The sequence below is a fragment of the Lissotriton vulgaris genome, chromosome 4_1, assembly GCF_964263255.1.
Source record: "Lissotriton vulgaris chromosome 4_1, aLisVul1.2, whole genome shotgun sequence".
Lineage (NCBI taxonomy): Eukaryota > Metazoa > Chordata > Amphibia > Caudata > Salamandridae > Lissotriton > Lissotriton vulgaris.
In genome coordinates, this window is record NC_141691.1 from 312,274,020 (window position 1) to 312,562,377 (window position 288,358).

At 45.4% G+C, this 288,358-nt stretch overlaps 1 protein-coding gene across 1 annotated transcript; it reads left to right on the plus strand.

Moving 5' to 3' along the window:
- Positions 1-64,993: 64,993 nt before the first annotated feature.
- On the plus strand, positions 64,994-231,494 carry CD40LG (CD40 ligand). The gene is made up of 5 exons (XM_086918636.1): positions 64,994-65,290; positions 67,028-67,162; positions 141,817-141,865; positions 153,490-153,552; positions 227,277-231,494. Exons 1-5 carry the CDS (start codon positions 65,144-65,146, stop codon positions 227,648-227,650), a joined length of 768 nt encoding a protein of 255 aa, XP_086774762.1. The 5' UTR covers positions 64,994-65,143; the 3' UTR covers positions 227,651-231,494.
- Positions 231,495-288,358: the final 56,864 nt, after the last annotated feature.

Genomic DNA, 288,358 nt, shown 5'->3' on the forward strand with positions numbered 1-288,358 from the left:
GAGTGGGAAAGTTGTGGCATCACTGGGCTGACTCAACTTTCTTACCACCTGGCGTACCCCCAGGTGTCCCATTAGAAATGGTGCCTCATTTGTTTGGGAGGCCCAAGTGCCCGCGCCAGGCGGATCCATGCAGAGTCCAGAACTTTACACCACAGAAATGCGAGGAAAATTTGTTTTTTTTGACAATTTTGTAGGTTTGCAAGGGATTCTGGGTAACAGAACCTGGTGAGACCAGTCAAGTCACACCCCATCCTGGATTTCCCTGGGTGTCTAGTTTTCAAAAATGTATAGGTTTGCTAGGTTTCCCTAGGTGCAGGCAGAGTTAAGGTTAAAAAACTACAGCTAGGAACTCTGCAAAAAAAGGGCAATTTTTCACTTTGAAAATGTGGTGTGTCCACCATGCGTTTTGGTCCATTTCCTGTCACTATCACTATACCTAACCACACAAGGGAGGTACCATTTTTCTTGGAAGACTTTGGGGAACGTGGGGTGGGTAACATTTTGTGCATCCACACAGATTCCAGAACCTTCCACCACAGAAATGTGAGGAAAATGTGTTTTTTTGACACTTTTTTGGTTTGCAAAGGATTCTGGGTAACCGAATCCTTGATTTCCCTTAGTGTCTAGTTTTTAAAAATGTATAGGTTTGCTAGGTTTCCCTAGGTGCCGGAAGAGTTAGGGTTAAAAAACTACAGCTAGGCACTTTGCAAAAAAAGGGTAATTTTTCACTGTGAAAATGTGGTGGTCCACCTTGCGTTTTTGGACGTTTCCTGTCACTGGCACTAAGCCTGCCCACACAAGTAAGGTACCATTTTTCTAGGAAGACTTTGGGGACGCGGGGTGGGTTGAATTTTGTGGGTCCATGCAGATTCCAGAACTTTCCACCACAGAAATGCGGGTAAAATTAGTTTATTTTGACAATTTTGTAGGTGATCCAGCGCGGCTCCAAACAAAACCCGCAAACCATCACTATACTTCCTAGGAGCTATTTACACATTACTCGTCAGTGGGGCCCACCGCGAGTCATTTACAAACACATTCACCCTGCTCCCAGGATTAGTGACACAGAACTGTGCATAGAGACCTGGAACCTCAGTGAATTAGGATGACCCAAAACTCACCTCAGTACCCAAAATCCCCTTACCGAGCTAGCTACAGTGTCTCATTGGTCATAACAAACTCCCAAAGCTTAGACAGACCAGAACATGAACTTAGATTACCTCAGGTATCGTGGAACACATGAACACTCTTTCGTTATATAATCATTGCAAACCAGAACATGGAGTAAATGAGGACACGTGCATGTTTGAAATATTTATTTACTAATGCATGGTTCTCAAATGCAGTATCTTGTACAATACTAGCAAACATATTATAAGCAACAAAGTATTCAGCATAGTTATTAGTCCATAAAAGCGAATGGTGACAGCATACTAAGATGCTGAAATGAATAGGAATTAACAACACCTAATTCACACCCTCCCTATTTAGCATAGTATTTTATATCTATGAAGGTCTCATTTGGGTTTTAGCAGGGCTGGCCCATACCTCAAAATCTCAGTGGCAGAGGATCACATCATCTTCCACCAGCTCTCTGCATGCGAAGCACCATCAAGTGTGTTACATGTGTGTTCAGCACAACAATATAAAACCCGCCTAACGCCAGATTTTGGCAGCAGCATGTGTGTTATGTCTATGGAAGTGCGAAGATCAGACCTCACAACAACATCGTGTCGAGTTATCCTTGCAGCCTTCAGCACTCACTGTGCAGACAGTGTACCAAGCAAAACTGATATCAGAGCAATAACATATTATTTCTCAAGTAAATCACGAAGCTCTTCTGGGTTGAAAGCTAAAACAACAATTATGTGTTGTGTGCAAAATGAGGCAGAAAGGTAAAATGGCGTTTAAACATTTAATAAGCTCATGCTAACTTAACACAGTATATAGAAAAGAATTAGCTATATGACCCCCCCCAATGATCCGAGCACAGACAAAATCAAGGCAAGGTAAGACCAGAACAGGGGCATAACATGAAAGCAAAGTTCAATAATAATGAGCTAAGCTAATTTGAAAAGACATACATGACGGCCTATAGTGGCCAAAATAAATGGTCCAAACTCTTCAACACAAGGCCCCTAAAGCTAACGTCAATAGGCCTGGGGCGTATAAAAAGAATTGATTGTAAGAAAAAGGCACCCTCAAAAAATACAAAGGGTACGTGCCTAAATAATAAAAAGTCTCCGAGGCATGTCAGGGTAGGACTGTATACGCAAAATATGCATCAACAGCCTCCAACATGAAATCCCTGTCATCATCCGAAAACAGTTCAGCCATCCAATTAAGCAGCGGAAAAGAACATACGTGCTCCTCCAGCACTGGATCCTCTAGCATCATCAGAGGACAACTCGGTGGATTTTCAAGAACGCTCTGTGCCAAGAACTCATGCGCCGCTGCGACTAGGTCCCAATGACCCATTAGTCCATGCATCACTGCCAAGGCCATAATCCTTTTGCCAGAACAAACCAACTCGTGAGCAACTACGGGGCTCATCAGATGATTAAAATCGACGTCAGTAGACACCGTCAAGCAGAGACACAAATCAAGGGCCCATTCGAAATCGCAGCTCAGGCAATGAAACACAGGCTGGACACATGTGAAATAGGAAAATCGAAACGATAATCCAAATGCCGTGCTTAAAGTCGCAAGCGGCAGGGTGCCATAATAATCAAGCATCCGGTTGCGAAACAGCAGTAGGAGGGGCTCTGCGGCTCCTAACGCAGGACTGGCATCCATGTTTAATAAAACAAAATATCAGCAAAGCGCCTGCAGCTAATGCCAGCAAAACCGGGAAGCCACCAAACAGACTTGAAAATATAGAATGGAAAAAGCTAGGGATGACTCCAAATATCTTCTCGAATGAAGTCACGAGACCACTGCTAACTAATTTAAAAAAGTGAGCCAGGCCAGAAGTGGAGGAGGCATTAAAGGTTTGATGAACCAGCTCGTTGAAATGTAACGGTAAATCAGTATTCAAAAGGGCCTGCACCTCCGTGCGCGTGTTAGCTATGTGAAGGACAAATGTTTCTTGGGCCGAACTTAGGGCCACTTCTTTTTGAGACAAAAGGGCTCTTATTCTACTCATACCATTGAACTCTGCTTTCAAGGTTGGGATGCGCGGCCAGATGGATACAGCTGAATTCCCATGCGTAGGGGGATACAGAACGTTTTTGCAACAGACGACACGTTCTGATACAGTTACCACATAAACAACACCTTAATTAAACCACAACACTCTTCATTATTCAACAGCAAATAACTCCCATTCGCCAGTAATGTGAATGTGGGAACAATTGCGGGAACCGGAGTTCCTTTTAAAAAACAGACCAAATTAGGGCGGTCCTGATTACAGGAATCATGTAACTGGATGTGCCTGCATATCAATGAATGGTCAGGGGACTCTGTGCATTCTTCCCCATTAAGATACACTTCTTTCTCGTCTTACAGGCATCTATAAGTGAACGGAAGAGACCATGCCTCGTGGAGGAATGAGCTCCCTAATGGTTCATATCTCCCTATCGCTATGTAACGCATACAATTAGTAAACTTGTACAAGGCAAATGGTAATGGGATTAATCCGTGGATAAGCCAAGTTGCAGCAGTGGCCTCAGCTACAGAGAACGGTAAAGATTCCAACCTCTCAATATGTAACATGGAAAATGATGCATCACGCATTGAAAGCATGCGTTGTTTCTCAGTTAAATTAAAAGGGGCAACAAGAGAGGAAACGTTCATGTAACTCCAAGGCACTCTACCACCCTTAAGCATCTGCAGGGGCCATGCAAGTTGCATAATAGAACGCAATTGATTTTGACCATGGTATAAAACAGACACTTCATCATGTACAATGTCAACAACAGAAGATACAATATTATTCAACGTTTAAATGCGGGAAGAAGGCATGTTAATATTGTATTCGACAACTGCAAGCACCTTTTCTAAATTAGCTTGATCTATTGCCCTTAGGCGCTTAGCAGCCTCAACCTGTGAAGTTTTCCAGATTTCATTGTAAATTGCATAAATCTATCTTTTAAATCTACCATTAGCCGGGCCCTTTATGAAAGCATTTAAATCCACATCATCAGTCAGCTTGGATAGATGTAATTTAACAGCAGCTAATGTAGAATGTTGTAGCCAATTCTGACATAATTTGCCAACTGAGTAAGTGGTGACAGTATGGTCAGTATCAAAACGTGGATCAGGCCTGACTTGTGTAAAACCTTCAGTTAAACCCAAAATGCGACGTTGGCAAGAATCAGAGCTTCTGTGCCACATCAGCCAACCCTTCGGATCCAAACTGGATACATTGAAGGATGAATTGTGCTTTAACATTTGCAATTTTCGAGTGGAAAACTGTGTGAAATTATTCCACCGGAATATTCTTCTAAATCAGGAATAGAAGGGGTATTTAATTTTTTTGAAGTAGCCAATCCAAAGCATGTTGTCTGGAAAATGGTAGAATTTAAAAACAACATATGATTTGGGATGAGACATGCACGGTGCAAAGCCTCAGTGCCTTGTACCTGCCAACTTTTAGAACCCCAAACCAATTTAAGGTCAATGGTTTCCTTCCATAGCTCGTAGCCCTCTGCAGCTAATTTGTCGAGAAAGGACTTTGAATACAACAATTTAGTATCGGTAAGTCTAACTTTGGACATGGACTTTTGTGTCATCTTAAAATAAAAGGACTCAGGACTTGATTGATTAAAGTCAGTAAAATAAGTGTACTTTTTCAAAAATGTACTGGAGCTGCCTTGTAATGGTGCTGGGCAATGTTCCCACTGTGTGTAATTTACAGTACACCTTCTGGAACTCGTTTTATGCAGGAAATGGTTACCAAAATGTTGAAAGCAAAATAAATCACCATAATTAGCAGATTCTAAATATAAATCTTAAGCATCAAAGGCAGCGTAATATTTCAAATCAAAAAATAATTATTCTACGGCCTGAACATCCCAATCATCAGAACGTATGTTTTGTTTCACCACATCCCCCATGTTCACTCTGAGTACATTAGGGACATTAACCACTTCAGTAGGGCCATGGATTCGAAATGTAACTGCATCCCACACAATCCCATCAAGAACCGGCCAAGCAGTGATGTTTACACAATTCAAGTCTCTCTTCAGTCTGTGTGCAGAATGGGGCGAGGAAAGGGGGGCCAAAGTTCCATTAAGATGCTGAATGCATGTTCTCTCCTCGATATAGTATCCATTGATCAGACGGAAAAAATAAAACACAAAACCAATTGACATAAAAAGATATACTGAAAAAAGCACCAGCCAAATATACGTCCATGGAGGGATCAAAATTTTTTTTTTTTTAAATAATGTGGCATATGTTGCTAGACGTGAGGGTTTTTTCGAATTCACTGAAACAGAGTCAAATGAGAATCGGGATTCTGTGGTCAAACGTGTCTGTAAATCAGGCATCGACAAATCAGCAGGATAGGCATAGTCTAAGTCATCAATGTTATTAACGTGATAAGTATTTAATAAAGGATTGGAAATGGCAGGCATCTCGAGGGGCACTCCTGGCTCAGCATTAGAAGTAGTGGCAAACATAGAATTTCTAACAATCGAAGGACAGGAGACCGCCGGTGTCATACTATGAAGAATCGGCCACCCTGTGTATCTTGACATTGTCAATTGAGATAAACCTGTTTTCCTTACGACCTGGAAGTGGTGGTAAAATGACTGTTTTTGTGCCCTTCACTCCAAGAACAGGAACCGGTGCTCGATAGGAAGGACCAAATTCTTTCTTGTTATCGATCTTCTCTCGAACCAGTTCTCAAACTTAGGGTAGCCAGCCAACTACCGGGATCTGCAATGCATCATCCGATGTGGAGGGCAAATGTTCCTTTGCAAGACTGTCTCTGGTGTTTTGTAGATCCTGTAAAACATTGCAATGTTCATCTACGTCAAAGGCTGTGGCATGAGCCACACAGTCTAGACCGTCGAGGTCAGGGACATACATCCTGATACCAAAGAGCATTTCGTACGGGGTCCGCCCACCCAGAGACCTTCTAGGGAGATTGTTTAGAGCACGCTGCACGCCATTAAGGTGGGCCAACCAGTTTCTGCAAGTGTCTAGAACTCGAGCTGTCAAAGATTGCTTTAAGTCACGGTTCATTCGCTCCACTACACTATTACCCTCAGGTCGGTACGGAGACGAAAACTTGACTTGGACCCCCAACAAAATCATAGCATCCTTATACGCCTTAGAGGCGAAAGCCGGACCCTGATCCGAATGGAAGGTACCACAGGCAAAAATCCATACAAAGACACGCAAATCTCTTCTGACAGTCCGTGAATCAGCGCTGCGATGGGGCCATACCCACACAAAGCGTGTGCTAGAATCAACTGCTACTAAGATGTACTTATACGCAGTATCAGAAGAAAAAGGACCGCAGTGATCCAAATAAACGCAACCCAGTGGTTTATTAGATATGTACAACAGTGTCTGAGGTGGACGTGCAGCAGTCGAAGGTTTAATCTGCTGGCAAATGTCACATTGAAGGACATAATCGCGCGTCTGTTTGTACAGTCCCCGCCACCAGAACCTTTGTTGTAGCTGAGTTACAGTTGCTGAGACGCCCGCATGCGCAGAAGCCACACCTTCATGTGCCGCTGTAATCAAAGTAGCTCTGCGATCCGAGTTGGGAATCAACCGTTCCCCAACTTCAGGAATTTTCACATAAGAAACCTTATCGGGACTTAAGTCACGATAAGCCGGGAGCGCTTCTATTTTCATTTTAAAATTGTATGTTTTTAATACAGAACTTGCTCTCTGCACTTACCCTCCTTCTTCCCAGCACGTCGCTCGCCCTCACCCGTGCAGCCGATTGAACGCTGCTACGGGGATTGCCAGGGAACTTTGACGCCATCTTGTGGTTAGCCCAGAGTTAACGCACCAGTCGTTTGTGACGCCAGCAGTGGGAGGTATATAAGACGCGCTTTCCTTTCCGCGCACAATTCTACCAAGAACGCTGACAGCTCTTGAGGCGAAAAGCCGGGAGCCCTTCTATTTTCATTTTAAAACTGTATGTTTTTAATACAGAACTTGCTCTCTGCACTCACTCTCTCTCTTCCCAGCACGTCGCTCGCCCTCACCCATGCAGCCTACTGAACGCTGCTACGGGGATTGCCAGGGAACTTTGACGCCATCTTGGGGTTAGCCCAGGGTTAACGGACCAGTCTTTTGTGACGCCAGCAGCGGGAGGCATATAATGTGTGCCCCCTCCCGGCAGCGCAGAGGGCGCGCCGATGGCGCGCCTAAGGCGCACCATAGGCAAGCCCGTCTGCGCCCATCCGTGACAGGACGAGGCTAGGGGCAATACCCCCTGTCCAAGGATCAGATAGTCCACTCAGATATACGCGTAAAACGCTTTTATCTCTTCGTCGCAATACCTGTACGGCCTCTACATATTCAAACTGTGATGTTGAGCCTTTTGTCTGTCATGAGTGCAGTTTTCCCTCCGTACCATGTAAACCCACTAAGACCAGTGTAATCAAAAATAATATTAAACACTCTGTATACATATTTTTTAGCCTTAACTGTCGGTCACTTGTGAAGCACAGGAACAACATTTACGACCTATTATGAGGCTCTTCATCCGATGCCATTTTCCTCACGGAAACGTGGTTAAATGATGGCTCAGGTCCTGATATTGCCAGTGCCCTCCTACCTAACTACACTCTTTTGGGAAAAAATCGGGTGAACAAGGAGGGAGGTGGGATTGCAGTCATCTATAAGAATCAATACAAATGCAAATTGAGTAATCTGGATTACGCTGATTGTGAAGCTGGCTTTTTTAAAATATACCTTTCTCCTAATTTTACTCTTTTTGGTGTATTACTTTATCGTCCTCCAGGTCCAGCCAGTACCTGGGCTGCATCCTTTCCGGATCTTATTTCTCCACTTCTGCTTGAAGCCACTAATTTTATATTAGTGGGTGATTTGAACCTTGATTTAAACGATATGTCTCAACCAACTAATGCTAATTTTATTGCTGATTTAGCAGCACTAAATGTGATTCTTCATAACTCGGGTCCCACCCACAAGGCAGGAAACCTACTTGACCCTATTTTTTCCAATATAGACACTGTCCTGTGTAAACCAGCCATTCCGGTTCTTTGGTCCGACCATTACTTGATCGAATTTAAAATTAAACAGCAGCAGAAACGAAATATTTCCTTATCGGGGCAGGCACAAGGCAGGAATTGGAAGAATTTGGATGCAATAAAATTCAATTCTCTTCTTGAAAATACTAAACCAGTTGACTCAATTACCAACTTGAAAGAAAAAGCGATCATGCTTTCCTGGCTCAACTCCTCTATTGACCTATGTCTCCCTCTCGTTAAAAGAAAAAATAATAATCATTATACCCCTGCTCCATGGTTCTCTGAGGCCCCTAAAAATGAAAAAACAAAATGTAAAAATTTAGAGAGACAATGGCAGAAACTATATGATCCTAGAATTAAATTATAGTATAGGTCTGCTCTGAAAAACTATCATCTTCTGTGCCGAAATGCCCGGGCAGAACATGCAAATCGGACTATTCAGGAAGCTCAAAACTGTTCAAAAGTACTCTTTAAAGTAGTTAAAGAGCTCTCTGGGGCTGCATGTCAGCCTAAACCTCCATGCCTGGACACAAATAACTGTAATGATCTAGCTGATTTTTTTGTGGAAAAGATCAGTACTATCTATACTGACTTTGCAAAACAGGCACTAGCTGCCTCATCCTCCTCCAAACAACTGATCGCCAGGAACATGCCGGCCTCAAATAACAACACTGTTTTAGACTGTTGGGCTCAAATGGATAATATCTGCTTTTGTAAAATCCTGAGTAGCATAAAATCTGGCTCTCCAAATGATTTGCTTCCTCCTTCAGTGCTTCAAATCTTAAGCACACTGAACAAAAACCTAATTATGCAACTACTAAACTCCTCTATTTTAGAGGCTGAAGTACCAGCTACATGGAAGCATGCTATGGTTATGCCATTACTGAAAAAAACGAACCTGGACCCGGATATTCCATCTAACTTCCATCCGATCTCTCTTTTACCAACTTTTTCTAAAATTTTGGAGAAGCACATAAATGCTCAGCTTACCACATTTATTGAGTCACATAATCTTCTGCATAGCTCCCAGTCTGGATTCCGGGCAGGTTTCTCTACGGAGTCCACACTATTGGGAGTTACAGACAATATCCGTTGACAAGTTGACAGAGGTGAAACTGTGGCACTTATTCTTCTTGATTTAAGTGCCGCGTTTGAAACTGTTTCACACCCTATCCTCCTGAACACTCTTCAATCATGTGGTGTCACTGGCGCAGCCTTAAAATGGCTATCCAGTTTTCTGACCAATAGGACCTTCCAGGTGTTCTCTGCCTCTACTAAATCTGAGGTTCGAGGGTTTCAAGGTGGAGTGCCTCAGGGCTCAATATTAAGCCCTCTGCATTTTAATATTTATGTCAGCCCTTTAGCTGTCATTGCAGAACAAGCTGGACTCACGGTGTATTCCTACACCGATGACACCCAGCTTATCTACTCTCTCTCAACCAATCCAAATAGTAACACCTCTTCTCTGAGAGATGGGTTGTTAAACATTGCAGACTGGATGCATAATAACAAACTTAAATTAAATGGTGACAAAACCGAGCTTCTGCTCTTTGGGAAAAATAAAACCTTATGGGGTCCCCAACATTGGCCCACCCAAATGGGACCACTTCCGATTCCTGTACAATCAGCTCGGAATCTTGGCTTCATAGTTGATGATCAACTAACCGTGAGACAACAATCTGGCAAGGTAGCCTCTGTCTGCTTTGCTATACTGAAGTGGTTGAAAAAAATCCTGTGGATGCTCCCTTTGCCCACTCAAAGAACGGTAGTCCAAGCTCTCATAACATCTAGGCTTGATTACGGCAACGCTCTATATCTAGGAGTGGGAAAGGAAGTATTACACAGGTTACAGGTAATTCAGAATGCTGCCACCAGACTGCTTTGCAATCTCCCAGCCAGAACATCTGCTTCAGCTGCGCTACGTGACTTGCACTGGTTGAAGATTGATAACCGCATTAAGTTCAAAACTCTCTGCTACATGCATAGGATCAATGCAGGAGTGGCACCACACTATCTTCAAGCGCTAGTGCATCAATACCATCCATCAAGATCACTTCGTTCGGCTAATCAACATACTTATCAAACCAGAGGATTAAAAGAACAAGAATGGAAAGGGGCGACCACTCGGTCCCCCCGAACGTATGGCGGAGTGCCTCGATCCCCCCGGGAAGCCATTTTTGGGCGGGAGGCGCGTCTCGGCTGGTATGCCCGAAGCGGTGTAGCCGGGGCGCGCTTTTTCCCGCCCTAGAGTGGGCTGGCCTAGACACTGACGCAGCCAGCCACGCCCTCAGGGCAGGCAGGGGCGGGTTTTCGCCCGCCCTGAAGACGGATAAAGAGGGACGCAAGACTGGAAGACGTCCTCTTGTTCTTGTGCTCTGAAGCTGCACCTCCTCGCTACACGTGAGCTCGGGACAGAACGAAGAGCCAATTTTGAGCGTTTTGATCTTTTTTCTTTGTCTTCTAGATACTTCGTCGGAGAGATGCCCAAGAAAGGCGCAAAGAGAATGACGACTGATCAGATGGTTCGGGTCCTCTTTAAAGAGATGTCCGACATTAAGAAGCGGCTGGCGGAGCGAGACGGGGAGGAGGGATCGGGGCATCCACCGGCTGGAGGGAGACCAAAGAGGCCAAAAAGGGTTCCAGCCGGGGGGGACGTCCCGGTTCCCTCTGCCCCGCTCGAGGCGCCGACCCCGGTACCGATTGAGGGGAATCCGATCCCCGTTGTCGTCACACCGACATCCAAGGAGGACATGCCCCCCGAGCTGGCAGCACAGCTAGCAGCATGGTTGGGTGATAGTAGTGAGGGCGCCATGGCTGCCGAGGCACAGGCACTGATGAAACAGCTGCGAGAAAAAAGAGATGCAGCCAAGGTGCCCGCGCCGGCTGCGGTAATAGACAAGCCACAAGTGGCGGAAACAGCGTCCGGTTCAGGTAAGCGGCCATTGCCGATCGCAAGGGATGAGTCAGCACCCTCTCGTAGAGAGAAATTGGGGCAACATGTTCCTTTGGCAGTAAAGGAAAAGATTTGGGCGGGGGAGTATGTGAATATTTTCTCCTTGCTTGTCGATCATTATGAAGTGGAGCATGTTAAGAGTCAGAAGGACCTAATGCATCCAAGTGTTTGGCGCGCAAAAATGGCCGCCTTTAAGGTAAATGAGAATATTGGCAACTGGGGCAATGCGTGGGGTATTTTTACATCTATTTTGGGGGAACGTAGGCCCGAGTTGCTTCCTGAGTTTCCAATTTACCAGTCACGAATTATGGGTTACTCGACAGCGTATCAGGGTAACCATTGGTTCTGTTATGACAACCTTTTCAGGAAAGAAAAAGAGCATAACAAAAATTTAACTTGGGACTGTTATGATTCTTTGACATGGGATAAAATGAAAGAGTCAGGAATGTTAAAAATGCCGTTGGTGGGTAGCAATGTTGTTGAATACTCCCGCCAAAATGCGGGGACGTCCTTTCGGTCAGGTACGAGCACCGACGATTACTCGAGACCTACCGGCAATACAGGGAAAAGGGGTTTCTGCTTCAATTTCAACAAAGGTAAATGTAACAGGCCTCCGGGATCGTGTAAATTCAAACACGAATGTAGTACTTGCGGGTCATCCCATCCTGAGTCCTCGTGCAGAGCCAGAACGGGTGAGAATGGGGGTAGAGGAGGCGCCAAACAGGTCTAATATAGGCCGAGGGGCGCCTTTACCAACCCCGATTGATACCTTGGCGATGATTCCCTGGCTCAGTGAATATCCAGATCGTACTTCTGCTGGGGTGCTGCGGAACGGTTTCTCATATGGTTTCCGCATCCCGGTAGGGGACTTTCAGGGTGTCGGGACGTGCAAAAATCAACTTTCCGTCTTGCAGCATACATCTGTGGTACAAGATAAGATTCAGAAAGAGGTTAGCCGGGGGCGGGTCGCCGGCCCGTATAGTGTACCCCCGGTACCGTATTTTGTCTGTTCTCCGTTAGGGGTGGTCCCCAAGAAGGACCCAGGTGAGTTTCGATTAATTCATAATCTGTCAGCTCCGCATGGTCTTTCGGTGAACGATGCAATTGATCCAGAGGTATGTTCGGTGCGGTACGCATCATTTGATGAAGCAGTGGCCATTTTGAATCGCCTGGGGCCCGGGACGTTGATGGCGAAATCAGATATCGAGTCAGCGTTCCGGTTGCTCCCGGTACACCCAGACGACCAGCGTCTTCTGGGATTCATGTTTCAGGGATCGTATTACATGGATAGGTGTATGCCAATGGGATGCTCTATATCCTGTGCATATTTCGAGAAATTCAGTACTTTTCTGCAATGGGTATTCACGAAGAAAACGGGTTTCCGAAATGTAATGCATTACCTTGATGACTTTCTGTTCCTTGGGCCCGCCGGAAATCACGAATGCCGCCAGGCCTTGTCTGAATTTTGTATGTTAATGGGGCAATTTGGCGTGCCATTGGCACCAGGTAAAACTGTGGGTCCTACGACTTGTCTCGAGTTTCTGGGGATCGAGTTGGACTCTAGTGAGGGTTGTTTTCGTTTACCAGCTGCCAAAGTGTCGAAATTCAGGGCAGCCCTGCAAGTATGTATAAATGCATCTAAAGTTACGCTGAATCAATTGCAACAATTGGTGGGGAAGTTGAATTTTGCCCTGAGGGTGATCCCAATGGCCCGCCCCTTTTCGCGTTCAATTGCCCAAGCGATGGTTGGCCTAAAGGAGGGTCATCATCGCACGAGACTATCGGCTGAGGTCCGCCAAGACATGCGTATTTGGTTAGCATTTTTGGCGGACTTCAATGGTCGAGTCGTCTGGAACAAACCAGCCGTGTCCTCTGAAGAGCTGGGTCTATGGACAGATTCGGCAGGAAGCATGGGCTTTGGCGCCATCTTCGGCACAAAATGGTCGGCACAAAGGTGGCCCCCATGGTGGCATGAAGGGGGGCTGACGAGTAATATTGCTTTCCTTGAACTGTTTCCCATCCTGGTGGCCCTCAGAACCTGGCCCGAAGGGTTCAGAGATCATTCTGTAGTGTTTTGGTCTGACAATATGACCGTTGTAGAATGCATCAATAGTCAGGCAGCACGTTGTAAACTGATTTTAAGGCTGCTCAAAGAAATTGTCTTACTGTGTATGCAACTGAACGTAATATTCAGAGCAAAACATGTCCCAGGGGTGATGAATCAGGCGGCTGATGCACTGTCTCGTTTTCAAATGCAGGCTTTCTGGGGTTTCCTTCCCTCTGCGGACCTAGAGCCGGCACCCTTCCCCGAAGCTCTCTGGTCTCTCGGTGCCCCGAACTTCGTCACCTCGTGGGAGAGAGTCTAGCGCCAAGGACGAGGAAGGCATATGAAGGGGCGTTCCGGGCCTATTTAGCCTTTTTGGGGTTTGAGAGAGAGGGGCTTTGGGGTCAGGAGGAATGGGTAGTACATTTTCTGATGGCCTTGCGTAGGGCTGGGAAGTCGGTGGCGACGGCCCAGAGGCATCGTGCTGCCATTTCCTTCGTTGCCAGGGCCCATAATATCCAGGACCCCACAGCGTCTTTTGTGGTACAGAAGGCGCTGCGTGGGTGGCAACGCCTTGAGGGTCGCAAAGTAGATGAAAGGCGCCCGATAGGTCTGGATAGATTGTCCCAGTTGCTGGCCACACTCCCTACCACATGCTCGTCTCAGTTCGAGACGTGTTTGTTCCGAGCTGCTTTCACGCTGGCATTTCACGGGGCGATGAGGATAAGTGAGCTGGTTGCAAGGAATAAACAGGATGTGGTGGGGGGTTTGTGCCGGGAACACGTTCAGATCAGGGGTGAAGCGATGATTGTCTCCTTTGTCAGGTCCAAGACCGATCAAGATGGGATGGGAGACTGCACGATCATTCGCAGGATCCCCGGGTCCTCCATGTGTCCGGTACAATGTTTAGAAGATTACCTAGCACGAAGGGTGGCATCATGGGGGGGGACATTGTTGAGACACGCAGACGCCACCCCACTGACGAAGTTTCAGTTTCAGCGGGTGCTTGCGATGTCCATTGCCGCAGCGGGCCTGGACCCGGGCGAATTCGGGACCCATTCCTTTCGAATTGGGGCTGCCACTGAAGCTACAGCCAGGGGTCTTAATGTTGAACAAGTAAAACGAGTGGGGCGTTGGTCCTCCAATTGTTATAAGAGATATGTGCGATTGCACATGTTGTGAAGCTGTAATAATGTACTCACGCTTCTTGTCTTTTGTTTTGTTTTCAGTTGCGCAAGCCTACGAGGCAGGGCGGACTATGCAGTCGACCCAACACCAGGCCAGCGGTCAGACATCACCGGCTGTGAGAAAGGAGGTGTGGGTCGTGGGCCACTCATACGTGAGGCGTGCCGCAGACGTATTCGAAGCAGGTGACATGATTCACGTACCTGGGGAATACGGGTACAGAGTGTCCTTCTACGGAAGAGGCGGTCTCTGTATTGACCAGTTTCAAGCATTCTTTGAGGGTTTGTTAGGGCGGACGAGGTCACCGCCGTCTATAGTCATAGTACATTTAGGGGGCAATGATTTGGTCACCACCGGTCGACGACTTCTCCTAGAGGCAATGCTTTCCACTGTAAGTTGGTTAGCGAGGAAAGTTCCGGGGTGCATAATTGCGTGGTCTCATATGATCCCACGAAAAGTGTGGCGGGGGGCTATTTCGATTCCTGCTTTGAATCATTCTGTTAGAAAACTTAATAACAAAGTAAGTAGGTTGTTCCGTTCCAAGACATTGCATTCTATCTCGCATAGTTGTATTAACGATGACAGTATGTATTTGGGGGATGGTGTGCATTTGTCGCGGGTGGGGAATGAGTTACTCATAGGAGACTTCTTAGCTTGGTTAGAAAAGTTAAAACATGACCTTTAGGTAGGAGTTTTGTGGGGGGTCCGGATAGCCGGTCAACTATCCGGACCTGTGGCGGTAAGGTCATGATCGGTGAGCACTAATTAGAAGATCCCTATGAGTGGGCGTCACCCAACACGGATGGGAGCGCTCGGGTGAGGTGGCCATTGGCCCCTCAATGGGGAGGCGGTCCCTTCTAAGGATGGGTCGCCGGAAGTAAAGGAAAGGCGGTCAAGGCCCCTTCCTGTGTAGGAGGGGTTACAGCCCCCTCCTGGGGAATTTCCCGGGGCCAGTGACATCTGCGACGGCAGATGCGGTAAGTTGTGTGGGGTTGGGGGGAGGTCTACGATACCTTCTAGATACCTCACACGAGTATTCGAACGACCTTTAACTGGCGTCGAGTTCTTAAGTGCCCCCGTCAAGTCAAGGGAAATTGGTAGTAGTTGCACTTGAGGTAAGCCTCCGTGCTGTCGCCCCTCCCAAGTGGGAGGGGTAAGTCTGGTTAGGGATCTTGACACCGGTTATGACCTTGCCGTTGGCCCTTAAACGTTAGGATGTACAATTTCAATATTTCTAGAGAATGTTTTGTAGGATGCTAGTTCGGCTAGGAGAACCTCTGTATTAGAGAATATGTTAAAGTTAGCCAAACAACGCAATGTGGTAATGAAATTGTACATAACATGAAACGTTTAATGTTTTTAATTTTGTTTTAATAAATACGGCCGGGAGGGTCACTCCCTCCCACTTCCAAAAACTTCAAGAACTGTTTCCGGTTTCCCTCCTTTTGGGGATTGTGTTGAGAGGGGGTGGCGGGTATCTCAGCCATATGGAAAGGGGCGACCACTCGGTCCCCCCGAACGTATGGCGGAGTGCCTCGATCCCCCCGGGAAGCCATTTTTGGGCGGGAGGCGCGTCTCGGCTGGTATGCCCGAAGCGGTGTAGCCGGGGCGCGCTTTTTCCCGCCCTAGAGTGGGCTGGCCTAGACACTGACGCAGCCAGCCACGCCCTCAGGGCAGGCAGGGGCGGGTTTTCGCCCGCCCTGAAGACGGATAAAGAGGGACGCAAGACTGGAAGACGTCCTCTTGTTCTTGTGCTCTGAAGCTGCACCTCCTCGCTACACGTGAGCTCGGGACAGAACGAAGAGCCAATTTTGACCCACCCACCAGCCCCTGAGGACAGCCAGTTGTTTGTAATAAAGTTGATCGATAATTATGTTTCTGTTTCGTTTACAGGTTGTGATAGTATCATGTTGATGTTGGTTATAATAAAGACTGGTGTATGTTGTGTAGGTTTTACGATTAAAATGATTCGATATAGTGTGAATTTTTAAGCATGCCCTTTCGGTCGTAGCGACCAATGTTTTCGTAGGTTTTATTAGCATTGTCGTATTTATTTCTGGTAGGCGGTAAGGTCATGATCGGTGAGCACTAATTAGAAGATCCCTATGAGTGGGCGTCACCCAACACGGATGGGAGCGCTCGGGTGAGGTGGCCATTGGCCCCTCAATGGGGAGGCGGTCCCTTCTAAGGATGGGTCGCCGGAAGTAAAGGAAAGGCGGTCAAGGCCCCTTCCTGTGTAGGAGGGGTTACAGCCCCCTCCTGGGGAATTTCCCGGGGCCAGTGACATCTGCGACGGCAGATGCGGTAAGTTGTGTGGGGTTGGGGGGAGGTCTACGTTACCTTCTAGATACCTCACACGAGTATTCGAACGACCTTTAACTGGCGTCGAGTTCTTAAGTGCCCCCGTCAAGTCAAGGGAAATTGGTAGTAGTTGCACTTGAGGTAAGCCTCCGTGCTGTCGCCCCTCCCAAGTGGGAGGGGTAAGTCTGGTTAGGGATCTTGACACCGGTTATGACCTTGCCGTTGGCCCTTAAACGTTAGGATGTACAATTTCAATATTTCTAGAGAATGTTTTGTAGGATGCTAGTTCGGCTAGGAGAACCTCTGTATTAGAGAATATGTTAAAGTTAGCCAAACAACGCAATGTGGTAATGAAATTGTACATAACATGAAACGTTTAATGTTTTTAATTTTGTTTTAATAAATACGGCCGGGAGGGTCACTCCCTCCCACTTCCAAAAACTTCAAGAACTGTTTCCGGTTTCCCTCCTTTTGGGGATTGTGTTGAGAGGGGGTGGCGGGTATCTCAGCCATATGGGAGGACGTTCTTTTTCCTATTTGGCCCCAGTAATCTGGAATTCAATGCCTCTTTCATTGCGCATCGAACCCCAATACCAGAAGTTTCGTAAGGACTTAAAAACATGGCTTTTTAACCAATAGATTGTACTCCCTCCTATCTAAACCTTTTCACATCTTTAGTGTTCTTAGCGCCGGGAAACCTTCGGGTAGCTGTTGCGCTGTATAAAATTAAATTATTAATAATAATAATAATAATAAGTGGTATGTGTACTTCGAAGGGAACCCCGCAGGATATTTACCTCCCTTCTCGGTGGCAACTACAGCCGCCAAGATGTCATCATCTATTTTACTTTTAGACCGTGTAACTGCTGCAAGTAAATATTTTGATACTGCAGATTTCGCCGCTTCATCAGCAAGCGAGTTACCAACAGCGTGGACTCCTACACGCTGATGGCTGAGAGTATGAATCACAAACACAAGTGGCAACTGCTCTTTAAGCTTAGCCACTTGGACCCAGATCATTTTATGTTTTATTGTGCTACCCTTGGAATCACAAAAGTCATTCTGAATCCAAAAGAACAAGTTCTCATTGTAAGACTGGACACAGTAGTAAGAATCACTTACAATTAGAGTAGTCACACTCGGATCTGCGTACTCCAACGCAAGCATCAGAGCACGAAGCTCTGCCAATTTTGCGGTGCAGTCCCCTAGCGTCTGCGTGTGTACGACACTGGACTTGAACTCATCGTTCACCATGGCACTGACCACAATGGCGCATGCGGAAACGTAGGCATGTTTAGAGCCATGCGCAACCTGCGCTGAACCATCAGTGTAAATGATGCAATGGAAATCCTCCAGGGGTCGCATTGCTAAAGGAGGTGGATGAACGAATTCATACTGTAAGTACTCCTGCAACCGTAATGAGGCATCAAAAATAAACGTGACATCCTGAGACGTCAAGGATGCAGCCCATTGAATCCACAGAGGGTGCAAAGCTTTGGAATTCGGTACACTGGCTTTCGTAACTGCCTCCAAGGCAGGGCACGGTGTAACAACCAACATGCGTTTTCCCTGTGATTGGGCACGTTCCTTAAGAATTGCCATCTGCACAGCCGTCAAAACCTTCTCCACAGTGCAAAAGCGCGATTCAGCCGAAGTGTACAAGTGTGACTTGTAAGCAATAGGTACTGTGTCTCCTTCATTAAAAGTCAGGTACGTGAAACCCACCGTCCCAGGGATAATTCTTATCACCAGGTTGGTCTGGTTATCACGAGTCAGTAAGAATTTAGAAGCGAGCAGATCAGCTTGCAAAGACTGCAGAATAGCTGAATGCTCAGGCAGCCAGCATGATTTGGAAAAAGATGGTTGTAATCAAGCATACTGAGGCTTGATACGCAGGGCATATTCCGGTATGTATGTTCTCCCGAAATCCAAGAAGCCCAGTAAAGATTGTAATTTTTTCAGTGTTGTCAGAGCACGCAATTGTGCGCATTTCTCCAGGAAGTGAGGAATCAATCCCTTTCCCTCATTGTTGAGCTCGTAGCCCAGAAACAACACTGTGTACTCTGCAATGTGCGATTTTGCAAAGTTGAATTTGTAACCTAATTTGGCAAAGGTACAAATAATCCCGTTGACCCGACACAGATGCTCCCAAAGTTCGTCGTCTGTGAGATATATGTCATCCACATACGAACAAGCATCTGGGTCGATTCTCTCCAAAAGAGTGACTATGCGGGCAGTGAAAATCCCAGGACTATTCTTATAGCCCATAGGCAAACGCCGAAATAGTTTTTTAGATACCGCCGCAAGTAAAGGAGGTCCATTGGGAACTTAGACCATCCAATCGATGGACATAAAAACCGTTGGAAATGTCCAGCGTGGTTTTAAACCGCTTACGCACAAGACTATTCACTAGAGCAGAGCTGTGGGTATTCTGTACTGCACAGTTACGGCAATGCGAGTTTAAATGCCGGTAATCCAATACCAAATGATATGAACCGTCAGGCTTGTTTACAGTAAAAAGAGGGTTATTTATTGGTGACACACATGTTTCAATTACACCTTGATATTCTAATTGTTCAAGGATAGCAGCGACGGAAGCCTTTGCTTCACGCCGGATGGGATATTGAGGTTGAGGTTGTGGCTCAGACTGTAAAGGAATCTCGTGGCACGGGGGCAATTTATCCCAACCACATTGATTGCGGTACACAGCCGGCGCTAGAGCCAGAGCCCACTCTTCTGCAAAATGCAGCGCATCCTCTTTCGAGACTGTGTTCGCGAAACTGGGGAGGATTACCTCCTCCCATCACGGAGCTGCGAGAACAAAAGGTGGGGGCCAGTTAGCCTCCGAAAGCAAAATGTCATATGTAGACGAAAGATTTTCCCAAAATACCCCTTTTATGGTTCACTGTATGTCACCCTCGATTAACAGGACAATTTCAAAAAGTCTATCAGGGGGAGCAACTCTTGTATCAGCTGTTTCAATCACAACATAAGTATCAGTCGCTGTCACCTTCAGTAGTGGATGCAGGGCCTCTCTCACTATGGTAATCTCCGCCGCGCTGTCCAGCAATGTCAGAGCCCACGTCAGATTCTGAAGCCGCGTTCTCACTATCTGTGGCATATCGATGCGCTGTTAAGGCTGTGACTTCCTTCTTGGCAAACTGCGGTCTCTTAGGCGTAGAGCCTTCCTGTTTTCCTGCACCGTTCCTTGGGTGGGGCTGGTCAAGTCCTTGCTGGCCACCCCGCCCCCTGCCGCCCCCTCCACCACTGGTTGTTAGGGCCGATGAGTCCTGAAAGGAACAAGGAGAGTGTTGGTCAGAAGCCTGAAATCGATCAGGAGTTTCAATCGTCGCGCGATCGCGCAAGTCATAAACACGTTCCAGCTGCGCAGGCAACGGACATGCAGGACGAGAAGCCTGGGTTTGTTGTTGTTGCTGTTGCTTTCCCTGTTTCTGTTTTTTAGGCCAATTTAGTTTTTTGGACTTGGGCTGAACATCTGTCGAAGTTTGTCCCTGGGGCTGCTTTTTCTCCTTAACAGAAAAAGGCTTAAGACCCTTACTATTGCGACCCACGGTTTTATAAGCCGCCACAATAATTTTCGGTAACTGTTGGGGTTTCTCTGCATCAGGAAGCTCCACCAACGGGTTAGCAACCTGAAAGTTCACTGCATCCCCCTTGACATTAGCAAGGATTAGATCGCAAACCACATCAAAGGTGCCACACAGGCGCATGCCCAATTCTACCGCAAACTCCGGTCTGTGATCATCTTGAACACGTTTAAGGACCGTAGACAGCACGGACATAGACGGGGTGCCGTAGCACCTAGCATAGACCGCTGCAAAAGTCTTACCCCAGGTCTCACAATCAACAAGCTCAGGGGTCAAATCCTTCAGCAAACTAAGCGTAAGAATCTGGTGTTTTTCCCCAGGAGTCGTATTAGGAAATACAGCTTCATGTTGGTCAAATTTCTCAGCAAGCCAGAAAGGAAAATCATCCTTATCCTGGGGCTTCTTGCCCATTACAGCATTGACCATGACGGGACTGAGTTTCAAACCACCCTGTCCGTCCGGAAGCGCCGCATCCCCCGGGGCTCCACCCGGAAGATTACGGCCCATGTAATGCACTAATGCTCTAATCACGGCAATTGCGACTACATGTAGTCTTCGATGTTCAGCCACGTTACAATTGCCGTGCAGAGGATGAGGAGTAAATCCAGCCAAAGCAGGCCAACTAGCGCCTGGAATGGACACAGGACCTAACCTCAGAGCGTTCAAAGAATGGGGTAGGGCGCCACCAGACCAAACTCGATGCTGCCAAACGTCAATAGGAACTTCCTGTGCCCTGTACGGAGTATACTCATTAGGTACAGCCGTGGGAGTGTACGTGTGGAACACACCAGAATTCGCGTCCACCTCCGGAAATGTCACCCACTAATAAAATAGTTCGTAAGGGTAAGCAGCATCCGCACTCACCACCATTATCACAGCCAAGCCTTCCAAAGGCATATTATACATCCGCAAATGATCTCGCACCGCAATGCGACTATGCTGCGCAATGTCCACGGCAGCCATGACAGCGCAGGAAATATGAAAAACAAAGTAAACTTTGTAGCACAACTGGGTAGTAATTAAAGAAAACCTTTTTAGTACGAATCAAGCTTGAAAAGACCTATTTCAAAATAGGTAGGTTTTTCCGACACCACTGTTTTCCGGAAACGGCAGTGAAGGGGTTAAGGATTGAATGATATACTACTCGAGTGTCATGATATAAGGCCAACAATGTATGGGCGCCATGTAGCGGGAATTCCGTTCTCCTACAGAACTGTGCATAGAGACCTTGAACCTCTGTGAATTAGGATGACCCAAAACTCACCTCAGTACCCAAAATCCCCTTACCGAGCTAGCTACAGTGTCTCATTGGTCATAAGAAACTCCCAATGCTTAGACAGACCAGAACATGAACTTAGATTACCTCAGGTATCGAGGAACACATGAACACTCTTTCGTTATATAATCATTGCAAACCAGAACATGGAGTAAATGAGGACACGTGCATGTTTGAAATATTTATTTACTAATGCATGGTTCTCAAACGCAGTATCTTGTACAATACTAGCAAACATATTATAAGCAACAAAGTTATCAGCATAGTTATTAGTCCATAAAAGGTGAATGGTGAGAGCAAACTAAGATGCTGAAATGAATAGGAATTAACAACACCTAATTCACACCCTCCCTATTTAGCATTGTATTTTATATCTATGAAGGTCTCATTTGGGTTTTAGTAGGGTGGGCCCATACCTCAAAATCTGAGTGGCATCAAGTGTGTTAAGTGTGTGTTCAGCACAACAATATAAAACCCGCCTAGCGCCAGATTTTGGCAGCAGCATGTGTGTTATGTCTATGGAAGTGCGAAGATCAGACCTCACAACAACATTGTGTCGAGTTATCCTTGCAGCCTTCAGCACTCACTGTGCAGACAGTGTACCGAACAAAACTGATATCAGAGCAATAACATATTATTTCTCAAGTAAATCACAAAGCTCTTCGGGGTTGAAAGCTAAAACAACAATTATGTGTTGTGTGCAAAATGAGGCATAAAGGTAAAATGGTGTTTAAACATTTAATAAGCTCATGCTAACTTAATACAGTATATAGAAAAGAATTAGCTATATGACAAGAGGAGAGCTGCTGGATTTTAGCAGAGTGTCTTATTCATACTAAGTTTACACGCTATATACACCTGCAGTTTGTCGATATTACCATGGTTTTATTTTCAAGCAAACATTAAACACCCCACCATTTTGTCAATGGATCTGCTAGTAAAAGTTAACTAATGGACAACAAGACCAGCTTAATTCTTCATTTATCTAATTTTTATTTAGAGATTAAATCTCCTAGCATGACCTTACTTTATTCGCTCTATTATAATAATCATTTAAACATTCAATAACCTAGAGAGAAAGAGAAGTTACATTCAAACATTGATATTTATTAGCATAAAAGTTCAGGAAAATGAGTCAAAGTAATATTACCAAGATTTCAGAGCAAGGACAACATAGTTCCCAAAAAACGACCTCTCTATTCTCTCTATTCTGTCTCGATGTTCACATCCCATCCGGACTCCGCACCCATCAAAAGTTAAAGTCAAGAAAATGTCAAAGTCTTTATACTATTGAAAAGTTTGTCAGTCCGACAGCATGTTGTGGTGTGAAAATAAAATGTAAAGCAAGCCTCTCTTCTCACTTCCAAGCGTCTTCTTTTATACCCTTTAGCCTAACTTATCTATGAAAGATTTGAAACGTTTGGTGTCCTCGTTTATCATCATTGGTCGAATTAAGGGGTGGATGAGCATAACTTCATCTCCTCATTGTCCATATTTCAGCCAAGTCATCGTTATAGTAAAAATAAAATAAGGTCTTGATTGTTCTTGAACAGTTTTTTCACTTGTGTCCTTTAAATTGTTATTTCAGACTGGTTTCCCATGCTCACGATGCAGACATACACATTTTTGGCACTTGGTTGGATATTCAGGCCATGCTGACCATAACCCATGCTGTACAGGCACAAGCTGCTAGCACTTCTCTCGAGCACAGTCGCACATTCGTAGATCATCACAGCCTCGGAGTCTTGCAAACTTCCATTTTACTTTAGGCCTCATGGGCCTTTATGGGAACTATTACAGAAACAAACACAATTAAACATTAGATTTCGAAGTATAGCCCTTCTGTTTACCTCCTCCCATTCTAAGGTAACCCTGTTAGTTATTGCCTAGCATTTTTAGCTACAAATAAGCATGGTTTACTTACCATTCTCCAACATTTATTCCACAATAAGACATACAAAAAGCATATACACATATACTTTTGTTAGATTATGACATTTGCGTACCAGATTAATACAACAATTTTACTTTATTAGTAGATTAAAATTCACAACACGAGCAAATTAGTATCCCACGTGTATTTGTGTGTGTGCATTCTATTCTATGTTGGTTAACTTCAAAACCACACGATTAATACATATTACTGTTATGGGGAAGAAACTTCCCGGGGGGTATGTAACATTTTTGTTTTCACCCTCGCTCCATCATAGGTTTGCAAGGGATTCTGGGTAACAGAACCTAGAGAGAGTCAGTCAAGTCACCAAATCCTGGATTCCCCTGGGTGTCTTGTTTTCAAAAATGTATAGGTTGGCTAGGTTTCCCTAGGTGCCGGCAGAGTTAGTTAGGGTTAAAAAACGACAGATAGGAACTTTGCGAAAAAAGGGTCATTTTTCACTGTGAAAATGTGGTGTGTCCAACTTGCGTTTTGGGCCGTTTCCTGTTGTGGGCACTAGGCCTACCCACACAAGTGAGGTGCCATTTTTATGGGACGACAGAATTGTAGAGCAACTGTTATTATTTATTGACTTTCAATGCATTTTTGCCTTTCAAATGAAAGGCAATGTGTTAAAAAGAAGTCATTTTGAAAAATGAACCGTAATTCTCATGCTAGTATGGGTAATCCCAATTTCGGAAATGTGCAAATATCTACCATTTCTAAACTCTACATTTTGTTCCCATTTCAGAAATACATAGGTGTCTTTCATACTGATTTTACCATGTATACATTTTCCCAAAATAATTGCTATACACCTGGTACTTAATAAAAAACCATTGCAAGATGCTGCTCAGTGTTTGGCTCTGGGTTTGTCAGGTTCTTGGTGAACCTACATGTCCTATATATCCCCACAACCAAAAAGGTACAGCAAATATAATGGTATATTGCTTTCAAACAGCTGTCATAATTAGAAGAAGTTACAGTTAAAAACATTGACACCAATGGCTGTGTTTTTCAACTAATTTTCAATTTTTCCTACATTTAACCGTTAGTTTCTATGAAGAAACCTTGAAGGATCCACACAAATGACCCCTTCCTGGGTTCAGAATTTTGTCTACTGTTCACACATGTATAGCTTTCCAGGATCCATTATTGTGTTCACACCCATTTCTACCATTAACTGGAAGGAGGTTGAAAGCACACAAAATAGCAGAAATAGGCTATGTCCCAGAAAAATGCCAAAACTGTGTAAAAATTGTTATTTTTCTGACAAAAGTCTCCTTGTCCCTGAAATCTGGGAAGATGGTGACTGGCAGAGTGAGGGTAGGTCTTCTCACCAACCGCGTGGATTCTCAAGACACTGCACTATTAAGTGTTGAAACCTTCCGGCTACCAACGAAACTAAAATCTGACCATAATGGGGTTGATGTCCTAGATGTGCAGGTACCACTTCTTAGGGTGCTGTATGGGTGGTCACTTAATTAATTGATTAGGGACCACTACCAAAAAGTGTGGATAGATCTTGCATTGGTCCTGAAGAATTGCCTTCAAATTGAAATAATGGCAAGTAAAATGTTGACCCAGATAGCACACTTCCCTGTGACCTTATAACAGGTGTGCGCAACATTCACATTTTTAACCAGAAGAGTGGTTACAACCATTAAAAACCTCCTCCTCCCTCTAGTGTGCACTTCTCTACACACTAATTGCACATCTACCCACAGTGTTCACTAGGAACTGCATACCTTTCTGTTTTGTTAAGATGGTGATTTCAGCACCACAACCCCTTGTTTGATACCATTTGCAGGGAAAAAACCAGACACTTTCATCTGGAGCTCTTTTTTCCCATTTTACCAATAAAAAAACAAAATGTAGTTGTATTTTGGCTAATCTTGGTGTCCCCGCCAAAGGAATCCACAAACCCTTTTAAATCCCTATGATGTTGGACAAAAAAGGACGCAAATTTGGCATGGATACCTTCCGTGGTCAAAAAGCGCAAACTACCCCAAATCGCCAAAAAAAGGCTTAGCAGGGGTGAGGGGGGGGGGTGAAAGGCCGAGCAGCGAGGGGGTTAAGTGGAAGATTTTTCAATCTATACTACTTTAATAAAGGAAGAACTTTCAGCCTTTGAGGCGGGTAAACTCGGGAACCACAGCGCCAATCCACACACCCGATACACCGTTGGAATTGTCAGGGGGTGTAGATGGTTATAGGCTATATAATTTTTTTTTAAAAACGGTATTTAAAAAATTTACAGTAAAAAGAAAAGTAGTCCCTCCGAGGTAGCGCCGGCCGCGACGTGCGTGCTCACGTCAGGAGCGCGGGAGGAGCGGCGTCCAGGAGCGTGACGAGGAGCAGCGGACATGGCGTGGGGTAGGAGCGGTGATGTGAGGAGCAGCGGACAGGCCAGCGGCGGTGCGAGCAGCGGACAGGCTAGAGGAGCGGCGGCTGAGGTAAGGGAGCGGCGGACATGGCGCGGGGGAGGAGCGGTGACGTGAGGAGCAGCGGACAGGCCAGCTGCGGTGCGAGCAGCAGACAGGCGGGAGGAGCGGCGGCTGAGTTAAGGGGACCCATGTTGGGGCAAGCGGGGTCGGGGCAGGCGGGGGTCGGGGCAGGCGGGGGACGGGCCAGGCGGGGGCCCAGGATGCTGGACAATGTCGGGGCGGGCGGGGGTCAGGAAAGCCTGTTGCTCCCGGACAAGGTCGGGACGGGCTGCTAGTATTGTATACAACAAACATAGTTGCTGCTTATTTATCGTATGCAGCTAACAACCATTGACAAAAACCAACATTCCAGACTTGTAGGTATGACATTACTTATTCTATCATATATCGGGATGCAATGACAGAGACACCAAAATGCAAGTTGGGTGGCACACTACGCTCTGCACATATTTTTAGTTTATATATTTTTAAGCCGCTCCCTTAATGACATTGTCCACACCCCGTTGAGAGCCCCCCTAGTTTTTTTATACCCCTTAAAGCCCTGCTGCCCAGTGACGATCTTTCTATGCAACAAAGGCATTTCCTATTATTGGGGGCATCTGTACTGATTGATTCTCTGGTGGGACGTACAAGTTCATCAGTTGTGATCCATCTCAGAGGCCTGCCGCCTGCTCAATATCACCCAAACAAAAGAGGCAAGCCTACTGAACAGTCCATGGGACAAAAAAACTTAAATGTCTAGGCTGGCACAGATGCTCGGCCTCCCCTTAATGCTTGCACCCAGGTTGTGAGACCATGACCATGGAACGACAAGCTCTGTGCTGGACACTAACTGCTGACCCAGACAGGCTGGAGACTACCTGAGATGCGCCAGACCCCAATGTTCTTCTCCAACATTACCGGAGGTGGGGAGTCGCTCTGGCAGCAGGTATTTCATCTGAGAGGAGTGGGATGTACTCTAACTGGCCTTCAAACCCGACATTCTGTTGAATCATTCCTGTGCCAAAGACTTGCGTTCTAATGTACATGAGTTAATCCATAGTTCCCAGTTGGTGTGCTTGTCTTCAGTGACGACTTAGGCAAATCTGAGCAGTGCTATAGGCACACCGGAGCACTTTCTCGGGAGGGAGCACACTGGCTGTAGGAGATGGGTTTGCTGGACATCTGGAGCGACAAAGATCCCCAAACATGGGATTTCTTATTTTATTCATTTGAGCATTAGACTTAAACCCAGATCGATTATTTCTTGGAGACTGCCCAGATGTTAGTAGAGACATATGTGATTGAGCTAGGTCCCTGTCTAACAACATCCCTCTCCCTTATGGTGCAGCCGCCACAGAAGGTTCCCCACCAGTTTCGATTGCAAGAGAGCCTTCCACAGAGACCCGACACAGTGCAAGGCATAACGCAAGCAATCGCGGACTTCCTGACTTTTAACAACAATCCTGACACCTCCAATGCCACTCTGTGGGAGACCCTAAGGTTGCTTTTAATATTTCTGAATATCAAACCATAAAAGCAAAGTGATTAGACCACATAGTGACTTCTGGACAAATGCAGTATTATAATGTCAAATAGTTCAGCTGTGTGATTCACTAATGATTCCTATGCCATTTTTAAATTGAAACACAACTTCTGGGACCTCCATGATAACGTGATAGCCCCTTTTGCAATAAGGCAAAAAAATTCTAAGGTGGAAATGCATTTTTTTAAAGAAATTTTGCAAGTTCATCAAGCGGCCTTAAGGGTATCAGCAATAACCATGCTTAACCTTTTTTAAGCACAATTAAAACCTTACTAGAGCCCTCTTACCAACTCTGCAGCATGAAAAGCTTTGCAAAAATATAATGTGCAACTGCGTCCTAGTTTTCTCAACCACAAAGGACATGATGCTAGAGGGTGGGTGTTCTGTAGATGCTGGCGGCTTCGCTTGCAACTCTCACACCTCCTACTACAAAGTTTGTAAGGCTTTGATGATATGTTTAAAGAGTAGTCATATCCTCTTTGGCTTCTAAAAGTAGCATCTGATGAGCAATTGCTGTGTAGAAAGTTTCGAAGAGAATAGAGGGTTCAAAAAAGGTTAATGTAGTCTGATTCTCTTGGCTCTATGAGCACCCTCGCTAAATCTAATTGTGCATAAATATGTATTGGTGAGAATAACAGCTGAATCCTGATTCACAGCATCAGGGCTCCTGTCAATTTTCTCTCGTAAACGGGATTTGGCAGTGCAGAAATTTGGCTGCAAGGTTTGAATTTTTAGTGTAGATGTTGGATTGTGGATGTTCCAGGTCGGTCCTTCTTGCAAACGTACATAAACTCCCTAAAAAGGTGTATGGCTATTCACATGCCCACCCTATAAAACCTCCTAAAATACTGATGTACGGGGCAGGAGCAGGTGGAAATGAGACTGTCCTCATATTTAACATAAAGCAAGGATTCCTCCAAGGGAAACATTTCACATTCAATGTGGGAATGCTTTGCGAGTACTGGCAAACTACAGCTGTCATCCTTTTCCATAAAAGTCAGACCATTGCTCCAAACATAGGACTAATCCCAGCGGAGCAGATTTATGGCGACGTGCTAAAGACAACAACAAGAGTGCATCATTTTACTCTCAAGTCAGACTTTGCAATCCTTGACCGAGTTCTTTTCATGACTGTTGTATCTCAATTTGGGAAAACTTTAAAACATAATATTTTTGTTTTTCTACCATCAACTCCGCATCTACAGGCAAATTCAGCAAGCTAGAGCTTTCACAAAATTGTAGAGGGATGCTTGAGTGGACACATGACATATTCAAATGGCAGTGGTTACACAGTGCAGCTTATGCAGGTGTTTCGAAGCCCCTCCCCTCTAATAGCAGCATGAAGTACTGTGTTTAAAGGACTGCATGGACCTCTCAGGCTAGTTTCCTCAAAATCTTGCGGTTTCCTGTGACCTCTTTTCTAGCTACTCTTTCTATATATTGGCATTCATTTATTTTAATGCTGTTATTTTACTGAATTGGATGGTGGCCTGCTGAGTTCAGCAAACCACCATGTCCATGTGTTTAATGAAACCATCTTTTAAACAAGCATTTACAATGCACTAGGTCTCGCATTTGCAAGAGTTTGAGCTATTGGCATTGTAAACGACAATGTCTATTTTTTATGTGTTTTGAAAACCTGTAATGTGGTGTGTAAACACAAATTCTTTACAACACGCAAGGCTGGTAGTAACTGCATTTTTTTTTACCGCCAGCCTGGCTTCTGGTAAGCATAGACTACAAGTACTAAGAGGCACAGTTACTGCCAGCCTTGTGTGTCGTAAGAAACACCTATAAGAACAAAGTGCGTGTTTACACAATACTTTCAGGTTTTCAAAACACATAAATGAAAAGGCATTGCAATTTACAATGGCAAAAGCTCAAACTCGCGTAAATGTCAGACCTATTACATTGCAAATGCTTGTTACATGTTCAGTTAAAAAAAAAATACAACCTAAAAGGTTATTTTCTGGGTTTTTTTGTGTTAACAAAAAAATCAGTAAAACGTACAAATTGTGCCTCAAATATTTCATACCTGAATCGAGAACGAGTTAACCACCTCCAACAGGGAATTGTTGTCTCCTGATCCCCACCAGCCACAGGGGAGTCAAGGAAACCTTGAGAGTGTTTGCTAACCACGTTCCGTGGTCAGCAGACTGGGACAAAGGACAGGGAGGTGAAAGACAGATTTACCAAGGGTGATACTACCCAGTACTGCCCACTTGCCGCAGAATCTGCAGAGAATGCCGCTGCCCACGTCTCACGCAGGGGGACATTGGCGGAGTAGCTGCCCCTAGTGGCCATTTGTCGCAGCGCACGACTTTGCCCAGGGCGAGTAGGGGAGGCAAGAGAGCTCCTTGCTCCTCCCAGTGGTCGCATGACGCGCAGCCAGGCCAGAGAGGTTGGGCAACAGGAAGGTGGTGTTCTGGTCAGACAAGAGGCCGTGGTTCAGGCAATCAATGGGCTATCAGCCACATGCCCCCTTGTTTTGAGTCAACTCAGAGAATTAGTGAAAGCGGGATTGCAGAATAACAGAGTTTAGGGCGCAACACATTGAAGGTGTGAAGAATGTGGCAGCTGACGCTCTCTCTCACTTTCAGTGGCTCCGTTTCCGAGAGACCTGGCCGCTTGCAAGGGCGGCGATGACACCATTCCCGGCACCACTATGGCGACTCCTTCGGTGGGAGAGCGATTGAAGAGGATGGGCAAGCTTTCCCTGGCTTCTGCTACTCGTAAGAAATATGGTTCCCAGTTGGTAACTTTCAGAACAGCGATAGAGTCATTAGAAGCAGGGACATTAGGACTGGACGAACAAGTCGAGACTTTTGTGGTTTGGGCCAAAGAAACGGGCAAAACTCATTCATGGGTGTGTGGCCACCTGGCGGCCCTGAAGCATGACAACAAACTCAACGGGGGTGATGACCCTACTAGTTTATTTAGGGTGAGGGCAGCACTAAGAGGGTGGGCTCGGACGAGATAAGTCCGCCGACACCAGGTCACCAATTGATTTCCCTTCCTTACAGCGCTTGATAGATACCTTACCCCCAGTCACCAATTCCCCTTACGAGGCTAGGCTTTTCACCACCACTTTCTGTTTGGCTTTCTTTCTTGCGTTTAGGGTGAGTGAACTTGTGGCAAAAGCAAAGACAGATAGGTCAGGGGCGGCACTGGATATGCTGGATGTTTGTGCAATGGACGCCCTGGCGCTCCGCATCCGCAAATCCAAGACAGACCAGGCCGGCTGGGGCACAACTATAGTTCTGCGGGCTTTAGGGGACCCCAGATACTGCCCTGTCACCACGGTTAGGGAATATCTGAAGATCAGACCGGCTCTGTCTGGGAATTTTTTAATGCATGCAGATGGGGCGCCATTGACCAGATTCCAGTTGGAGCGCATCATGGTGGCAGCTTTGACCAAATCCGGGCTATCAGGGGAGGGGAGGAGATTTTCGAGCCACAATTGGAGCAGCCAAGGCTGCATTCAAGGCAGGAATGGGGCCTGAAGGGGTTCAGAATGTGGGACGCTGGAACTCAAACTGCTTTCAATGATACATCCGCCCCTAGAATCCCAGGCTGGGTGGTGTTATATATGTGTACCAGTACCATACTGGGTTTTACGGATTACTTCTTTTGATTATGTTTATGTATAAGCAATCCAATCACGTTTTCCAGTTACTTGTGTGCAGTGTTCAACTATTAAACCACGTGTGTTAAACAGACAGCGTCCTCCCCATTTGTTTGAATGTGATTTGTCTTCTTTCCAGCAGGCTGTTGCGTGTGGGTGATGGGACATTCTTATGTTGCCAGGTTGGAACAGTGGGCAGCTCTCAAGAATTGGACCCAGGGTTTCGCGCAGACGCAGTTCGTATGGTTGGGCGCCCTGGGCATGAAATGGAGCAACCTTAGACCCAGGCTAGAACAACGCCTCACATTAGGGGGGCCCCTACCCAACGTCTTCATTATCCACCTGGGAGGGAATGACTTGGTCACCAAAGGGAGGAGGGCTTTGATTCAGGTCATGCAGAAGGACATTGTGGCAATAAGTAACAGATTGGGATCGTGCGAATCATGGTGGTCTGAAATTGTTCCTCGCAGAGAATGGAGGGGGGCAAGATCTCCCCCAGCTGTAGAACGGTCCCGTAGGAGGGTCAACAGGTCCATGCAAAAGTTCATGGACCGGATAGGCCTTGGTTTCATTAGGCACGCATTAATACAGGAAAAAACGGAAGGCTACTATGATAGAGATGGGGTGCACTTGTCAAATTTAGGAATGGATATGTTCTTATTGGATGTGCAAGAGGCACTAGCAACAGCAGGATGTCAATAGCTAGCTAGGTTGGGGGGGCTCTGTCATCAACGGTGGCCTCCTCCAGATCTGTGGCGGAGTTACAGGGTGATCTGGAGGCAGACGGGTACAGTAAGGGTACCTCTGCGGCAGACTGGTACAGTAAGGGTACCTCTGCCTGGTACAGTAAGGGTGCCTGGGCCAAGGACCTGGAGCCGCAGGAGGTTCTGGGAAACCGCGACGGTGCCCCGTTAGTCCTTCGGGCTGTCGGGGGGCCTGAACCGACCGGGGGTGTGCCATACCGCTCCGCCCTGAAAGGGGGGGCGGGAGTATAAGATAGGATCTATAAGGTGCTGCCCCGTCCGAGCATCGACTCACTGTGCTGGCTGGCTCGTTAGGCAGGCAGGACAGCGAGGGGCTGCTTGCTTTGGATCGCCCGTAAGATGACCCACTAAACGTCATACGCTTGTTGTATGAAAATAAACCTGCAACAGTTCTTACCCATATTACGTGTCCAGTGTATTCTTGTATGGGGCAGATGTGCATGATGTTGGGTGGGAGCTAATGATGGTGTGGGCACTAAGCCGCTGCCCGCGTCTCACGCAGGGGGACATTGGCAGAGCAGCCCCCCCCCTAGTGGCCATTCGTCCTAGCACACGACTTTGCCCGGGGTGAGTAGGGGAGGCAAGAGGGCTCCTTGCTCCTGCCAGTGGACGCCATGACGCGCGGCCAGGGGAGGGTCCACTTGTAGGGGGTATGCCCTCTACTTAAGCCCAAGCTGCCCCTGGCTCGGCCTCTTTCTTCCGCTTCCCGACCGCGTGCTGCACCCACCCTATCCTCTTACCCAGCAGCTCGACAGGCGGTGCGAAGTGATGGAATGTTATAACGTTGTCTTTTGTGTTGCAGGCGGAGTTACAGGACGTTCTGGAGGCAGAAGGGTACAGTGAGGGTACCCCTGCGGCAGACTAGTACTGTAAGGGTACCTCTGCCTGGCACAGTAAGGGTGCCTGGGCCAAGGACCTGGAGCCGCAGGAGGTTCCGGGAAACCGTGATGGCGCCCCGTTCATTCTTTGGGCAGTCGGGGGGCCTGAACCGACCGGGGGTGTGCCATACCGCTCCGCCCTGAAAGGGGGGGGGGGTGGGAGTATAAGATAGGATCTACAAGGTGCTGCACCGTCCGAGCATCGACTCACTGTGCTGGCAGGCTAGTTAGGCAGGCGGGACAGCGAGGGGCTGCCTGCTTTGGATCGCCCGTAAGATGACCCACTAAACGTCATTCGCTTGTTTTATGAAAATAAACCTGCAACAGTTCTTACCCATATTACGTGTCCAGTGTATTCTTGTATGGGGCAGATGTGCATGATGTTGGGTGGGAGCTGATGACGGTGTGGGCACTAGGCCTGACAGACAGCAAGAGCATTGTAAAGGTACAGAGCGAAGTAAGGGAAAAGAGAGAAGCGTGGAAGGTAGGAGATGAGATAAACATGGAGAGGGAGGGAGAGAGAGAGAGAGAGAGAGAGAGAGAATATGATCTAAACACAAGCAGGAGTAAGACGTAACAAAACAGAAGGAAGGAAGAGAGCAGGGACGTAACGCAGGACCCTGTAGACATTGAGGTGCGGGGAGGGGGTTACTCCTTCAGGTGCTCCCAAACACTTCAGTGGGGCCACATCCTGCCCAAGCCGACTGAATGATGAGCTGGGACCCTCATAAACCCTCTTTATATTCTGCATTGGTTGGGGGCATCATTTTGCATTATGACACTGGAGTGAGATGTGTGCTGGAAGGAACATAGTAAGTTGAAAACAGAAGGGAGGGGAGCAAGGGGGCCACTTCCGTGGGAATGTCCTTGCGAGCTGCAGGGTGTGCATTTAAGATCGGAGCTGGACTGAAAGGAGAACCAGCAAAAAAAAAAACATCTGAAAAGCCTTGGCAATATTACCAAACCCCTGCGTGTCCAATAATGCTTGTAAATAAACAATTGCATAAACAATAAAAGTGAAATAATTGTCAATGGAAAACAGGGAGATTTGGGGGGAACGTGGAAAAACGCCCACAAAAACACAGAAAGGGGGTTTGGGAGTTAGTATAAGACAGAGCGGGTCAGAGAGAGAAATGGGGTCCTCACGGGAGGACCGAGAGTAGACAGCAAGAGACACGGAGGAGGGCGTGGAAAGTTAGATCAACAACATGAGGAGAAAGGGGGAGCGCCCATGGACCTCTGCCATGTAGGACTGTCGCCTCCCGGGACGTTGTAATCAACTCAAATTGAGACTCCACTGTTAAATTACTCCATACACGGGTGATTTGCTTTGTCACCAATTACCACGTTTAAAACAAAAATATATCTACCCCCACCCCCTAAATGAACTATGTTTCAGATAGTCAGAAAAAAGAGACCCTAGAAAGGGGGAAGAAGATGCATTTTGAACCTGCCCATCGGGTAAACATGGACATTTTAAAATCAACCAATTCAAAACCGAGATAAAGACTCTATATATTTACAGGTTTGTTGTGTCTGCTGCGTTTCTGCTTGCCAATAAGAAGATCCGTATCCACTCGGTTGTTGTCCGTGGATTGACTGCGCGTCAGCAGATTGTCTGTAACGGCCGTAGCTCTGCTGACCATCCTGTGGTTGGCTTGTTGCGAATACCCGGCTGGGGAGGATAAGCCCCGTAACTGAGCAGCCGCACCCCAATGGCTGCCACAAACAGCAACACAATGGACAGCGGGAGGGGGCGTATCAGTGTTGAGCAGAAGGGGGGTGAGCAGGTCAGCACATGGGGCCACCCCAAGTCCCAGATGGCGCATCACTGCAGTCTAGCACTGCGGGCCTACCTCTGCTGGTCTCGTGGCGATGATCCATTGTGGGCTGTAGTGCCTCCCCGCTAGCAGCAAGTCTCTGAAGGTGGCCCGGCACTCCCCAAACACCGCCGACGCTAAGCCTGGCCGAGGGCACACCAGGAAGCATCACTGCATGGTGGGTGACACAGCCGACAACTGGCTACAATCCCCACATCTTGCGGATGTCCGTCTGGGGTCCTCCTAGGCCTCCGCGTCGTCAGCGGGCCTAGCAGCAACCTCGCAGCTCCAGGCCGACAGCCCAAAGGCTGCCCACACCACAAAACCGGTCTGATGTACGCACCTCTCAAGCACTACCGACCAGCCATCTCGCCAGAGCCCCCACCAGCCTACAGGATTCAGGCCCGCCGAAGGCTCTGGCATTTGGCCACATGAGGACGCGGGTGGGGCGGGGCAACGGGATTTAAATGTCCGTGGCCCGGGACTGTTGCAGTAAGAATGCCAGTAGTGAAGGGGGTTATACATGTGATCAAAATATTTTTTTTAACTCTTTTTTTTATTGAACTTTGCTCATCACATGATAGTTGCACAAAACCAATTTTGTTCACCAATTACATATATTGCAAGTGTATAGCTCCACTCGTAGTATGACGAATCTGTAGTACAATAATCAAGGGTGCTTTTACGGCCCAACTCCAACATGTCTTGCAGTCTATTTACCCCTTCGCTATGGCGGCTATTCCGTCGCAGCGCTAAGGGGGAGGCGAAGACGCGTGGCAGTCCCGCGCTAGTGACGGAACCGCTCCATCACGGCCCGCGGGTGAGCTGTGCTTGTGACGGAACGGTTCCGTCACGGCCCCGCCCACTCTTCAGAACGTCAGCACAGGTGTGGAATTCACGCCGCGCAGGCGCGGCGAGTGGGCAGTGACGGAACCGTTCCGTCACCAGCACAGCCCACCCGAGGCTCGTGACAGAACGGTTCCGTCACGAGCATGGGAGGGGTTAAGTGCCCACCCACACCCCGGACACAGTCATAACATTCCCCACACACTCACCTCAACATCCCCTTTATGCTTGCCATTCCACCCAAGGGAACGGGCCACGGAGAACAGGAAAGGGGTGGGAAGATGGACAACACGGCCAACGGGAGGGGGCGGGGAAGCAAGACAACAGACAGCGGGAGTGGGGCGGGAACAAAGGGAACGGGGCCACGGAGAACAGAAAGGGGGCGGGAAGATGGACAACGCGGCCAACGGGAGAAGGCGGGGAAGCAAGACAACAGACAGCGGGAGGAGGGCGGGATTAAAGAAAATGGGGCCAAGGAGAACAGTAAAGGGGCGGGAAGATGGACAACACGGGCAACAGGAGAGGGGCAGGAACAGGAAACTAAAAAGACAACACTTCCAAACCAGGCAGCTAGTGGTGAACAGCGGTGGAAAATAAAAAAGAAAGTAGTGCCTAAATGAGTAGATAATGCTCAGCAGTGGATGGAAACTGTAGTTGGTTGGTGCTGCTTCCCCCAAAATGGAAGTAAAAGGAAAAAGACGTTTCGGACCAACAGCCAATGAATGAGCTCCATAAAAAGAGCAATGCAAGATTTAACCAATGGCAAGCTAAAAAACAAATATACACGCAATGGCTGGAGTTTCACCACTAATACTAACTACTTGATGCCTCGTATAGGCAGCGCATGCTCTGCCTATGCGAGAACTAAAAAACATGAAAATGCAGCCCATTTTCCTTAAAGAAAAACTGGATGTGTTTAAAAAGAAAACAAGCATTGGCATAGTCAATAGCTCTCGCCTTTGGGACCTTATGAGTATTTAGTTATGCAGCACAATATCCTTGGTGCAACAACACCAACTGTTGCATGGCTAAACACATAAGGACCCAAAGTCGAGACCTATTGGCTATGCCACTGCTTGTTTTATATAGTTTCAACTCCACCAGATGCTATTGGAGCACTTTACATGAGCACTAGTTACCTCACATAAGGACACATTCACTTTTGGTAGGCACAGGGTGATTTGCGCAAAATCACAGGATGTTGAGCCGACGCCAGTTCCAAAGTCCGTAGCTCTGGCTGTTATGCCACATCCTCGCCCACGCTTAAAGTTGTGAAAGTAGCTGCTTTCTGCAGTCCTCCTGGGCCTGTTTCCTCTTCCCTTCAGTCACAACGGGCACGCTGCCCCCCATTCATCCTCCCCTCCTGCGCTCCCTCTGCTCCATTAATCTGCTAACCTTTTGTTGTTTTAGTTCAATGCCAATGACCGGAATGGTAAGTTTTGGGATCAAACCCTGTCAGGTGATGTCGGCTGTGAGCGAGGCAGCCAGGAGAACGCAGCCAAAACATTGTAAAACAAGACCTTCTCTGGTATCTCGAGTTCCAATCGCCAGCTTAGCTTTACATATAGACAGCACCCTTTTTTTCATGCAAACTGTTTGATGCCAAAATTCGGCTTAAAGGCAGTGATCATTTTCCAACTGTAGAACTGTCACTATCAATGGGCCCCATTCAGCAAGAAAATGTTCCCATCACAACAAAGTGGGAGGGGCCCGTGCACTGAAGCATGAAGGGGGCATTTGCATGCCTAGAATTGCCAGCAAAGGCCCAGCCATAATAAATGTGGTGGGAGAGAGAAAGGCAGAGCACAGCTGGAAATGTTGGCACTGCACAGCAATAGGCCTAGGATCAGAAGGAGTTCTAAAACAGAGTGGCATGTCTGACTGACACATGGCACATTTGCAGGGCAGCAGTGCTTAATTTGTGGGGTTGCTTGTAGGGGATGTCACTTGAAGTCACCACTGTCTGCGCTACTTCTTTGGAGCCCTGAAAGCTTAACCTCGTTTGATAGCTCATCACAAGCAGTGCACATGCAACAAGGATGGTAGATGTTTGGGGCCATCTGGCATGCTCACCTGAGGCGGAAGCCGGGTGATAGTTTGTTTGTTGTTTTAAAAATTGCTTTCTTATCCAATTTATTTGCGCCGCATTTGAATTTTAAAACTTAATTCTTGACTCTCCCATAATCCGCAAGCCTGCACTAACCCCTCAGAGGCAATCACAGCCGATTAGGTGCTGTGGCCGGAGACGCCCGAATAGTGTTCGTGGCGGTGACAGATATTGTCGGAACTACAAGTCCCAGCGCTCCAGCGCGGCAGACGGGACTACAAAGGAAGATGGCTACCTCTCCGCGCAGCGAACGCGAGCAGCAGAGGCGCCGTTGTTGCGTCAAAGTCAAGCCAAAGTCCAGCCCGTCTGCGCCCGTCCGCGCTAAGGACGGGCAAGGGGCTGGACATATTGCTCAGTTAGAACAAATGGTAGTGAGCTAATTAATTTAAGCCAAAAGAACTAAGAAGCTAATAAGCTATAAGAAGTGACATGTACACCAAAAAACAAAAAAACAAATGATTATATTCAAAATTAGTGTGTAGTTTATTTAAATATTTTTTCTTCAATTTTTTTTATGAGAATCTTATTTATAAAAGATGCATATAAGTATTTAAAACATCACTGACATACATATTATGATTTCAAGAAATTATGGACATATATTCAAAAGCATATGAAAAAACAATAAGAATTTGAACACACAAACAAAACCAAACACAGTACAAATGACTAACATGGTAGAACGGGCTAATGGAGTAAGCAAAGCGGTGGGTGGAGACTCCACCCTGGGCTTCTTAATACAGAGATTGGACAGACCACTTCAGCAAGGAGGAGGGCTGGCTATTATCTACCGAGACACCCTTAAATGTACCAATGTGGAACTCTCAGATATAAGAGGAGCAGAATGTCTTAGGTTTAGCTTACAGGCTCCTGATTCATTTACTTTTTCTGGGGGACTGATATATCGTCCCCCAGGACAAGCGACTCAGTTTTTAGAAAGTGTGGGTGAGGTGTTGACCAATCTGACTATTAAATGTGCTAATTTCACTTTATTAGGTGATGTTAACCTCCATCTGGACAGCACTAGTGATCCCAACGTGTTATGTATGAAAGAGATCTTACACGTTTTAGGGCTGACGGTATTAACAGTGGAACCTACACACAAAGCTGGGCATATTCTAGATTGCATCAGCTCGAATTTGGATACAATGAAGGTTGAATCTCCTCTGACTCAAACTTGGTCGGACCATACATTTATTGAGTTTAGCCTAAAAATCGATGATAATAAATCGAAGAAGACGGCCATTCCAGGAAATGGTACGCCACAACCACGTTAGGGCAAAATCATAGAACACCCAGATTTTAATAGTTGGGTGATTGAGAGTAGGCCATCCTTGCATAGGAATGTTACTATCGACAACCGAAACTATGAGGAGTGGATGAGAACGATAGGGGGAAAGATAAAAACTTGGGGAACACAATCTAAACCTAGACAAGGAAAAATATCTGCTCCCTGGTTTACAAGTTTATTGAAAGATACATTAGGAGAAGTGAGACTAGCTGAGCGGAGATGGCGTCGACATTACCATTGTAATGATCAGATGGCGTACAAATTGGTTAGGAAGAAATATCATGCTCTAATTAAAAATGCTAAAGCGACTTATTATACCAACCTAATCGAAGCTACAAAAAATAAGCACAACGAAATTTTCCATATTGTTAATCCTAAAATACTTTCTCAAAAAATTCCATCATCCCAGACCCTCTGCAATGAGATAGCTACATTCTTTGAACAGAAAATAATTAATCTTACCAAGGATTTACCTCAGGTTAATCTGGAGGGGTCCAAAGTAATTTTCACTACTCAAAACAAAGAGCCCCACACAGCAGGTTGGAAAACGTTTGCCGTAATCACCCTGGAAGAGTCTGCCTAAGCCATTTCTAAAAAGTCAGGATCACCGTTTGAGCCTTGTCCTGCGGCGCTGTTAAAAGCTATAAAAGAGGAGCTTAACCCTGTGATTAACTCAATTCTTTATTCATCACCTCAAACAGGAGAGATTCCAGCATGCTGGAAAGTTGCAGCTGTTAGGCCTTTACAAAAAAAAGCTTTACGGGACCCTACGGTTCTATCCAACTTACGGACCATTTCGCTCCTTCCAGCTGTAGAGGCCTGTGTTAATAGGCAGCTTACAGCGTATTTGGAGGAGAAAAACCTTCTCCATCCTATTCAAGCTGGTTTTAGAGCCCATCACTCTACAGAATCTGCACTCCTGTTTACTACGGAGACCATACGTGCTGCATTGGATCAGGGCAAGAGGGCAGTCCTGATCCTATTAGACCTATCTGCAGTGTTTGACACGGTGTCCCAGGCTATTTTATTACATCAGATATCAAAAGGGAGGGAAGAGGATACGGAGTCCATTCGGTTCCCCTATGTAAGTAACTGATAATCAAAAGAGAATGGACACTAGTTTCTGCAAAAAACCAAATAGTTTTTTATCGAGAACCCTCATAGACTTCCTGGAATTTTATTGTAGCGGTATATCTTTTTTCCGCCCCATCAGGAGTCATGGCATAGTCATTGGGTCAACGATTAACGTGCAGGATGCCTGCCTCACCAGAGGCTACATCTGGTATTTACAGAAGTGTCCAGAAATAAAAAGTGGGTTTGAAAAAATTAAAAAATAATGACTAGGTCAAAACTATACACTTTAATATCAAACAAAAGACTAGTCACTATAGTTAAGAACCGTTGTGATATGTAGGTAGTTGAGTTATTGAACTACCATATCGTTTTCAAAAAGGTGTCGACATGTTTCAGCTCTCGGGGCCCTACAGGGTCAGGGGAGCTTTCGTCAGGACAAGAACAAGTAACAAACATACAAAAAGAGAGCACACACAATTGCTGTGTGGTTCAAAAAAATGATGAATTGGAATTTCCAAGCTGTATTCAAGAGAAAGAAACCAACAAACATTGTATAAGTTGGTTTGAATGTGAGGTATGGCATTCTAGTGCACACATTTTGTACAAAGCATAATTAACGCTAGACATGACTACCCATATTGTAGAGGTAATCTAGAAAAAGGAGAAAAAGTGGAGAAACGAAAGGTCTGAAGGGAGTGCGATACAGCCAAATGGCCGTTAAATGATCAATGTCTTATAGACGGTTGTCATGCAGAAGTCTTTATATGATGACAGAGTTGGGAACAGAACAATGGGTCGTGATCATGATAAAGTTTTTTTACACATAGTCGCTGTTCTGTAACCACATCACACATCAAGCAATCAGTAACTGTTTTTAACCTGCCAAGAAAAACGTATCCAAAGGATACCCATGCATTCATTAATGTTTTACCTTGTTAGTTGAGTTTTGTGGCGTCAACAGGGACTGGGAGTCGCTTCTGGATTATTACTGAGTGGGAGACAACGGAGCGTCTATGGTTATTAGCATAGGCGTTCTTACCTGATCACTGGAGGAAACATCAGGAAACGCCATTCTTACCCATGCGGCGCGGATTTCGTGCCTAGTGCTGACTCTGCCCCTGGTTATGGGTGGGTCTTGGCTCTCAGTGCTTTTATACTGGTCACAGACACTGAAAGAGGACTAATGTATGGGCAATCACCAGGCACCGTAAGATGGTGGACTGTCTGATGAAGTATTACGGTATCCTATGGGTTTACTGATTGAGTCCGTATGATGCTCTTTCATACGTCGGGCAGGATTAGCAGAACTGATGCCATGGAATGTGGTCGTTCATACCTACTATGTCAGTTTTCAAGCGATCGACCCATCCCTGCTCCTTGTTAAACAGGACTTGCTCAGCATTCTGGTCTTTGAAGTCTAGCATTTCCAGAACTGTCCATTTTAGTTCATCGCATGTGTGGCCAGCCTCTACAAAGTGGGCGCACAGTTTGGTTGTGTTCTTTTTTAACCTAACATTGCTCCGGTGCTCTCCTATACGGAGTTTGACTTTGCAGCAGGTCATGCCGATGTATTGTTTTTGACAGGGGCATGTGATTAAGTAAATCACATGTGTGGAATTACAATTTGTGTGACTCCTTTGGGTCCAGAGTAAGCTGTCATTCAATTGTAGGGTTTTTGTGCTGGAGGTAAATTTGCAAACCCCGCATGTACCGCAAGGGTAATGTCCAGTAACTGGCATCATATTTATATCTCTAATGTTCGACCTGGGTAGCGTTTTTTTCGGTCTGGTATGGACAAGAACGTCTTTTATGTTTTTTGTTCTTCTGTTTGCAAACCTTGGTTTTGGCCAATTTAAGGTTTCAGAGGTGAGTATTTGCCATTTTTTCTTTATAAGTTTTTGGACTTCATAGGTGGCTGGGCAGAAAGTTGTCACACAGGTCACGAGGTCTTTCACTGGTTCTTTATTAGTGCTTTGTAGGAGGCATTCTCTCGGCTGGTGTTTTGCTCGTTTCTCGCACTTCCTTATTATTGCCGGTGTGTAGTTTCTTTTCTTCAATTTTTGACTGAGTTCTTCAGCTTGTTTTTTGTAATCCGCTGTTTTGCTGCAGTTACGTTTGTGTCTGAGAAATTGGCTGTACGGCAGGTTGTCTCGTAACGGCCGGGGGTGGTAACTGTAGTATGACAGTAAGCAGTTCTTGGCCGTGGGCTTCGTATAGGTCTTAGTTTCCAGTCTTCCATTCTCAGAGAAAATGGTAAGGTCCAAGAAATCGATTGTTGTTCTGTCAGATGTGAAGGTGAATTTCAGCCAAGGGTCTCTGCCATTAAGCCAGTCTATGAAGATGGTGAGATCAGATTGTGTGTCCCATATGAGTATGACATCGTCAATATAACGTTTCCAATATTTGATGCTTGAAACGTAGGGGTTAGTGTTATTCAGGATGCATTCCTCTTCTAAACAGAAGATAAGACCAGACAATGACTATCTGAAGAATCACGTGAATAAGGCAACATATAAAACCAGAGCCAGGAACAGAATTACAACGAAAGTGTAAGAGGGGAGTTATATTCGACCATCAAAGTTGGACATTATTAAGACTCGATAATATGTGAGAGGAACTCTTTGTGATACCACGGGCAACCATCCAGTGCCGAAAAAGTGGGAGAGACTAAATTTAGAATAGTCTTGATAAAGATGGGAAACTATAATTAAAACCATCGAAACGCGTCGACGCCATAACGCACGATCAAGAGAGGCAAACATGTGTTCCATTGAACAATAATTAGATGTTGTCAGGACCAGGTGTATCTTTAGTCTCATATACGTGCAAAGCTCATTGACAAATTTTTGTGTCTTGTGTATGTCTCTCCCTTTTCTGTTTCCATCCTTTTCTTGTTCATATTCTTGAATTCTATTATTGAAAAATGGAATGTTTTTAAATGTATGCACTATAGATTGTATTTTAATTCATTGATTTGTGTATAATTTTAGGATCTAACACTCAAATGAAAAGTTTTTTAATGAATGAACTGTACATGTACTAATGTGTTTTTTATAAAAATAAAATGATGTATTACATTTCTGTTGTTATAGTGATTAGTGAGTAAATGTACACAGTGGGTCCATAGGAGGTCTGCTAATTATTTCAACTGTTTAAGTACCCCATCCCCTTGTTGCTAGAGGGGTCTCTCTCAAATCTTTTAACACAAAGACTTAATGCCCACTTGTGCCTATTGACTCCATGTTTTGTCCCCTTTAGCAGCATAAGACAACTTCAGCAAAACGAAGGGGGAAAAAGGGGTGGCATATGCCAGTCACGACCATAGCAGCTTTCTCTGTGTAATTTTTAAAAAGGAAACGAAGCATACCTTCTTGTTTGTATCTTGAGGCAGAAGCCCTTTGACACATAGCGCACAGCCGAGTTAAATGCTGTTGCGCTCACAGTTACTCTAGCGGCCGCCATCGCCGCCGAGCTCGCTGGCCACGCCCCCCGAGGCCACGCCCCGCCCTGTTTATAAGGCACTGAATACAAGCGTCCTTAGAAACCTTTGATCCCACTCCTGAGGCGGAAGCCGGGAGCTGGAGGTACGCATTGCACCTACGCTTTTAAAACTTTGAATGTCACTTTTCTCTGTGTAATTTTTAAAAAGGAAACAAAGCATACCTTCTTGTTTGTATCTTGAGGCAGAAGCCGTTTGACACATAGCGCACAGCCGAGTTGAACACTGTTGCGCTCACAGTTACTCTAGCGGCCGCCATCGCCGCCGGGCTCGCTGGCCACGCCCCCCCAAGGCCACACCCCCCCTACTACGTTAAATATGTGCTTCGGTAGGAAGCGCAGCGGGAGCGCCGTTTGCACGCCGAAGGCGCGCCTAGGGCAAGCCCGTCTGCGCCCGTCCGCGCCAAGATCGCGCCAGGCACAGGAAGCTCTGGACACGAACTCTCCATTATAAGATACCAGCCCGATTTTCTTCATAGCCTAGGCATAGAAGACAGCTGCACTTGTAAGGTAGAAATGAGCAACATCAAAGGGCCCTTTTGCTGTAAGCTCTGCAGGTGGAGCTCATCTGGGTCCCCAGCCACTACAAAGGACCCCCTAATCGACTCAATCAACGACATGCCACACTTTAAAGGAGGGCTGATCAACGCTCGCTCCATGTGCAACCACAGCCAAGATATCAAGGATCTTATCCTTGATTTAGATATTGACTGCCTCCTCATTACCGAAACCTGGGTCACTGATAACAGTAACCCAGACCTAGCCATTGCCCTCCCACAAGGCTATACCATTTTCAGGCAGGACAGGCTAAAGGGTAGAGGCGGGGGAGCTGCATTGGTGCTAAGAAACCACCTTAAATGCCATACATTCAACTTAGACCCCCTTAAAGGTACAGAAGGACTCGGCTTTTCCATCAAACTGAATGAGACCGCCTCCTTCTCAGGAGGATTAATTTACCGCCCCCCGGGCAGTCAACCAGATTCCTTGATTCTCTTAGTGACTCTCTAGGTCAGCTCCTCATTCGATACCCACACTTTACTCTCCTAGGCGATTTTAATCTGCACCTCGATTCCATAGCAGATCCTCAGGCTCTTATTTTCCATCAGACCCTAGAAATTTTTAATCTTCAACAAATGGTTACACAGCCCACTCATCAAGCGGGACATATACTAGATGGGGTATGTACGAACTTTCCCCTCCTAGAAATCAAATCTCCTGTCCCTCTTATCTGGACCGACCATAGTTTGATCCCGTTTTGCATCAAAGCCCCACGCACCCAGATCTCAATCAAACCAAATCTACCTTCTGACAACTACGTTAACTGGAAAAAGGTAGAGGAAAATTTCAAGCTGAAACCTATCATCCAGACTCAGACCCCCAGTCTGACGGGTAACGTAGAACACGACTCAGATCTCTTCCAAAGCTGGATACAACAAGAGATTAAAGTACGTGCACCTCCCAATCGTCCCCGAAGAAGGGAGGAAAGATGCAAGACAAATGCCCCTTGGTTCACCCTAGACTTAGCTAAAACCCATCTATTATGCAAAAAAGGCGAACGCAACTGGCGCAAAACTTACAACACGGCAGACAGAAACTCCTACATCCAGCTGAGGAAGACTTATCATACCAACATAAAAACTGCCAAGAAAGATTTCTATAACAATGCCATCATAGAATCTAAACGAAAACAAAAAACCTTGTTTTCAATAGTTAAGTCTTTTACACATCCTAGAGCGTTACAGCCCGAAATACCTCCATCCCAAGATTTCTGCAATCAAATAGCGGACTTCTTTGAGGAGAAAATTGACTCCATACAGAAAATTTTTCCCATACAACAAGTCTCTCATGCTGCTACCCTCTCCAATCAGGGAGAAATTACCATTGGAAGTCTGAAAACCTTCACTCCGGTCAGTCTACCCCTAACTCGGGAAGTAATCCTAGCCTGTAAGTCAGGAGCCCCCTCAGACCCCTGCCCCCCTAGAATCTTACATCAGTTAATTGATGTGGTGAATCCAATTATAAATGAGATCGTTAACTCCTCCCTCAATACAGGCATTGTTCCACGAGAATGGAAACAAGGAATTGTTAAACCTCTGATGAAAAACATAATAAATCACCTTCAGACCTCTCCAATTTACGCCCAATATCTCTTCTCCCAGTTTTTGGGAAAAATCACGGAACAACTGGTCTACAGAGAACTAAAAAGCCACATAGAAACATACAACGTCCTCCACCCCCAACAATCAGGATTTCGCCCTCACCATTCCACTGAAACAGCACTAATTGAACTGACAGACTCCATAAAGCTGCTTCAGGATCAAAGAAAGAACACCGTGCTGATTCTACTGGACCTCACAGCGGCGTTCGATACCATCTCCCACTCTATACTGCTGGGCAGACTAAAAGACATTGGTATTTCAGACACGGCTCTCGCGTGGATAACATCCTTCCTAACAGACAGATCCCAAACCATTGCCTTGGGCCCTTTCCTTTCCAAAGAGAAGAAAGTTCGCTCTGGAGTCCCTCAGGGATACATCCTGAGTCCTCTACTTTTTAACGTCTATCTAATCCCACTCATCTCTCTGATTGAATCATTCGGCATACTCGTAACTTCGTAAGCCGATGACACTCAACTCATCGTGCCACTAGAGGAAAACTCTACTAATGCCAAACTCAATCTTAAAAACTGTCTAACGGAAGTTTTCCACTTGATGGAAGTAAATCACCTTAAATTTAACGCCAGCAAGACTGAAATCCTCCCAATGGGAAAAAATGTCAATTTCTGTCCCAGCCTATGGTGGCCAGAGGGCTCCACCGCTCCTCCCCAGACCGTAGTGACAGCAAGGAATCTCTGAGTCCTGTTCGACACCGAGCTATCCTTTGACCAACACGCCAGGAAAGTAGCTGGATGCTGCTTTGGCATCATTAAATCTTTAATACATTTTTTCGACTTCCTGCCCACTGACTCAAGAAAGACGGTAGCAGTGGCTCTTATCCTCGCCCGCCTAGACTACTGCAATAGTCTAATGGCAGGAGTTAAAAAATCTACACTAAAAAAACTGCAAAGTGTACAATACTCAGCAGCCAGCCTAGTTCTAAAATTGCCCAGAAAATCCTCAGCATCTGCTGCCTTAAAAAATCTTCATTGGCTGCCTCTGCATAAAAGAATACTTTTTAAAATTCTAATCACTGCATTTCGGGCATTCCACTGCACAGGCCCTAAATATCTCACCAGGCGCTACCCCCACAACAACCCTCCCAGGACTCTACGATCCTCTGACGACAATCAAATAAAGATAGCTAGGTTTAACCTCAAAACCAAAGGGGGAAAACCTTGACTTATCTGTCCTCCAGAGCCTGGAACTCAATGCCTAAAAACCTCAGGTCCCTAACTCTAGAATCCCAGTTCAGGAAGCAACTGAAAACCTGGATTTTCAATCTTCCTGATGACTATGTCATGGCCTCCATCTAACTCGGCTCACGTAACTGACTGCATACCTCCAGACCAGCGCCAGGATGCTCCTTCCGGAGCGACCGTTGCGCTCTACAAATACAATTACAAATTACAAATATACCAGGATGAGAAGGTCCCCAACTTTCCCCCAGAGGCAACCCCTCAAGTTGGATCCTAAAGCTGTCTACAGCTCCTATGATCGTGTCTTTGCTCTCACAAGACTGCAGGCCTCACCCATCCTCTTTCAGAGTGTGACAGTTCACATCCAGCACGCCTCTACACAGAACATGGCATTCGTGGGCTTTGTGGGCCACAAGCTGGTGATGTATAGAATCCATTTCAGGGTATGGTCATAGATCCAGCTCTGCCCAGCTTTCTTTTAACTCAGGCATGATGTGGTATGCTGTCTTTTGGCTGCAAACGTCTGCCTATTGAAACTACACTAATGCATCTTGTAATGATTACATAGGGAGTATAACCTACTGCTAGGCATTACCAGCTGTTTTATACCCAGGAGAAGTCAGACATGCCCTTCACCCCTTCGATGCCTGCATTGGGAATAATCTCAACCCATGTCTGTGAAGAACTAACACCCACCAATGAGATAATATGTTAATTTAATGGACATTTATATAGAGCACTGTCACTTGAGTGAGGCTTTCTGATACTGAGAGGAGACAGTCTAAATATAAATTGACTGGGTAGACTTTTAGATTTTTGTAATAACTGCACGCATTCACAAAACTCCTATCATACATCCAGAATATCCTAAATATGCCATCAGGAGGCTAGCACAGCACCCAACAGCACTTGCTACTTCCAACTGCTTTATACACATATACTTCTGGTAACACTATAGACAAGCCTACTAGCCTAGAGGCATACAAGTGATTCTTTACAGCTCTCTGGTCTCACTAATCAATCACCAAAGCTATTTACTCAAGGTGTGTTTGCATATTCATCTTACATAAGAACACACCCAATGACAGTACTGACAGAACATATTCATAATTCGATCTTAATATAATGAATGCAATGAAAACCTTCGAACCACGTGGAAGGTTAACCCTGGACTACCAAAAATACTGTAATGCCATACCAGTTGCATATCATGTAAAATACAAATGAAAATAAAATTACATAACATGCTAGAGCCAGTCATATACTTAAGTGCCCGATAACCCACTGCACACAGTCTTTGCACATCTGGAAAGGAGAACTGGGCTAGCTCCACTACAACCTTCATACAGTCCTCATGCTGAAATAAAGTACTGCCAGTTTTTTGATAATGTGAAATGGCCACTGACTGCAGGGAGCAACCTTTGGTAGACCCCGAGTCCCAATTCTAGTGCTCCTAAACCTAATGTGCATGGTCTTTTGTTATGCTCAACATCAACTGGGTACCAGCTGTAATGTTGGACCCACTGCTTGTGTAGGCGCCAATAGATTATAAGTGGGCCTAGAAACGATAAGGACTCCACAAAGTGGGTTTAGGTCTCACGGTATTGTATGTGACTGCCGGGCAGCCCCACCTCTGGTTTATATATCGGAGTCCCTACCTCACTCTGGACATGTCTATAGCCCACATGTACGCTATTGTATTCACTTTAACCACACAGCCAAATTGGTGAGGCGGTACATTACATTCCTCTCCATCGTTAACAGCATTTACAACAAATTGATCTTACAATAGAGCACAAATGAATACAATACAAAAGCTACCCAGCCGCCGGCTTCGGCACACGGGCAGCGTACAGTTCAAACCAGGAAGTCAGCCAGGCGAAATAATGGCACAGTGTAATCTCTCAGGTGTAACTTGGAGTAGTCAGTGAGGCTGGAAATTATTGAGGAGAGGAGTTCCTCTTCTATGCTCATGGGTAGGCACTGCTGGGTTGGTCTAGATGTCACCCGCATCTAATCACTGTGTTGAAAGCAGTCCAGTGAGACATCTTGTCAAGGTGATGAGACAATAATAATGCCATCATCACTCACTTATGGTTAAAAAAGTGTTCACTGGACCATCTGTCCTCATTCTGAACTTTCTTTAAGAATTAAACATTTACCATGACCTCTTCATCCCCTTGACGGGTGGCTACCATTGAGCCCTTGCCGTGGACAACTACCTAACCCGTGAGGTTGTCCTGCCCCGAGGACGGTTCAGGCTTATCGGCCCCTTTGGGCCCAGTGCTGGCAGTTTTTCCATCAATTTCCGCCCCTGCTTCCTTGGCACTTATGGGCAATCTTAAATCTGGGTCACCTCTTGACCCCTGCCCTGCCAAATTTCTGGCAAAAATGGCGGGAGTCATAAACCCGCTGTTGAATCCCCTCCTGAATCTCTCCTTGAGCCAGGGAGTGGTTCCGCAGGCCTTGAAGCAGGCTATGGTCATCCCTCTGCTGAAGAAGCCTGGTCTCGATCCGGAGGTTCTGGCCAATTATAGGTCTATCTCTCTCCTTCCTGCTTTTACGAAAATCTCGGAGAAGCATGTACACACGGTGCTCTCTAATTTCCTGGAAACTCATGAGATTCTGCATGCCACGCAATCCGGCTTCCGCCCCAATCTAAGCACGGAGACGGCGCTTCTGGAGGTGTCAGAAGCCATTAAAGAGGTACTGGACTCCGGGGGCAAAGCCATGCTGGTCATGTTAGATCTGTCGGCGGCCTTCGACACCGTCCCCCAAGAGGGCCTTCTCGCTAGACTCTATGAGGTCGGCCTACGGGGGACGGTGCTTAGCTGGTTTACATCTTTCTTAGCTGGCCGCGGACAAACGGTCTGGGCCTCCCCGGACTCTGCCGTGATGCCGCCTTTGGAAGTCGGGGTTCCGCAGGGCTCTGTGTTGAGCCCGACTCTTTTCAACATCTTTATGACCCCTCTGGCGGCGTTGGCGGGGTCTTTCAGGGCCCAGATCGTATCTTATGCCGACGACACCCAGCTCCTCTTTTCATGTAAGAAGGGAGGAGACTTTGATGGAGAGAGTATCCGGGATTGCCTTGGGGCTGTTTTTAAATGGTTCCAGCTGAACAGCCTCAAGTGCAACTCAGATAAGTCTGAGGTACTCTTCTTCGGGTGCTCATCGGATCCGGACTGGCAGGCTTGGTGGCCTATTAACATGTTCCCCCCGTCCTGCCCGTCCCAACTAGTTAAGAACTTGGGGGTCAAGATGGACAAGGGACTAACGCTGAGGTCCCAGATCCTTGGTGTGACGGGTACATGTTTCGGCCTCCTCAAGATGCTCCGGAAGTTTCTGCCTCTTCTTTTAGAGGAACACAGGAAGCTGACTGTGCAGGCTCTGATTGGCTCAAGGTTGGATTATTCCAATGTCCTCTACTTGGGCCTGCCAGAGTATCTACTGCAGCGGCTTCAAGTTGTGCACAATGCGGCCGCGAGGGCCATTTATGGCCTAAACAGGCGAGCCAGCGCTGCTGGCCTATTGCAGTCCCTCCATTGGCTGCCTATCCGAAAACGGATTGCCTTCAATGCTTTAACTTTGGCCTACAAAGCCCTTCATGCTGTGGGAGCTAAGTATCTCCAAAGGAGACTTGCCTTCTACCACCCGGCTCGATCTCTTAGATCAGAATCTCTGTTCCTGGCGGTGGTGCCGCGAGTAAAAAGAGCCCGCATTGGAGGCCGCTCCTTTGGATTGCTGGCGCCACAGTTGTGGAACTCTCTGCTGCTGACACTGCGCGGAGCTACTAATTTACTTGCTTTCAGGAAGGGCCTTAAAACCTGGCTGTTTGCCCCTTAAGCCTTTATTTCTCTGTTCTGTCTTCTATTCGGTTGTTTTATTACTGTGTTGTGTTATTCTGATATAGGTCTCATTACAAAGAAGCGCCGGGACACTCTTTTTGAGTAGCCGTGCTCTATATAAGAATAAATATAACATAACATAACATAACATATAGATGTTGTTCAAAGGTAACTGGAACTTGCTACCAGGGTAGCGGTACTTCAGGTATACAGAGCCACCTTGCTGAATGTCCAAAGAATGGACACTCCATTGTGCACTGATGCTCTCATTGGTGGCTGTTCTCTTGTTGAAAACTTTGACATACTTTATGGGGCCGGATCCCATGTGGGGTGATGTAAAATGGTATCCGCAACTACCTGCCCCATGCAGGCATATCCAGGAGCTTGACCTGTTGTCACTTGGGGAGTCTGTACTCATGCACAAACCCATAAATGGCTCTTGATTGGTGGTCAGTGTGGGCTATGCAGACTATCTTGTTGAGGGTCCACATGAACCTCTCCACTTCTCTGTTAGCCTGGGGCCATCTCAGTGTCACTTTGTAGTGGGGGATGACCTACGAATTCAGGTAATCCACAAACTCATGACCATGGAACGAAGGACCATTATCTGTCATCACAACCTTCATTATTCCATGAGTGGCAATGACTTTCTCCACTTTTGTGATAACTTCCAGAGCGGTCTGAGTTCCTACTATCTCCACTTACGGGTACTTGGTATTATCATCTATGATGACCAAGGCATGCTGCTCGTCAACTAGATGGCCAAAGTTTAGACTTGGATGTTCCCATGGGATTTCAGGTCCTTTTCTATTGATTAGAGGAGGGGGTTGTTCTACAGCGCCCGCTACTTGATAAAAATGGCACAACCTGACAGCACTCTCCAACCATTTCGTACATTCCCAGGAACCAGACTTTTCACTTGCACTGCTTTTTTAGTCGCCACTTATACTTAAAATACCATCCATAAGATCTAGTACTGAAATTACATCACGTCAAAGGTTTTTCGAGCAGCCCTAGTAACATCAACAGGCTGTTTTTCTTTGTCTCATGGGCAAGGAGAACCCAAATGAAATCAATAAGGGCGGTACAGAGCGGCTACTGATGGGAAAATTCACCCATGCCGTCGAGCTTTAGCTCACATATTCTTGTCACATGTGGGTGCATACTTGGGTCTCCACCTTAGCTAACATACTTATTGTTTTTCCATGTTGGGGTTTTGTTTTTCACAGTGAGTTTCTTTCTCCTTGACCCCTAGATATAATTGTTGATATGACATATACGTGGAGACAGAAATATTTTAACCAAGTCTGTCTTTGGCGCCCGTGATTTCATGGGCTATTAATTTTGCATAGTTGTTTGCTTATCAAAAAACAATTTTAATTTTTTTTTTTAATGTACTTTTAAATTCAGCGTTTACTGTTATATAATAATAATAAAGGGGGTTTGTAAAGCGCATGGTGACGCCATCCCGGCGTGTCCAGAACAATAGATTTCCTTGGCCGTTGTGAGCCATGCGAGATAGGTTATGAGGCGGTTTAGCACTCTAGTCTTTGTTCACGATAGAGTGCTTGACACACAAGTGTTTGAATCTTCCGCGCATGTGCGGTTGTGTATAAATACATAGCAAAACTACATGGCATCCTCTTCGAACGAACGAGATATATGGCCCATGCGGCTGCCTGTTTATTAAGGATGTTTAAGGTATGTGAGGCTAGTATATCGCGGAGTAGTGGTAATGAAACATAGTTCTATGTCCGAATAGTTAGACTGACCCGCTGATTTATTCATTTTAGTAACGAACGTGCTAGGAAGTTAAAGGCATTGGCAGGTTGCAGTATACTCACCGGATCATTTTGTCGGCTTTTGCGGCTTGATATCCCCAAAAGAATACGTGATATCGACAAAGTAAGTTTATAAAACTTTTTCCGCTACTAATGTCATCCTGGGATACCCCTGACTCCCGGTGGACTAATATGATATATTTTTGTATGCTTAGGGGTCCGGGTACAGCGTATTCCATCTTCACGCGGATATTGTACCGCAGCATCGGGAGACATGTTTCCCGTATCTTCATGCAGGATTTCTAACGATGGAACGCGAGTGAATTATTTTTAAAAGGTGCGTTCACTCATGATGTTTCCGATATGGGCCATGCACCATTGAAAACACCGTGGTGGCTTACTTAGGCTTGACATGATGAGCCCTTTACCTAAGATAAGTGTTATCTTGTGTTGCAGGCAAAGATTATATTCAGACAAATAACGTATGAGTGGAACATCGCTAGATTGATTCTTGTTCCGGCCTTATTGAATGTCTTAGACCAATATACAGACAAGTAGGTTTGATCTATAAAGTTATATCAGTTCTTTGAACTTATAGATTTAGAGATAGAGTCATTGAAGGGGGCTCTATTACTAGCAAATTCTCAACTTGTCTCTTTAGAATTACGCTGTTGCACGTAGACATGGTTATGTCCCTGATTTGTCTTGAAGAAATGAAAATAAGAAAGTGCTGAGGCACCAACCTGTAAACGTGTGAATCTTAACACAATACCTCATTTAAGGTACGCTTTTTGCGCCTAGCAAATTATGATTCTGATAAGAAAAGCTTTGGGTACTTACTAGTGGCCTCCTTCAGTGCAAACCACATGGTATCCAATCAATGGTTGTACGTGTTTATTATTGGGGCCACCAGTTTTTCTGTGTCTAGATGCTTGTCAATGTTTTTTATTTAAACAACTCCCATTCCAATATACATGACATTGGGCTATTTCTTGGGTTATAGGAAAGCTTATTTATCTGGAGGAAGGACATGTTGTATGGACACCAATTGTGATGATGAAATCGCGCATATTACATTTATGTATATTAATGCCTGTTAAATTGTCTTTATGTGTTTTGAGATCTAATATGTGACCTGTGTTTGCATAACAGGGTGTAACAATCAAGAGGCTCAATGTGTGTAATATATGTGTGGTATAGGGATATGTAATAATATTGAGGCTTTGTTGCAAGTGAATATAAGATGCATTAGTTATGTTGAGTAGATCATGAAAAACATTATGTTTTTTTAATATTACAGATTTTAAGGGATGGTAATACATTTTCCTGAAGGTGACGATATCTGTGTGGTTCACCGAAACGCGTCGATGCTTAAGGAGAAACACATTATAATTTGAGAGAAAACAGTTCTGACGCAAAGCTTAATTGTGCTCATCATCTTCTAGTGTCTCTTTTTTTTACGAATAGGAATAACATTTTTCCTTATATTTCTGTCCCGTTACAATGTACTATATATGATTTTTTAACTATATGCAATTTTAATGTATTATGACATGTTTTTTGATATGGACCATATTGGTCTTTTTGAATGTTTGCTGTATCTAATACATTTGTGATATGTATTCAGTATATTTAGGATTGTTGCATTGCCTTCTTTGATTACTACATATATACCTAGCATACTGTGACTTGTAATTTGATGTGAGTAGTTTTACTCAAATTTATGTACCCAAGGGGACCTCTACTTTTTGACATTTTTCATTTTCACCATGCCTTTATGACCATGGTGTGCCAGTTGCACTACTTGAGAAGTGAGGCTCGATGATACGACCAGCCGTGGTCCCCGGAGCAGAGAACCACTTTCATCAGTCGACAGTTCTTGATGGACGTGGAGTAATGAGTCGAGTACCTTTCTTGTTTCTGCAGTTCTACAAGATAAGTGCTTCTTGAGGCTATTCCAGTCATTGGTGTGAATGGGTGCAATCTCTACCTGTAGCCACTCATCTTCTCGGGTGACTTGTATTATGGTGTCAAACGCCAGTGGGAGTGGTCGAGATCGTTCTGTAATATACCTCACATATTCTTCAGTCACATCAGCTTCATCCACTTCCTCCAAGGTGGCAGGATGGGGATGGCGGGAAAGATAGTCTGCGGGATTTGAAGAAACTGGCCAGAATTCAACTTGACAATCCTATTCCTGTAGTTGTAGCAACCATTTCTCTATATGGGGTGGCGCTTTATATGTTGACCCATGGAACAGAGGTCTGTGGTCCGTGGAAAGAACAAAGAGGCGGCCATACACATATGTATGGAAGGGCAGATGAGCCCAGTGTATTTCTATGGCCTCATGCTCAAATTGTGAGTATTGTTGCTCAGTCTCTATGAGGGATGACAGGCACAGGATCCTGGGGTCCAGCTTTCATCCTGTTGTTGTTGCATCAGCTATGCTCCCAGACCATGAAGACTTGCGTCTATTGCTACATTTGTGGCTTTCTTGGAATCGAAGTAGGACAGAGTGGTGTCCGCCAAACCAAGTGCTTCCTTGGTTTGTTGGAAGGCCATCTCTTGTTCTGGACCTCATTGCTAGGGCGTAATTGTCTTGGTAAGCTGTCTGAGAGCTCAAGTGAGGCCTGTGAGGTCTGGGATGAACCTCCTGCAGAAGTTCACTATGCCAAGAAAACACCTCACTTCTGAGATGTTGCAGGGATCTGGGGTCTCTTGCATATCACACACTTTCTCTGGATCTTGGGTGACTCCTCTTTCTGAGAAAGTGTACCCAAAGAAGCTGATTTTCTTCTTCAGAAACTCACACTTTTCTTGATGTAAGTTTTAGTTCTGCATCTGTTATTCTCTGCAATACCCCTTGGAGATGGCCATGGTGTTCTTTCAATGATTTGGTATAGACAAGGATATCATCACTCACGTTGATGATGCCGGATAGGCTAGCCAGCAGCTCCCTTATGGTGTTTTGAAAGACTTGGATATTCCGAGTTTGAGGTAGAGATACCTGCGTAAACCTACTTGTGTTGAAATCGTAGTAATATATGTGGATTCTGGGTTGAGCGGCAGTTGATGGTATCCAGACTGGAGATCAACCTTTAAGAACCATTTGGCACCACTCAGTCCACCCAGTATGTCATTTACAGTGGGGGTTAGATGTCGCTCCTGTTTGATATCGATGTTGGGGAGTCTTATATCCATGCATATGCTGACCTGCATAGGTTGCTTTAGTTTCTTGGCCACAACGAACGAGGATACCCAGAGAGTAGGTTCGGTGACCCGCTCAATGATGCCGGCTTGTTCAAGCTTCTCCAGCTCTTCTTACACCTTCGGTCTCAGGTGGAAAGCTATGTGGCAATGTAGGGCCACTGGTTGGAATGTGGGGGCTTTATGGAGCTTGACCTCCTTCTTATTTAGGCAGCCAATTCCGCTAAAGACTGGGTGGAACTCTTCTAGACTAGTCAATAGGTCTTATTCCTGATCTTCCAAAGTGAAGGAGAGCAGCCCTAGTGCCTCTTTTCTGTCACTCCACTGACAAGCATACCGTGTCTTTATTCTGCTACATACATCGTCATGTTTGCACTGTTTACATAATGGGACACTGTACATTTGAAACAGCCCCTGGGTGGGATTGGTGATTTCTGTCCATACGCAAAGACTTTGACTCTTGCTTTTTCTAGTGGGGGCTTTGGTCCATTGTCCTGTATGTGGTCACTGACAAGAGTTCAATAGACATCCCGATGTCTTTAGTGGTGGTGATCCTTTGATAATCTATCTCAATTTGATATTGTGGGAGGTGATGACGGGTGGAGGGCGGTGTTTCCATGGCGAAGACGTGGTGGACCGAGTATTCTTCTGCATTATCATCCATGTCTTCTTTGCTGTCAGGCTCTCATGATACCACTTGCGCTGCTTCCTTTGGTGCTTTAGATGATCTACAAACTTTCACAAAGTGGTTCTACTTCCCATAAGCAGAGCATCTTTTGCCTTTGGCTGGACAATCACTCATCCTGTGCGGGGACCCTCCACAACATACGCATTCCTTTTTCTTCTCCTGGAAGTGCTTTGGAGGTGCCGGTGCTGGGCTACTCTTAGTCACATTGACTTGCTCTGTTTTGATGGGTCGATAATGGGCTACTTTCAGAAATTGTAGTGCACCCTGTGGGACCGGACGAACTCCCCATGACTGTTCTCAAGCAGGAGCCTTTACTTTGGAGTAAAATTCTCTACCCTCTATTCAAATCCTGTTTTGAGACAAAAAGGGTTCCAGCATCTTGGAGGGGTAGTATTCTGATACCCATCTTCAAGAAGGGTGCAAGGGAAGTCCCCAGTAACTACCGCCTGATTGCGCTCCTCGACTCAGTCGGCAAGATTTTTGCAAAATGTCTCTTAAGGCTACTTTCCGACTGGGTCGACGAGAACAATATCTTACCACGCGAACAAACGGGATTCCGTAAGGAACATGGCACGTTAGATAATTTAACCGCCCTGCACGTAATAGCTGACAAGTATACGAAAGTAAGACGGGGATTTGTTTATGCAGCCTTCATTGATTTCTCCACAGCGTTCGACAGAGTAGATCGTGGAACGCTGTGGAGAAAATTATCTTTTCTTGGAGTACCCCCGTACTTGCTGGAGCTTGTCCGCTCATTACATACGGAAACATGGTGTAGGGTGCTGCAGGGGGGGGAAAGAGGTCTTTCGGATCGTATCTCTTCCCTTAATGGTCTAAAGCAAGGCTGTCTTCTAGCGCCCCTTTTGTTCTCCCTATACACGCAGGATTTGCCTACCGTGGTGGCGGCCTGTGAGGGCATTGCTCCAGTGATAGGGGGGGCTTCTGTTTCTTGCTTGATGTACGCTGATGACATCCTCCTCCTTGATTTGACACCGAAAGGTTTGGCAAATAGGTTGCAAGCCCTTAATGCTTTTGCAGTCTCCCACTCTATGAAAATTAACATCACCAAAAGCAAAATTATGTGTATAGGGGGGAGAAGGAAGTCCCGCTCGGAAAACTTCGGCTGGCACATCGGTGGTCAAAAATTGGAAGTCGTTAAAACTTACACCTTTTTGGGGAAAATCATCGCGGCTAACATGAGCGAGAGGCCTCACATCGAATACTGTGCACGAAAGGCTATAGCACATGGCAATGGCCTTAAAACACTCTACTCAGCAACTGGCAAAAGACACTTTGCCTCTCTGCTTGAAGTATATAAGGCTAAGATTCCCGCTACCCTCATTTACGGCATTGAACTCATAGATATAAAACTATGGGATTTCTGCAATAAAATCGAAGGGAAACTTCTGAGATCCCTCGCATCCCTAAATACTAACTGCTCTTTAGCAGCATGCAGACTTGAGTTTGGGCTAAGGGGTAGCTGGGTACAGGGGCTCTGTGCCCTGGTACGATGGGTGGCCTCTCTAGTCAGAGCGGAACCGGGGACAATGAGGGCTCTGCTGAAGAGTGAATTATTAGGCAACTTTAAAGAGTTTTCATTACTTGTAAAGAACTTCAGAAAAGCGGTGACTATTCTGAGGTTGGAGGAAGGTACTTTGTTCCAGTACTCTCTAGTACAACTAAAAATCCTGCTAAAACAGGCATCATGGGAACTATGCTTTCTAACCGATAAAAACATATTACAAGGAAAAGGGGGTTGTGATCTTCTCCTTAACTCATATGTTGCCAAAAAAGCAGTAAATTATGTTTTATGGAACTTACCCCATGGCATCAGAAGATTCTGGTTCCTTCTTCGGTACGATCTATTGCCATTAAATGTACTTCTCTCTAAATGGCACGGTTCATCCAATATGTGCAATTTTTGTAATACTGGTATACAGGACCGTATGCACGTTCTGTTGATCTGCCCAGCACTTCGTACTTTGCGCCTTAAATGGCTAAAACCTATCTGTCTCCGCTTAGGTATATCTACTCTAAATATTTTTATGCAATCTTTATATTGCCCTCCAAATGAAGTGTTCTGCTTCTTCATTTTTAAATTTTTCAAAAGTTTTTTAGATATTTATTAATGTTATTTATTTATTGTGCCAGCTCCTCTTTGTGCTTACTTTAATGAATGATTTTTTCTTTGGACTTGATCGACATATGTACTAGAAATATTGTATATAGATGAAATATAGTGTTTGATGTATTATTACTTGTATTGGTGGTATGTCTTTTATGTGGCCCTCAATGAGAGCCAAAACATAATAATAAAAACTTGAAACTAGTGCACCCTGTATATACTCTGTCCTGATGAAGACCCCGATGTAAGGCAACAAACATACCTACAACTGTAGCGTGGGGTTGAAACGTCGACGGCTACCTTTTTTTCGTTTTTCAGTTGACACCGCCCGCAGTAATTTGGATTCTCCTGTGTCAATATAGACTTTTCTGAGTACAATGGGATATGTGATGATCCCCTATTCTGGCTCAGTGTTTTGAAGCCTCTAAAATATCCACTGTATTTCGAATGAAATTTGATATTTAATCAATGTCACAAATTCTACCCTTCACTTTCCTTTCTCTTCACAGCATCACGCTACCTCACCTCCTTCCTTTGGGGGCACTGTTATTTACCAAGTATATTGTCTAACCCATTGTGATTAATTTACAGTGTGTGGTTGTTTTTTACATTCTCTTTAAATAAAAACAAACGATGATATAGTGTTTCACAGGGACCCTTCTTTATACACCAGTTAGCACCCAGGTCCCATGTGGATTTCATTGGGTAAAACCCCCCTTTTTGATACCAACTTTCATACATGAAGCACAAGCTTTCGCTAATTTGTTGGAACACCTTAGGGTCAAAATGTCCTGCATAGATTTCCCAGACTCTTAAAGAATTTTTTCTCATAGCTTCGCGGAATAGCACCCCTGTATGATTTGGGCATAATTCTCTTCTAGCTTATCCTGGAGCCCACACATGCTTGCGAGTGCTTTTAATTGGCAATGGAAGGTGTTGAGAAATTCCTCGAATTCCTGATGAGCTTGCTGGACTACGAAACGTTTGTAAACTCTATTTGCCATTGGCTCAAAGTGAGCATTGAGGGCATTCAGAAGTGAGGCATATGTTTTCCGTGTTGCTTCTCCCAGCCTTTTATATATTCTGTGAATGTCCTTCCCTCCTAAATGCATCAGTAAGGCTCTCCTCTCGCGAGCTATGCCAGCCCTCTCAAAGTAGAACTGTAGGCATTCCGTCCAGTCTTTCCACTTAGGCTTCAAAGCCAATAACGTACCATCAACCACAAGAGTCTCAATTGCTGGGATCGATGACATGGTGGATGAGAAATGAGGTTTCACCCTCTCTGGGCACTTCAGGGCACGAGCACTGTCACCCTACTGAAGTAGTAGGGACAGGTGCCAGTCCGAGGAAACAGGTATGTGTTGTGGCTATTACCTCCCTTGTAGAAAGATGAAAGGCAAAAACTACTTAGGTGGGAACTGTGGAGCCAGCTCATGGTAGCGGCAAAACTAGGCCTCTGCAGCTTGAGGCTGTGTGACTGGTATACTTACCGGGCAACACAAAGTCAGTGGTGAGGCCTGATAAGAGTTATGGGTTCCCTTATAGCTCATAGGAAAACCTCTTGTCTGCTCACTGGTACTTCCAAAATGTGGGCCAGGAACTCTCTGTGCTTGGTGATGGCAGCGGAAGCTGGAAGGTCCGGAGGAGGCCCCGCGATAAGCACAGCAAGGTGCAATTCAGCCTAAATGGAGAAAATGGCCTCCCTATGAGCACCTGGCTGGGCGGCATCCCCACCAATTTGCTTAGGGGAGGGAAGGTAGGCTTCTTGATCCTGCCGGAAGTAGGAGAGGAGAGCAGGATCGAGGGCTGGAGCTGGAGCCGGAGCTGGAGCAGTAGCTGTAGCTGTAAAAATGCGGGACCATGCTGGTGACAGGTAAGTGTTTTCTTTTTGTGAGTTATTAAATATAACCCCCATCCCACTCCCCACCCACCCACGATTAATGCCGGCCACAACTGGTATCCTATGTGACTACGGGGCAGCTCCAGCCCCCGGTTTATTTATCAGAGCCCCTAAGTCACTCAGGTCCTGTCCATAGCCCACACGTATGCGGTGTATTCACTTTAGCCACCAACTTGGTGAAGCAGTGCATTACACTGGCCATGCCCTGCACAACGCTTTTGTTCCTGACCCTAATTCTCATGCTCCATAGCTATAAACTGCAATTCCTGCTTCAAGTTTAGGCCTTTGCAGAAACACTTTGCACACTTTTCTTTGGCCTCATGCCCCACTCTATTTACAAGAACTCTGGTGGTGCCCATCAGGTATGGGATGCATGAAGTGGCCTTTGGCTAAACCCTGCACCCAGTTCTCATGCTAAAATAAACCACTAGTACTGTTTTCCCAGTACATTGAACATGTAATGCGCTCAGTACTTGAGCCCATACCTAATGCATATGCCTTCAGTCCTTGTGATAAATCAAACCATTCTGTACACCATTTAGGTGTGCACAGCAGCCACTGGATGAAGATTGTGGCATTATGCCATGACCATTGATGGCCTGTTGGTGGCGGTACTACCAATGTCATAATCAGGCCCATAGTGGTATGTCTTCTTGGGATGTCCTGTTTATGTAGGCTTTTTGTCTATGGGTGAAACGGCCATGGGGAATCCATGAACTCTCCTTGCTGGCCACTGTGGGTGAGACGGCCATGGGGAATCCATGAACTCTCTTTGCTGGCCACTGTGGGTGAGACGGCCATGGGGAATCCATGAACTCTCTTTGCTGGCCACTGTGGGTGAGACGGCCATGGGGAATACATAAACTCTCCTTGCTGGCCACTGTGGGTGAGACGGCCATGGGGAATCCATAAACGCTCCTTGCTGGCCACTGTGGGTGAGACGGCCATGGGGAATCCATAAACTCTCCTTGCTGGCCACTGTGGGTGAGACGGCCATGGGGAATCCATAAACTCTCCTTGCTGGCCACTGTGGGTGAGACGGCCATGGGGAATCCATGAACTCTCTTTGCTGGCCACTGTGGGTGAGACGGCCATGGGGAATACATAAACTCTCCTTGCTGGCCACTGTGGGTGAGACGGCCATGGGGAATCCATAAACTCTCCTTGCTGGCCACTGTGGGTGAGACGGCCATGGGGAATCCATAAACTCTCCTTGCTGGGCCCTGGGAAAGGCCAGGAAGGTTTCAGAAACTTTGGTTAAAGTAGGTTGTAGTTATCATTGTATTCCTTCCCAGGCCGAAGGACATCACCATCCCATCCCTTGGGCAACGCTGGGACAGTGTACCTTTCCTGTAGAGGCAGCAGCACTACTCAATATTGTATCACAGGAATTAGATTTTTAACACCACTCCAATTTAAGTTAGCCAGTGGGCCATGGTGAAACCTACTGTTTGCACAAAATATTTCATTGACCAACATGAGAGACTAGGGAAACAAAGAGCAAAAGTAGATGTGTTTAAAGTATGGTACACTCTTGCATTATGCATCATCAAGCCTCCTACTGTGCTGTGTTTTAATCTACTCCAGATCTTTTCAACTATCGAGATTTTCTTTTAATTGGCGCCTCTCATCCCCCATACAAATGAACATGCACACCAGCATCACTATTTTTTAATAGTACTGTGTTTTAGGGGATAAACAACCTCATTTCCTTCCTTTGAGTTTGTGATCAGGTGCGAGGGTACAATATTGCCCCCGTCAGAACTGCTTGCAATCACATTGCTACTGATTTTCATCTAATTATTCTCTTTGCGAACATCACGGATAATTCAGCCGAACAAAAGGGTTGTGTTTCCTATTTTTTAATTTAATTCACATGCTCTCTGGGATGTTATATTTTTGAGTCTTTTACCGTAACAGCTGATGGAACATGCATGAAATCAGGAGCCAGTATCAGCAGGAAAAAGTATCACATTGAGCAAAGCACAATATGCCTTTCAAAATTAGTCCGCTATCATTCATCTGTTAGCTCATATTTTTGCAACACCTACCTTATTGTTTATGCACCACATTTGGCACAATCCAAGTCAGTGTACTGATTCTTTCTTTCAGTAAGATTGTTGCAGGTGCCAAAATAGCTCCAAAGCTGTAATTGGGATAATAAATGCCCTTCCTTTGGAAGTTACTTTGCAAGGGTGTCTGTACTGTTGGGTGATTCTTTTTGTACAAGAAGGGATACCTTCCTGCAGAAAAGCAACCATAAATGGCATCTTCCTCTTTCTATGCATGCTGAATAGTGCAGAATGCATGGAAAGAGGAAAACACAAAGAGATATAAAACTATTTCTCATGGTGGTGCCATTTCTTCGCCTCCCCGGGGAGGCATAGGATTCTGACGCATTCCCAGTTTTACAAAAAGCATCATGGATGTTGCTTCGGAACAGTCACAGCAACACCCATGAAATGCCCCTTTCACGCAGAGTAATCCGTGAAAGGGACCCATATTTACAAAGCCATGAAAAGTCATGCAGGGTGACTTCAAGTGGCCTTATTTATATGGGCAAGCCCATTGTGCCGTTGGTGCGTCAAAAAAAGTGACGCACCAACGGCACAATGGGCTTGTAAAGACCCCTTGCTCATGATTGGATGACCTTCTTATATACCACTCTTCACTGGCCCTAATTTGGCTGATTTCCTTCCTTTTCTTGACTTGGCCCACGGGTGAGTATTCCGGCCTCACAGTGTTTTCATTGGATAGTTTCCTCTAACTCTCTCGTCCTGCTGTCCTCATGTACTCTTGCACCCCCTCTCTCTCAACTCCTTTATATTTCTATATAGCCAGTGTCCACTTACTTCTGCAACCCCCTGCCAATTTTTTGCAATGCCTGCCACACTATTGGCTGTCACCCTTCTCAACATTGTTTTTAATCATATAACCACCTGCGCCAGCACATGCACGAGCAGTGGACATCATCAAGTGACATTTATCATATGATTGAAGCCATGGATGGGCACACATTTGTAGCAGCCATCTACGATAAAAAAGAACACTGGTGAACTCAATTGGTTTCCCAGTAGAGACCTTTTATTTTGACAATGGTTGTTAGTTATTGGGAAACATAAACATAATCTTTCTGGGGTGTGGACACGCCTCAGAGATTATGGACTGTTATATGGTGGATGACGCCCTAGAGTGCTTCCAGGTCATCACATGAATTAAAGCGATCCCCTTTTCAGATCAAATTATACTGAAAGCAATCCCAGTGGCCAGTGAAAATAGGGGCAATGTGTTAATTCTGAAGATGATGTAGCATAATTGCTATGGTGAATATGACTGAGTTCCTTCCAATAATGATATACTTCAGTAGCTATACATGTTCCAATTCCAGAGCATCGCTATATTGAATTGCAATGTAAAAAAAAATACATTGAAAAGGTAAACAAATAAACATCGAGCAAGCAACCTTTTAGCAACGTCTGATCCATTCTTACATTATGGAGATTGCTACAACAGAGTGCACATTTCCCGTGGCTAGGTTTTGAACTTGTAATCTGCTTTAGTGATCATCACGTATCTACTACTACCTCTGTCTACTCTACTGTATCTTCCATTTCATTTCTCAGGGGGCTAATCACGAGTGGGCCGGTCATTCCGATTTATGGAGGAAAACTGCCCTAGCAGGCAGAAGTGAAATTACAAGTGTCTGGAAATTAATCTCCACATATTCACCTGCAAAAGGTAAAGGCGATATATATGCAGAAACAGCCCGGAATTTAGGAAAATGGTATGTTAATACCCCTTTCCTTATACCATTCTACACTACAAATGTGAATAATCACTATGACCTGTTGAGGATGTGTAATACCGCCAAGTATCCGTAATGGTGGGTGTAATATTATCATATCTTTCATATACTGTGTTACCCACCTGAATTACAGAAACGTCCTGTACCAGGTTACAGAACATCACATCTTCCCCCAGCCCCCCCACCCCTCCCACCCCCTCCAAAAAAAGGTATAGGACCCTGCAGCCAGGCTAGTAAGAAAAATAAGTACTCTGGCTTCGCCGACCATAACATTTTTCCACTCACTCCATATCCGTACTCGGGTGACCTTCAAAACTTCTTTCTGCCTCATTGTCATCCGTTGAAAAGGGTCTAGCATATCAGCAAATAAATAACAGGTACATACACTGAAGCCCCAGATTGGGCAATTTTAGTAGTTCCGCTATGGAATGCCTCTCCTGTGAACATCCGCAGTGAGGCTGATCCCATTTAAAAAGACACTCAACCCCTGCCCGTTACACACTCTTGGTGCCTTGAGGTCATTTAATTAGCAGAGCTGTTCTACACAGGTCAAGTGAGACTTTCATTCACATGGCACCTTTTCTCGAATAGCTCTAAGTAAAACGGAAGCAAATAGTAATAGCTTTCCATCTCCTCTCTATATATTTAAAGTTGCTGACAGACCATAAGCCCTTACCTTTCTGTGTTACCACTCATATCACAATTGTAAACTTAGTACATTTTATTCAGGCACTCGTGTTTAAACACATTTGTGCCGAGACTGCCCTTAACCTTCTTTTGTAAACCCATATACTCTCATTAGCATACACAGTTTGGCCATCTAAAAAATGACACAAAAGGAAACTAACCGTGAATCAGTGATGGAAGGTCATAGCATACAAAACCCCTGTGTGATTTTAGTGGTAAGCCATGACAGCGAGCAAATCTTCTCACTAGAGGTACATTTTCCAGGAAATGTGGGTTGCTGCACCCGTGCGCTTCTTTACTTTCCTGAATTGTGCCGTAGCCTGACAGACCAAATGGTGCTTTTACACAGCAGAACAAGAGCTCAGAAGACCTCGTCTGCAGGTTAACGAAGAATGAACGACCCTTACCAACAAACTGCACCCAAACAAATCAATACAGCAACAATGAAATCCCACATCTTCTTACTGGTCATCTTCCTCATAGCACAACTGATTGGCACCATTCTTTACGGGATCTATCTTCACATGAAGTTGGATAAGGTAAGACTATCATTTTTTGTGTTAACACGATCTGTCTTACTTACGTTTCTCTTCCGGTAAATTGGATATTACCGGCTTCAGGATACCTTAAATCTGCTCAGCCAGGTTTGAATGGGAATTTGAATGAATGTTTTTTCAATGCCAGATGCATTTTCAGCATAAAGGGGTTTCAAAACCCTAAAATGTTATTGTAAAACTGAATAATTGATGAGGTAAAATGTATACAATCATAAATGTGCAACAATGTGTAAATATATGTTTCTAAATGGTAATATAAGATAATTTCTGAAGGAGAAAGGTAACAAGTGACCACATTGCTAACAATGCACCAATACTAGACATTTATCAGAAAGAAAGAGATGTAAGAAATGGCTTTAAATTAATAAGTATAAGTCACTGAAGTCACCACTGTGTATATTATGTAATACCAGTGCTTCTTGGCAGTGAGCGTTTTTAGAAAGCAGACTTAACTAAACAAGAAAAGCAAACAGGATGTATGGGTCTTAGAGCAAAATGTAGGTAATGGCTCATTAATAATATTAAAGACCAACTTTTCTACAAATATTTAACTGGAGGAAGGCACTCTAATGTCACTAATTGAACCTGGAACAAGTGGAATTTTGACCATCACTCATACCATGCTTAGATGCCTTTTTAAAAATTATGATCTTGGTGGTCAACTGTCTTTCTCAGAATGTCATAACAAGAAGTGATTATATTTGTAAGAAGAATCCACAATATTGTTCTACTTTAAAAAATCATCCCAGGGCAATATTGGAAGAATTGTTCAGGGAGCTTAGAGAAGTGTGTACTTGGTCTTTCAACTTTTGGTGAACATCATTGTTAAGTGGTTTCAAACCAGCATCTTCATTCACATAATCCTCACATACAAATGCAAAAGGAAACATTGTTTTTTAAGAAACCATCTACACAAGCTTTGTGGTGTGTGCCACAATTGAACATCATTTTACACATAAGAACTCTTACTGACTCAAGCTCTCTAATAAAATTTTTTATGATATCTTACAAATAAATACATGTTTAGACATCTAAGGGGCAAGTATACCACATTTTCACGCAACACAGTACAGCAGCCTCAAATGCTGCGATGCACTGTGTGAAAAGGAGAGAGCAGGAGAGTGTCAAATTTACTGGAATATGGCCGTCTCCTCTACCAAGCTGCCGCACTGAAATCAGCTACCATGCATCACAGAGATCCCTTTGCACCATAGTTCAAGGGTATCTCTGTGTGTCTAGTATAGGTATTGTATTGGACGGTCACCCTATGCCTAGTGTGACTTAAATCATTTTCTCTCTTTATATATGTGCCGTACAGTGCAGCATATGTACAAAGTCAGAAAAGGATGGAGAAATTAAGGCATTTCTCCTTCCTTGCACCTACTTCAAAAGGGCACAGTTTTCTGATGCTAAACTCTGTCTACTTTATTTAATAAATTGGGTTTAGCGTAAGAAACCTAAGTTGGTTGCATGGGAACGCCCTTTTGGTGCTAAGTAATGCATAGCAGTGCTATTTACTGGAAAGTAAATCGGAAAAAAAGTTTTTGCGCTGACACAAACGTAGAATAAAATCTTAGTTTTTCTTAATTCTTGAGCGCATTTGGTGTAAGGTAGGTTGATGTACCTGAATGATATATTAGCAATACAATGTAAAAATGTATGTTAGACTTTCAAAATAAGAAGTAGGAAAATAAGAAGTATATTTTTGTCTAAAATCAGGTGGAAGAGGATATGGGTTTATATGAAGATTACGTGTTCATAAGAAGATTAAAGAAGTGCATGAAAGGGGACAACGAAGGAACCTTATTAAACTGTAAGGAGGTCGTAACACAGTTTCAGAAGCTCTTACTTGAGGTAAACTAATATTGCAACTTACTTATTGTGCAGTAATGGTTAATCTCTCTCTCAATTCCTAACTAGCTATCAGTCAACAGTGTGCAAGAGGCCCTGATTGTGAGCCTATGAGAATCATTTTTTTCATATAATTTGTGGCAAACTGGATTGTGTTCTGTGAATGTTGCCATATCATTGGAAAAGTGTTATCCATTTGCCAAATCACTGACCTATCATCTAATGTTTTTAAAAGTTCCTTATTTTAATAGATTGCAAAGCTTTTTCATTATCCTGATCTCTCTGGGAATTTTTTTATCAGTTTGCTTTGAGTGGGATGGTGGAACTTTAAGATGCGTTTGGCCTTTTTATCTTTCAGCTAGGTGATTTTACAAATAAACAGTTAGCTGAGGAGGAGTTTGCAATAGTCAAATTAAAAATAAATATGAAAAACATTACGTGATATTCCAGTGGTCGGGAAAGTCATGAAGTTTCAGAATTAGCAGTTGATGATAATTTATTTTTATTGCCTGACACCAATATTATATAATTGTGGTGCTACAAAATGTATTCTGAGATTTCAAAGATGAGCAAACTTCTTGAAAGAAACTCTGCCTAGGAAGCTGTCTGTCAAAAATATAAACCTGAGAAAGTCCTAATGTCAAAGCTTCAATTTCCAAAAGGTCAGCTTGGGATTTCATCCTTTTGCAAGAAATATCAGTTCCATAAATTAATAACTACAGCTATATGTCTAAATTGTTAGTGGATGCCACATACCTTAAACCTGATGTATGGTTATAAATGATGCAAGCCCAATTCTAATAAGTACAATGCTACATGAGTCTGTTTTGTGGATTAAATAATTGCCTTATACAAAATGTATCTAATTTACATGCAGGTTAGACCCACTGATTTCAATCTCAAAATGTATCGCTACGCGGTCACACGCCATTTTCTGAGGCAGTAATATTCACACAGCTTGTGATATCTAGAGTAAGGATTGTTATTAATGGAAATTACGGTGGAAAGAAAAAAGAATCACTTAATATTTGCAAAGAAATTAGTTTCAAATCAGTTATTAAAGAAAAACGAATCTATCAAACACACATTTTCAAATGAAGCTGCACTATAATTTACGCTTTTTGATAATCTTATAAAGTACAGTGTTTCCCTTGTGAAGCAAGACTACTAGCTATTGAATTGTTTTAGCTACAGTTCCTTCACTCTATTGTACTTCTGAATAGCCACTGGCCATGGGGACGTATCCAGATTCTGCCCTGTTTCTTGTCCACATGGTATGAAATATTTTACATTCGACTGGTTGTCTGTCACACATGTATAACACAATTTAAAACACTACTTAAAACCCCTTCCTGTCTCTAGCATTTTTTTATTTAACTATTGTTTTGTCCATGATTGTTAGGAACAATATGACATTCAGTAATGTTACTTTAGTGTATATACAGACACTTCATTGGACCATTTTGATGACTTTGTAAAGCACTATGTAAATTATATAAATGAGAGACATTGGTTGCCTGGGGTGGAATTAGGTAGTAAGGGAAACAGTGGTATATGTTGGTGAGCTACTTACCCCAAACATCCGCTTCTTTGGAAGGTAGCAACAATCTTCATTCACAGAATCATCCTGCTTCGAGAAGTTGAGTTGTACAATTGTAAGCAGTCATGTTATTAGGCGTCCGGGGTAACTCACTGAGCTGAATCCCAAAACAACAGAATTCTCTGTGTTTATTAGGTTTGTCCACTGTTCATAGTAGAGTTTTTTCTAGCTGTGCATCTGAATAATGTGAAACTGGCCATTAGTGACTAGTTGGGTTGAGATTCATGAGCAATGACCTTTTAATGGCCTCTGTAAGCTATGTAATCTTTCTACCAGTTCAAAACTATCCTCAATAATTTCATTAAATGCAGAGTTAGCATTGGAACTAACCTAGGGTTTACCAGGTGTTGCTGGTGCATAAAGATGTGCTTGCGTTGCATCTATGTAATGGAAACTTCCCTCTGATCTTCCCACTTACTATGTGCTAATCTCCATGGTTAATTACATTTAAAAAGACTAATTCTAAGGCTTCTGAACTCTTTTTCCAAATTTGTGGTACAGATATTAATCTAAGGGAGTAAGATCGGAAAGTTTGAAAACATAGGGGCCTACTCACAAACTGCATTTTGTAGAATGTTTAGTAAAAATCAAAATGGTATTAAAAAACTCTACAATGGTAAATCTCTACCTCTTCATTTCCTTTTCTAAGGGGAGATCCTCTCATGTGTAAGCTTACTACTTAGCAGTAACTCTGGGAGGCTTTTTGGTGGAGCATGCAGTCACTCACAATAGAGTAAGACCATTGCTATTCACAAACCTACAAGTGTGAATCTCCACCTTTCCATTTTTTTCTATGGGGAGATCCTTGCATGTAAACGTACTAACTACTTAGCAGTAAAGGTGGGGGGTACCGGGAGTAGCCGATAAAAGGATTATACATACTACTAAGGGGCCGCTCCGATCTGGGTCGGAAGGGCACCGAACGCGATCCGGCTGGAAAAAGATCGAGCCATACGTGTTTTTTCCGCCCGACTCGTACAGCTGTACGCGCAAGCAAGTACAATGCGAGCAATGCGAAATTCACTGACGGAGTCGTCTCCGGGTCCAAAATCCTCCGTACGACTCGTCCGTAAGCTGACCGTGCCGTGCAATGGTATCGAATTACAACCAAGCCAGTACGATGCAGGTGTCCGGCTTGCAAAATATCTGTTTCGTTGCCTTTGGGGGTCCGCGTCAGACCCCCTGGCACACGCAGCCTTACGACTCATACACAGGGGGAGACCCAAGGGCAACCCCAACACAGGCATGTACGGTGCGGATGACACTGACGTGTACCTACTGTAGGGGGCACCCTTGTGCGAGACGTACCCATTTAGTGAATGGGAGCCCATGTACGGATTATATGACCGGCTCCGATTGACTTCTATGGGAGTCTGACCGAACCGAGTCCGGCAGCCTGCAACCACATCGTACTCGCTCAGTCGGACTGCAGGACTCCAGCTCAGTCGGAAAACACTCCGGATCCGGCTTGGCCGGAGAGCTTTCCCAGATCAGAATCAGCCCCTAAATAGGAGAGTTTTGTGGAGTAGTAAGGAGGGTTAAGAGGGAGTTTAAGGATGTCTAGAGAGCCTGTTGGTGGGGGCATGCACCTATCCAGAAAAGAGTAACCCTATTGCTATTCAGAAACTGAACTTCTAATGTTATCACAGCCAAAAAGAGGCCCAAAGCATTAGTAAATCATTCCAACTCAGAATGGGAGCAGTGCCGCCGCACCACACATGGTCAACCACTCGTACTGCAAGACCCTTCTCATAGAAAATAACGGACGTAGACACTTAAAATAAAAACCCTGTAGGAAAAAAAGTTAATTAGAACATGGAATGTTGGGAGCTCAATTGAAAACAATGGAGTGCTCCGGGCTTATAATGGCTGGTATAAGCCTGGAACTCCAACATTCCAATGCTTCTTTGTTCACAGTTCTGGCAGTGAACAAAGGCTTCAGGGAGCCTGAGGGGATTCCAATCCCCTCACGCTTCCAAAAGGCTTTGTTTTTTTGTTAGAACATTCTGTCCTCTAGTGACAGAATGTTCTAATAGCCTTATAGCCCTTCGTAGATGGGCTATACCGCTATTAAAAGGCCCTCGCCTTCGGCTCGGGGCCTTTAACGCTGGAGAGGGCCTTTAATAGCCGGTATGGCCCTCTACTACGGGCTATAAGGCTATATTAAAATATAATGAAATTGGCTGTTGTTAATTCTATACATCACTTTTAATAATTATTGATACCTATTAAAATGTGTGTTTTTCATTTCATATCATTTATTTAAATTAGTTTAATATTTACATTTAATTCAAAATAAGGGTTAAGGGCCATATGTATCATCATCACCATTTGCGATTTCTAAATAGCGAATTTTAAGGAATCGCTATTTAGAAATCGTTAAATGGTATATATGTACAAAATCGCTATTTTTTAGCGATTACCAATTATTCCTTATTTGCGAATACGCAATTTGCGAATTCGCTAATAAGAAATAATTTCCCATTCATTTCTATGGGCCAGGAGGCCCATAGAAATCACTGTGAAATAATTCTCAATTTGCGAATTCGCAATTTGCTAATCGCAATTTGAGAATTATTTCAAGGGTGCAGGGGTGTCTCAAGGACACCCTGCTGCACCCCTGTAAATTACATGTGTGTGCATTTGGCACACATACATGCCCAAAGGGCATGTATGTGCGTCATATGCCACCCTCACAAATGCACAATTGTGCATATTTACAAGAAATCGCAAATTACCACCAACTCCAAGTTGGTAGTAATTTGCGATTTCTAAACCTGAATTTGCAATTCTGAATAGCTTCATGCATAGCATTTAAGGAATCGCAAAATTGCGATTCCTTAAATGCTTAAGCAAAATAAGGAATCGCAATTTTTTGCGATTCCTTATTTTGCTAATTTTTTATACATTTCAAAATCGGTTAAAAGGCAGTTTGCGATTCGCTAAGGACGAAATTCTGCAAATTTCGGCCTGAACTAATCGCAAAAGGCTTGATACATATGGCCCATAGTTCTGTATTGTTTTTGTTCTACATATAAAAAAATATATACAAATATTTTACATTAATACGTTACACAAAAATATTTTTACTGGCTTTTTTCAAGTTAAGTAACATTTTTGCTCATCCCTATTTTTTACCATATGGAGAATCCATAGTCGGGGTGGAGAGTTCACTATGGTAAAGTGTAAGTAACTTTTTAAAAGCTTATTAAACATTATAATGCTTTAGTAAAATATGTTTATATTTTTAATATTATTGTAAATTAATTTCATGTATTTATTCTAAATGTAGAGCAGAAGGAAAATGCTGCAACACTATTAACTTAATTTTAAATTGAATATTTAATTATTTTAAATACAGTAGATTACATTTATTTTTCTGAATTTTAAATTTAAAAATTAATTTCCACATAAAGTAAACAACATATTTGTTAATATGTATTACTACTTATTAACGGTGATGTATAGAATTCATTTTATTGTAATTAATAATAGAGTTACATTCATTCATAAATTCCAAGTTTGTTAAAATATTTTATAATTAAATAAATATGTTATATGTGTATATATTTGTTTAATCAAATTATACTTATTTATATTTTAATCTATGTAAATTATTGAATTTAATGTAACATTATTCCTATAGGGCTTTAATTTAAATCCCTGGCTCCATAATTTTCTATTGGACGGTTTTGCGGTATCAGTGGCTGGCCATGTGTGATGCTGGACTTACTACTGTTTCTTTTGCACAGTAGTAACTTACACTTGTGCATCTGGCCCCACCCCCTTTTCAGGAGGTGGTGATGTGCAAGTCTACACTTTTGAGTACATTTACACTCAGATTTTGGGAGCAGGCAAAGTTGTTAAGTTACTCAAAAGTGCAAGAGTAAATTACATGAGTAAATTATTCACAAGTACCTTTGTGACTAGCCCAATTGTTTCGAAAATACCTCACAAATTATAATAATGAGACAAATTCATGTTTTTGTGTCATTTACACCAACATGGTACTGGCTGAGGCATCACAACCTGTCAAGGGCTGGATGTGAAAGTCTTAATGGAAGCCTGGTGGCTACTGAGGTAAGGGCAACACCTCTCAGTAGCCATATAGATTCCACACAAAGCCAGGTGGAAGTACCAGATGTCTTTAAAAAGGACCCACAGTCAGAGTTCCTTTATGTGATCTTCACCTGTTTCTACTCCATAACAGCATAAGTGCTTCAGCCCTGTTTCCAGGTCTGCACTGCTGGTTTTCTTTAGCCTGGTTCTCCCTCAAACCAGTATCCAATATTTATCCTGTGGAGGTTTAATATGCCAAAGACCAGTGCCAGTAACTCTGCAGCCACTGCACTTTTCACGTAGTGGCCCCCTGTGGGCATGCACTCCAAGTTCCTGCACGGCATGGACTTGACAGTCCAACCCATGCAGGAACCTGCTTTGGGGTTCCGATTGCCGTGCCTTTTTGAAAGGCACCGCTGTGGGAACGCCATAGGAGCACCCGCCTGACTACGAGGAATCTCATAATCTGGCGGGTGGCCAGTGGTAAAGTTATGTGGTGCTGGCGCAGAGCAGTGGCGTGCCGTCCCGCACCACCAAACTCATAATCAGGCCCTTAATTTGGTTTAATCCTGCCGCGTAAATTCAGTGGTCGTGGATGAAGACATTTTCCTCCTGAAGAAGCATATTCTCTCTGAAGATATATGGACCCAGATTAAAGAATGGGTGTAGGGGCGTGGCCAAGATGGAGGAGTGAGCAGGCATGTTGCTCCGGAGCTCCAGCCGACTGATTCCTGCACGGTAGAGCGCCCCTGGCAGCATGGAGAGGCACTCTGAGGCAGACGCGGCTTTTAAGGGGGCGTTTTAACATCGGACCGAGAGTAGTTGGATCTTCCGTGGCCTTGGTGTGGGGGAGAGGCTGGAGACCGTGGTCGGGCAGTGAGAGGCCCGTGAGCCTGCACATAGCCCTGCTGGGACGGTGAGCCTGAGAGTTGGTGCGGGAGCTGCACATTGCGCGACAGCGGTCCAGACTGTGGCAAATTGAAGGTTCCTCCCAGAGCTGTGGAGCGGGGGAGCGGAGCAGGGGCCGCCATATTGCCACAGGCCTGGAGGCGAGCGAGTAGAGGCCCATCACGTGGCGTGTGAAGAGCGCTGCACGGAGAGCCGCAAGAGGTGACAGCGGAGTTGCCGGTCCCACGGCGGGCAGAACGGAGGTGAGCTGGTGGCCCTTTAGTGGTGGTTGGAGGTGCGCCCAGATTGTCGACTGGGAAAGACTCCCCGTGCAGAGCCTGACGTGCCCACGTGTGCGGGCTCCCCTGTGAGGCCAGCGGGGGCAAAGCCCGACAGCGCTACAGAAGCGGACAGGCCTAGAGGTCCTCGGAGGCGAGTACAGAGGCATCCTGGATCACCAGATTGCCGGCCTGCTGCCGGGTACGCTTGGAGGTGGCCGAGGCCTGAGGAGAGTCCTTTGCATATCCTGCACGTCCCTGCTATCCCTGCACCTCCCCAAAGCCCATTAATGGGCGTCGGACGCCTGGCTTGTGAGGGGGGCAGCGGCAGCTTCCGCAACCCTGGAGGAGCGTCGGAGGCTGTTGTGCCAGGCGTCTGGGATGGACAGCGGCATAGCGAAGTCGAGTTGGCGGACATTTTGTGCAGGAACCAGGGGGCTGAACTTGACCGCAGAGTGGAAAGGCCTATTCCTCAACAGTGAGCATCGGAGTGCGCAGGTTTGCATTGGAGCCCAGCCTCTAGCACAGCCCGACCTGCTGAGACTTGGCCCTTTATTGGTGGCGGGGTCCTGTGGCGGCGTTGTGGAGGGGAAGGGAGGCCGCCATCTTATGACAGACCCGCCAAACCCGGATTGCCACAGACATCAACGAGGACCCCAGTGGTACTGCCGGTGAGTGGAGGGCCCGGATCTGCAGTGCCCGTGAAGTGGAAGGGAGGCCAGTGTGATATTGACTGCCCAGTTGTAATACAGGAGTGTGGGAGGCCAGAAGCGCAGGTTTGCGGCGGGCCCACGTTTGGGTTGACTGCTTGGTTTGCTGGCTGGTGGATGGTGAGCAAAGAGTTGGATAGCTGAGAGGCGCTGGGCGGCGGCAGGGCCGGGCATGCCCCTGCTTGTTGGACCGCATCCCGCAGCCACGAGTGGACGGACTGTGCGGGACCCAATCTGTGCCAGGAGGCTGTCTGAGAGGGTGTAGTGCTGCCTCGTGGGGTGGCTTCCTGAGATTATTGCCTCTAGGGCGTACAGAGGCAGCTGACGTCAGTGGTAGCAGAGCCAGATTTGACTGTGACTGAAACACCTAGAGCCCAGGTCAGATGCAGCGCCCCTCTCATATCCTCTAGAACACCCCAGCGTACTGCCTCCTCTGTGGACCCCGGGGTAGTTACTCGATGCCAGCTGCTGAAAGGGAGCTGATAGCAGTGACGGGTGGGGCCTTCCATGACCCTCTTGAGCTTACCCGGAGAGTGCTATGTCCTCCTCCAGAAACAGGAAGGAAAAGACCATCAAACATTTGTTTGTCAAGGCGCAAACTGATCCAATTGCCTCCACCACAGCGGCTGGATCCTTGGGCCCAAGGCCAGGCAAGGAAGACGGAGTTGAACTCATTACCAAAGCGGTCCCCGAATCCATGTTTGGCGCTCTACGGGAAGACATCCACACCCTCAAGCAAGAGTTCACATCGGAGATCCGTGAGGTCAGACGGGAGATGCATGGCATTGGTGAGAGGGTCGCTGACCTGGAAGGTAAGAGCGATGGGAGGAACACGGAGATAGCAGCTCTGCAACAGGAGATACTCCGGATCCATGAGCACAAGTGGTTCTCCAAAAACACGTTGAGGACCAGGAAAACTGGTCCCGGCGTCACAATATACGCATCAGAGGGGTGAAGATGGACGACGACTCGAATGATCTATTTTCCTACTCCAGAGAACTTTTCAATCACATTTTGCCGACCGTTGGAGACAGAGCTGCAAGTGGACTGGGCGCACAGGGTGGGTCCCCCGAGGGCTCCGTCGGCCCCGCCGCCGGACATATAAGTCTGTGTCCAAGACATTCGCACCAAAGAGGCTATCCTCCAAAAAGCACGACAAATGCACCCTTTACAGTTTCAAGACCACTCCCCTGTCCTCTATCAAGACTTATCCGCTCTCACCTTACAGAAGAGGAGAACCTTCAAGCCTATTACTATGCACTTATAGCAGCACAACATCACCTACAGCTGGGGCCACCCGTTCATGCTAGTGTTTCGCATGGATGATAACCTGTACCAGCTGCAATCTTTGTCAGAGGCTAGCAGGCTGCTGGGTGTGAAACTACCGGAGTCAGAGGGTGAAGATGAGGATTTCAAAGTAGAGGTTGAGGATTCCAGGCCCGATGGCGTCAACAGGGCTGCAGGCGTCATCTCAGGAAGCCCAGTGCCGCAGAAGTCATGGAGGGCAGAAGGTCCGCTCTGGAGACAGTTTCTGCAGATCCCCCCAGCACCCAGGCTGGCTGACTTTGGACACTATATTAGGCTGATTGTTTGATTTCTTAAGGCCCAGGCCATTGGCGGGAGGAAGAGGACTTTCCTGTTGGTAGCTTACCCCGATATCCTTTCACTGATCAACCATGGCTGATGGACTATGCGTTTATGTTCTATTTTGCTTCCTTAATATGTTTTGTAGTTTGGGAATTGTTGGGGGGGGTCGAGGGGGGGGTCCAGTGCACCACGTTCGACTTTTTCCTAGTGCTAGTGTAGCTCCGCATGTCTGAGTCGCCCTTCCTTTCCTAGCGGTCCACTGCGCTGGCGATGCCACACATAGCCCTTCGAGTGTAAGCCTGACCCGGTCGGTTATTGGTAATGCCTGATACTACCCTTAGGATTTTAACCCTCAATGTGGAGGGGTCTTAATAATCCAGTGAAGTGCAGGGCGGTACTTGTCATGTTTAGAGAACACACAAGCAGATATATGCTTACTTCAGGAGACTCATTTGCTAGCGCGCGACTGTCATACTCTGAGGTCTTGTAGATTTCGCACTCAGTTCTTCTCATGTTCTACTAAGACGGCTGGGGTGGCAATTTTGGTAGCACAGCAGTTTAAAGGGGACGTACTGCATAAAGGTGCCGAGATTAGGGGGAGACTACTGACCTATCATTTCACCCTGGGCAGGCTAACATTTACCATTGGCTCCCTATATGCCCCGAAGGAAGGCCAGGAGGAGTTTCTGCATTCCGTTCTTACAGAGCCCACAGCCATGTTGGACCGTAGTATCATCTTGGGGGATGACTTAAATCTAGTGTTTAATAACCTTTTGGACAGATCCAGTCAGTACACGCATCAGTTAGGTGCAATTTCTGCAGAGGGACTTGGGTAATTGAATGACCTAGACCAGGGGTCTCCAAACCGGTCCTGAAGGGCCGGATCCATGCCAGATTTTAAAATAACTACATGTATCTCAATGGGGATATCCCAAAAATCTGGCATGGATCCGGCCCTCCAGGACCGGTTTGGAGACACCTGACCTAGGCCTACATGACCTTTGGCGCAGCTTTCATCCGCTAGATAGGGAATACTGTTATTACTCGCATGCACACAAGACCTACACAAGACCAGATCATTTGCTGGGTTCTGACCACAGTTGAGATAGGAGTGGCCTCACTTTCGGATCACGCCCTGGTACTTGCCACTCTCACCCTTCCACCTACATCGCGCCCCTCCAGGGTATGGGGCCTTAGGGACACTCTCTCACACAGTGCTGACGTCGTGAAGCATATACAAGGCGCCATCACTGACTACCTCTCCCATAATGCGAACTCGGATACCTCCTTTGCAACCCAATGGGCAGCGCTGAAGGCCGTAGTTAAGGGAAAATTTATTGCGCTTTTGACTGCTGACAATAGGGAGCGCCAGCATAAGTGCGATGAACTCACACAACAAGTCCGTGAATTGGAGCAGATGCACCAGAGGACGGAAGCCCCGAGGGTGTGGCGTCAGCTTAATACTATGCACCACCAATTAACGGCGCTTGACCAAGACAGGGCAGAGTTTGCGGCTCTAAGACTGAGGCACGCTTACTATACCGGGGGAGATAGGTGCGGGCGACTGTTAGCCAATAGGTTACGAGAGGTCCGTCAGCAACAAGGGGTCAGAGAGATTGTCAGGTCGGATGAGTCCAGTGCATCGGAAGATGCAGATATAGCGGAAACATTCCGCGACTTTTATAAATGAATGAATTGAAATGAAAAGACTATTTATATAGCACGGTAGCTACCCTCAGGTGTCCTAGCGCTCAGACGTCAGAACTTGGCTAGTAGCAATCAGAGCTAGTCAGATTTATTAAACAGCCAGGTTTTCAACAGTTTGCGAAAAACGAGCAATTTGGGGTCCGATCTGAGTTGGAGGGGCAGGGAATTCCACAGCCCGGCCGCTTAGTAAGAAAAGGAGCGACCTCCACACCTTGACCTCCTTATCCTGGGTATGCGGGCCAAAAAAGCTGTGCTTGACCTGAGCTGTCTGGTTGGGTGGTAGGTGGTTATCAGGGGTTGGTTGATGATAGCACCTGTCCCCCAAAAGGATCGGTGCGTAATACACATTGCTTTAAACTGGATCCTTTTCCTGACTGGGAGCCAGTGTAGGTCCCTGAGTCTGGCTTTGACAGAGGAGCGACGAGGGATTTGAAGGAGTGTTCTTGCAGCACAGTTTTGAATTATTTGCAGTTTGTTTAGAGTGGTCTGGGGTGCACCCAGATACAGAGCGTTTCCAAAGTCCAGGCGAGACTGGATTAGCCCTTGGACCATAGTCCGTCTTGCGTGGAAAGGTAGAAGGGGGAGGATTTTACGCAAGAGCCTTAGTAGGCCGAAGCAGGTGGCAGAAAGCTTGGCCACCTGGCAGTTGAAGTTTAACGGCTTATCACGCCATATTCCTAGGCTTTTGATTTCATCCTTCGGTACGGAGGGAGCTCCTAGACATGGAGGCCATAATGAGTCGATGGTGCTATTCGTGGGGGTACCCAGAAGAATCAGCTCTGTTTTTCCCAGTTCAGTTTAAGGCAGGAGGAGGTCATCCAACTATGGACTGCTTCCAGGCATTGCTTGAGTTGGTTATGTGTGCCTTGTGGGGGGTTAAGAGCCACCACTAGCTGAGTATCGTCTGCGTAAGTGATGATTGTTACGCCAAAAGGACGGACGATCTCAGCTAGAGGGCTCATATAAATATTAAATAGCGTAGGGCTCAGGGAAGAGCCCTGCGGTACACCACAGTCAAGGGGTTTGCTGGATGAAGTGTTGTTGCCCTCAAAAACCCGAAAGGAGAGGTTAGACAGGAAGGATTTGAGCCAGGTTAGTGCCAAGCCCGTGATTCCCCTGCTGCTCAGTCTGTGCAATAAGATGTTGTGATTCACTGTGTCGAAGGCGGCACTTAGGTCAAGGAGGATAATGGCGGCAGAGCCTCCACTATCCAAGATCTTCCTAGCTTCCTCCGTTACGGCTACCAGGGCAGTCTCGGTCCCAAGAAGGGGGCGGAGGCCGGTCTGACTGGGGTCTAAAATGTTATTAGTCTCCAAATGATTCGTTACCACAGTGTTTGTGTTTTTCCAGGATTTTGCTCATCCAAGGCAGCAAGGAAATTGGTCGATAATTGGCCGGCTTGTCTTGGTCCAGATTTGGCTTTTTTAAAAGAGCCTTTGCCATGCCTTGCTTCCATGGAGGAGGAACAATGCCCGAGACAAGGGAATTATTCAATAATTCCAGGATGGTGGGTAGAATATGGGTATCAACTGAAAGTAAGACGCGAGGGGGTGCTGGATTGTTGGGGGAGCCAGATTTCACCTGGTGCATAAAAAGCTCTAAGGTGTTTGCATCTAAAGAGGGGAAGTGGTCGAGAATGGTGTGGGGTTGGGGCTCGTATTGTGGCGGGATTTTAATATTGTTCACAGGCTGGTAAAAGGAGGTGTAGATTTTTCAAATTTTTTGATCAAAAAAGTCAGCCGGGTTGTCACAGTGGGTTTGGGCATCTGGGATGTCCTGCTGTTTTTCTGTTAAATGTAATAGCTTTTTAGCAATACGGTAGATTTATTTTGGCTTGCACGAGGCATCAGGGATTTTACCCTAAAAAAAGGATACCTGTGTGAGTTAATACTGGCTTTGTAAGCTTTAATTGCTACTCTGTATTCAGTTTTCCTGGAGGGGGAGTAGTCTTTACACTGGGGGCCTGTCCGATAGCTTCCAGGGAGTTGCCTTTCTGGACTCGGTTTCCCTGTCCTCTCTGACGGCAGCTCAGGCCGAACATCTAGATAGGAATATCCAAACGGAAGAGGTCATAGCCGCTATATCCCGCTTTAAGTTGGTGAAAACCCCAGGGCCGGATGGCTTCTCTGCTATTTCTATAAGAAGTCTTGCGCGGTGCTTGTCCCGCTTCTTACCAAGCTGTTTAACTCCTTTGCTGAACTGGGAGAGATACCGAGTGACCTCTTAGGAGTCTCAATAGCAGTGATCCCTAAACCGGGGCATATCACCCGATATCCCTCCTCAAAGTTGACCTTAAAAAGGACACAGGAATACTAGCCGCCCACCTAGCCCCTCACATGCCCGGCCTCATTGATCCAGACCGGCAGGCTTTATACCTGAACGCCAGACGTCAGATAACACCAAGTGGATTCTTCATCTTATATTGAGAGCTACTCGGTGCCCGGGGAATATATGATGTTGGCCATAGATGCCAAAAAGGAGTTTGACCGCGTTCATTGGCCCTATTTGGAGCAGGTGCTGGAGAGGGTGGACACTATATTAGGCTGATTGTTTGATTTCCTAAGTCCCAGGCCATTGTCGGGAGGGAGAGGACTTTCCTGTTAGTAGCTTACCCCGATATCCTTTCACTGATCAACCATGGCTGATGGACTATGCGTTTATGTTCTATTTTGCGTCCTTAATATGTTTTGTAGTTTGGGAATTGTTGGGGGGGGTCAAGGGGGGTGTCCAGTGCTCCACGTTTGACTTTTTCCTAGTGCTAGTGTAGCTCCGCATGTCGGAGTCGCCCTTCCTTTCCTAGCGGTCCACTGCGCTGGCGATGCTACACATAGCCCTTCGAGGGTAAGCCTGACCCTGTCGGTTATTGGTTATGCCTGATACTACCCTTAGGATTTCAACTCTCAATGTGAGGGGTCTTAATAATCCGGTGAAGCGCAGGGTGGCACTATCATGTTTAGAGAACACACAAGCAGATATATGCTTACTTCAGGAGACTCATTTGCTGGATCGCGACTGTCATACTCTGCGGTCTCGTAGATTTCCCACTCAGTTCTTCTCATGTTCTACTAAGACGGCTAGGGTGGCAATTTTTGTAGCACAGCGGTTTAAAGAGGACGTACTGCATAAAGGTGCCGAGATTAGGGGGAGACTACTGACCTACCGTTTCGCCCTGGGCGGGCTAACATTTACCATTGGCTCCCTATATGCTCCGAAGGAAGGCCAGGAGGAGTTTCTGCATTCCGCTCTTACGGAGCCCCCAGCCACGTCGGACCGTAGTATCATTTTGGGGGGTGAGTTAAATCTAGTGTTTAACAACCTTTTGGACAGATCCAGTGAGTGCACGCATCAGGTAGGTGCAATTTCTGCAGAGGGACTTGGGCAATTGAATGACCTAGGCCTACATGACCTTTGGCGCAGTTTTCATCCCCTAGATATGGAATACACTTATTATTCGCATGCACACAAGACCAACGCAAGACCAGATCATTTGCTGGGTTCTGCCTCAGTGCGCGTACTCGCGACCACAGTTGAGATAGGGGTGGCCTCACTTTCAGATCACGCCCCGGTACTTGCCACTCTCACCCTTCCACCTACAGCACGCTCCTCCAGGGTATGGCGCTTTATGGGGCCTTAGGGACACTCTCTTGCACAGGGCTGATGTCGTGAAGCACATACAAGGCGCTATCACTAACTACCTCTCCCATAATGCGAACTCAGAAACCTCCCTTGCAACCCAATGGGCAGCATAGGGAGAATTTATTGCGCTTTTGACTGCTGAAAATATGGAGCGCCAGCGTAAGCGCGATGAGCTCACACAACACGTCCGTGAATTGGAACAGATGCACCAGAGGACGGGAGCCCCGAGGGTGTGGCGTCAGCTTAAGACTATGCGCCACCAGTTAACGGTGCTTGACCAAGACAGGGCAGAGTTCGCGGTTCTAAGACTGAGGCACGCTTACTATACCGGGGGAGATAGGTGCGGGCGACTGTTGGCCAATAGGTTACGAGAGGTCCGTCAGCAACAAGGGGTCAGAGAGATTGTCAGGTCGGATGAGACCAGTGCATCAGAAGATGCAGATATAGCGGAAACATTCCGCAACTTTTATGCTACTCTCAACACTGGGGGCCTGTCCGATAGCTCCGAGGGAGTTGCTTTCTGGACTCGGTTTCCCTGTCCTCTCTGACGGCAGCTCAGGCCGAACATCTAGATAGGAATATCCAAACGGAAGAGGTCATAGCAGCTATATCCGGCCTTAAGTTGGCGAAAGCCCAAGGGCCAGGCGGCTTCTCTGCTATTTTCTATAAGAAGTTTTGCGCGGTGCTTGCCCCGCTTCTTACCCAGCTGTTTAACTCCTTTGCTGAACTGGGAGCGATACAGAGTGACCTCTTAGGAGCCTCAATAGCAGTGATCCCTAAACCGGGGCATATCACCCGATATATCTCCTCAATGTTGACCTTAAAAAGGACACAGGGATACTGGCCGCCCGCCTAGCCCCTCACATGCCCGGCCTCATTGATCCAGACCGGCAGGCTTTATACCTGAACGCCAGACGTCAGATAACACAAAGTGGATTCTTCATCTTATAGAGAAAGCTACTCGGGTGCCTGGGGAATATATGATGTTGGCCATAGACGCCAAAAAGGAGTTTGACCGCGTTCATTGGCCCTATTTGGAGCAGGTGCTGGAGAGGTTGGGGATACAGGAGAAGTTCCGTACCTTTGTTTGTAATTGCTACAGATTCTCTACATCCACGGTCAGAGTGAATGGATACACCTCTTTTAGTTTTACCACCGAGAGTGGCACGAGACAAGGGTGTCCACTATCGCCCCTTCTCTTTGCTCTGTATATGGAGCCTTTGGCTCAGAAAATTTGGCAGAACTCGGCAATTGAAGGGATCAAGTTTGGCGCCTATGTCCACAAAATTAGTTTATACGCAGACGACGTGTTGATCTCCCTTATTAATCCGAAGACAGCTCTGCCGGCGTGTCTGGCAGACTTAGACGCCTTTGCCAGGGTTGCTGGATTCAAAGTGAACGAGGACTAGTCGATGGCCTTGTACCTCTCGCTATCCCCTTCCATCTGGGAATATCTACAGAGCTTGTTTCCCATTCAGTGGGCGGTGGATACTATCCCGTATTTGGGAATCCAACTGGCCCCCTCCCTCTCTGCTGTGACTACCACCAACTATGCTATCCTTCGTGGGAAAATCCGACGCGAGGTCGGTCAGTGGAAGCACTACCCTCTTTCCTGGTTAGGAAGAATCGTGGCGGCCAAAATGACTATTTTGCCTCAGATCCTCTACCTCTTTCGAACCTTCCCTCTCCAACCGCCGGTTGGATGGATTCGACAGACGCAATCCGACTTGGCCCAGTTTATCTGGAATAGTCGGAAGCCGCAAATGCGGAGAATGGTAGTGACACTTTCCCCCGTAGATGGGAGGACTGGGAGTTCCCGATCTCCAGCTGCACTATCAGGCGGCACAATTGTGATACCTGGTCGAGTGGAGCAGATGGAAATCGGAGAAGCATTGGCTGTTCCAAGATCAGGCAGTTTTATGCTTCACACATAACGCGAGTCCCCCTCGAGGTGTGGGACGCCACCAATATCAAACACGACCTTACAACCTTCCCGTCTCCCCTCACCCCGTTGGTCGACAACCCTGATTTCACCCCAGGCGCAGTAGAGGCAGCTTTTGCACACTGGAGGCCGGCTGGTTGCCGGTTCTTGTATCACATATATGGAGCTGAGGAGGTTGTTCCATTTTCCCAGTTTAGACAAGAGTACGGTCTCCCGGAGAATGAATGACTAAGATACCTACAGGTGCGGCATTGGGCACTACAACCACAGGTCCGCAAAAGTGCGGACAGGCGCTTATACCCTTACGAAAGATCGCTCATCACCCGCATGTCCGACGCCAAGCTCATCTCCAATCTCTACAAGATGTTACAGGTCACACAGGCATACACACACAATCCCAGCAGGGAGCGATGGGAGAGAGAGCTAGGCAGGACACTCACCCACAAAGAATGGGAGGGGATATACTACAAGGCCTGACACTCTGCGTACCACGATGGACTCACAAAGACATTCATTAAAGTGGTGACATATTGGTATTATACCCCAGAGAGACTACATGAGATGGACCGCGACCGAGAAGAGACTTGCAGGAGTGGTTGTGGCCAGGTTGGCAACCTGGTGCATTTGTTGTGGGAATGCGTACCTATTCAACCCTACTGGGCTCAAGTGTTGAATGAGGTAAATAAGCACTTTAAGACAGGTGGTTCCGTCACAAGCATGCAAGGGGTTAAATGATAAAAATCATCAGAGCAGGGAACAACTTCAAAGCACTGAATAGGACAAGATTATTTCCAATTTTTTTTATCTCAGAACGGAGAAAATATATAGTATTCACATATGACAAAACCACACCTGATGTTACCTCCCATTTCCAAATGTCAAATTTAGAATAGATTGGTGATTTCGACTTAAAAAACTTTCTGTTATTGATAGTCCTGCAGGGCAAAATTATTGGAGCAAATCTCGTAGCAATTGGTATCATCCCTTCAGGATTATGTAATATTTCTAAACTCACCATCAGGCATTTCAATTATTTCTTGTTCAATTTTTTAGCTTTTCCATTTAACATAATAAAGTAGTGGCTCATCTCTGTCCTTTTGAGAAAGCATTTCCTTCCCATGAAAGTCTGCTTTTGTTACTTTGACTCATCCTTCAAAGCAAACTATATACACTCTACCAAACATACATACTAAATATAGACAGTGCTTCAGCCTGAGAAGTCTGGAAATGTGCCTGGCAAAAGCATTCTATGAAGAGGACAATATGTGGGGCATGTTTGAAGATTCACAGATACCTGTTTCATTTGTTCCTCAATAGTGGGATCAACAACATCACATTGGTAGGGGTGAGGGGGAGGACCTGGCCACGAACAGGAATGGCCACACTCTAGCAGAGCTCTGAGTCAACACTCGGTAATAGGGTGACCAACTGGCATTGGTGCAAATTCAGGACGGTGAGTGTAAAAATTCAGGACAAAGGGTCAAAATTTAGGACACAAATTGAGGACAGGAGGTCAAAATTCAGGACAAAACTTCAGGACAATAGGTACGTTTTACAGACACATCAGAGGAGGTCGCGCAATAGTATATAAGTAAGCCCAGCATATCCAAACATATTCAACCATTTGCAAACCTCTCCATAATGTATCCTTCCATCTATCATTTCACTCATCCATCCCTTCATCAATTCTTTCACTCATCCTTCCATTATCCATCCATCCACCCTTTCACCCTTTCTCCTATCCATCTGTACACTTATCCATCCACACTTCTTCCCATCCATCCATTCACTCATCCATCCAGCCATTTACCCTTTCACCCATCCAGCCATCCTTTCACTTACTCATCCTTCCACCCTTTCAGTCATCCATCCATCCTCCCTTTCTCTCTCCATCGACCCTTTCACTTAGCCATCCTTCCTTCCATCCACCCACCCATCCATCTACTCACCCACTCACAAATCCATCCATTGACCCTATCACTCATCCATCTTTTCTCTCATCCATCTTTTCTCTCATCCATCTATCCTTTCACTCCTCTATTCATCCTTTTGTCCATCTACCCTCCCTTTCACTCACTCATCCATCCTTACATCCACCCTTTCACTCATACGTCTATCCATTCATCCTTGCACTTATCAATTCATCAATCTATCCATCATTTCACTCATCCATCCACCCACTCACTCATTTTCCACCTTTTCACTCATCCATCCACCCATTTACCCATCCAGCTACCCTTCCACCCGTACATCCAGCTATTTACCTTTTCTCTCATCCATCCTTCCACTTACTCATCAATCCATCCATCCTCTCTCATTGTCCATCTATTCAATCTTTCATTCATCCATTCACCCTTTCACTAATTCATCCAGCCATCCACCCATCCCTTCACTTACTCACCCACCTTTCCATATTAATTTTGAGCTGAGCCTTTTTGAGAAGAGGCCCATCAAGAACTTCACCCTCGCTGCAGGATCCATTCAAGGACTGGGACATAAGCCACCCAGGGCGGAGACATGATCCACCACGGTTAGGGGGTGGGGGGAGAAAGGAGCAACCACAAGGGGGGACCGGAGCAATCACTGGGGGGCGGCAGTAGCCATCACAGGAGGGGAACAGGATCCACCAGTGTGTGTGGGTATGCAGTATTCTAGTATCATCTTGGTCTCTTCCAGGGTGGGGTAGGGCTCCTCACCCCCTCCTGGACAAGACAACGAGAAGACAGACTCTCTTTCAGAAATGATTAAAGTAGAGAGTAGCTGCAAGGGATTTGGTTTATCTTATGACGTATACATCAATTATAAGGTAGTTAGCAAAAATCAACCTCCAATGTATTCTTAGAATAACAATAAGGAATTTAACTTCAATGGGTATCAGTCAATGATAAATAGAAAAAAGGAGGAATGAGCACAAGGAGAAGTAGTTTAAATCTGAAACATATTGTATTGAGTCAATCAATAGGGAAAAGTGAAAAGGCGGGGATATGGTGAACAAATCAAGACAAAGAATGTTATGAATAGAAGTATATGCAAATCAACAGGTCAATTCATAACAATTCATCAGCTCCTGTAAATTATAAAGAAAAGAAACCAAGCCAAACAATGAACAATGGTTATTTCTTGGTGAAGATGGATTGGTTATGGAGATGTTAGTTTTGACACCCCCCACTGTGATGTACAGTACTTAAAGGAGATACTCCAAGAGAACTGTTTTTACTGATTGTCCTCCATACTTTGTTAATCAGTGTGGGTGCGATTGTGCCATTTATTTATTTTATTACATTATAGACTGCATGTTTGAAGAACCAAGGTTTGCTTACAATTTAGTGACCGTAAGCTCTGTGAAGAGAACCACTTGCTGCCTTGGTGAAATCAGGGCCGGTTCTAGGATGTTTGGGGCCCTGGGCAGAAAGGGAATGTGTGAAGCCCCTCTAAATTGCAGAGACATGGCGCATTCAGGGCTGTTTGCATCTGAATTGATGCCCCTGCTCCTGAAGCTGCAGCCCCTACCTCTCAGTCACCTTCAAGCACCTCTTAACAGCTCATCAAGGGCTGAAGGTGTGAGGGTTGCCATCCCGTTGTGCCTCTCCAATGCTTCTGGGTATCTGAGCTTTGATACTGCATTGTAGTCTGTTACACCCGACCTCAAAAGCATCGGAGTCAAGAAGGGAGGTGGATGGAAGCTGTGCCGGCTTTAGGGTGGTGCGACTGGTGCCCGGTTAAAAGTACGGACAAATGGCGTCCGTTAGAGAATCCTTCACGGACAACGGACAGACGGACGAAATTACGGACTGTCCGTGAAATTTACGGACAGTTGGTCACCCTACTCGGTAAACCCCAACATCCGCTTAACATCTGTTACCCCCCACTGAGCTGGAAAGTCTGAAGGAGTGAGTCGAGACCGTATTCAGAACCCCTGCATTGGAACTCAGAACGTTAATCTGCGGCAGTGAGGACCTCAACAGCCGCTATCGGAGTGATGCATTAAGAAGGACGCGTTAGGATGGAGAAGAGGCCGCCGCTGGTGATCGCGTGCCTGGCTAGAAGGGGGGTCATTGTTCCTACCCCGGAGGTGAGCTTGCTAATCCTGCTCTGAAGCCCCCTCTCTCCCCATGGGCTACCAGTGGAGGTTTGAGCTGCGGCGTTAGAGAAGATTCGGGGCCTAAGTCCCGAGGCCCGGAGTAGCGACCCAGAAATAGAAATGGCGATGGACTACTTTGGAGACTCTGAGCCCGCTCTGAGAGTGAACCGGGGGGGCGGGGGGAGGGTCAGTAGCCTGACAAAGAAGGAGCCAGCAGCGGGCACCAAATACTGAGGGGGCATTACGGAGACAGGATACAGCCCGGAACACAGGCTTGAGTAAACTAAACTGCGGTCAGGTGAGAGCAGAAGCGGGCACCGCTCCACAGGAATCGGTGGCTCCCGCACCAGTGGTGGGGGGTGCATGTAGACCGTATCCCACCCCTCACTACCTGTAAAGTAAAATCTCAATCCATAAGCGCAGGAAGGGTGCTAAATGGAGTTGTGGTGCACGGAGACATTTACAATATGGACTAGGAGCACAGCCCTTCCTGGTCAGGGGCAAGCCCTGGTACGCACCACCAGATGCACATGGGCTGAAGTGGACAAGTAGCCAGTCTGCACTCAGTGGGGGGGTGATGAAGAACATCAGCAGACCCACCAGGGAGTTGTAATCTGAGAGAAGTTAGTGGCTGAGTCATCTGAGAAGCCTATATTGGGGACAAAGGAGGGCAGACCGTGACACAGACATCACTCAGTGCGGAAGCCCTAAAGAAAGGAGTAGTGAGCGAAGGGGTATACAACTAGGCCCCCCAAAACAATTCAACTATGGTGAAACCGAAGAGCACGGGAGAACGCCAATCCAATAAGATGGATAACTATGCCATCCCTAGGCCAACTCAACAGGCAGAGGGGGATGGGGCAGGAGAACCCTCACTAAGGTCAATTAAGGTGACGAATAAAGATGTCAAAGACACTCTGGAGCATAAAACTGAAGCAGTGATGTGGGTAGTCAACCTGATCAAGGCGGACCTTCACAAGTTAAGTGATAAGGTCTCAGAAGCAGCAACGCACATAACCCAACTGCAGTCCACGACGAAGTGGTGTAGGTGAAGATAATGACACAACAGACTTCGATAATGGTGGCAAAGCTGGAGGATCAGGAAGGAAGGGCAAGAAGGAACAACATGAGGGTGGTGGGGGTCCTAGTGTGGACCTATTTGTGGAATATCACATTATGAACACACTAAAGCTCAAAAGGCTAGAAACATTTTTTTCAGTGGAAAGGACACACAGATCCCTTATACCGAGGCCTATGCAAGGGACCCCAACACGCACAACAATAGCAAGAATCTTTAACTACCAGGACCGAAACGCAGTCCTCCAAGTGGCAAGATCAAAAGGTGACATACAGTATGGGAATGCCTGGATCCATTTTTCCCCGACTTCACATTACAAGTTCAGCGTCAACGGAGGAGTTTCGAAGTATTAAAGAGAGAACTGAGAGAGAGGGAAATCAAATCTATGATGCCTTTCACAGCAAAGCTCAGAATAATCGCAGAAGTCAACACCTGGCACTTCACATCACTGGAGGAAGCCTGGGAGTGGCTGGTGGGGTGGAGTATGGTGGGCAGGAAGTGACCAAAAGGACCAAGATGAAGCAGTGAGGGCAGAGAGTAGAGATCAGAGATATTTGAATTGAAGGTGGGGCACACAACACAGGCTTATCCGTCGGACCAACTGGGGATTGGTAGGGGTGAAGAAATTTGAGACATTGGGTCACTCTTAAGGGAAGATGAAAAGACAGTGATAGTATACCAAAGGGGAGTAGTGCATTGAGTGGAGAAGATCGACCCAAACAGACAAATGGGAACTGTAAAGAAAGAGTCAAACCACCAGGTCTAGATATTACCAGCCTGGAACATTTGGACTACACACAAGGATTGTTTATTGACATGGGTTGAAAAGGGTTAAATAGTTACTGCGAGTCCTGTAGTGCCTGGCACACACCTTATTTTTGTTACTCAATGTTCTGGTATGGGCGACAGGTACCATGCGGGTTGGATAGTTGTGGAACACGCAACCAAGTTAGCACAGTAGCAGGGTGGGGGGTGGGAGTTTAGTGTTGGGGAAAGGGGAATGGTTCTATAATGTTTTTGGTGTTAAAAATCGGTGTTCGGACACATATTAGAATGAGAGGTCAGGGTAGAGTCAGTGGGGGTAGGTGGAAGGAGCAGTCTCTAGCCAACATGCAGGTAAAAGGGGGAGGTAGGTAGGTGCTACTATAGTCGACCCACAGATGCAAGGGCTGAAAGTTTGGTCTTGGAATGTTAATGGCCTCAACTGTAAAATGAAGCACTACCCGTAATGCTACTTCTACATTTAAAAGGCAACCAATGCAAAGCACTGGATAGGTTGGGACACACACTATTATCACATGCATGATACACAACAGGCTCCAGATCGGTGAGGATGTTATGCAAGAAGTCACTCCCCATTGTGCCATAGGGAACCCAGACAGATCAAAGGGGGAGATTTGTGGTGGTGGGCGGACACTGGGAGGGACAGTCAATCAACCTCTGTTCCGTTTATGTCCCACCTAAGCTGCTGGCATCAGTGCTAAAAGAACTGTTTGCTGGAACTACTGGAGGGACAATTGATAATAGGGGGAGACATGAACAGCCTGATCTCAGAGGACATGGATGCATTGGGGGGATCTTCAGGAAGCTTCAAATCCCGATGTGGCTATGGCCATTCCGCCGGATTTTGACATCTTCAGGAAGGACAGAGCAAAGGGCAGGGGTGGCGGGGTTGCATTGGTGGTAAAGAAGGGCACGCCCTGCACCATCTTGCCTACTGAGGACATCCGCGGCTCGGAATTGCTGGCTTTTTCAATCGTGCTAGCGCCGCATCAATCAGTAAAGGGACTGCTAGTCTACCGCTCCCCCGGTCCGCTTGGGACGTTTTTTGCTGACCTTGATTCGGTGCTGGTGGGTCTAGCCCTGAGAGCAGAACACTGCTTAGTGGCGGGGGACTTTAACATCCGGATGGATGATCCGTCGGACCCCGCCGCTGTTAAGCTTTTGGAGGCTATGACTCCGCTGGGTCTCACCCCGCATTTGCAGGGCCCGACCCACGACAAGGGGCATACTCTAGACCAGGTCTTTTCGACCTCTCCTTTAGTGGTGAAAGAGATTCTCCCGGTCTTGTGGTCGGATCACTGGCTTGCCAAATTTGTAATCAGCGGCATTGTCAGGGCGCCTAACCCTGTCTCACTGCAGCGGGGACGAGCCTCTAGAGCATTTAGCAGGGTGACCCCTGAGATGCTGGCTCAGGCTGCTGCGTCTCACCCTTGCCCTCTGTCTGGCGAGCTAGAGAGAGACTTGGAGTCCCTGCAAGAATGGCTGACGGAGAGGCTGACTGACCTTGCCCCAGCCCTGCCCCCCCGCCCGACATCTAAGCGGGTCTCGGCCCCTTGGTTTACCCCTGCTCTGTGGGCTACGCGGCAGCAGTGCAAGGTAGCCGAAAGGGCCTGGCGGGCTCATTATGACAGCAAGGACAGGTCTGCCTACAAGGCTGTGGTTAAAGCTTACCACCGAGACATCCGCCTCGAAAAGAAAGCCTATCTTGCGGGGAGAATTGAAGCAGCTTCGAACTCCAGTAAGGAGATCTTTACCATTGTCCGAGAATTCATCTCACCTCGGACTACCGCCTCGGAAGAGGGGCCCGTAGAATCTTGGGCGGCGGATCTTGCGTGTTTTTTTACAGGCAAGATCAAACTCATCCAGGACTCCTTTCTATCGAGTAGACCGGCTACATTGCCGATGCCCGAGGCGGGCTCGCCTCCCCCAGTTATGCAGGGCGCCATATTGGCTGAGTTTCCATCTCTGCCAGCCTCCGCTTCCCTAGCGCTTATGGGCAATTTAAAATCTGGGTCTCCGCTTGACCCCTGCCCTGCTAAGCTCCTGGGTAAATTGGCGGAGGTGGTTAATCCGCTGGCGCACCCTCTTCTCAACCTCTCGTTGAGTCTGGGAGAGGTGCCGCCAGTGTGGAAGCAGGCAATGGTCATCCCGTTGCTTAAAAAGCCGGGACTTGACCCGAAAGCCCCAGCCAACTACAGGCCAATTTCGTTGCTGCCGGCTCTTGTAAAAATTCTGGAGAAGCACGTTCAGTCGGTGCTCTCCAATTTTCTGGAGTCCCATGAGATCTTACATGACTCCCAGTCGGGCTTCCGTTCAAATCGCAGCACCGAGACCGCGCTCCTTGAGGTTTCTGAAACCATTAAAGGGGTGTTGGATTCCGGGGGCAAGGTCATGCTGGTGTTGTTGGACTTGTCGGCGGCTTTTGACACCGTCCCCCACGAGGGCCTGCTCGCAAGACTCTTTGAGATTGGTCTGCGGGGGACGGTGCTCAAATGGTTTTCTTCCTTTTTGGCCGGCCGCCGGCAAACGATCTGGACATCATCTGACACCGCTGTAATGCCGCCTTTGGGAGTCGGGGTCCCGCAGGGCTCTATATTGAGCCCAACCCTTTTTAACATCTTTATGACCCCTTTGGCGGCGGTGGCGGAGTCATTTGGTGCCCGGATCGTGTCGTATGCCGACGACACCCAGCTCCTCTTCTCTTGCGAGAGAGGGGCTGATTTTGACGGGGAGAGTATCCAGAATTGCCTTGGGGCTGTGTTCGCATGGTTCCAACTGAACAGCCTCAAGTGCAATTCCGACAAATCGGAGGTACTCTTCTTCGGGTGCGATACGGAGCCTAGCTGGCAGGCCTGGTGGCCCATCGACATGTTCCCTCCGTCCGGCTCCTCTCCCATGGCCAAAAACTTGGGGGCTAAGATGGACAAGGGGCTGACGATGAAAGCCCAGATCTTGGGGGTTACCGGCACCTGCTTCGGCCTGTTAAAAATGTTGCGGAGGTTTCTGCCTCTCTTGTCCGAGGAGCACAGGAGGCTGACGGTGCAGGCTCTGATAGGCTCCAGGTTGGATTATGCCAACATTCTCTACCTGGGCCTGCCAGAGTATCTGCTGCAAAGGCTTCAAGTTGCACAGAACGCGGCGGCCAGGGCCATCTTTGGCCTAAGTAGACGCACCAGCGCCTCTGGGCTGTTGGTGACGTTACACTGGCTACCCATCCGCAAACGGATCGCCTTTAAGGCTCTGACCTTGGCCTACAAAGCGCTCCATGCTGTGGGAGCTAAACATCTCCAAAAGAGACTGACCTTTTACCATCCGACTCGCTCGTTGAGGTCAGAATCTCTACTTTTGGCGGCTGTTCCGCGTGTGAAGAGGGCTCGTCTCGGGGGCCGCTCTTTCAGTCTGTTGGCTCCACAGATGTGGAATTCATTACCGCTCCCTTTGCGGGGGGCGTCTACTCTCCTTGATTTTAGAAGAGGTCTCAAAACCTGGCTGTTTTCCCAATAGGCCTGCCTGTAGTTCTGCTTTTTTTGGTTTATTTTTTAACCTCTTTTAGCTGTGTTGTGTTATTCTGAAATCTGTTCTCCTTACCTAAAGCGCCGGGACACTCTTTTTGAGTAACCGTTGCGCTATACAAAAGAATAGATAACATAACATAACATAACATAACATAACATAACATAACAGGACGAAGGGTGGCAGCCCTTGTGAATTTATTAGACGCTATTGGTTTGGGTGATGTATGGCACCATCACCAACTGACTCTTAAACAATATACACATATGCCGGCTGCTCACGAAGGGTTCTTCAGACTAGACTACCTGATCATGCAGTTTAGTTACCTGGGACATTTTAGGGGTGTCATGTATGGTGTTTGGGCATATCTGTTCATTCTCCAGTAGAGGCTCCGCTGATAGGTCCAGAGAGGGACCACATATTATCCCCAAGGGTAAACCCATGCTACCTAAAAGATGCACAGTTTAAGGAAAATATAAGACATAGAGAGAAACAGTCCTTCGTAGAAAACTTGGGGTCAGTAGATTCCAGGGTAACGATCTGGGAGATGTTCAAAGCCGTAATCCGAGGTGATACAGTGGCTCAAATAACAGCCCAGAAAAAGGAGCGGGCACTACAATGCCACTCCATTGAACGGACAATATGTGAACTAGAAGTCCAAGTGGGAAGAAGGAAGGGGATCTCACAGGGGTGGAGGACCCTCTAAGGCTACACCAGCGGGAATTACGGGAGCTACTTGAAAATAGAGCTAGGGCACAGGCATTGGACCGATAATCAATTTGGGGGGGGGGAGAAAGAGATTGGATCCTTTCAGTCTCCATTCAATTGTTTCTAATCAGTTTGGGGAAAGGATCACTTGTCCTGCGTAAACCAAGGTCTGCAGGTAGGTAACTGGGTGTCTCCCAATAAAATGACCCTCATACACGTGTTTTTTGAAGTTTTCGTAGCGGTATATGATGTGTCCCCGCTTCTCTTAACACGTGCGTGCGTAATCCTGGGGTCAATTCTTTTGTGTGCACCCTCCACCAGGAGGCTTCCCTTTAGTTGAGGCAGTAGTGATCGTGGAAAAGTGATCAGGTGAAAGGGAAAGTGGTGAGTTATTTAAAAATTGTCCGGACAGCCAGTAAATGAATTTTAATAAATCTGGATTCGGACTATTATAAAATTAGTAGTTCGTGCTGCTGTGGAATCGATTATGGATTCTAGGGCACTTTAGTAGTTTGATAAAAACGGTCGACATGTTTCAGCCTCAGTTGACAATTAGTCAGTAGGCTTTCTTCAGGACCAGGGGGTGAAATGGTGAACAATAGTGAAAGAATAGGTAAAATTATAACCTGATTCTTCAAGTGGAAGAGGTCACAATGTACCTGTAAAGAGAAAAAAGCACACAACAACAAGTAGGGAGAAGGGGGGGGGGGGTAAATACGATTATGTACAAATTGTACAGTCTCAAAATCATTTGATTTTGAGGAAAGAAACTAAAAAATGGCAATACTTTGCGCAGAACCACGTTCATTTCAGGTGTCAACCCAACCATTCTCATGCTGCAGCGACAAAAGGTGATTTTGCTATACTGTAGTGCAGTGCCCTTAGTTTTAAAATTAAAATCATAGTGGTCTCCACAGTACTCTTACTTGGTGAAGTGGTGACATGCGTGTTATCAGAGAAGACTGTGAAGTTGGTGTATTCAATTGTGGGGGAACACTTGGTTGAAGTGAAATAGGTGGTATTATCACATTGGTCCAGAAGGTCTGTGTCTCGTTTTTTTGGCCATAATGGTATGAGGATCAGGTGTTTTTCATAGACATATGGTGTACCGTGGTACTCTATTCGACCTATTATAAATTCCCTCCGAAATGGTGCTTAAATGGGGTAAATGTAATCCTTTCATATGTGGAGTTCGATACTCGATCACGTGATTGGTCGTGAAGTCGTGCCTACCTCTATGGTTTGAAGGTTATTGCTTCATCGGGGAAGGGGGGCGTGCAGAGGGAGGTATTGCTGTTGGGAGTAAAGCATGATAGGCGTTAGTTTCAGAGGAGTATACTTGCGATTTTGTCCTCCGGATATTCGGCGCGTCTGTTTCATACCTCCAGCCTTCGCCTCTATGCCTACAGCATGTGCTGTCTCTGCCACGATTCACCCGGAAATGGTAACGGGTGTGGAACCGGATGTATATTACTCCCGATTCATAGACATAGAAAAAATGTGTTTTGCGTAATGACTAGTATGATGATGAAATGCTTATGATAATTAGCAATGCTTATAATAATTAGCAATTTGCGGGAGTCTGTTACTAAATTTGTAGAGACCGTAGTCTCCAACAAATTAGATTCCGTGCATTTCTTATTGGGAATGTGTTGTGACGAATGCTTATTTGTAATTGTGACAAATAACGAAACCTTAAAAATAAAAGGTTCCAAATGATTTAAGAGTATCCGATGGCACCAGATATATTTTAGGGCATTAAGTTGTATTTCTGTGATTAATAATCTATAGTATTGAGAAATGGTCTGCAGTATAGGGAATTAATGTGAGATTTATTCAGGGAGCGAAGTACTTTAGGTTGCCTCAATTGATCTACCTAGATTCGATTATCTATTGAGGGATAGCCATGGAATAGAATCGTTGAGGCCGATGGTGTCTGTCTTGAGTCTATGCACCCAACGATGTTCTTTTTCAAACAGGATTTTGGCTGCATTTCTATCTATGGTATCCAAGGTCTCTAGTATGACCCAATGTAGGTTATTTGCCGTGTGGCCCAATTCTTTGTAGTGGGTGGACATCTTAGTGGTGGTTCTTTTACAGTTCACATTACTGCGATGCTCATACAGTCGTTGTTTTGTCTTTCGGCAGGTCATGCCGATATACCTCATCTGACGTGGACAGGTTATCATGTAGATAACATGGCTTGTGTTGCAGTTGGTATGTCTTTTTAATTTCCAAGTTAGATCAGGGAGTAGTTGTAACTCTTTGGTGGGTTTTGTGGTTTCACAAGCTGAGCGGGTGCCGCATGGGTAATGTCCTGTTACTGGGACAGTATTCCATATTCCTGGTTGTTCTTTTCTTTTCTTTGGTGGCGGTCTGGTGTGTACTAATAGGTCTTTTAAATTTGTGCTTCTTTTGTTAGCAAAACGGGGTTTCGGCCAGTCCAGATTGTTTGATGTGATTATTTTCCAGTTTTTGTTAATTATTTTTTTGAACTTGTTTGTGACTGAACTGTAAGTGGTGACACATGTGGTCCTTTCATCCTGTGTCTTTGGGTGTGTTTCCAAAAGTGCTTCTCTAGGTTGGTTGCGAGCACGTTTCTTGCAGGAATGGATCACTTTTTTGGGGTATTCGACTGTGAGTTTGTCGCAGAGGTCATTTGCTTGGTTCTTGTAGTCACTTATCAAGCTACAGTTTCTCCTAAGATGGAGGAACTGGCTGTAAGGGAGATTCTCCCGTAGGGGTCGGGGGTGAAAGCTTTTAAAAGACAGTAAGCTATTTTTGGCTGTGGGTTTCAAGAATGTTTTGGTTTGTAAAGAGTTATTTTTTGCCAAGATGGTTATGTCTAGAAAATCTAGTGTCTTCTTATTGTCAGTATATGTACATTTCAAACATTCATCTTGATTGTTTAGCCACTGCTGAAAGTTCTTCAGGGTCTGGCTATCTCCTTTCCAAATTAGCAAAATATCGTCTATATATCTTTTCCAAAAGATAATATGACCAAGGAAAGGGTTATTTTCATTTTGAACAAACATGTCTTCAAAGGTGCTTACGTATAGACCTGCCACGCTTGGGGCAAATGTACTGCCCATTGAAGTTCCATGGCGTTGGAGAAAAAGGGTATCTTTGTACAGGAAGGAATTTTCCATCAAGGCCAATCTGCAGCATTCTAGTATAAAATGTCTAGGGGTTTTATATGGCCAATCAATACCGAAGAGGATGGTCTCTAGAATTTCCAATGTTTTTTGTTGCGGTAGGCTCGTGTAGAGGCTCTCTACATCTAGCCCTACTAGGAACATCGTATCCTCAGAATATTCAAAGTTAGTTAGCAAGTTAAGGAGATCTCTAGTATCTTTAAGGTACGTGGGGGTTTTTTGAACCAGAGGTCTCAGGTACTGGTCTGCAAATTCTGACAGTGGTTCCAAAATGGAATTGATTCCCTATACTGCAGACCATTTCTCAATACTGTAGATTATTAATCACAGAAATACAACTTAATGCCCTAAAATATATCTGGTGCCATCGGATACTCTTAAATCATTTGGAACCTTTTATTTTTAAGGTTTCGTTATTTGTCACAATTACAAATAAGCATTCGTCACAACACATTCCCAATAAGAAATGCACGGAATCTAATTTGTTGGAGACTACGGTCTCTACAAATTTAGTAACAGACTCCCGCAAATTGCTAATTATTATAAGCATTGCTAATTATCATAAGCATTTCATCATCATACTAGTCATTACGCAAAACACATTTTTTCTATGCCTATGGATCTGGAGTAATATACATCCGGTTCAACACCTGTTACCATTTCCGGGTGAATCGTGGCAGAGACAGCACATGCTGCAGGCATAGAGGCGAAGGCTGGAGGTATGAAACGGACGCGCCGAATATCCGGAGGACAAAATCGCAAGTATACTCCTTCAAAACTAATGGCTATCATGCTTTACTCCCAACAGCAATACCTCCCTCTGCACGCCCCCCTTCACCGATGAAGCAATAACCTTCAAACCATAGAGGTAGGCACGACTTCACGACCAATCACGTGATCGAGTATCGAACTCCACATATGAAAGGATTACATTTACCCCATTTAAGCACCATTTCTGAGGGAATTTATAATAGGTCGAATAGAGTACCACGGTACACCATATGTCTATGAAAAACACCTGATCCTCATACCATTATGGCCAAAAAAACGAGACACAGACCTTCTGGACCAACGTGATAATACCACCTATTTCACTTCAACCAAGTGTTCCCCCACAATTGAATACACCAACTTCACAGTCTTCTCTGATAACAAGCATGTCACCACTACACCAAGTAAGAGTACTGTGGAGACCACTATGATTTTAATTTTAAAACTAAGGGCACTGCACTACAGTATAGCAAAATCACCTTTTGTCGCTGCAGCATGAGAATGGTTGGGTTGACGCCTGAAATGAACGTGATTCTGCGCAAAGTATTGCCATTTATTGGTTTCTTTCCTCAAAATCAAATGATTTTGAGACTGTACAATTTGTACATAATCGTGTGTCTTCCCCCCCCCCCCTTCTCCCTACTTGTTGTTGTGTGCTTTTTTCTCTTTACAGGTACATTGTGACCTCCTACCACTTGAAGAATCAGGTTATAATTTTACCTATTCTTTCACTATTGTTCACCATTTCACCCCCTGGTCCTGAAGAAAGCCTACTGACTAATTGTCAACTGAGGCTGAAACATGTCGACCGTTTTTATCAAACTACTAAAGTGCCCTAGAATTCATAATCGATTCCACAGCAGCACGAACTACTAATTTTATAATAGTCCGAATCCAGATTTATTAAAATTCATTTACTGGCTGTCCGGACTATTTTTAAATAACTCACCACTTTCCCTTTCACCTGATCACTTTTCCACGATCACTACTGACTCAACTAAAGGTAAAGCCTCCTGGTGGAGGGTGCACACAAAAGAATTGACCCGAGGATTACGCACGCACGTGTTAAGAGAAGCGGGGACACATCATATACCGCTACGAAAAAATCAAAAAACACGTGTATGAGGGTAATTTTATTAGGAGACACCCAGTTACCTACCTGCAGACCTTGGTTTACGCAGGACAAGTGATCCTTTCCCCAAACTGATTAGAAACAGGCATTGGACACCCAACACAGATTATATAAAGTGGGAGACAAAGCCAACAAATTGTTAGCGTGGTTAGATAAAAAAGTGTCAACAAATAAATGGGTCCCTGGGATAATAGACCAAGAGGGGGTGTTACTCGAAACAGGGGCACAGATAGCAGAGGCATTTGCAACATACCATGAAGCACTATACTCGGCCTCCACAGATAACTCTGAAACAGACTGTGTCAACTTCCTATAAGACATAGACTTACCGCAGCTCTCCACAGAGGTGAGAGACAGACTAGACGGCGATCTTATTGTGAAGGAGATCAGCTCAGCATCAAGGGCTCTACAGTCGGGGAAGGCATTGAGGCCAAACGGTCTGCCAGTAGAACTGTTCAACGCATGCAAGACAAAACAAAACCACACCTCCTAGACATGTTTAAAGAGGCCAAATGAGTAGGGGTGTTACCTCCAGACCAGAAAACAGCAGTGATTGTGGTGATACCAAAAGAGGGGAAGCCACCAGGGGATTATGGGTGGTATAGACCGATCTCCTGCCTCAACTATGAAGTGAAGGTGTTGGCAAAGGCTTTGTCTACATGCTTATGCACAATTATCTCCTCCCTCATTCACCCAGACCAGTCCGCTTTATGCCACACAAGGGACCAGAATGAACTCATGCAGATTATTTGGGATCCTTCATGTCACTGGGGTTGGCAACTCAGAGCCAGCGGACCTCCTATCACTGGATGCCCGGATTGCCTTTGATAACATAGAGTGGCCTTACTTATGGGCTGCTCTGAACCGCCAAGGATTTGGATTGAAATTTATTGGATGGGTAAAGCTTTTATATGAGCAGCCACTAGTGGGGGTGGGAGTAAACATGACTTTATCCCGGGTGCTTCCCTTGCAAAAAATGACAAGGCAGGGGTGCTCACTGTCCCTTTTGCTATTCGATCTGGCACGGGAGCTCCTGGTGGCGTAGGTCCGGCAAGAACATCTGATATGGGGTATCCCAGTTGGGGGTGAGTGGGACGAGAACATCTCACTGTATGTGGATGACATTTTGCTATACATAAGGAAGCTCAGGCAATCTATTGACACAATACTTCCATATTTTCAGAGAACACTACAGGGTATCGAACATATTGGGAAAAATCCCATAATATCTGCTGGTAGGCGACCCCCCCCCAAGATTAACATATAGGTGTAACGTCCCATTAGAGATGAAGAGGTTCAAATATCTGGGGGTATCAAGAAACCTACAGGAGGTTCTTGAACGGAATTTGGCGACACAACTAGAAAAATGTATAAGTGACGCCCAGTGTTGGCGGATGCTCCCACTCATCTTGATAAGCCGCGTGGCCCTGTTCAAGATGATGACACTTCCCCATATGTTAAATGTCTTGCAGAACACACCTTATCAGGTCCCATCACTTTTCTTCCAGAAATTAGAGGCCAAATTGTGAACTCTGACTTGGGGTGGAGGTGCGCTACATACTGCCCTGCATAAGTTTCAGTCAGGGGTATACGATGGGGACTGGCGATACCCGAATTCGAACTATATTGCTGGGTCTCCCATCTAGTTACTGTGACCGGGTGGGTGTTCGGAGACCGAGGGGAGCCAGCATACAGAGTTGATAGAGCCGTCATGGGAGCCAGGCACCACTTACCACTTCTATACAACTGGAAAAAGGAGAAAGGCCTTCCAATATATACAAAATCGGTGATAGGAGCAGGAAGAGTAGCCCCAAAATACCTGGGCTGGGACGATAAATTAACCGTGATTACCTCGCTGTGGGATAGTGATATACTCAACAAAGTGGGTGGGTTGCGTAGCACTAGCAAATAGAAGCTTCTTGGATTGGAGTCCCTAGGTGACATCTAGAGAGAGCAGGCATATGTCACGTTTGACACCCTACAAATGGAATACGAGATGGGGAAACGTGAGTGGCTGAGATAAATGCAGTTAGGGCATGCATTATGTAATTATTGCTGGGAGGGGGAGGAATTGGTAAAGGCGTCTCCACTGGAAGACCGGCTATTAACAGAACCCCTTGAGGAAAAGACAATATCGCAAATATATAGGAAATTAGTAAACAATGGCCCGGATCTCCTGGCTCCCCTGAGAGCAGCGTTGGAAAATGATGTAGGCCACATTGAAGATGATGAGTGGATAGATACCATGCAGGGCTCCAGAGAAGTAGCGATACGGTCCCAATCCCATCTAATTTAACTAAACATATTTCACCAAATATATTACCCCCAAATAGTATTACATCGATTAGGTCATAATAATAATATAATAATAAAAGGGGCTTGTAAAGCGCATGGTGACGCCATCCCGGCGTGTCCCCGCGCTGTGGAGAAAAGTCAGGGCCAATAGAGGGTTTTACAGGGAAAACAGATGGGTTTTTAAGTTTTTCCTGAAGGTGGTCTCTGAGTCCGCTAGTCTGATACACATAGGGAGAGAGTTCCATTCCCTGGCGGCCATTACCCGGAAGGAACGACCACCCATTCTGGCTTTCCTGATACGGGGAATTTTGAGCAATCCAGTTCCCCCAGAGCGAAGAGTTCTGTTGGGCTCATAGGGAATAGCCAGATCAGTCATGTAGGGTGGAGCTTTTTGAGAAATGATCCTATAGCACATTACAAGTGCTTTAAAGAGGACTCTTTTTTTTATAGGAAGCCAGTGAAGAGTGTCTAGAGCTGGTTTAGATGGTGCTCTCTTAGGAAGTCTGAGGACTAGGCGTGCTGCTGTATTTTGGAGTACTTGGAGTCTCCTGATGTTGTTTTGCGTTGTTCCGAGCAGAAGCACATTGCCATAATCTATCCTCGAGGTCACTAGAGCTTGGGTCATGGTGCGCCTGGCTTCAAGAGGAAGGAGGTCAAGGGTGCGGTTTAGGGTCTTCATGACCCCAAAACATTTTCCGACCACTTTGTTCACGTGGCAATCATAGGAGAGTTTGGGATCAACCCAGATCCCCAGATTCTTGGCCGCATTGCAGGGGGTGGGTAACGGCCCCAGACATGAAGGCCACCACTCCTTGGTCCAGCTCGTGTCCCTGCCTCCAATTACCAGAACCTCCGTTTTTGAGCCATTGAGCTTCAGGCAGTGCTGGGTCATCCAACCTGCCAGAGCCTGCATGCAGGATTTAAAATTATTTGCCGAAATGGAGGGGGCTTGGGATAGGGAGATGAGAAGTTGGGTATCGTCGGCATATGAAACTAATTCAATGCCGAACGATTGGACCACTTCCGCCAAGGGGGCCATGTACAGATTGAACAGGGTAGGGCTCAGGGCCGAGCCCTGAGGTACCCCCTGTTCTAAGGCAATGCTTTCAGAGAGGTATGTGCCTCTCTGAACCTGGAAGCAGCGATTGGTGAGGAAGGCTTTCAACCAGCCCAATGCTTCCTGGGTGACCCCGGCTTTGTTCAGACACTGTAGCAAGATGGAGTGTGCCACAGTGTCGAACGCAGCACTAAGGTCCAGCATAATTAGTGCCATGGTCTGTCCTTCATCTGCACCTGCCCGTAGGGTTTTGGTCGCTCTTAAAAGGGCGGTTTCGGTGGAATATCCTGACCTAAACCCTGATTGGGAGTTGTGGAAGGCATTGTTAGACTCTAGATGGGCTATGAGTTGGCTGTTAGCTATTTTCTCGGCCACCTTCGCCAGATAAGGTAGTAACGAGATGGGCCATAGGTTTTCCAGGATGTCTTGACTGATGTTAAGTTTTTTCTTTATTGGCAAAACAATGGCTTTCTTCCATTCCGTAGGGAGGGTGGGCGTGGAAAAGGAGAGTTGGAGGATGTATCTAAAGTGTCGTTCTAGGACCTTCAGGCTAGCTGCTAGTATCTTGGGAGGAGCAGGGTCCCGAGGCGAGCCAGATTTATTGTTTTTACAGATACTAGTTAAGGTCGTAGTGTGGGGGATAGAGAAGCAGACATTTCTTCTCATGAGTGAGCTCCAAATTCTCGGTGAAGTCAGAGCCCGAGGGCAACTCAGTGGAGAAATTAGCGTAGATTGTAGTGATTTTACTGGCAAAGTATTTGGCAATATTATTACACGTTTCAACAGAGTCATTTTGGGCATTGCTCTCGTTGGTTACCACCGAGATTTCTTTAAAAATTTTAAAGAGCTCCTTAGAGGAGTTCTCTGCTTCACCAATACGGGTCTTGTAATGAAGTGCTTTAGCGGAGCGGATAAGTTTGTAGTATGTCGCTTGCTCTTTCTTATAGTGGCTTTTAGCTGTGGGTCAGAAATTGGCACGCCATTCGCATTCCAATTTTTTGCATGCAGATTTGGCATCTTGCAGTTCAGATGTAAACCATGGGGAGGGTTTTCTCGGTTTTTTGTTAGCCACTGACCTACGAATGGGAGCGGTCTTGTCTAGGGCAGTTAGGACACAGTTTTTAAGGCAAGTATAGGCGGTTTCACAGTCGGAACCTCTAGGAGGACCTGCCGCTTCAAGGTTGTCGATAAAAGTGTCAATGTTAAAGTTTTTCCACTTTCGACTTTGGTAGATCTGCATGTTATCGTTCTTAGTTTCAGTCTCTGGCACCAGTATATGTATGGGAATTACATGGTGGTCAGACCAGGGAACGGGAATTGGAGGAAGCACTTCTACTCCATTCCAGTTACCAAATACGGGGTCGTGTGGGTAATGTGCTGTGTCAGCGAGGGTGCAGGCAGGAGGGAACCTATTAACACCTGTTATGGGAATACTGGCAATACAAGACTATTGGAAGGCAGTAGGGAGCATTTTGGCAGAGGTTTCAGGGGTGGAGGTCCCGATAGAGCTGAAGTGGCTCCTGCTGTTGATCACAGGAGACGAGGCCTGTCCTAAATATACAAAGCCATGGCTGACTCTGGCTGCAGTAGTGGCATAACCGAACATTGCATGTTACTGGGGGGGTCCCAACCTTGCCCAAAGTGTTAGACTGGGAAAATGATCTTGACTGGTGCAGGCAAGCAGAGTGTACAATTTCTTTGAGCAGAGGATGCCAGAAGAAACTGGAGAAGATCTGGGGGGAACTGCCAGAGGCATATAGGGCTGTGAGAGGGTGGAGCAAATCTGTTGCCTATCTATGTGGATTATTCATGCATTACCAAAACCTCTTAAATGTATATCAAAGTAAGTCAGAAGATGTGTTCACTTGTATTCTGTACTTCTGTTGTTCGAATACACTGCGATAAAGATAATTAAAAAATGTTTTTTTTTTTAAATCACTGTGATATCAATAGACTTGTAGAAGCAATCAAACTAGCTTTCAGGTGTGCATTAAATATGTGCCTTGCTACAGCAGTTTGGAAACTTGGAAAAATGTACATTACTGCAGCACTCTGGAAGTTTGCAATGTAAGTTACTGATGATTTGGAGAACCTGACCACTGATAAGCAATGAGTTTTGATCTGTGGAAAAGGGGCACGTGCATTATCATGCCACTGAGGGAACTGGGCAGGAATGTGCATTTCTGCTGTATTGAGGATACCTGGATAGTATATGGAATACTACAACATTGTGGAAACTGTGAAATATGTGAATGAATGGGGCATTCAATAAAGCGGACAAATGTGTAATCAAGAAGCATTTTAGGTTCTGAGAAAATATGTACATTTGTTTATATGGAAAAATAACAGTAATGTGATGAAATGAGACTATTATATGTTGTTATGGTAGATAGTATGTGAAATGATTTTTGACGGTTGTAGTATAAGCTCAAATTGCAAGAGGCAGGTATGTGTTGGTGAATGGACTTGTGCTGAGGTTATGGATTGTGTCCTGACATTGTGGTTATTATGTGCTTGGAAACAGTGATCAGAAGTATGGTTGTTATGTCTTGACAGAGGTCCTATGTTGTTGCTGAATTGTATTGGCTCTGTTTCGGTGGATTTGTGGTACATTAAAACCAACGTGTACCAATTGTAAAAACATCTTGATATTAAGCTAAAGCACTTAATCTTTTGGCCCAGTTGGCTTCAAAACGTTCCTATTGCTACCAATTGTCACAGGAATTTTTTTGCTTGTGTCCAATCCAACATAAGGCAAAGTAGAATACATTATGTGCAAGAATAGAGGGAATGAGGTCAAGAGATAATGGAAAAGGACTAGCATCTTAAATAGGAGATTTATAAAAAACATGAATGCATGTCTGGCTCTTTAATGCATGAAAGAAAGTCCCACAATATTTCACATCTATGTGGCCCCCTGACCCGTTTGATTTAGTTCTTTTTTGAGGGGGGCCTATGTGGGTGGTATGCAATTGATCCCCTGTCTACATAATAAATACTTCATGCTGCATTAGCGATAATTAAAAAAATTGTCTCACCGCACATACTTCCTGGATGGAAGATAATGCTCTGAAGTTAAATATGGATGAAACAGAAATTCACCTCCTGGTCAGTTCTCAGGAATTTTATCTCACAACTTGTGGCCCTCAAATTTAGATCCAGCTGCTGAGCTTGCCTGGATGGTAAAAAACAAGTATAATTCCAGACAGTTTATTGACTATTAGATCTCAAGTTAATAAGGTTACCTTGTTCTGCTTCTTTTACATACAAAAGCTCAGAAAAATCCGTCCCTTCTTGACCCTTCTTTGTCCAAAATCAACCATTTTATGGTCATATCCAGGATGGAAAACTGCAGTTCTCTTTTTTGGGCTCTCCAAAAGGTTTGTTATTTAGGGTGCAACCAATCCATAGTCTGGCAGTACTTGTGATGCTAGGGCTGCAGAGTCTTACCCATGTCCCGCCTTTCCTAGCCAAGCTAAACTGGTTGCCTTTGGGCCAAATAATTATTTTCAAAGGCCTTTCTATCTGTCATCAGGCATTTTTATCAACCTGGACCAATTTATCAGCAAGCCAAATTCCAACATTATATAACAAAGAGATCAATTTATTCTTTATCTGTTGCACAGCATTTAATTAATTGGAAAGATTAGATGAGTGTCTTTTTCCCACTTCTAGCCACGATGGCATAGGGCCTGATTCACAGAACTACCTTAAGACAAAATCCTAAACTTACTACCATTTTGGTATTCACAGAAGGCACTTACTCATTTTGGTATTCACAAAAGGCACTTACTCATATCGGTATTCACAGAAGTTAGGAGTCCTAACTTTAGGACTCCTAAAAGCCTTCTGTGAATACCTAAAGTCTCAAAATTAGGATGTTTCTCAGTTCATTAGTAGTAAAGTTAAGACTCTTAACTGTAGGACTCTTAAATGCCTTCTGTGAATACAGACAGTCTTAAAATTTGGATTTTTCTCAGTTCATTAGTAGTAAAGTTAGGTCTCCTAACTGTAGGACTCATAGATGCCTTCTGTGAATATAGAACGTCTTAAAATTAGGATTTTTCTCAGTTCAGTAGTAGTAAAGTTAGGACTCCTAACTTTAGGACTCCTAAATGACTTCTGTGAATACCGAAAGTCTTTTTTTTCAGTTTAAGAAAGTTTTATTGAGCATAAGAAAAATGGTACATCATAAGATTACAACATAAGATAATGCAAAATCCATAGGAGATAATCATAAAAGACATTTTTGAGATATAGAGAAAGATAAACGAGGAAGTAAAAGCATGTAATTGGAGAAAACCGTACAGAAAAGGAAAGAAGAAAAAGCAGGAAAGAGAAAAAGAGGGAAAGAGGAAGAAAAAGGAAGGAAGGGGGGTTAAGGGGGGAGAGAGGAGGATAAGAAGGTGGAGAAAGGTAGCCAGGTAAGATCAGACTTAATTTTTAAGGTGACAGATGAAGAAGAAGCAATAGCAATTCTATGCTCATCACACACAAAATTCCACCATGTCTGCACAGACAGTTTAGAGTTATCCTTCCAGCAAGACAGGATTACTTTGTATGCAGTTGCAATGAATAGGTCAAACAATTTTGCATTATAAGAATGTAAGTCCAAAACATCAGATATAGAACCTAGAAAAATATGCAACGATGAAAATGGTTCAGAAAAATGAAAAATACGCATACAGTATTTCCAAACCGATTTCCAAAAGGTGATAACTCGTGGGCAATCAAATAAGAGGTGTTTAAGTGTGCCTGGTGAGATGAACAGGACCAACAAAGGGGAGAGGAGGAAGGGGAGAATTTGGTAATGCTTATAGGGGTAAACAGAGCTCTGTGGTAAATGAAAAAAAGTGATTGAGTAATACGGGCCGAAACCGAAGTCTTAAACAGTTTGGACCATAATCGATCCCAAGTATCAATAGATAGTGATAAAGAGAAATCAGTTTCCCAAGCAACTTCATTAACAGTTTTAGGTCTAGGACCAACATTCTCTAATAACATTTTATAAATCAGAGCAGCTTTGGGTATTTGCTGAGTAAATAACGGGTACAGAGGGGTGGAAGGAGTAAGGGAGGGAAGGATATCAAATGTAGGGAGGGTAGATAGGTGAGACACAATGGCATTAGTAATAATATCAAATTCATTACGATGTTGTACAGATAAATCAAACTTAGTTAGCATTTCATCAAATGAGATAATGGATGAATCTGAAAAGAATTGATAGACAAACATAATATCCTTTTCTTTCCAATACTTGAAGTAGAAAGATTTACCCTTGTATTTAAGATATTTGTTGTACCAAATACTGGAGGAAAGAAAAATCTGTAAGGGCGATGAGTCTTTTGAAAAAATATTGTGTAGCAGTGTATGGGAATATTTCAACACAGGGTAATGCGTCAAAAATGAGCAGTTGGACATAAAAAGGGATTGTTGAAAAGTGAAATCCTTTAACAAAGATCTCTCAACTGCAATCCATCTGGGTAATGGGGTATCAGTAAAATCAAACGCCAATGAAAAGGCTTGTTTTAGTAAAAAGGCCGAATGGTATGATTGGAAGTCAGGGAAGCGAACCCCCCCTTCAGATTTAGGGCGTATCAGTTTTGGTAGGGAAATTCGGGGTCGCTTATTGTTCCATAGAAATTTAGAGCAGATGGAGTTTAGCCTATTAAAGTACAATTTAGGAATTTTTACAGGAAGCATGGACACAGTATATAGTATATGTGGAGAAATCATCATTTTGATGGTGTCTAAGCGACCCCACCATGAAAGGAAAAGAGGAGACCATGTCTGTAGGAGGGAGTGAAGTTTTTGAGTAAGGGAGGTAAAGGTCAGTTTGAGTGTGTCACGCAGGGTGGAGGAGAACCAAATGCCCAGATATTTGATCTTGGAGGGACACCATGCAAAATCGGTGGAATCAAACATATATTGATAACAGGATGAGTTAAGGGGTAGTACTTCTGTTTTGGAGAGATTAAGTTTATAGCCAGAGACAGATGAGTACCGAAAGTCTTAAAATTAGGATTTTTCTCAGTTTAGGAGTAGCAAAGTTAAGAGTCCTAACTTTACTACTACTAAACTGAGAAAATCCTAATGTTAAGACTTTCGGCATTCACAGAAGGCATTTAGGAGCCCTAAAGTTAGGAGTCCTAACTTCTGTGAATACCTAAATGAGTAAGTGCCTTCTGTGAATACCAAAATGGTAGTAAGTTTAGGATTTTGCCTTAAGTTAGTTCTGTGAATCGGTCCCATAGAGAGCTTCCTGTATCTCTTAGATATGAAACTAATTATTTGGCCTTCAGAAAAAAATCTTGAAATCTTTCTTGTTCTCTAAATAGTACCTGCTCCTTTTATTTTTTGATGAGTTATAATTACAGTTGGTTTACTGACTCGACACCCTCAAAATTAATAGTTGTGCTTTATATATGACATAACATAAGATAGCATGGAGTATCCTAAAATACTCATATAAGGCACCTGGACAGAATGTTGCCTTTGTAGGCAAGAGAGGAAGCATAGTTTGGCGCAAAGGTAAATAGCACAACAGGTATAAGGGGCTGCAATTTGCAAGTAGATAATGCTAAGAGCTTTGACAAGGGAGACATGGTATGAAGAAATAAAGAACTCATGATCATTGTGTTATGAGCATTGCATACTGTTTGGGAAGCTGACATCCCTCTTATGAGACTAAATACAGGACAGTTAGCTAAGTAATCAAGAGTAAATGCCTCTTTTTCTGTGGTCAGCCCCATTACATTTATTTCTGGATTTTATTGATGGTTGTTAGACTCCGCAAACTGTGGCAAAGTTGGCCAGTGCCAAGTGTATGTGCTTCGACTCCTAAAAGATGAAGAAGTTGGCTAATCCCTGATTGGTTTATTTAACTCTTCTATAAGGCCATAGTATATGGTATAGAAAATACACCTATATCATGGAAAATTAAATGTTGCATGTGTTCCTCAGCACTCTTTATTAAACTTGCAGTGCAGCCTGTAATACTAACCTTTTTTGACAGGTAAAAACCTTCCTTTCAAATATTAGTAAGTCACCTCTATAAAGCTCACAAGGTAGGGCATATTGGTATTTAAAAGTGCAACATGTAGAAAACTAATGTTAACATGTCCCTAAGGTGGCGAGGCCCTAAACGCTATTTCACTGTGACAGGCCTAGCTGTCTTATGTAGAAAATCAGAGTAAATATTGAAATGCCAATACTATATGTTGGGAACGGGACCAGCTAGAAAAATATTTAAACTACTATTTTTAATAGGTATTAAAATCCAATTCAATGCTGGAGTTGGATGTGTAATAAATATTAGGGAAAATAACCTTTGAAAAAGTTACCTTTTCCCTGTCTGATTATCCTGAACGTTTATTTTCATTACCTTCCAGCTTTTCCCAATAATTATCAGCCTGAATAAGGTGTGAGTGAGATGTGAAGTTGTTCTCATGAGCAAAACTAATGGGTCACTGTGATCGACAGGTCAGTCTGAACGGGCAGGAATGACACCTTTGTCGCTATGCACCTCCTGTTGACACCACAGTGTCAAATCCTGCATGAAAGGTCTGTCTGAGGCATATATAAAATTTCTGTGCCCTTCAAAGGGAGAAAACAGGAAGCCAGGACAATTCTTGTTCATCCTTTGTCTAGGGCTCAAGGCCCTACTTTTGTCTTACTAGACCTTTACCTCCTGGTTTGATATGGGACAGGGACTGGAGTCTGGTGATAGTTGTGGATGGACATTGGCTATTTGCATAGTCCACTAGCCTACACACTTATAGCCTTTAGAGCTTAAGTTTAGTGGGGCTAAAGACTCTGGCCATCTTGGATTTGCCCTGACATATTTAATTTTGGGTCTGTTTGAAGTAAAGCAAAGAGGAACTGCTAAAATGTAGGTAGGCCAGCACCTAGGAACCTTTCCTCTATTGGTCAGAGGGGCTATTAGAGTGGCTGAGCGGGTGCCCAATCTATAGACTGGTGTACCTACAAAGCTGGACCTTAACCAGCCTTCCACAGAACACTTTCTGGACCTGCATCAGCACCAAAGAGGACTGGTCCTGCTGTCTGTCGCTTGAGAGTTGTGAAGGATTGCTCCCCCTTATGCCCAAGACAAAGAGGTGGGCTTCATCGCAGTCTTCCACAAATCACACCTAGGATCTTATTTTCTGTGACTATTGACTACCATTAGCACTTTGAGCTTTTGGGAATGATTTTCACTTAAATCATTATCAATTCATACCTCCAGTTCCTTTTATTGGATTTTAGCTGTTTTGGTGTAATTTTGCTTCTTAAATATTTATCTATTTTTAAAAAGTGGAGTGGAATTTTTATTGTGTTGCGTTTTTTTAAACTTTTTGACTGTTTTGGTACTTCTAAATGCTTTACAAACTTTTGTTAGGTTAAGCATGTCTGCTCAGTGCCACAGCTGCCAGGTTTGAATTATTGAACCTTTGGCTGGACCTAACAAGATAGTGTCTTTATTACTTGTGGTGGGCACTAATCCACACCAGTCCATAACAGTTACTAAACCAATTTCTCACAGTAACCAAAATTAATCTTAAAGACATTCAGCTTAAACTTAATTCTACTTAAATTGATCAGTGGAATAACAGTACCTTCTCTTTGAAAGAAAGAACACAGCTGAAAATTCTTAATAAAATAATACATCTTTCCTGTGCAGAACATATTTGAAGAAATAGAGTATTCAAAGTTAAACAGTAGAGAACATGTGGGATTAGGAAGAAAGCACTGGGGTTTGTAATAGTAGAGGGAGCAAAGGTGAATAATGCTGCAACTATTGATCTACCATTATATAATGCTCTATCTGATAGAAAAAAAGGTTTGAGAGAGGATGTGGTAGTGAAAAGATAGAAGAAAGAGAAAAAGAGAAAACATTCAACACTTTTAATGCTTACCTACCCTTAATATAATAATCTTGGTAACATCAGAACTAAGGGAAGACATATAGGAAGGCAATAAAATAACTAGCATACACAGCAGAATTAGACTCTTGCAATGGTGACCCCCTCCGAAAAGTATCAAGCAAACTTCAGATGATAGAGAATCTTTTGGAACAACTATTTGGCGGTGTTAGAATGAGAGTCCATATCATTGCTCCTTGTAAGGCTTGAAACTGGCTACTGGATGAGGGTAGTTTACGTTTCAAAATATCATATTTGACACTTAAATGCTTGCATGACCTGGGGCTGCTAAATTTACTGTCAATCAGCCCCTTTTGTACCAAAGAAAGCCCTAATGTCTCGAGATCTCAGCATGATAAAACAAACAAAGTTTAAATTGGGCTTCAAAAGTATTAGAGTCTCAGCAATTAATGCTTGTAAAAACCTGGCATTAATTGCACTCTGCTTTTTTTGGTATGCCTTTCTTAACTGCTTTTTGAAAATAGCTGCATTAGGGGTCCCAAGTGCTTGGAGGCCCTCTAAAGATTTAGAAACAAGTCTATACACTCAATAAGAAGAAACATAGCATTGAAACAGGCAACTCCAGCAACCTAAGTGTACATATTTTGTTATTGTAAACTTTGGAAAAGAAACAAAGGATTGATTGCACAGGTGGAACAATTAGAAAAATGTTGTAAATGTATCAATTACCATTGAAAATATAAATGAAATGATTACTTGTGGGAAATTTTAATGAAATGAAAACAATGTAGATTTAGCATTGCTAAGATCTCAAACATTTGATTTATGGATTATATAGCAAAACCATAGAATATGTTGAAGAAAAACAGTTTTAAATAGAGTCCTTGAAGAAAAGGAAGGAGATACTGAAATGAGGTAACATATTGAGAATCTGTTAACAGAGACTTATTTATCCTCATATTGGCAAACTGGTTTGGACACAGTAATTCACCATGCACATTGAGTAGACATATGATGTTCCTTAATGTTGGACTTGGCCCTTTTGGCAGATTCTCCCCGAAACTTTTTGCGTTCTCCTAACCTTTTGCTGTAACCTGATGCTGGTGATTTTAGGTCTCTGCGCACTTTAGCACTGTGGTCCAGTGTAAAGAGCATGCTCTCTCTGTGTATGTGTGGTGAGACTGACCTGCTCTCCCATAGGAATGCATGGGGGATATGTGTGTCCATGGTAATTCCTGATATGAGAGGAGTGCAGGGGCGCATTTAGTACGTGCAAACTCGTGAGAATAAATGCTGTGCAATGGTGTGCGCAGATGTATTGTGACTAGTGCAGAAGTGGCACTTTTAGAAGTTGTCATTTCTGTGTGCAGTGTGTCTGCCTGCCTGATGTGAATTGCATGTCTGGCTTGTGATTGACAGGTGCTGGATGATGTGGGTGGCTCCAGGAGCCAGGGTGGGACTGCCCGGTGGTGAATAGGGAGACCTGCATGTAGATGGGAGGGAGGAGTTGCACCTGGGACCTGAATAGGGCTTTAACTTCCCTCCACAATGCTGGCTCCGCCCTCTTTAGTGCGTCTGAGCACCTGGCCTGTCCTGGGAAAGGGAGAGAAGAGCTGAGCAAAACAAAGTGCTCCAAATCTCCTCCAAACGAGTTGTGTCTGGTTTTTCCCCAGCCCTGTGCTGTGTCACAAAGGGAAATGTGTGCATAAAAGAAGGGGCTGTAATCCCATGTGGGTTGTTCAGTTCTTGGAGTGTGCTGATCCTGCTGTCAGGGCGTGCAGCTGAGGATCGGGGGTGGGCTGCCAAGAGGGCTTGCCTCGCTGGGCCTTGTACTGCCCCTTCATACCTGAAGGCCTCTTTGCTGGGAGCTTATTGTTCTATTTCTTTATCCCTAAGGACTTCAACAAAGACTTCCCTCTTAGCGCCTGGTGAGCGCTGCACCTCTAGCTTTACTAGTACCTAGGGATCGCTGTATATTAAATTCCCCAAGGAAGAAGGAATGCGTGGGCTTGGCAGCGCGGCGCTGCCTGACCAGGAGGGAGAATCCCCGGCGAGGGATTCCCCCGTGATGCTGCCGGGAGCCAGTGCCACCCTGCATTGTGGTGCCTGTGATGGCAGGAGCCTACCCCGCTTTGCTCCTATTTTTATGCGGAGTGGCGGGTGCCCACCCCGCTTATGCCACCTCTTAATTTTATTTAATTTGAGGGAGCCAACTCCTCATTAATGAGTAGAAGCTTCTGCCGCGGCCCGCCTTGTTGTGGGCGGGGCCTGCGGGACGGAAGCGGGAAGGAAATGCGGCCGGAAGGAGGGCTGCAGGTCTAAAGGAGGGTGGGAGCCTACCCCGCCTCCACAAGCCCTGGGCGGAAGTCCCGGCTCCAATGAGGGGACCCGGATGAAGCCGAAAGTGAGGAGGTGGTGGTACGGGACTCCCGTGATCTGATGGGAGCCACGGTGCATGAGATGATGGCTGAAGTTCGGCGGGAGTCTACCCCGCCTTTGGGTGAACTGCCGAGTGCGGCTGCGGTGTCTGGAGCCCCGGTGACATCCATCGGACGCCACCGAGCCTGTCCCCGCCTCCGTGTGCCTGCAGTTGAGGCCCAGGTCCCAGGAGAGGGACTGGTAGAAAAGCAGAGCACCCGGTAGCAGCGCGGGAGATCAGAGGAGCAGAGAAGTGCCTACAGGAGACCTGGTGAGTGGGGGCTCTTTGGGTTAGTGCCAGTGTGAGGCGCAGAGTCAGAGCAGCCCCAGATGGCAGAGGGCCGCTCCAACGAGGGGCCTTGTTATTGTTTAAGGGACCAGAGGGGCCCGTGCTTCCCCGCTGTGCAATGACTTCAGTTGCCCCGCTTGCAGCAGGCAGCTGCACCAGTGGGGTTATTTTATTGGAAAGGCCCCAGTGGGGGTCCCCAGGCAGAGTGATGTCAGTTCATTATTGGTTTATAGAGCCCTGTGTGGCTCCAACATTGGGCCTAATTGCTCTTAGAGCCAGTGTGGCTCCAACATGGGCACATTGAATCAAAGGGCACAGTGGTGCCAGGCCTCATGTTGAAAAACACATCTGTCTAGCAACTAGTGGGCAGATGCATCATTTAGGCCCTCCTGTTATGGCTCTCAGCTGCCCAGCAAGTAGTGGGCTGCTACGTTTAAGTTTGTGCAGTGGAGCACCATTGACTGTCGCTGCATTGGCAGCGCACCCTGACTTTTGGAGTTAGGGCATTTGAGCCCCTTTTTGAGATGGCCAGTTGGCCAGGGAGATAGTTAGAATTATAGGGCGCCAGGCCCAAATGTCATTTTGGTGCTAGGAAATGTAATTCATTTTATATGTTTTACGCACCCTGTTTGATATCTCTAAATGTGTTTTTATGATTAGGAGGTTGTTTTGCATATTATGGTTTATGCTAGTGAGATTATGCTTCACTCTGTGATTTATGCTCGTAATGTGAGTTTTACTTAGGAGTTTAGGGTCTAATGTGTTTAGACTTGTGACATGATTGCATATTGTGTTTATGCTGTTGAGGTTGGCGCAGAATGTAATTTGCGCCTAATGTGATACTGTGCATAATGTAGTTTATGTTACAGGCTGATGCTAAATACAGTGATTGCCAGTGTTTACTGGTTGTACGTTTATGATCTGTTTTGTGATGGTTCTGACAGTGGTCCATGTGGCCTTGTCCTGTGTATATAATCCCTTGTGAATATTGTCCATGCCAGTTTGCACAGTGTATGTTATGTGTTTACTATTCTAATGTGTTATGAGAATACAAAAGCTATTTTTTGATATAACCTTGTGTGGAGTTCCTTTTGTAGTGTGCCTGGGATGTTGTTGCTGTGTGCGTGTGCAAATGCTTTACACATGGCCTCCCGGATAAGTCTGACTGCTTGTGCCAAGCTACCAAGGGGGTGAGCAGGGGTTATCTTTGGCGTGTACCTCCCTTGCCCTGACTTGAGTGGTGGTTTCTGCCTGGCTTTGGCACAAGCCTTAGCCAACCAGTAATCACATTTCTAACACTTAATAATATGTGGCGTGGACCCACAGTCCTTCACTTAAGACCTTTCAATTAATTGTGTATCTTTGATTTCACTGAATATAATGAGCAGGTAAAAAGAGAATGGGGTTTTCTGAAGACTAGCAAGACAAAAAACTGCATTTAATATTGACATCAATATAACGAGTCCTATGCTAAACATAGCTGCAATCTCAATCAGAGCTAAACTCAGAAGTGTTGCATGGTAGGCAATGTCAGACAATGCTAACATAGTGCAACATCTACCATTTTCATTGCCTCTTGGTAAGCACCTAAACTAATAAAAGAAGGGACTTTCAGAGTGCCGGTTTCATAGTTTGTACTTCAAAAGTACCTCACTTTGGTTCTTGTTGTCTTTTTTCTCATTCCTGCAGTTATGACAGAGCTAGCTGCAGAATACTGCAGTCTGTTGTTAGGACTGGGAGAACTGTTTCCTGTGCATGTGTCAATAGTGCCAACTAAAATCCTTGTGTAGGTATCTGGAAACAATTTAGTATGGTTTTATGAACTTTGCATTGCTTAATTTGTAAAAGAATGAGTGCCGGAGACCAAAGTACTGCTCTGGCAGTTCTATTAAAAATCAGCACACCGAATACCAAGGCTGCATAGAGTTGAGTTCACCTCAGCCTCTTAAATCTACTACCTGAGTCTAGTGCGCTTTTATCTCATTTTTGCAAGTCCTTGATTTCCCACTTTGTGCCAGTTTTTTTGCCTTTCTCATCCTTTTTGTGTGTTCTTCTCTCTCTTTCTCATGGCCAATGTCTGCTGGTCCACAAAAATAAACACTGGGCCTTCGCAGATCACATCAAGGATCAGGGAGTCCTGATTCATTCTGGCAACATATCAAGGGCTATGTAAGGAAAAATGACCAAGTAAAGTATTCCTCCTTCAGTGGACAGGGCTGATTCTGGTTTCATTGAGGGATTTTCATATGTATGGGTTTCACAATCAGAATCAGAGCTAGTTCAGTTGAGGGCTTCTTTCCTCTTATGACTTTTTCCACCTAGAACCCTGAGAGTGGTGGTGCTGTCTTAATTACCTGACCCATGGTTCTACTGTACATTGTGCTACTGTACATGATGTCGATGATTTCAAAACTACAAGGCAAAAGGCAAAGTTTCTGCTAGTATAAAGTGCTGCTTTTGTTGGGACGGTCAGAGTGTCTATTAGTATGCATCATGGTTACAGCCCAATTCATGTGTTCTAGAAGTAGTCCTCCCTCCTCTGAGTCATTCCAATCTGTCTAGGAGCTAATGCCAGGTTCTCAAGTTTTTGGTATGGAGGTTCAGAGGGTAGACTTACAACAGAAGGGATTATTGAGAAATGTAAAGGAGGCAGTGCAGCAATAGCCAACGTGGCAATCATACCCCCATCATTGTGGAGTTTTAAGAAAGATTGCCAACAATTGCCACCTACCCAGACTATGATTTTCAAGCATTTAGAAAGGGCCTCACAGGGGCAAATCTTAGCTACTGTGGTACACTAGTCTGGCTGTAATCTTCTTTGGGGGTGGAGGAAATGGAAATGTTGAATCCCCAGGCGTTCCTATTGTTGGATTCTTCACTTAAGATTATATTGACCCTTTGATTTAACATAGTGGTCCTCTATAAACTACAGGAGCCTCCAACAAAGCCTTTGAAGGATATCCCAATCGATTTAGATATTGATCAAAAATGTGTTTTAGTCACGAGGACTTTCCCAAAAAAACCAATGAAATTTGGCCTCCTTCCTCAGAATTATTTTTTAGAATACTCTTACATGCTCCCCCCTTAAATACGTTCAAGCTTTCACCTGGACCAGTAGGTGTTTGTTTGGGGTATGTAGGAGAAATAAGCCCTGATTTACAAGTTTTCCATGCAGTGCAGCACCGATGACTAATTTGCTGTGCTGCATTGTGCAAGGGGAAAACACCTCACAGAGCCATATCTACTTAGTCTGGTCTGTTACTGCTGGTACTCAACCAGGCTATCTTGCGTGGCATAGACTTGCATCATGGTGCAGATGTGAATGTGCACTGTCTAGCACGCACAGGATCAATACTAAAACATAACTTTCCTGTACACATTCCTAAACCTAGACATAATCAGAAGAATCCCATGTGCTGTGCAATTCAGCAAACTAGCAGTTTGTATTTTTTTGATAAATACATTTCTGTCCCTTTGCTTACGTGCGTTTGAAGAAGGCATTCGTTTTTTTGCAAAACTAGTTTGGGTATCAGGTCTCCTTGATGCAAAGCACTAGTAACAGTGGGAACTGGACACCTCCCCAGCACAAAACACGTTTTGTGTTGGATATTAGAACATTGGAATGTTGGTCGCTCCATTGCAGACAATGGAGTGCCCCCTGCTTCTACGGGCCGGTAAAGGCCCGCAGAGCAGCATTCCAATGTTCTACAAAGGCTTCTCGAAGCTCGACGGGATTTATATCCCCTCGAGCTTCGAGAACCCTTTGTTTAATTTGTTAGAACATTCTGCCCTCTAGTGGCAGAATGTTCTAATAGCCTTAAAGCCCTTCGTAGCAGGGCTATACCGGCTATTAAAGTCCCGCTGTCTCGTTAAAGTCCCTCGCCTTCGGCTCGGGCCTTTAACGATTCAGCGGGCCTTTAATAGCCAGTATAGCCTGCTACGGCGGGCTATAAGGCTATAGTAAATATCATGCCCTGCTTTGCATCAGTCTGTGCAAGCGCAAAGCCTTAGGAAAGATGGGTCATATTGTGACTGGAGGTTTATCAGATACTACTGGTCAGCATGCAGCATAGTTCTGGGAATTTGCATCCCTGCATATACATTTTTTTCACAGTGGAAGGGTGAAAAACCTCTGATGTCTAGATTGAGGGGTTAATTGGGACTGACAATTTGTAAGGTTAAAATTGCATTGTAAGAACTTCCATCTCTCATTCAGGGACAAGGAATAGTGGCATTCTGGGCAGAAACAGTAGGAGTGCCTTGATGGATATTTACAGAGCAGCTATGCATGCATACCTTTTCGCTGATGTAAGATACTGATGTGCCTTGAGTAGGGAAGCTGGTGCTACGGTCTATTTCATGTTACACTCCTATTTTTTATTTACATATACCATAACTTATGCAGCAACCAGTCGCCAAAAAGTCCATTCAAAAAGACGAGAGCGGACCCAAGAGTTCAAAAGTGCTATGCTTTTATTGTGCTAGTCTCTGCACCTCCGCCATGACGTGTTTCGAGCCCAAATGGCCCTTGATCACATGACACGCTATGGATGGATTTCCGGCTTTTTAAAGTGACAGTGCAACCTTACTATATCAAATGTCATCATAGACATAAAAGTCATACTTCTGGTGAATTTTTGATGCAGTTTAAAACAATGTCGTTCTAAAATCCAGAGAGCCTATTTACAATGATAATATCTATTCATATGTAAACATGGTTTCTAAAAGATGCTATATAAACAATTATTAAATTCTAAAACAGACAACACTCTCCTTATTTCTAAGTCCCCCATGGGTCTGCAGAGCCTCTTAAATAGCTTTCAGGAGTTTTGTCTGTCGAGAGGCTTGGTAATAAACACAGACAAAACTAAGTTCCTGGTCATGAACCCCCCTAGGAAACTTGGCAGGCTTCCAACCTTGAACTCCGAGCCATTAGAGAGAGTTTGTGAATTTGACTATTTGGGTATCCGCCTCAACGACTCCCTTTCCTGGAATCCACACATTTACAAAATGCTACTGGGACACAAAAGGGTAGGAGGAGCACTACTTAAGAAACAACGCTCCTCATCCAGTAAACCTCTTGCCCCAGTAGTGGAAATATATAAAGCAAGAGGGGTCAGTGCCGCCCTATATGGGGCGGAGTTGTAGGGCACATGCAACCTAGACCCAATAGTCAAATCAGAGACCCAAGTTTTTGAAAGATCTGATGGCCTTGCCACGGAGTACTCCGAATGTCCCAGTATTACCGGATCTAGGTTGTAGACCCATCGGGGACCAAGCGCAGCTTCGCCCACTGCTTCTTTGGGCGAGGTTGTGGCGAGCCCCCGAATTGGTCTCCTACGCTGAAGCTCTGTCTGAGGTCATGGATATGGCAGGGTGGTCCAGGATCAAGTGGCTGAGGGATGTAAAAAGACTGTTAATGGAAATAGGGTTACCCGATGCTTGGGCTACGAAATCTGCCCCACCAAAGGCTACAGTTAAAAAGCTGTACTGGAACTGGGTCTCTGCAAAATTACATTTAGACTCACGCCATTGTAACGCAACAGTAGCTTTTGTGAGAATTAAGGATGTGGTGGCTTACGAAACCTATTTAGACATTATTTCTATCCCTTTTGACCGCACCCTGTATTTTAAGTTTCGTGTGGGAACCCTACCTGTAGGGGGGTAGTTGCGCGCTGGAAGCGCCCTCACCAACTCTCCCCTTTTTGTGCATCCTGTCCTACCCGCATAGAGTCAGTGGCCCACATCTTCTTTGAATGCCCGGACTATTGTGCCCCGCAGTCTTGTTGGCTTAAACCACTCTGTAGACTTTTGGGTATTCGTCAGTGTTGAGCGGTGATGCGTATTTTAATGACTGACACATCCTCTGTGATTGTATGCGCTGTCGCTAAATCTTTGAAATGCACTTGGTTGATTCGTAACAGAAGGCTTTCACTATCAATTTAATCCTTGTTTTACCTCTTAAATCAATTCTTGTATCCATTTTTAACAATTATGTGTAACAGAGTGTATATGATATCATTATGAATTGTGCTTTTGTATTGCTTTTATGGTACTTGTATACCGAAATAAAGCCTATCAATCAATTAATCAATCAATCAAAATAGAATTTAAAAACACAGACCTGCTCAATCAAATGATACATAATATGCTTGGCTGTTTTTGTGCGTAACTGTAAAATACATATTGATTCTGTCACCTTTAAAGTACCAGATCATTGCACAATTCATATAGTTTTCAAACTTATATCGCGAATACACTGGTAATATCAATCCTAAATGGATAGTCTTTTGATGACACTATCATTAAAGTGCCAAAATGTGCATATATTTTATAGTGCAAACCTACGTTTTGTGCAAATGTTGTGAGTAATGTGCAAATTATGCAATATAAAGTTAAAAAGAATTAACTCATATTTACATAAATAGAAATGACATACATTTAAAAACATAATTTTTTTGTGTGGTTCCTAATTTTAGATATTGAACCATTCACAGCATCAGAACTATCTAATAGATGAAACAAAGTAAAAATACCACTGGATAAATTTCATATAATAATTATACCAAATTACAGACATGTATAGAAATCCTCGCTGGCATTAAGACCTGCCGGTTGTTTACTGTCCAGGTTCAAAATATAATGTGTCTCCAGTCTACGTAGGATTCCCTCTCTATTGCCCCCCCCTCCTGAGAGGCATGACCGCATCAATTACAAAAAACTTCAAGTACTTCAAATCTCCTTTATGGCAGTCATTAAAATGTCTGGTGACTGGATATGCTTCGTCGCAATTGGTAATTGCCCTCATATGTTGGAGCACCCTTTTGTGCATGGGAAGCTTTGTGCTTCCTACATATCTCAAGGCAGAAGGGCACTCCAACACATATACGGCATACTCCGTTTTGCAGGTAATGTATTTCGAAATTGGAGTCTTGTGATCAGAAAAGGGTGTGGAGAGGTCGTGTTAACTCCATGTTTACATGCCTTACAGGAAGAGCACTTAAAGAATCCTGTGCGTGAGCTTAGCCAGTTAGTCTTAGCCAAGACTTCTGGATTACTGCTCACCAAGCTGTTTTCCATCGAGGCTGCCTTCCTGTAGGTAATAGTGGGAGATGGATTAGATCCCATTTTAAGGCTGGGATCTAATGCAAGCTGGCAAGAGTAGCCAATAGAGTTCCATCAGGATGGAGGTGATATCATCATATATCTTCAGGTCCTGAATGAGACATCCTGTGTTGTGTAGTATGCCCCTAAGGGAGGTCAGTGTGGATTTTGGAAAGCCATGGTGCAGGTGTGGGAGGCTGGCTTAATATATGGTGCACACTTATTTAAGTGACACACCTTGCACTAATCCGGACAACCATTATGCTGTTTTAGTAGTCTTAGACAACCATAGAAAGCTCTCTAAGTGGTAGCTGTAGAGAGAAACCTTCAGGCTTAGACCAGAGGGAGTGTTAAGCAGCTTGTTTTACCAGTACTAATCAGGTAGTGTAGTTTAAACAAAAAAGAACCACACATTAGTATGTCTCCTACCCGGAGATAAAAACACAATACACACAATATTTCAAAAGAAGAACAGGTAAGTAGTGCAAATACACAGTGGTCTCCAGGGAAGACCAAACAATTGTCGTGTTCTTATCTAGGACCCTAATTCGATATTCCCGATTTATGCCCTTTTGAGGTTATGATCAATAATGTCCTGACAACGGCATAAGAATCAGATTCGTATTCAGTAATAGCCCATGCAATCCAAAAAACAGCACAGCTACTCCCATAGACTCCTAGAAAGCACAACGCGTTCTTTAAACAAACCAAGCCTTCAGCAGCCCGGGAAAACCCCCCTGCTTTTGTTTTGATTTGAACAAGAACTCCTGAAGTCCTGCAAGAACTGTTAGTTCTTGGTGACGTCTTATGTCCAACCTTACGTCAAACCCGGTTGCCTTAAGCAAAGACACGGTGGTGTGGAGCAGAGCGGCCATCTACTTGCCCGAGAGTCCAGCTGATGCGAGTGCCCACGGAGGCCGCCCCTCCTGTTTGACGCACTGAGAGAGACGCTGTCTTTTTCTCCAGTCGAGAAAATCCAGCTCCGGTGTTTCCAGCCTACTCTTGCGGGTTGCTGGAATATCGAGTCCTGAGGAAAGAGATACCAGACCTCCCACATTCTATTACCAAGGTATGGAGCTGACTAAACCCTTAGGAGAATTCTTGATGCAGATTCTTGGCAAAACTATCTTAACCAACGTAACTTAAACATCGCTACTTACTTGTCCCTTCCCGAGTATTAGGCTTAGGTCAGGTACACCGGAGTAGGCTTAGTTAGAAGCCCCAGTTGAGTATTTTAATCAATGTATTTGTGTATGTATATATTTTATCCATTTTAAAGTATCATATGGCTAAGAAACCGTATCAATGCTTTTACAGTCTTATTTCATAATACTACTTTTACTGTACTAACTTTACTTTACTCTAAGTATTGCGATTATGGCAATTCACTTCTCTTGTATGAGAAAGAAGACTTCTCAATAAATAACACTTTTTTATTGAAAACGCCCGTCTCTGTATTTCTCTGCCCTCTGGTGAAACTAAGTATGCGCTGCTGACTGAGTGAAATATCTGTCTATTGTTTTCACACGACTCTAGAGATATGCTCTTATTCTGAGGGAGCAAAGTTGTCATGTTTATGCGGTTGTTGGACTCTGAATCCCTTCTTGTCTGAGCCAGGGAAGGTTATCCATTCCTCTTCATTCAAGAAAGTTTCCAGTGACCTATGAGCTAGCTGGCGCAACCCTGAATTAAGTTTAGCATAGTCAGTAGAGACCTCAGTCCTACGTCTACACTGCTGTTTATGTTATTCCAATGCGGAGAGCCTATTGGGAAAATAGGAACTACACTACACTATATACTAATAAAGTGGAATGTGACCCAGAAGACTGAGAAGAGCAGGGGGCCCAAGGAACCACCCAAGGTAAGTGCCCAGGAACCCCACGGAGGCTGTACGCAGAGTGGAAACACAGCCACATACATAATGCAAGTAAATGGGAAAGTAGTGGCTGCAGTTTTCAAGAAGAAGGATCCTTCCCAAAGGACCCCAAAGAAATCCAGTGGAAGATGGAAGGTTGGAGCGTCACCCACCCATGAATACCCCAGGAAGCAAGATACCTACACATGGGAATGTTGACGCTGGAACCGCTGTAGATCACAATGGAGGACTTCTGTGAAGATGTCACTGGCAAAGAAGGTGAAAGAGTCTGGTGGAATCCATGGGTTGGTTCTTGAAGATGTGTACCTGCAAGCAGAGATGTCAGAGTCTATGCCACTCAGGAGTGACCAGGGGGCACCGATGACCAATGAGCACTGATGACGGAAGATGCAGGAGAGTTGACGGTGACTTTGTCACTGCAGCTGTGAGGACCAGAAGCTGTTCACTAGCTGTCCCATGTCAGAAGTCAAGAACCAGGGGGTCGGTGTCTGGCGGGAGCACAGACAAGTCTTGTCAGCAGCAACAGATGTGGAAAACAGAGAAGGTGCAGTGTCAGGACCAGCAAGGTCCATGGCACTCACCAAATGTTGGAGAGTCAGAAAAGGCCAAGAGCAAGCAGGGGAGCCCACTGGAGCCAAAGAAGGCCCTCAAGAGGACCCACAGGCTAAACGCACAGGAGACGCAAGAGGACCCTGAGCAGCTAACCAAGGATGCAGGCTCAAGGTGCCGAGGATGCAGTGATGACAAAGATCTTGGTAGCAAGAGATGCTGGAGACTGGAGCTTCTTGGAGTCTGAAGATCTCTGGAGAAGAAAGTCAACAAGTCTTGGCAGTGGCAAGTCGACGCAGTGCACAGGTGTTCTGTTCCAGCAGTTCCGACGAGGTATAGAGTCCTCAAACTCAGTGAGAAGACCTCAAGGAAATTGCAGAACCACCACCTGTGTTGCTGGGCCTTTCGAAGTCCGGAGGACGGCAGGAGCAGCAGATCGGTCAGCTTAGTTGTGGTGCCTGCAGATGCAGAGAGATTCCTTTGGGTGTCTTTGATGCCCATAGGCCTGGAGAAGAACCTGGATAAAGAAGAATACTGGCAGGACGACAAGAACAGGAGACCAGGAGCAGCAGGCATCTTCCCTGATGCAGTCTCAGTTCCCAAAGCGAAGTCAACCTAAGTCCAAAGTGCCCAGACGGTAGAAGTCGAAATGGTTTTGGAATTCAATCTTGTCCCACGACTCCTGGGTTTGTATGGGGTGCCCTGCTCATGCAGGGTAAACTCACACATGACATAGCACCCTGCCTTCAGGATTAAAAGGCTTACCTTAGGGGGTGACTTATCGGTTTTAGGTGCAGTGACCTCAGATATAAGGAAACATATCTGTGGCGAGTGGTGCTAGCACCAGCTCACACAGGCCTGTAGTCACAGTTTGCATGGTATCTCATGCATGGCATAATATGTGTTGCAACCACTGGGAGACCAATGGTGTACCTATGCCCTGTGCATCTTAGTACCATATACTAGAGAATTAGAAGGGTACACTAGTAGCCAATTTGAAAGGTACCAAAGTACTTAACACAGCTCAATTTAGGGCGAGAGCAGCACGGTGACTGGGTTCCTGATTAGCAGGATCCCACTCAGACTAGCCAGAAAACAGAATGACACCAGCAAAAAGTTAGGGTAACAATAAAAGCAGATCCTACTTTCCTACATTAGGGCATTACCACCATCCAAATGTGAGAGTACAAGGGCTTGAACAGCAGTTCTAAAGTCGCTTTCTGGAAAAATGGTTTGACTTTCTTTAGAACAGAGAGCTGTTACTTGGCTGTCTTTGTTTTTGACAGTGTGTTCCTTCAGGAGGAGGTTGGTGTCCAGAGTAAAACCAAGTGATTTGGCATTTGTTGAGAGCTGGTGCTTGAAGGTGCCAAGGTTCATGTCTTTGAGCCAGGTTTGTCCTGTATCTTGTTTCTTGTTCTTGGCAAATGATAGGAATTCTTCCTTTGTTGGGTTGAGCTTCAGGTAGGCACTGGACAGTGTTGGATGCCTGAAACAGAGCAAACTGATATATTGAGAATCTTGATGCTGTCATCTGTAAGTAGAGCACACAGCTGCTCCACGTAAAGGTTAAAGATGACAGGAGACAGTATGGAACCTAGATGGACTCAACATGATATAGGCATCTTTTGTGACCTAGACGTGCCCATGTGAACAAACTGGCTTTAGTTGGAAAAGTAGGAAGATACCAGTGAAGGACATTGCCGGTGAATCTCATTCATCACTTTAGGATGTGTATGAGGGTGGGATGGCTGTCTATGTCAAAGGCAGCTGAGAGGTCCATCAATGTCAGAAGACAGTGGTCATCTTCATTTGTGGTCAAGAGGGCATTGTCTATGATATATAAGGTGATGATCTGCATGCTGCAGAACGATCTGAAAAAACAACAAGTGATGGACCGAATGTGGATCAATGTCACACATTCCCCCAGTCAAAAGATCTGGGCCCAAATCCATCGTTTTTTTGCACTCCACACAACCCTGGGTTAGACAATGGCGATATGCAAATCAGCTCTGACCCTGTTGCCCCATGGGAACAGTCCAGTCCGAACTACAAAAGCCATGTCCTTCCCAGAACGGAATCAAGCATCCGAGGACCGGACCGGTTTCGAGGTAACACCTCTCATCAGCCCGGCTAGCTTGACTCCAAGTGGTGTGGAGTGCCTGGGACCAACGTCTGGGCATCCCCAGCGCACTTAGGGTGGCAATTGCAAAAACAACAAGTGATGGACCGAATGTGGATCAATGTCACACATTCCCCCAGTCAAAAGATCTGGGCCCAAATCCATCGTTTTTTTGCACTCCACACCACCTTGGGTTAGACAATGGCGATATGCAAATCAGCTCTGACCCTGTTGCCCCATGGGAACAGTCCAGTCCGAACTACAAAAGCCATGTCCTTCCCAGAACGGAATCAAGCATCCGAGGTCCGGACCGGTTTCGAGGTAACACCTCTCATCAGCCCGGCTAGCTTGACTCCAAGTGGTGTGGAGTGCCTGGGACCCACGTCTGGGCATCCCCAGCGCACTTAGGGCGGCAATTGCAAAAACAACAAGTGATGGACCGAATGTGGATCAATGTCACACATTCCCCCAGTCAAAAGATCTGGGCCCAAATCCATCGTTTTTTTGCACTCCACACCACCCTGGGTTAGACAATGGCGATATGCAAATCAGCTCTGACCCTGTTGCCCCATGGGAACAGTCCAGTCCGAACTACAAAAGCCATGTCTTTCCCAGAACGGAATCAAGCATCCGAGGACCGGACCGGTTTCGAGGTAACACCTCTCATCAGCCCGGCTAGCTTGACTCCAAGTGGTGTGGAGTGCCTGGGACCCACGTCTGGGCATCCCCAGCGCACTTAGGGCGGCAATTGCAAAAACAACAAGTGATGGACCGAATGTGGATCAATGTCACACATACCCCCAGTCAAAAGATCTGGGCCCAAATCCATCGTTTTTTTGCACTCCACACCACCCTGGGTTAGACAATGGCGATATGCAAATCAGCTCTGACCCTGTTGCCCCATGGGAACAGTCCAGTCCGAACTACAAAAGCCATGTCCTTCCCAGAACGGAATCAAGCATCCGAGGACCGGACCGGTTTCGAGGTAACACCTCTCATCAGCCCGGCTAGCTTGACTCCAAGTGGTGTGGAGTGCCTGGGACCCACGTCTGGGCATCCCCAGCGCACTTAGGGCGGCAATTGCAAAAACAACCAGTGATGGACCGAATGTGGATCAATGTCACACATTTCCCCAGTCAAAAGATCTGGGCCCAAATCCATCGTTTTTTTGCACTCCACACCACCCTGGGTTAGACAATGGCGATATGCAAATCAGCTCTGACCCTGTTGCCCCATGGGAACAGTCCAGGCCGAACTACAAAAGCCATGTCCTTCCCAGAACGGAATCAAGCATCCGAGGACCGGACCGGTTTCGAGGTAACACCTCTCATCAGCCCGGCTAGCTTGACTCCAAGTGGTGTGGAGTGCCTGGGACCCACGTCTGGGCAACCCCAGCGCACTTAGGGCGGCAACTACAAAAACAACAAGTGATGGACCGAATGTGGATCAATGTCACACATTCCCCCAGTCAAAAGATCTGGGCCCAAATCCATCGTTTTTTTGCACTCCACACCACCCTGGGTTAGACAATGGCGATATGCAAATCAGCTCTGACCCTGTTGCCCCATGGGAACAGTCCAGTCCGAACTACAAAAGCCATGTCCTTCCCAGAACGGAATCAAGCATCCGAGGACCGGACCGGTTTCGAGGTAACACCTCATCAGCCCGGCTAGCTTGACTCCAAGTGGTGTGGAGTGCCTGGGACCCACGTCTAGGCATCCCCAGCGCACTTAGGGCGGCAATTGCAAAAACAACAAGTGATGGACCGAATGTGGATCAATGTCACACATTCCCCCAGTCAAAAGATCTGGGCCCAAATCCATCATTTTTTTGCACTCCACACCACCCTGGGTTAGACAATGGCGATATGCAAATCAGCTCTGACCCTGTTGCCCCATGGGAACAGTCCAGTCCGAACTACAAAAGCCATGTCCTTCCCAGAACGGAATCAAGCATCCGAGGACCGGACCGGTTTCGAGGTAACACCTCTCATCAGCCCGGCTAGCTTGACTCCAAGTGGTGTGGAGTGCCTGGGACCCACGTCTGGGCATCCCCAGCGCACTTAGGGCGGCAATTGCAAAAACAACAAGTGATGGACCGAATGTGGATCAATGTCACACATTCCCCCAGTCAAAAGATCTGGGCCCAAATCCATCGTTTTTTTGCACTCCACACCACCCTGGGTTAGACAATGGCGATATGCAAATCAGCTCTGACCCTGTTGCCCCTTGGGAACAGTGCAGTCCGAACTACAAAAGCCATGTCCTTCCCAGAACGGAATCAAGCATCCGAGGACCGGACCAGTTTCAAGCTAGCCGGGCTGATGAGAGGTGTTACCTCGAAACCGGTCTGGTCCTCGGCTGCTTGATTCCGTTCTGGGAAGGACATGGCTTTTGTAGTTCGGACTGGACTGTTCCCATGGGGCACAGGGTCAGAGCTGATTTGCATATCGCCATTGTCTAACCCAGGGTGGTGTGGAGTGCAAAAAAACGATGGATTTGGGCCCAGATCTTTTGACTGGGTTGAATGTGTGACATTGATCCACATTCGGTCCATCACCTGTTTTGTTTGCAATTGCCGCCATAAGTGTGCTGGGGATGCTCAGACGTGGGTCCCAGGCACTCCACACCACTGGAGTCAAGCTAGCCGGGCTGATGAGAGGTGTTACCTCGAAACCGGTCCGGTCCTCGGATGCTTGATTCCGTTCTGGGAAGGACATGGATTTTGTAGTTCGGACTGGACTGTTCCCATGGGGCACAGGGTCAGAGCTGATTTGCATATCGCCATTGTCTAACCCAGGGTGGTGTGGAGTGCAAAAAAACGATGGATTTGGGCCCAGATCTTTTGACTGGGTTGAATGTGTGACATTGATCCACATTCGGTCCATCACCTGTTTTGTTTGCAATTGCCGCCATAAGTGTGCTGGGGATGCTCAGACGTGGGTCCCAGGCACTCCACACCACTGGAGTCAAGCTAGTCGGGCTGATGAGAGGTGTTACCTCGAAACCGGTCCGGTCCTCGGATGCTTGATTCCGTTCTGGGAAGGACATGGCTTTTGTAGTTCGGACTGGACTGTTCCCATGGGGCACAGGGTCAGAGCTGATTTGCATAACGCCATTGTCTAACCCAGGGTGGTGTGGAGTGCAAAAAAACGATGGATTTGGGCCCAGATCTTTTGACTGGGTTGAATGTGTGACATTGATCCACATTCGGTCCATCACCTGTTTTGTTTGCAATTGCCGCCATAAGTGTGCTGGGGATGCTCAGACGTGGGTCCCAGGCACTCCACACCACTGGAGTCAAGCTAGCCGGGCTGATGAGAGGTGTTACCTCGAAACCGGTCCGGTCCTCGGATGCTTGATTCCGTTCTGGGAAGGACATGGCTTTTGTAGTTCGGACTGGACTGTTCCCATGGGGCACAAGGTCAGAGCTGATTTGCATATCGCCATTGTCTAACCCAGGGTGGTGTGGAGTGCAAAAAAACGATGGATTTGGGCCCAGATCTTTTGACTGGGTCGAATGTGTGACATTGATCCACATTCGGTCCATCACCTGTTTTGTTTGCAATTGCGCCATAAGTGTGCTGGGGATGCTCAGACGTGGGTCCCAGGCACTCCACACCACTGGAGTCAAGCTAGCCAGGCTGATGAGGGGTGTTACCTCGAAACCGGTCCGGTCCTCGGATGCTTGATTCCGTTCTGGGAAGGACATGGCTTTTGTAGTTCGGACTGGACTGTTCCCATGGGGCACAGGGTCAGAGCTGATTTGCATATCGCCATTGTCTAACCCAGGGTGGTGTGGAGTGCAAAAAAACGATGGATTTGGGCCCAGATCTTTTGACTGGGTTGAATGTGTGACATTGATCCACATTCGGTCCATGACCTGTTTTGTTTGCAATTGCCGCCATAAGTGTGCTGGGGATGCTCAGACGTGGGTCCCAGGCACTCCACACCACTGGAGTCAAGCTAGCCGGGCTGATGAGAGGTGTTACCTCGAAACCGGTCCGGTCCTCGGATGCTTGATTCCGTTCTGGGAAGGACATGGCTTTTGTAGTTCGGACTGGACTGTTCCCATGGGGCACAGGGTCAGAGCTGATTTGCATATCGCCATTGTCTAACCCACGGTGGTGTGGAGTGAAAAAAAACGATGGATTTGGGCCCAGATGTTTTGACTGGGTTGAATGTGTGACATTGATACACATTCGGTCCATCACCTGTTTTGTTTGCAATTGCCGCCATAAGTGTGCTGGGGATGCTCAGACGTGGGCCCCAGGCTCTCCACACCACTGGAGCCAAGCTAGCCGGGCTGATGAGAGGTGTTACCTCGAAACCGGTCCGGTCCTGGGATGCTTGATTCCGTTCTGGGAAGGACATGGCTTTTGTAGTTCGGACTGGACTGTTCCCATGGGGCACAGGGTCAGAGCTGATTTGCATATCGCCATTGTCTAACCCAGGGTGGTGTGGAGTGCAAAAAAACGATGGATTTGGGCCCAGATCTTTTGACTGGGTTGAATGTGTGACATTGATCCACATTCGGTCCATCACCTGTTTTGTTTGCAATTGCCGCCATAAGTGTGCTGGGGATGCTCAGACGTGGGTCCCAGGCACTCCACACCACTGGAGTCAAGCTAGCCGGGCTGATGAGAGGTGTTACCTCGAAACCGGTCCGGTCCTCGGATGCTTGATTCAGTTCTGGGAAGGACATGGCTTTTGTAGTTCAGACTGGACTGTTCCCATGGGGCACAGGGTCAGAGCTGATTTGCAAATCGCCATTGTCTAACCCAGGGTGGTGTGGAGTGCAAAAAAACGATGGATTTGGGCCCAGATCTTTTGACTGGGTTGAATGTGTGACATTGATCCACATTCGGTCCATCACCTGTTTTGTTTGCAATTGCCGCCATAAGTGTGCTGGGGATGCTCAGACGTGGGTCCCAGGCACTCCACACCACTGGAGTCAAGCTAGCCGGGCTGATGAGAGGTGTTACCTCGATACCGGTCCGGTCCTCGGATGCTTGATTCCGTTCTGGGAAGGACATGGCTTTTGTAGTTCGGACTGGACTGTTCCCATGGGGCACAGGGTCAGAGCTGATTTGCATATCGCCATTGTCTAACCCAGGGTGGTGTGGAGTGCAAAAAAACGATGGATTTGGGCCCAGATCTTTTGACTGGGTTGAATGTGTGACATTGATCCACATTCGGTCCATCACCTGTTTTGTTTGCAGAACGATCTGAAGCAAGACTGGTAGTCGTGCAGGAGATGGTTAGTACTGATGTCATCTAGGAGTTGAACATAGACTGCTTTTTCAATGATCCTGCCAATAAATGGTAGTTGAGTGATGGACCGATAGTTAGCAAGGTAACCACAGTCTAGTCAAGGTTTCTTTACAAGTGTGAGGATCTGGCTAATCTTGAGATCTTCTAGGAAGATGCCTTGACTAGTGAGAGATGCCTTGGAAATGGTAATTAGGGGTATGAGAGCATCCCCAAGGGAAGAACAATGGTAAGCCATCATCTTCATAAGAAATGACTTTGAGGGGTATGAGTATGTGAGTCAGATCTGGTAGAAGCAGGGCTTTGAAAGCTGACCATTGTGGGATTCTTTGGGAAGATCTGGGCGTGAGAGATGATGCACGCTTGGTATTCTCAATGGGCTGTTAGATCCGGAGTATATTTTTATTGAAGAAGAAGTTGATGGCATTGCAGTTCCCTGTGGAGTAAGGTGGATGTGACAGGGGTTGATACAGTGCTTGGTTTATCTTGAAAAGGCCCTGCTTCTGTCGGTAGCTGCAATGATGGTGATGATAAAGTACTTTCTGTTGGTTGATCTGCTGAGATGAATGCATCTTGTTTGAAGGTCCTTCAGTATCTAGAGGTCCTTAGGAGTTCCTTTTTTCTTCCATGTTCTTTCCTTTCTGAGGATGGATCCTTTATTGTCAGCATACTCTTTAGAATACCAAGGTGCTGAAGTCTTTGGCTTGCAGTTGTGTGCTGTAATTGGAGCGTGGATGTTCACATAACTTTCAAACAAATTGTTGAAATTGTTTAGAAGGTTGTTGGCATCAGACGTGCAGTTGATGGCGTGACAGATTTGGTTGTCTATGGAAAAGTGGAAAAGCCGTTCAAGGATCAGAAGGTTTGGTGGTCTCTTTTTTGTTGACCTTGGTTTGTTGGTAGTATACTGAGCAAGAAGATAGAGACAGCAAAGTGGTCAGTCCAATCCAAGGGTTTTGGTGGTTTGCCTTGGGTTACTGGTGATGATGAGAAGATGTGGTTTTTGGAGTCTATTGGTTGTGTGATATGGTGTACCATGTATCAATAAGGATGAAGAGGGTGTCTCTTGTACTTTAATTTGAGCTTGTGTTGTCTGGGAGGTTGGAGTCAGCAAAGAGGGTTGTGTGGGCTTGTTGGATGAATGATATAGTGAGGAGATCTCAGAATTCATCAATGAAGTACTTGTTCTGTCTATCTATAAATGAGATGCAAGGTGGCAGTCTGAGTTGCAGAGAGAGGGAAATGCCATGTCTCAGCTCCATGAAGTTGAGTGTTACTTGCTTGCCTAGTGTGGAAGACTAAGTGAACATATAGATGACAGCGAGGCATCCTTCCTTCTTATGTGCTACAACCACACGATGAAGGCTGTAGCCTGTGGGAAAAAGGTCATATAGGATGTGCGAAGTTGTGGGGGTGAACTGTGTTTCTGTGATGAAGAGGGTGTCAAACTTGTGATGGGTGATAAGTTATGTCATGTCTGGTGCACAGAATACCGCAGAGCGAGCATTAATGATCATGAGTTAGAATGTGTGTTCATTAGTCGAGGGTGTTTGGTAGTTAGTGGGATGTCTATGAGGTAGAATCTATGTATTTTGCGAATATTATAATAGAAAACAGATCCCTAGGCATTTATAGAATTACAGTTGTTGCAAATCTCAAATAACACACATCATATAATACATAATACTCTAATATGAACTCAGCGTAACACTCAAAACTATAAAAAGTTTTAATTTGAATTGATTAAATATTATAGTTTCGGTAAACTTGGCAATACACACAGATCTTACTCATATTACAATACCGATTTGAGTACATTACATTCACAGGTATTCAGCTTTTGACACGACGCACATACTTCACCACACAACTATCCCCCCTTCCTTTAATTTCCAATCTATATCTCCTCCATCTCCTCATCTAAGCTATCATCCTCTGCTTCTTCTAGTGGGTCACAAATGTTCCCCATGAAGGCATTCCAGGGAGCCCATATTTTATTCCATTTTCTAGGGCATTTCCTCACGGAATACACCGCTCGCTCCGTGATCATCGTCAGGTCCATGTTTTTGCACCAGGCTGATAGTGTTGGTGCTTCTGCAGCTCCCCATTTTTGAGCAATGTCTCTTTTAGCAATTAAGAGACCTAGTGTGACCCATATCAGTCCATACCTTGTGAGATCGTTGGGCTCCCATATATTTAGCAGACATCGTCTTGGTTCCGGCAGTAATGAAATTTCTGTTGTTTGCGAAATGGTGGGTAGTACCTGTCTCCAATAGTTCATTATAATTGGGCATTCCCACATGGTATGAAAAAAGGTTCCCTCCTCCCCACAGCCCCTCAGGCAGAATGGGTGTGGTGCCCTTTGTATTCTGTGTAATGTTGCCCTAGTATAATATATTCTATGTAGGATTTTAAGTTGCACCAGGAGAAGTGTGGCTCAGGGGTTAGAGGCGGCAGACCCGGAAGCTGAGATCGGCCCTGGACCAGGGTTCAATTCCCCGCCTCGGCGGGTCTTGGGCTAAAAATTCCACGGACTCTATAATTCTCGCTCCGGTGCCTTCTCGACTCATGGGTTCACACTCTGCGACTCTGGGCAATAGCTTGCTTAATCTCCACAACGGCCCTCGCGGCGGGATGCCTGGCTTTCACCTTGTGGATACCCTGCTGGGGTTATCTCACAGGGGAATACCAGGACGGGTTCCCTAAGCAAGCGCCGGGAAACCCACTGCGGGTAGCTGTGCGCTATATAAGCTCAAATACATTTACATTTACATTTACAATCGTAGCCGTGCCGAGATGCCCACCTCTCTAGGGGATGCTAGGGCCTCCCTCCATTCTGGCTCGTCTATATCAATCACCTCCGCTATCCATTTCCCTTTCAAGGTACTTGTAGGGTCTGGTAAGTTATTGAGTATCTTTCGGTACGTGAGAGAGGTGGCTTTTTGCATCATGTGATCTGTCAGGAGTCTGTCCTCCAACGGTGAGGCCTCAGGGATTCCAGTGTTTAATGAAATTGCCACCAGTAAAGCGTGTCTTATTTGTATATATCGAAATTTTTCAGTCTGGCCTAGCTCATATTGCTGTTGCAACCGTAGGATCAGGATCACCTCCCCCTTGTCCCACAGATCCCCCACCGTGGAGATGCCTTTGTTGTCCCACATTGTAAAGCCCCTACATCTCCGTAGTTTCCCTAGTGCTTTAGTATCCCAGAGCGGGGTCATTTTTGTTATCACTCCTTTCCATCCCAGTCTGGTGTGTGCTGCATACCATATCAATACTGTGTGTTTAGTAGGTCCCATCAATTTTGCCACCCTGCCTTTTTTGTAGAGCGCCGCTAGCATATTGTTAGTTCCTAATTGAGCCCTGTCTGCTCTGTATGCTGGGTCCAGTAGTATAACTGGAGGTTCGGTAGCGCTATCTCACAATCGTACCAGCTACCATATAATTTCGCATGGGCTATGCGGGCTGGGTAGTTGTCCCAAAGAAGGATTGAGATCAATGCCGCCACTAGTTTGAAATATCAGGGTGGGACTACATCAGGCGTATTTTCCAGGGCATACAAAAAACGGGGGAGTGCCTTCATTTTATACAGTAATGCCCTACCGGGAAGTGTGAGAGGCAATGACGCCCAGTGCTTCACGTCGGGCTTAAGCCTCTCCAACGGTGGGGCTAAATTTTTGGAGTAGAAATCGGCTGCTGAGTTAGTGATGTATATCCCTAGATACCTAAATGAGTCTTCTGTGATCAGCAGCGGACACTCTCCCGAGAGAGTCGGGCTCGGTCCCTTGAGAACATACATCACCGATTTGGACCAATTGATAGTATACCCTGAAAGTCTACCATGGGTGTGGCAAATAGTAAGTAGCTCCGGTATACCGCTACTAGGTTCCGATAAATACACCAGCATGTCATCAGCGTAAAGTGAGACACGGTCTTCCCAAATTTCCTTCCAGTAGATTCCCTTTAACAACGGGGTTTGCCTAATGATTGTCGCCAGTGGCTCTAGTACCAGTGCGAACAATAGCGGCGAGAGAGGGCAGCCTTGACGTGCGCCCCGCTCCAAAGTAATCTCCCCTGATATGTGACCATTGGCTGTAATTCTGGCGACCGGATTAGTGTACAGGAGCTTTATCCATGCGCAGAATTTCGGGCCAAACCCTACACGTGTCAAGACAGCAAATAAGTATTTCCATTCTACCATGTCAAACGCCATTTTTGCGTCTAATGCCAGAACAATTGCCGGATCTACCAGACTTGATGCCCTAGCCATCGCTCCTTGTAGTCTTCTAAGATTGAGGGCCGTGCTCATGTGAGGCATAAAACCAGACTGAACCGGGTGTATCAGTTTTGGCAGGTGTGCCATCAATCTAGTTGCTAAAAGTTTTGATAAAATTTTGCCCTCTGCATTCAGCAGTGAGATTGGACGGTATGATGAACTTTCAGTGGGAGGTTTGGTTGGCTTTGGGATTGCTACTATCTTCGCATTTCGTTGGTCTAATGGCAATTTCGCTACTTCTAAGCTCTCCTTAAACATGGCCAAGAGATATGGGCCCAATGCTCCTGCCATTGTTTTATACCATTCTACTGGTATTCCATTCGGGCCCAAAGCTTTCCCTGATTTTACCGACTTTATAGCGGTTTGGAGTTCTTCCACCGTCAAGTCTGCCTCTAATTCTAAAGCTACCTCCGGCGTCAAGTTGGCCATATCAATGTGTTGGAGCGAATCTCTTATGTCTGCTTCTGACAGACTTGTAGTTGGGGTGTATACTTCTCAAAAATGATCCGCCAAGATATTCACTATATCATCTGGGTGCGTTGTGAGCGTCCCTTCCTTCGATCTGAGCTGCTGAATGCCTCTTGCACCTTCTCCACTTCTATCTAGCCAGGCCAGCATTTTACCCGCTTTGGCTCCTACGTCATAAATTCTGTCTCGTGTCGCCACAATGTTTTCAACTGTCCGTGCTTGTAAGTGATCCCTGAAGTGTTGCTGGCATATATTCAGAGTGTGTGCTGTGTCTGTGTTTGGGTTAATCGCGTGTGCGGATTCTGCCTCTTGGAGCGCCCCTTCCAGCTCTGTTAGCTCTCTGTGACGCTCCAGTTTATATCCTGTGATGGACGCAATAGCCTGTCCTCTAAAGACAGTCTTATAAGCTTCCCATAAGGTAATGTGAGAGTCAACTGAGGTCGCATTTTCCTCAAAGTAGTGTTTGGTGGAATTACAAAGCGATTTATGGAGACCATTTTTAATATAAACAGTAAATAAAATATCTCTTTATACCATATTTTGTATGTCAATAACACATACATTTATCGCAATGCAAATAATCATGAACATAAAATACACAGATATAGACCGTGGCAACAAAATAAGTATATTGTGTGTAAATATTGCCCTGCCCTAGGAATTGTTATATCAATTCAACAGAGGGTCTTTCTTATTTTCACCTGTGCAAATATTATGCAAGTGTCTGAGTTGCCTACATCTAGGTTAACGATGGATAATGGGAAATTAAGTCATTTTGTTTTGTCACTCCTTTTAAAGACGTTTTTGGTGGAAAACCAGTGATGTCACTTTCTGTGCAGATAAATGATGGGAAATGAAGTCCTCTTGCTTGGCTTCTTCTTTTAAAAACGGTTTTGGCGGAAAACGATTGATGACACTTACTGTGCAGATCAGTTATGGGAAATGCAGTGATCTCAATTTCTGCGCAGATGAAGGATGGGGAAATCTTCATGTAGCTTTTTGAGGAACCTTTGTGAAAACATTTTTGTTTTAGCAGGGCAAGTGCATCAGCAACCACAGTCATGACTTTGTTGCGGAGATCAAACATCGTAATTAAGACCAACTCATGAACCACTGAGGTGTTCATAAACTTCTGCAAGGACATGTTTTCCTTGATGGTTAGATTGACGCCAATGAATTCTCAGATCCATTAGTTTGGTTTCTTTGCTTAGCCCTGTGTACGGAATGTTTTGCATAGGAGTGTAAAAGGTAACAAGATGCAGAGATACCACTCCACAGGTAGTGGGCTGTCATCCTCAATAATGTCTTTGTTGGAAATTAAAAGGTCAAAGATTGATCCCTTGATGTGTGGCAGTTGAGCAAACGTTTGTGAGGGCTATGTCTGTTTTTTCACTCCAGCGGAAACAGAAGTCCCAAGGAAGATATTGTTACTGGTGGGACTTGTTTTCTGCTACGAGTTCCATTTATTTATCAACTAATCACAGATTTCCACGTGCGGATTAGATAACATGGAACACTAGAGTACATAACAATTTTTACTTCAATGGACAAACATTAAAAGTAGGGCACTTGTTTGGTGTTCAACTATTTGGCACTGGGAAAGCCGGGCAGCTGCCTCCATCTTCCAGCTTGCAGTGGCCTTGTCGGTTGAATGTGCTGGTGCTCATTCCTAGCACATGCATTTATGGGAGCCAGTTTCTTTTTTTTTATTTCATCATCAGAAAATCACAGTATAAACAATTAATTATTTTTGACATATATTTCTATTACATCAGAAATCATTCATTTAAAGCATAGTCACTTAAAGTACCAGACGAATTGCAAAGCTTAAAATTTTTTTCTTTAAAAATTAAAAAAAAAAAGAAGAAAAGAACACATTTAAGGAAACTCTAGAGAGGGCTAAGCAATTTTTAACACTGACATCTATAATCCTATATAAGAGTAAGCGATCATGAGTCTATCCCCCATTTAAATTACCCGTCTAATTTAAGTTTCCATTTTTCTACTGGGGCCCAGATTTGTTTCCCCAATCGCTTTGCATTAACGCCTTTTTTTCATGTAAGGCTTTCTCTAGAGAATAGATAGCTAATAATTTCGAGAGCCATTGTTGAAACGAAGGAGGATTAGCGTCCTTCCATACTGTTGCAATACAAAGCCGACTCAGTGTCATTGATATAACCAAAAATTCTTGATGGGGTACATCCTGCCCCGCCTTTGCTACCCCCAGAACCATGATCTCATTAGTTAGTTTTGTAGGAATATCCAATTCCCTTTAAAAAAATTCTTCCATAGCTTGTTTGAAGGGGTCTAGTTTAGGGCAAGCTGCAAACATGTGTATTGTGTCAGCCGCCATGCTCGGACATCTTGGGCAGAGGATTCCACTCGTACCTCCCCAGCGAGCTATTCTATGTGATGTGTAATATAGTTCAAATAGAGTCTTATAATATTGTGCCTGCAGATTTGCAACCTTTAAGATAGTGTTTCCTAACTTAAGCGATTTTTCCACCTCATTCCCATCTAAGTTTAATTTAGTTTTCCATTTATCAAATACCTTTCCTCTGTCATCCTCATTATACTGGCATAATGCCCCATATAATTGAGAGATTGAGCATCCCCCCTCATCTCGAATGCATTCCATCAGGTCTACCCTAGTAAATTTACAATTACCGGCTTGTTTTCTTTGCAAGACTGACCTTATCTGTAGATATTTTAAAAAGTCTCTCCGATCCAGATTGTATAACTGTTGTGCCTTTTCAAATGTTAATAAACCTGATTGATCTATGATGTCTCCAATTATACTAACCCCAAGATTATCCCACCGTCTCATCCCTTGATCATGGAATACCTCTGGGAGAAGTTCATTCATGTATTGAGGAGTATAAAAGTTCATTCTTCCTAACTTAATTTTCTTCCGGATACTTGACCATGCTGGAATAGCCGCCCCCAACACCTTAAACTTCGTTCTTTTATAGTAATTTAGCTCTTTAAAGGTAAGAAGTCCCTTATTAGAGTCCAAGACCAGTAGTTTATATATATCCGGAATGCCAGTGTTATCTCTCCAGATGTCTTTCGTATTCCCACCGAGAAGTCCCTTACAATACTGAAGGGCTGAAGCAAAAAAATATGTCCTAAAGTCAGTTACTGCAAGGCCCCCCGTTCTTTAGATAGTGCCAGCATCTTTATCGATCTTCGGGTTTTGCCCTTGGCCCATATGAAGCGATTACAGATACCCTCTATTTCCTTAAAACATTTATTAGTAAATAATAAAGGGATAGTGCGGAACAAATATAAAATCTTGGGCAAAAACTGCATTTTTATAACATTGCAGCGGCCTATGACTGTTAGGTGCAAATTGTCCATCCTATTTAGGTGTACTTTTGCCTTTTTAATTAATGGGGTCAGATTTTCCTCCACAGTTTTAGATAGATCAGATGTTATACTAACGCCCAAATAAACCGCAGATTCTATAACTCTCCCATCCTGAATGGTAGCAAATTGGTTTACGACTATTTGCGTTTGCCCTTGCTTCAATTTATACCCTGAAAAAAGACCATATTTTTTAGCCTCCTTCTCAATTTCTCTAATTGCAATTATTGGTGTTGATGATGTAATTGCTAAATCGTCCGCGTATACTAATATTTTAGTCTCATATCCATTCAATACAATTGGGATAATATTTTCATTTGTTTCTATATATCTAATAAACGGATCAATATAACAGGCAAAAAGTAGAGGCGAGCAAGGACACCCTTGCCTAGTCCCACGTTCGATTTTTATTACCTCGCTCAATTCTCCCCCTACTCTTACTCTGATACTCGGGTTATTATAGAGGGCCTTTAATGCTTCTATACATGTTTTCCCGAAGTTGCATTTGATCATTGTTGCCCACAGAAAGCCCCACGAGACTCTATCAAAAGCCTTTTCGGCATCCAGCAATATTAAAGACATGGGGTCTCATGAGGCCGTCGTGCCATCCAGCAACGTAAACACCCTTCTAATATGATCGGTCGTAGTACTCCCCGGTATGAACCCGTGCTGCCAGGGAGAAACTATCTTCCCAATTACCAAGCTCAGCCTATTTGATAAAATTCTAGAAAAAGCTTTAGTATCGCTATTCATTAAGCTGATTGGTCTATATGACCCAGGATCCGTAGAGCTTTTGTTCTTTTTTAGAAACACCACCATTGAAGCTTCTCCCCAAGACCCCGGAGGGGCAGCACCGTTTTGTATGAGAACCATAAGTCTCTTAATGTCTGCTTCTAAGATCGGAAAGAATTTCTTATAAAACTCTAGCGGTATAAATCTGGTCCAACTGCTTTCCCAGACGGGAGATCATTAAAAGCTCTTTGTACTTCTTCTGAAGTAAAATTAATCTCCAGGGAATTATTGTCCTCCTTTGTTAGCTTATCTAGTGATGATACTCTAAATATTCCTCAATTACAGCTGTATCTGCTTCCCCGTTGTCCTGACTATATAATTTTTTATAAAAATTGTGGAAAACAGAGCAAATTTCCTTTGGTGTTTTTACTGTTACCCCTGCCTCCGTAATCATTTCTGTTATCTGCCCCTGAGTAGCAGCCTGCCGAGTTCTAATCGCTAGGATTCGTCCTATCGGTTCACTATATTCATATTGCTCTTCTCTCCTCGCTAGATATTTTCCAGCTGATTTTGAGGCATATGCCTCACCTACTGTTGCTTTGGCCATTGCTAATTTTTGTGTTACTTTTGCCACATCCTCTTTATCTCTTCTATTTCTTACCACTTCGTCTTCATGCTTTGCTACTAGACTTATCTTTTTCCCAAGGTCTTCTTTTTCCTGCTTGCTCCGTCTAAGAGAGTAGCTTAGCGTTTCCCCCCTAACACCTGCCTTCATAGCATCCCATACTATTTGGGGTGATGCTGTACCTCTATTGTTTTCCAAGAATTCTTTTAACCAGATTTCCATATGGGTAACATCATTTGTATCCCGTAACAGTTCTCTCTCAAAAGTCCAGCTAGTTGTATTTTTCTGTGAATTTGGTATAGAGATCTCCATAGAGAGTGGATTATGATCCGACATTAATCTAGGCATTCTTTTAATTTTCACCATTGGTATCAGTGAGGGAGAGATCAAAAAATAGTTTATGTAGGTATTCTGGTCCATTGCTATTGATGGCTTTGTGAATGGTACAGAGGACCTTGCACTTGATCCTATTGCCCACTAGGCACCAGTGGAGGGCCATGGGCTGGTCTGATATGGTCATGCTTCTAGAGACTTAGGTACATTCTGGCTGCATGATTGTGTAACCTTTGCAGCCTGTCAATTAGTATCTTAAAGGTGCCTGTAGTTAAGCCATACCCTGAGATCTAGTGACTTGCATCCAGTGCTCAGTTTGGTGTATAGATGGCTTACGCTTCTTACTGTTATATGTACATATAAAAAGTAAATTTTAAAAAGCTATATTGACTCTGCTCTCACTGTATTGTTGATGTTTTTTCCAGCACTACAGACCTGAAACCTTCTGAATAATACCCAGCTCCTCCTCGACTGTAAATGATTTTATGTAGTTCGAAAGGAATTTATTTTTGTCAATCGCTATTAACTTTGCAGAAAAAAGAGCTTGATTCTAAATACCATATCATCTGTCTGCACTTCTAGTCCAGTTTGTGAGAGGTGTTTTTTTTAAATGCTAATGGAAAACGTGAAACTCATTGCTATTCCACAAATCTAGCTTTGCTAGTGGAAGTACCATCAATGCGTGCAAAAGTTACAGAGGTGTGCAAACGCACGCAGAAGTTGCACAATCAGAATGACACCGCGATGCATACAGTTTGCTGTTCCATGGGGTGTGTCAAGTGGCTAGAAAAAACGCAATGAAATGGGGTAAACATTCAAACAATTGGTACTTTGTAGGTATTCACACATATTTGTAATGCATTTTGAACACATCTTTTAACTACCAAACTTCCATATGTCTGATTTAGGTTTAGTTGTACAAGAAGTGTGGAGCAGTGTGGTAACGTTATCACTTTTCGAAAAAGGTCCGGAAGAAGGTGAACTATTTCATGTTACATATATATTTGCATTAAAAGGAACAATAGAATTGAAAGATTTTTAAAGTGTCTCACACTTCCTAATACTAAGCATGCACAATTTTCTCAGTGTTGCATCTTGAACGGACGTTAGTAAACACGGGTTTATTCCAGAAATCTAGAGCAACATAATGCATTTCTTTGCACAAATTCCAGAGCACGCCAGTAAATCCTGCAGGCACCCGAGAGTTTTAAGAACGTCAGAAGCAAGTGGGAATCTCTGCGATGCTTTGGCGCATCCAGGGAGCTAGGAGTTACTTTGTAAATCAAGCGTGAAATACAGAAATTGGAAGTGTTTGATTCTTGAGTGATGTGCACAACAACAAACGAATCAACTCTTTTTCTTGTTTGTAGGTGACTGCAATAAAGACAACAGATACAGTTACACTTTCAATGTTAAAAGGTATGTTCACTTAATTTGAGAATAATACACCTTCTGATGTTATACATATGGTAGGCACAACCCTGTATGTGTTTGACGCATCTCTTATATATGTTCAGAGGTCGAAGATTCCTAACGCTAATAGCCATAATCTTTTTGAAAATCTTTTTGTTTGCTTTTGTTAACCAGTAGGTAGATTCATAGAGCCATTACCTTTTTTCTGTTATAAAATAATTAAAACAAACAGGAGTGCAAATAAATTGTCTCAAACTGCAACCCTTATTGCTTAGAACTCCCCCGTAGTGAATAGGCTCTATGTTTAGGCCAGTTAAAGCGATATATCAATGTTTCCCTTGAACCCATGATTATGCTTCAACTCTGAAGCCAATTCATCTAGTTCATTGTAAATCATCCGGGAACACAGGCCACCTCCTCCGTCCCAACCCCTCCTACAATTCGGCCTCCACCCCCAGGTTGTGCGATATATCATACGTTCTTCCTACTTTATCACAGCTGTTATTGGCTAACCAGTGTTCAAGGTGGTAGTTGATCCCACCTGGTAAATCGAATAAGGAACGCGCTCCATGTTTGCATTGCATCAGTTGTCCCTACGATTCTACCAAACCTTCTGATTGCGGCTGTATCTGTTTCAGCCCATTTTTCCATTTGTGCTGTCCAGCTCACCTCCCTTGCAGTTATATCCTATTCCCAGTATCTACATATCTGGCGTTTTGCCAGGAATAGCTACAGATCAGTAAATGTATTTTCAGTCCTAATCTGTTTGGGCCATACAAATCACCTTTGACAGTGTTGTTGTGATTGACTCCCAGTCATGCTCTAGCTTACAACATGAAGATATGAAACGGCCAATCTAGTTTTGCATTTACGCGTGACAGGCTACTTAAGGACAATGCATGTTGATGATGGAAACCAATGAAGCTAATCAAGTCCTGTTCTGACGCTGTCAAATTTTCCTAAATTCCTCACTGATTTGGCTGCCACATTGTTTACATGCTGTTGGCATGCATCTGGCGCTCTTCCGAGCACGGAAATCTAATTAAGAGTTAACCTGTAAACATTGTACATGTTTATGGTGTAATGATGTCTTGTAAAGTAATGATGTCTTGTAAAGCGCATGAATCACCCCACATGGGGTATCTCCGCGCTGTAGACTGCTGGGGAACCCGTCCTGGCTTTCCCTGTGAGATGGTCCCTACTGGGTATCTCCAAGGTGAAACCAGGTATCCCCGGCGTATGTGGGGACCCGTTGTGGAGATGAGGCAAGCTAATGCCCAGAGTTGCCGAGTGTGATCCCTGGTTAGAGTAGACACCGAAGCGAGAATTATCGAGTCCGCTGACCCTGGTCCACGACCCTGCTGCGTCAGGAATTGAACCCTTGTCCCGGGCCGTCCTCTGCTTCCGGGTCTGCCGCCTCTAACCACAGAGCCACACCACTTGATCTAGGTAGGGTAGGCTCTGCTTTTTGTGCCTAAGGTAGAAGAAAGCAGAACAGACCACAATACACACAAGTGTGTTAAACATTGAGGTATGTCTCCCAAGTAACTCCTATATGTTTTGCTGTTTTTGCAGATCTGATGGGAGGCTAATTCAGTGGGCATTTAGGTGATTGCCTACCTTTCGCCTCTTCAGATTTGAATCCCAACAGGAGAATCACTGCTTTAGCACCATTCAATTTAGGCCACTTCTGTTTATTCATGAAGCAATTTTGCCCTTAAAGAGTTTGTCCAGTTGACTCCTCGGCCCATTACATAAATTATCATTATATGAGTGAGCCTCCGGCTTTCATAACTGAAAACAAATCTTAATTAATATATTAAACAGGAACTGTGATGGTGAAGAGCCCTGTGCTACTCCATAATTACCCTTCGAATCTGATAATTGAAAGGGACCAAGTTTGACACTTTGCATCCGGTCTGACCAAAATGAGACAAACCACTTGATAGCATCTTTCCACATGTCAGCTTCTAATCTGGGTCTGCCATGCAACAATTACAGTCTACTGTGTTGAAAGCTGCTGATAGGTCCAACAAAACAAGTAGTGACAGATCAACTTCATCAGTAGTTATTAATACATCGTCAAGCAATGATAGAAGCACTATCTCAGTTCTGTAGTTAGGCTTAACCCCGATTGACAGGGATCCAACCAACAACTGATAGAGATCCATGAAACCCCACAGCTAAAATACCACTATCTTTTCCATAATTTTTAACAACCATATACATTTCTGGGTTAATAGATGCCCTTTTGGATCAATGGGGTTGGTAAATATTTCTTCAGGCTGGCCAGTACTGTGCCAGTGGATAGTGAGTAATAAACTATCTTTGTAACTCGAGAGCTGATAGTGTGGACAATGTATTGGCTTCTAGATCTGGAAAAACAGGTCAGACTGTGTGATTGAAATTATTGCCTTTGGGTATTGTTGGAAAACGAGGCAGCATCTGTGAGGTCTGCACGAATAACATGACTACATTTTTGAAACAAAACACCCAATTGTAGCGCCTGACTCTCAGAGGGTAGCGTTGCAGAGCAGTCTGAGGCTTACTCAAGGGAGATAGTGTGGGCTAGTAATCGACCTTTGCAAGTGCACAGAAATCACACTCAATAATAGATTGTCAGTCTGTACTTTGCTTTATAAAAGTAAGAGTACATTTATTAAACACACACACTACTCAATACTGTGCACCAATTTACAAATATACATAAGCTGTTGGAATTACTTTGTGACATTGCATAACATCTCCACCCTTCCCGCAAGGGGGGGTGGGGTCTAGTACCACCACTCCCATGTATGCACATCATCTCGCCCCCAATGCAGTTAGTGGATCTTAACCTGGAGCAAGGGCCCTGAGCCCTGGCACCATACCAGTGGCGACCCGCCCCAGTACTTCAACCAGCATTTAAAATAGGTAACACTGCCTTGGTGACACACAACAAGCATTTCCTACTGACCATAAGGTATGCACCTCTATATCTTAAGGGCTAACAGTCTGGGTTCTTCACCTCAGCGCAGCAGCAAGAATACATGTTTAAGCATCCCTTTAGAGTGACAGTACTCCTAACATTTGGATATCATTAGAGTGCATTGCAATTACAACCCCTAAAGGCATCACAGATATAATCACAGGTTTAAGTAACTACAGTCAGACACCCTAGCAGGAATGTCTAGCCACTTAAATCCACTTTGCTTATGACTCCACCTTCACCATGTACTTCACATTAGACACATGAACTTCAGTCCCTCTATAAAGAATAACAATAACATGAGTAAAAGCATTTGTGGTGCAAATACACCTCTTCACCTCCAGGGGATGCCTTTTTCCAGACATCCACCTCCTCAGCCCTTCACTTCATGAAGCACTTTTCAATCACCTTCAGCTGAAGAACAAAAGCTCCAGCCCAGAAGGTTTAAAATGCATGCTGAGACCTTGAGGGTTATTCTCTCAAATCCCTCAAGACACTTAGGGGGGACTTTCCTCTTCATGCAGGGGGAGACTGTGCTTCTCTAGCAGCTCCCCCCAGCACCCTTTCACCAATGAGGGTGATCCCCCTCCTCTGGGGGGGCCACCAAGCACAACAACAGCAGACTTCCAAATGCCTGGCAAGGCTTTATGGGGTGATTGTGCTCCTCTTCATGAGTAATCGATGAGCGGCTCTCCCCCTGCGCCGGGGAGAGCCGCGCTGGTGGTGCTGGCGGCTTCGCTGCATCTTCCTGCTTCGATGGGGGCCCGGTCCCACCCAGACCCCCAGGTAATGTGATGCGGCTCAGGGAGCCCACCCCCGGCCGCTCTGTGGTTGTCTGGGCCCTGGTCCCACCCGGGCCCCGTGCAGCTCCTCCTGTCAAGGTTGGGGGTCCCGGTCCCACCCGGGACCCCAGCATGCCGCCTTCGTTGGAGGGCAGCCCACCCCCGGCTGCCTCCGCCGGCTCCCCGCGCGGCCAGCACTCTTCTAAGTTGCCATGGGAGACGGCAGTCCTATTCTGGTCCGCCCACTCCAGTGGGCAGACCCGAGTCGGCTTCCCCGCTTCCGCTGGTCTTCTGGGGAGTGCGGTGGCAAACCCCCAGCCTCCTCCACACTCGGGGACCGGGGATGGGACACCTACGGGGGCGCAATGGCGCTCCCCCCATCCTGGCACCTTGGAGCCAGGGGATGGGGTCCCGGGCCCCTCCTCCTCTCGATGGGGTAGTGCGATGGTGCGCCCCATCGCCATTTTCATCGGGGTCAGGATGGGCTCCTGGCACCCCGTGGGACATTGTCAAGGGGAGCGCGACCGCGCTCCCCAGCCATCCTCCTCGCGGGGGTGTGATGGCGCTCCCCTGCCTCCATCGTCAGTGGGGGCCAGGGTGGGCTTCTGGCCCCCACGCAGTGCACCTTCACAGGGAGCACGACGGGGCTCCCCAGCTTTACTTCTCCTTGGGGGCAGCCCCCGGGACCTGACCCACCCGGAGTGATTTCTGAGACCATTGGCGGAGCCCCACACGCTTCATCGTCAGTCTTCTTAGGGGTCAAAGGTTGCCTACCTTGCAGGTGCTATATCTCAGCCCCTGGGGTTCCGCTCTGCCACATTTTCGCATCATCCTGCTTCTGGTGGCGTCCCTCAGCCACTGGGAGCACTCTCCTTTGCTCTCCAGGACTTCAAGAGGGTGCATTCTGCAGGGAGCTGTCTTCTCTGGCTCCCTGCACCAGCCTTTCGCCTGGCTCTCCTCCTGGGCCTCTCTTCTCCCTGCGCAGAGGCCACTGCTTCTGCGCACCGGTCCTGGGATCTTCTTCTGGCTCTGTTAGGGCCCTGGGAGGCAGTCAAGGGATACCTCCTTTCAACTGCCCATTGTCAGGCTCCAGCACCTTTCGCCTCCGCAGACCACACCCCAGAGAGCTTCTCTTCCTGTGCAAGTACTTTTTAAAAGTTGAGTAGGGGGCTGGCAGGAAGTCTCTGTGTGTCCTATCAAACAGCGACACATCACTTCCCTGCCCCTGGTCCCTCCTTCTTGTCTAGCCTCTGGGTTTGTTCAAACATGGAGTTGTCCAGTGTCTCTTGCCACATGGCCTCTGAAACCCAACTTCTTCCTCCCTCACTGCCTTTATCGCGGTTCCGTTTGGTGCCTGGCACCCAGCGACAGTGGTTGATGGATTGGCTTGTAGCTCCACCTATCTCCCTTCCTTGGAGGAAAGATCTTTGCTCAGGGAAGAAAGGGCATTAATCTAACCTGCCAGGGCCAGACCCAGCCAGGGACTCAGACAAATATGATATTTCTGGACAACCCAAAAGCAGTACAAATATGACTTTGGACTCTGCAGATTACTTATTTTCACCTACACTACAATGGACTTTAGTGCGCATCTGGAATGTGTAGGCCTTTTGGAAGTCATTCTAGCCATGAACCCTACATCCCCATAGGGGAATAAGGAAGTGAAAACACAGTAAAACACACTGACTTGCCCTGGCATGTTTCTTTCCACTGTATAAAGCCTATTCCATGTCACCACCCAATTCTGTATAAGTCCTGCCACACCATTCAATTTGTACCTGCTCCTAGACTGCGCACGCTAGGAATCCCCCCTGCGAGCCCCTACACGTGTGTACACACATGTAAACATGTGTCTGCATGTAACCAGCCCGGAGTCCCATACTCCAGCTGCTGCGCAGCGGCCTAGTCAAGCCAAGGGAACACCAGTAAAATATCCATGCAGTCTCCTTCATTATGAGTTTACTGTGGATGAGTCTCAGATTATGAGGCTCCCCCACAGTAAAAGCTCAACAATGATGTGCTCAAAAAGCGAACAATCCGAGCGGCCCCTAGTGTCAGAACCACCTTCTAACAGGCATGTTTTCTATGATTGCATATGTGCCTGTAGTCTACTGGAATGGGTGTGAAGGGTCCTCAGATGCTCATACAGATCTACACCAACATGTATTAGCTACATAACGTAAGTTGTGCACTCAAACAGGGAGAACATTCACCCAAGCTCCCCTATATTTCAATCAATGATTGAGCAAACAGTTTACAATTTCTGAGGCACACGCAGAAAGTAATAACAAAATAGTACAGTGATTCTAAAGACAAAAGATAAATGTGTTGAATAAAGAGCTTTTCCACATCTGATAGACACATAAGAAAAGGTGTGTTGTCACTACAATTACATCTGGCTCGCACCATCTCCCCATAGGGAATAGCTTTGATCTGATGACGAGGGTGCGCACTATTTGCATGCAGTAGTGCATTGCAAGCAGTAGATTTCCAGTACATCTTATTCTGAATCTGTCCATCCTTAATATATAGTTCCACATCCAAAAATACCACACTAGTGGTACTAAAGTGGGTGGTGAATCTAATATTCTTGATGGCTGCATCATGATTTGGACTGGCTCAGAGCAAGTATTGAATGACTTTTTTGAATATTTGAATGATAATGACATGAATATTAGATTTAACACCCACTTTAGTACCACTAGTGTGGTATTTTTGGATGTGGAACTATATGTTAAGGATGCACAGATTCAGAGTAAGATGTACCGGAAATCTACTGCTTTCAATGCACTACTGCATGCAAATAGTGCGCACCCTCGTCATCAGATCAAAGTCATTCCCTATGTAGTGACGACACACATTTTCCTATGTGTCTATCAGATATGGAAAAGCGCTTTATTCAACACATTTTACTTTTGTCTTTAGAATCACTGTACTATTTTGTTATTACTTTTTGCGTGTGCCTCAGAAATTGTAAACTATATGTGCCTGTAGTGTTGTTGATCTATACCTGCATCAAAGGTTAACCTAGAGCTGTTGTCAGATATTTCAGAGTTGATAGGCATATGGTGAGACTTGTCTATGGTCAGCAGGGAGTGAATTTGTGGTATTTATCGTTGCTGGGTGGCTGCATTGCACTGTGGTGATTAGTTGTCAGTTCCCATTTATTTGAAGTGGTTGGCCCTCGTTTTGTCTAAAAACAACCCTCCCCTGATCCTTCAAAATTGCAGTTGAATCAGTATCTCTGAAATACAGCAAACACATTCTTAAAAATTGCAAGCAAGGATTCGAAGCTTGGAGACAACCAAGATGGCTGCTCGGAGTGGGGCTCTCACCTAGCTGCTTGGAGGGCTCGCTCACACCATCATCTACCCTGCTGTCCCATGCTGCCCCCTTGCGTTGTCTGGGCGGGGTTGTAAGCTGATGTGCCCTTTGCAAGACAAGAGCCTACAACAGCCAGGTTACCTGCAGCTAGAAACCTGCCTGGGGCCTGCGGTGGGTGCTGCTATCAAATGCTCTGACTGCCCATATGAGGGCCTGTGGAGTCCATTAGGCCCAGAATGTCTCAGAGATTACCTATTTGGCGCACTCCATCCCCAGAGGGACCGTTCATGGGGTGTAACACTCCGGCAGTGCAGGCTGCAGCAGTTCAGCAGCAGCCGTGGCCCGTGCAGGTAAGAGCAGCGGGCCGGGTAGGAGGGGATTTCGACAGACAATGAGGGAAAATTAATTATTTATTTAATATTCCCTTGTCATTGTCTGTCAAAATGCCCCCAGACAGCCCCACCGCCCCCCCCCCCCCCACTCTTACCTGCATGGGCTGCAGCTTTTGGGCAGACCACTGCCTCCTCCCTCCTACTTTCTTCTGCGGCCCGCTGCCCCCGCAACAATATCTTCATGGAACCAGTGCTGAGGACCTCTTGGATGGCTTCTGTTCCCCTACCTCCACCTCAGGATGTCTACATATGTAATGGGGAGCCCAGAGGTTGCCGGAGCCATCAAATCCCGCCACTCAACATCAGACCTGCTGGGAGAGTGTAGCCTGTCATTGCCACAAGCTCTGCAAGAGCCTCCACTTCTATTGCGATGGCCACCCCTCCCCAGGTGCACTCAACTGGTTGTCCCTTGTGAACCCAACACCATGACGTCTATGCCTGTGCTCCCCCATCCCTGTGAGACCGTCCGGGGAACTGGTTGCTGTCGCCTACTGGCGGCTCTAGGCATGGGCGAGGTCATTGCCATGCAGGATTGGATGCCCTCTCTGTGTTTCTCTCTCACTTCCTGCCCACAGTGACCACTGGGCTTCCTCCTACTTCTCATTTCCTGCTTGAGCTTCTGAAGGTTTTTTGCCATCCATCGGAGTAACAACTGTACCCCTATGGATCTCGCCTGACCTGCATGTCAACCAGGAGGCGGCAAGCTTGTCAGTTCTTGTTTTCTGAGGCTGTCCATCACTCCTAGTAACCAACATATTCCCCCCCCGGACTCTCTTGGTGCCTACACGTTATGTTATGACAATTGCACTAGTAGAGCACACGGTTACCCTGGGGTGTCCTGGTGCTAAGTACTGGTTACCGGGGAAATTGAGTGTATGCTACTGAGAAAAGAGCCATGTCTTCAGGCCCTTCCGAAAGGAGAGGAGATCCGGGGCATTCCTAAGATGAAAAGGAAGCTTGTTCCAAGCTCTAGAGGCACAAAAAATGAACTCCCCAATTGACTTTTTTAAATGTGGAACTTGCACTTGTTTGGCTCAAGTAGACCATAGAATTCTATCAGGGACATACCATTGGAATTTACGCCTAAGGAACTCAGGACCAGTTCCGTTGATGGCCTTAAAAATGGTACATAATGCTTTGAAGCGAGTTCTCTGTTTTACAGGGAGCCAGTGCATTTTCTTAGGTTCTACTTTCTCAGAAACAAATTTCGGCATTCCAGACAGCAATCTGGCTGCTGCGTTTTGGACTAGTTGAAGCCTATTCGTATGTTGTATTTGGACATTAAGATATAGGCCATTGCAGTAATCCAAACGCAACATTATGAGGGCCGTCACCACTGTCTTGAGCTTGCTCTCGGTCAAAAAGATCTTAATTTTTCTTATGATTCTAGGAACCATAAAACAGGCTGAAATCACCATGCTTACTCGATCACCCATGGTAAGTTTATTGTCCGCCAACACCCCAAGGTTTTTGGCTCTCCTTGTGGGTATGGGACTAGAACTAAGGTCCTCTGGCCACCACTCCGGTTTCCACACCCGAGGATTGTTCCCAAACTTTATAATCTCGGTCTTGCTGGAGTTACGTTTTAACTAATTAGAAGACACCCAGCCCGAGATTGCACTCATACAGTCATGGAAACGTTCCCCTGTTTCCTTTTCACCTCCCTCAGTCAACGACAACACTATTTGTGTGTCGATAGCGTAGGAGGTGAGCTGGAAGCCAAAGGACCTAATAACTCCTGCCAGTGGTGCCACGTAAATATTGAAAAGGTTGGGCTGAGTGATGAGCCCTGTGGCACCCCACAAGGGAGTGAAAAAGGTTTGGACGTATTGCCATCCAAATCCACGGTTTGCGACCTATCTGATAGGAAGGATTGTAGGAGTTTCTAAGCTGGACCTTCAACACCGATCTCAGACAACCGGTCCATCAATACTTTATGATGGACCATGTCAAAGGCCACAGACTGGTCCAGTAGAATCAATATGGCATTGCCTCCCCTGTCTAGGGCCTCTCTAATCTCCTCTTTGGATTTCAATAGAGCCAGCGCAGTGCTATGGTATGCTCTGAACCCATATTGCGATGGGTCCAGAGAGTTGTTGAGATGAAGAAATGCACTGACTTGGATGTTCATTGCCTTTTCCAAACTTTTGGCAGGGAAAGGGAGACGTGAGAACGGCCTGTTGTTGATGGGATCTTTGGGGTCCAGAGTCTGCTTCTTCAACAAAAGAAGAACAGAAGCTTTCTTTCAGATTTTGGGAAATATGCCAGATGTAAAAACGGCATTCAGCAGGAGGGTCAATGCCATTCCAACCACTTATGGAAGTTGTTTAATAACTCGGACAGGGCAAGGATCATTAGGGGCTCCTGATGGGATCAAGTTTAGGACATTGATCGTCTCTGATAACTCTAGGGGTGAGAATTGATCAAATATCAAATGCTTTTCCTAATGAACTAATGAAGCCTTTACCTCATAACATTCTCTTTACCCAACACAGTACTATTCAAGTGCATATAAACAAGAAACCTACATGCATACAGTTTTAAAATTACAAACTTGTAGAAAAATACAACTTGCAAAACAATATTTAACCCCTCTCAACAGGGCCTAACAAGGATTAGCACAGTGAAACAGCCAGGCTTTGTCTTTGGTGGCTTACCTCAAAATCCTTGCATACTATGGTAATGTAAGAGATTCCATGCAACAAAATCCCTATCTGTAGGCTTTAATATAGAGTGTTAACAATACACATTTACTTGCCTATCAACTTTAACATATGCTTTTCACAATAAATATATTTGGCCTAGTTTTTTGATCATAACATTTCATAAAAAACAGATCAGGCACATAGCCATGAACATTGGCGTCCTCCCATAACCAATTTTGTCTTGCTGTATCGAGTACAAACATTGCCACAAGCCAAAAAGTGCAATACATGCAGTCCATTTGGTGGATGCACACATATTTTACCCAATTAAATCCTGTACTTAGAGGCATCAACGTGTGGTTAGAGCCTAAGATTTGCTCTCTATAATACTCTGAAAACTCATTTTTGTTGATCAGTCAAGGTTAGGCGAAATGTTGCACTGTCAAGCTAGACCTAAAATCCATGTAGGTTAATTTGTGTCCTATTCCCATCTGTGCTGCTGCCAGAGAAAAACAGCATAAATTATCTAGTTATCTAAGATAATTTAATAACATTACAGTGGCATGTGTGTTCTCTTGAACGTTCAAGCTCAGGCAGCTGGATAAATCAACAAAATGATCACAGGGGCATGGAGAGCAAGCACTGTTTCATGTAAGTATACAACTTCTGCTCAATTGAAACACACATTTCTAAATCCCAAAACGTGGAAGGAGTCACGGCCCCTCTCCCGGAGATTCTCACATAATTGTCTGGTAACAGTTGGGCCCTCAAGCCAGGCCATACAATAGGATGATATTGAGCTGAAAACAGGCAAATGAAAATTCTGAGGCATAGCTAAGGGAGGAGTTCTGTAGTGGTGAAAGCAAATGCAAATGAAGACCTGCACCCACATAGGAGCCAAAGTAGACCTAAATATTCACAAGTCAGAGGCATAAGAGTTTCGCTAATTTCTTTTTGGTTGCAGTCTTTCCACCAGGCCTAAGCCACATTTTCCACTGGCAACTGTGCGGAAACAACTGTGGGTTTCCTTTTTCTTAATTTCCCCGAATGAGGAAGGTTCCTGTATTAAAAAATGAAAGCTTCTAACTGCAACAAAAGTAATTGAAACAAAACAAATGTTAAAGGCTACTAAAGGTCATTATATTTAATGTTAAGGCTATTTGCATTTGATGTGTTTATTGAATGATTGAAAGGGTGATTATTTTGCAACACTTGCCAGTCTCTTTGAGATATTGAGAAGCAAGTTAAACAAATCAAAGAAACTTAACTATGAGTAGCTTAACTTTAGAAGTATTAATATGTTTTATTTTCAGTTCAAAAAGTAAGCACATTACATTAGTCTGATTCTTAAGGTATAGGTGTTTCAAAATGTTTTCAATCTTAATTATTTTTGATAATGAATCATTCCAGATATTAGATACTCTCTACTAAATTACTTCTTAATGATTATGTATTAGGAAATCACCCAGGTTTTAAAATAAAATACATAACATCTAGTGTAATCATCTTTGTTTTTCAGAGGATATGAAGCACCCCATTGCTGCTCACGTTTATGGACAACAATCTAATGGGCAAAAAACAGGTATCGAATTAACATAGTATTTCAGTCCACAACATTGCTTTCACATGTAATGTCATTATAAGATAATATATCTGATATGAAAACATCAAGAAGTTATTATCCTTAAAGGATTTAGGTAGGCTTTGCCCAATTCTATTCTGGCGAAGACTACGGGGTACACAGGGACTGGCGGTATATACAGAGGGCCTAAGGGATGTCATTAATTTGGATCAATTCCACAAAATTAGCTGGTTGCGAGATTTGAGAGGCATGTTTTATAAAATGGGCGTATCACACTTGTGGGATTTCCCATCTACCTTGACATTCCCTTAAAAAGATATCCTTAAGGAAACCTACTCGGAAATGGTCGCACATGAAGAATTTAGGCTCCATGAGCCTACCTCACTTACGGGGCTCTTTCTTCAATTCAAACTATGCCCGAGCCTCGAGCCAAATTGGGATATAATTAAAAAGCCTTTGGATCCAAAACTTTACTTCCAATTTAGAGCTGGATCTTTGCCCTTAAAGACTTTCTCATCCAAACGGTCTTCCCTTGGTGATAACAAATGTCATGTTTGCACTAAACAAGTAGAATATATTTGCATGCCTTTTTTGCCTGCCCTGCTAATGTGAATCTGTGGAAAGTTTGCCCCCCCCCGGCTCTGGAAGAATCTGGGCACATGATCACATAATACAGCTATGCGAATACCACGCTCCGACCCATCACCAAGGTACGCAATTTCTGTGGCTAAGATTTTGAGGTGGAAGTGGCAGATTCTCTCTATATCAACCAAGGCTAGCAACTGCCTACAATGAAAACATCTAACATGTACTCGGGGGTCTATCAGTCCAAGTGGGGCTCTCCTATGTCTAATATGGTGCATCTGACCGATTGCAATGAACATTTTTTCTAACATTGTTTTATATGTCACTCTTGGAAATGATGGCACTGTCTGCTTTTGGCACACATGTTTTAAACTTAGATTTTAACTCATCTCTTAATTCTTGTATTGTTGATTTTTTTTAACTTACACATTTTTATTTGTATGTGCTTTTATGACTTGTACAGTCAAATAAAGCTACTTTGATGATGATGATGGTTATTACAAAGGTAAATTCACAAGGACAAATTCAAACATCTAGATTTGCTCACATGTAAATGTACTCTTAAGTATACATCTACTCTTTTTGCTAGTAACCATATCCAAATGTAGAGTTACAAGTGTAGACTTGCATATCTTGACACTCTGGCTCCAGTGGGTGAAGGCATCTAAGAGTAAATATATTAGTGTACCTACGGATAAATATATATTTGCAAAGTTACTAGTTTTCACAAGTAGGTGGAGATCACCACCACTGTGGTGTACATCTCCCTATGGGGAAATATAGGGAAAATTATTAAAGGTTACTATTATTTGCTTAAAAAACAGTGTTTCATATATTTCCATATAAAATATGGGTGTAACATTTTAAAATCTTTATTAGTAGCAAAGATCTAATGTAAAGAAAATCAGACAGCACAATAACCAATCAAACTAAATTAAATTATTAATTTAAATAGTTATTACATTTAGAAATAATATTTCTTAAAGAATAACTAAAAACAATCCTACCCAGAATTACATTTTTATTTACTATGTATTATATTTTGATAAAAGTTGTGTTGAATCAAAATATTTCTAACACATGTTTACATACTTTATTTTTAATTTACATTTATTATATTTTAAAATTATATATATATCTATATATATATATATATATATATATATATATATATATATATATATATATTCACTCCACAACAACTTCAATTTACTGAAGAAAGCAGGACACCCATAAGCTGTAGTTCAAGAATTTATTCTGCAAGTAAAAAAATATCCACAACGCGTTTCGCCATTATGGCTTGGTCACGCTCATCATACAGTGTGTGCGGCTATTTTTAAATACCCACCACCCTGAATATTGTTAGTGCACGTGTGTAAACTTGGTATGGCGGCAGACATCTTGGAATGTCCATTATAACATAACACATATAGGATACGTTGTATGTTTCTTATCAAATCGTAAAAATACTGCAATAATAAATGCATCACATGTACCGTTATCTAAGGAGGCTCAATACCACCCATAATTGACTTTGTACATGATTTGACTTATATTCCCATGTAAAGGTATCACAACATGCGTAATAATTGCGGGATTAACAATAAAATATTGAATCTCATCCATTAGTTATACAGCCTGTCAGAGATAAATCAAACACTGGCAATCATTGAGTCCGTTTTTCTCATCGAGAGCCTTCTTATGGTAGGTTGATCCCGACCCGCGTTTAACAATGTAGCGCGGTATAGGTGGTGACGTATCCAGCATCAGTTGTTGCTAAGAAACCCTCATTTATTAACCCAAGGGGGCTAGGACTTTAGTGATGAAGGCCCAATAAATCTGTAAGTTATTTATATATCTATTGTCGCAGTGGACCCGCGGAGTTTGCGAGGATTGTCATCGTACCATAAGCGTACCCTTCCGATCACGCGCTGCATGCTAATTGGCTGTCAAATGGTTGTCAACATTTGAAAGCAGGAACTGTTGGAAGCCATTTTGTGCCTTAGTAGAAGCAAGGCTGAGGAAGTCAGTGGAATATGTGTGCAAAACGGAGAAAGGGGACAGGGTAGAAATGATTGTATCCCCTAGACTTGCTTAGGGGGTCCCAGAAGGACCCCCATGGCCCACAATTTTTTATTTTTTTTTAAACCCGGCAGGTGCGTGTAGGGTGTGTGGACTGTGCCGTAAAAGAAATATAATAAAACAGAGGTTTTTTTTTATAATTAGTCCCCGGGGGTTAAATACCGGGGGAAAAATTATAAAATTTTATGTGGGGCCCAGAGGGGCCCCCCAGCCTTGGTGATCGTCAGCCCTGGGGATAAAAAGAAAAAAATGGTGGGGAAAGGGGTTGAAGGTCCTCAAAGCCACGAGGACCACCTCCCCCCGGGACTTTATGTATTGTGGGAGGGGGATTGCATGAACCCCCTCCTGGAGCACTCGAGGGCCCCGTTACCGCTGGGGCTACATAAAAAACATGGTTGGGGGGCTGCAAGGTCTCCAAAGCCCCGGGGATTACTACTGCCCGGGGCTTTATGTATTGTGGGAGGGCCGGCTCCTGCAGTGTCCCGGGGTGTCCATCTCGCCCTCCCATAGCAAGGAAATGTGTTCTCTTTTTCAAAATCTAAATCAGATTGCTTTTCCACATGGGGAGCTGCATGTTAGTATACAGTCATTCTACTCACTTATGCAAACAATGGATCATTCTTATAATTACTCAGCTATATACTTATTGAAACACCACTTCATTTATTCATATAGATAGTAATTCATACTAAGTGTGTTATAAAATCATTATTACAAGTATACAGGTATCCATACAGTCACTCATGGAATCACTGAGTCTTATGTATACTGTTGGACTTTGCCCTCCTGGCAGGTTCACCCCTGAACTTTTGCCTGGTATTATTAAATAATTATAACGATTTCTGGTCTTTGCGCACTTTAGCGCTGTGGCGCACTGTAAAGTGCGTGCGCTCTCTGAGTGCGTGTGTGAGATTGGCCTGCCCTCCCATAGGAATGCATGGGGAATGTGTGTGTACCTGGTAGTTCCTGATGCGTGAAGAGTGCAGATGCGAGTTTGGTATGTGCAGATTCATGTGATTAAATGCTACGCAATGATGTGTGCGGCGTGAATGTGTCTAGTGTGGAAGTTTCACTTCTAGAAGTTGGCATGTTTGTTTAATTTGTGTCTGGCGTGTGATTGGCTGGAGCTGGCTGGTGAGCCTGGTTCCAGGAGTCAGGATGGGTCTGCCCCGGTGGTGAGTGTTGAGATTAAAATGCTGATGTGAGAGAGGGGCTGTACCTGGGACCTGAATAGGGCAGTGCTTTCCCCTCACAATGCTGGCTCCACCCCCTGTGGTGTGTCTGATGTCCCTGACCCATCCTGTGAATAGAGAGGATCTGAGCAAAAACAAAGTGCTCAGGAACCAGTTGTATCTGGTTCGCCCCTTGCCTACACCTTTAGACAAAGGAATTGTGTGTAAAAAAAAGAGGCTGTGACCTCTTGTAAAATGTTCTTGTTTTCCTGACTTGAATCTACCAGGGGTGTGCTGCTTCTGGGGCCCAGGGGAAGGCTTGCCTCCCTGGGCCCTGCCCAGCCCCTGGACTGCTGGAGGACTTCTTTTGGACCCCTCTGCCTGGCCTGAGGATGGCTGGGAGACTTTCTCCTTGCCATGGAGACCTTTTTCTGGGATCCCCTGCTTGTTACTGGGACCCCTTTGCTCTGGGAGTCCTCCCTTGGGGGCTTGAAGGTCTCTGCCCCCCACCCAGTGCCTGGGAAGCGCTTTATTTTAAATTGCCCTGTTGCTGAGGGAGCCTACCCCTTCTTGTTGCAAATTATTATTGGCAGCGCAATGCTGCCCTCTTTCCTGAGGAGATTCCCCTGGTGTGGGGATCCACCGAAATGGCTTCCCGCTTATTTTATTATTTTCCTTTACGGGTGCCACCCTGTTTATTTCATTGTTTCGTAAGGGGGCCACCCCGCTCCTGCCTTTACGTTTGTGCTAGAGGGAGCCTACCCCTCGTGTTACCCCCGAGAAAAGAAATCACCGCCGCAGCCCTGCTCCGTGAAACCGGAAGTCAGGCATCTTTGGCCGGGACGTGGGTGGGACTTGCGATCTGGCAGAAAGTTCCGCCCACCGCCGCCGTCTGGAAACAGAAACAGGCCGAGTGATGGCCGCCCGGGGCTCCCATGAATTAGGGAGAGCCCCGGGGCAGCCAGCAAAGCACAGCACCTGTGTTGCGGGGCTCCCATGTAATGAAGCGTGGTGCACCCCCCCCCCCCGCTCCGGAGAAGGAGCCGGTGAGTAGAGCTGCCTGGGAGGAGGGCGGGGGAAGAGAGAGATCCAAATTTTTTTTTGGATGGAGTCCCTGTGTTCTTAAGCAGCCCCTGCTTGACAGTGGGGCTGCTCAACGATGGGGCATTTGTTTGTTTTAGGAACCGGATGGCTCCAGAGCCCCCCCCCGTTATTTTGAGAGCCAGAGGGCTCACACATGCCGCATGTTCGTTCTGAGCCTGTGGGCTCCAACAGCGATGGCCTGTATTTGTTTAAAAGTCCCGTGATGGGGCTTGGGGGCATTTATTTCTTTAAGGAGTCCGAGGGCTCCTGGGGGCAAGACTTCATTACAGAGCCCCGTGGCTCTGAAGGCCCCAGTCATTTTTAGAGCCCTGTGTGGCTCCAATGCCCCTCAGCTGTTCCAGAGGCTAGAGGGCTCCCAATCCTGTGGTGCAGTTTTCTTTCAGAGGGCCAGTGAGGGCCCATGCCGCAAGTTTGATCCTACAGCTGCCCAGCAAGTGGTGGGCAGCTGCACCGTTTAGGTTTCTTTCTTTTAGGGACAGGTGTTCTTCTGAACTTAGGAGTGAGTCTCACTCCTTCATCCCTACCCTGGCATTCCCCAGCTGCGCAGCACTTAGTGCCAGCTGATGCGTTTAGGCCCTGTTCTGTCCCTGTCCTCAGCTGCCAAGCAAGTAGTGGGCAGCTGCTACGCTTAGGTGTTGGTGCTGTGGCGCAACCTGGACTTTGTTGTGAGTTATGTGCTTCTTAGGGTGCTAGGAAATGTACTGTGTGTTGTATGTTTTGCACACCCTGTGCTCTGGTACCTCTGAATGTGTTTTTATGCATCATGTACAAAGTTGCTTTCCTACACCGCTGAATGTGTTTTATGCATCATGTATTTTACCTACACCGCTGAATGTGTTTTATGCGTCATGTGTCTTCCTTACACCGCTGTATGTGTTTTATGCATCATGTGTTTTACCTATACTGCTGAATGTGTTTTATGCATCATGTGTTTTACCTACACCACTGAATGTGTTTTATGCATTATGTGTCTTACCTATACCCCTAAATGTATTTTTATGCTTAGGTGGGTGGGTTTCCTAGAATAGTTATGCTAGTGAGCTCATGGTTCCCTGTGTAATATTTTTCTACGGTGGTTAGGGTTACGTAGGTGGTACTTACCTTTTACTAGTGGTTACTGGTTGTGTGCTACATTTGCTATTTGGTGCTTAAAACTATCTCAAAGGGCTTGATACTGAGCTCGCCCCCTGACCAGAGTCCCAGGACCAGTGGACTCTATTGTGTCTTCTCTGACAAATTGCTGGGACTTGTCGTATCTCCTTGGGCCGCTGGGGCCTAGCCTGAAGTGTGCCTCGCTCACTCCCCTCTGCAGCTCGTGCCTGGCCGCCCTCGCCTAGAGCCGCACCGCTCCTTGTGAAGCCGTGCTGTGCTCCGCCTGGGCCGCCCGCATCCTGCACCTCGGCAGCTCGTGCCTGGGCCGCCCTCATGCCTCGAGCCGTGCCGCTCTCCTCTGAGCCGTGTCCGCTTTGCTGGGCCGCCCCCACCCTGCCCCCCTCCTCCTCTGAGCCCCGCACCTTGGTCGCCGCAGCCAAACGCTTGTAGCACGCCTGCCGCCTGCTCAGGCCTACTGAGGAGATCACTCGCATTATCCCACGCAACTAGAACGGAAGGTACGGTCCGTATCCGCCGCCAGTTATTATATGTTCTATGTTCTAAAAGTGTTACTTCTACAAAGTGCTAATTCTACCAAAAGCCAGTTCTAAAAGTGCTTATTCCTGACAGTGGTCCATGTGGCCCTTTCCCATGTATATAATCCCCTGTAAATTCTGCCCGTGCCTCTGGCACATTGTAAAGAGTGTGTTTACTATCTAATGTGTTTTGTAATACAAAGGCTATTTTTACATATACCTTGTGTGGAGTTCCTTTTGTGGGGGGCCTGGGATGTTGTTGCTGGTGGGTGCGTGCACAAATCCTTAACTTACATTGCCGCCGGGTAAGCCTTACTGCTCGTGCCACGCTACCAAGGGGGTGAGCAGGGGTTATCTTGGCGTGTAACTTCCTTGCTCTGACTAGAGTGGTGGTTTCTGCCTGACTTGGGCGCAAGCCTCAGCCAACCAGAAACCCATTTCTAACATATACTTATTTATATACAAAAAATGTCACATACACTGCCTTTTATTATTCTAGTTTGTTGGACATGTACCATTGAGAGATATATTTGCTCATCACCACATCCATATACATATTCATTCACCCAACTATTATAATATGTAGTCTTAACGTCATAAACCTACTGAATCAACTATTGACACATCTTTGGGCAGTCACACAGCCCAACCGAACCACACACACATTCACTCTCCCATACAAATAATCAGTTAACTAATCAACAACTAATATAGACTTTCACATGGCTAGTAACCAAATAGTGCAGCAGTTTACACAACAACTGAGAAAGTAATACCGATATTCACACAGTTTAGTCACTATCCAACATATTTAGTGAGACACTATAAATTAGTCAAGTACACAGTCAATCACACTGCTACTAAATCTTCCATCTAGATACTGATACATCCACTCATTCTTCAATGCAGATTGCTATATATATAATACAAATTGACATATGGAACCAAACCACATTCACTGGATGATGTCATCAGTGATGTCATCAGTTAAAGTTAGTACAACTAACTATAACGGAGGAATTTCAATGGTTTTGTATGAGTGAAATGTCCAGCTAACTATAACACTCCTAAAACCTATGTTTTTTTCAGTGAATTTCTAAGGTTTTTTTAAATGCTAATTCCTAACTATAACCTGCTTGAAACCTATGGTTTTTTCAGTGAATAAGAATGAATGGGAACCATTCATGTGATGTTAGAAAGTTTCAGTCGAAGAAGCCTATTAGAAAACTGTCTCAGAGAAATACATTTATTTGTGGATACTGAGCTAGAGGTTGTGTAAATGCTCTCAATATTAGTTTGAAATTTATTTAAGAAGTTTGGGTGTCACATGTTTGGCACTATTAAGTCACTTTTAAGCAATAAAATGTTTTTAACACTATTAGGTATTAGTTATGGGGGTTAAGGGGATACAGACATTTTTTTTAATTACTCTTTTTATCTATACTACTATTATAAAGGAAGAACTTTGAGGGTTTGAGGCGGGTAAACTCAGGAACCACAGCGCCAATCCACACACCCGATACATCTTTGTAATCCTCAGGGTGTGCAGATGGACATAGGCTATATAAATTATAAATAAATACGTAATTTAAAAAATATAAGTTAAAAAAAACTTAGCTTCAAAGTAGCGCCGGCCGCGACGTGCGTGCTGACATCAGGAGCGGCGTACACGAGCGCGAGGAGCAGCAGAGATCAGCGCGGGGAGGAGCAGTGACAGCGGACATGAGCGGGGGACAGGCGGTGAGGATCGGCGGGCAGGCAGTGAGGAGCGGCGGCAGGGAGGAGCGGTGACCGGCGCTAAAATGACAATCGTGAGAGGTGCGTTATGAAGCTAAAATGACAAACGTGAGAGGTGCATTACAAAAGTGACAATCGTCAGCCAGAGGTAGTAGACGGGGCATTACAGGAGGAAAAAGTGACGTGTGCAGGTTACAAAAGCGTACAAAGTAACTGCAATATATGGAGGAAGGCTCCGGGGACCCGCAGACAGCGTCAGGGCCGGCGGGTGCCCTGAAGCATAATTGCTCCCGGACAACGTCGGGACGGGCTGCTAGTTAACAATAAAAAAGGAAAACATAAAATAACAAGGCAATAGAAGACAATACAGCTGGATACGTGTTCGAGGGGAGGAAAGAAGCGCATTACAATTTAATACAAATCATCAGTGCAGAAAAAGAGGGGGAGCAGGGGGGGAAACAGAGGCACAGCACCTTAGGGCGAGACAACACTAGAATTGTCAGGTTAGGGGGAAGGAGTCACATCCCGAATATCAGTGAGGGGAGGTGTGCAAACATCACCCCGGTGCGAGTTCCACTGGCCCCAAATTTTACCCTACTTCCTCGGCCTGCCGCGCGCCACATACACAGTTTTCTCCTAAACATACACCAATCCATATTCTCCTTCCATGCCGAGATAGTGGGCGGTCTCTGGGACCCCCACAATTGTGCTATATCTCTCTTAGTGATCATATTCCCAGGGGTCGCCCACCGAGTCTGCGCCGCATCATAATCAGTCGGTTCCCAAACGTTCATTAAACAACGCCTGGCTTCGGGCAACAGTGGAACATCCGTAACTTCCTCCATCACTGCATCCACTCGATTCCAAAACACTACCACCTCCGGGCACTCCCAAATTATGTGGAGGAAAGTACCAGTTAAGCCGCATCCACGCTTACACAACCCATCCACAGAATAACCCATACAAATCAGGCGAGGGCCAGTCACGTAAATCTGATGCAGGATCTTAAGTTGCACAAGTCGGAGGCGGGTTGGAATCGCGACATCCTTGGGAGAGGATATCGCAGCTTGCCAGTCCTCATCATCCAGCTCTAAACCATCACTGGTCCAAACCTCTCTGAGGTGCACCAGCAGGTCTGCACGATCGTTGATCAATTTCTTATATATCAGAGAGATAGTGCTGTCTGGAACGTATCCGTCTAGCACCCGACATTCGAGTAGGGATGATTCCGGGATGGCGACACCGGCAGGAAAAACCGAACTCAATGCGTGGCCGATCTGTACATAGCGGAAGAATTTAAATTTGAATTTAAAATTATTTTTAAAGCGCACGTTCGCCAGCGGCTTCATGGCGCTACAACAAACAGAAACAGGGTGGGCAAGCCCATACATGATAAATAATTCAGATTATGGGGGGAGTAGTAGGAAGAACTCCTTGTCACTAAGTTCACATTCTACCTTCAACTCTTCAAAGGACTTTATCCTATCTTTGGTCCAGAGATCCCCAACCTTACAAATACCAATCATATCCCACTTCTCAAAGCCTTTCGTCCTCCACAAGCTACCCAGTCTTTCTGACACATAGAGCGGAGTCGGCCGGGTCAATCGGTCCGTCCACGCCATTGCTGCATTCGCACACTGCCACACTTGCACTGCTATCTTGGTGGGTCCCGAGAGTTTCCCTACAACAGATTTGGAGTAAAGCGCCCTATTATAATCTCCACCCGGCAGCTGCCACTTATCCATTTCATACGCAGGGTTTAACGCGGGCCGTACATTGCATGATTAATCGCTCCCAGCTGGGAGGCCCAGTAGTATCGCTTGATGTCCGGAAGTGCGATACCGCCATCATACCAGGGAAGTGTCAGTTTGGCAAGGGCGATACGCTGACGTCCACCCCATTTCAACCGCCATGCAGGCGCCGCAAGTTCAATGCTGTATTACGGTGTGGAATGAAACCAGATTGATCTGGATGAATCAGATCACCGATCACCTTTATGGTATGCACCTGTTACAACGCATTCGTTACTCCGCACTACCATTACAACGCGACTTTTACAACGCATACCATTACACCGCATTGCGCTGGGGGGCGCTATAGGATAGGGAATAAGTATAATTTACTATCCAACACCTTCCCTAGGGTCCACGGGGACTGGAGTTAGAATAGTAAATTATACTTACCACTATCTAGCACCCCAAAGCGCTATGCGTTGTAATGGTATGCGTTGTAATGGTCGCGTTGTAATGGTAGGTAGTTGTAACGGTATGCGTTGTAACATGGTACATCCGGATGTGCAGCGATCACGCGGTTCCCCTCCTTGTGAATCACCACAATGGTCGCAAGTCGCTGATCATGAGGAAGGGAACCGATGTCTTGCGATTCCAAAAACATATCACGAAGATACAGCGCCATTTTGTCAGGACGGAGCTTATAGAGCTCAACGGGGAGACCATTAGTGCCCATAGCTTTTCCGAGCGGACAGAACGAATAGCAATTGCCACCTCATCGTCAGAAAATGCTGCGTCCATCAGATCCCTATCTGGGTCCGATAGGCGAGGCAATGCAATGTCCCTTAACAGCAGATGTGAGTCTTCCTCTGGTCTGTCGGAGACTGGGGAATATACATTTCGAAAATGTTCAGCAAAACACTCCACAATCTCCACCGGGTCAGTCAGACGCACTCCATCAGCTCTCTCAATCACAGGAACAACACAACTCGCCCTCTCCTTTCTGTCCAACCAAGCAATCAGCTTCCCAGCCTTGTCTCCCACATCATACTGCCGTCCCTGCTGCTCTCTACTCATAGCTCTAGCAGTGTCCATTAATCAAGTTGTTTGAGACTGAGGACATGCACTTTATCATGAGTGATACCCAACTCCAAATCCCCTTCCTGCTCAGCTATTTCGGTCTCCAGGTGGATCACCCCCTCATTTTTGCTTTTCTTGGCGCCAGTAATTAACTATAGCGCCTGACCACGGATAACCATCTTGAAAGCCTCCCACAGCTAAACAGAAGAGGACACAGACCCCACATTTTCAGTAAAATAGTGATCCAAAGACTTGACCAACTCTGCCCGGGTTTTGGGGTTACGGAGATGCCAAGGATTGATCGGAGCCACTCGACCCTCAGAACCCATCTTCATGTCCATCAAAAGCCACAGTGGGGAGTGATCTGAAATACCCCTGGCCAGGTGTCTGACTTCCCTAACCGAAGAGGCCTGTGCTGCTGGCATTAGGAAATAGTCAAGCCTAAAGAGACTACCGTGAGCACCAGAGTGAAAGGTATATGGCGCTTGTCCAGGATGCAGCAGTCTCCAACATTCTACCAGTCCCAGCGTCTACAAAAAACCACTCAACCAAGACTGTGATCTTGTGAGGTCCCTGGGGGGGGGCTGCGGTCCTCCCTACCGGAAACAACAGAATTGACATCTCCACCCATCACCAGCATGCCCTCAGGGAGCCCCAACACTACTCTCCCTAAATCAGCAAAGGTAGAAGTCTGCAGATCAGGTGGAACATACACAGAAAGCAATGAGATAGTCTTCCCCTCCCACCTACCAGTGAGCGCAGCATAGCGTCCCCTATCGTCAAGAATTATGTCATCCAACTCCAAGGGGAGGGAACTCCTAACTAGGATACCCACCCCTCTAGATCCAGTAGTAAAATCCAGAGTGTGCAATTAGACGATATCCTCGCAGATTCATAGCATGGCATGTATTTTCGATCAGATGTGTCTCTTGCAATAAAACTTCGTCAGGGGACAGGCGTCTCAATAGCTGCAACACTACTCCTCGTTTTATCCTATCCCCCAACCCGTTAACATTCCAACACAATAACTTCAACCCTCCAACTCGGAAGTAAGTGCAGAATCCACCCCACAGCGAAAACAACACCCAGATCAAGATGCAAAATAATGCTTTGCCTTGAAACAAAATGAAACACACCCAACCCCCCCCTACCCCCAACAAATCCCCGGAACACACCCCTCCACGCTGCACCCCTGCGTTAGACTCGAAAGCCACCCCAACTTGCAGTGTGCCTGTTGCCCTAACATTAAACTAGTCTACAAGAAGAAACCCAAAGGAGGGAGAGTCCCACCCCCCTCGCCACCTTTGGGTATAACACCATAAGTATCGCAAATACAAAAGTCATCAAACCACAGCTGCCAGTTATGTACACTGTCCAGAAACCAGTAACCACTTCTCATTCTTGTTCCAACGGGCCACCTTCAGCACCTCCAGAATGTTCCGAGCGATCACGCTGTGTAGACAAAGTATCAAGCCAGTCACTCACTCTCTCAGGGCGGTCAAAGAAAAACGTCTGATCATTGTATTCAACACGTAGCCGAGTTGGAAAAAGCATTGCGCATTTCATACCCATGTCTCTCAGTCGCCGCTTCACCCCCTGGAACCCCATCCTTTGTTTCTGAACGAACTGGGTGAAATCAGGGTAGAAGCTCACGATTGTGTTTTCAAACTTCGTGGGGCCACCCACCCTTGATGCCTGCAGGATAGCGTCTCTATCTCTGAAATTGAAAATTCTGGCGATTATAGGCTGTGGAGGGGCACCCGGCTTCGGCTTCCCACCTGGCACTCTGTGTGCGCATTCCACCGCGAAAAGGTTGCTCAGGCCTTTGGGAGCGGGATGTTTTAAGATGAGGTCTTCCACAAGGAGATCTGCGGTTAACTCTTCTGATTTTTCAGGGACCCCAATGATACGCACGTTATTGTGTCTTGCCCGACTTTAAAAATCCTCCAGCCGGCGAGCAAAGAGATCATTGGAGGATCGTAGGTTGCGAACCTCCATCTGTAAATCGGACACATCGGTCGTAAGGCTGGAGATCTTCAAATCTAGGGACTTGACCTTTTCGTTAGTCTTTGATAAGTCTACCCTGATCAAGTTGACATCGATTGCCACAGTGTCAAGCTTTAGAGCCAGAGCCTCATATTGTTGGCCAATGGAGGTCTTCATACTAGCAATGGCGCCCATGACATCGCGCAGGGTCAAATCATCCACTGCGGCTGAGCCGTCACCCGCATCTTCCAGAGAGCTACTCGCACCACCGGGGGACCCTTTAGGTTGGGTATAGTGATCCATAATGTTCGATTGAATAGTACCCCCTCGTGAGTGGTTTTGGACTTCCGTTTATCGCTGTCGGGTTTGCCCGCCATATTAGATGTTGCGCCCCGGAGGGGCCTTTGAGACCTGGTGAAAATGACTCCTCACGATTCACCTGCAGGGATATCCAAGTGTAAGTCTCAGCAGGAGATCACACGACCAGGAACACTCGGCAGCTAGCACACGGTGAAGTTGCGGGGTCCGGCTCCCGGACTGCCAGAGTGGTGTGGAGATAGGAAGAGGCAGAAGAACCAAAAACGAAATCAAAAGGTAACTCCAAGGTCTTGAGCAGGACCCTGCAGGCCGTTGTTGTTCAACTACCACCCGGGCACCACAGTGACTCGAGCCCCGGGCAGTTCCATGGAGCAGGCCACAAAAGTTCAAAGTATCTTAGTTTCGGTTCCTGGGGTCCAAATCAATTTTTGAAAGCAGCTATTATATCAGCTGGGTTGCGTTTTCAATAACCCGTCGTCGCAGTCAGGATAAAATTCAGGATAGATGCGGGAGATGGCGAGGGTCTCGGGAACCCTGTGCTCACGCGACCATCTTGGTTGTGCGCGAAGCTCCTCCCCGGGATACACACTGCTATTGAGTTTTTCAGACAAAGAAGTAAATATTATTCAAAGTTGAAGTGTTCAGTGGTTAAAACAAGAATGTGAAAAAAAACATGAACCGTTTCGAGATAAAGATGCATGACAAGTTGGAAGGCATCGCAATACACATTGAAAGTCAATATAGAATGCACTTTAGCTAGCTGTGAACAATGAAACAATGTATTTCACAACATAGCTGTCTATGCTTGTCCACTAATGCATTTAAGCAGTCATTGGACATAGGGAATTGATTTTATCTGTATTTTACATGTATTTAAATCAAATTATTATCTTTGGAACAATAATGAACAAAAACTATCAATGAATGCCAAGTATTTTTTCTATGTCTATTTAAGCACAGTCACTTTAAAAAGAGGTGTGTCTCACAACATTGTTGTCATGTGATCAAGGCAGGGATCTGCCGAAACGCGTTGTGATGAATGGTCGCACATATGAAATAAACTAAAAAGAAGCACCAAATTGGAAGTCCGTGGTGAAGTTGTGGAGGAGGCGAGCTTTTGAAGCATATATATATATATATATATATATATATATATATATATATATATATATATATATATATAGTTATTCACACACACACCTGCATATCTATTTAACGTCAAATAAATTTGATTAATTTAACATTTACTATGGGGTGGTATTTTAGTGCCTGCATCCAATTATTTTCTTTGGTAGTGTGTAGTAAATGTAAATGTACATGCATTTATATAGCGCAAATCACCCACCGAGGTAGGTATCTAAGCGCTTGCTTAGGGAACCCGTCCTGGTATTCCCCTCTGAGATAACCCCGGCAGGGTATCCACAAGGTGAAAGCCAGGCATCCCACCGCAAGGGGCCGTAGTGGAGATTAAGCAAGCTATTGCCCAGAGTCGCAGAGTGTGAACCTGTGAGTCGAGTAGGCACCGGAGCGAGAATTATCGAGTCCGTGGAATTTTTGAGCCCAAGACCCGCCGAGGCGGGGAATTGAACCCTGGTCCAGGGCCGATCTCAGCTCCCGGGTCTGCCGCCTCTAACCCCTGAGCCACACTTCTCCACTAGTAGTACCTGTGATTGGCCAAATGTGGTTCTCGACTCACACAAAGGCTTTGCTGGAGTACCTTTACTAATATGTTTTCATCTTTGGATTGTAGAAACTTAAGATGTGTAGTTTGTGAATAGTAATCCTCTTACTATTTTGCAGGTGTGTGTTTGTAGCAACCTATCCATCCATAAAACTCTCACTGCTTTTCCCTGAACCCTTCCATTTTTGTGGATATTACTAATTTTCCCACCACTCCTTCAGGTCCGTCCTTCATGTCATAACAAATAGTAAACCTTACATGTGTGCAGGTCTCACCATAAAATGATAAGAGAGCTGGGCATGCAGATTTCCACGTGTAAGTCTATGAATTGCATTTCATAGTAAGTAGTAGTAATACTGTAGTACTACTTTACATATTACAAAGTGGAATGTATGATTGAGGCCCACGGCTTGTTATGTAAAAAGTCCTAAAGCTGTATCAGACACAGAGATTCTCACTTAGAGGACTGATTTTAAAGTGGTTTCAGTAAACCACTAAGTAGGAAGCGTTGCTCATGGAACCCACTCTTAGAGCTTTACTCCTACTGCAGCTCTTGATCTCAGTCTTTTAGAAGAATGTTCTGAACATTGCTGCTTTTCTGTATGGATATTTATTTACTAGCGCACCTTTTTCATGTATAAATGTATTTTGTCTGTGTATTATGGGAAAATATTGAAATAATATTAACATACAATGCATTCCTGCACTACACACTTTTTAAATCAATAAGTATGTACTCAAACCTGTTCCTGACTACAAAATTCTGAAGTAAAGGTTTCAGCTAAAGGGCACCACCCGCATTAACTGGTAGCCATTTCATGCTACACCTGTAGAAATAGTACACTAATGATTAGAAGCACCGCTAGTGCTCTCCTAGAACTGTAGTGTCAGACTCACCAGTATGCAGGTAGCGCAAAGGTCTTTGGTATGATACCTAAGGCCCCTTCATTTGATTTACAAGTAAGTCCATCTAATATGATTTTGAATAATGTTGCCTGAGATGTGGCTAAGCTGATGTACTTTTTTTTGTTGAAGTGAGCTCTCACCATCGTGTATGACACTTAGCCTTTCTAACAGGTAATAACATGAACTTCAGCTGAGGAAGGTGATTCCACAGTTTCAGAATTTAGGGGAATGAGTTATATCCTACTGCTTACATACCCTTATAAAGTTTTGCCAGATCTTCAGATGGAGTAGTCAACACCAGAAAGACCATCACTTCGCCTCTCGTCACCAGCTGCCTTGTCTACGGCAACGCTCTCTAACCTTGCATCTCCACCCAGCTCCTCAAAGGACTCCAGACCATATAGAACGCTGCCGACAAACTCATCCTGAACTTCCCCAAATGGACTCATATCACCCACGACATCAGAAAGCTCCACTGGCTCGCCATCCTGAAGAGATGCCAGTTTAAGATCCTTGTGCATGCCTACAAAGCTCTGCATGATTAAGGGCTAGCCTACATCAACTAATGGCTGAACTTGCACCTAACCCCAAGACACCTGCGCTCCTCCTCACTAGCCTGTGTGCACAACCCCCACCTCCATTGCAGCTGCAGTGGGGGCCTCTCCTTCTCCTATATCGCCGCCATGACCTGGAACTACCTGCTACTCCATCTTCAAACAGCATACTCCTGGCTCTTTGATAGAGAGGAGGAGCCCACAGCGCCCAAATGCTCCTAGGGCTGAGAGCGCTGCCCTATAAAAATGCTAATTGATTGACTGATATCTTTTTTACCGAAGCTGAACCAAAGCTTAGATTACTATAAAGATTGGCAGAATCAGCTTTGTCTTATCAAGCATGGCTTTTCTGCTGCCCTCTTTATCACTCAAAGTCAATCCCACAGCAATGCAGCAGTGATTTTTTTTTTTATTTTCAGTTTAAGAAAGTTTTATTGAGCATAAGAAAAAATTATACATCATATTATCACAACATAAGATAACGCAAAGTCAATAGGATATAATCATGAAAGACATTTTTGAGATATAGAGAAAGAGAAACGGTAAAGTAAAATCATGTAATGGAAGAAAACCGTATAGAGAGGAAAGAAGAAAAAAGAAGGAAAGAGAAAAAGAGGAAGAGAGAAAGAGAAAGGAAGGAAGGGGGGTTAAGGGGGGGGAGAAGAGGATAAGAAGGTGGAGAAAGGTAGCCAGGTAAGATCAGACTTAATTTTTAAGGTGACAGATGAAGAAGAAGCAATAGCAATTCTATGCTCATCACACACAAAATTCCACCATGTCTGCACAGACAGTTTAGAGTTATCCTTCCAGCAAGACAGGATTACTTTGTATGCAGCTGCAATGAATAGGTCAAACAATTTTGCATTATAAGAATGTAAGTCCAAAACATCAGATATAGAACCTAGAAAAATATGCAATGATGAAAATGGTTCAGAAAAATGAAAAATACGCATACAGTATTTCCAAACTGATTCCCAAAAGGTGATAACTGTGTTTAAGTGTGCCTGGGTGAGATGAACAGGACCAACAAAGGGGAGAGGAGGAAGGGGAGAATTTGGTAATGCTTATAGGGGTAAACAAAGCTCTATGGTAAATGAAAAAAAGTGATTGAGTAATACGGGCCGAAACCGAAGTCTTAAACAGTTTGGACCATAATCGATCCCAAGTATCAATAGATAACGATAAAGAGAAATCAGTTTCCCAAGCAACTTCCATAACAGTTTTAGGTCTAGGACCAACATTCTCTAATAACAATTTATAAATCAAAGCAGCTTTGGGTATTTGCTGAGTGAACAACGGGTATAGAGGGGTGGAAGGAGTAAGGGAGGGAAGGATGTCAAACGTAGGGAGGGTAGATAGGTGAGACACAATGGCATTAGTAATAATATCAAATTCATTACGGTGTTGTACAGATAAATCAAACTTAGTTAGCATTTCATCAAATGAAATAATGGATGAATCTGAAAAGAATTGATAGACAAACATAATATCCTTTTCTTTCCAATACTTGAAGTAGAAAGATTTACCCTTGTATTTAAGATATTTGTTGTACCAAATACTGGAGGAAAGAAAAATCTGTAAGGGCGATAAGTCTTTTGAAAAAATATTGTGTAGCAGTGTATGGGAATATTTCAGCACAGGGTAATGCGTCAAAAATAAGGAGTTGGACATAAAAAGGGATTGTTGAAAAGTGAAATCCTTTAACAAAGATCTCTCAACTGCAATCCATCTGGGTAATGGGGTATCAGTAAAATCAAACGCCAATGAAAAGGCTTGTTTTAGTAAAAAGGCCGAATGGTATGATTGGAAGTCAGGGAAGCGAACCCCCCCTTCAGATTTAGGGCGTAGAAGTTTTGGTAAGGAAATTCGGGGTCGCTTATTGTTCCATAGAAATTTAGAGCAGATGGAGTTTAGTCTATTGAAGTACAATTTAGGAATTTTTACAGGAAGCATGGAAACAGTATATAGTATGTGTGGAGAGATCATCATTTTGATGGTGTCTAAGCGACCCCACCATGAAAGGAAAAGAGGAGACCATGTCTGAAGGAGTGAGTGAAGTTTTTGAGTAAGGGAGGTAAAGGTCAGTTTGAGTGTGTCACGCAGGGTGGAGGAAAACCAGATGCCCAGATATTTGATCTTGGAGGGACACCATGCAAAATCGGTGGAATCAAACATATATTGATAACAGGATGAGTTAAGGGGAAGTACTTCCGTTTTGGAGAGATTAAGTTTATAGCCAGAGACAGATGAATAAAGGTGGACCTCTTCTAAGAATGGGGGAAGGGATGAGACAGGGTTGGCCATGTAGACCAGAACATCATCGGCATATGCCGAGATTTTTGTCTCAATCGAGGACTGTTTGAATCCCTGGATGAGGGGGTTGGAGCGGATTTTAATAAGGAAGGGCTCAAGGCAAAGAATAAAGAGTAACGGGGAGAGAGGACAGCCTTGTCTTGTCCCTCTAGATAAGGGGAAAAACTTAGAGAATTGATTATTGACAAAAACACTGGCACGGGGAGCAGAGTAAAGGAGTCTAACCAAGGAAATGAAGTGGGGGCCAAAACCAAACCATTGTAATGCCTTAAACATGAATTTCCAATTAATTCGATCAAACGCTTTCTCTGCGTCTAGTGAAAGGGCATCTAGAGGGGCCTTGAAATGGTTGCTGTGGGAAATAATATTGGTAAAAACACGGGCATTGTCTGCAGCAAGTCTTCCTTTCACGAAGCCAACTTGATCGGTCGTGATTAACAGAGGTATAAGGGATTCTAGACGGGCAGCTAAGATTTTGGCAAAAATTTTACAGTCGTAATTAATAAGGGATATGGGGCGGTAATTTTTGCAAAGGGAATGGTCCTTGTCCGGTTTGGGAATGATGATTATAAGGGCATCCAAAAATGAACCCGACGCTTTGGCATTTGCAATAAAGGAATTAAAAAGTTGTAAAAGGTGAGGAACAAAAATGGAATGCAAGTTGGCATAAAATTCGATAGGGAGACCATCTGGACCAGGGGCTTTCGCTTTCTTCAGGGAGGTAATAGCCTTGAGTATTTCCTGAGGGGTAATGTCAGCTTCCAATTGCTGAAATTCAGTAGGAAGTGATGGAGGAGGGGGAAGGCCTTCAAAGAAACGAGAGAGATCCTCATCTCCAGGCCGTGTATCATCTGTATATAAGAGTTTATAATAATTATGGAAAACCTGTGCAATATCCTCATCAGAGGAAACCTTCGTATTAGTGTCTTCATTAAGAATAGAGCCAATTGATTTGCGTTCAGATTTGATTTTAAGGTAATTTGCCAACATTTTCCCCGCTTTATTTTGACCCCCATGAAATTTGGATTTGATCTTTAAAAGGGTGTTGCAAGCTTCAACTGTGGCAATTTGATTAAGTTCAGATTTGGCTTTAATAAGGAGACGGAGAGTGTCAGGGTTCTTGGAAGAGAAGTAAGAATGTTCTAGGGTCTTAATGTTGGCGAGTTGGGCAGTGTATTTGGCCCTGTTGAGTTTCTTCTTCCTAGATACATAAGAAATTGTAAACCCTCGCAGTGCAGCTTTAAAAGCATCCCAATTGTTTGAAACTGATGTGTCTTGGGGTAAATTGAGGGAGAAGTACTCAGAAATGAAACTCTTAACTTTAGACATGAAATCCGAATCAGAGAGAAGGAAAGTGTTAAATTTCCTTTTTTTTTTGTTAAATCTTTTTATTCACAGAATTTTTTAAAATTATTTCCACCCTCTGGAGCACAGAGGGGACATGGAGCAAACAATACAGAAAAAACAATTGTATATTCATATAGGGTTTACAACATATGTTTTGACTAAGGAAAAAGAAAAAGAACAGAAGAGAAGAGATATTTTCTTAATAACAACCCTCCATATTGGGATAAGTTCCATCTAGTTATACATACACATTAACTTCAATTGCATACTATACATATTATTCGTTGTTACACCCTCCCTTTTTTAATATATACATATACATTTTCCTATACACACAAATACAGTTTATATACAAATTATATACATATACATTTCCTATACAGATCATTCTTCTTCCTTCCATTTCGTTATTATCCCCCATATTTCCAGACCTATTTTCCTCAGCCTTTTCCCTCTTCTGGAGTAGATCGCTTTTTCTAGATTGTATATACTCAACAGCCTGGCTAACCATTGTTGAAATGATGGAGCCAATTGGTCTAACCATGCAGTGGCAACACACAGTCTGTATACTGCCATAGCCACAAAGATGAGATATTCCCCTGTCTCCACACCATTATTTCCATCTACACCTAGCAAAATAATCGCAGGTGTTAGGTTAACAGGTAATTTTAATGCCCTATGTAGAAACAATTCTATATCTTTAAGTACTGTAGCTAAACTCGGACATGTTGCAAACATATGGATTGAGTCTGCGACTGCGCTTGTACATCTGGGGCAATTTATGCCAGTTGTCGCTCCCCACTGTGCCAGTTTAGCCGGGGTATAATATAGCCAATATATAGTCTTGTAGTGTTGTGCTTGTAATGACGCAGAACATAAAATATTCACCCCTAATTCTAATGATGTATTAAAGCACTCTTGTTCTACACCCAACTTCATTGACCAAATTTCCCCCCATTTAGCCAGGTCGTCTGGCCTTTTTTCGTTTAACTCAAGATAGAACCTTTTGATTGTGCAATCTACTCCAGACCCTATTATCTCTAATATGTTGTTTTTTTCGAATCCACATGCACCCCCTCTTTTACTTTGTAGACAGCTTCTTACTTGCAAATATTTGAAGAAGTGTTGTGTTGACAAATTATATTTTTTCTGTATTGTTGCAAATTGTTTCACCCCTTGTGTCCCCATTACATCCCCTAGTTTTCTTATCCCTTTCCCATACCATTCTATAAAAACTGAATCAGAAAATATATCTCCCGAAAGTAACATATTCTTGTATAACCTTGTATACCTATTAAACTTCCCTAAGCCAAACTTTTTCATAAAAGCCTTCCATATTTTATGTGCGCCCAATAAAGTCTTAAAGCGTGTTCTTTTAAAATATGCCGTGTCAAAGTTTTTCAAAAAAATATCTTTTATTTCTTCACCCATCAGTATACCATATACCGCTAATGACCCTAAATGATCTTCCCCTTCCACTTCGGCTCCGCCTATTAACCCTACCATATACTGCAGGGCAGCTGCCCAGTAATACAACTTAATGTCTGGCAACGCCCATCCTCCTCTTTCTCGCGGGAGTGCCAGAAACCTTGCTGCTCTTCTAGTTTTACCCTTGGACCATATAAATTTATTGATCAGATTTTCAATCCTTTTGAACCACATATTATCGAACCATAAGGGAATTGTTCGGAAGAGGTATAAAAACTTCGGCATAATTAACATTTTTATAATATTCACTCTTCCAACCAGGGTAAGATGGAGATTGTTCAATCTGTCTAGATCCCCCCCAACTTTCCGTACAATAGGATCGATATTTAATTCAACTAACTTGTCTAATTCTGAAGTTATGGTTATTCCCAGATAGATTCCCGTCCGTACCACCCGAGGGTCCTGGCATAGGGCTTTACTATTTTTTATAATTTGTGTTTTTCCAGTATTCAAAGAATACCCGGAGATCTTCCCAAAATGCTTTGCCTCCTGCTCCACATGTCTTATAGCCTCTGTGGGTGATGATGTTATAACCGCCACGTCATCGGCATAGGCCAATATCTTACACTCCCCTCTTAGTGTGACAATTGGGGGGATGTTCCGGTTTAACTCCAATCTTCTAATTAGAGGGTCTAGATATATTGCGAATAACAGCGGGGAGCATGGGCAGCCCTGCCTTGTGCCCCTGTTAATTTTTACTTTATTCGTTAGCCCTGCATTAATTCTAATAGCAGCCACGGGTTCTCTATACAATGTTTTTAGCGCTTTTATAAAGCCAATCCCGAATCCAAATTTTTCCAAAACTTTCCACATATATACCCACGACACCCGGTCAAAAGCTTTTTCAGCGTCTAGTAATAAAACAGCGAATGGGTCCCCATCAGCCTCTGTTTTATCCATAAGTGTAATTAGCTTCCTTACATGATGTGTTGTCCCCCGCCCCGGTATAAAACCATGCTGATTGTTACTAACTAAAGGTGTTATTACACTTGCAAATCTTGTTGACAGCGTTTTTGAATAGATCTTAGTGTCCGTATTCATAAGAGTAATCGGTCTGTATGACCCCGGGTTAGTTGGCGTTTTCCCCTTCTTAAGAATAACCACAATTTCAGCCTCAGACCAAGTACCTGGTATTGAGATTCCCTCCTGTGCCTGTTTCAGGGTGTAGAGCATATCCCCACATACCTCCTCCCAGAATAGCTTGTAAAACTCTAGCGGGATTTTATCCGGGCCAGCCGCCTTTCCTGATGGTAAACTCTTCATGGCTGCTTTTACCTCCTCTAATTCTAGCAAGTTGTCAATCCTCTTCTTTTCTACTTCCTCCAGCTGTTTCCCCTCATGATAATTCAAGTACTCTGTTATATCTTCAGGGTCTCTTAAATCACTTTCAGCATATAAAGCCGTATAAAAATTCCTGAATACTTCCCTTATTTGTTGTGCATCAGTGACAATCACCCCTGAGCTATCTTTGATTGCTTTTATCTCACCAAAAGATACCTTCTGCCTAGTTCTAGCTGCTAACATTTTGCCCACCCTTTCACTCATCTCATAACAATTCTCCCTATTCACTGTATATTGTTTGGCTGCCCTTTCTGCTATCTGTTCTTCCTCCTCCATTCGCAATTTTACAAGTGTAAGGTATGCGGAGTCCGTTGGAGCTTCAGTTTGATCTGTCCTATTATTCAATTCCTCCTCTGCCCGCATTAGTTCCCTCCTGACCCTCTCATTTCTTTCTCTCTCCTGTTTCCTTTTCCTTACCCCATAACTGATGGTCTCACCCCTCACTCCGGCTTTAAAACAATCCCACACTATTCCTGCAGGTGCTGTATGTCTATTTATATCCAAGAACTCAGTTATCCATCTCCTCATGTGTTGGATATATGCATCCTCCACTAAAAAAGCCTTTTCAAAGGACCACTCCGAAACCTTCCTTACCGCTGTCATATCTTTTAAAGTAATGATAAGAGGATTATGGTCCGATAACAACCTTGGCATTCTTTCAATATCTATCCCGTCAGTGCCTTGGTTTTTGACTAAGAAATAATCTAGTCTGACACTTATCCTATGGGGTGCTGAATAATATGTAAAACCATCTTGACCCGGATTAAGAGTATCCCAAACATCGATCAAGCCATTGTTTCTGGCTAAATTAGTGACTGCTTTGTAAACTCTTTTCTTCCTTCCCTTATAGTTAACTGGGGGCCCCAACCCCAACCCCAATCCCCCTGCTCCGTTGATATTAAAATCCCCTCCTATTACTATAAATGGAGCCCATGTCGCCAGCTCTATATCGATATCTTCAAAGATCTCAGGATCATCTCCTGTAGACCCATAAAGAGACCCAAGGGTAACCCACGTTTCTCCAATCAGGCATTCTATCAAGGCCCATCTACCCCAAACATCCTCACACTTTTTCCTGGTAATGACCCCTCTTTGTCTTGCCATAACCGCAACCCCCCTATTCCTACTTCCCTGCCTAGAGTATGCTAAAACAGTGAGACCCAACTGGTCTAGCAAACTAATTTCAGACAATTGTATATGGGTCTCTTGGAGTAATAAAAAATCTATTTTTAAACTTTTGATCAAGACAGCTGCCTTTTGCCTTTTGGTCTTGTCATTAAGGCCACACACGTTCCAAGTCATTATTCGCACACTCATCCTGGGTTTTTAACAAATACATTCGCATAATTGATCACATAGTAAAAGAAAAACAAGTTGTACACTGTAACCACAGCTTTATATAACACAACAAACATAAAGATTCCTTCTGTTTCATTATTCCCCTTATTCCATGATATTTCCTGTATTATGCATTTCCTGTATGTTTTATGCTCCGTGCCCCCCCCATGTCTCTCACCCTTTCCCCCCACCCCGACTATCCCACCCCCCCTACGGGCAAATAGGTCCATCGGACCTATATGTGACAGCTGTGTCTGTGTTGGGTCCCGCGCCTCCCCCCCCCCTGCTCTTAATACTCTTATCGTGCCACAAACTCTCTGCGTAGAAAAATGCTCACCTATTAATTTCTACACATTTATATAGCAATTCTCGTGCTTCTATACAAAATTTCAGCTGTCTTGATTTTTATTTCCGACTGCCTTTAGCTGGTAAGCCTACCACTAAGTCCTGGGATTGTGCACTGTTCTGCGAGGTCCTTTCCTTAAGCCATGTCAAAAATTCAGCTGCTCTGACCTCGGAATAAAAGATCTTAAACTGGCCATCCTTAACCACTTTCAACCTGCTAGGGAACATTAGGTATGCCTCACACCCGATTCTCTGAAATGGAGCTATTAGCTCCCTGAGCCTCCACCTACGTTCTACCGTTATGTGGCAGAAGTCAGGTCTAGCGAAGAACTCTATCTCCTGATACCTGCATTTTGCTTGGGGTCTTGCTTTGGCCATTATCTCCTCTCTTAATAAAAAATTGCCCACGTATATTAAAAATGCTCTCGGCTTTTTTAATCCGTCCCCCTTTCTCTGTATAAAAGGAAATCTATGGGCACGCTGAATCTCAGCTTCCCAGTTCCAGCCTTTTATATCTGGTAGAGCACCCTTAAGGAATTCAATTATGTAGGCTCTTGCATCCTGCCCCTCCCTCCCCTCCGGAATACCTAAGAGCCTGACATTGTTTCTCCGCTGCCTGTTCTCGAAATCTTCAAGCTTCCATAATACATCATTATTCATTTTCTCTTGATCTTGTCTGAATTCCTTCCATCCCTTCATTTCATCTTCCAGGCCCCCTGTTCTTTCTTCCACCTCTGTAACTCTCCCTGCCAGCTCTGTGCATGCTGTATTTACCTTTCGAAGAGCATTTTGTATTTTTTTACTTTCCTGTCTAGCTCTCTGACTCTCTACCCTTGCCTCCGTCTGCATTTGCTTGAGCATTGAGAACATCATTTCAAACCCCAAGGGCGATTTCTGGCGCTGAGACTGCTCCTGGTTTTGTATCTGAGACTCGGGTAGACCTTGCCTATCTCTCTCCTCATTCATCCGCAGAGATCCTAGGGAGACATCTACACTCCCAGCCCCCTCTTTATACATCTGAGATGTAGCTGCATAGTCCCAATCAAGTCTCTTTGCTACATTTATAGCTGCTGGGCTTATAGATCCTTTTGCTCTTCTCCTTTTTTTTGTCAATACCTTAGATTTATGCTTTGTAGCTGTATCCTTTTCAGAAGGTTCTTCAGAACTAGGATTGGTTGTAGATACAGTCTCTGTTACAAGCCCTGACAATGTCTGGTCACTACCCAAATCGGCTAGAGAAGAATCCTCTGACTCCCCCCCCCAACTGCCCCCACCTCTTCACCTTCCTCCTCACCCTCATTAACAGAGAAAAAACATTCATCAGAAGGGGAACCAGTAAGAGAAATCACGGCCTTAGGGTCACTGCTAATCATTTTACTCAGATGGTCTCTTCCATTACCATCACTAAGCCCTCCAACAGCTATTCCCTTCTCCGGGTGATTATTTACATTAACATCCTTACTGCACCCCTCTATAGTAGCAGAAATACTGGAGACATTAATATTGCTCTGCTCATCCCTTAATGCCTCTGTCAGTGCCTCCGTCAAATTCGTCAAATTCGTAACATTATCTGACCCTGAGTTTGAAGGTGGAATACTCTCTTCAACACGGTGTGGAAGAGTAACATCCTCTATAAAGCCGTGATAGATTGGGGCATTAGTTCCAGCATTCCCAGCATTCCCATTCCCAGTAACTACCCCCGTGTTAGGAAAGAGTTCTTCCCCTGCCCCATGTTGTTGCTTATTCTGTCCAGTAGAAATCTCTGCAGCCTCCACAACCTCCACATTTTCCTCATTCTCCTCATTCTCCTCATTCTCCTGTGCCGGAGCGTCTCGTAACAGCTCGTCTTTCCTGTGCACCCTCTTAATTAAAGCACCCAAATGATCAGGGTGTGCTAGAGAGCTGGCTGGTGGCAGATTATTGCCTACCTGCCTCGCATTGGAGCCATTATCCTGTCCATTATCCCGTCCATTATCCGGCTCTAAGGCTGCAGCTTCACCAAAATCTGTTTGGGGGGTAACTGAGCCCAATGCTGCCTGAGGATTAATTGAAGTTAGCGGAAAAAAGGCTTCTGACACCAGTGGCTGCCTCAGATTTCCCTGCTCAGTTACTTTCCCCCTATTTCCTTTTATTGCCGGTACAGCCTCCCCTATTGAGGGAGGCAAGATGGCCGCTGACAGTCTGTCGGGGTGAGGACGCGCTTCCTACCTGCTCCCTTGCTCAGGATTTCATTGAAAGGAGTAATGCCAAAAAGAAAGGAGAAGAAGGGATTGGAAAGCGATAATTGATAGCGCCTTACCGTCTTAAGGGCTCTGCTCAGCGGTTTTTCTTCATGCTACGAGGTGTTACGAGGCTGAAGAGTGAGGAGCGATTGATGTGATTGATGTGGCTTGCTGTGAAGGCATTCGCGGAGGCACTACTGCTGACTCGAGCATTGGTTACTGCTCGTCAGCTGATGGTGAAAGCGAGCGGCTGGAGAAAACAGTACCGGCAGCAGCAGCAGCTGAAGCGGTATCGGCTACAGAACACAGCGGGAGCTTCACTCACGGCTTGGCGTTCAATGGCGCCAAAGATTTCAAAAATGATGAGGGAGGAGAAAGCTGCCTGGAGCGAGTCGGACGCTCCGGCAGCTAACCTCCGCGCGAAGAAACTGACGAGGACACAGGAGAAGAACGAGGACTCTCAAGCTTCCGAACAAGTAAGGAGTTTAAAGCGGAGCAAGGAGGTCGGCAGCAGCGTGGGGGAGAGACCGAAAAAAAAAGGAAAGTGTTAAATTTCCAGCGATTAAAAGAGGTGGTAGTATGGGATAGGTCAAAAGTGGCATACACAGGTGCATGGTCCGAAAGGAAAATAGAACCAATTTCAGATTTCTGAATAGCAGGGAGAAGAGATTTACTGACCAGAATATAATCAATTCTGGACCTGGTATGGTGTACATTAGAGTAGAATGTATATTCGAGTGAATCAGGATTACATGTTTTCCACACGTCAAAAAGGGGACGGGAGGCAATTGCAGATTGGAAAGCTTTATGAGTCTTATCCGGCTGGAATTTGGATGAGGATAGTCTATCCGAGAATGGGTCCAACCATTGGTTAAGGTCACCAGCTATGACAACATTAGGGCAGTCAATAGATGAAATGAGGATTTTAATATCATTCCAGAATTTAGGGTCAGGACGGACAGGACCATAGATATTGAGTAGCACCATATTTTTGCTTTGTATAGACACTTTTGACATAACCCAACGACCCTCAGCATCCGATTGAGAGGATAAAATTTGAACATCGAGACCTTTACGGAATAAAATAGCAACACCCCCTTTCTTATCAATCGCAGGAGAAAACACCACTTGACCCACCCGAGCCCTTTTGAGTTTCAGCGATTCGACATCTGAACAATGCGTTTCTTGGAGAAAAGCAATCTGAGCATTCAATTTGGATAAATGGGACAATACCTTTTGACGCTTAACTGGGTTGCCAAGACCACGAACATTCCACGTTACGAAGTTACACATGATGGGAGGTAAGGGAGGAGGGTAACAGTTGGGTCCGGTACACTGCAGGTAAGGAACTAAAGGGAGATACAAGGAAGACAAACATGTTAGAAATAAGAATCGGGTAAATATAGGAGAACAAAATATGAAGGAACATCACACTCCATATAGTGAGGTATAAATAACCATGAGGAACACTAGAGACTACGAGATGAAAGACAAGAAGGGAAACAAAGAAGATAACTGAACATGAATGAGCAAGGAATATGCAACATTGGCCTGTGAAAAGGGAGAGAAAGAGAAAAGAGGAAAAGAGAAGGAAACAGCTAAGAAACAGATCAAGGCAAGGATGCCAGACCTGAGAAACAAGAGAAGAGCTAAGTAAAGGAAGCATGGAGACGCCAACGCGGGCGCCTAGCCAACAGAGCTAGGAAAACGCGGGAAAATAAGTAAGATATAGTCGATAAAAAGTGAAAGGTTTAGCAAGACAGGACAGGAAAGAAACCGGGACAAGGCCACAGCAGTCGTCAAGACATTAGAAAAACGATTGCAAAAAGTAGAAGAAAGTTAGTTTCAGTCATTGGTGTCCATCGTCGGTGAAGAGACGGTGAGAAGATAATCTCGAAGCTTCTGAGGATCATCAAAGGTACGGGTGCGTCCATTATGGGTTATTTTGCAGAGGCAAGGGTGAAGAATGCCATATTGGATGTTGAGCTCTCTCATGCGAGGACGTAGATTAAGGAATTCCTTACGACGTGCATTGGTAGCATTCGAGAGGTCCTGGGATATATAGATGGTGTGGCCCGACCATATGAGGCGACGTTTTGCTCTTGCAGCTTTAAGGACAGTCATTAATTCGGTGAATTCCAGAAACAACAGAATGATACCTCTGGGTTTGGCCGGGTTGGACGTTGGTCGACCCAGACGGTGTGCACGCTGAATGTTTAGTGGGATAGATTCAGGTTGAAGACCCAAAAGTTCATATAGGAGTTTGCGGACGAAGGTCACCATATCGCCCTCCCCATGGGACTCCGGTACACCATAAATTCGAAGGTTGTTTCGCCTGTTACGGTTTTCAAGGTCCTCAGTGTGAAGTTTCAGCTGCTGTATCTCCTTTTCGAGGAGAGGAATTTTTGTGGATACGTCCTGGACATCACTAATACTTTGTTCCAGTTGCAGGACTTTGTTTTCCATGACAACCCATCTGTCTTCAATCTGTTTGAGCTTCTCATTAGTTGCCGTCATGAAAGGCTGTAGGCCACGAACCTCTTCCAGAATAGAGTCCAGCACCGGGTTTTGAGAGGTGCGAATTGGGGACGGAGGGTCATTCTTGAGGCGTTTTGGTTTCGTTCCGGTGACAGACGCTCTCGCATGGCCTGCGTCCTGAGACATGTTGCCAACAGAGGGGCAAACTAGGAGGACCGCAGGAATAGAAGCCAATTCAAAAATGCAAAGTAGTAAGACCCTAACAGTAAAGAGGTAGAGAGTACTTGGTAAAGGAGGTCGTGGGCGGGGTAACAGGCAGCACTGGAGAAGCACCAATTTTAATGCATTCAACAGGTGTCAAGAGGCAGCAAAAAGCAGAAATTCACAGCCAAAAAGCCAACTAGGAATACATTGGAGAAGACAGCAGCATAGCGTCCATGAGGAATGGAAACGTGAGGGTCACTTCGTGAGCAGCGGGAGGTTAGCGGTGACAGAAACGAAGGTGCATCTGAAGTGCGCAGGTATGACCTCAAAATGGTCGCCGGGAGGCAGAGCTAATAGCAATAGAGACGCTGAGGAGAACTTTGGTGCCAAGGGTCATAAAAATGCAGAGGAGACATGATGCGCAATAGTTAGGACATACCTTGTCTGAATGCGACCTGTGGCAGCAATATATGAGCAGGGATATTGCTGGAACCGCCAGAAAAAACGGAACGCGAGTGCGACGGCACAAAATGGCGGCCGCTCGCGTCCGTGAACGGAAACCAGAAGCTGCAGCTGAAAAAGATGTCAAAACGGCATTTTCAAACGCCGCTATCGCTCGCAAAGCACGGGGACCATGTTCCGCCGTGCGTGGACAGCTTTTCCCGATTACCGTAGAAGGAATAGAAGCAGATATCCAAGAATTACTCCCGCGTTGTCACGGAGCTCAGCCGGGCAGCGCCATCACACGCCGGCGCGTAAGCCACGCCCCGTGATTTTATTTTTGACGTTTTTATATAGCGCTCACTTGACATGAAGGTATTGGAGCGCTTAACATGAGTACCAGTTACGTTACACAAGGACACATTCATGTTTTTATAGGAACGGGAAGATTAAGTAAATTGCCAAGAATCACAGGGTGTTGAACCGATGCCCAGACTCGAACTCGGTTCCCCAGTTCCAAAGTCAGAAGCTCTGGTTGTTATGGCGCATCCTCTCTAATTGACAATGTATGTTCCCACAACTTGCATTTACAACGTGAGCAAATGACCTATCTGAAAAATTGGAAGAGAGAGATAAAACTTTCAAAATCTGAACAGAGGGCATCAATTGTAAACGCTTTACACTGTGGGTATCAGAAAGCCAGTTACGGTGATCTAGAATCAAGTTTATGTAGACATGACATTCCGTTCCCCTGAAGAACAGAGCAGTGCTTGTTACAGGCACTATATCTGGACAACAGGTAATTAGGCATATCCATGTAGATTCTATTTGCATAAGTCTGACTCAGTGGATTGAAGGCAATGATCAATCATCTCGTTCAGAAAGATGAAGTAAGGTGAAGCCCATGTGTTACGTTTCAGGAAGCATAACAGTGAGGAGATACATTAAATTGAGCCACTTGATATAGCTCCCTGTCCATGATGATACCCTGCTTTGCAGAAGATGGTAAAAACCAACAAGCACTGGCACAGCCAATAGGTTTTGCCAAGGCAAGATCTATTGACGCTATCAATGTTTTTAAAAGTGTTACACAGCAGCGCAGACTGCTGTGCATTATGGCTCAAAGTAAATAAAAACAAGGAGGTATTGCCCAGGCAATGCTGGCCGTGCCATAGGGCTTTCTTTTTGTTTACTTTACTTTTGCAATGTGTGACTGTAAAAAGCTGGTGAAAAGACGAGCAGCAATATAGTTTGGAAAAGGCATATTATTATTAGATGGTTGTTAATTCTTCATAAATCTACAACTGCTCATGGTACCTGAACCTAATGTGCGGCGGCAGATGTTCTGTGTACTGTGTGTGGAATTAATTCTAATATCTTTTGTGTGTTGCGTGTGTTGGGTATGCTTGTGTATAGGCTGTGTGGATTGTGCATTTTGTGAATATATTTGTCTATGATATTTAACATTTCGACATTTCTAGTTACCTGATTGGCAATTGTGCTTCTTTCTCTTCGAGAAAAACTGGTGCGTTATAATATAAATCTCCGTCTCAGCCACTAAAAATACCTGCACACAATTCGACCTTAGGCATTGATGGTTTGGGGGGGGGGGGGGGGGGGACAGAGCCCTACCCTCCCAGAAATTTTGGGCAGGTGGTAGGGTTTAGGAGCTAAGGACTTAGCGATTGGCCAAGGGGCGATGGGCGGCGCTCAGTTAGGGTTCTTGGGCAAAGGTTATTGGGGTTTAGGTACCATTTTGTAATAGCACGTCCCGAGTTTGTTTTTTGTCCCCCCCATCCATCCCCAATTTTGGTTTGTTCTTTCTGCAGTCTTTGATGAGGTTGGTGAACGAGACTGGGAAGGTTGTTTTTTTTTGTCACTTTATAAGCAGGTGCGTGGCAAGTTTTTTTCCAGCAATTTAAAAGGTTCGAAAAAGAAAGCATGGACCCAGTCAGTTTTGGGGGGGAGGGGAGGAGGATTTGTGGAATGAGATGGCAGCAATGGTGGATTCAAAATGGATGGATGCGGGGAAGTATGGGTGTGAGTGGAGTTTGATTGGTTTGGTTTTAAAAAGGGAGTTTTGATTAGGAGAGGGGGAGTTTTTTTTTTTGGTTAATTAATGAACTGTATAGTGAGGCCAAGTCAATGAATAGTCTGTATGGCGTAGAGCAAGGTTGATGGGGTTTTACTGTAGTTTTGTGCACCTGTTTCATTAAAGCGGCCTTTTCCACACCATGACAATAGTCTGTAGTTATTTGGAGGCTCCGCCCTGCCCGATAGACCTTCTTAATGAGGAGCATTCTGCATTGTAGACGTTCTGCAAGAGTCCCTCTGCATTGAAGAGACCAGGGCAACACTCGAGACGTTAAAAGGCGGTTCTATATGTTTTCACACGCCTAACTATCGCGGTTTGGATGTGATTAAACAAAATTGTTAAAGAGGCGTCTTAGCACTGGTGATGGAATCTCACTATATTTAAGAATAGAATTGCAGGTAATCACAAATTGTTGGGAGCCTCACTTTACCAGTGTGTGGCTACATCAAACAGGTTCAGTACAGATTGGAATCATTACGTTGAATCTCGCTCAGTGGCATAACCAGGGTTGTAGCCACCATGGGTCCAGCAGCTGCAGTGGCACTGGGGCATCTTGAACCCCGACAATGCTGCAATTTACTGCTCCAACAGCGCTCAAAGTGGGCATATTCCCTGCGTGCACCAAGGCCCATGGTATCCTTGCTACGCTACAGAGTATAATGTATGCAAATTTAATACAGTTAATAAAGCATGTCTACCGTACAGTATCTTTTGCAATGCAGCACTTTGAAACCATGCTTTGAGGCTATCTACTAGCCGTGAGAAGGGGTAGATAACTTACCGGCAAAACAAACTTTTCCCTTCTCGTACTGCTAATACATTATGTCCAGCTCCTACAGAATCGGAGTAATGAAGACAAGGGAAAACCATTTCAATAATCTCTTATTGCATCCAGGTGAGAATGTGCTTTGTCCTAGGAGAATGAAGCGCTCACCTGATTTGCAGCAAAACCCAAAGGTGAGCTTTGCCTTGTTCATTCTCATTATGTTCAGCTAGTCCTTGAGCTTGGCCAACCTGTGAAGGCCTTCCATAGTGCTCTCTTGCTTGTCCTATTTCTCTAGATCTCTGAGGACGTGAGAAAAAAAGGAAAAGTCCATTTCATTGTGAAATATTCTACTCCAAGCATCTTCAAGGTCTGTCTCTTTACATTTTGTTTACCAATCTTTTGCCACTAACGCTGAACACCCATCACTCCTGCCTGACCTGTCCATTTGCCAGTCCCCGACTAGACTAAAATTGCTTTGGAGGACCAACCCGCCTACAACATCTTTGATTGGTCACCTTCATAGTGTCTTTCAGGAACTCCTCCTCTGCCACTTCAGTGTGTAAAGGTTTATGAGGATGAACTGAATCTGCCTTCACCTAAATTCCACCTTTAAAAATATGCCACTTGGACTCACCATAGATTCTCGACCTGTCTCCTGATAACACGTTTTTATATTAGATGGCTACTCACAATGTTTCATGTGGCCTGAAAGCCCAAATTAAAGAATCTAGGCCATTTGTCTCACCCTACAGTGGTGTGCCCTTAACAGATGTGTTTCCACTTGGAATAATACATCTGAGTATTGTTCATGCAAATAGTGCCATATTCTTTGTCTTTGATTGGAAGAGTTCAGGCCTCTTATTGGACAAGTGCAGGAATTCATTGATATTAATTGGGAGGGTCTTGGTGCGCTATCTGGAGTGACAATGTGTCAACCATCTTACTCACCCTACTCCTACCAGTTCCTGGCCTAGCTAAATCCATTTAATCCTCTGGAACAAAATTACCCATGGTCACCTGGGCCATTGGCACTCTCTCAGCATATTGAACACTGGGGTGTCCTCCGGGGGCCACAGATCTCCCCAGCTCCAGGCGACCTACAGAGCACTAACAATACTTGTAATACTAATGTTTCATCTTAAATATGGTTTCTCTCTATAAGCACTCCAGGAGGAATCCCTAAGTAGTTTTGCAATTCCTCCAGTAGTCTGGGCTAATGTGAGCTTGGCTTTGGCTATTTGTGGCACCCACTCCATATTTTCTGTGAGGGTGACACCCAAATAGACAAATACAGAGACACTTTCCAGCACAGTGTCACCTAAACTAGGTAAAATAGTAGTGTTGTGCATGTTTCTATGTGTGAAAAAGAGATGTGTATGAGCTACACTGATGCGTCCCTTACCAGATTTTCAACCTCATTCAGGCGTTCAGCCAATCCTTCAGGTCATCTTTTGCGAAGGGACTCTTGTTGACATGTCCTCTGGGTATGGCTATGGCGCTAGCTTCTCAGTCTTGCTGTTGCTGTTTTTCAGGAAGTGATCTATAGGTCCTATCTTGCCTACTTTGCACATTTCAGAATATACCTTGCCTTTTCACCTGCACTCTGTTCTTCCCAGTGGACCCGATCAGGTCTTCTACCTGTGCTACTCGCTCCTTTACGGCTGGATGGTTTACAACACAATTATCACCTGATGTCGGACTTTTGGGGTTGCCTAATGTTGTCGGTGGAGTAGTCCCTCTAGGGCCTCCACTCACAATGCCCCTCCTCTGGTGTTTGTGATCTTCCACCAAATCCCTTCGTATTATCTCGGGCCCATCTTTTTCTGCCTCTCAGCTCCATAGGTAACATCCCGTCGCCTGCAGGATGCAAGCTTCATCCACGGCCATCTTACTTGCCTATCTTCAATCCAAAGTGGTGACTCAGCCCGCAAAGCCTGTCCACCAATACATTACAATGCAGGCTTGCCTTGTGCCTTGACACTCTCAGACAGTGCCATATCTACTGCACATACACCACTGTGTTCCTCTGAGGTCCTGCTAGCACTATTATGGTTGCCTTCTACTGGTACTCTTTCATGTAGCTAACTCCGATGTCCAAGACTGGTAGCTATCTTGGAGGCTGATGGAGCTTAATGCCCTGTGTCTTGCTTAGTGACTCCCAACTTCGAAGATGCTCCTGACATGATTGCAGGAATCCTCTCCCACTGGCTCTTGGTTTCTCATATTGGGTGACTTTCTGCAGTGTCAGAGTCCTTGGTTGACGAGCAGAGTGCGCAGCAGTGCAGAGGAGCTCCTAGCTTACCACCATCTTGGGCGGAAGCCATTGCAGCCCTATTAGGAAATGAGACAGCACTCAATATTCTAAACTCAAGAAAACACTTGAAACGAAGCAGCAAGTGTAATGTGGTTAAGAGACTCAACTGAGAAGCTGCTCCTATGTGTTACATTTTAAGTACCTCAGCAGGGATGCCCTGGAGGTAGGTAATACACCAAGTGGCCTACTGAAATCTCTGGTGTTCAATGTAACAACAAAACTCCCACAGAAACCCAAGGGAAGGATAATTGGGTGAGAAATACTGCTAAGTGCTAACCTGGGTAGGCAGTATCGTCTTCTTCTGAGTTGCACTGTGGTATAAGTGGAGAGAAGAAGAATCCCCCTAACGGTATGAGGATATTTTAGTAAGTAATTGACAAGAGTAGTTAGACAATTTGCTATAGTCAATAACATATAACTAGTCATACTGTCACCATGACTTCAGCTAGCATTCTCTGTGTAGCTATATAGATATGTGGCTCAAATATCTGAAAACATGGCTAGCTGTAGCACTGGTGGCACAAGTGAAACCATGTTTCTGGCGCCCCCCACAACAAGACCTCCTTCTCAACAAATTCCCTCACTACAACCTTTTAACAGTGCCCCCCATCTCTCTATAGCCCCCCTTTGGCATACATTTAGTTTGATATATAGTGCTACTTATTGTTCACTCGGTTTCTGCGATCTGCATGGAACACATTCTTTGCAACAGGCACATTAACTCTCTCCTACTTTAGGATGAGTCAAAACTGCCATTAGACAAAACTCCAATCTCTCTTCAGCAGGAACATTAATCACCATAGTAATTCTGATGTTTTCATGGTTGCCGGAAAACTTCTAGACCCAAAAGGAACTTGCAGTAAGCGCTTTTCATTCAACTAATTTTTAAACACAGTGCCCCTGAGGTCAACGCCTGGTGCGGCTGCACTAGTCACACTTTCTGAAAAAATTATTTCAATCAAACATAAATATAGACAAGTTTGCATGTTAATACAGTACCTGATGCCAGTCTCAGTGTGAATGTGAAGCTGCTGATTCGTCTCAGCAACCTAGTAATACTGAAACAATGTACACTCCAGACTTCTGTAGGATATGTTACAGCAAAATCCTGTCACGTCCCTAAGTGCTTTAGGAATCAAGAGACCTATTCACAAAGGCAAACTTACACATGAGTAAATCTAGATGTGTAAGTTTACTCCTACACTTTTGAGTAAATTACTACTTTGGTCTAGTCACCATTTATGGGTGAAAAGTTACTGAAAAGTATAGACAAACATGTCTCCACCTCCTGAAACAGGGTTATATTTCTTTAGCCAAACAAGGGCAGTAATGAGTGAAGCACCACACCTGGCCAACCACTGAAACTGCAACACCTTTCCATAGAAAATAAGAGAGGTAGGGATATAAAGTAGAACCCGTAGGATATAAAGCTAAATTTAAATAATTTATCTTAACATATTAAAAAATATATGTTTTATTTAATATATTTAAATTAATGTAATAATAATTTACAAAATAAGGTAACAAAATAAGGTAACAATTTAACTTTACTACTAGTAACTTTCCAGGTGCAGGCCTCTCCCACCAGGTGAGATATCTGTGTATGCTAAAGTATAGGGAAAGTTTAAATGTTTATTTTCATTGTAGAACAATATAAAACAGATTGGTAATAATTTTATTGAAACTTACATTATTTTGAAGGAAAAATATTCTGAGGGAGCGACAGTCACTTATTTACTTACAGAGTTAGGGCTTCTGGGAAAATAAGGACATTATGGTTCAACATCCTGACCATATAAAGAAAAGAAAGCAACCATTAACTCTTCAGGATGGTCACATCTTATTTAGAAAGTCAACTGTTCCCAATGGGAAAGATCAGGCAGTACCCAGCACTGCTGTGTGCTTCCTTTTGTTTAAATTGCCTCTTTACTCCACTGGTATTTGCTTGTGTTCCTTGATAAGGTGTTGTTACTTCCCACTCTCCACACACCAAATTGGGCCCAAATGAATGTGGGTTGTTGTTTAATTGCCATGAAGCTATATGGTGACTCAGCTACCTGCTGTCATTTACTTGTTTACGGTGAGTACTCCTAATGTTTTAGATATAGGTTGTGACATTCTGACTGACTGCCTGAAGCCTCTGAGATTGCTTCTTTGCTAGAATGGCACATGGTTCCCTTGGTATTCCTCTGTGTGCATTTAGTCCTAACTGGCCATTTTGTACAGATTAACAATTAATTGTGGTTCTTGTGTAGCTTAACAGATGTTTTTGCACACTAAGCTGCCTCTTGTAAGTTGCCTTAGATGTTAAAGGAATAAGCCATTAAACACAATAAAGGTCAGGGTGTTATACTATAACCTCATATTCTACTTCATAGGGGACTAGGTGTTCAATTAAAATGTATCTCCCTCATTACTTATCAAAAGCACATATTACAAATTGAACCGGTATAAATGGGAAAAAGCAAAAGCAGTCACAAAACATGTACGCATGAGGTTGCAAAAGGGAAACTGCAGGCTAATAGATCCCTAAGAAGACCATGTTAAAATATAGCCAGCAAATTTTATATGTTTTAAACTTCTCCTTATTGATCTCTCTTCAATATCCTGAATACCTCTCCCACTTCTCTCCTTTTCTGCATACTTTTCACCCCACACGCTTACTTTTTTTTTCTCCATGTTTTTAACTTTATTAATTACGCTTTTCAGTGTATCTCCAGTATAGCAAATCCAGCAAGGTACAAAGTTACATTGTAAACACTCAAGTCATGGAAAAATCCTCATAACAAAACTAGCAATCAAGCAGTTGCCTACAGTAACGAGGGTATTGTAGTCCCCTCTTGCCCCTTGCGTAGCCATTGTGTAGTTCTATGTCGCTTAAATCATATTGAAATCTATGAAAACTCCCTCCACCCCATCCCCGTCCCCCCACCCTTCCCTCAACTCTCCCCAACTCTCCCCCCCTCCAGCCGCCGAGTCCGCAACCCCCCTCTGTGTGGTCTGTGTTTCTATCTTATGTTCGAAAGGAAAAGTAGAAACATTAACATAGGGTCTCTGCCATTTGTTCCTCATAATGGGTCACCATGCGTCGCGTCGCCTCAAGACTGCGCCTCTCCCTGTCCCAAGTCTACCAGTTCTGGAGTATTTATTGTCAGAGGGGTATCCAGTCCCACTAGCTCCTGAAACATTACCCCCCAGGCCTGTAGGATCTCAGGTAGCTTCCCATCCCTTCTTGTGCACCTTATGTGCTCTTTTTCTGCCAACGCCCATTCCCTCAGATCTGCCTTCCATTTCTGCAACGTCGGACCCTGCGGGGACAACCAGTGAATTGCAATACGGCGTCTAGCCGTAACCAGGCCTAGTATCAAAAAACGTCTGCTAACCTTCCGTTTGGGGTCCCGGGCGATTAAGCCTAGGAGGCATGGACTCGGGTCCAAATCTAATACCCATCCCGATACTCTTACCAAGACCTCCAGTATCGACGCCCAATATAGTTGGAGGACTGGGCACGTCCACACCATATGCACAACGTCCGCCTGGGGGCTAGAGCATCTGGGACATTGGGCATCCCTAGTATTATCTATGGTCTGGAGACGCTTAGGGGAGAGGTAGGTCATATGTATAAAAATATATTGGATTTGTTTGAAACGATTGCTCACTGACACCTTCCTCACACTTTCATGTAGTTTTTTCCCATTCACTGGAAATTATGTCTTGTGGACTCCCCTGCTGCCATCTACCCTCTATCGCTAAAGCCACAACTGTTTATCCTCTCTCAGGGCCCACTGTAGATGAGTCACGAACTTCCGACCCCCCGCCATTGCCAGCATTGTGACCAGAGTCTGAGTGTGCGCCAGGGCTTGTGACCAGAGTGGTAGTGTGCGCCGGGGCATCTGGGAAAGTGGGCCAAAGTTGCCGGGCAGTCGCCGCTATTTTAGCGTATTGAAGAAATTGCCCTGGACCAAGCTCAAAGGTGGTAACGGCCTCCTGATAGGAGATACATTTATTGTTTGGGTACAAATCAGCCAGCATTAGGCACCCTCCCTCTGTCCATTTGTCTATAGACATGATCCACGCAATCCGGGCAAAGGATGGCAACAGCCATAAGTCCAAATCAGGAGCAAAGGGCTTGCTATGGATAAAGCGTCGCACCACCCGGTCAAAGACCGCGGCCGCCAACCGTATCAGGGGAGGGGTGTGATCTCGTCGACTCCCTACCTGCCAAAGCAGCGCTCCCATTTTCCCGGTCCCATAAGTCCCTTCCATTAAGGACCGTTCCCACGAGGGGTCCGTATCCAGCCACGCAATAGCGTGTTGCAGTTGTGAGGTAAAATAATACATATCCAGATCGGGGACCTCTAAACCTCCCAAGCCCCACCTGCGTTTTAGGACCTCCAGACTCACCCTGCATCTCTTCCCATTCCATAATAAAAGGACTAGGAGAGAATCCAGTTCTCGAAAAACCCGGTGTGGTATCTCATAGAAGGACCCCTGCATAGTCTATAGACAGCATGGGAGGATCACCATCTTAATTATGGCAATCTTCCCGATTAGGGAAAGTTTAAGGGTGTTCCAGAAGGTGATGCTTCCCTTCAGACCCCGGATTATCCGTCCCATGTTATGTTGGAAGAAAGTGGCCGAGTTTCGACTAATCCAGATCCCCAAGAAACGAAGCGTGTCGTCCACCCATGGGAGTCCCATCTCTGGGCGTTGGACTCCCTCTCATTCTACCCGCTCTCCAATCGCATACAATTGAGATTTTGCTTTGTTTACCGCCAGGCCAGAGGCGGCTACAAACTGTGTTAGCACGGCCATCAAGGTTGGCAGTGACAGCGCCGGCTGGCTTAGATAGATCAGAGCGTCGTCCGCATACAGGGACACCACATGCTCCACCGCCCCCACTCGAATACCCCAGTCCTTAAGCACCGTACGTAGATGGCAGGCCAATGGCTCCATCGCCAGGGCAAAGAGCAGGAGGGAAAGAGGGCACCCCTGACAAGTTCCCCGCGATATAACTATCTCATCCGAGACGCACCTACCCGTGCGGACTCTGGCCACCGGTCTAGCATATCACAACCAAACCCACCATACAAACCCTTCTCCCAGTCTAAGTTTTAAAAGCACCTTCCAGAGGTAGGGCCAGCGGATCGAGTCGAACGCTTGTTCGATATCTAGAAATACCAGCGTGTTTTGCCAGGCCTGACCCTCCAAGGTTTGCATGATGTGGGCCAAGCAACGGATATTCCGCAGGGTGTTTCGGCCCGGAATAAACCCCGACTGGTCGTCATTGACCAGGCGATAAAGATAAGGGAGGAGTCTAGAGGCCAACACCTGGCTGATTATTTTCAGATCCACATTCAACATGGAAATGGGTCTATAGGATCCTGGGAGGAGGAGATCCTTCCCCGGCTTGAGGATCATGACTATTGTCGCTGCCCGCACGGAATCCAGGAGCAAGTTCAGATCGTAGGCCTCCATTGCCACTTCAAGGAGTTTCGGGACCAGAACGCCTTTGAACTCTTTATAAAGTTCGGCCGCAAGTCCGTCCATCCCCAATGACTTAGCCGTCTGCAGATGGGCTATTGTAGCGCACAATTCTTCCTCCCGAAGTGGCCCACCCAATTCTTCTTGACTCTCCTCATCGATGCTGGGCAGTTGTACCCCTTCCATGTACAATTCCATGTCCGCGGCTCCAGCTAGGGACTGCGTTTCTGAGTACGTTCTGCATAGATGGGATTGGAACACTTCGTTAATCGCCCGCTGGGTGTACACCACCTGGCCTGTTTCGTTTCGCAGCGCCAAAATCGCGTGGGGCTGGGTTTCGGCTCGGATCAAACGTGCCAGTAATCTTCCAGCCTTGTCGCCCTCTGCGTACCATCTCCTCCTACTGGCCGTCCTATTGAACTTGCCAAGGGAGGCCCAGGTGTCCCCTAGGTGTTGTCGTGTGGCCGTCCATTGCAGCCGTTGCTCTTTGTCCGTGGGGAAGTCTCTCTCCATTTCCACCAAACGGTCTTCGTGCTGCTGAAACTCTCTTCCCAGTACCCGTTTAACCCCTACTTCCGTGGACAGGCAAGTTCCCCCAACAACCACCTTCATGGCGTCCCATTCAGTCGCCCTTGTACCAGCCGACCCCCAATTCACTTCGAGATATGCCTCGAGCCCTTGCAAAACAGCCTCCTTATATGTGGGATCACCAAAAGCCTCAATATTGAGTCTCCAGAGCGGGATCTTGGGCCGAGGTCCACCCACCAAGTATGTCAGCAGGAGCGGAGAGTGCTCCGACGGGTAGCGCGCCAAATAGTGGATCTCTTCCACCCGATCGGAGACCATGCCCTGGAGGAAGAAATAATCCAATCTACTGTGAGTGTTGGCAGCAGGCGTGTAGCACGAGTATACCCGGCTAATAGGGTTATGATGCCTCCAAACATCTACCAGGTCATAGCTAAGGAGCATCTGGGTCAGCGCTTCTCTCATTTTGGGCTTCGCATCTAACTTTGGGGGACTCCTGTCTAGATCTCCGTCAAGTGCAGTTAAAATCCCCTGCTATAAGGAGCTCCATTTCAGGGTTCTATATCTAGTTGTCCTAACACTCGACCCAAGAAATCTCCATCGTCAACATTTGGGGCGTACACATTCACCAAGCAGACACTACGGCCATCCAAGGTGCCCACCACTATAACGAACCTGCCCTCTGGGTCCATCTTTGAGCTAACAGCTTTAAAAGGAACCCCTGGAGCTACCCAAATTAGGGCCCCCCTGGCAAACCCAGAGTAAGATGTGGCTAAAAACTGTCCACGCCATCTACGCTGGACATATTTAAGGCAGTCCCCCCAAAGGTGCGTTTCCTGGAGGAAAGCAAAGCTGACACCATACCGGCAGAGATTGGTGGCCACCCTGATCTGCTTGATCCTATTATTGAGCCCCTAATGTTCCATGTTATCAATTTCTACTTACATGCGTCACCTGCCATAATAGAGCTGTTTCCGACTTTGCAGCCCCCAACTGAAGGCCTTTGGACCCCCCTCCACAGTGCGACCTGACCTATCAATAGGTAATTCATTTGGACATTGCAGAGCACATGACCCCTCACAAGGTAAACAACCCAGACATTTCAAAACAAATTTATAAAAGGACCCGGCAGTACCCCCCATACAACCAAAACAGAGAACCTCAACATCACCCACCCACAGGCGGTAGCGCCGCATCCCCCAATCCGAAACCGGTCAGGAGACCTCGAACTCCGCCCCAATAGGACACCCCCCATCAGATCCCCCCCTTCAACTTGGAATCAGTGAGTTATCAAGCTAAACACAACAATAGAGTATTCAATAGTCCAGAAGAGGCCATTCCCCTCGTAGTTGGATCTTCAGCCGACTGACTGGTACCGCGCAGCCCTGCCCAGCCAAGGCCCGGACGACTATCGCAACACAGTACAACCGGCCACTTACATTGAAATTGGCACAATTGTACAGTCACTGTATTAATCAGGTTTACCGCCCCCCGTTCCCTCCATCCTGATACTCGTGTTACTCAGGAGAATAGCCCGATCTTTAAATCGACAGACTGCAGCAATCCCCCAAGCGTAAAGTAGTAGGATACTCACATTGTCCAAGACCCCCTGCGTTACATTCGGACCACCCAGTTTACCAGTCAATTGTCCAGCGCAGGATCAGCTACCGGACTGGCCGCTCCCCCTGAGTCCGACTGGGTTTCCTGCACCAAGCATAGTGGGGAAAATTAGTTTTGGGTTGGGATCCCCGCCAGTTCCGGCTGTAGGGTGCCATCCGGGCCCACTGTGATGCGTCCATTTTCCGAGACGGTGTGGTCTCCCTGGGGTCGGCTTCCCTCACCACGTCGTTAGCCCCGCCACCGTGCACTTCGTTGTCGCTGTTGTTGCCATCCTTGTGTGTGATCGTGCCCCGCCAGGCCAAGCGCGTCCATCCAGTCCTCCGCCGCTGACGGGCAATCAAAGAAGTGTATCCTTTCATCGTGTTGCACTCGTAGCCTGGCTGGGAACAGCAGACTGTACTTGATGTCGTGGGTCCGCATTCGTCGTTTGACCTGTAAAAAATCGTTCCGGAGGTCCTGCACCTTCCTAGTGTAGTCCGGGAAGATGTGTATGTCGTGATTATCAAACCTGGGTGGGCCGGTCCTGCGGATGTGCTGTAGGATCAGGTCCCGGTCTCTGAAATTGAAGAACTGGGCTATTATTACCCTAGGTGCAGAACCCGGTTTCAGAGGCGGTCCCAGGGTCCTATGGGCCCTCTCGACTGCGAATAATTTAGAAAGGGGTAGATTCGGGAAGACTATACCGATCCAATCCTCGAGAAACAGGTCCGCCGCCAGCCCTACCGCGCGCTCCGCAAAATCCAAAAAGCGGAGATTGTTTCTCCGGGACCGCCCCTCTGCGTCCTCGGCTCGCTGCTTCAGACGGGCCCTTTGATCCTGGAGGGCCGCAATCGTTTCCTTCATCTGCCAGACCTCTGTCTGTAACAGAGTCATATCCCCCTCCATGGTGGTGACCCTGTCCGCCACCTTTCTAAGGTCAAGGCGCAAGTGGTTGATGTCCATGGCCATTCCATCCATCTTATTTTCCAGCGCTACCCTGGAGTCACGAATCGCCACCAGGATATCTGCTTTATCTCGGGCCGCCGCCTCTGTATGGGCCTCCATCCTCCGATCCGTTCCAGGGTGCTCCGTTGCTGCAGGGCCTGGGACTGTATACTTTACTATCTTGTTCGCCTGAGCATCCCTCGTCGCTGGTCAGTCCTTTCTCATAATACCGCGGCCACCGAGGGCAATCCACCGGGCCCCTCCCTGGGGGGACCTACGTCCCAGATATTGATGCCCCACAAGCTGTAGTGCAGTCCCGACTGCAGCAACCCAGGGTCCGGCCCATTTAGCCGGAGGGCCCCGTAGGTCAGGCTCCAAGTCAGTCCTGCTCTCGATGGTCACCGGGCACTCTGGAACCCCCGCAGGGTCAGTTGAGCCCTCACACCGCCTAAAAACAAGGCGGGGGATCTGGCGAGGCCCCAGCGACAGTAGTCCAGCCTGCAGGCCACCACGCGCCGCCCGGCCCCAGCCGCAAACCTTCACGCCCCCCTCAGCCAAGGAAGGGGGGGCCGGCCCGCAGCGCAGGTCCACCTCAGGGCACCGCTAATCTTGCCCACAGCGGGAGCACCAGCAATCCTTGTAGACTCGAACCAGGGTGTAGGAAAGGGGAGAATAGCCCACAGGCAGCCCAGTCTCAGCAATCACTCCTCCGGCACAGCAGACTGTGCAGTGACTCACGGCCTTCCGACAGGTATGCAGGTCCCACCGCTGCAATCGCTCCCTCTCTCAGCTCCCACGCCAGGGTCCCGGTTCTCACTCCGCCATCTGCTCCTCTCCGCCTGCAGTCAATGTCACTGACCTCCGAAGGATCGCAGCACTCCACCCCGCACCTCTGCGAGGCCTCTCACCACTTCGGGCAGCCGGGGGGGCCGGAGCCCTCCCCCGATCCACTCGGCACCCGGGCGCAGCAAAGGATCCAGTCTTCTCCCCGCCAGCCGGGGGGAAAGGGAGAAACGCCGCACCCGGCCCAGCCTCCAACCTCACAGATGGCGCCCGGGGGAAAAGTACCGAGGCTGCTCCACCAGGCCTCGCGCGGGGGCCACGCTCTGGGGTCCGCAGCGGCACCTCTCGCAGCCGCTCCGCAGTGCCCCCTTACACGCTGAGCTTCTCGTCTGGGCTCACTTGTCACCGCGCCGGCCCCAGCGGGAACGCCCAACCGCTCCACAGGGGTCTCCGGGCTTCCAGCGACCTCAGGGCGAGGCGGCCGCCATATGCCGGCCGTTGGTGCAGTCAGGAATGCGACGGGCCGCCGGGTCCCCAGCCTCCACCGGTAGATATTTCTCTCCGAAATTGCAGCGGTCCAGGTCTGGGGGGGCTCCGCACCTCAGGAGCACCTTCATGAAGATTCAAATGTGCCAGGATATTGCAGGATATGCAGCGTTAGGGCAGGAGCTGGACTAAACACGTCTAGCCGGCCATTTTGTTGAGCCACACCCCCCCACACGCTTACTTATTAGAACATTTCCCTGTTCCATCCATGAACTATCATTGAGGATGAGACTATGATTCCTCCCTTTATACCATCTGCTCTTCTGAAGATGATGAAGTTACTTTGTGCTTCCTCTAAAATATTTCAATATTCTCACCCTCACACATACTCTTAATTACAATTCAACCTCTTTCACAACCATGTGTACACTATTATGTGTCTTATACTTCTGCTGTTCAGATAATGTCTCACTGTATACATGTTAACAAGATACCTGCTACTATCCTCACCTATCTGCTGAAAACTCAACTTTGTTTTTTGTGTTTCTGTCTTCATGACAATAGAAAAACCTACACACTGGTGGAGCACTCTGTGGTCTTGTGTGCTTGCAACATTTTCTCACTCAAATCCTCTTCTGGTAGCAGGTTGGCATTTGGTTATTGCAAATTGCATTGATAACTCAATTTATTTGGTCAACCAATCGATTAGCCAGTGGGCGTGTTACCATTCTCTCTTTAGTACTGATGCATCTCTACTGAGAAAAGCTGAAGTAACCTGCTGTTATGTTATGTTATGTTGTGTTATGTTACGCGTTGCTGTCCTGGCACTGAGCAGGTGTGTGTGACTAGCCTTGCCTAGGGTAGGTTGATTAATTGAAAAGCCAGGTATTCAGAAAGCCATGATGTGGTTGTGAGTATGTGTGGGATGTGTCCAAGTAGATGTCCCAAGGAGCAGTGGTGTATTGGTGGTTAGTAGAAGGAGTTACGACTTTTCAGGTAGGTGGGACCTAAGTTGTATCATGCCTTGAATGTGTTTGTGAGGAGTTTGAAATGCACACATTTGTGTATCGGGAGCCAGTGGAGCTCCCTGAGGTGTGATGTCTTGTGAGCTTTGTCTGGGAGGTAGAGGATGAATCTGACTGCAGAGTTCTGGATTGTTTGTAGTCTTCAGGCTAATTTCTTGGTGATGCCAGCATAAAAGGTGTTCTCATAGTCCATTCCTGTTGGTGACATTGAAAGATATTTCTCAACATTTTCAGAGAGTGTAATCAGGATGTAGTGACTGCATTCATTTGTGCTTTCATGTCCAGTTTTCTGTTGATGATGAGTCCGAGGTTCCTGAGGTAGGTTCTGAGTGTGTGTCTGAGTTCAGCCAGTCACCAGTTTGAGTCACATGGCGAGGCGTTCTTGACAAATATCACTACTTCTCTCTTGCCAGTGTTGTGACTTCAGTTATGCAGGCAGTGAACTTGTTTCTTGTGTTGGGGGTCTTGTGCAAGAGAGAGAGTATGAATTGTGTTGATGTCATATGTGTAGATGATTTTGGTTAGAGGGATCATGTATTTATTGAAGAGGTTGAGTCTGATCGACGAATGTTGAGGCACTCCATAGATACGTTTGCAGGTTTCCATGGAGTGAAGTGCCTGGCTTGACAGCTTGTGTTTTATCCTATAAAAAGGAGCAGATCCAGCTGCAAGTAGGTCCTTGGGTGCCAATCTTGTACAGGCACCTGATGAGGAGGGAATGTGAGACTGTGTCAAATTCTGGAGAGAGTTCCAGAAGAATGAGGGCTGCACTGTCTCATCTGTCAAGGATCATGTGTCTGGGGCAGAAATAAGTGCTGTTTCTGTACTGTGGTTGGGCCTGAATCCAGAATGCATGACATTGAGAAGCTGGTGGTTGCTGATGCAGTCTGTGAAGCTTTGGTTGATGAATTTCACTAAGACCTTGGCCAGGTATGGTAGGAGGGAGAGAGCATGGTTGGGTTAACTGATGGTTTCTTGAGAAGGAGCATGATGGTGGCACGTTTTCGGGTGGGTGTCCAGGAAATGTGACTGAGTCAATGAAGGCATTAAGGATTTGTGTTGGTGTTTTACTATTCGGTAAGTGTACTTTAGTGAAGGCATGGTGGGGCAAGGGTCTGATAGGGCTCCAAAGTGGATTGTATTCATAGTAGTAGCGGTTTTGACAATGGTGATGGCGGATCACAAGGTCACGGTTCATTCTTCAGCAGTGTTGGTAAGTTGAGCTGCGATGGTGATGGGGTTCAGTTGAGGGTCAAAGTAGCTGTATATGGAAGTGAATTTCTTACAGGAAAATTCAGAAAGCTTGTTACAAATGTCTTGTGAGGGGTTGATTTTGCTGGAGGTGGCAGAAGGTGTGGTGAAATCTTTGATGATGGGGAAGATTTCTTACTGCTGTTTGTGCCCGCACTGATGTGATCCACAAGAGCTGTGTGGTTGGTGTTCCACATCTGCTGATGGTAGCATCTTAGGACTGGACACATCGCTCTTGAACCCAGAGTGACTCCAAGGGCTCGCTGGCTTAGCTCCTGTTTCCTGAGGTCTCAGGGACACAAAAGACTTCCTGCAATCCTACTGGTGCTGCTCGACTCTGCCATCTGTGAGTCCTATAATTGCCTGAGGTGCCTCATCCATAGTCCTGGGCCTCAGAAGTGGAAAATCCAGCTGTTTTGCTACAAAACCAACACATCATCACAAAGGCCCCAGTCAGAACTGATGCATTGCCCTTGCGCGTGACATAGAGGCTGTTCAACAACAGGGGTTCCACAGTCTGCATGGCCCATGGCGACACTCTGTGCAGCTCAATGACGATGCAGCGCATTCATCTCTGCAGAGCTCGATGAAGACGCGGGTACCCGCTGCATGAATCAGAACCAAAGTATAATTTCTAGACGTTGCTGCTTTCTCCATCCAAGGTACTTTTTCAGTGGGACCGGTGTAAGTCTCATAGCTGACCTTCCCTCCATCGTGGTAGCCAAAACTTTGGATTAGTAATGGTCCCGTGTGACCTCAAGTAACCTTTTGACCGCTAGTGACTTCTAAGCACTGTTTTTGCATTTATTATTTAAGAATTCATATCTTGACTTCTACTGATTGGATTTTTGTTGTTTTGGTCTTATTTTGCTCAGATAATCTCTATTTTTCTAAACCTGTGTAGAGTCTTATTGTGGTGTTTTGATTGTGTTAGAGTGTGTGTGTGTTTTTTTTGATTGCACAAATTATTTATACATTGCCTCTTAAGGTTAGACTGGCTGCTCTGTGCCAAGTTACCAGAGGGTGAGCACAGGGTAATTTAAAGCGTGTATCTAGCTTATCCTGACTAGGATTATGATCCCTACTTGGACAGTTTGCAAACCTCTGCCAACTAGAGACCCAATTTCTAACAATGTCCATGATGGCTTTTAGCAAGTTGCTGGGGTGCTAGGGCCAGTGTGCGATGATGAGGGAAGCCCAGTCCTATTCTGTTATTCTTTTCCAGCCGGTGTGTACGTGGTGGTAGATTTGTACTGGTGCAGCATAAATATTCTGAAACTGATGAGGGCCTGGTCTGTCCAGGTCATGGTTTCTGACTTGTCGAATGTGATGTTGCTGTTTGAAGAGAAAATCAGGTCAAATAGGTGTCTGGCTGTGTGGTTGGGTTTTACTAACAGGCTGAGTGTGGCTGAAGTTTCCACCATTTTTTAGAAGGGCCATAGAGTTTGGGTTGGTCTTTTAGTTGAAAATTAAGGTCTCCGATGAGGTTGAAAGTGCTTGTGTTAATGATGAGAGGTGTGGTTACATCTGTGATGTCACTGGCGAAATTAACATGGAGTTCTGGTTTAAAGACTACTGCAGATAACCCTCTATGAATATCTTTTAACAAAATTAACCTCCCCAAATAACTAATCCTAGGCTCAAATGCAGTGATAAAACAATAAAATTAGGACAAACTGACCTCTTGTCCCCAAGATTTCCACCAGGCCCATATCATCCAGTGTGATGTTCCTTCAAGGCTTCTATATGTTCCAAAAGCCAGTAGACTGCTTTATGATCTTTATCACTTTGTTCATACAGGATACACTTTTCAGCACCAGCTTAACATCAGCATTCATCGATGTTCACAATATAATTCCTGTAGTGTTTTCTTCATGATACTATGACCTAAGAGTCTATGATGAGCTAAAGGTAATTACTTTAACTTCATTTTAGCTAGTGAAATTAATTTAACACCACTAATTAAATGGATCTTTCCCGATAGCATAATCCTTCATCTCTCTTCACTTTCAAAGCTTGACCAACCAACCATTTTCTCACATTTGCTATTTCCATAGTGTCCTTCCGCTCTCCCTCACTAAAGGGCGTTCCACCCGACTGTACCACTGCCACCCATCTTTGAGTTACCTTGCAGATGACTCAAACACCTTATCAACTCTCTAGGATCTTGCAGTTCTTTCCTGGCACATCTGTACAACAAAATAATACTCTTGCATTTAAAGAACCATCAAGCAATTCTGCATGTGGTCATTTCAGAAACCCAGGCTCTGAAATGATTAATGAACTGTGGGTTGTAGTCAGTCCTCACCTTCTATGGCACGCCCTACATTTGTGTGCAGAAATGCACTGATGCCCTGTTCATGGCCACAGCAATCCAAAAATACTTTTTCTGTGCCTTATTGAGTCCACTTGGCACAAACTATATGATAACTTTCGGTCCCATTTGAACTTTTCTCAACATTTCCCCAAAATCATGTGAATAAACTTCAATAATGTGAATTAGAGATCTCTGAATATCGAATATATATAAAATGTTACATCTATTTGATCTTCCCTGTTAATATTTTTCTTAATGTTTATGAACTTCTGAAATCCATAGTCAACTTAAATTTCTGTTCCTTTTTAGTTTCTCATCCTATTAGCAAAGTTGACCACAAATATGACGTAGCAATACACCAAACCTAGATACAAGCATAACTCAGTATTATCCTTTAGACAAATTACTATTATAATAGTGTTGACCCACCTCTCTCATAGTTGTATGCTGTCCTCATCAATGGTGCGTCCAAGGTATGTTATCCTTTTCGCCTTCAGATTAGATTTCTCCCTCTTGAAAGGGACCGTTGTTCTCCAAACTCACACATGCCTTGTGCACCCTGGCACTGTGTTCCTCAGCCTTTATTCCACAGACTAATATCAAATCTAAAATTAACAAACATTCAACATCTGTTGGAAGTGCCCATCTTTTGCGAAGGTATTACCCCAGATGTGTTGCCTTCTGTAGCTGAGTCCGTTTTGTTGTCCATAGAACTCTGCGCACATTACGTCTGCTAACCAGTTTTAAAGTGTTTCTGCTCTCCCTTTTAAACATGATGAAATCGGCATATACCTGATTTACACATTTAATTTACTTTCCTAGCATACAGCATGTACCCAGGGCCTGTAAATTAAATTTCACTAGTGGACTGCAGCATGCATTTTGCCATTCTGTAAAACATGCCTAAAAGTTCTGCCATTGTAGCCTGGGTGGGCAATATCAAACTGCAATTTTGACCTGTCAAAAGAAACCTTTTGCAAGGCCTAAACCTCACTTTTAATGCGTATAGGTCACCCTTAAGGTGGTCTCTATATGTCCATAGCGCAGGGTGCATGCTATTTAAAAAATAGGACAAGTATATTGGAAGCCTTACATGTCCTAGCAGTAGAAATCCCTCAAAACTGTTCTTCACTGTAGCAAGGCTGGCTGTTTCATTGGGAAACACTGGGTAGCATCATATTCCTTATAGTGCTTAGGGAGCAGATACAAAAATGATTCAAAGACTTAATTTAATAGTCATTTAAAATCCAACTTAATGGAAAGTAGCATTTTATATTACTATATTCAAAAAATTACACTTTAGGAAAGTTGTAATTTTCCTGTCTAAGCTTAATTTCTGTCTGTGTCCAGGTCACCCGACTAATAGTAGCTCTCATGTGGTTTTATGTGTATTGCTCCCAGACAGTAGACAAAAGGCTTGGGTGGGGAGAGGTGTTTTTATCCCTTGTGCAGGATGGCTTGGGGGATTGTGCCAGCTCTTCCTGAACTTTAAAAAGTGTCTCATCACTGGCAGATGTAGCTCACACCAAAGCCTGCCTCCTTTTTCCTTCCCATTCTCTTGGCTCCAAGCCTGGGGCGGATGTACGCGGCCCCAGAACTAGTTTAGATAGAACATAAAGAAGGGTTTGAAGAAAATGGCACTGTGTGATAGCTTACAGTAAAACACACTGGAAATGCTGCAAAGGTGGTTAGGGTCGCCCTGATAACCTTTACCCCATTGGTCAGGGAGGAACCAGGTGTTTCTTCCACCCACAGTGTGGCACTGGTCATAATTGTGGCATCCCCCAGTAACCCCCTTACTTCTTGGACCTGTGAAGATCAGAAGGAGGACTGCCCTGATGTCTCAATCTGGAAGGAAGACTGGACCTACCTGCTTTGAATGAAACCAGGACACCGGAAGTGACTCCCCGGGCCAGTCGGATGCCCTCCTGTTTGAGGTACTGGGACACAATAAGCTGGCAGAGGCATTTTCCTGCAACTGCCCAGCGGACCAGTGCCAACTGGGCCTGCCCTGGATACTGCTGCTGGACTCCACTGGAGTGATGCTCTGGAAGTGCTGTCCCCAAGGTTCTGTACACTGAGCTGGTGTCAAAGTGTACTCCTCCTAATGTTTCCTGAAACCTGGGACTTAGATACTTTTTGCCACATTTTTTTCTCTGAGAAGCAACAGGGGGCCAGGACCAACCTGCCAAGCTGATCTGACAAAGGTTCATATCCACTAGGACAAAGATTCAGGTTTCTCCTGCTATGTTCTTCTCCTTAGCAGCCAATTTAATCCAGCAGGACTTCGCGGAGAAGGTATCCAAAGTTGTGGAGCCCTCGTTTGCTACAGCCTGCAACCTTGCCACACTGGAAGAATCTGTGCTCTAAAAATTTGACCGAGCCAAAGGTAGAAATCTTCACCAGGCGAAGGCACAAAAAGTATCCAGCTGGCAAGGGACCTTCTCTGGGCACAACATTTTAATTTTTCCCACTCTTAGCTTTCCCATGAAAATGGCTTCACAGAGACATCATCCAGCAGCTATCCAAAAATCTGGAGCCCTCTTTGGCCACAGCCTGCTGGTTTGCCCCACTGAGTATTTTTTACTCCCATCCTAGAGACTTTGGGGTCGATTATAATGTTGGGCGGATCGCCACCACCTGCATGGCACTAACGATCCACCCGACATTATCCCCCGCCCGCCTCCCATTTCCTCGCGCCATACTATGATGGCGGGGGGGTACGGAGGCGGAACGGGAAGTCCGTCCACCGCTTTTCCGCCCGGTCGACGTGACGACCAGGTGGAAAAGGGTTGAATATGGTAGCAGTGTCTGCAAGACACCGCCATCCATATTACTAGGCAGGCGGGAAGCAGACTTTTCAAGCAGCAATGCATGCATGCTGTCTCTGTATGTGGGGGCCTGGTGCGGGCCCCCAGGGTAGGGGTGGTGGGGGGTGCACATGAGGGGTACCTATGGTACCCCCAGCATTTGCATGCACAACATGGCAGGCACCACACCGCATTGTGGCGGGCGGTGCTGTGTGCACTGCCCGCCACAATGTTGTGGATGGGCGATGCCACTGCCACCATGGCTGTGGCATCCAAATTGCCAGTGCGGGACCGCAACACCACTGGTGGCTGGTCCCATCACCGCTAGAGTTCGTCTGCCCGCCATCCTAGTAGGCCCATTAGTCTGAAGGTAAAACTTTCCACCGAGTCTAGCACGAAAAGATAACCACAGGAGGCAGTTTTTATGCTATATATAACCTTAAACTTAAAAAATTCATATCACCCAGTTCTACTGATTGGATTTCTGGTGTTTTGATGTTGTCTTATTTATTCAATTATCTTCTATTTTTCGAAATAGGTTTAGGATTTTACTTCCGTTGTACTTTTACTTTAGTATTGTTTGGGTGCTGCAAAAAATACTTTACACATCAGCTCAAAGTTAAGCCTGACTGCTTTGTTCCAAGCTATCAGAGGGTTTAGCAACAGTTTATTTGGTGACTTTTTTGGTTCACCCAGGCAAGGATTGTAATTAATTTTTTAAGTGGGTTCTCACCCCTTTCAACAAATAACCTAGTTTCTTACACCATTCTAAGATAGATCTCTCACCAACTGCAACACTACTGCTAGATGGAGCGACATTTCTCATCTTACCTTACCACCTACATGGACAATTGTGTTTGATAATGGCATTGATTGATCATGAGTCTACTACTAGAATAACTTTCAAATAGTCATCAACTACCTTTCTCTTGAGGCTTTTGAATTGCTTAAACCTCGTCTGATGAAATGTACAATACTTACCACACAGATTTATCTATACCTCCTTCTTCAACATAACTTACTCCGCTCCTTTGTGTGCCACCACTCTTGATGGTTGATTTGCAAGTGCAGCTGGTACAATGACAGATGATTTTGCTGCATTCCGTACAAATACCTTTGCTTGCTTGGCACTCTTTAACTTCTGTTGCATGGTTGATTGATGTGTAAGTCCATGCCTACTCCCTCTATTTTGACATTCTACGTCCATTTGTCAAACTGCCCCTCGTCTTTTAAGTGTCTCAGTCCTTAAACCATGCAGCAAAAGTTGATTTATCTCACCTAACAGAGTACCGCTCCCTGTTGATGCTAATTAGTATTCATTTTGAAGCTGACAGTTCATGAACCCCAGGAAACACAATGTTCTTCCTGATGTGGCAGAAATCACAAGGCTGTGACATCAGTGCCATGTCCAGTCTTTTCCTAAGCACTTTCTTTTTAATCTTTTACAATTTGGAGATGGTTGGGAAACTTATACTAAAGAGTTGTATTATTCAAATGTTTCAACACAACAAACTAAAATAATGAAAGTAGCTGCCACACTCAACTTCTCACAAAAACAATATGGAACAAATCTTGTATGACACACCAGCAATAGTGCAATAGATTTCTTGGCACTAAGAAGGACAAATAAAAAAGAAGTCTTTACGACCATAAAATATCCTAACCAAGAAAAGTATCAGAACGGGAGGCAGCACAATAAATCAAACAATTATTTTGTGCGTCCATCATCCTTCACATTTCTTGAACCAAAGGCACAATATCCGGTTAGTAGAAATTAGCATAAGATTTCTCCCTCTCTACTCAAAATTTCTCATCAAAACAGCACTAAACAAATGACATAAACAGAGGAATTTGCACAGGTTAGCACATTAACCCCTCCCATGCTGGTGACAGAACCGTTCCGTCACGAGCCTCGGGTGGGCTGTGCTGGTGACGGAACGGTTCTGTCACGGCCCGCTCGCCGCGCCTGGGCGGCGCGAATTCCGTGCCTGCGCTGACGTTCTAAAGAGCAGGCGGGGCCGTGACGGAACCGTTCTATCATAAGCACAGCTCACCCGCGGGCCGTGACGGAGTGGTACCGTCACGAGCACGGGAGCGCCGTGCGGCCCCGCCTCCCCCTTAGCGCTGCAGCGGAATAGCAGCCGCAGCGAAGGGGTTAATGCCAGACCTATTGGCTTTAAAAATGCTTATCGTTATTGTCCATTGCAGAATCCAGATTTATGACGACCAGAGCGCAGTGGAGGCCGAACTTTTTGGTGGACGCCACCATTCACTTTACTGATTCTAATGCCAAATAATGCAGTACTGCAGTATCTTCTTTTAACTAGGTCTAGTGTAGTTCATGCGCACCAGATGATATTAACTCCTCTATTAAAGTAATTAGGAATCACAAGTATTAAAAATGCACTATTGCTTGTATGATATCAAACAACAACAAGGTGATGGATGGAATACTTGAATTAGCCGCTTCACTGCGGCGCATATTCTGCTGCTGTGCTGGGACATTCCAATCTTGGATGTGGCTCGGATGGGCCCGGCCGTCGTGCGCACATGCCCACCGTGACTCATGATGGCTGGAAGCCGTCATGAGCACAGAAGAGGTTAATCTCGGCCATTGGCAACCATTGGGTCACATTCCCCTTCATCGTTTCTCGAGGACCCTTCTCCTCAGGGGAACAATCAGGGCTGAACTGGCGACCGGGCTTTCCTTAACCTCATCGATGCTGATGACGGCTCCCGGCTGTCATGAGTCACGGTGGGCATGTGCTGAGGTCGGCTGGGAGCCGTGATGACCACGCCAGCGATCGAAATGCTCAGCACTGCGGCGGAATTCGTGCTGCAGTGCTGAGGTTAATAAACAATGCAAAACAATTATTTTAAAAAAAAACGATTTAAAGCTATTTGTTTTGCATTGTTTATTTAGATGCGTGGGCAGCTCCCCATCATCAAAATGAGCACCTGTGCAATGAACCTTGACCCCACCCTGCCACCCCAGCAAAAAATGCCCGGTAGCCAGTCTGGCCCTGTGAACAGTCTGTCTCAAACTGCCAGGCGAGATGCCCTTGAGGGACCACAAGCAACTCCAATCCAGTTTCGTCCTATTTAGGTCTCATCAGTGAGATATAGCTTGAGTCTCATAGCACAGTGAACACAGGAACCACATGTAGGCATACCCATTGGTCTTACAGCATAAGCTGCAATAACAACAAGGTGATTGATGGAATGCTTGAATTAATCTCAGCCACTGGCAATCTCTCAGGCCACATTCTAGTCCACCATTTCTCAACCAGACCATGCCACTCTAGAAAAAACCCTGCCATATGCAATTCAGTACTGCCCTGCTCCTCATAGGAAACGTTTGTCCCGAACTGCCAGATGAGACACCGACCAGAAGGGACCACAAGCCACCCTAGACCGGTGTCGACCTACCTAGGTCTCGGAGGTGAGGTACAGCTTGAGTCCTATGACATCGTGGGAATGGAACCCACATCTGAGCACACCCAGTTGGAGCATAAACTGGAACAATATTAAGGACTGGGGTGTGGCCCTGAGTAATTACCAGTGTCTGAGAATAATTCAAGCACACATCCGTTCCTTTTTTGCATACTTCCTCAGGGAGCCCTAAGTGCAACGGGCATGCCGAGATGTAGGTCCCAGGCACACTGTGTCACTGGAACTAAGGTATACCCAAATGATGTGAGTGAAATCAGTCTTGGGTTGTTTCTGTTCAGAGAGCACTTGGCCTGACACTTAGGGGTGGACTGTACCTATTGGAGCACGGTCAAAACTGATTTGCATATGGCTGGGTCTAAACTGAGGTTGCATGGTGGGCAAAACAATAATTGGCTAGGATGTGGCTCCGCATGTTTGCCAGCGGCTGAGATTAATTCAAGCATTCCATCCATCACTTGTTGGTTTAAACTTCAGTATTGCTGGTATGAAAGACACCAAAGAGAAGCCCATTATGTCTCCAGCCAATGAACAGGCTGGTTCATCTTATTGTTCACGCTGTACGTTGGATTTTCTGTCGAGATTTGTCAATCTGACAAGAATCTCATCTGAAAGCGCATGCAACGGCTTGTGAGCAAAACCACAAGATACAGCGCCTCATCTCGGAGCGGAAAAATTCCACAAACATTTCTGGTTTCGTTATATGACTGTGATGCCTTTGCACGAATGAATCTTTTCAACTGCACGAGAACCAGTGGCCCGGTCAAGCTGCGCATGTATTTGTATAGCTGTAAAAGTTATTGGGAGTGGGAGGCGCGCTTAGCTGGCAGGTGCGCGCGCGGTGAGCGTTTGAGGCGCGGGCCTGAGCGTCCTCCGTGTTTTTTGCCGGAGGTCGGTCGGGTGAAGTGAAATGTCAGCTAAAGAAACGAGAGGAAAATATGCAGTGGAATTAGGTAAATGGAAAATGCAATCATGAAGTCACTCAAGGACAACTTGGTGGCCTTTGTGAAATGCTATTTTTATAACATAAAGGTATTTCCAAAAGAATGTTTCAGCATCTCTCTAGACGTCTAGATCATGGCCTAATCACATAGTTGAAATTATTGAGAGATATAAATGTAAATTATGCCTAGGAATTATTTGTGCATATGTGTATGAACATACACTAGATGACGATGCGCTAAACCAACAGATTTGGGAATGAAAGGGATTGACAAGAGACACAGAAACATGGCGTGTTATTAGCAGTCAAATACTCTCCTTAAAGCAACAGTATCGAGATTGTGTTTACTTACAAACCACAAAGGAAAACGAAAGCAGTGAGGCCTAAAACACTGTTTAAAATATACAGACGCAGTCTTAAAAAGCTTTAAACTGAATCCTTGCAGAAGCTGGAGGTCAGTGCAACTTCCCGACAGTGGGATAATTAAGGAAATAGGTGACTTTGAAAACTGCCTTTGCAGCTGCGTTTTGCACCATTTGCAATGTATTGACATTGTTTTGAGATGAGCCTACTAAAAAAGCATGGTCATAGTTAACGTTCGAGCCAATAATGACTGTTGCAATGGTAGACTTATTTTTCTGTGAAGGACGCATCTGGTTTCAAGCAAAACATGAGATGCTAACCGGAGTTCCTGATAACAGTTTTCACTTGACTGCCAATAGAAAGTCACTCATCAAAAAACAACCCCAGGCTTTCACTTTTCTTTTGCTATTAATCAGGCTTGATTATATTATATATATTTTTTAGGTTTACAAATTACATGAACGTCATAAAATTTGCAAAGCAAAAAAAAAAACGCGTGGAAAGCATTCCAAATCTCAACAACAAATACTTTTAGATGACAAATGTTCCCACAAAAATAGCGCATGCAGGAAAATTGTCACATAAGCAGGAAAAATCACTCACAGACGAAGTTGTGCAAAGTTCTCAAGTTTCTCAACTTGTATAAGACACTGGGAATTTTGCACAAGTTAACGGAAAGAATGTTATTTCGGTACACCCTTAAATATATCACATAGCATCATAATGTCTTTTGCACGAGCATCCTGTAAAGGAAAAGACCGTCAGTCATGTTATTGTTACAATGCCTGTTTACTGGACATTAAGAAGTTATGTCTGTGTGGGAAATTTGCCTATTTGAGACTTTTTGTAGAAATAGAAGCATTACCTCTACACACAGTAAGGAGCACATAAAACAGCATATGTTTGGGGATATTAGTCAGATGAAATCAGATTTATTTTTAAAATAGCTTAATAAAATAAGTAAATAGGCCTATATTAAATATATGCATTGCCTTAAAAAACACAATTAAATCAATGTAATGTAGACAAACGAAACAAATAAGGGCCAGCTTTACAGTCCTGAGTCAATAGTTACTCCTTCAGAACGATGCAGTCGAATACCCCATCACCCTGATGGAGTAACTGCGCTCCGAATTTAGAGATATCCCCTGTTGGACCTGGAGTTTCCAGTCCACATAGGGTAGCCTGGCACAGAGTGGAAATGACTATTCTCAAAGGCAATTGTGTTATGTTTGCGTCACACTCTTCAGAGCAACCCAGCGCCCATCCACTAAAAATGACACTACACCAGTTTAGAAAAATATGGAAGGCTTTATAAAAATCCTTTAAGTGATCTTATTCCATCAGACATGTATTGTTAAAACACATCCAGCACTTCCACATCTGATTACCGGCATCATTATGAATTCACTACAATTTAGTTCTAGAACCTTGTTCTCTATTAGAAATGGGTTCAGTAAACCCACCTATTGCTCTAAATTTCAGTCAGTACTTTTGTGGTTTTAAATACTATTTAGCAGTAGGAAAACAGTCACATCAAATCAAAGAAGCTAGGTTGCGCATTACTATACTCTGAAGAACAGTTTTCATATCCCTTATAGTAAGGTTAGATTATGCGTTAGCAGGTTTCAGGACTGTTCACCCCTGGCAAAATAAGAACAGGCATTAGATTCAACAGCCAGTCAAGCGCACACAACAATTGTAAGGTTATAGGTAATTGTGGTAGACGTTCAAGGATAAGGTCACACACAATGTTCTTTCCGTCTTTAGTTTTTAATTGGTGAAAAGTTGGGCCTCCTGTCCAGGAGGCACCAAAGAGACAAAGAAACCAGCCGACACGTGTTTCGTCAGTAAGGGCAGTTAACCCATTGACTCTTCAGGGCTGGAGATAATACAAAAGGAGGGGGTTTGGGATTGATAACAATAAGAATGCGAAAGAACACATCACTAATTGGAGATCAAAAAATGGAAAGGGGAACCTAGTGTTAGTGGAAACCTGTGGGAAAGAGTGGTGGGAAAAAACTTTGAGTGACTGTCAAGTACGTGAATATAAACACCTAAAGTGTAAGAAAACAATTATGTGCCCTCATAGTGAGTGGTGACTTGATGTGAGAATGCACGGTTTGAAACAGTGTGCCGCGCACCTAGAAACTGGAGAAAAAGAGCATGGATGGAGGGAAGAAACATAGAAAGCTAGGAAATACATAGCCATTGAGCAATCAATCTGTATGCTGTTACTGTAACGATATAACACGATATAACACAAGACAACAGAAGCAAGGCTGCGTTTACAAAGTAGTGAAGTGAAGTGAAAACCAGTGCTGGAAAACGGATTTGCCTAACTGAGTCTCATGCCATAGCCTCGAACATACAATAAAGACGTTTGTTGTATTATATCATGAAGCCAATCAACATAGCCTGCAACCTGGGAGGAAAAAACACGGGCTGAATATGCATTTCAAAAGAATGTAGTTTTGTATCTATTGTAAAAGGGTAGAAAAGGCTGCGCCAATTATGAAACATGAGAGGGACCCATCGGTAAATAAGGGCTCTATAGCATCACTTATGCGGTTATGCGGTTAGGTAAACTTACATGTAATAACAGTTGACAATGCAGTTTTAACCATGGGATTATGATTAGCACGAAAATAATCGTCATACATTAGATCATCCTTGAGTAATAGGAAAGCATGTATCAGAGAAAGGTCAAAGAAAATAAGATCAAAGGAAAAGACAGATTGATTAAAAAAATAATAAAATAGGAGAAAAGGGGTACCTGTGAAGGAGTAAAAGATCGTGGTCTCTGTGGCAAAGAAAAGAATAAAAGGGTAGAGTCAGAGCGCGAAATGCAACAAGTGCATGGTGCTCTGATCAACATTTTCAGTAACGCAGAAAAAAAGGGGGGAGAATTAACTCACCGGGGGACCGGTGATACTTCCAACCCGGTCCTGGTCGGGTTCGGTTTACAATTAGCGTGTCCGCACCAAAGTGTGATGCTAGTAAGTAAAAGCTCGTAATAAATCACGAAGGCGGGTAGTGCCTTTCGTTACGATCATGAGCGGCCCTATGAAACAAAAATACATAAGGGAGGGGTGAGGTAATGCCCATGTGAGGCTACGAGCAAAATCCGAATCGGTAAAAGAATACAGGGAGTTTGTCACGGTGTAGCCGGATACAGGAAACACCCAGATCATTGCAAGGAACCTGATTTATACTCCAGAATGCAATGCGTCTATGGTAAAAGAGCTAGACCGTCAACCCGCGGTAGTGAGCGCGAGTTCAGTCAGTGATTAGTAGAAAGACTTGGAAATGGGAGGGAGGAAGTGAAAGAGCAAAGACTAATGTTTAATCGGCAATGTGAGTTCGAAAATTCAAACCAAGAAAATCCAAACTCCCAAAATTGGAAGCTGAAAGTACTGAGTCTAAGAGGAGTAAAGGTATGAAAATTTAAAAAATAGCAGGCTGCAAGTTAGGCTGATGGAACATGGTCTTTAATGGAAAAGCGGGTAATAGATGATCCCCGAAGGAGAGAAAATGTAAGAGGAGCAGGAATAGGAAGGGATCAAGAAGGCAAGATAAAGACGATATATAAAGTAGGAAAGAGTAAGAAAGAAAGTACAGAGTGACATGGCGGAGTATTTGGAGAAAATAAGAGAAAAATGGAAAAGGCAAATTACAATCACAGGGAATATCATGAGTTAAGTAGTAAGCAGTTGTGTCATACAATCTAAATAACCAGTTTCAGAATAATGAGAACTAAACAATTCGAAATTGATCATTCATCATGGTCCTAGAAAGTAGTGTAGCTCATCATCAGTGTTTTGTCCGTACTTAACAGATTGAAGGCGCATGATCCAGGTGGCCTCCTGGCGTCTTAGTTTCAGTTCTCAATTGCCACCTCTCACGTTGGCGTCTGTGACATCAATCCCAAAAAAAGTGAAGTTTTTTGTGCCGCTTTGTGATGCACAAGAGGCCATGTGTATGGCCATAGGATAACGGGCATCTTGTTGTAGGATGGCCCATGCATGTTCTCTGATCCGTTCTTTCAGTAGTCGAATGGTGCTTCCTACATATACACTGAGGCACATGCATTGGATGATATACACCACATATCTGGAGTTACAATTTATGTTCCTGTTGATAGTGAATTCTTGGTCCAGGAACCCACTGAAGGTTTTGACGCCATGTTTAGCCCATCTGCACATACCACAGTTACCGCATTTTTAGAAGCCATTGGACTTCTCAGTTAGCCAACACGTGTTCCTAGTACCATACGGGACTGTAGGGCAGAGTCTGTTCCTTAAGTTCCTGCCGCGCCGATAGGTGATCTGTGGTTTGATTGAGATTGCATCCTTCAATGATACAGTTCTGAACACTAATAACCCCTCGCTGAACTTGTAAGGCATTAGATTCAATTAGGGTCATGCATTTAATTTGGTCACCCACAATGCTCTGGCTTCTGGTTAATCTTAGTAAAGAGCCAGCAGTAGTCTTATGTATGGCAGTTCTTTACTTCCAGGTTGTTAGTCTTGTCAGAACAGGATCCCTTGGCCTATATGTCCGCTTCCTTTAGGACTCAAGAAAACAGTTTATCCACTAAGCCATGTGGGGATCTCTCCGTTTTTATGTCTGCACCAGCCCCCAGATCCCTGCTTACTTGTTGCTGTGTCGATGTTAGTCCGAATTCAGCCGTCACGACCAGCTGGAGAGGTTACCTCGATACTGGCAGTCTCTTTCTTTAGCGTCCGCTCCCTCTTCTGCAAGGCCGACTCACACACCGGGCCAGCGCGGGAGGGGAGACACGTCCGCTCCACCGGACCTGCGTGAGGGAGGTAACACCTCAAGGCCGCTCCGCCCCTTTGGTTGCTGACACGTCCTCCACTGGGCCTGTGCGGCAGTCAGACGCCTCAGATCGACGTTGCCGCCTCTTCGCTAATCACCTCAGCGACCAACAACAGCACCGGCGGCATTTCTATTAACAGCCACCCCCTCCCTGACTCTGGAAGGGAGACGTGGCACCTGCCCGGTACCTTTTGACCTGATAATGTGGATCAGGCGACCCTCATGGTTCAGCGGTCCCCCCCCCGCAGCTCGTCCCTAGGAGGAGGGAGAGGTGGCTTCCGGGCAGCACTCCTTGGCGCAGGTGAGAGGGGACAGGCCAGGTCAGGAGTGAGATCTTGAAAGAAACAGGGGAAGGTGTCGGGTTCTCACAGTTCCTTCCTTACCCTCCCTGGGCTTTTCAGTGTCCGTGATCAGCTCTTCCTACAACAGACAAAGGGGGCAGTGCTCTCTACTGAGGCCGGGCCCCAACAGTCACTTAATATAATTCAGTGAAAGTGTCAGTTTCTCCTCCTCCTTGAAGATACCAGGGCAGGGTTCATCAAAAGAATATTTCGGCAGGGTCAGGATATTTAGGCAGGGTCAGATCTACGGCCGGGGTGGTGACTGCAGTAAGGAAGCAACCCCTAAAAGACGTCAACCCTCTGAGTATCCTATCCCTCTTACGCCACAGCCTGCACTCCAGCTAGCTATCCCTGCAACACAAAATGGCCGCCCAGGTACTGACCTTATATACCCCTAGGCCCAGGTCACTAGAATGGGCCGGAAGGTTCTAGATCCCTCCATACTAACCTATGGCTAAGAGTTCCGAGGTAAAATCTGACAGTTAACAGGCCACCATTTTGTGAGGGTGCCTGCCCTACCTCCATTTTTAAAGAGCACCTGCGCCTCTTCATTGTATAGAAATAATAAGGCACCCCAAGCCCTGAGGTCAACACCAAAAATATAGTGGACAAAAAGGGGGTTAGGAGGCAAAGAGGGGGAAAAAAAAGGAAATAAATTAGGAGGGACCACCCAAAGGGCTGACAGGTCTAACATGCGTCCCTCCCAGCTGAAAGTGGGGAGAGCTACCCAACCCCTTGGGAGTTCTCATCACTAAGGCGGAAGTATCTCGAGAGACCGTCTGCGTTGGCGTGGTCCATTCCAGGCCAATGTTCCACCCGGAAGTCCATTCCCTGTAGGGAGATGGACCATCTCAACAACTTAGTATTCTCTCCCTTCATTTGCATCAGCCAACGAAGGGGCCGGTGGTCAGTCTGCACAAGGAAGTGTGAGCCAAACAGGTATAGCCGCAGCTTCTTCAGAGTCTATACAACCGCAAAGGCTTCCCGCTCAATTGCACTCCACTTCTGTTCCCGGGGAAGCAGTCTCCTTGATAGGAAGACAACAGGTTGGTCCAGGCCCTCTTCGTTGAGTTGCGATAACACTGCCCCAATGCCATGCTCCAATGCATCCTTTTGGACAATGAACTCCTTGGAAAAAAAATCAGGCGCCTTTAAAACAGGAGCCGCACACATTGCTTGTTTCAGAGTGTCAAAGGCTTGCTGACACGCCTCAGTCCAGACTACCCGTCGAGGTTGTTTCTTAGATGTGAGCTCGGTAAGGGGTGCCACAATTGTGCCATACCCTTTAACGAAGCAACGGTAGTATCCTGTGAGGCCCAGAAAAGCTCGGACCTCCGTCTGAGTCTTGAGGGGTTCCCAGGCCATGATCGTCTCAATCCTAGCCTGGAGGGGCTGCACCTTCCTCCTGCCCACCAAATGGCCTAGGTACACCACCGACCCCTGCCCGATCTGGCATTTGCTGGCCTTGATTGTTAAGCCAGCCTGTTTCAGGGCTTGGAGAACAGCCTGTAAGGGACAGAAGTGGTCCTCCCAGCTGCTGCTGAAGACGGCAATGTCATCTAGATAAGCAGCAGAGAGGCCTCCATCCCGGAGAGGACCTGGTTCACCAGCCGCTGAAATGTGGCAGGAGCGTTCTTGAGCCCAAAGGGCATCACACAGAACTGGTAGTGGCCCTCAGGCGTGGAAAAGGCTGACTTTTCCCTTGCTCCATCTGTAAGGGAAATCTGCCAGTACGCTGATGTGAGGTCAAAGGTACTCAGATATTGGGCAGCTCCCAGCCGGTCAATGAGCTCATCCGCCCTAGGGATTGGATGAGCATCAGTTTTTGTCACTGAATTCAGCCCCTGTTAATCCACACAGAACCTGAGTTCCGGAGTGGTGCCCGGCGGGGCTGCTTTTGGTACCAGAACCACCGGACTGGACCAGGGGCTACTTGAAGGTTCAATCACTCCTAGCTCCAGCATCTTAGTGACTTCACTATGAATGCTGGCCTTCACCTTATCTGACAGCTGATAGGTCTTAGACTTCACAGGTGGGCTGTCCCCTGTGTCCACATCATGGGTACACAGGTGGGTCCTTCCCGGGATAAGGGAGAACAGCGACGAATACTGCTCCAGGACTTGACGGCAGTCCCTCCGCTGTTCAGGAGTTAGGGAGGGTGAGAGAATCACTCCCTCCACAGACCCATCCTTCTCTTGGGACGAAAATAGATCAGGGAGAGGCTCACTTTCCTCTTCCTCTGCTCCATCAGTCCCCATCATCAAGACGACCTCGGGCCTCTCATGGTGGGGTTAGAGGTGGTTGACATGGAGCACCCAATGGGGCTTCCTGGGGATCTTAAGGTCCACTAAGTAAGTGACCTTGCCCTTCTTCTCAATCACCTCAAAGGGGCCTGTCCAGCGATCCTGGAGGGCACTAAGCTCTCCAGGCTCCATCACCCACACTTTCTGACCAGGCTCCAACTCCACAGGGTGAGCATTGTGGTCATACCACTCTTTCATAACTGCCTGGCTGGCTTCCAAGCTGTCAGAACCTTGCTTCCACAACTTAGCCATTTGGCTCCGGAAGGCCAGCATGTAGCGCACCACATCCTGGGGAAGCTTCTTGGGAGTCTTTTCCCATCCGTATTTCACCAGGCTGAGAGGTCCTCTGACAGGGTGCCCATACAGAAGTTCGAAGGGGCTGAAGCCCACTCCTATCTGTGGCACTTCCCTGTATGAGAACAACAGACAGGGTAGGAGGACGTCCCATTTCCTCCGCAGGCAGACTTCTGATCATGCCTTTAAAGGTTTTATTGAACCTTTCCACCAGACCATTGGTCTGGGGGTGGTAAGGGGTGGAGAACCGATAGGTAACCCCACATAGCCCGCATATATGCTGACAGGAAGTTGGTCCCCCTATCAGACACAACTTCCTTGGGGAAACCCACTCGGGTAAAAAACCCCATCAGGGCCCGAGCCACTGCAGGTGCAGTAACGATCCTCAAAAGAATTGACTCTGGGTACCGAGTGGCGTTATCCACCAGAACCAGGATAAACCTGTGACCAGCGGAAGTGGGTGGATCCAATGGCCCCACAATGTCGATGCCCACCCTTTCAAAGGGGTGCTAACGACAGGTAGTGGTTCCAGGGGAGCTTTCAGCTTAACCCCTGTCTTCCCACTGGCTTGGCAAGACACACACGTCCTACAAAAAGGGTCGGACGCCACCCTCATTTGAGGCCAGTAGAAATGGGGAACAAGCCAGGCGAAGGTCTTGTCCTGACCCAGGTGTCCTGCCAAGGGTATTTCGTGAGCCAATTCTGAGAGAAAGGCTAGGTAACGTTGGGGTACTACCAAGGCCCGTGATGAACCGTGCACCGGTGCCTTGGGTTCACTGTAGAGAAGACCATCCTCCCAGTAAATGTGGAAGTTCCCTGCATTGTTATCTGCTGCTTGGCCTTCGGCCTGTTGCCTCAGTCCCTCAAGGGTAGGGCGCTCCTTCTGCCCCTGGCAAAACTCCTCCCTGGTAGGCCCTCCTTCCACATGCCATTCGGCAGGGATAGGTAGGTCCTCCAGGGAGACGACCTCCCCCTCCGTGGACTCCGGATCCACCACCTCAGGTGTCCCATCCATCTCACGGGGTGTGGAATCCGAGGCAAGGTTCTCCTGTCCCCAGGTCTTCCCCTTTTGGCAGCTGGCTGTGCCTTTGTTCCAGGCTCCAGCCCTTGCGAACTCCCCCTCCGGGTAGTCGTGGACCGTGTGTTTGCACAAGCCCAATCAGGTGTACCCAGCATCTCCAAATGAGTCCGGCATTCCACCTCCTTCCAAGCATTGTGCTCCATATCATTCCCCAACAGACAATCGACCGGCAGGGCTTACGGCAACTCGAAGAGGACCTACGACCCCTTCCCACTCAAAGGGGACTTCAGCCACAGGGTAGTGACCTAGTCTGCCATCAGCCATTGGGGCGGGGTAGAGTACATTTGGGATCACCTGCTCTGGGGACACCAGATGACTCCTTACCATAGTCATACTGGCACCTGTGTCCCTCAGAGCTTCCCCTCTTTGGCCATTGATGGATACCCACTGCCCATACTTGGTGATATTTAGGGGGAACCTGGATCTTGGGAACCATCTCTTTGTCTCCCAGGGACACTAAGGTTATTACCGCCCACTCCCCTCCCTTATCCAAGGGCAACTCCTCCCCGAGCACTACACTAGCCACTCCCGGGGTTTTTCCTCCAGTGGGCACTTGACATCTCCTGTATAGTGCCCAACCCCACCACATTCATAACAGCGGACAACCCTTGGCTGCTGACTATGGTCACGATGAGGGTTTTTCTGTGGGTTGGTTCTAGGTGTGAAACCTGATCCCCTTCCTTGGAAACTGTTTTGGGGGCCTTTTGAGAACTCCCTCTTCTAGTCTCCCCCCTCTTTCTTCTATGGAGCGCCCTAGCAGTCCTTTGGGAATCCTCTCCAGTCCCCTTTGAGGACACCCGGGTACTAGCCCAGATGTACTCCTCCTCTGCAAGCTTCCTAAGGCTAGTCAGCTTGCTGTCCACCAGGTGTTGACGCAGCTCTGGAAAACATTTCTCGAGTAGGTGCTCCCTCAATATCAAGTCATACAACCCCTCGTAGTCAGTTACCTCACTGCCTTGCACCCAATCCTCTAGGGCCTTCTTGGCATAGTCTCGGAAATCCACCCAATTCTGTGTAGCCAGTTTGTGGCTGTTCCTGTATTTCTCAGGGGTCAGCCCAAACTTCCTGATCAGTGCCACTTTCATGGTGGAGTAATTAGTTTGTTCCTCCTGCTCTAAGGCTAGAAGGGCGTCCCTTCCTACCCGAGGCATATATTTGTACAGGCCATCCCCCCAGTGACTCTCTGCTATCCATTGGGCCCTTAGCGAGACCTCATAGGCAGCCAACCATTTGGGAATGTCATCCCCTGCACTGTAACTGGCGACTACGTTTTTGGGCAAGTAGGGTCTGGGTTCCCTGGTGATTTCTTTAGGTACGCTGCCACCAACAGTAGTACTAGGAGTCCCTATCTGCTGGGCTTTAAGGTCTAACTCCCTTAAACTTAGTTCATGAGCTAGCCTCTTTTCCTCCCTCTCCTGTTCCAACCTAGCTAACTCCAATTTTATTTGTCTTTCCTCCCTTCGGTCAGCTAACTCGGCTTCGGTCAAGCTCCTTACAGAAACACTACTGCCCTCCCTCGAAGATGTCCTGGGACCTTGTAACAAGTTCCCCTTTCGGTTTGGTAAAGTGCGTCTACTCCAATGACAGTGTCACAATCCCCCTCTTCATTAATGTGTTCCACTTGACAGGGTTAAAAGGAACAGCACAGTGGTATGGATACCTGGGTATGACCTGACAAACAAATGAAAAGCAGGAATACCGGTGTTGTATAAAACTTTACTTTATTCTATTTATTAGTTATCACTTATTTGCAGCAGCATTAGCACATATATAATCTGGTCCTGAAGAGAGCCGCTGATACTCTTTTGTAGCTCAATAGGCTGAAACATGTTGACCATTAAGTGACAGTGGTTCTATATCCATACCACTGTGCTGTTCCTTTTAACCCTGTCAAGTGGAACACATTAATAAAGTCAAACAGTGTCTCCACTTAGATAGTTTTAATCTCACTTACCCACCCTTTCACACAGTGCTGAATACCTCATTACACCCATCTTCTCACATATGGGATTACCATCCTGTTCCTTACCTGAAAAAAACATCTCTGAGCTCCATTTTTTTTTTGAAAACCTTTATTTATCAAATGCACAGAACACAGCGTCTGCCTACAACCCAGTCGGGCCGGCCGCTATGACAATAAAGTGAATTATCAACCACATTGCGCTGCGGAAAAGGCCATAAGTCGATTCATTACGGTGTAGTGGCATAGAGCATCATATAAAGGATAACGAAGGTTCAATTTTGTAATTTTGTCGAAAGTCAAACAAACAACAGAAACACTTGCATGGTAAAACAATGTCTAGTTCGTGGGAGGGGAGGAAAAGGGGGAAATCAATATACAAGAATGAAACCAGTTCTTCAAGGGGCAGGGAAACAATGAAGGGGAATGTCAAAAAGGAATGGATGCTAATCTAAGGGAACGTCAATAACGGTACAGATGTCTCCACGGTATTCGTTCCATTGTGCCCAGATTCTACCCCATTTCTTAGGATGACCCCGAGCCTCATAAACTGTCTTTTCCCGAAACATGCACCAGTCCATGTTATCCTTCCAGGCACTTATTCCAGGTGGGCTGTGGGAGCCCCAGAGTTGCGCTATGTCCCTCTTGGCAATCATGTTGCCCAGGGTGATCCAGAAGGTCTGAGCGGCCGTACAATCCGTAGGCTCCCACACATTAAGCAGGCAGCGCCTCGCCTCAGGAAGGAGGGGGACCCCAGTGACTCGCCCCATCACATCATGCACCCTAGACCAAAAAGCGGAAATAACCGGACATTCCCACAGAATATGAAGAAAGGTGCCGTTCATACCACAGCCACGCCTACACTATCCATCAGTTGAGAGCCCCATCCATACCAGACGCATACCAGTCATGTAGACTCTGTGGAGGATCTTCAATTGCACAAAGCGAAGCCGAGCCGGAATAGCCAACTCCTTGGGGGAGGAAATCGCCATTTGCCAGTCTTTGTCATCCAATTCGAGGCCATCCGCTACCCAGGAGGCCCGAAGTTTCACCAGAAGGTCAGCCCTGGAGCTAATGATGCTAATGAGCTAAAGAAATCGTACTGTCCGGGACATGGCCGTCCAGAATACGATCTTCCAGCGGGGACGACTGGGGGATTTCCGTCCCAGGGGGAAAAGCAGAGAGCAGGGCGTGTCGCACCTGAAGGTAACAAAAATACTCCTTGTCGTCCAGCTGATACTCTACCTTCAGGGCCTCAAAGGATTTTACCGTGCCTCTGGCCCAAAGATCCTCCACCTTGCTAATACCAATCATATCCCATCTGTCAAATCCTTTCGTCCGCCACAGGCTACCCAGCCGTTCAGAATCATACACCGGGGTCATGCGCGTCAATATATCGCTCCAACCAGTAGCCACAGTCGCATCCTTCCAGGCACGCACAGCGCACTTCGTAGGTCCAGTCAGGAGCCGGAGTGGTGCCTTTGAATATAGGGCTCTATTGAAGTTGCCTCCCGGCAACAGGAGTTTATCCATAGCGAAAGCGGGAGTGGGCCCTGGAGAATACGTCACGTGGTTAATCACACTTAATTGCGAGGCCCAATAATAACATCTGATGTCAGGCAGAGCAATACCGCCATCGTACCATGGGAGCGTAAGTTTTGATAGGGAGATACGGGCACGTCCGTCCCAAATTAACTGCCTCTGAAGGCCTTCAACCTCACGGAAATACCGGGAAGGAACAGGATCGAAAAAATTCTGTAAGGCATATAGAAACCTGGGGAGGGACATCATTTTAAAAAGCGCCGCCCATCCCAGTGGAGATAAGGGCAAATCACGCCACCTTCGTACATCCTGCTTGAGGCGACGAAGAGGAGCAGAGAGATTACGGTCATAGCGCACTGAGGAGTCCTTAGAAATGAAAATTCCCAGATATTTAAAGCCATCCTCTGCCTCTTGAATCGGAAATCTACGAGGCAGCGGAGGCAGCACCCCTGCTATAACATAGACACACAATTTGGTCCAGTTAATAACAAGCCCGGAGTTCTTCCCAAAGGAGGTAAGAACGTCGAAGAGCACGTTGAGAGACTTCTGAGGTGAGGTGAAATAAAGAAGAATATCGTCAGCGTATAGCGAGACGCGATCCTCCAGATCCGGTGTCCACTGGATTCCCTTAATCGAGGGCTCCCAGCGAAGCCACGCTGCAAGGGGTTCCAATGCCAATGCAAAGAGAAGTGGAGAGAGCGGGCACCCCTGACGGGTGCCACGTCCCAATGGAAATGATTCAGAAACTCTGCCGTTTACTACAACTTGGGCTAACGGTTGTTCATATAGGAGCTGCACCCATGCAATAAAGCTAGGACCAAAGCCAAACTTGGAAAGGGCCGCCCACAAATATGGCCACTCGATGGTGTCAAAAGCCATTGTGGCGTCCAGGGAGGCCACAACTGCAGGTTCAGTGAGAGTCTCGGCTCTCGTGAGAACACTGTGGAGTCTACGAAGATTGAGAGCTGTATTTCGATGGGGAATAAAACCGGATTGATCCAGATGGATCAAGTCGCAGATCACTGACAATAGACGATTAGCCAGGACTTTCGCCAGAATCTTAGGCTCGGCGTTGAGCAAAGAAATGGGGCGATAAGAGGTGCATCGGTCACGAGGCTTGCCTTCCTTGTAAATGACCACTATGGTAACCAAACGATGTTTGGACGGAAGGAGGCCCGCCTCGAATGCATCAACAAACATAGTGCGCAAATGGGCAGCCATTTTGTCTGGTCGCAGTTTGTAGAGCTCGATAGGCAAACCGTTGGGCCCCATTGCTTTGCCTGATCGCAAGGACCTAATGGCAATGGCGATCTCGTCCACCGTGATAGGTGCCTCCAGAGCTAATCTATCCTCCTCCGACACACAAGGCAGTGCAATGTCGCGCAAAAGCAAACAGGAGTCAGCCTCTTCTCGGTCACTCACAGATATGTATACCGTTCGGAAATGGTCCACAAAGCATTCAACGATCTCCCCCGGACCAGTCACACACTCACCAGTCTTACGGGTTATTACGGGCACCACACGGTTCAGTCTCTCAGCCTTGTCCAACCACGCCAGGAGCTTACTAGCCTTATCACCCACATCGTAAAGACGGCCTAGCTGATTCATATGCATCACCTTAGCAGCGTCAGTTACCAAGGCTCTGTAATCTGCCTGTTTCAGCTCTAAGGAGTGTAAAAGTGCAGGTGTATCGTCTCCACCCAACTCACTTTCGAGCGTAGTTATTTCCGCCTCGAGAGCTGACACAGCGTTCCTCCTTGCCTTCCTATCAGTCGCAATAAGGGACAATGCGGAACCCCGTATAACGGTTTTGAAAGCCTCCCACAGAGTTGCAGGGGAAGCGACCGTCCCACATTCTCATCAAAATAACAATCGATCGCCTTAACCAAGTTCGAGCGAAGCTGAGGATTCCTAAAGTGCCAGGGATGGACAGGAGGGACCCTACTTCCAGAAAAACCTCCCACCGAAACCTCGAGTAACAGGGGGGAATGGTCAGAAATACCCCTAGGGAGATGCCAGACCCCACGCACCAAGGAGGAGTTAGCAGTTAGCATCAAAAAGTAATCAATCCTCGAGAGGCTGCCATGGGCACCAGAGTGAAAAGTGTACTGAGTTTGTGTGGGGTGCAACATCCACCAAACATCCACCAACCCAAAGGTCTCAATCAATTCAGTCAGCCACATCTGGGACAACGGCAGAACCCTAGGGGGCAGCCGGTCACACTCGCCCGATATTACCGAATTGAAGTCCCCGCCCATGATCAGGAGACCATCCGGAAGCCCTAGAAGAGTCCTACCAAGGTCAGCATAAGTGGTAGCCTGCAGTCCCGGGGGAATATAAACAGCGACAATTACAATCAGCCTCCCCTCCCATCTCCCCGAGACAGCAGCATATCGACCCCGATCGTCGAGGGTGACGTCATCTATTTCAAGGGCCAAAGAGGATTTCACCATTATACCAACCCCCCGGGAACCGGATGTAAAGCCAGCGTGAGCCACTAGTTGGTAACCTCGGCGGTCAAGAGCTTTACAAGCATTTCCTATCAAGTGGGTCTCCTGGAGTAAAACAACATCAGGGGAATGGCGTCTGATAAATTGAAGCACAATACCACGTTTAATCCTATCTCCCAGACCATTAACGTTCCAAGACAGCACTTTCATGTCACCCCCCCATTCCAGTAAAACTCCCAAACCACCCCCTCCCAGAACCTCAGAGCAAGGATGTATGCAAGCGATAAAGTACCATGTGAGAAAGAAAACATAGAACACAAAAAACAACCAAGACCCCTCCCCCCACCCCCAAACCGAGAACCTGTTACAACACCCCCCACCCTGCACCCCTGCTGACTCATAAGCCACCCCAAACTGCAGTGTGCCTGTCGCCCCTTCCGAAATCTACACAAAGAACCCCTGAGGAGGAAGGGAGAGACTACCCCAACCCGCCCCACCCCTGGGCCTAAAAGTGAAGGCATATAAAAATACTCTGCAAATATTTACGACCGAGAATCGGAACTCAGGACCCAATGTCATTCCTGTGCCGATGTCTCCCCCAGTTACTTTTCTCTTGTAGCATGATGTTTGAGAGAGACACTATCCATTTATTTACAAACATATGTCTGAGACTATAGGTGTACAATTTGGTATTGAGCTTGTATTAGGGAACGTACACCCAGTGGTCTATAAACTATCCCTTTAGACCCCCAATCCACAGTAGTTTTTTTGTATCACTGACAGCCACAACTGGTTCGATGCGAGTATTAGCTAGTGGCCATTCAGACACGAAATCCAGCCCATTGTTCAAGATTGAGCTCCCTAAGAAGCTCAGAGATAAAGAAAAATAGTTAACATTTTGAAAAAATGTCATATTTGAACTGTTATGGAAAATATCTGGTACACACCAAGAACAATTGGCATCAGGACCTTTAAGCTAGACAACCTGCTGTCATCATCTTCTCAAGAGTTTAAGGATCCTTTCCCTGATATGTACAATGGTCAGCATGACGACATGGCGTCCACATCAAGAAATACCTTTAGTTACATGGTAATGATCCTATGTAGACAAGACGGATTCCATTAGACAAAATTAGAAAGTCATCAGCATGTTGCCAGCATTTCCCAAATAGGACTTTTTAGAAATTAATTAAATTTAATTAGTAAAAGCAAGTGCTACACATTCTGGTGGTCAATAACCTTTAAAAATTGAGCCCCCTCTTCTCAGCCAGTGGCGGAAGCATGCTGCTTTAATTACTTGCATGTATATATATCTTAGTTATAGTACTTGGTTTCAATGCACATGGGGCTAATGATAACCAAAGGAATATCCCACCTGAAACCAGTGATGGATGGTGCAAACAGTGGGTAAATGAGCCGCCCCTTAATCCTCAACTCAATTCCTTGGATGTTTGGTTGTATGATGTAGTCTTTAAAATGTTTGTAATTTTGCAAGAAATTATTATTCTACTTGATTGTGGGATGATTTTGCCTGATGTTGTTGATTTGGGACTTTGGTTGCAGTAACAGTATTTGATACTGTTTATTCCTACAGTACGATGCCTCTTCTCAGTAATTACAGTTACAGAGAGCTTGTTATGATTTGTGAAACTGAATAATGCTTTTCTATTTACAGCCTTACAGTGGGCAAAGGTCGGCTATTCAACTCTGAGCCATCTGACCTATGAGAAGGATGCCCTGAAGGTGGAAAGGCCAGGGCTCTACTATGTCTACTCTCAAGTGACCTTCTGCATCAATGGAAGCAGCACATCAGCAGCCCCCTTCGTCCACTACATGTACTTGAAGCATCCACACGAAAGCGACAAGCTTTTACTGAGGGGCACGAGTGCACATAATGGACTAAGAACCTCTGACTGCACTCAGCAATCTATCTATGTAGGCGGGATATTTGATTTCCAGAAGGGTGAGGCAATATTCGTGAATGTGACAGACTCAACTCAAGTTCGTTACATGGCCGGCTACACCTACTTTGGCATGTTTATGATTTGAAGAACAGCGCATGCCAACAAGTTCTGTGACATGTGCGAGAAGCTTGTGGAGTCCAAAGGATGGAGAGCATCATCATTTCTTGCATAGAAATTTGTGTGTACCAATGTACATTTCTTTCTGTTTTATCTTTGTACATTTTATAATTTATTGATACGGAAATCCTAGTTTGACCCGGAAAATGACCTTATTGTACTGAGACATATTTTACATATTTTTGCACTTTCTTCCTTAAGCTCTGCCTCACAGCATGCTGACTAGGTGAAAGTACTTTGATTGAGACATCTATTCATATTGTGTCAATGATGTAAATGACCAGTTCTCTAAGGGGACTCTAAAATGCAATACATCCTTAATGGATAATGTTGTCAGCCTTTCTAGTCTGTGCATGTTTTCTGCAGTTCAGCAGATTAAACAAGAGATGCTATTGCTTTATGTTACAATAGGACAAATTAAAGGGCAACTTAATTTTTTAAAATTAATAGACAGCTACCTAAATACCTACCTGTCTTGTGGTGTCATCAAGGTGCACAGATTTAACAAGAATTGTCACAGTAGGCCTCGCCCCTGAAACTTACTGGCTTTCTGAGTACTATGTTTCAAGACGTCTGCTGTAGGTGTTCACACATCTTTGAATGAATTGTATAATGCTTTAAGAATATCCAATGAGAGATGACCCTCACTGATGTTAGCACATCTATGGCAGACACCTTGGAATACATTTCATCAAAGTATAGGAAAATCCCTTTAAAGATAGCTGCATACATATCCGCAGAGGTTATCTTGAAACGGGTTTTCTTAGAGAGTAAGAAGATCCGTGTCTATGGGCAGCTCTCTGAGGTTAAAAAAACGTATTTTGAGGTGATATTGGCAAAAAGGCAAATAGCGAATCATTGGGCTTCCCAAGACCCCCAGAGCTTAGTAAATGGAGAAAGGATGTCCAAGATTGTGCACTGGATGATGAATAGCAGATTAAAAAGCTCCAATAGATGAAGGTGCCAGAACATTTTGCTGAATGGTCAGAGACTAGAAGTTTTGGCCCACCCAATAACAGGCCACTTTGAGGTGGGGGGGGTGATAAAGAGGAGGAGGAAGAGTAACCGTGGTCGTTTTTATAGACATACTAGCAGCCCGCCCCGGCTTTGCCCGGGGCAGAAGGGGGCTGGGGGCAGCATTTTAAGCCTCTGTGCAATCACCCCCCCCGACATTGCCCAGACCGCATCCCTCCAGCCTCCCGCCCCGACATTGGCCATACCGCCTCCCGCCTTGAGCCTTAAGCCTTCAGCCTTGAGCCTCCCGCCCGCCACCCGCCGCCCGCCCCGACATTGGCCATACCGCCTACCACATACCGCCTCCCGCCTCGAGTCTCGCGCCTCGAGCCTTGAGCCTTGAGCCTCCCGCCCGCCTCCCGCCTCTCGCCTGCCTTTGCCTTCCCTGAGCTGCCCGCTCCGGACTTTACCGCCACTCCTCGCCGCAAGTCACCGCTCCTCCCCGCATATCGTCATTACGTTACGTGTAGGTCGCGATCAGCGCTACGTCGCGGCCGGTGCTTGTTTTAGGGGACTACTTTGTTTACAAATTGTAATTTTTTAATTTACGTTTTTTTTTTATTTAATGTCGCCTATGTCCATCTACACACCCTGACATTTTCATAGATGTATCGGGTGTGTAGATTGGCACTGTGGTTCCCGAGTTTACCTGGCCAAAAGGTGCTAGTTCTCTCTTTATAATAGTAGTAAAGATAAGAGCAGAACTGGAAAGTACGAACCCTCAAGAAGGGTGGTGGGGTTGTTGGCTCAGGGCCCAAATTGAACGCTGGCTGTAACATGGCTTGTTTGGAGGGGGGTAACTATTCATATGTTTATACTATATTGGTGTGTCACAGTTGGTTAAAACAAAAACAACCAAAAACATATTGAGATGGTGCCCACTGAAGCAGCAGCGGCTGGTGGGGTTCAGAGCACTAACAGGGAGGTGGGAAGAGTTGCCATTTTTTGGGGTGAGACAAACACAAAACTAGGGAGGAAAAGCAACGATTCAGGAGCAGAAAACTGAGATACATTCATTCATTCATAAGTGACAAATCCAAAGCCAACTCTAAGTGCATATTTTTCGCAACAGGTGTTTGATATCCACAGCTGAAGCTGTCTTTAAGCAAGACCTACAAAATATCGGCTGTCACTAAGGTTACCCCGTAGCAGATACAAGTGCTCCAGTTCTGTATTTTAGTTTTGTTTAATTCTGAGAGTTGTAGTCTTGGCTCACTAAATTTGATCCAGCTGAAATTACTTAGTTGAAAACAATGGTTTGGTGAAGAAAAGCCCACATTTGGACTATTGCATCAGAGGTAAAAATAGAGTTATCTTGTAACATTAGTTGTCACAAACTGTGTAATTAAATTAATTGTGAGAAGCTTGGCAGATCCTCGTCTCTCAAGTCGCCCAGGAACAATTAAAAAAGATTTTCATAGTAATTATCAAAATCTTCTCCCCTATCCAGTGTTTGAAGACCAGCTTTTTTGGGCTGCCAATGTACATAATTGCATTTTGTATTACCAAAATGTCTTATATAGAGTTATTAAATACAACAAATGTAAAAAATACAGTATGCAGCCTTTTATCTCATCATTTCACAAGGGAAGGTTTGTAGGCAGAGAAAGTGGGGATGCTAAAATAAGTTGCTGGAAGTTACATCATGCCCTTTCACCTTCTATGGCATCATGGGATTAACACCTTCGCCCTACTTTAGCAACCTCCAACTTGCTGCCGAAGGGCTAGGTGATTAGCAATGAGCACAATCAACAAAAGATGAACAATGCCCTAGGAGCCTTTTACACTTTATGTTGCTGCTTTCATGGTCACTGAGATTAGGCAGTGGTGGCTGCCACAAACAAAAAGTGGTGAGGTGATTGGGAGCGTGGTTGGGGAGCGTGGGGGCAGGGGTAGTTTCATAATAATTAAAAAAGAAAGACTTACTTGAAGCTGTCGGCCTCCTCTCACATCGCACCACAGTGTTCTTCTTTCTGGTCGCATCACACACTCCCGGTGCAATCCCTGTGCTGGTCTCATGCCGCAAGGGATTGGTCTGAGTGGGATGCTTCGGCGTTCCGCTCAAGACAGGGAGTCTGTGCTGTTTTTCCAACCCGGCTGTTCAATGTAGTCGGGTTGGAGAAACTTAAGCGCGCATGTGTGTTTGGCCGGCCTGAGACGGCTGGCTAAAATTACATGCGCACTTAGAAGTGCACAAACTAGTCCTCCTCACCCCTCCCATGGCCCCAGTCCCGCCCCTCCCTACGCATGCTGGCTCAGGCAGCAGGTGAAAAATAAAATTATGATAGAAAATCATTATATTTGTCACCTGCTGACTGAAGCAGTGGGACGATACTCCTCCACCATTGCAGAGGAGCTGCCTTGATTAGGAAGAGCAAAGGCGCTACCAGGGCATGTAGTGAGCAGGCCAGAGGAAGCACCAACTACCCTTACTTGAAATCTAAGTCTTCCGTTCAAAGATATCCTATTTGCAAAACGTGTCACTCTGACATAGCTGTGTAGAGAGCAGAATCAGCTTCTCAACACTGTAAATGAAAAACTGGGTCACCAGAAGCAGTGCAGGTGCCTCTGTGGGGCAAACCCGCTAATGACGGTATGAACTGACAGTTGGGTTTCTAAAAGGGAACCTATTTTTAAAATAACAGTTGTTTGTTCTCAAAAATGTCTATATTTGTAAATGCTATGACGATGTTATGCTATTGTTTGTGGTCATTGTGAATACATTATTTATGTACCATGAAACTAATAAAAGTGTATTTACAATTTTGCAGAAAGTGATAACAGTTTACATCCAAGACATACTTAATAAAAAATAAAAAATAAAAATAATGTAGTATTCTTGAAAACCATTTGTCTACATACTAAAGAAAACGTATGTTTGGAAGAAAATAGTATGGTGATGTAAGGGTGAAATATATTTACTTTTTTCTGTATTCGATGTTATAACAGAGCAACGGATGTTTTATACATTATCAGTGCAACTTTTTTCCACAAATAGGATCCTCAAGTTCACAATAATTTGTTCGACTTTATATTCTATGAGGATTCATTTATTATTTGTATAAAAAGCCCTTCCAACATTTACCAGTAGTTTCCAAGATTTCTCAATTGCGAAAATTAAGGAATCGCTATTAGGAAATCGCAAAAGGCTATGCATCAAGAAATCGCAATTTTTTTGCGATTTCTTAAAATTCCTCAATTGCGATTCACAATTTGCAAATCACAATTCAGGAATCCCTTCCCATTGATTCCTATGGGCCAAGAGGCCCATAGGAATGAATGGGAAGTCATGCTCAGTTTGCGATTAGCAATTTGCGAATCGCAAATTGAGAATGAAATATAACTTTAAGTGCATTTTTCACACACACATGCCACAAGGGCATGTGTGTGTGTAAAATGAAACTTTCAAAAATGCACTTTTGTGCATTATTGAAAGTTTTCGCAAATTACCATGAAGGTCAACTTCATGGTAATTTACCTCTCCCTATTTGCGAATTCTCAAATTTAAAATGTTCATGCATTGCATTTAAGAAATCTCAAATTGCGATTTCTTAAATACAATCGCAATTTTAGAAATCGCAACATGATTGCGATTTCTAAAATTGCGAAAAACATGATGCATCCCAATTTTGTAAAATTGCATTCGCAAACGGCTGAAAATTGCGATTCGCACCGTTTGCGAATGCAATTGACAATAATGCATGTGCCCGATAGTGATTGGTCAGGACTGTCAAATTAAAGAGAAGAATGTGTTATGAGTTAATGAAATTGAAAAATGTATTACGAAAAATGCATTAATTAAATTTCAAAACACATAGGGGCAGATCTACAAGAAATGAATGCAGCGCGGTGCCGCAAGTCATTTTGCGTTGGTTTTGAAGCACAGGCATGTGGCGGACAAACTGCTGCAATGCGCCGTCGCAGGCACCCTTGCACCATGGTGCAAGGATGCCTGTGTTGTGGGGAGATTGTTTTTGTGCAGGAAGGTGCCCCTTCCTGCACAACAACAATCAATTGAGGTGATTTCCTCTTCCAGTGTGTGCTGTAGAATGCAGCACACATTGAAAGAGGAAAGAGGAGAAATGAAAACATTTCTCCTCGTTGCACCTCGCTACGCCACCCCTAGGGTGGCGTGGCATTTGATGCATTTCCAGAATTACGATTACTCCTAAATTTGGAAAGGCATCAGTGGAACACCCTCAGCAACACCCATGTCACGCCCCAAGTGCTGCGTGAACAAGGGCGATATTTATAAGCACAGGTTAAGTCACACAGGGTGACTTAACCTGTTCTTGCAAATATCACTTAGCAGGCTGCGCCACCGGTGCTTTACGCAACGTGATGCACCAGTGGCGCAAGTGACTTGTAAATCTGCTCCAGAATTGTTTAAAATGGACGAATGCTGACAGTGTGCTGTACCCTATTTGGTGAGTGAGCACAAATATGTCCAGTGCAACCATAAGAAAATTAAGATGGCTATATCATAAAGCGTTGAGTCAAGGGATGTGTCTCTCTTGGAAATATAGTTTACAATATTCAATTCTGTGCAGGAAGTCGACGTTTTGTCAGTATATAGACATAATACACAAGGGACTCATTAGGATGGAGGGGACTGAGTCAGTCACAGCCTACAAACAAGCATTGAAAATGCAATAGGTCTCGCCCTCATTTAAGTTAAAGCAATTCTATTTGTAATTAGGTTGCTTTTTAGCTTTGCTTTTATTAGTGTTTTTCAAACTTTAATGTACATAACATGCATATGTATGCATATATGTATATGTATGCATGCATTTATATTTATTTAGATATGCAGATGTATATATGTATGTGATGACTGGGAAAACCTTTTGCTAAATAGTGATGACTGGGAAAACCTTTTGCTAAATAAACCACCACTTTGCACTGATATTTGGGTTCGAGTCCGTATTTGCAGCCTTTCTGAACTCTGCGCCGTACTGGATTATCCCTGGAATGTATATATGTATGTTCATATAAATGCATATATATGTATATATGTGCAAATGTATTGTATTGTAACTGCATTTATATTGCGCTTACTGCTCCTCACGAGGCGTCAAAGCGCTTTTTCTGCGAGTAGCACGCTACTCCGGGACCCATTGAGGATTAGTGTTGAATTAGTATAGCGAAACAAGCAAGTACATTTTAAGTGGTGGGTAGGTTAGTCAGTAATTTGGAATGATCGCAGAAGGATAGAGGAGGAAAAAAGGTTTGTATTTACATAGCGCTTGTAACCCCTGATGGGGCGTTGAAGCACGCTATTCAGGAAGCCCATAAAGGATTAGTGGTGAATTAATATGGTGAAATATGAAAGTAATTTCAGTGGTGGATATTAGTCAGTTATTTGGAGTGAGAAGGATAGCGGAGGGATAAAAGGGGAAGAAAGGTTTGCCTTCATATAGTACTTGTTACCCCTGATGGGTGTTGAAGCACTTTTCCTGGCGAGTAGCACATGTTATGTTATGTTATGTTATGGAATATTTATATAGCGCCTATCACCGCCGGTCTCTAAGCGCTTAACAGAAGAACATAACACACTGGTACCATAGAACCCTCAGCTGTTCCACCGCCTAAACTGTCATAAATGCCTTTCTGAATAGATGGGTTTTCAGTTTTTTTCTGAAGGGTAGTAGCTGTGATTCCTCCTTCAGGGTGGGCGGGAGCTCATTCCACAGTTGCGGGAGAAGCACAGACAGGGCCCTGCCTCCTCTGGTTTTTAGTTTGAACCTGGGTTGAATCAGATTGGAGGTTGTTCCTGAGCGCAAGTGTCTCCCGGGAACATACCTCTTCAAACGTTGCTTGATGTACTCTGGGGCTTTCCCAAAGAGTGCCTTATGGGCCACACAGAGACATTTAAACTGGACTCGAAATTTCACTGGAAGCCAGTGTAACTTCTGAAGCAGGGGGGTTACGTGCGAGTTTCTAGGCAGGGAGTGGATCAGCCTAGCTGCATCGTTCTGTACTGCCTGCAGCTTCCTCAACAGCTTCTGTGGCAGGCCCAGATATAAGGCGTTGCCATAGTCAAGTCTCGAGATGACTGTGGCAGATACGATCGATTGCAGGGTGGAGGCAGATAAGATGGGGACGAGCTTTCGTAGTTGCCTCAACACACCTATGCAAGATCCGACGACAGCAGAAACTTGAGGGACCATTGAGAGATCCGCATTGATCCTTAGCCCCAGGCTTTTTACCACATCACCAGGAGAAGGGGTGGTTCCCAACTCAGGGGGCCAATACAGGTCACTCCAGGGATCCTCTTTGTTGCTGATTACCAGCACCTCCGTTTTATCAGCATTCACTTTCAACAGATTGTTAGTCATCCAGTTGACCGTGAAGCTGATCAGATTCCTCACTGATTCCTGGGCCTCTTTGGTGTCATCCAGCTGGACCAATAGCTGGGTGTCATCTGCGTAATTGAAAATTTCGCAGTTCATACTCATGAGCTCCTCCACCAATGGTTGTAAATAGATATTGAAAAGCAGGGGGGATAGAGCCGACCCCTGGGGCACCCCCAAGTCACCTCACTAATCCCGGACAGTTGGTCTCCTAGCTGCACTCTCTCGGTTCGACCTGACAGGAAGGATTCTAGCCACTTTAGCACCTGGCCTGTGATCCCCAATTTCGCGATACGGTCCAGCAAGATGGTGTGGCTGACGTATCAAAAGCCGCCGATAAGTCTAGGAGAATCAGGGCGCATGGCTGTTTATTATCTGCCCTGACTCTCAGCTCATCGGCGACCGAGGCCATGACTAGTTCTGTGCTATGTTGGGGCCGGAACCCAGCCTGCCTGGCATGAAGGAGGTGGTGTTCCTCCAGATGGCCGGCTAGAGTGCTGAGGACGTGCTTTTCTAGGATCTTGCTTAGAAATGGTAACTGCGAAATAGGCCTGTAGTTTTTTAAGGCTTTCGTATCTGTTCCTGCTTTCTTTAAAAGTGGGGAGACCCTGGCTTCTTTCATCTGAGTTGGCAGATAACCTGTTTTCAGTGAGTTGTTCAGTAAACTCAGCACCTGGGGCTGGATGCCTGGCAGGGCCATTTTAAAAAATTTTTGGGGACATGGATCTATATTTGAGCCTGACTTGATCTGTCTGACAAGTTCCGCTAGGCACTTGTCGTCGATGGGGGGGAAACTGTTCAAAGTCATAGATGGCACCTGAACAATCTGACTACGCAGCATGGATGTAGCTGGGCGTGCATTGATGTCAGTGATGATATCCTGTACCTTCCGAAGAAAGAAAGTTTGGAAGGAGTCACAGTCTGGTTGATCGCACGTAGAGATTTTCCCTTCTCGTTGTGTGAGTTCCCTTAATATCGTAAAGGTCTCTCGCTGTATGTTTATCGCCTCCCTAATTCTTCCCTCATAGAAAGCAGCCTTTCTTTCCAGGATGTCTGCCTTATATTTTGAAAGCAAGGTTTTAAAAGTTTCAGCCTCTGTTTGACAGTAATGGAGTCTCCACCTTCTCTCTGCCTTACGAAGGGCTTGCTTCTTCTGTTTCAAAGAGGCGTCAAACCATGGCGCTCCCTTCCCTTTAGTTCTAGTACTCTCCATCTGCTCAGGGACAAGTTTATCCAGAGCGGCGAGCATCCAGGTCTTTAGCATCCTAGCATCATTGTCCAAATCTGTACCACTCATTTGAGAGGGGTTAGAGGAGAGCAGGGTCGCGATTAGACGGTCGGCTTCCACCTTGTTCCAAGGTCGAATTTTCCTCCGTGATTTATTTGGGGCAGCCCGCACAGGGTCACCTGGAACCCAGCACTTTATCATGAAGTGGTCCGACCAAATGCAGGGACTAACCTCCGTTATTTCTGTGTTAGGCAAGGAGGACCAAACAAGGTCCAATGTATGGCCTTTCACGTGAGTCGGGCCCACCACTAACTGTTGTAGGTTGAGCACCGAGAGATTGGCCTCGAACTCAGTCTCCGTTCACCCCGTTCACCCCGGAACCCATAAAGGAATAGTGTTGAAAATTAGTATGGTAAAATATGAAGTAAATTGAGTAGTGTAAATGTTATTTGGTTATTTGGGTAGAGAAGAGTAAGTGGCGGGATAGAAGAGGGAAAGAGGTTTGTATTTATATAGTGCTTGCTACCCCTTATTGGGTTTTGAAGCACAAGTAGTATGCTACTCTGGAACCCATAAGGATTAGTGTTGTGCGCGCATAGAGAGAGGTAGACAGATTCAGAGTGAGGGGTAGAGAGAGAGTGATGGGTAGAGAGAGTGAGGGGTAGAGAGAGAGTGAGGGGTAGAGAGAGAGAGAGTGAGGGGTAGAGAAAGTGAGAGGGAGAGTGAGTAGTAGACCTTGATTTTACTAACGTTTTGTGCGGTGGGGTGCCCTAATTAGAGCTCGTTATTCCAGATGCAAGCTACCACGTTAAAATAACTGCCTATAACAGAATGCTAATATAGATAATACACAGAGACGCCACCTTTAGGAATTCTGCCACTAAATGGGTGAAAGGCGTTTGCAGCACATTTGGCTAAGAGTTGTTTTCGGGGAGTCACAGTGGCTGGTTGCACCGCACTAGCCTCAGACGTGCGCCTGGCAGTTTCCAGGACACACTGGTTCCCATCTGAGCGGAGCGCGAGAGGCTTCGGGTTCTGGGAGTTAGTGACATAACCCTTCTCTCTGGCCTCAAGAGAAAAGATTGCCCTTTATACAGTTCGCAAAAAGTGTCCGAGAGATACCGGACATCAGAATACCGCTAGGGTTATCACATCCCATAACTCCTGGAAGACGCAAGCTAGTAAGCGCTATAAACAGTGTCTTATGACCAGATATCCGACACATCAAATATGTGCAGGTAAAGAGGTCCCGTCATATTGCACAGAGCCAGCCATGGATATGCCCGATCACTTTTTTAACCGCAGAGCTGGAGGTCAGTGGGTTAAACCACCTGCTCCATACATCTACCTATGTGAACCTTGCAGCCACAAGTAATAATCCCACCCAATATGACAGTAGCAGGGGCCTTGCCCCCGCGAGCTGAGTTTGCTGAGGCCCATCACCACAATGGGCCAGGACCATGCTCCCCGTTACTCAGAGGCGCCTCCTGTCCGAGGAAGATCCCCTACCTGCGGAGCGGCTGAGCCTGCGCTTGCCTGGGTATGCGTAGTGCTAATGGTGCTACGTGCAGAACGCCGAGGATAGCGCTTCAGCAAAGAGCATTGAAGGGACAGCTCGCCTAAACAAACGCTTTCCTAGAGGAGTGCAAGGTACAAACCACTGGGGGTAAGAGTGGCCAGGAAAAGCAAGAGAAACCGAGCCAGCAGCACAGTGCCCATGGTTGAAGACAAAATAGTGTGCCCCTCACACAAGAACACAGGAGAACAAGCGCTCGCCATGACGCTGGCTTTTCTCTCTTTCTGCCTTCCCACTTGGACGGACTGCCCTGACTTCCTGCTGGCGTAAAAGGTTTATTATCTTCTTTATGGGGCCATCTGTTTCGCCCCATAAAGATAACAAACCTTTTATGCCAGCAGTAAGTCAGGGCAGTCCATCCAAGAGGGACGGCAGAAAGAGAGAAAAGAGTACGTCACACAGAGCTCTTTCCCAATGACCGGCCAGCGTTTAGCAGAAACTGTGACGCCGGCCAATGGGAAAGAGGGCCGGGGCCTAAAGCCAGCTAGTGATTCTCCCTCAAGATCATAAGATCTCGTCAGCGTGACTGCGCATGTGCGCAGTCTTAGGCTAGGCTTTGACCAAAAAAATTTAAAACAATCAGTCCAATTTGATTATAGTTGGTAATAGGAAGGGATCGGCATAGAGATGAGGCTCAAAATGATACATATGTTCCGGGAAAAGTACAAAAACGTGCAGTGTATGAAAATAAATGACAGATGAGTAGCAAGCACGTCAAGTGAGAGAGTTCACAGAATTGAAGCCCAAGGCCAAATGTAAATGGTAATATCTTACCGAGAAAGAGTATATGGGGCTGTGTTGGGTAAAAAAAATAATGGAAGAGGAACAAAAATATTTCTGAAATCATGGCATGAAAAATATGAAAAATTAACAATAAAATACCTATTCCCATAAACAAAAGAAGTTAATTAAGGACAGATGTAGGTGCAGCAAAGAAATCTACCACATGAAAAACATGAAAACAATCCCTATAAATTCATAGAATTGCAACTATGTAACTCAAAACGTGGATTTCAAGGCAGATGACCAGAGGCCTGTGGGCAGTCAAGAGGCTGATTGCATAGTCATTGTGTTGTACAATTCAGAAATTTGATGTACTCTGATGGAGCGAGATATTGAATAAAATTTTGTTCAAACTCGCAAAGTTAAACTTCCATAATGTAACCGTATTAATAGCATGTGTTGAAATAATTAACCAACCTAGATTAAAATTGCACACATTATACACGGGATTAATGTGCTTTCATGTTGCATTTGCAAGTATGTGAAAATAATAAACTAACCTTGTCTATCGTTATTGTCAGTATTAAATGCGGCTGTTTTATTAATAGCATGTGCTATATTCGTGTGCATATGTTTTGTCGTGTCTTTTCTGTGGCAAAAGCTTGTGGAAAATCCTGTGCCCTAAAAGAAGAAGGTTTTTATATACGCTGCTTTTTGTGCTTTGGCTAGATAACATAATTAACTTGGTTAATATTTAGAAAGGGGGAGGGTAACAGAATGGGTCTCAATTCTCTAATTAATTATTGTCTTGTGTTTCTTTAAATACTTGTTTTCGAATGGGCCTAAGAAAATGGCTGACTGGCAGTGCTGGAATATATGAAACTTGACCAGAGTGAAGCCTTCACTCACATGCAGAGAAAAAAAGAGAGCTTTTTACTAAACAATGGAATAATAAGCAGTACTGTTTTCTTGGTCGAGTTGTACGTGTTCTTGGAGAAGAGCACCAAGGGCAAAAAGCCTGAATCGCCTGCCAAGATTAGGAAGTAAAAGTTTTTGTGTTCAGTGAAATGTTTTTTTTCTGAAGAAGCTAGGAGGATGGAATCTAAGAACAATAAGGGCTTATGATGTGCCCCGGACTTGGTCAGGAAAGTATGACATAAAGACGGTCTGACATCTGTCAGCCAATGGGAACTCTGAATGACAGAAAATATGAACATTTTGTAAAGATTAGCTAGTTAGAAAGGTATAAAAACTGGCCCTACAAGCAGGAGGGGGTCTTGCTTCGCGATTCCTGAATGACGTGCTGACGGACTCTTGGCGCACGTAAGGATAGCAGTGTTTATTATTTTATTCCTTTAGGGGAAGATTGTTTTAGACATGGAAATAGAATTTAGGGAATGGAAACTTTATTTTGCTTTAATTCATGCTAAATGATCTACTTTAAAATGTCAGACTAATAAGCCTTTACCTGAATGAAGCTTTCAATTTGCTAATAAAATAATGATTTCTGAATAAAGAATGCTCTTTCTTTGAATAAAATAAAGCTAATAAAATAGATTTTGAAATGACAAGCTGGTCTTGTTTATTCACGGTCTAGTTATCATTATTAGATCCATTCGCCTATGTGACTTAATTATTGTTGTTTGATTAAAAACCATGGTTAAATACATTACAGATTAGAGTGTTTTAATTAGGTCACATGATTCAGTTGCTCACAAAATTGTCTCTTTAGTTTATGGGCCTAGGTAGTGAATCATAATTAATGGGGAGTATTGTGAAGATGGGTAGTGTTTGTGAGACAGTTTTTCATTAGGAGCGCTGGATCAACTCCATCTTCAATGGTCTGTAGATACTGAATCCAGCAGTACTGTCTAATTGATAACAGCTCTATAATCTTGTTTGATGACTTCTGCTTTCAGCCGTTCCAACCTCTGTATGGTTGTGTGAGAAGAATTGCCAGACCAAAGGTACTGTGGATGTTCTGCAACAAATCCTGCTTCTGTGTTAAATTAGCCTATTTTCTACCATCTGAAATGTCTGCCCTGTGCAGGGTTTTGACAAATGGCATTTCCTAGAGGGAATAACATAAGTGTTTCAGTTTGAAAACATGGCGAGCATGTGTGAATATCCATTCCATTCAAATGTTTTGGTGCTTCTGACGTATGTGCATGCAGTGCATTCTCCACATTACAAATGACCAATGAGTGAACTTAACCCAATGGTGCAGCAATAGAGCTAGTAATCTTGGCTTCACAATAGGTGTCTGCAACATAATCCCTGACGTTTCTGCTACATCTAAAAGACAACAAAGGGTGTTCCAGTAGCAGAATACTCAAAATATGAGTTTTGGGTATCAATACTTTGGATGGAATTACTAGCTGGGGAATAGAGACAGATGTAATTAGTTAAAGTAGAAGAAATAATCTGTTTTCTTCATTATGATCAAGCCCAATCCTCTTTACCTTCCACCTGAAGCACTTGAAGAAAAAAATAGCTATTTTCGTATATGAATTATCTTTTTCTTAATAATACCTTGGTGTGAATGAACTTTGAAGCAGATTTATCTCAACCATTACTAAATTAGACTGCTAACAAACCTCTGGCAACTATAAACAATCTAATAACCATGCACAACCATTCTGTGGACATCCTGTATCGCACTAAAAGATTAAGAAAGTGCTGTGATGCTATTGTAATGATGTAAGGTGCAAAACAAATGTTGCTAAAATAACAGTAGTAGCAGAGACATTTATTCATTATATCTATATTTGGATAGTGTGGACAAACTGAACTAATGTTTTACAGATATACGAGGTAGATTTGTGCTAAACAATGCAAATTGAACAAATGGCCTATTATATTTTATGTGAGTGTATAAGAGGAGATAACAAATATACGAGAGGTTTATTATTATAGCTCGCTACCAACTGTAGCATTGGTCCGTGGCTATCTCTGTTCTGGTTGGTATTAATCTCTGTAACATTCTCTGCCTCGACCCCTCCTCCTCTTTCTGCCATGTGCTTTTTGCAGATTTGACCTTGAGGCGCAATTCTGTGGACTTTCTTCATTGAGATGCTTAGTACATATTGGTCATTTAGTGTCTCACATGGGAAATCTTTTACTTTTTCAGACAGACAGGTAACAAAGGTTCACTTCTACATTTGTCCCTTCCTTTCACCTACTACGGTTTAATTGGGCCTGTTTTTTTTTACACTTTTGTATTTCTTCACTAACTGAATCCCTTCGATATTTTGCCCAACCAGGGTGAAAACACTGACATCGAGTACTGAACTGGATATTAGAAATATTATTCCAATTGAGCAAAGAGAAATGCTATCTTTTATTAAATATACATCTGCATTTAGTCTGGTTATGTGTATGTACACTCACCAACCACCAATATTATTATTATTTTACATTTATATGGCACAGGGAATCATCCCCAGAGGAGTCTCTCGGCGCATGGCAGCACACTAGCAAGACCCTTGCCCACACCGATCCCCCCTAGAACAACCAGGTTTTTTAGACATTTCTTATAGTGTCCCAGAGAGGTACAAAAATGTATCTCTTCCGGTAGCCTATTCCAATGAAAGGGGGCATGATAGGAAAACACCCTCCCATTCTAGATTTATTGATCTTACAATAAACTAAAAGGATTTGATTGCTAGATCTCAATTGACTGCCTGGGACATAGGCCCTTACCTTCTTCCTTAGGTATACTGGCCCCAGGCCTCGCCTTGCCTTGAACACCAATGTGAGAAGTTTAAAGACTGCTCTCCTTCTGATGGGCAGCCAGTGTAAGGCCTGCAACAAGGGTCTAGACGGGGAACGTCTAGGCTTATTCAAAGCCATTCTTGCAGCAGTATTTTGCAATACCTGGAGCCTAGAGAAAGGTTCTTCCCTGGCTCCTACCAATAGTGCGTTGCCATAGTCCAGCCTGCTCCCAATAAGCACCTGAATAAGGGTCCTCTGTTCCACTTGTTTTTCACTAGTTTTTTTTGTGCCTTTCTGCCCTCTGTTCCACTCGCTTTCCCCTAGTTTTTTGTGCCTTTCTGCCCTCTGTTCCATTTGTTTTTCCCTCGTTTTTGTGCCTTTCTGCCCTCTGTTTCACTCGTTTTCCCCTCGTTTTTTTGTGCCCTTCTGCCCTCTGTTCAACTCATTTTTCCTTGTTTTTCTGCCCCTTTTGCCTACTGTTCCACTTGTTTCCCCAGCCGATGTGCCCCCTGCAGCCCCGCCCCCCTGACTGCCCATTCGCTGCCCCCGCCTCCCGCCTCTCAGCTGCTCCTCCCTCCGACCGTCCCATATAGGCCGGCGGCTGCGCGGTGACGAGAGCAACCCTTGACCCCACCTGGTAGGTCGCTCCACCTCCGCACAAAACTTCCTGTGCCTCCCTGCTCGTGCCTCATCCCTGGTGGCCAGTGGTAGGCCGTAGGTAGGTTTGTTCATCCTCCACTTTATTGCTTTTATTGTATTGCCTGTATTTTCATTGTTGTGTCTGTGATTGCTGTTGTCTGTCTTCCCCCGCTGCCTGTACATGGTCCGTGCCCCTTTTTCTTCCCTCTGTTCCCCTCGCTGTCCCTGTGCTCTCTCTGCCTGGAATTTCCTTCTGTACCCCATGCTGCCCCTGTGTCTCTGCCCGGTATTCCCTTCTGTTTCCCTCGCTGCCCCCATGCCTCTTTGCCCGTTCTGCCTACTGTTATCAGCTAGCCCTGTATTTCTGTATTCTGTATTTTGGCCTCTGTGCCATTCGTTTTTCCGGTATTTATGTGCTCTTTTTGCCTCCTGTGCCACTCGTTCTTCCCTTGTTTTTCTGCCCCTTTTGCCTTCTTTTCCACTCAGTTTTTGTGCCCTTCTGCCCTCTGTGCCACTCTTTTTCCCTCGTTTTTGTGCCCCTTTTGCCTTCCATTCCACTCGTTTTTTTGTGCCCTTCTGCCCTTTGTGCCACTTGTTTTTCTCTCGTTTCTGTGCCCTTTTTGCCTACTGTTCTACTCGTTTTTTGTGCCATTTTGCCTTCTGTGCCACTCGTTTTACCTTCGATTTTTGTGCCCCTTTTCCTTCTGTTACCTTCGTTGTCCCTCACCGCCCTTGCCGCTGCGTCCCCTGTGGCACCGTCCCCCTGACTGCCCACTGCCCATTCGCTGCCACCACCTCCCGCCTCCCAACTGCTCCTCACTCCCCCCTCCCCATATATGCCAGCTGCTGCGCGGCAGCGCCGCTGGCGTGCCTGAGGAGAGCCCGTCTGCGCCCGTCCATGCCTGGACCGCGCCCAGCACCAGAACCCGTAGCCCACGCACCTGCCATGATAATCAATGCCACTACATCACCCTGCACGCTCCCAACTCCGGACAGTGCCACACCTGGTTCAAGGCCGGCCCGAAATACACACGCCCCCTTCACCTGCCGGAACTGCAGCTACACCAGCCTCAGAGCCGACAAACCACCCGCCAAGAAAGACCCCAACCACCTCCGATGCATACTACTGAACACCCGCTCCGCACGCAAGTATGCCGTCGAGCTCTAGGACCTGCTTGACACAACATCCCTGGACGTCGCCTTCCTGACAGAGACCTGGTTTAACGACTACTGCGCACCCGACATCGCCACAGCCATCCCAGACAGCTACAAGATCATCCGCAGAGGCCGCACCAACGGAGTCCGAGGAGGAATCGCCATCGTCCACAAGAACAGCATTAGGGTCTCGACTAGCACCGACGACACGCTCAGCACCGCCGAACACATGTATTTCCAGATCCACACAGACCCTAATTCAGAGGCACCCTCGTCTACCGATCCCCCGGACCCTGCCCCAAGTTCAGCGACTCCATCGCCAGCTTGATCAGCATCCCGCCTTGACCTCCACCGACTACATCCTCCTCGGAGACCTGAACTTTCACCTTGAGAACAACAACGACAACAACTCCACAACCCTGATCGATACCTCCAAGAGAACAGAATCCTGGACCCTTCCCAGTCAGGGTTCCGCAGCAACCACAGCAACGCGACTGCCCTCATCGACGCCACTGACGACATCAGGACCGTGCTGGATAAGGCCGAGACCGCAGCACTCATCCTCCTAGACCTCTCTGCCGCCTTCGACACCGTCTGCCACCGCACACTACGCGCACGCCTCCACGCCACAGGGATCCGAGACAAGGCTCTGGATTGGACCACCTCCTTCCTCTCCGGCAGAACCCAGAGCATCCGCCACCCCCCATTCCGTTCCAAAGCCTCCGAGATCATCTGCGGCATACCCCAGGGATCCTCCCTCAGCCCGACTCGTTCAACATTACATGGCCCCGCTCGCACACATAGCCCGACAGCACGACCTCAACATAATCTCCTATGCCGACAACACTCAGCTGACCCTCTCTCACCAAGGACCCCATCACAGCCAAAGCCAACCTCCACAAAGGAATGAAGGCCGTCGCCGACTGGATGAAGACCAGCTGTCTGAAGCTGAACTCGGACAAGACGGTGATCCTCATCCTCGGCTCCAACCCTTCAGCCTGGGACGACTCCTGGTGGCCGACGGCACTGGGGGCAGCCCCGACACCCACCGACCATGCATGCAACCTGGGAATCATCTACGACTCAACGCTCTCAATGACCAAGCAAGTCAACACCGTCTCCCTCCTCCTGCTTCAACACCCTCCACATGCTCCGCAAGATCTACAGATGGATCCAGACAGATACAAGAAAGACAGTCACCCAGGCCCTCGTCAGCAGCAGACTCGACTACTGAAACGCCCTCTATGAGGAAGCCCCAACCAAGCTCATCATTCAACGACTACAACCCATCCAAAACGCCTCGGCATGACTGATCCTCGGCTTACCACACCACGGCCACATCACCCCCCACCTGAGAAACCTGCACTGGATCCCCTTCAACAAGAGGATATCCTTCAAGCTCCTCAACCACGCACACAAGGCACTCCACAAGACTGGTCCAGCCAACCTCAACAGACGGCTCTCCTTCTACATCCCCAACCGCCAGCTACGCTCCACCGACCTCTCACTCGCCACCATCCCGTGCATCCAAAGAACAACCACGGGTGAGAGATCCTTCTCCCACCTCGCCGCCAACGCATGGAACACCCTACTACTGAGCCTACGACAGACCTGCTGACCTTCAGAAGGATACTCAAGACCTGACTATTCGATCAGTAGCGCCCCCCCCCCCCACCCCACCCCTCAGCGCCTTGAGACCCTCTGGGTATGTAGTGTGCTTTACAAATGATTGATTGATTGATTGGGTCTTTCTTGCATCCAAAGGGATCCAAGGAAATACTTTCCTTAACATTCTCAATATCCCAAAACAGGTGCTTAAAAGTATCTTTACACGGTCTTCAGATGATAATTTACTATCCAACAGGACTCCCAAATTCCTAACCTGTTTTGTGGGGGGAGGAGGCTCCCGCAATTCTGAGGGACACCAATCTGTCATCCACAGTTCCTCCGCCTTCCTGAACAGGAGAATCTCTTTTTTATTGCAGTGTGCTGAACAGGAGAATCTCTGTTTTATTGCAGTGTGCTGTCAGCACTGTCTGTATTTTGAACCATGATGGATGTCTTTTTTTAATATATTAGTGCCCTCATTGAGTGAATACATTTATTTATCTATTGATTCTGCTCTTTAAAGCAATAGTCCTGACCAATCACTGCATAGGTTTATGTCTGGAGTTGGTACTGTACACAATTATTTTTGATTTTGATATGACTTCCCTGGATGCGTTCCCAGGTGCGCAATTCAAAGAGGACCAGCCCTGGTGTTTGTGCAAAAGTCCAGGATTAAAGTTGGTCAGCTGAGTGTCGTCAGCGTAGGAGATTATGTTGAGGTCGTTCTGTCGGGCTACGTGTGCAAGCGGGGCCATGATTCTTTAAAGACATGTTTTGATTAAACATACATTGTGTATTAATAATGTATTTATTTCATAGAAGTTTGTATGCGGTTGTCAACAACATTCTAAACTACACTGAAAAAATAAAAAATTAGGAAATAGTCAGTATACAAATAAACAATACAAACATTAAAAATACTCAACCAGGAGGTTTAAAGCGCACTACTCACCCGTAAGGATCTTAAGGCGTTGGGGGGTGGGGGGTATTGGGAGCAGCTCTGTAGATCATTCGAAGATCCATGTCTTGAGGTCCTTTCTAAATTGGTGCAGCGTTGGGCTTCGACTGATGCGGAGGAGGAGTTTGTTCCAGGTCTTGGTCGACAGGTAGGAGAAGGATCTGCCACCTGCTCTGGCCCTGTGGCTGCAGAGGACCATGGCTAGGTCGAGGTTGGCAGAGGGGAGGTTTCTCCTAGGGGCGTGCAAGGAGATTCATTAGTTAAGGTATCGGGGTCTGGTGTTATGGAGATCTTTGTAGGCATGTATGAGCAGTTTGAAGGTTATTCTTCTTTCGACTGGGGGCCAGTGGAGGTCGCGGAGGTGTTGGGTGATGTGGTCATGTCATGGGACGTTGAGGCTAAGTCTGGCTGCAGAGTTCTGGACGGTCTGGAGTTGGCAGAGGAGTTTCTTATGTTGATTCCGGCATAGAGGGCGTTTCCGTAGTCCAGTCGGCTGGTGATGAGTGCATGGGTGACGGTGTTCCTGGCATCGGAGGGATCCATTTGAAGCCCTTTCAAAGAATCCAGAGGGTGTTGAAGCAAGGGGAGGACACATCGTTGATCTGGGGGTTCATGGTGAGTGAACAGTCGAGTATGATATCAAGGTGGCATGCGTGGTCCATTGGGGTGGGTGGGTTTCCAAGCACGGGTGGCCACCATGGTTTGTCCCATGTGGAGGGGCAGAGCCGTGGATGAGGACTTCTAATCTCCGAGTTGAGCTTCGGGCAGCTGCTGCTCATCCGGGTTGCAGGCTTTCATCCCTTCTTGGAAGATGCACATGGTGATATATTGGGTTCCTTTGTGAGAAAGAGGATGAACTGGTTGAGGTCGGCATATAAGACTTTGTTGAGTCCATGTTTTCTGGTGATGGTTGCTCGTGGGCCATGTAGAAGTTGAAGAGCGTGGGGCTGAGGGAGTCTGGTGGCTAGTGTGCAGTGGGAGACGGTGTTGAAGGCTGCTGAAAGGTCCAAGAGGATGCTGTGTGGCCTTGGCTCATAATATATATGTCTAAAAAATGAATCAACACCTTCTATTAAGACAATCATCTGTGATTTGTTGTTCAGATCCATGGCAAAGTTACGATTCCCACTAAAGATCATGTAAGCTGTTGTATATCTTAATTCTAATTAATCCGCTTTAGGTAATTTCAACTACAATACCAGGGATTTCATTTTCCCCGTAATACAAAAGAATCCATCAATGAGATGCCCAGGAATACAATGACCTCAAACAAAAGGATGCATATCCACTGTAGTTTCTTTTCTTTATAGATGTAATGATCAGTGTGTGCTGTTGGTCAGCTGTTTTTAACCACTTGGTGATGGGGGAAGTAGAAAGTTAAGGGAAGTTGTTTAAAAAAGGCTGCTATGTTAATAAGGCAAAGAGAGAAAAGCATAATCCTCATCTTTGGGCCTGACATAGAATTGATTCAATATTTATGTACTTATAGTACACAGTAAGTGCACTAATCAATTTCACAGGAACAGCGGCGTAATGCAAAATGATGAGACTACCTGCAAAATGTTATGAGGGCCCGCCTGAGTCTCCCATAGCTCACTAATATTCATTGGCCTTGGGCTGAATGGGGCCCCTATTCAAGGGATAGTGGCCCCTGGGGAGTTGCCCCCACCATGTTGTAGGTGCTATGGGAGCCTGTGCTATCACCCTGTACATGCAGATGATACTGAAAAAGTTGGGACAGGATAAAAAAGACTTGCAAGAACCTCATGAAGTGAATAGCCATAGCACATTGCCAGAAGGCTGTATGATTCTCACTTTTATGGATAGAATATTTCCATGTAGTGTGTTGCGATATCCTTAACCACTGGCTACTGACATATCTCATTAGAACAAAAAGAACACCCCTGGCTAGCAACTGTAAGTGTTTTAGTGGTATTTATTCCCTAACACTATCTTTAAGATTTTTCCTAAATAATTATATGTAAAAGTCAAAACTAATGCAGGCCTCCTCAGGCAGCCCAATGACCTGGTTTAGGCTCATCAATTACCTCCAATAGTAATGACCTTTCCCATAGTCAGCATGTGTTCTACAAGTATGAAGGAGCTCATCCATCTTCATAGCTGTAGAATGTAAGAAGCTGAACCAACTATAGCATTTACTTGGACTCTCATTGACACAGTGTAGTCAAGGTGTATATACTTTGGGCCGGATTTAGAGTTTGGTGGACAGATTACTCTGTCATAAATGGGATGGATATCCCTTATTACAAGTACATTATGCCCTATGACACCTGTAATAAGGTGGATGTGATATCCGACACATTTGTAATGGAGTACCTCTACGTCAAACTCTAAATCAGTCCCATTGACTCTTACTTCCGGTGGCCTGCACAATTCATGCTAATACCACTGACACAATATGTAAATTACCATACTTGCATATTTTTTTAATATACATTTTTATTAGCATTTTTCATTAATTGGTACATAGTTCTGCATATTGAGACAAGAAAGAACTGTATGTTATTACGTATATCCTTATACAAATTGAGTACATCTATTTGCTCTTCAGCACATATTTCTCCCACATTTACAGTAACAATGTTATTAAAGGCGGCAAGACCAACATAACACTCCGGATTTGTATAATCAATCACTGGCATCAGACATCGACTCAACTGTAGGCGGATCACAAATATTGCCCCTAAAGGCAATGCACCTTCCCCACACCCGGGTCCATTTCCTGGGGCATCCCTTATGTCACAGCACCACTGACTGTATGTGGGAATAAGTCTTGCTCCCCAGTGTTGGGCAATGTTCCATTTTGCTACCATCATGCCCAATGTCACCCATCCTTGGGGCATTTGATTAAGTTCTGAGATATTTAGAAGACATCTCTTGGGTTCCTGTTCAATGGTAGCACCTCCCACCCACAAGATGGTGCACATGACTGTTTCCCAATACGGTTTGATCCTGGGGCAGTCCCATAGTATGTTATAGAAGGTACCTGTTATAATTATCTTAAGTTACTTTATCTCCCTTATAACATGTCACCTCATTCCTATGATCTCTACCACCTTTTCTCTTACCCCCTCCTTTTTACACCACTTGGAATGTTCCTACAGTTGAGCCAGAGGCTGCCTTAGAATGTTGACAAGACAGCCTAACTGGCAGAGTTGGAGTCGCTGAGTTTGCAATGCGATGTGTTTGAGGTTTCAGAGTGGAGGCCGTATTAAAAGAGTAACTTGAACTTCACCTACCTGTTCCAGGCGTCTTTGTAACACTGGCAACTACTGGTCTGCATAAGGGAGCAGGACGGCTCTCCTTCCCTTCTGTCTTCATCCTTTTGATTGCCATTGGGGTAGAAAAATTCAGTGCTTTTAGAAGACAACACATTCTCCTTCACAATCTGGGTACCCATGGGAGGAAAGCCTTTGATACTCTACCTGAACCGGATTTAGAAGAAGATGAAAATGTTTACGAATCATCTTTAATAAAATTGGAAATTCACTTTGGAGACAATGTCAACATTGTACTTGAATGCCACACGTTCTTCTGTAGGGTCCAAGGAAATCATGAAAGCATCTCCACCTATGTAGCGGTGCTGAGAGGCCTAAGTGAGCCATGCCAATTCAGAGATCTCAACGACTCTCCCCCCCCCAGCGCCTTGAGACCCTCTGGGTAAGTAGTGCGCTATATAAATGCAATGATTGATTGATTGATTATTAGGGATCAGATGGTGAGGTGCACCAATAACAGTAGAATCCAAGAAAAATTCCTGCAAAAACAACCTAATTTAAAAGAAGCTATTGAGTTGGCCAAATCTATTGAACATACCGCCCTCTGCATGAAAGAGATTAGACCTAATCCTGTGCTACCTGAACACTCCCATTCAGCCCAGAGCCAGGCGTCAGAAATTGTTGAATCAGAGAATGCGGACACTATCAATGAAAACAGTATTTGCAAAATTAAAAATGCTAAAACCCCCAGCTCTACTCGTGTAAACAACCCTAACAGACTTAAATGTTACTGGTGCGGTAGTAGCAACCACCTTGCCAACAATCCCAATTGCCAAGCCATATCAGCTATCTGCAAGAAAGGCAGTAAGAAAGGCAATCTAGCTAGAGTTTGTCACAGTAAACAGGCCAGCGCGGTGGTTACTCCTGAGCATAAAATTCAATAGGTGGAGAAGATTGTCTTCCAAGTACGCGACTCCAGCACCGTCAAACAAATAAACTACCCACAATGCGAAGTAGGGTTGGATGGAAAGAAAATCAACATGTTTGCGGATTCGTCATCCCCCTTCACCTTTGTGAACATTACTGACTTTAAGAATATGAACCTCTGTAAAGAAAGTGAATTAGCGAAACCTGACATTTCTCCGAGTAGCTACACCAGAGAATCTATTCCGTTGAAGGGCATGGTCAAAACCCACATTCCATTCAAAGACCGTGTCACCCTTGGAAAAGTCTACATTGTTGAGGAGGGGTCCAATCTCCTGAGTTGGCAACAGCAAAAAGAGTTAGGCATAAAACTGGACCCTAAAAACCAAGAGCAAATTCTCACCATTGATTTTTCCACCCAGGGTAAAACCTTCATTAAAGAGTTCCCTGAGGTTTTCACTTCTGAAAATTTCCAGCATAAAATAAAACGTAAACCCAATGCCAAGCCCATCGCACACAAAACAAGGCCCATACCTCACCTTATGTGGGAACCCCTTAAAACTGAACTTAAAAGACTAAAATCCCTTGGTGTCATACAACCAGTGGTCTGCACAGCATGGGTCACACCTGTGGTCATCGCCAAGAAAGCCCACAGGAATGACATTAGATTATGCACCGACCTCAGAGACCTCAATGATAACATATTCATTGAAAGACACCCTCTTCCACGTATCCACGAGATTTTAAGCACCATGGGGGAGGCCACCTGCTCTAGTGTTCTAGACCTTTCAAGCGCCTACCACCAAGTAGAATTACACCCAGACTCCAGAGAATTAACAGCTTTCACTACCCCTCTGGGGTCATGCATTTTCCTCAGAATGCCATTTGGGCTCGCTTCAGCGGCAGCGGTGTTTCCAAAAATAATGCAGCACATACTTGATGGGGTCCCCAAAACCATGTGCTTCCAAGACGATGTATTGACATACAGAGCAACTCCTGGTGAACATGGCTCCCCTCTCAGGACAGTCCTTGAAAGTTTCAGGGAGGCAGGTCTTACTCTTACAGAAGAAAAATGCAAAATCGGGGTGGGAACTGTTGAGTACCTTGGGCACACCATATCTAGAGACGGATTTAAACCTAAATTAAGCCGCCTTGATGCTGTTGAAAAAGCTAATGCACCCACCACAAAGCAAGAACTGTTATCCTTCCTGGGCCTTGCAGAATACATGGCCAAGTATGTTAAGAACTTTTCTCAAAACCCTAATGATCTTAGGGAGCTCACCCAAAACCATACTCCCTTCAAATCGCTAGAGGCTCACCAAGCAGCCTTTGACAACATTAAAAGAAGCATTTTAAATGCCCTTCACTTATGAACTTTCGACCCTTCCAGGAAAACCATTCTAACCACCGACGCCAGCAATAAAGGCCTAGGAGCAACCCTCTCTCAAGTCATCGATGGGAGAGAACGGATTGTTGCTTTCGATTCCCCTACCCTTAACAACTCCAAAAGGAACTATTCCGTCGTAGAGAGGGAAGGCCTGGCCTGCTTTTGGGCAATTAAACATTTTAAATTCTACCTGGGGGATAAAGTACATGGTTCGCACCGATCACAAGCCCCTCATTTACATGTTCAGTTCTAAAGGCTCAGCTAACAGTACATACAGAGTAGCTAGATGGGTACTAGGCCTAGAAAGCTTTGTTTTCAAACTTGAATATGTCGCGGGCGACCTCAATACTACGACTGACTTCCTTTCGAGGGCACCATTAGAAACATCTGAAAACTTTGAAACATCCGAATTTCCTATCTTACAGGTCCACTCCTCCACAATAAAGCAAGATGAATGGATTGAGAGCCTGATCCAAGATGCCACACCGTCCTATCTTAAAGAGTATACTCTTCATGGATGGCCTGCTTCACGTAAAAGTGTCAGTCAAGACCTAGACAAATACTGGGAAATAAGACATGAGATTAACTTGAACAATGATTACATATGGAGAAACAACAAGATCATCCCTCCAGAAGGTCTGAAGGACAAAATAATAGACTTGGTTTATGAAGGCCACCTAGGGAGAAGCCTTACAAAAAATAGGCTCAGAGAGCACTAGTGGTTCCCCAATATGGACTCTATGGTCGAGATCAAAGTTAAGAAGTGTACCATATGTGCCAATACCGACAAAACTAAACGTACCCAAATGGCACCTCTTTCCCCAGTTTCCATTCCGGACAAACCATGGAAGAAATTAACTCTGGACATTGTCGGCCCGATCAATAAGAGACGTGTCACTAAAAGATTTGCGTTTGTCCTGACGGATTTTCACTTGCACTGGGTAGTCATTAAAATGGTACACCAAACTACTACAGAATCCCTGATCAACTTCCTACGAGATACCTTCGTCACCGAAGGCATTCTGGCCACCCTGGTCACAGACAATGGTGTCCTATTCACCTCCTCAGCGATGTCCAACTTCCTGACCAGCTTAGCCATAACCCACCTTAAAACAGCTCTGTACTGTCCTCGAGGTAATGGCTTGGTCAAGAGAGTAAACTGGATGGTCAAAGAGAACATACAGCTAGCTTGCATCAACAAACTATCTGTCGAACGCTCTATTCAAGATATGCTGTGGGCTTATCATACCACCCCCAACATGGTCACTGGCATTTCGCCATTCTCATCACTCAGAAGAAGAAAACCCAGTACAAAGTTCTTCCCTAACTGGATCGGGGGTGGAGAAGTAACAGCACATTCTTTTGACAAAGCCAAACCCAAAACAACTTCCCATCAAGCTAACTACAAAGACCGATATGATCAAACGCATTGATCTAAGAAACGAGAATGGCCAGTATGCAATTGGGTTGCTGTGGAAAAAACCCACTCTCGCAGGGGACCATGAATCTGGATTCTATGAACCCAGAAGAATAGTGGACATCAAAAACAACACTGTAGTCCTTCAGAATGGGCAAAACTGGAGCATGAACCTGTTGGCTAAATACCCAAACTTAGAGGACACCACTCAAGGTGATATACTGTCACAGGGGGAGCCCTGGAGTTAAAGTCACGCCTCCCAGGAGCAGTACCAGAAGACCTACTGTTTCACCCAAATGGCAGAAGGACTTCATTATGCAACAACGCTATAACCTCTTTTACATTGTTGTATGGAGGGAAGATGTGTTATAATTCCCTTAAGTTACTTAAGAAGAATAATAATAATACGGAAATTTATAAAGCGCATGGTTACGCCATCTCGGCGTGTCCCTGCGCTGGGTGAGAGGACTATCGGGGGAGCAGACCACCAACAGAAGGGCTAGAGGGTGAACAAATAAGTTTTACGTAGTCTTCTAAAGTTAGCTTCCGACCGTTCTAACCTAAGAAATACTGGCAATTTGTTCCAGTTTTGTGCTGCTAGAAAGCGGAAAGAGCGACCTCCCATTCTCGCCTTCTTAATCTTAGGAAGCACCAGCTGCCCGGTCCCATAAGATCTAAGGGACCTTCCAGGTACATACCTGTTGACTAAATTCCCTAGATATGGTGGAGCCACGTTCTGGAGAATACGATGACATGTAAATAATGTCTTAAACAGCACTCTTTTTTTAACAGGGAGCCAGTGGAGGGTCTCAAGGGCTGGCTTCGACGCTGCTTTCCTAGGCAGCCACAAAACCAGCCGTGCTGTCGCATTCTGCATCACCTGTAACCGTCCCGGATTCTTTGCTGAAGTTCTCAGATATAATAGATTCCCATAATCAAGACGGGATGTGATGAGAGCATGTGTCATCGTCTGTCTGGCATCCAAAGGGAGAAGGTCTAATGTTTTACGTAAGGTTTTTAAGACAAAACATTTCCCTACTAAACGACGGATCTGGCCGTCATAAGAGAGGGAGGGGTCTATCCATATCCCTAGATTTTTGGCCTCAATACAAGGTACGGGGGTGTCACCCAGACTCGGTAGCCACCAGTCTGAGGTCCAGCTAGACCCAGCTCCACCAACCACTAGCACCTCGGTCTTGCCCCCATTCAAGTTTAGGCAGTTCTTATCCATCCAAGAGGCAAGCTCCTGCATGCATGCTCTAAAGTTGGATGCCTCAGCCGAGGGTGCCTGGGATAGGGAGATCAGCAGCTGGGTGTCGTCAGCATAGGAGACTATCTCCACCCCAAAGGTCTGCACAATCTCTGCCAGAGGAGACATGTATAAGTTAAACAGAGTGGGACTCAGGGCCGAGCCCTGAGGGACCCCCTGTTCCAGTGCAATGTCCTCGGAGTGAGATGTCCCTCATCTAACCTGGAAGCTGCGACCTACTAAGAAAGATTTTAACCAACTCAGAGCTGGACCAGAGACACCACCTCTGTTCAGACACTGCAGCAAGGTGTAGTGCGCCACAGTGTCGAACGCTGCACTGAGATCTAGCATTATCAGTGCCATGGTTGTCCCGCATCAGCTCCCTGCCTGATGGTCTCAGTGGCCCTTAGTAGAGCAGTTTCCGTAGAATAGCATGCCCGAAATCCTGACTGAGAGGGGTGAAGGAGATTTGCCACTTCTAAATGCGCCATAAGCTGTTTATTTGCCACTTTCTCTGCTACCTTAGCTAAATAAGGCAGCAGTGAGATGGGACTCAGATTTTCTAGAATATCCTGGCTGACATTCGGTTTCTTCATAATGGGCAGAACCACAGCTCTTTTCCAATTTCCTAGTAGCATATGTGAGGAGAAAGAGATGTCAAGAACATGCCTGGTGTATGGCTCAAGAATCTCCAAGCTCTCCCCCAACAACTTTGGAGGAGCAGAATCTTCTGGGGAGCCCGATTTGACACTGAGACAGATGTTGCTTAAGTTCCCAGGAGGGGGGACTGAGAAATAATTCAGTCTATGCCCCGTCTTGCTGTCTCCCAACTGTTCCTCAAAATCAGCTCCACTCACCAGACTACCAGAGAACGATGAGTACATTTTCGTCACTTTCTGGGAGAAATATTCTGCCACCCTGTTGCATTCTCCCACTGAGTCATTGCTAGATGTTGTTAAACTTGCCAAGGTGGAAATCTCCTTATACATTTTAAAGAGTTCCTTAGAGGAGTTCTTAGCTCTCCCAATTCTGAGCGGCCTTAGCCCCCCTGAGTAGGATTTGATATTTCCTCTGTCCTTCTCTATATAACAATCTGTCCTGTGCTTGAAAACCCCTTCTCCATCTCCTCTCCAATTGCTTGCAGCCTGCCTTTGCCTGCTGCAAGGTGGGGGTGAAACATGGGGCGGATTTACGCTCTCTATTCTCATTTTTGTTCAAGACCAACGGTGCCACTTTATTAAGGGCATTAAGGATACGCCTTTCAAGGTTCTCACTAGCAATCTCAATGTGGGACCCTCCTGGAGGGCCCCCTTCACTCAGCTCTTTGTTAAAGTTACCCTGAGTAAAGCTTTTCCACTTCCAACAAGGATAGCTATTAGTTACCCCCTTCTGTCTCTCCTCTATGGTCATATTTATTTATTTATTTTTTAAACTTGTAAGGCGCAACAGCTACCCAAAAAAGGTTTCCCGGCGCCAAGACACAACACTGAAGGTGGCAAGGGTTTGCAGGGTCGTACATGTTATTGCTTGAACAACCAGGTTTTGATGTTCTTTCTGAACCTAGCGTGGTTGTCCTCCTTGCGAATATAGGGAGGGAGTGCGTTCCAGAGGGTTGGTCCTAGATGAGCAAAGGATCTGCCTCCCATTCTTGCAAGTTTGAACCTAGGCACACAAAAGTTGGCTGCTGATTGCGACCGTAGATTGCGTTTGGGAGTGAAGGGATGGGCAAGTGCTAGTAGGTATTTGGGTGCAGTACCTGCTTTTATTCTGAACATATAGTTCAGGGCTTTAAATCTAATTTTGTTTTCTACCCTGAGCCATATCTATACTGAAAGGTACCAAGAAGTGGTCCGACCAGGGAACAGGTAATGGAGTACTTACCTCCACACTCTCCCAGTTAGCAAACACCGGATCTAACAAGTGTCCTTGCTGATGCGTAGGGGAACAAGATTTTAGTTCCAAATGCATTGACTGCAAGTCCTGACGTAACTCAGCAGCCTCCTTGTGCATAGGGTCCTCAAAATGAACATTAAGGTCACCCAAAACCAGAAGTTTGTAACGTCTAATCGCAAGGAAATACCTTCTTGCAAACTTGCCCTAAAATTGCCCAAGGCTCCTAGAGGTCTATATATAAGGATCTAAGCCACTGAAGACTTTGGGCCTAGTTTTAACACAAAACGGCCAGCCTCACTGTCATTCTGGGAGCTTTCATAATTACTGCAATCCCACCACCTCTGCCTACTGCTCTATCAAATCTGGCTATCGTATATCCAGGGGGGAGAGCCTCTATGATGTCTGCATCTGAATTTGCCCCCAGCCAAGTCTCCGTAAGGAACAGCACGTCGAGCGCCTCATCTACTAGAAGCTCAGAGATCTCAACGCTGTGCTTACTGAGGGACCTACAGTTCAATAATCCACCCAGGAGAACTCTCCTTCCCACCTGACTGTATACCTCCTGACTCCAACTAAAGGAGCAATGTTGGCAGCTACGTGCTTGGGTCGCCACCATATTATGTCTGCAAGCATTCATCAAAGGGGGACATAGATGCATTAAATCCACCCTACCATCTTGTATTATCCGGTACACAGTCAAAATATTGAGTTTTAAATTTCGACCTACCAAAATATCGTGTTTGAATTTTCGAAGGTGCAGAATATCGATATCAAGAATATCGTTGGACAGAATATCGACCCTAAGGTAAGTAATATCGAAATTCTTTATATCGATGTAAGTAATATCGAAGTTAGTAATATCAATAGCATATATATCGATGTAACTAATTTCGATGACACTAATATCGATATTTGTATTATTTTTTTGTTTTTTATTATGTATGTGTTATATGTTTTAGTTAAGTATTTAAAATAAATTATATTATATATGTATTAATTTTATATATTATTAAATTTATTTATACGTAAATTATATGTTTTAGTACTGGAGGGGTTGTGAGTTTATAGGGGAATAGGGTGGGAAGTAATTTAATTGTAATTAATAAAAAAAAATGTATGTATAATTTATTCGGTAATTAATTAATTGGCGAATAATTATTTTAATTGATAAATTAACTATATAATTGGTACTTAATGTTAATTTTAATTAAATGTTTTAGTACCGGAGCGGGTTGTGGGTTTATAGGGGAATAGGGTGGGAAGTAATTTAATTGTAATTAATAACATATTAATTTTTTTAGAATTTATTTTGTAATTAATTAATTAGTAATTAATTATTTTAATTGATCAATTAATTATTTAATTGGTAATTAATGTTAATTTTAATTAAATGTAATGTTTTAGTACCGGAGCGGGTTGTGGGTTTATAGGGGAATAGGGTGGGAAGTAATTTAATTGTAATTAATAAAATATTAATTTATGTATAGTTTATTTTGTAATTGATTATTAATTGGAAATTAATTATTTTAATTGATAAATTATTTATTTAATTGGTAATTAATGTTAATTTTAATTAAATGTTATGTTTTAGTACCTGAGCGTGTTGTGGGTTTATAGGGGTATTGGGTGGAAAGTAGTTTTATTGTAAATATTTAATTATTTATACATTTTTAGTTATGGATAATTAATGTATTAAATAAATATTCATTGTCAATTAATTATTTTTATAGATTTTTTTTAATTGTAAATTAATATTTGTAATTTGTAAATATTTTTTAATAACTAGAAAAATTAATTAATTAATTGTTAACCATTTAAAAAAAATTAATTAGTATAATGTATTTTAATTTTTAATATTGATTTAAATTTAAATAATATTTTATTGTTATGATAAATAATTTATTCTTTAACATTTATTATTTGGTGAGTAATATTCATTAATTATTATTTATTGGTGTGTGTTGTAATTTATTGTCAATGAATTAATCAAATGTAATTGGTTTCATTAATTATTAATTGTTTTTTATTGTTGTTGATGTATTTGAAAAATTAATTATACATTATTTCAAATATAAATATTATTTAGAAGTATGTTAAAATAAACATTTATGTTATTAAATGCTTTCCCTACTGTTGCACCCTTTGGAGTTGGAATAGTAATTGTTCCCCCTATGCTATCCAAAGCTTTCCCTACTGTTGCACCCTTTGGAGTTGGAATAGTAATTTTCCCCCTACGCTATCCAAAGCTTTCCCTACTGTTGCACTCACTGGAGTGGGAATAGTAATTTTTACCCGTACGCTATCCAACGCTTTCCCTACTGTTGAACTCACTGCAGTGGGAATAGTAATTTTTACCCACCCGCTATCCAACGCTTTCCCTACTGTTGCACTCTCTGGAGTGGGAATAGTAATTTTAACCCCTACACTATCCAACACTTTTCCTACTGTTGCACCCACAGGAGTGGGAATAGTAATTTTTACGCGTACGCTATCCAATGCTTTCCCTACTGTTGCACTCACTGGAGTGGGAATAGTAATTTTTACCTATACGCTATCCAACGCTTTCCCTACTGTTGCACTCACTGGAGTGGGAATAGTGATTTTTACCCACCCGCTATCCAATGCTTTCCCTACTGTTGCACTCTCTGGAGTGGGAATAGTAATTTTAACCCCTACAATATCCAACCCTTTTCCTACTGTTGCACCTACTGGAGTGGGAATAGTAATTTTTACCCGTACGCTATCCAACGCTTTCCCCACTGTTGCACTCACTGGAATGGGAATAGTAATTTTTACCCACCCGCTATCCAACGCTTTCCCTACTGTTGCACTCTCTGGAGTGGGAATAGTCATTTTAACCCCTACACTATCCAACACTTTTCCTACTGTTGCACCCACTGGAGTGGGAATAGTAATTTTCACCCGTACGCTATCCAACGCTTTCCCTACTGTTGCACTCACTGGAGTGGGAATAGTCATTTTTACCCACCCGCTATCCAACGCTTTCCCTACTGTTGCACTCTCTGGAGTCGGATTAGTAATTTTACCCCCTACACTATCCAACGCTTTCCCTACTGTTGCACCCTTTGGAGTTGGAATAGTAATTTTTACCCTTACGCTTTCCAACGCTTTCCCTAATGTTGCACTCATTGGAGTGGGAATAGTCATTTTTACCTACCCGCTATCCACCACTTTCCCTACTGTTGCACCCACTGGAGTGGGAATAGTTATTTTTACCTGTACGCTATCCAACGCTTTCCCTACTGTTGCACTCACTGGAGTGGGAATAGTTTTTTTTACCCACCCGCTATCCAACGCTTTCCCTACTGTTGCACTCTCTGGAGTGGGAATAGTATTTTTACCCTTACGCTATCCAACGCTTTCCCTAATGTTGCACTCATTGGAGTGGGAATAGTCATTTTTACCTATCCGCTATCCAACACTTTCCCTACTGTTGCACCCTATGGAGTTTGAATAGTAATTTTTAGCCTTACGCTATCCAATATAATTTATATTTATTTATGTATTTTATAATATTTTTATTATGTTACATAATGTTGTGTTTAATTAATTCTTTTAATATTAAAAGTATATTTCATTGATTTTATGTATTCAATATAAATATTTATTATTATTTATGTTATTATTTTATGAGTGTTGATGTATTTTATAGTATTGTATTTGTAAATATGTTTAAATTAATTAAAAAATAATAAATATTATAATTAATTAAATATATATTACATATTGTATGTTTAATTTTAATTAAATGTTTAACATTAAATATGTATTATTTATTCATTTTAAACATTCTAAAATATTTTTACATAGGTTTAAATTATATAAAAGTATTATTTACTTCATATTTCCTTTTTTAATAACAAAAAAAACAACAATATATTTAATTACGATATTTTTAACATCGATGTTTTAGTTTTGATATTTTTGTACTTACCATGTTGTAGATAGGGTGTCGATATACTTGCCTTCGATATTCCAGCGTCGATATTTTGTCTGTCGATATCCTGTATCTCGATATTCTGTCAGAGATTCGTATTATCCGCTTGATTCGTGCAGGGATTCTGTCCCTGGTCCCCGTACGGCCGAGGACGGTTGCAGACAGGCTTGCCTTGGGCGCGCCGGCCGCGGGCCTGCTGCACGTGTCCACTGCGCGGCCTTTTATCCCTACTGCCTAATGAGGGTATGGCGACTAGAGCGCTAACCACACCCCCCAGCCAGCCAGAAGTGCCTGCCTCTGACCTTCCACGCCCTCAGCGCAACGGTGCTGTTCACCGCGTCGGACCGGGGCGGGAAGGAGAAGAATTGAGAGCAGGCCCTGGTTAAGCTCAGCACACCCCCAGAACCGTGAGTAAGAGCGATATGTCCCAAAATGTTAAAACGCTATTTCCAGCTTCTGTTTAAAAACAATGATTGCACTTGCAGTAAAAACGGAAAGAAAAATGCCCTCAGGTCACAGTCTTGATATCAGCCAGATCGTAAGCAAAGTGGTTAGAGGCCCTGCCACAGCCCACTCACCACCTCCCTTAGAACATGTCACCTCATTCCTATGGTCTCTCCTGCCTTTTCTCTTACCCCCTTCCTTTTCCACCTCTTGGAATGTTCATATAGTTGAGCCAGAGGCTGCCTTAGAATGTTGACAAGGCAGCCTGACTGGCAGAGTTGGGAGTCGCTGAGCTTGCAGTGCGATGTATTTGAGGTTCCATAGTGGAGGCCGTATTAAAAGAGTAACTTGAACTTCACCTACCTGTTCCAGGCGTCTTTGTAAGTGTACCCAGCCCCCCACATTGCTGCAGACAGAGAGGTGTGTCAGCGCATCCCATGAGGTGCATAGTTGTTCGTGTGTAGTCGATTTGATGAAGAATTTTGAGTTGCACTAACTTTAATTTAGAAAGGATTGCCACCTCTCGTGGGGACACAAGTGCCTACTGCCAGTCTGTTCCGTCCAGTTACCCTATATTGGTCTGCCATCTGTACCTGAGGGTTTTTGTGGGGTCTAGTTGGTTATTTATAATTTTGCGATATGTTAGAGTAGTCGCTTTTTTGTCATGTAATCTATCAGTAATTGTCCTCTACAGGGGAGGCCTCTGGGAGCTCAGTTCCCAGTGGGATGAGTTTCGTGCATGGCTGATCTGCAGGTATCTGAAAGGGTCATTAGATGCCATCCCGTTTGTTTCCTGAAGCTGAGTAAATGAAATGATCTTTCCCTCATTCCACAAATCTCCAACCTGGGCGATACCAATTTGGTCCCATTGGCTAAATCCCTTGCTGTTTCGTAATTTACCTAAGTGTCGGGTTTCCCAAAGTGGTGGAGCTTGTGTCAATCCTCCTCCCAACCAAGTGCTGGAGTGCAGTGAACCAGACTTGTACCGTGTGTGCTACTGGTCCTATAATGTTAGGTCCCTGATGTTTATTGGCAAAGTAAACGAAAATACTGGCTTGCAAAAATAATTCATAAACTTGAAATAATGTGAACATGTACCCCGCTCAAGTGCAACCAGATGTCCCTGGTTGGCGCTTTATGCTTTTAAGCACTGTATTTCAAGATATTCTTTAAACATTCATAAGTCTGGTTCTACTTATTTAATTTTTGTTGTTTTGGTCTTGTTTTGCTCATTAAATAAATTTTGTGTGATGTTTTCACTGTTTTAATGTTTTAAGTGTTGCACAAATACTTGACACATTGTCTCTTAAGTTAAGTCTGACTACTCTGTCAGAGGGTAAGCACAGGCTAATTTAAAGTGTGTATCTGGCTTACCCTGACTAGGATTGTGGTCCCTACTTGGACAGAGTGCACACTTCTGCCAACTAGAGACCTAGTTCTAATATCACCCTTTCCTATTATTTCATTTCTGTTTCTTGCTTTGATTTCTGTACATTCCTCGTTTGGATATTCACTCACTACTGTGGCACTTTTTGCATTGTCGAACCATTACGCTACCTGAGAAGTCTAGTAGGGTCTCTCTTGGCAGAAAGTCCCTATGACTTCGCTTTTCAAGTTGTTCCCTACAGCAACATTTCAATCCTGGGATAATACCACACACATGCATCTCTGTTCCTTAATAACAATGCTCTACAAAATATATTTAATTTTTGGAGGATTTTAAGAAACAATCTTTCCCAAATCGTTGCTTTTCTTACTCTTCTAATAGGTACTCAGCATAATGAAGAACAACAAAATCAAAAAACGACTATGAATTCACATCCCACTTTAAACCCCTACTCCTCCACTCCCTCACCCAAAAGGTCAGGGAGTCTCCCCCCCATTTTTGCCTTCTATTTCTGAACCCATTTTTGTTGGCATTAGGACTCTGTGTACTTTTCCCTTCTAATCAGTGGTACATTGATTGTTATCTCTCACTGAACAGGGTGCAATTTGCATATACCACATGGGAACATTTAATTGTCCCTAGTCAATGGTACTACATTTACCCAGGGCCTGTAAAATAAACGCTACTAGTGGGTGTACAGCAGTCATTGTGCCACCCACTAAAGTGGCATTTTAATCATGTCTCAGGTCGGCCACTGCAGCCTGTAGTGCAGTTTTAAACTACCATTTGGCCAAGCAAATTGGACCTTTTGCCAGGCCTAAACCTTCCTTTTTAATACAAATAGGTCACATCTAAGGTTGTCCCCCAAAGGCTCATAGGGCAGGATGTATTGTAATTAAAATGTAGGACATGTGTAGTTTTACGTGGCCTGGCAGTGAGAAAACTCCTAAAGTAATTTTTCACTATCCCTTCCATTGATTAACACTGAGTTACTTTATCACATTTAATGAGTGAGAACTTTAGATTGGGAGCAGATGTGTGTTTACAATCAAAAGAATTGTAATTTTAAACCCTCTTTAATGGTAAAGTCAGATTTTAAGTCACAATTGTGAAAATGACACGTTTAAAAAGTTGGCATTTGTACCTTTTACCAGTTTCCTGAGGTCACATGACTGTGAATGTCTCTGCTGTTTGTGTATTCATTCCCAAGTGTAACACTAGGGGACTAGATGTGGGCAGGATTGGCTATCTAGTATGTCTGGGAGTGGAGCTGTGCCTTGCTCCACTTACACTTCAAAGGGCTTGCCTCACCACACACAAAATAACCTGACACTATTTATTTGTCACCCCAGGCTTCTTGGAACCCTGCCTATGGCAGAGAAGAACTTTCAAGAACTAGATGTGGGGTTAGTATGGAATCCTCCCATTTCAAAGGCTGGCACCTCCAGAGCCACTCATCAGTACTCTCCTGGACCTGTGGTCATTACAGAAGAAGGACTTTCTTGCCCCCCCGAGAACTGCCCTGCTGCTACCAGAGGACTGCCCTGCTGAATAAGGACTGCTGCTGGAAAAGGAAGACAGGACTTGCTTCATCCATCGCAGGCTATCATGAGTGACTCCAAGGGTCAGTTGGATAACCTATCTGCAGTGGCGTCACTAGGGTTAGTGTCACCCGGTGCGGGTAACTTATGGTCTGGGACTGCCCAATAGCGCAGAGGTTTCACGCACTTTCAGGAGAGTGCTACGGACTGCGCATGGCATGAGTCTCGGCCCGGGCACTGCCCTGCACGGAGAGCAGCGTGTCGCGGCAGTGCCCCGTAGGAATAAAAACATGTTTACGCTTGAAGCGCGGGAACTGGGGGCTGGCCAATGACAAGGGCGTCTCAGGAGGGTTCATGCACTTTCTGCAGAGTGCTCCAGGCTGCCGGGGCCCTAGTCCAGACCTGCGGCGAGGAGGACACTCTGGATAATTCCCAGTTTTCCACAAGCCATGGGGAGCATGTTAACGCTAGATGTGATGCACCTGCAGACAGTGGAGCAGATGCATGGCCCCGGCTCGGGAGAGCTGCCCAATGGCGATGGACTTTTACTACATCGTCACGCACTTGCGAAACTTGGAAACGCTTGGGGTGTGCTGTCTGAGAACTGGCCAGGGAACATGGCAGCTCATGGGGTTCGCGCACCTGCTGCATAGTACTGCAGTATGGCGGGGGTATGATGCTCAGAGAGCTGCTGAACAACACGGGGCCTTGCGAAACTTAATACTTGTGGTGAAAGCTAGGTCTAGGAGCTATCCATGGCGTTGGTAGATTAGTGGCTTAATGTACATACAGAAAATGCCTGTGAAATGCATTGATGCCTGGGGTACCGGGTCTGTATACTGGCCACTGACGAGCACAGTTCAGTTGGTTAATGCAGCTGCTGCCGAGTGCAAGTAGACTGCCGTGGTTCTGGGGACATGGAAGTTTCACACCCATGGTTATCCAATGACTAAGACATTCCAATGATGAATGATAGCTCAGGGGTTAGTGCACCTGCTGCAGAGTTCTCTAGAGATCCAGGGGCAGGAGAGGCGAGTAAACTATACTGCAGTAGGATAGTTCAGTGGGTTAAACTAAAGCACCTTTTTGAGAATGCTTCTAACAGTCTGGGTGGGAGGCTGGGCTCCCAGATGCGCCCAATGCGAGAACATTCTACCGCTGTGGTATAGCTCCGTCAGTTAAAGCACCTACTGCAAAGTGATACCTGCTAGTAAAACTCTCCCTGTGAGAGGCAACCAAGCTTCTCGGACATACCAACTCTCCTGAAATGAACAATGCTTCTTTACTCCTCATAATTAATTACATAAACTATTGGCATTCGTGATTATCGTCTATTCTTTAGTACAGACAAGACAAGCACCTTCCCAGCTACGCTCCATAACTGTGCTCCAACACTCTTCCCAGCTGTGTACCCCCCTCTTTCTCCCAGCTCTCTCCTCTAACCAAGTGCTCACTCCCCCCCAGGACACCCTGCAGACAGCTCAGGGCCAATGACAAAGGCACGCCGAGCACCAGGGCCGGTCGGAACAAAAGGTAATTTATCTGTCCATCCCGTCTGCATAACTGTGTTACACAGCTAACCAGATTGGTGACACCCCAAGTAATGGTGTCACCCGGTGCGGTCCGCACCCCCCTAGTGACGCAGCTGCCTATCTGAGCTACAAGGACACAATAAGCTCCAGAGACCTCAATGCAACTGCCACACTGACCTTCTGCAATACACCTGCCTAGACCTGCTTGCGCCCTGCTAGGCTCTGCTTTAAGTGAGGTCCTGATTCCCAAGAAGACATACATGGAAGATTCTGGCTTACTTGAGGACCATGGGGAGGAAGAGAGATCCTCCTGGACAGATCTGTGGATTGCTACATTTCTGTGAGCTGAGTGGCACATTGTAGGAAAGAGAGACAGGTCTTAAGTACACTTTAAAGGGTGCTCTCTGAGGTCTGGGATAGGGTTGCTCTCAAGAGAGCCAAGTAAAGTGTCCTTGCATGGTTTGAGAAATCACATTTTAGGGTTGTTTCGCACATGCATCACGTTATGTGGTGCAAAAGCGACGCAACTTCTTCATAAATATGGCCCACAGGACTGTCTATCAGCTGTCTTGTTGTGGTACCCACCTACTCTGCTTTTCATGAATGAACCACATGTAGTAGAAGTAGTTGATTCTTGGACGCCACAACGATATATAATCTATGGTAATTAACACACTGAGGGGCATATTCACAAGAAAATGTTGAAGCATGGGGCTGCGCCAAATTTGGCAGCGCCGAGCTCCCACATTTTCAAAATGCAAAGATGCACCATATTCACAAGAATACAGAGCACCCCTGTGTTTCCCCTAGAACTGGGGGTGTAAGCCACCTAGCGCCAGTGCTGGCACCCTGCCTGTTGCAAGGGTGCCTGCTCTGCAGGGACGATTGTTTACGTGTAGGAAGGGACACCTTCCTGCACATAAACAATCAATAATGGCGATTCGCACATTCTATGTGTGCTGCAGAATGCACAAACATGAAAAGAGCAATAAACGAGGAGGAATTAATATTTTCTCCTCGTTGCACCATTCTAATGCCTGGTATCCTAAGGCATTGCTTTTGACGCTGCTTCAGCCTTGTAAATTAGAGGTAGCGTCAAAAAGCGATGGGTGTTGTGGTGGAACACCCACAGCAACGCCCATTGCACGCCCGTCTGATGCAGAGGACTGCAGCTGAAAGGGGCATATTTACAAAATGGCGTTAAGCCGCGCAAATATGGAAAATGGTCTGTGCCACCAGAGGATCAAAAAAAGCAGTCCGGTGGCGCGGAGGGCTTGTAACTATGCCCCTCAATACCCCCAGCCTTATCCATATATACCAAAGCGCTCTGAAGTAGCCAAAAGGTGACAGGGCAAGCGCCATACACGCTTCCAAACATTAATAAGTACACGTGCAAACGTCGAAGCCAAGGAGGCACCAAACCGGAAGGTAAAATAATGTTCCGAAAAGAAACCAACCATTGCGATTTGCGAGAGACTGCAACGGGAAGGAAATGTGTGGTGAGAGAGATATGATTACATCTCTTGTTCTATGTAATTTCCAAGTATTTGTTCGCGTTGAGTAGAGCTAGTTGATGCAATGAGAAAGAAAGAAATTAACTAACATTAATGTGCCCTTGTGCAATGTAACTGGTGTTCGTGTAAGGCGCACCAACACCTTAGGGTCGAGTTTGTGCTATATAAAACTACAGCAACAAAAAATGACGAAGGGGAGAATATGTAATCTGGGCTTTTTAAATGAGTTTATTCACTTGTTCCTTTAAAGTTTTTGCTTGGTCTTTTTGAGTTGAATTTTAGGAAGCATGAATTCTCTTGGTGATAAGCTAAATAAAATAGCAATTTCATACCGAAAATATTATTAAATGTAATAATAGTATGATTGACTGCAAATATACATAAAAAAAAAGCAATAGCATAGCCAATTGGTCTCAAATTTAATATGCAGACCGTTTGCCTTTGCTAAAGCTAATTTGCTTTGTGCTGCTGTATATCAAACAATTTCCATGGCAAGGTGGCTGCCCATGCAGATCCGTGTGAGGGGAGGCACAGTTTTTTGTCATAGTACACTGCCAAAGCACAGCGCCTGTATGACATATTGACTGAGGGTCTCAGTTAAGAGGAAGTGACGCAGTGCACCACAGCAAGTTACCTTACTGCACTGTGAGACAGGGAAAGGGCAGGAATAAACTGTATTTAAGGCAATATGGTGCATTCCTGTCCTTTCCCTTGCCTTGGCACACTTTTGGCAGCCTAGAATCAACACAGGAACCCTTGCACCATGGTGCAGGGGTTCCTGTGTTGCTTGCAGGACTGTGTTTATGCAGAAAGTGGAACTTTCCTGCACAAAATCAGTCCTATGAGGCAAATTCTATGCGTGCTGCAGAATGAAGCACACCTAGAAAGAGGAGAAATTGAGATATTTCTCCTCGTTATGACTCCTTGAGGAAGGTGTACGTTTTGGACACAACCCCAGGTGTACAAGTTCTTGTAAATCTGGCGATGTGTCAAAATCCATGGGAGTTGCATGGGAATTACAACGCAACACCCAATGCAATACCCATGGAACAACAACCGAGGGCAGAGTAATGATTTGCATGGTTTCAAAAATCTGGCTTAGAGTATTGCGTCACGCATGTACCACATTGTGTGGTGCAAACGTAACGCAACCCTCTCATAAATGAGGCCCTGAGTTCTTAATATTGCATTGCTTTTTAATAATAATATAGATGCCTTTGCATTTCTAGTCTTAAATATGTAAATGTAAATGTATTGCGACTTATATAGCGCACGTATCACCCGAAAGCATCAAGGCGCTTGCCTTGGGAACCTGTCCTGGCTTTTTCCCTGTGAGATAACCCCTACTGGGCATCCCCAAGGTGAAAGCCAGGCATCCCGCGGCGGGTGGGCCGCCGTAGTGGAGATTAAGCAAGCTATTACCCAGAGTTGCAGCGTGGGACCCCATGATTAGAGTAGGCACCGAGGCGAGAATTATCGAGTCTGTGGACATTTTTGGGCTCAGGACCCTGCCGCGTTGGGAATTGAACCCTGGTCCCGGGTCTGACCTCTGCATCAGGGTCTGCCGCTCTAATCAGTGAGTCACACTCCTCCACCGAATACTGACCAACATCCTGATGTACTGTAATATGTCTGGAAAGCTGTTCTCTTCTTGCATTTCACTAAACCAATATAACGTTTTGAATAAAATAAAAGTACACTGGCCATCCTACACTGATTTTTATTATAGTGCTATGAGTTTTATCAAACTGTACCGAAAATCATTGGAAACGGGCCAGAAGTGAGTGCCCACTCATGTTTTTGTGAGCTCACACATGCTGGCCATCTTGCAAGTTTTTTAGTTATACTTTATAATTTACTGTTCCAAGATGGTTGATAGCCAACTTACAAGGTAACGGGTGGGCCAAGGGAGGCATCTGCTGAAGAGCAATGAGAGGAGTCTTCACCCTCCTCCCAGCGACCAAGGACACAACTCGCAATAAGGCAACCTGAACCCCACTGAGGGCATTTTGGAGAAGCCAGCCAGGGGCTGTAGCCACGCAACACACAATCAAAAGGACTCCCAGTTGAACCTGTGAGACGTTGGCGGCATTTTCCCCTCTGAGCCCCCACCAGTATCCACTATGGACTTATGGGAATGATATCTCTGGGACCCTAATGAAACGCTACCTCGGGACCCTATTGGACACACAGCAAACTGGACATCTGCTCAGGCCAAGCACACCAAGGGATAAGAAGGCATTAGGTCATCCAAAAGTCAGCAGAACTCATTCTGGACCAAAGGTCTGGGAGACCACCTAGAGACCACAAACGTAAGCATTCTAGAGGGGGAAACCCCACTAGAACCCCGGAAGTCCCTATAGACTTGTAGAGAAAGTGGGAGAGAGAGCACAATTCGGGCCCACATAGCAAGTTCACTTGTGGGAGGCACACTGGGTGGCCCCACTCCCAGGCTTTGCACTGCGGCTTAAGTTGCAGTGCTGCAGGTGCTCGAGTCAAGACCCAGTGGAGATGTCACAAGGAGCACTCAGTTGTGGATATGTGGTCCCACTCATCTTCCACAAAGCCCTCTATTGGCAATGAAGCGCTGAGCCTGCCAACTTTCCGAAATCTATAGGACAGGAACCCCCAACTTTGCCCACTTCCTGAAAGAGATCCGCACCAAGCCGGGGTCTATTAAATCTGACCTAAAGGCCTGAATCCACGAACTAAGGGGCAAGGTCTCTGAACTGGGGAGGAGTGGATGAGTTGAGGGAATGGAAGGGGATTGGTTCAAGAAGCAGCCCGACTCTACAGCAGAATCCAGACCCTTGAGGAAGACGAAGACCATTGAAACTGCAATAACATCAGGATACGGGGCAATGGGAGGCATAGAAGGCAGCGACATCCAGAAGTGCGTAGAGGCCTTCCTCTATGCACTTTGAAACTTGCCAGGTGCACTCCCAGTTAGGATAGATCAGACCCATTCAGTTTACCTGCAACAAGACCACAAGGAACACCCCCTCAGACTTCTTTGAAAGGCTACATTTTTTTCAAAGTAAAAGAATTAATCATGCTGTGAGTCTGAGACTACTAGAGACCATACTCATCAGTTGTACGACGCCCTTCCTGTAGTCAATCTGAGAAAACAAGAGACTTCCATCCAGGAGCGCCCTTTCTGCTTCCAGTTCAGTTGAACGGATCAGTGGAAGATATTGAAATCACTACAAGAAGCAAAAGAGCTCCTGGGCCTCCAGACTGAGATTGATGATTCAATAGAAGAGGGAAAGACGCAAAGAGGATCAACCAGCCTCCATCATGGCAGATGGTGTAGCGATAAAATGGCATGATGGACTACCCACCCGGCACCATCAATACAGAATGGGCAAAAAAAACATGGTCCATCACCTGAAAAGGATTAGAGTGGCATGAGATGAACCCACGACACGGTGTGGAGGGGAGACGTCATGATGAGTTATCTAAAGCAGCAATGGGACCTTGAGTCGGTGACAGGGATGGTCCTGCAATGGTAACAAGAGTCTGGGAGCGAGACTGGTGGGATAATAGGGTTACGCACAGTGGTACAGGAGACTGGTAGCTTTGGGACCCTTTTGAAACTAAACTTCTTGGTGCCTGGTACACCCCCCACTCGGGGACCTCTCACCACAATCTATTGCTACAGACCCTGCTGCCAACCATAAGAGAGGCCTGTGCATTTAGTATAAGGATCATTGTTGAGGAGTTGTTTGACAGTTCTGTTCTGTTATATTTTACTTAAGACGCTGAGGGAAACCTATAGATGGGCATGGGAAAGCAAAATCCTGGGTGCTTGACAGAGCAGAAGGAGGCAGTCCTAATTTTACCCCACAAAAACATTCAAGTTACTATTGCTTAATGTGAAAGGGGTAAACTCCAAGAGCAAAGTACAACAAGTGTGAAGCACAATCCTGACTCTGTGTTCCTACAGGAAACCTTTCTTATACATCACAATCTAGTCTGAGTGCAGCACAGATATTACGTCAACCAATTTTGGGCCTGTGGATCTACAAAGACAGCTGGCATGTGTATTCTCTGTAAAAGCACCATAGGAAGTGGAACACCAAAGTCAAGAGCGATCAGGTTGTGGTGTTACTTCAAGCTCCAACTCATGCTACAAAATAGACCATACACCTCTCTCGACCTCTATGCTCCCAACGCAGCGAAGGAACCATACTATCGGAAGCTTCTGCGCAAACGTCTTGGGGAAGTGGCGTACGACCTTATAACTGGCAGAGATTTCAATCTGGCCTTGGATCCCAAACTCGAAAGAGACAGAAAAGTGTACCCTGGTGAGTGAGCCATGTGAGGAAAACTGTAGAAAGTGTTAACAGACAAATGATTGGTAGATGACTGGCAATAACGTCACCCTGGAGGGAAAGACTTCTCCCATCTATACTCATTCTCACTAAATGTACTCAATCATAGATTACTTGCCGAATTTATATCACCAAATCTGCTCCTTCCTAGAGGCAACCAAGTTGGATATCTCCATTACGGTAAACATCCTTTACCGTGCAGTCATTATCATGATCCGCCCCTTACAGCGCAGTCACTACCCCAGCATTACCATGTGTCTTTACCACGCAAAGGGAATTGCTTTAGATGTCGCGTTGTTGGACTGGTGTTAGATTTTAAGTCCAACACATTCCCTACTGTTGCGTAAACTGCAGTTGGAATAGTAAGCTATACTATTCCAAAGTCCAGGGCCCCCCTAAGGCAAGTCATTTTAACGACTTGCGTGGTAAAGGAAAGAGTGGTAACGTCGCAGTCGGGGTAGAGACTGTGTTGTGAAGGCATGCATGGTAAATGTATGTGGGGTTCCATCATACATCCCTCCATTACAGATCACTCCCAATGTGGAAATATTTTGGGAAATTAGGATAGCCCACCAGGGGCCTCCACTGTTAACCCTGTTAACAAAGTTTGGTTGGCAAAGGCAATAAGCAAGAATTTTTTTACATTAGCACCACCCCAGACATAATCCTTAATACAATGAGGTGAATTTAAATCAACATTTTCATAACCATCAGCACTGGAGAGAGGCTGACCCGAGGGAAAAAAGTGGCCGAATGATCTTGTCTCTGATCAAAAGACATGACAGTTCCTAGCAATGCTCGGAGGACAGCTCAAGGCACACAGAGAAAACCGATCTGAATCTGCACTACCAAAATGGGGCAGTTTGACTCTGGTAAAGTGGAAAAAATAAGGAACTGCTGGCCATGAAGCTGTGCTTCCAAAGAGTGTAAAACGCATAGCAGACAGGATGTGGGCGACCAGGGAATGAAACAGTCTGCAGAGAATTCTTTCAAAAGTTGTACAAGAGGAGACAGGAACGCCAGAAGGATATAGAGGACGACCTACAGTCCTGGGAGTAGATGCTAGTATCAACACCAATCAGATATTCCTCTGAGAGCCTGATTGAGATCCAGGAGATCTAGGAAGCTCTCAAAGCCATTTATTCTGGAAGAACTCCATAAATAGATGACTTCCGGGTGTCGTTTTATAAAGCCTTCCTCCCCAAGCTAGGCAAACCAGGGCCCTATTTAATACCTTCATGCACACCTTGGGACTCACAGCCACTATGTGCAAAGTGGACAGAGAAAGAGCCAGGCAGTTTAGCCTTATATAGTCCTATGCAGATTTATTTACTAAGATCCTGAAAATTGACTTGAAAACCTTATGCCCCTCCTAGTAGACTCTGACCAAGTAGGCTTTATCAAACAGAGACAAGGTAGGAACAAAATCAGGAATTTAGGCCATCTCATAGAAAAGGCTGACAGAAAGAAGATCGGAGCTTTATTGCGATCCCTCAGTGCCAAAAAGTAATTTGTCGTTATTAGCTGGAGTTTCTGGTGATAACACTCTATTTCTGGCACTGCTTTCCTTTCCTTGGCCAGTGGGCCTTTGTTAGGTGCATGAGAGGTAAAAGGGAGTAACATAAGTTACAAACTCCAACAACAGTGTAACAAAGTTGTGGTCAATAAGACTAAGACTACTAAAGAAAGTTAAAGAGTTTTATTACAAACTTATAAGCAAACTAATATAACTAAGTCTCAGAAGCATATTATAGAAATATATTTTCACAAGATTGAATCCGACCCTCCTAATACAGTTTAGTCTAAACAACAAGAAACACATTAAAAACTTGGTGGTAGCAATACAAAAGATGAGGCAAAGAATCTGGAGGTTTATTTGTATAATTCCATTACTAGTATTTCTGATAAATCTAACTTATCCTACTCTATACTAACTCCAGGGAAACCCTAGCAAACTATGGGAAGCAAAGAGCAGGTGCCAGCAGGAGGGAGTCTTTCAAACTCCAAGCCTACAAAGTATAGCATGAAGCTAAACAATGAGAGGAATCACATCAGATGTCTGAACCTCATGAAATCCTAAAGGGCTCTGCTCTCTAACTAGCAATACATCTATTAACACGCAAGCATTCAAAGTAGCCAACGTCATCACTTTGCATCATCCCAGGTAAAAATTCGCAACATTCAGCTCGTTTCTCACACTCTCGATGGGGCACATTCAATTGTCGTTACACATCTTCTTCTTGCCAAGAAATTCTTCCTGTACCTTACTATCACTACAAACAAACAATGCCTTTGCCCTAACTAACAAAGCCTTGTATTTGCACCTGCAGAGGAGAGAAGATTCAAACAAAGCAACTCTCACATACATATTTAAATATTAATATTTAGAAACGTAGGGCCTTTGATAACTCTAAGTTAACACAGCAGTCAGAGTGCACTCTGACATTTCAATATATGTGCACACAATTTCAAATTAATGCATGTATGAAATATTAAGCGGAATAAATCATGGTTACATAAGTTTTGTGTTGTTTTTAAGTCATTCGTATAATTGTGAGTAAGACCTAATAAAATCTTCAACATCAATTTGCACTCATTAAATATTTCTGTTAAGGGTTTTTAAGGAGCATTACAGTAATAAATCCCCCCTAGTTTATTAAAAAGTTAGAACACACAGAATAAAAGAAGTATTAGTCTATATAAAACAACAGAAAAAAGTAACATGTAAGGGAGGATCCAAATTAGGCTGCTCCAGTGGGAAACAGTGGATGTATGATGATTCCGCGAAGGCCATTTCAACGCGGTCTGTTAGATCGCGGTTTTCACAACACAAGTCGTTACATCGACTTGCGCTGGAGGGGCGCTGGACTTAGAAATAGTGTGAATTACTATTCCAACTCCAGTCTACATACAGTAGGGAAGGTGTTGGAAACAGTAATTTACACTATTTCTTAGTCAACAGCGCCCTCCAGTGCAAGTTGGTGTAACAACTTGCGAAGTGAAAACCACGATGTAATAGTATCACGTTGAAATGGATGCGTGGTGAACGATGTCTCGCGAAACAGTTCTTAAGAAGTTGAGGTTTGGGCAGAGAATGAAACACTGGGCATTTGTGGGCGACTGGACCTTTGTGGCCTCCTTTAATGTAATCAATCAATCAATCATTGCATTTGTATCGCGCACTACTCACCCGGAGGGTCTCAAGGCGCTTCGGGATGGGGGTCCGCTACTGCTCGAACAGCCAGGTCTTGAGCTGCTTCCTGAAGGCGAGGTGGTCTTGGGTCAGGCGGAGGTGGGTCGGGAGGGAGTTCCAAGTCTTGGCGGCCAGGAGGGAGAAGGATCTTCCTCTTGTTGTGGCTCTTCGGATGCGGGGTACGGCGGCGAGTTGAGGTAGCTCGGGCCTTGGTCGTGTAGGGCTTTGTGTGCTGGGTGAGGAGACGGAAGGTGATTCTTTTGTTGATGGGGAGCCAGTGCAGGTCTCTCAGATGTCCGGAGATGTGGCTGCGTCGGGGGATGTCGAGGATGAGTCTGGCTGAGGCGTTCTGGATCCGCTGGAGTCTCTTCTGGAGTTTGGCGGTGGTTCCGGTGTAGAGGGCGTTGCCGTAGTCCAGACGGCTGGTGACGAGGGCCTGGGTGACCGTCTTCCTGGTCTCGGAGGGGATCCACCGGAAGATCTTGCGTAGCATGCGCAGGATGTTGAAACAGGACGAGGACACGGCGTTGACTTGTCCGGTCATGGAGAGGGAGAAGTCCAGGATGAAGCCCAGGTTGCATGCGTGGTCTGTCGGTTTGGGTGCGCTGCCCAGGGCGGGGGGCCACCAGGAGTCGTCCCAGGCGGAGGGTGAGGGGCCCAGGATGAGGACTTCCGTCTTCTATGAGTTCAGTTTCAGGCGGCTGGTCATCATCCATTCGGCTACGTGTTTCATCCCTTCGTGTAGGTCGGTTCTGGCGGGGTCGTTGGTCAGGGAGAGGATCAGCTGTGTGTCGTCGGCGTAGGAGATGATGTTGAGGTTGTGTTGGCGTGCGATAGCCGCCAGGGAACTCATGTAGACATTGAAGAGGGTGGGGCTGAGCGAGGAGCCCTGAGGAACGCCGCAGATGACTTCCGTGGCCTCTGATCTGAACGGTGGTAGGCAGACTCTCTGAGTCCTTCCAGCGAGGAAGGAGACGATCCACTCCAGTGCCTTCTCCTGGATTCCGGCGTTGCTAAGGCGCTGCACTAGGGTGCGGTGGCAGACGGTGTCGAATGCCGCGGAGAGGTCCAGGAGGATGAGGACCGCTGTCTCTCCGTTGTCCAGCAGGGCCCGGATGTCATCGGTGGCCACGATGAGGGCGGTCTCGGTGCTGTGGTTGGCCCTAAAGCCCGACTGTGAGGAGTCGAGGGATCCGTTCGTCTCGAGGAAGGCAGCCAGTTGCTTGTTGACGGTCTTCTCGATGACTTTGGCTGGAAACGGGAGGAGCGAGATGGGGCGGTAGTTCTTGAGTATGGTGGGGTCCGCTGTTGGTTTCTTTAGTAGAGCGCTGAGTTCGGCGTGCTTCCAGCTCTCCGGGAAGGTTGCGGTGTCGAAGGAGGCATTGATGATGTCCCGCAGGTGGGGTGCGATGACGGAGTCAGCCTTGTTGAAGACGTGGTTAGGGCAGGGGTCGGTTGGAGATCCGGAGTGGATGGAGTTCATCATGCGGATGGTGTCTTCAGTGTTGATTGGGGACCAGGCGCTGAGGGTGGTGGTGGGGGGCATTGGTGTGGTCGTGGGGAGCGTTGGTTGTGTGCTGAAGCTGTTGTGTATGTCAGCGATCTTGTTGTGGAAGTAGGAGGCAAGGGAGTTGCAGAGGTCTTGCGATGGGGTGATGTTGTTGTTTCCGGCGTTGGGGTTGGAGAGCTCTTTCACGATGTTGAAGAGTTCCTTGCTGTTGTGTGCGTTGTTGTCCAGTCGTTCCTTGAATGCTGTTTTCTTGGTGGCGTGAATCAGTTGATGGTGCTTTCGGGTGGCGAGCTTGAGGGTGGTCATGTTGTCCGGTGTTGGGTCTTTTCTCCAGACTTTCTCGAGGGCTCGGCAGTTCTTCTTGGAGCTCTTGAGTTCGTCGGTGAACCATGGGGCCTTCTTGCTGCCGGGTCTGCTGGGCGGGGTCCTCAGTGGGGCGAGGTGGTCTGCGCAGCTGTTGATCCACTTCGTGAGGTTGTCGGCGGCCTGGCTGGGGTTCGCTGAGCTGGCGGGAGGGTGCTGGCTCAGGGATGCGGCGAGTTGGTTGGCCGTGATCTTGTTCCAGTTTCTTCGTGCAACCTGTTGCTGGTGGTGGTGGATTGTGGTCCTTCTGAAGCTGAAGTGGACGCAGCTGTGGTCCGTCCAGTGGAGTCCGGTGGCGTGGCTGAAGACGGTGTCCTTGCTGGATGAGAAGACGGCGTCGAGTGTGTGTCCGGCGAGGTGGGTGGGGGTGGTCACCAGCTGCTTGAGTCCGAGGTTGGCTAGGTTGTCAAGCAGGGAGGTGGTGTTGTGGTCGTTGTTGTTCTCCAGGTGGAAGTTGAGGTCCCCGAGGAGGATGTAGTGGGCAGAGGGGAGGGCGTGCGGGCTGATGAAGTCGGCGATGTCTTCGCTGAATTGAGTGCGTGGTCCCGGGGGTCGGTAGATCAGGGTGCCTCTGAGGGTGGTCTTGGGGTCGGTGTGTATCTGGAAGTGCAGGTGTTCGGCGGTTGTCAGGGTGTCGTCGGTGTTGGCCGTGATGCGGATGGTGTCTCTGTGGATGATGGCGATGCCTCCTCCCGTCTGTTTGTCTCTGTCTCTTCGGGTGATCTTGTAGCCCTCTGGGATGGCGATGGCGATGTCGGGCGCTGAGGAGTCGTTCATCCAGGTTTCCGTGAGGAAGGCAACGTCAGGAGCTGTGGTGTCGAGGAGGTTCCAGAGTTGAACGGCGTGTCTGTGGACGGAGCGGGTGTTGAGCAGGATGCACTTGAGGTGGTTGCTGCTGTAAATGGTCTGTGATTCCATACTTTCTTTATCCACAAGGGTACACAGCATAATGCCCAGTTTCCCCTCTCCTACTCATGGAAAAACATTGAAAGTTTAAAAATGTGGTCTTGTTAGAATAGAAAAACTCATATTTGCGCATTGTTCTATGTAGGTTAGCATTTGTGGTGCCATTTTCTATCTGGGCGCAATTTTGAGTTATAACTGAAACTTATCCTGGAGAAGTGGAGAAGTGGAGAAGTGTGGCTCAATGGTTAGAGCGCAGACCCTGATGCAGAGGTCTAGCCCTGGGCTCAAAATTCCACGGACCTGATAATTCTCGCCTCAGTGCCTATTCCAATCATGGAATCCCACTCTACAACTCTGGGCAATAGCTTGCTTAATCTCCACAATGGCCCCCACAACGCTAAGGATGCCTGGCCTCCACCTTGGGGGTTCCCAGGAGTGGACGCCTCACAGGGAAAGCCAGGATGTGTTCCACAGCGGTATTCGTACAAGCGCCTTGAGACCCTTGCGGGTGAGTAGTGCGCTATACAAGTATCAATTTACAATTTTATCCTTCATCATTTCTGTGAAAAAGCCTCTGTCGAGTTGTGTTTCTCCAAGGTTGATTTTTGCTTCACTAATGAATACACTGTTTTTATTAGCACATGCCTTTCCCACTAGATAGAGGCCTTCTCCCGCTTGTCTAGTGGCGGGCATGGGCAGTAGATAGTAGTAGATAGTGTGCGCCCAGCCTCAGAATCAAAACTTACTCTTTGTACTTCACTGTTTTGCAGCATCTGCTTGGAAAATTCCACAGTGGGTGTGCCTTCATTCATTCTGAAATTTGCATAATGTATCTCTGTGCTTGCTGATCTCAGTCGCTCTGCAGCACTCCTAGCAACTGAGCAGACTGGGCTACGCTCTGAGTGTACTTTGAATAAATAGTTATTGGTTTGTATTCTCTACTGTTTGACAGACTCTTCATTTGGTATGGAAGGCTGAGAGGTGGTCATTAGTGACCCGGCTGACCCTAAACGGATAACTTCCTTAAGTTGACACCCAAACAGGCACTTCTTTGGGTGATTGATCCGTCCCCTTCTGCGGACGGGGGTGGGGGAGGTCGAGGCTATCTTCGGGTCGGACTGACAGATCATGGATCCATGCGTGAAGAGTTACTGTTGCTTGCAGCTGCCCCTTCTATCCCGCCGGACGGTGCTTCGCCCAGTGGTCATCCTGACTGGAGTCCTGAATGGCAAAACCCTTGGATTTGACCATTTGGTGTCAAGAGTCGGCAGTGGAGAATTGGTTAGTTGGATCTACTCATATCAGGTGAGTTTGTTTTGGTTCTTTGTGGATATAGTACCATTGTCGTTTGAGTTTGGTGAAGTCTGAGGACTGTTTTGGATAAAACACATGTAATTGCTTTGTCATGTAAAAATAACAAATTTGATTTATTTTGAAGATGCCTGGGATTAGCAAGTTTTTGCTTTCCTGTTGTCATTGTTGTTCTGCAGATGCTCGATTGGAAGAAGAACAGCCAGCGCCTCCAGAATGCACTCCTAATTTTGATATGTATGTGAAGCATGGTTTTGGCCCGATTATGTTTAGTACATTATGGCACAAATATACGAGGGATAACACCGATTTACAGTAACCACTGACAGGCACTTTTGATGAACAAAAGAGTGGGTTCTTACAGAAACAGTTATTTAGTAGACGAAGTAGACAGTCTATGTTTGATTCACTCAGAGCGTGGCAGAAAGCAGCTAGGCAGAGGTGATTGAAGATGGAAAAAGATGTACGGAGGAGGAAGATGCAAATACTGACCCAGAAAGCTGCAGCATATGATAGAGAAAAGCAAGAGGCAGGACCCAGCTGCAAGGGGTTGTCTGGGGGGGGGGTTATAGGACTCCCTTCACCCCCAGCAGAGAGCTGCTCTCAGGAGGCCCACTGACAGTGCACCACCTTTTAAATGGTGCTCTGACCGTGAGCCTCCTGAGGGTTTTTTTTGCCTCTGCACCGCGTCTGTAATACAGCATGGGTGCTGAGGCTACGGGATTCTCTCATTTGCATGGGGCATACCCCCATGCAAATGAGGGAACTCCTCCTTGTAAATTGCACTGGCACTGTATGTGCGTCAGCGCTATCGGTATTATAGAAGGGACCACACAAGTGTCTGCAGCCCATTCAGTAATACCAAAGTGCCCTGGGGGCCCGCAAATTGGGTGCAAACACCGTTGTGCCCCTGGGCACGTTGTGTGATACGGCCCCTTGAGCACCATATTACAGTAGATATGGGGCCAGATGTACATGGACTTCCATTTACGATTTCCTAATAGCAAATATTTGTGATTCGCTATTATGAAATCGCAAAACAGCTATGTACAACAGTGTGTTTTACACTGTTTGCGATTCCCAATGGGTCTCAGGGGACCTGCCTTATTCATATTCATGAGGCGAGTCGCAATTTGTGACCCATTGGGGATGTAAAACACTCACAGGGATGGTGGACTACTAGGGTCAGCAGACCACCATGTCTGTGACTGCTTTTTAAATAAAGCAGTTTTTTATTTTGAAATGCAGCGCATTTTCCTTAGAGAAAAACGGGTTGCATGCAAAAAAGAAAAATGAAAAGGTTCCTTTTCATTTTCTAAGAGTAGGCAGTAGTCCATGGAACCACTGCCTGATCATCAAAAATGTTGGCACCCACATTGACTTCCCTTGGGGACCTCTTCCCATTTGCGAATGGGTTGCCACCTCCTTCACGGAGGCTGTAAAGTATTAGTGTTTTGCAACCGCATTCCAGTCACTAAACATTCATACATACCCTTGCAACTCGTATTAGGAAGGGAAGCCCTTGGCACTCCCTTTCCAAATAGCAACTTCCAAACCCAATTTGCGATTCGGTCATAGCTTACAGAATCGCAAATAGGACTTTATACATTTAAAAATGCTTTTTTCAGGTCGTAAACCGCCCGAATCAGGCCAATTGTAAGCTGAAAAAAACGTTGCCCATGGTGCTGTCCTGCTCACTTCCTCTCGCCCTTTTGTGTTGATGGCAAAGCATTTCAAATTGAAGAGCACCTTAGCATAATGAGCAGCATGCAGATTCTTTCAGAAATGTGCCATATGAGCGCCACCTTGGCATACTAAGCTGCACCTTGATATTGATAGGAGTAATAAATATGCGAATACTACTCTCGGACCCACTGAAGTACTTACAATTACTGCTATTAATGGCATCTTTGCTTGACTATTTGATTAGCACCCACGTACACATCGGCAAAACAGTGGTATGTGATGGAAGCAGATATGCAATTTTTTCTTATGGCACAGGGATTCTGCGGACTTGTCCCCACCATCAAAGCACTGGATTGTTTCATAAACTCCTCTCAAAGGTCCTTTTAAAATATAGAGCATTGTAGCAGGGTGTCTGGGAAAATGTGCTCAAGATTGCATTGTTTGCCCATACTTCTTTTGAATTGTATCTGTTTCCACTCAGAAGGGCTTATATCACTCACTAGTTTTCTTTTTCAATGACCAATAGGTCTATTCTAACATGAGCTCATATGAATTATTGTTCAAAGCACTTGTTGATAAAGTGTCTTTGTATTTTTTAACTTGTTTATAGTTATAAGAGAGATATGTCGCAATGAAAGTTACCTCAGGGATGTTAGACCGAGCAGCGCGTTTACACATCCGGCTTGTGGCAGGAAGTAAATCTAGTTCACAAGTAGTGTTTTACATAGGATGCACCTTTCAGGTCTGCTGATACCATTGCATTTGTGTTAGATCAGCAAATCTCTGAAACACCCCCGTCCGTCAGTGTTGACTCATAAAACAACACAAAAGTGAAATGTAATATAACTATTGCTCTCTTCCGCGGTTTCAGTTTTGAAAAGATGATTTGTTAGTAATGTGAGTAGAACTGAGATACTGGTTTAAGTTAAGTTAACAATTGCATGTGTTTTTGGGCCCCACATATACAGCACAGGCCTTTGTGGCAGGATGCTATTGCATTATAGATTATGTATCTTTCATAAAAGGCCCGATATTGAAACCAAACTCGGGGCCTGAGTTAGAGCATGCAAAAAGAACAATTGACGGGCAGGATGTTGAACAATGTCAAACAATCACCCCAGTACAGAGATCTGGGCCTAAATCCATCGTTTTTGCTCCCCATGCCAATCCAGTTTAAACCCAGTCATATGCAAATCAGTCGACCATGCTCCCAATCGGAACAGTCCAGGCTTAACGGCCAGGCCAGGTCCTCCCTGGACCAGAATCGAGCATCCTGGGACCGGTTTCAGGGTTTCACCCCTCATCAGCCAGGCTAGCTTGACTCCAAGTGGCATGGATAGCATGAGACCCATGTCTGGACATACACGTCCCACTCTGGGTGACAAATGCAAAAAGAACAATTAATGAATGGGGTGAATGTTTGCATTGTTCAGCATTCCATCCATCAATTGTTCCTTTTGCATTTGTCGCCCTAAGTGGGAAGGATATGCCCAGACATGGGTCCTGTGCTCACTACACCACTGGATTTAAGCTAGCCTGGCTGATGAGGGGTGATGCCCAGAAACCAGTCCTATGATGCTTGTTTCTGGTCCAGTGAGGACCTGGGTTGGCAGTTTGGGCTGGACGGTTCCCATGAGGAACAGGGTCAAAACTGATTTGCATATGGCTGGGTCCAAACTGGGGTGGCGTGGTGAGCAAAAGAACGATGGATTAAACCCAGATCTTTGTGACTGGGGGTGTATGTCTGCATTGTTCAGCATTCCATCCATCAATTGTTCCTCCTAATTTAGAGTATGGCAGGCAGAGTACTCTGTTAAAATAGTGATGTGGTACCGTTTCCATGAACCTCTCAGTCTGCCAGTGTTGTGTAATAGCTGGTATCTCCATCGTATCTGGTATTCCCTGCTCTTCTGTACTTTTTGGAAACAAAACTCCGCCCGTGCAGGTTCGTACAGAACCTCATCGGGCTGAGTTAGGGAATGATTCAGCTGGATGCCAAACTCAGCCCGGCTATAAATCACTTGGAACTTGTCTAATATATATTGCAGTGGGTCATTGCTGCACAAGTAGAGACAGACAGAAAGCACAATAAATGCAAAGTATGAAACGTGATACAAAGTTGATATACATAGTGAAAGCAAAGGAAAATATTTGCTGGAGCATATGGAATCATAACGAAATAAACGCAAGGAAAGAGAATAAAAGAGAATCGAAACAATGACAGGGCTGAAAGAAAAGGAAAACCAATATCAAAACGTGCAAAAGGTTAAAGGGTGAAGGAACAAAAAGGTAATGAGAAAAAGCAAGATATTGAAATGGGGAAATAAAGTGTTTTTTTGTATAATACATTACAATGTGTTATTGACAAACATATAACTTGCACAGTAAGCTGAATAACAGTGCATGTTTGGTTAGATTCAGACAACCTTCTTGGCATTTTACCAGTCTGCCCTACAGGTTTGTGCCCATGCTAATTAAAAAGCAATACAGTTATGTATTTTTTCCTTTTGACAAATGAACCTAAAACAAGAAGCACACAAAGAAATACTTTCAAAATATCAATTTCTTCTATGATTTTAAGAAATTGGATTATCATTTGTCTACCTCGAGGAATAATCACAACTCGAGACAGGGTGAACCGTCAAAGTCACTAATTAAACTGAGCTCCGCCCCCTGATAGCAATGGTGCAGAGCAGACCGGCTTAACTTAGCGCAACGTGTAACATAATAAATAAATAAAATATATAAAGTCAAAACATCAAGCACTAAAAATCCCTAACTAAATTAGAAAAATAGCGTAACATGACCGCAAATGACAAGAATAATCCATTAGGGGTACCAAACATATGAATTTTTAAAGATTAAAGTGATGGTATCACCAAAAACGATTAAGCACCAATTAAAGTCAATGGTCACAATAGAGCTTTACCTTGGGACTCAGTCTGTGAAATTTAAGTAAAAATCCTTCAGTGGCTCAAGACGGCAGGCTGCATTCGATGGGTTTTTTGAGGTCAGGTACCTCATTGCACAGGGCCCACTGATTTGATGCTGCAGAGAAGCTCAGATTGCGAGAAATCGATGTGTTTTTTGAGGTCAAGTACCTCATTGCACAGGGCCCACTGATTTGATGCTGCAGAGAAGCTCAGATTGGGGGAAACCTCTTTCTTCAAACCAGCGAGATCATGCCTTGGGTGGATAGTCTGTGCTTGTTCATTCTGGTTCTCTAGAGGACTAGAAATTCAGAAAGTTTCTAAGTCCCAGCTTTTCAGAGGTGGTATGACAAGTGCAGTATGTAGGGAAGGGTGATCTTTCTGGCATAGATACCCCCACTTTTGGTCTGGTGTCAGTTTGCTTTGACTGTAGTACACTGGGATCCTGCTAACCAGGACCCCACTGGCAGTGTTCTACATTTGATGGTAAGTACATTGTAATAACAGTTTTGTTTAATAACTGTCTGACGTTTGAAATTAGTTAAGCGGTACACTTTAGAAATTGATGTTACTTACATATACCATCTACGGGTGGGCGGGGAAAATGAGTGTGGTGCCGGGGAGGTTTCGGTCATAGCGAAGGAACAAGTGGGATAAATAAAGGTTAATAAAAAAAAGATAAATTCAAAGTGCATACGGTGTCTGAAGTAGTGGGTTACGGGAATTGTTGGCATAAGGAGAGTGCAGGTTCATCTAATTGGTAGGTGGGAAGGGGCGGTATTTCCGTTTTGAAAGTTGAAAAGGGAACAGCTGAAAGGGAGCAGATTACCGTTTCTTGCAAGGAAGGAGCCGAGTGTGAAAGAGATTATGCCGACAGAGGCTTAAGGTGTGAAGGAACATTGACAATGGTTTGATTTATGGGGATGGGCTAGCACTGCATAATATTTTTACAAGCTTACGGAGCTCTAAGTTGAGGTGAAATATGTGATACAGTTGAAATGCTCTTGTAAGCATTGTGTTTAAAAAGTGCAGCCGAGGGAATGGTTTGTGAAGGTTAAACGAACAGACAGAGGGTTAGTGACACAAATAATGAAAGATACGACGTTCTACTTATTGGGTGTGGTTAGAAAGGTGAAGGTAAATTAGGGAAGAGTCATGTAGTGGGGTAGAAGCTTGTTTGGGCACTTTGTTGATAGCGCTTAGGCACGAACTTAGAGAGAAAACATCGATCGGGGGACCGTTACAACAAGGCATAATCTGCGAGATGTACTGTTGATTGAATTGAATGCATTAAGAGCTGGATATGGAATCTAATGTTGGTGTTGTTTCATTTGTAGGGAACTCCTGACGAAGGACTAAAATAAGTCTGAAATGCACTGTGAAGGACACTTACTGCAGAGGATGATAAATGTATTGTTCTTGCTTCAGAAAAAACTCTGGATTTGCATATCTGCTGCATTAGAGCTAAAAATGTATTCCGTCTCTCATGTGACCTAATGAAATGAGTACAAAGGAAATTGTGGAACAGAAGGAATAGAAACTTTATTGAACGTGGACAACTTTGTGGAATCGTTTGTATTGACTCAAGATGTGCGTCCGAAAGAAGGAGTGTAACTTCACTCCCAATTGCGATGTATTTATCTTCAAATGGTTGTTGGGCAGACCACTACACGGGCTGCAAGCATAAAAGTTTAAATGGACAATTTCTCAGTGAAATCTTTAGAAGAAGGTGTGCACTTGGACATCCCTATTTTGTAACAAAGTACTTTGTACACCCCACAATTGGTATACTGGAGGACCACTCTAAGTCCCTAGTATATGGTACTGCTGTACCCAGGGTATTAGTACACTAGTGGTCTCTCATAGGTTGCAGCATGTATTGTGCTACCCTTGGGAGTCCAGGTAAAATATGTCTGCATAGCTGCTATTGCAGTGTGCGTGAAATGGTGCATGCACGTTTCACTTTAGATATAAAGTTTTCCTTATATCATGGCACCGCTGTTTTAACCTATAAGTCACCCCTAAGGTAGGTCCTTCGGGCCAAGAGCAGGGTGCATGATTCTAACTCTGTGGGTACCCCTGTATAAGCAGAGGCACCCCTACAAATCCCTGACTCCATTCTCTGGGCTTTTTAAGTGCAGGACAGCCATTTTATAGTATGTAGTGGACACTGGCAAGTCGAGATCTAGAATACATAATGGCTGCACACACCTGGTCATGATTGGTATCAAACTTGTTGGAGTCATGCACCTACACCGATTCCAATGTTTGTTGCATGATACCATGTATTGTGGGCTCCTTAGATGACCTCCCAATACCTACTGGTGTAGCCTTACAGGGTATGCCTATCAGCCTGTGCTGCTGTCAACCCTAGACAGTGTTATAAATAAATCAATCAGGTGTTTGTTAAGCACGACTACTCACCCCTAAGGGTCTCAAGGCGCTGGGGGGTGGAGGGGTCGCAGGTTCCAGTCCATCAAGGAGCGGGTCTGTAGAAGAGCCAGGTTTTGAGGTTTCTTGCGAAGATGGGGAGCAATGTTATCTGTCTGAGATGGAGAGGAAGGTTGTTCCAGGCTCTGGCCACGTGTTATGGCCGCCTGCTGAACAAAGGATGTCCTATGAAGGAGAGGTGTGACCACCTCTCCTTTGAATTAGGTAGGATATTTTAGGGTTTGATGAATCACGTTCTGTTAGGCCTGGAAAATTTGAGTGCAGCATATCTAGATGATATAGGTGTATTTAGCTCCACCTGGCAGGATCACCTGGTCCACCTCAGGAATGTACATCTGGCCCTGCAGAAGGCAGGCTTCACTATCAGGGCCACTAAGATAGGGAAGAGTAAAGTTGAAGGGGTGTGTAGATTTGGGTGGGTGAGTCAGCGAAAGTGTCACTTGGCAAAGGTGTTCAGCGTGGAATGTGCACTTCCATGTCACATTCTCCTTGATAGTTACATATTGCTGCAAAGTAGCTGTAGAAGGTGCCCAGCAGTTATACATGTTGTGGGTTAGGGTCAACTGACCATTTGCTGATTGCTGGGCCTTGTGTAGATAGGTAGTAATGCATCCTATGTGGACATCCCATTTGATGACATCAGGTAACTATGGCATGCTACAAGGGCCTAGGTTAACAGGGTGATGATATCTCTTGCTACCCATATGATGGTGGATTTGGGACAAGATTAACCATGCAGTTGGCGCAGACTGTGGTTATGACACCATTATGTGTGACTGTGCACAGGTCATGTCGCGTTCATGCATGTGCTCATGCCAATGTTGGAACGAATGTAGTCATTCTTGTAAAAATTTTGATCAGTGCAATTGTGTGATATGTTGTGTTAGGATATGTTTGTCCTGTGTGTTCATGCAATTGCAATGACACTATGGAGCATATTCTCAAGGAACTATTGCCGCGTTACCAGCACTTTATTGCAGCCAAAGTTGCGATGAAACTAACGCCCTATTGACAAGCAGGTGATAACAACCCATATCACCAGTTTTCCCGTGATATCAGCCGCAAAAAACATCGCCACAGATGACCCCCGCAACTATCACTAATGCGATGCAGAGTAGGCGTTCCCGTGCCAAAAGCCGGGACAACACCACTCCGCAAAATTCTCAACAACCAGCCAGATCAGCTGGTCTTCATTGTTCAGAGTGTGCTCGGAGTGTAATGTGAAGATCGGAGCTCCCGCCTGCTCCCGCTCTGACCCCGAACCTTTCTCCACCAGCTCTATCACTGCTGCTGCTGCTGATAGCGGAGCCGGAGGCCTAACCCGAGCCGAGCCCCCGCTGAGCCCCCACTGAGCCCCCACTCTGCCCCCCGCTGACTGCCGCAGCGTGGCTTTCTCCTCCAGCTCTACCACTGCTGCTGCCGACCCCAGTCTGCGTTGGGCTAAGGCCTGGGTCTCGCTTTGCTCAGTCCTCTACCCCGGACCTTTGGCGGGTGCCGTGCCGGCCAGGAGGGGTCCCAGTGAGGCTTGTTCTGGTGGAGGAGCCAGGTGGTGGTTGGCAGAAGCGGACCGCCATCCAACTACCTCCAGCGACAACACTGACAACGTAGATGCTGACTGCAGGATAGCAGGGCAGCAGGCAGCCTCACCCATCGACCGTGCCCCATTGTGAGAACAGCGTTTGGACCCTGCAAGACTCTTTCCGATCAGAAGCGGTAGGCGGTGGTGTGAGAGGGAGGGGTGAGTCAGGGGTGATGTGGGGCAGAGCAATAGGTGGGTTGTTGCAGACAGCTTTTAGTATTTAGTGAACAGGGCGGCTTGGTGTGCTGGAGGGTTATATACCCGAGGTATCCACAGGAAAACACACTGCCTGCATGCGTGTTATTTAACTTTTTTTAACTGCAGACTAAGTGGTGTCAGGGGGGTCCCCTCAGAACCCAACACAGCAGTCAAGAGCCGCGTATAAGCACACCAAAAAGTTGCAACATCAATACTAGAAGTAAGGACTCACCTAGTATTCAAAACTGCTTGGTGGTCGTGTGGCAAAAGTAGCGCGATGAATAAAAGGTCTCAACAGCACTCCAACGAGTCTATCTATTTTGCGCATTAAACCCACAACGGGGGCTAATGATATCTGGAAGGATAAGAAATCAAGTAGCACAGAAAAAAGCCTCAAATCAAAGGAAAACCACCAAGGGAATGAAACCCGCTTTTAAAAATCCTTTAGTCTCCCCTCAGCATCAGGGTTCAGCATCAGCACCCCGCACTAATTCAATATTTTAGTTCGACAGGCAAGTTTACCTTTCTTAAGGACCCAGCAACAATTATTCATGCAACAGAGACAGCGGTGGAGTTTTTAAATCCATTGCACCAACAAAAGCAGGGTTCCTCTACAGAACTGGTTCGAACACGATTACAGAGCTAAGTCTAACTGCGAAAGATATAAAAGAACCCCTCAATAATGGCCAAAATCCAGCTGGAGGAATGAATCATGATGAAGACTTAGAAGCAGTGACTCCAGTAACAATTCCTAAACAAAAC

Bases quoted from the DNA above. Each gene is read 5' to 3' on its own strand.
- CD40LG (XM_086918636.1), top strand. From the start codon at position 65,144: ATGAACGACCCTTACCAACAAACTGCACCCAAACAAATCAATACAGCA. The intron at 141,866-153,489 runs GTATGTTCACTT...TTTGTTTTTCAG, and splicing joins TACACTTTCAATGTTAAAAG to AGGATATGAAGCACCCCATT. The intron at 153,553-227,276 runs GTATCGAATTAA...TTCTATTTACAG, and splicing joins ATCTAATGGGCAAAAAACAG to CCTTACAGTGGGCAAAGGTC.